Consider the following 283,151-nt stretch of genomic DNA (forward strand, 5'->3'; position numbering starts at 1 on the left):
TATATTTATGTTTATTAGTTTATTATGATAAACTTAATTGATGTTTAAGTTTAAAATTATTGATTTTCCCTTTTAAATATGCATATTATTCAACATAACAAACATCATTTAGCCATAGATCTACCAAGGCTCAACTATGGGTCAGATTTATTTCTATTACAGTAATTCTATGTTTCATATTTTATTCTTCTATCGGTTATTATTATTTAATATCTCGTGTATTATTTAATAGGACAATCAATATTCATATTTTTAAATCGGTAGCTAATTTTGTTGTTTTTATCATTTTTTTAAAATCTACTATCATTCCGGTATCCGGTTCGTTGTTGTGTAATTAATTTTTGCTAAGTGTCACCATGAACCGAATATTAATTGAAACACGTGTGTTATTGGTCGTTAAGACTTTTTACCAATCTAACTTTGCGACAACATCGTATCTTATTCGGACGGGACGTTGTTCCTAATATGTTATCGATTTGTCGGCTAATAAAAAATTCAAAAAACTGGTTCAACTTTTGATCTCAAAAGCTCCGGTTATATTAAGGTGTCCTCGTGAAACTCACCTGCAGGGAGAACTAAGAGGCAGTTATTGTTAATTTTATCGACCGGACTTTGGCCTACCAACAAGCTAGTGGAGGACAATCGAATAATATTAAACATAAACATAAACATAAACCGGATGTTATAATATGAAGCTGTACATATCCTATTTTTGTAATTCTTTGACGAATAAAATGATTTTTTAGGTAATTTATTTCAAGTGAAAATACATTTTTTAATTCTATATGAGCCTGTTTATTTTTTCCAATTCCAGCACTGCGTATTATCCACGAATGATACTATAATTGATATCTGTATTTCACAGACTAAAAAGTTTTTAGTTTTCAACTAAAATTCCAAACAATTTTTATTGGATTTGAATTATAAATATAATTAACATTTTTAGTTTCTTATTATAAAACTTGATCATGTATTTTTAAAGATAAATAAAATTTAAATAATATTTGTGTTTACAATGTACACTGCACAAATCTGTAAATGCAGTTAGCGTCTACACACATACACGATATACAACTTACTAGATTAAAGTCCATTCCTCGTAGCCGGGCTAATGTCGGTAACGTAGTATTTACTCATCCAGTTTTCCACCCTCTTTTTGGAGTCATGCACGGCTTCAGGTGACATTTTGGACTTTCCAAAGTCCAGGTTTTTGTTAGCGGCGCAGTAGGGCTGCGCCACTGCGAACTCCTTAGTGTCCTGTCCATAAAGCGCACCTTCCAGGCATTTCCTAAGCAGTTGGGCGGATGATGAAGGACTTCCGCTCTGATCCGATTGTGCATCTGTATCGCCGCCGAGAATAAGTAATTTTCGATTTTTCGACATCTCAGAAGCGAATCGGCGGACACCTAGTGGCGGGTACACCGCAATCGCGTCTTTAAGTGCTTCGTCCCAGTCCTCATACCGGTTGGTAGTGTTGAGTGAAGAGTCCGTTTCCGCCGTTATCGCTGCCGCCGCCGCCTGATAGGATGATGAAAATCCCGTTGTATCACAATCTCTCGGTTCGAATTCATTGTGTTCCAACAAAATCCGTTTTATGTCCTCGTCGTAGCTGCAGTCATCTTCGTCGTCCGTCGAAGAACACGAAAACGCCCCATTACTGTAAATAGACACGTACTTAAGGCACTCATGCACGTAGTCGGGATATTCTGCCGTATCGCTGGCCATTGATTCCGAGGACGACATGACGACGTGTGGCTAACATACGACGTCAATAACTGTTGTCAGGATCCCAACGTACAGCGGGGCTGATGGTTTTTTGGTTTTTTAAAGTAACGGCCGTAGTCATGGCGACAACTACGGAGTGCATGTAATGATTTATTATTGTCAGTTAGTTAGGTTTAGTAAGGTGGAAAACCAGACCTAAAGTTACAGTTTTGAAGAAACCGGGAAAAAAAATTTAGAGTTCTTCACTCCACGTGTAAGCAGGTTAAGGCTAAGCCCCTTTTCCTAACCTCAAGTACTTACTATAGTCAATAATCGATATAAATAATTAATATTTTTTTGGATTTAAAAATGTATTGAAGGTTCAAGTCTCTGATTTTTTATACGTACAGTTGGTCAAATCATAAATATATAGTTAAAATTATTTATTAATGAAAATTACAAATTTATTTAAATAGGAAAAGATAAAATAAATATAAACTTTTAGTTACTTTATATATATTTTTTTTTATTAAAACTAAATTATTACTTATTATATATTAATACCAACACATACCGACATAATACTTACGTGTACCTAAAATAATATTCATAATATTTAATAGTATATTAATTTTTTTATTTAATTGCATTATAAATTAATAAAAAAAAATCAATAAAAATTACATAGGTACATTTATAATTTTTCAATTTGATAACGAAAATAATATTATGATTTATACATGTTTATACAGTTTAAAAACCCACAGTGGTCGAATTCTATTGTTTTGACATCGTCGCTGTAATTTTAAACTGAATTTTAAGAATTTAAAGTGAATAAATATAAATATATTATTATAATCAAAACAAGATTTTAAATAAAATGTCGAACCTAAACCACAATATTATTTACAAGTAATTTTTAAAATATCACTATATTCGGGGAAAACTATAACTTAAAGTAGTTGTTTAAAACTTCTAAGTGTGATAATAAGTACCTACTCGATAGGTATATAGGTGATATATATAAATATTAAATTATAAAGTATATAATAATTTAGCAATAATAATTGTATGCTATACAATTATATAAAGAAATATAAGCAAATGTTGATTATATATCTTAAGTTAAATATTATTGCAGGTTATTTAATAATAATCTTATATACAATGTCATTTTGATTCCTATTTGAATGTATGTACAATGTACTTATAAATATATATATATATATTTAATACATAATACAAATAATAGCTTATATTTGTATACAGTATGATGACGTGTAGATCAAGTGACGACATAACGACTACGAAGTCAATATTATCTTATGACCGAAATGGTATTTATGTTGTATGTACAGTAAAACTAACAAGAAAAAATGTGTATAATTGGTTTAAATGTAGTGGATGTACAATATAACTATTATAGTTAAATAACGTATATATATTTTACACTTTATACTACTTTTACTACTTTATACCTACTGTTTAATAGTTATTAGTTATATTTGTAAATTATTGTACGCCGTTGACCTTACTGCAGCATAGATATTATTGTTAATCGGAAATCGTTTAATAACTATTTTTATTGCTGTTACTTTATTTTATGTTAATAATATAATAATAATTTAATAAATCCGTCGCAAAATATCAAATGACTGTAGATACTCGACCAAATGTCGAGCCTACCCTTGCTCTTTAAGTTGTACATTTCCAACAGTAGATAATATTTTGTCAGTTTTCGGTATATAATAATTAATTATATTTTGATTTAAATGTAACAGTCAACAAATACATAAATTATATGTTTCTCAAATTTTTAACTCCAATAATAGTGATATTTTTAAAAATAAATACATAAGTTAAATAACAAGTATATCAGTTTTCATTTATTAGGAGGAATATATCTTCAATAAAAATATTATTCTGTATTGGACAACACGAATAAAATTAGCGAACTAAAACATAATAATATGATGAATTTAATTATACTATAGTTATATAATAAATCCTAATAAAATAAAGTAAATAGGTACTATTTGGAATACCACAAACATATAATTACATATTAAAATACTTAAATATTACTTATAAACAATATAGAATACAATATGTTACAAAAAAAATAGATTTACATACGTGATTTACAGTTATAAAAACAATATTTCGTTCAGTTTTAGAAAGAATAACAAAAAAAAAAAATTGTTAACATGTACAAACAAAATACAATTAAAATATTCTTGATCGGACGTCACGAATCGATGGGAATCAAGGATTATTAATTAGTTTGATATACATCGTACGAATAAGGGAACTAAAATACCTAATATGAGATCGAGGAATTCGACACCATGAAAATATTATTATGGAATAAAATTATTCATATCATTCACGTTTTGCTCTGACGTCTAGCAAATGATTCGAAATTTTTGTACATAGAAAACATACGGCATATTTATAAATATTGTAGATTACGAGAATGACGAAGGATATGCAAGCAAACGCGAAAGCCATCACGTCCAACATGTAATATTGATACCACGCTAGATTGAGCGCACGAGACTTCAAGTGCTGTGCTCCGTGATGACGTAGGACATACTCCGTCCAGTAAACGACCAACGATTCCGGTGACATGGGTCGATCTTTGAATATTTTCATGGCGTTTTTAGCGTTCTCCGAGTATCTATACGTATATGCAACAATACAAATAATAATAATTGGGATTTATACAAAATATGCTTATTATTACAATTGTTATATAGGTAGATTGCAAATGAGAATTATTTTTATATATCTGAGACGAAAGAACATAATACTAATCGCATATTTTTGCATAATAACATGTAAAGTTGAACGTACCATAATCATTGGCATTCAAGAAAACGGTTTAATAAATAGTTTTTCAAACTACGCAAGCAAACCAATAGATTCACGATAGCCGAAGATGTTTTAAATATTTGTAAATTAATAAATTCGTATTTTATTAATAATATTGTTTATAATGTTTATAAGTGTCAGTATAAATAAATTATTCTGAATCGGTATATAACTTCTTAAATATTTTAATCATGTCTTTTATTTTTCAAAATTATTTGGAAAAATATATTTCCATACTATAGGACCAAAAAATCTAAAAAAAAAATATATATAATAAGTATGAACAATTATTCTTTATAGACACTTTTAGTTCAAATTTGGACGAAACTATGTACCTACATCAAAACAAAGAAAACTACTTGAAACTTTTACGTTGTAGATTTTTACATTTTTTAAACATTATAAAATTTTCCAGTCATTTATATATTAGATTAGTATATATATATATATATATATACTATATATTTATATATACAATCAAGTCGTTGCCCATACTTATATATACCAAGAACCTATTCACGCCTTTCTACGGTAAGATGGTATTAACTTGAAAGCTAAAAATCACAATAAAAAATATAAATAGATATACTGTTATAACAATTTAATAAATGCAATGTTTTTGTCAAAAGTTAAAATAATCTTCTATATCTATGTAATACTAATAGTAAAAGAAATCACTTTAATAATAATATTAAAAAACATATCATGAAATAATTGAAATATTATTATTTATTAATAGCCTGTCTATCAGTATTTTCTCAAAATCGTTTTTCGGGTGCAATGATATAACATTGAATTCATATTTAACACATACATTACAGTGCCTTAGTCGATAGAGCAATTACTCACTTTCTATTTTTTTCCATACAAATCCTGGTCTTTTTATTATTATTATAATTTTAGAAAAACGTTATGTTTCGAAAGTTTAATAAATCGTGGACATTTTTACAAAATATTTTTTTCACTCGTAGTTTTTAACTTACTTTTTATTTTTGAGCAGTTCCAAGACGTTATTTAAGAACGAATCCTCAGTAACGGACAGAAGGTCCATAGAAATAGCCATGCCGGCGTTGACCAGGTTGTCAATGTTTCTCGGCTGGTCGCCGATCAAAGGAAATCCGAGAACCGGGACACCGGCGTCCACGGTTTCATAAAGCCCAGATATACCTCCGTGACTGATGAATAGTTTTACATTGGGGTGCACTGCAACAAAGTTTTAGCATATTTTAATAGATATTAAAAATTTATTTATTTCGACTTTCCCGATTTGAGTTGACGCGATTTAAGAATAATATTATATTATATGTCTTATTATTTACAAAGTATATCGCGTTGGGGTAGCCATTGTTTCGTCATCATGTTTTTCGGTTTGTCGTCCATTTCATCTTCGTATTTCAACAACACTCTTTGTGGGACACGGGCGAGTGCTTTTATCAACCTTTTTTTTACGATTTCCGGTATCGTAGACATTTTTACGGTAGAACCAAATGTGAAAAAAATTACTCCATGAGGTGATTGCTCGATGAATTCTAATACATCCTGCATCAAGAAATAATATTTATTTACATTAAATTATAAACAAAATAATTTCTACAGTTTAATAATTATATAATAGTAAGAGGTGTAAGTAACGTAAAGAAGAAATGACTCCTCTGTTAATATAATTCGTTTAAATATTACTTTAAATAAAAATGTACCTACATTAATACAAATTTACAACCAATAGGCATGCAGTACAACAAATAAAAAATAAATAAATTCAATTAGGTTAGTGATTTAAATCTATATAAACTACGCATAATACATAGCTTTAATTATTATTTAAACTATCGTTTAATGACTATTATTGTACCTATATTTGTATTAAAGTATATGTAAACAGATACTTGAACAAGGTACCTTTCTGTTTTTTCAAAATTATTTTCATTTTTAATCTTACTATACTAATTCTTTTAAATACAGTTGAACTTTTATATAAATATCAAATTTAAATAGTAAAATAATTATCAACTCGTAATAATACTATAATATGTTATGACATATGTTGAAATTATAATAAGTGAGCGAATGTCAAATTTTTATTTCACGAAAATTCGAATAATTCCGTTCACCAGTTAGTACACGGTTAATCACAGTTTAAGGGATGCAAAATATTAAAAAAAGTTGTGTGTACCTAAGACTGAAATGACTTATTGATTAGGACATATATTTAGAATGTACACAAAACCCAAATTCGACCGTAAAAAAATATATAATATTAATAATAAATTATGATCGCCGATCACCGATTTCTTCGTAATACGATAATATAGTATTCTATTAACCGCGGATTACGACTACGTCAATACTCACTTTTGGCAAACTCTTGGCCGCTTTCAGATGGATCCCGCCCACGTCGACGACGTTTCTGGGCACCGGGCTCGGGGCGTCGCTAATGAAATGTCTGTTGACGAACACCAGAGACGGTGGGACGGGATCGAGTAGATCGTACTCTTTGGGCGGTCCGGTGTACTTGAGCTCGAGCTCTTTGTACCGTTGCATGGCCGAGCCGTAGACCTGTAACACCGCGTTGGTCAGCCTCTGTCCGAACGTCGCGGGTACGGCGTGTCCGGTCATCAGGTTGGAAACGACTGCGGGGTTGGATACATGACCAGTGGTGGCGCGCTCCATGAACGCGATCAGTGGCAGCGGCGTGACGTAGATGAGCGGCAACCCGAGTCGGGCGGCCGCGTACGACATGCACTCGGACCAAAACGATTCGATTATGACTGCGTCGAAGCCCGCGGGGTCACGGAGCAGTCGTCGCATCTCCGCGTGGCCATATATCATGTCGCACTGCGAACGGCCCATCTCCACGAACGCGCCGTACGCCCAGAACGGGTTGCGGAAGTAGTCCATAAGGCCAACCACGTCCAGATCCAGACCCACCGGAAACCCGCTGGATATGTCCACTTCTGTGTAATTGGCCCGGTCGCCATCCAAGAAGGGCGTGAACGCGGTGACGGCGTGCCCGTTGTCCACCAGCGCCCGGATGATGCCGCTCATGAAGTTCCAGTGGCTCCGGCCGCCCACCGTCTCCACGGCCAATATCCTCGCGCATCCCGCGGGAACAGGCCCGGACCACTTGCCTATGGCGAGAAGCGTCACAAACGCCGCCGCAGCAGCGCCCGACATTGACGGCATTCCGTTGAGCATCTTGTCGTTAAATATAATATTATATTTATTATCTATTCCCGTGGGAGACGCACGCGGCGTTGGTGATCTTGGGCATTAAATTAAAAAAAATATATTTTTTTAATCACAGCGACGGTCGAAAGTCGGTATTTGTACACGAGTATAATATATTAACCGTGAGTTTTCCGGATGCGATCGATGCGCGGACGATGACGTGTAGTGGTTAGCGGCACGGTGCCTTCGGATCAGTGGTGTGCGAATCGTTCGAGGGCGCTGTTTTTAAACCGGTCGAGCGCGTCTGTTAATATTAGAAATTGTCATCATCGCCGGCGCTGTTAATCTACCACATGAATCATGTTTTGAAGCTGAAATATGTATACTAATTACATAGTGTACATAGGTACTTCTGTGTATAACACTTCAGGTGGCGATAAGAGCGCATAATACGAAATATTGTTGCGATTTGCCAACTACGTATTCTATTCGAACACTTAAAGTTCGAGTTTATATATATATATATATATATATATACGTATAATATACATTTGTTGTGTTACGAATTTACAAATTGCCGGTATTATATACGGGCTTATCGTTATATGCTAAAATTGCGGTCGTTGAACTTTTCAACACGCGGATAACAGATCGTAGAAAATAACGAGATAGTATATTTATATATAATAAGTGTTTTGATGTTTGATTTTTGTTTTTGTTTTTCACGCTTCTCAGACTATCTAATTCAATTCAACTATCATACTTATATAGCTGCGTGTGATAATAAACAGTGACACTTATTAAAATGGTCGTTAGACAGATATTAAGAGTGCTTATCATAAGGAATTGAGAGTAACGATTTTCGATTTATACGAAAACATATAATACTTATTTCGTATACGCTGGTTTACATACGTCATACTCATACATACCACCTACCACGATTTTAAATCACGTAGTATATTTATTATGCATTAAAAATGTTAAGTTTTTATTTAAAAAATGTAATTTGTATGTAGTTTTGGCTACAGATTTTGTTAAACGACTATTTGGATGTACAAAGAGGTTACAGGTTTATGGATACAATATATAGACTAATCGTTTCAATTAATCAATTAATATACAATAAATATAATATCATTTAGTAAATCCTACAAATTTAATGAAATAAATAATAATGAAGAATAGGCTTATAATATATTAGTAGGTATCTAAAAATTATTAATACATTTTTTTCACATATGTGATACATGAATATATATTTATGATAATTCTTTTGGAATTATATTATAATTTTAATGTAATTTAATAAACTTAAATGTTTTATTAATAATTATTTAGTATTAACAAGGCCTAAAGATATATTATAACTATGATAAAAGTAATAGATTTTTATCTCTAAAATAGTTCTAGAATAGTGGCGTAGGTATTCAAAAGGACTTTAAAAGTAGAGAGGGGTAATAAAAATAATATGTTATAAAACATTTAATTTGTACAATTTTAAATGATCAGATATAAAATTAAATACATATCCTACTAAAATTTTAAAAATTTCTTATTTGTAATAATTTATTGCAAACAACTTATATGAGTATCTTAGATATTCTTAATGAGGTACTACAATTAATAAATTAAAATATTATATTGTAACTGCATAAGTCCAAAACTTACATCCTCCTAGGAAGTTATATTTATAAAAACAGTTAATATTTATTTTTCTACATTATCATATTTTAATTTGTCTTTATTTATATTAGTTAGGGCCAAACCGCCAAACCATTCAACCATTATTCATTCATTGTAGATTTTAAATATGTTTTTCACGAGTGAATATTGTATGACAGTAGTATAAAATATCGTTATTATCGTTCGTTCAACTTGGACAGATTGCATTGTCGTGATAAATATGAACGGTAGCTTATGTTTATAACCTTCTTACCGTGGCTATAGATAATAAATTAATTTTATATTTGTGAATAACAATAAAATAAACTTTATCTATAAACGTACGTTGTTATAAAATCAATTAAAAATACGCCCGATTAGGGGATAAAAAGAGTCTTTCGGTCACCGCTAGCTCCTCTTCTAATTTAGAAATATTCTGTTTAAATTTGAAGTACCAATAATATTCTATACAGGATTACAATCTAATGAATAAAACTAGAAACATATTGCATATTTTATATGTTTTACAGACTGTATGCCTGTATTAGATAGAATGGGCTAGAATTTAGTTTAAAGTTTAAATCCTTTTTGAAAAAATTATAATATTATAGTTATCATGTATGTTAGTGATTGCGGTGTAAGTTCTAGATTCTACAGAGCGAAGCGATAGATACATTGATTTTACAATGATGTGTATTTTTTTTAGTGAGCATTATTATGTAAAGTCGATAAAATGCTTTGATTTTCAACTTTGAAGGTGCTTTTGGATAGAAAATTTGATCTAGTTTATACTTAAACAGGTCAAAATTAAAAATTGTATTTATTTTTTTTTTTACAATCTGGAAAAACAAAAATGTAATCAAGAAAAAACGAGAATTTTTACACTAATTTAATTTTTGACAATATCGATTTTTTTTGGTGTAGCTCAAAGACGAATAACCGTAAATAGTTGAAATTTTCACTAAACGTTTATTTTAATATTTTTTATTTACGATCAAATTTTTCGACTAATTTTGAGCTATTTCTAAGCAAGAGAAAATTTAAATTTTTAAAAAATTCGCTGGGTAAATATGTTTAAGGATTTAATACAAAGCTTTTCATAATTTATTAATTTCCTAATTAAAAAATATCGAAAATCTTTAGTTACAATATATTTTTATTAGCGTTCAAAGTTAGAATTTTAATAAAATTTGTCAAAACCGCAAAAAATATGAACTGTGCATAATATGCATTTTGAGAGATCTCAGTTTTCACGTTGTAGATATTAACCAAATAAATATATTCTAATTTCTAATTTCGTCTGGTTTTAGTATCAATGGCATTGTTTTTAATGTTTAACAACTCTAAAATTTAAATCACAAGTACTGATCAATAATGTTGGATTAGTAAACTGCAACGTCTACAAAGCATCATAAAAACAAAAAATAAAATTAACTACAATGTTGACAGTCGTTTATTATTACCTAAGTAGACTATATAATAATCAATAGTGAAACTTTGTTTTCTTAAATAATATGGATTTCAAATGACTATAGAAATTATACTTAACCGCATTAAGGTAATGTGACCTTGCATATTATGCTTATTATTTTAACGCACGCTCATTATGTATTTTATTTTGTACATATTGAGATTTTAAGTAGGTACCTACCTAAAAAATTATTTTAACAATGAAGACCTATTATAGAGTGCGTGATCTTCACATGATAGTCGTTTCTTGGACATATTTTTAAACAATAAGAGTAGGGTAACTAGGGTAAGCACTTTTGATAATCAATATTTATATTAATATGTGAATTATAGTGAAGTACATACTTTATTAATATCAATGGTATTCCACCATGGGTTCAATGACCGTAATATGAGCTTTAAATGATAAAGCTATACTACACGTCATATGATAATATGATCGAAACATACAAAGAGACAAATATCTGTGCAAAACAAATTTGAAAATTCCGTTTTTCATTTCCCGCCATTGCGCCAGTCCGGCCCCAAAACGAAATATTATAAATTTGTTTTGCACAGATATTTTGCAATATCAATATATTTCATGCAATTGGCATGAATTCGCACGACTACCGCCAGAATTCTCGTGACACGTTTCGCCAGCCCGGCTCATAAAATTTTGGGTTTAACCGTTAAACCAATTTCGTGCAAATTTATGCTAATTACGTGCTAAATATTAGTGCAAAAATTTTTCAATATTTTGAAATGGGCCGGGCTGGTGCAACGTACGTTAAAATAACTAACTACTTATTATTAAAAATATTAAATCACCAGAACTTATTATTATAATTAGTTCCGTATGTCTCGATCATATTATCATATGACGCGTAGTATAGCTTTATCATTTAAAGCTCATATTACGGTCATTGAACTCATGGTGGAATACTATTGATATTAATAAAGTATGTACTTCACTATAATTCACATATTAATAAAAATATTGATTATCAAAAGTGCTTACCCTACTCTAATTGTTTAAAAATATGTCCAAGAAACGACTATCATGTGAAGATCACGTACTCTATGATAGGTCTTCATTGTTAAAATAATTTTTTAGGTAGGTACCTACTTAAAATCTCAATATGTACAAAATAAAATACATAATGAGCGTGCGTTAAAATAATAAGCATAATATGCAGGGTCACATTACCGTAATGCGGTTAAGTATAATTTCTATAGTCATTTGAAATCCATATTATTTAAGAAAACAAAGTTTCACTATTGATTATTATATAGTCTACTTAGGTAATAATAAACGACTGTCAACATTGTAGTTTATTTTATTTTTTGTTTTTATGATGCTTTGTAGACGTCGCAGTTTACTAATCTAACATTATTATTATAGAATATATTCTAATAATATTTAAATATATACTATAATAATAATTAATAAAAGAGAAAATAAATCTAAACTAAGCATCAGCAGTTTATTACAATCACATAATATATGTATAATATCACAACGAGATTATATTTTTAGTTTTTATGTCTGTTATGTTAATCGGAGAAATTTTAATATCTCCGAGAAAATATAAACAGGTCCCCAAAATTGTCTTGGATATCTGGATACAATTACTGGGTATTGCCATTAAGGGGGGATTCACCTTACTTTACTTGATTCTATCAACTCTGTTAAAGATTGATTAATATTTATAAATTCAAATAAATCATATAGTTCGAGACCTTTTTTAGTCATTCTCAGTAATTATAAATTATACACTCAGACTGCAGCATATTTAGTAATTTTAAATGCGGAGAGAATTTGATAAATTTATTAAATGTCACTGTACCATAATCAAATTAGGCTTCTGAAATAGTTTTTTCGACTTTAATCTTCTGTTCATAGGCGAACATTTGGTTGTTCTCAATTTGTATTTATTCATCCCGGAAGAAGCTTATAACACCTACTTCAATGTATTTTACATCATCGAAACGTTTGAAATTTGCATTTTTATTATTTTCATCGTTGTTTTTGATACTATTTGTGATGACGCTGTGTTTGTCAACAATATAACTTGTAAATTGCATAATTTTGAATTTTTCCACGTTAGAATCAGTTGGACATACATCAGTCAACTCCCCAAATGGTAAATACCTATGACATTGGCATGCATATATTAGTCTTTTTAAGCAGGTATAATCAGAGAAAATATATATTTTTAAATAATTTTGTTTTTTACTTATTTTTTTTATTACTTATCAATTTTTAATTTATTTTTAAATATTTTAGTGATAACATATATTTTTAATTCTTTATTCTAAAGCAGAATATTTTAAGAAATATTTCGAAGTATAAGAATTGAACTTTTGACGAGTAATTTATAAGTTATAATTTAATACATATTTTAAGTTTAAATGAGTGGTGTGGATATAGTACACACCTACCTACTCCGCAAAAATTCGGTCTACTATTCCGATTTCTTACCGATTGTTTTACTGTTCCACTCATATAAGCTTTAGATATTTATAAAGATAAAACTAATAAATTACTTACCTAAAGTTTTATTTTTGTATAATACATTACAATAAATACATCACAAACATTTAAATATATTGAAAATAAACAATAATAATACATTATCTGTGATATTGTAATAATATAAAATTTTTCAATTTTAATTTAGTAAGCATTAATAAATATTTCAAACTAATTATTTATTACAATACTGAATACACAGTATAAAATGAGCTTATTAAAAATAATATTTACTTGTTTTCTTTTTGTAAGTCTGTTTTTGCATGAGCGCTATCACGTTTTTAAATTTACGTTTTCAAACATAAAAATAGTAAATAGTAAATTAAATTACTAAAATACAGCAATTAGTATATTTAAAAAAAAAATTGGGAAAACCTTTATATTTCAATTATACAAAAATTAACCAATTTGTACCTATAATACTAAAAATATAAAGGCCCAGAAATAGTTAGCATTTAATAAATTATTTTAAAAACTTATGAAGAATTTTGTATTCATTTTTTAGAGTTTTTTGCTCAATAAAATTTTTTTGATTACCTACCTAGTACATAAAAATTACCATCTATAGTCCATACTAATATTGTTGATTAAAAGGTATATAAGGTACTTATAATGTATAGGTAAGTTATTATATTATTATAATATATTAATTTTGTGCAGATAGTATTGATATCATGATTAAGTTATCTAATAAAGATATAAATAAAATAGCTGTATACAATAACTTAAAAACAATTATAATAAACCACTTAAGATTTCTGAAGTAATTTTTACGGATTTTGATATCTAAATATAAAAGTATAATTATTCATATGATATAAATATTAAACATGAATTTTAAAGATTTTTAAAAAGTTTTTGTGTTAATAAAAAACGATTTTTTATACTTGTTTTGTTTATAACATCATTTTTTTTTTAATAATAATAATAATAAATTATTTTTTAAATAGAATATATGATGAATTTTTGTTAATATTCCAACTGATAATGCTATTGGAAATATTTGTTTTGTCGTATTCGATCATTATATTTTGGCTCATTTTTCTAAAGGTAAATACAAATATAAAAATAAAATAATAAAAATAGTGATCAATGGAGAACTTAAGCATTTCATTATTTAAATTAAAAAAAAACATTTATCGTTTATTTATTTATTTTATTAAGTTTTATCAAACATTTTGTTTGTGTAGCTAGTTTTCAGATGATCATGATTTTATGTATATCACTATGCAGGGCGATTAGCGATTCACCAAGCACGTTCATCCCATTTTTCTTCTATAATAATGCAATTATTCGAAATTAGATTGTTGATATTTTTAAATATATTTTAAATTCTTGAGTATTTTTTGTACTACTTAAAGGAATTTGGAGATATAAACGTCTGTTATTAAAAATGACAACCAGCAGATAATTATTTAGCGGATAATGATGAAAACTGTTGTAATTTATATTAATTTATTAATATTTATATTTTATAAAAATAGTACAAGTATAATAAATATTTGACCTGGAGCCAGATATATTTTACATTTTTGTTAAACCATTTTTAAGGAGTATTATTTGTCATATTATAAACCATAATTTAATAATTGAAAAACTTCTGGTATAACGAAATTTAAAAAAATATAGACATTAAATTATTCACTGTAACTATGTTCTTATTTAAAAAATAGAAGTTTGTATCGCCATAGAACAATCCTTAAGTGGCTTAAGTAGTAAAAGCAGTCACAATTATTTTAAAATATTTATATAATAATTTGATTACATTTAAAAATTCCAATAATCAGAATTTGAATAGATACATTATTCTACGAAAAACTTGGGATAAGAATGTTTGGTGAATCACCGCTTGTATAGAATTAAGATAAATAATCTCATATTTTTAATTTATTTAATAATATTTTTAGAGTTTTATTGAAGGAGAATTTACGGAATCTATGACAGTGACATCGATGCAGAATTTGTTTGGAATTCCTTTTTGTGTTATACAAATGTTTATGTCATGTTATGTATTTGATATTTTGCACAATCAAGTAATTTAAAATTTATACAACTTATTAAAATTATATTTTGCATACATATGTCATATATTACAGAGTAATTATACATAGGGCTACAATAAAATTTAATTTTCATTTTAAATGGTATATACGAGTATTATAATATACACTATGTAGTATACATAATACATATGTATTGTATTTCAACTAAATATAAAACAAAATTTTATAATCAAAGTATTTAACGTAGTTAATTTTATTTTTGTTATCTATTTTATACTTGTAATATAAATATATATGAACGGTTAAAAAAATGAATGCAAGATCTCACATAATAAATTATTAAAGTAGGCAATACCTAGTACAGTGAAAATTGTCTAATGCGGACCATGAATAAAACGGCCGTAACACGTTTGGACACAAAATAATATTTTTGCTTGGGATTTTGGAGAACGATTGGGAACACACGTTTAGGTACACTTTTTTCCGACCCAAAAATTCAATACAACATTTGGGTACATAATATTTTTAAAATAATACCATCACATTTAGGTACACTTCTTTTTACTTTTTAACTTAAGATTTTTATTTTTTAGAGCCTATTAGCGTTACCCAGGAGACACGGCGAGGAGGTCTTATGAGTTTATTTGGTTTCGCATTTAAATCTGTAGTTGCCTTCCTTTTTAATACTGACATTACTTTTTGTTTTGTAAGGGTTTCTTCTTGAAGAGCTTCGTGATTAATATGGCTGTCTCCATTAATCGAAATAACAAATTTTTAATTTTAAGGAACTTTTGCTGTTATATGTCACACTTACGATTAGTACGAGTACAATGAAAAATGATGATGTCCTTATTTACTCTAAATTCGCTAAATTTAAAACGATCAATATAATCACACACTTTTTACCACGATGGGTTTCAAACACTAGTAATACGATTATCCATGACCGTTCAGTATGAAATTGAAGACACATCTGACACGCAGTCACAGTGAGTGAATAAAGAAATTCGCCAAGATATATATAATATTATATTGAAGCAGAAGTAATAAAGATTATAGTCGATAACTAGTACAGCATGTTTTACCTACGTATAAATTCGTAGTCGCGTATACTACGATAATAATCATAATATAATCAAAATAATATAAGTAATTGATATTAATTGGTTTGGAGATAAAGTATATGACTATGAATATTATACTCAGACTATACCACTATTGTAGATCACATGTTTATAAAGTGTACCTAAACGTTTTCTGATTTACCAGGTAAAAACGAAAATACCTTTTATTTTATGTGCCCAAACGTGTTGGCTTTTGGGTCAATGTGACCAAACGTTCAGCCCTCAATAAAACAGAAAACTATCAAATTCAGAATATTTCTTTGGTTACGGCATATTCCTATAGTATATTGAACCTTAATAAAATGGAACTTTCCTAACACGGAAATGGAATTATTTTGTAAGTGCCATGAAAGTAAAATCTTGCATATACCGGAAATCTGACACGCACGTGTAACAAAAATAATGTTATTTAAATATTATTGATGTGAGTACATAGGTATATCGTAAAACGATAATAAAGATAAAATTACTATACATATTAATATTAAGCAAAGATAAACATTTACAAAATTATTTTTAAAATCATTAATCTAAAGTCGATGAAGACGAAGACAAAGAGGAGGTATGCATGAAAAATTCATATTGATAAAAACATACAAAGACGCATCAATTGAGATGAAAAATCTACATCAGTTTGTTATTGATCAATAATATAATCTTCTTTAAATGGTTTCATCAATCGGACAACATACAGAAGGAAAAATAGCAGCAATAGTGACAAAACAAAAAAATCTTCATGATTTTTGGAAAAGCTAAATTTTTAAATGTATTTACCTTCATATGTATTACAAATATTATGTATAATACAATTAGTAACTCAAAAATACAAATCATAAATGTTATATACTAATTTTGTGATATAAAAAATACAATTTAGAATCGAATTAATATTCCGGAATTTTTCCGTTATATTCAATAAATCGAAAAACGGCTTAAAGCGGAATTTTTGGTCGGTTCTATGCTATTCCGCATTAGACAGTTGTTTCCAATGTGTATAATACATTATATTTAATAGTTAACATATTTCCATAAAGTCCGTAAAGAGGTTAGATATATTTTCTAAAGTAATTTATAATATATATAAAATACAGTATGGCTGCAATTGACTATAGAGTATAGGTAATAACAAGCAACTGCAATCAGCATGTCCATGGTAACTTTTTATTGTTTTAAAGCATTGTAGTTTATTTATTTGACCTTAATCATATAATAATTAATAACTATTAAGGGAAACGAGACCTAATAATGGTATTAGCATTAACAACTATAGGTAGGCACATAAATTATAGGGAATTTAAACATGGCTACAATAAAATATAATTTTCATTTTAAATGGTTTATATTATGCATATTGCATTTCTAAGAAATACAAAAAAACGATTTAAACGTAATATCATAATATTTTTAGTATATATTGTGAATTGTAATCCAGCCGTACTTCTTTTTCTTTATATAAGATGTATTAAAATATTTGTGATTTACTCTGCATAACTTTTTATATATATATATGTTTTTTTTAGAAAGATTTTATAATATTCGCCCTGTACAGCTGTAATGGGATGAAATTCGATATGAAATGTAAACATTGATTTTATTAACAGTGAGAATAAATAATGCACACCAGTAAAAATTACAATATATAAAGACGAGAATTATTAACTTGGAAATATTTTATCAAGTATGTTCTATATACTGGCATAATTATTATAGCTGAATGATGACATCTATAATAACCAATGAGGTATATTATTAAGTATTTAAGTTAATAGTGAAAATCATTTTCCATAATTTTTATTTTTATTGTTTAATAATAAATGATAATTTTGCTCTGCTACAAAGAAGTGCACTACTGTACTGTACAGTAATCTGGGGATATTCTGAATTATTTTTATTCTTAGCAGAGCGATGAATTGACAATTATGTTATTTTTGTGTGTGATATTTGGATGCAAAGTAGAAATAACACTTGGATCTTCAATTTCGAGTGTGGTTTTTAATAGCAAGTGGGATATAATAATTAGTATAATTTTGAAAATAAAAACGGGAATTTATACTCAAATCTAATTAACTATTTATATTAAACCAATTGTATTATTTCTTAGAAATCGGATGTTATACTCTTTTACTACATACAGGGGCTCTACGATAGGTGGATTGTTGTGAAGGCGAGGAGGGGACGAAAACTAAAGATAAAACTCAGCTTTTGCATATTATACGATTAGTTTTTAATTGCTTATTATTTTTTATTTTTATAGATATGTTTTAAAAGGATACCTGTAAATTGTCATCTTACGAACACATAATATAACAAATTTTACATCCAGTTTAATCCTTTTTATTCTGTTATTTGACTCTAAATGGCATGATAGGCGTATTGGTTTTACCAACTTTAAGAGCAGTTAAAATGTTTCAATCTTCCATTTCAATATATGTTTTGTAACAAAAATGGCTCTATGGTTGTTCCTTTGACGGATCAAAAATACTTTTTTTAATAATTGCCAATTTTTTTTAAATATGGACTAAAACAAATCATTATAATATTAAAAAGAACACAGTAAAATTTAATATTATATGTTTTGTATTAGTTAGATGGATATAATATACATGTGTGTTAAAAATCCTTTTAAGAGGTTATTGAAATGCAATTTCAACCACAGATTAATAAGACAATACAAAATAGTATACATGTACTTGTATTTTATTACATTGTACATAACTATTTAACTTATTAATAATAATTAATATGTAGGTATATGCATTAAAGATTCGCAACATTCTCGTGTATACAAAATACAATTATTTTAATATCGATGTTAAGACAGTTCAATCACAAGAAAAAATCTATACAAAAAACTCAGACCATTTTTAAAAAACTACAATTTATGTCTCCTTCCACTTTTCTAGACAGCTCATTTTGCCATTGCTTTTTTATCAATGGTATATATTAACATATTTGTAAAAAATTTGATTTTTTTGAATTACTGCACTTCCGCCGAGTAAAGCAGAATTCGATAACTATGTGTTTAAATGATTTTTTTTTTTTACAAAATATCAGAAAATCATTTTGATATAAGTTCAGTAATAATTATATATAGTTTGCTTTATTACAGACTATATGTGTTTGTTACTCTATTATATCCGTGGTAATAAATTGCAGAAATAATAATTGTTGTTATTCAATCAATTTTGGCTATATTTAATAATGCATTATACAATATACAATAAGTAAAAGTATGAATTAGAGCGTTAATTTATGTATTATTTAAACACATTAAATAAAGTATTGCATTATGAATAAATAATTATTATTTTTGTAATTTCGTAGCTATAATGAACTTATGTTCATATGAAATAAATGAAAATAATAGATCAATTAAATTTATTGTACAAAATTATGTGTTTTAATTTTTAACACTTTTTATAGTGGAAAAAAAGCTTCGATCATCAACTTTGAGGAAAGTTTTTACCATATAGTGTAATTGGATATAGTTTATATTTGGGATATTTTTCAATAGTTTTTTGTTTGTTTTTAGTTAAAATTGAAATATTGTTATTAAAATATTAATTTTTTACCTTGGTTACTAAAAAGTTTGACCATCTCCATGTCCATTCAAAGTATTTTATTTTTATTTTTTCATATTTATTCCTCATATAGGTACAATGTATATTGTATACATTATCAATACCTATACATTTTTAATAACGAAATACACAAGTTTTTAATATTTTTAATGACAACATATATTTTTGATTCCTTATTATGAAAAGCAAATTATATTTCATTGTACTTTGATACATAAATTAAATATTTAATTTTGGAGTAATAGTTCTTGCCTTTATAGTTTATAAGTTTTAATTTATAAATATTTAATAGGATTTGAGGAGTTGAAAAGTGTATAGGTACTGGGGTATACGACAAAATGTTAGTCTACATTCAGCTCATCAAATTAATTTATTCGTTCAATAATTCAATGTTAAATATCGAACTACTCTGAGTAATATTCTGCTTCAGAATATAAAATTTAAAATTTATGTTATATTTTTATCATTTAAAAAAGCAAAAACTTAAAAAATTATAGTTGTCGAGTGACTGCCTATATCACTGTAATTAAGAAGATTATTTCGGAACACTAAGGAATAGTTAGGTAATGAGTACTAAAGACTATAATGTAGTCATAAAAGACAAAGATAAGACTATGCATATATTATCTTGTCAGTTAATTCTCAACCACTTGAAATACGTATATATAAAACAATATACTCTTTTAAATTAAAGTGTTTGCAAATTATAAGGTATGTACTCCAATAATTTATTATATTTAAAATATCAAAAAAATTAACGTGTTAGATATTTCACTATTAATAAGCTAAACAGTCTATAGGTTGGGTTAGGTTAGGCTGGGATTTTCAAAATATTATCACGGTTAAAAAAAAAAATTGTTCATAAATGACTATACATAAAAAATATAATACCTATATTTATTAACTGTATATAGAACAGGTAACCAGATTTTCAAGACAATAGAATGAAATTTATTCGTTTTAACAATGATGAGATTAAAAAAAAAAATACCAGAAAATTGGAAAACAGAATGTTTCTCACGTTCTATTGACTCCGGCCGTATAATATATTCCCCCTTCCCGGTTTTACTCATTGTTCAACCACTGCACTAGTTCTACACAGTGCCCACGCTGTTAGTATAATATACTAAACTGTATATTATCATAATAATCATAATAATACATCACAGACCACAGTGAGACAGTAACTTTACATAACATTATATGATTGTTATTTATTAATCAGTGAACACTATACAAACACAACGTCGTTGTAGTTACACACGTGCGCCTGATGTATTACCGGCGACTGGCGAGAATATCATGTGACTGGGTAGCGCGCCAAGCGGAGATTTTTCGTCGACGGTGGTCGTCGCGATGAACGGTATATGATAATAATATAATATAACATATGATACCTAATATTGGTACGTAATAGGCATAATAACGTGTAAGGTGTAACGCGACGCACGACGATTTCAACGGAGTATTAAAACGGAGCATCTGCGAACGGTGAAATAAACATTAAAATAATTTATTATATGCACCGCGAGGTCCGCGGTTATATTTAATGTATAATTATATTGCCTGTTGGTCATTTATTTATTTATGAATGTTTTTTTTCCAGGAAAAATCATTCAACTGCACACTGTCATAATATTTGAACTTCAATAAAAAGAAACGCGATGGAACGGTGGAGAGGCAAGGTGGCGATAGTTACTGGCGCTAGTGCTGGCATCGGGGCGGCGATCGCGGTTAAATTGGCAAAGAGCGGCGTGCACGTCGTGGCGCTTGCCAGGAGGGAAAACTTACTCAAGGTAAGCTATCGAGTATCGGCCACGTAGTTTCTTATAGGGCACATCATCTGATATAACTACCTAGGATAATAGCTGAACGTGCTCGTGCGCAGAACTGCGGGAAAACGATTTGACGATTCGAAAGAAAAAATCGATGATATTCTTTTTATTTATTTTTTCGTATCATTATTATACCATAATATTATAAATTAATTTTTACGATTCACAAACATTTGTAAACATTATTTACGGACTGTGTAGAAGTGCCGTACATTGGCGCCTATAGTTATTCTACAAAGTGAATATTTCTCCCAAATAAAGCAACTGTGCGTTTTTCGACAATTAACAATGTTTTAATCGTTCAAATATTGTCTAAATTATTTTTGTAGAGTAAAGTACCTATCACAAATAAGCCTTTATATTCACATAGGTTAGCTGCATTTTAGAATTAGTAATTTGGATTACGCCTTATGGCATTTTATTTTAGGATGGAGTTTGGTAGTTTATATTAATATGTAATTAATATATCATAATTTGCATCCGAAGGCGAAAAGCATAAACTGTTTACTATAAACATTAAACATAATGAAAAGTAACTATACATAATTTTTGAGTATTGCGTATTACAAACGTGTTAAATATCAACGTCGTAAACAATAAGTATATGTTTTACGTAACCGTTATAAGTATTATTGCAAATAGTATATAATATTTATATTATATCATCATAACATTTAAGTCAATTATAGATATAGATATTTACTGTAGAATATGGTGTGAATAGGTTCACATATTGCCTGTTTTGTAGAAACAGGCAATAGCAAAATAATTGATCTAAATGTTTTAAAAATGTCATTTCGATATTAATATATTATGTATATGTTATAGTTAAAACCCGAAATCCGCCAAAACTATAATTTATACTAATCCTTTTGGTTACTTCTGGTTTTGACTATAGTCAAAACTAAAAATAACTAAGGTTTAAGACCAGCGACTGATTAAGAGTTAAATACATTTTCTAAATAATAGGTTATTAGTACTAAAAATATGTTGACGTCGTTCTTAAAGTATGAAAATTATGACGCCGAAGGCAGTTGACCCTTTTGCTCCCCGTTAGACACGGCTCTGTCTAAGACCTTCACCGTTAAAACTAGTTTTAAATTACTTTTGTTTAGTTAGAACTAGTCTCTGAAATATATTAATAAAAACTAGAATCATCTAGTGAAAATCCGTAATTGTTATATTGATAACTACTTTTAACTAGGGAAAAATAGAAATAAGTACATATTAAGATGTTAATATAGCCTATAGGCATTTATTAAACTATTTATTTCGAAAGGACAAACTGTCGTAGCATTTATGTATAATTGCATTGTAATCTATTTTTCCTACATAAAAAGCGATTTGTTCCACAGGATTTTGGCAAGGCATTATAATGATTGTCCTTTTTTCCTTCCGTCGATTTCATAGGCTTCTTAAAATACCATCTCGGTTACTTATTTGTCTCTCAGTGTTCAATATGAAATCAAAGTACAATACACGGCAACAATTTATGACCGGTATTAAACCGGTGAACTTCAACAATGGCTATAACGAAGACAACTGCATGCCGTAACAAAACGACACAGAAGATGTCGTGGATATTAAAAAAGGCTGCAAAATTATTATTTTTATTAGGTACCTTATGAATGCGAATACATGCATTTCACTTAAAATTAGATTTCACTGACTTATTAAACCTACGGTTAATTCTAATTTTAACTAATCAAAACCTTTGGATTTCATTGTAACACATAAAAAAAAAAAATAATTGTAAAATATTAAAATCCCCACAAAAACTATTTTTTAAATTATAACGAAATAACTAAAATCGTTAACCTTTATTATCCAAATTTGAACTTCGAGAAAAAACGCTAAAAATACATTCATCGCTCCTCTCAAAAACTAAAACCATAATTTGGTTTATTATATTATTACAGGAATCTAAAAGGCAGTATACGTACTAAAATTAATTATATTTGTTGAATGTTGTTGTACTTGAAAAGGATTCTTATTTCTTACATTGAATACTTGATTTTTAAAGTTAAAACTTTGGACAGGATAATTTATCATTATTAACTTATTTATAAAAGCTCTATATCGTTGAGGAACCTTCTAGAAGCCAATGCATTTAAATCAAATCGATAAATAGATTTACCTATAATGCTTGCTGTATTGAAGCATTTCAGGTATTCTATTAAGTGTAGGCAACATGCAAATATGCATTTAGAATATCGATTCTGTGATATTATAATGAATTCGATGGTTCAACTTTTTAGCTCAGAGAAATGTCAACAATGTCTAAACGAGAGTCACATTTTAGTATTTTACTATTCTTTATTTTTTTTTTTTTATGTTGCTTGAATAGTGAGTGGCGTGGTATTGGGATGACAGATTCAATTTAGTAAGATGACTTGCACTTTAACCGACATCAATATTATATTAAATATTGATAACTATTCGGTGTATTTAATTTATACATTTTCTAATAGTTTTTATTTTTATTAATTATTTCATATTCTATTGGAAATTATACATAACAATAAGAATACCTATCATAAACAATAATAAAATATAAAACTCATTATCAAGATTTAAAAAAAATTATATACAATTGAGTTAAGCGGATGACTAAGGGAATAAAGTAATAGGATAATGGAATTTAAATTTTACCGACGATAGTGGAGTGGAGAGATTATAGGTATTAGGATACAGATAAATAATAACGGAAGGAATTTATTGTAAATAATAAAATAATACTTATTAAGAAGTTGAAATATTAAATAAGAATTTTGTATATCGTGATTCCTTACTGTGATTTAAATTTTTAAGTATCGGAAACATTTAATGGCTAGTCATTGAAATGATAGACTTTGAAAATTGTTTCGATTTTGTAGGACAGTAATTTATATTAGTAAATTAATAATAACAAAAAAACCCGACTTTAATATTGTTGATAATAGATGTTGATTAACGGGTGGTCTTTAAAATTCGCTTTATACCGTCTTATACGAGTGTGAATGTGTGATAGCCAATAGGTAATTCATCAGTAGAATGGTTTTCAGCGCGCTTTATTTACTGTACAAAATAATAATGACCACAAAAACAATGTGTTAACAACTACAACTACTATTAATTGTACTCGAAGCATGAACGTATCTGCTGCAAGTTATTAGGAATATGGTGATTAAGTCTAAACTGTAGGTATATTATATTTTTATAATCAATATTTATTATTTGATAATGAATATTGTTTATCTTAATTTTAGCAATACCACGTGGTGTGTGTCGGTATCACGAGAAATTACGATAATGTTGTCTATTATACATTTACGTAAGAACCAACCTAAAAATACGTGGCGTTATGCAATTGCACTATTATAAATAGAAAAAATGATGACGTGACGTAAAAATAAAATTATTGTTTTACTCACAGGAATATTCGTTAAAATTTAACTGAAGCAATATTAAAAAGTTGTTATGCCTATTAAGAAGTTTGTATTACTCGATTACTCGGAAAGAATATTATAGTTAAAAATCCACTCAACATTTTTTTTTGCGAATACTTTTCGTCCTTTTACAAAGATACACCGATACGATGGTACTTCATTATCTATTTCAATATATATATATATACTTAAATTGATTTAAAACGAAAAATAGAAATAGAATTCTAAACATTAATCAATTGTCCAATGAACGGTAATCATGCGAGTTGGCTATATGTTGGAGAAATTTATCAAAGTAACAAGTCATATTGAAAAACACTTAGAGCGCAATGGTGCAGCAAAATTATATTACTGTATGGTCTTGCACTTTCAATTTTTGAGATTGTAACTTAAATTACATTTTTAATGTTTGCTTTTTGCTATGTTATGTAGAAATAGAAATATCAACTAAATCAATAACTTCACATCGTGGATATACGAATAATACAATGTACGATTTACACAGTACAATATTTTAATTGTTGATTGATGATCTGTAGATAATAAAACAGCATTAACATTTTATTTTTTTTTAAATTAACAACTATCTAAAATATAATTACTCTTTAAACAGTACTTATGATTAGTATGAATCACTGTTGGGATTTGTATGATATACGACACTCGAGCCTCAGCTATAATGGGACTAATTTAATGTATTGCACACTTAAATTTTCAATTATTTTTCCAATGGATATTTTTCTTAAACGTATGTATTATAGGTATTATACAATATTCTATGTATTTATGAATAATATAGACTTATTATAGCAACTAAATAAAATACAAATATTAAATTATTTTTAAAGGAATCTATTTTTAAAATTTAGAATGTACGACGACAGTGCTTTATTGTCAGCACAATGAGTATAAAACACGCATGCACGCACAAAAAAAAACTCAATGATAATACACGACTAGGGAGGCTGTCCGTTGATTTAGAACTCTTAAGAGATGAATGAATTAATTAATGTGATTTCGAAATGCCAGTGTCTTTAGAGACGTAATCAGGGGTTGACACAGAGCGAGTAAAAATAAATAATAAATAAGAGATAAGCAGTAATATCTTAATATTAAATATTTTCAAACGTCGTAATAGCTTACATTATTAATATATAATAACGTATTAACATGTATATCATTATATTAAATGTGTATTGAGTACTATAATACAGTATATTCGGATATATATATATCAATATTTGATGTTTTCTCAAGGAATTAGCCGAAACGGTAAATGATAAAGACTACGGAACTATTTATACAAAAGTATGCGATGTCACTAACGAGCAAGCAGTAAAAGACATTTTTTCGTGGGTAGATTCGACCCTAGGAGGTCCGAGTATTTTAATTAACAATGCGGGAGTGGCGAAAGTATCGAGCCTTTTAAGTGAGTACACTCCTGCCATATGAAATACAATTAGAAAATTTAAAAAGTCTTTAAATATTAAACATTGCTCTTGTGATACAGATGGGAAACTGGAGGATTGGCAGGACACAATTAATCTCAATGTTCTTGCATTGAGCGTATGTTCGAGAGAAGCTTACAAATCGATGACGAAAAATAAAATTGATGGCCACATCATCCAAATAAATAGGTAATTATTTATTATTATTGTTCAGAAAGTGTTTTACTTTAATTACATTTCATGATAGTAGCTTTTATTGTAGTTAAGTGCGTACTATATATTTTAACCATGTATTTATTCCATAAACGACTTTATGTACAAGTATTATAATACTTGTACAAATAATAATAGTAACTACAATAGTCGTTTATTTATAATTATACGAACTTACGTATTTATTTGATTTTAGTATCGCTGGTCATTGTTTAACTCCGTATTTTGGATTCAAGATGTATAACGCTTCAAAGCATGCAGTCACTGTACTTTGCGATGGACTTCGACACGAATTACAATTAATGGGATCCAAAATAAAAGTTTCGGTATAGTACAATACAATATTTATAATGCGATTAGTAAAAAACATATTACAAGATAATCGTATTATTACTCCTGTTTAACTAGTTGCACCGATTATTTTTTTATTTATAAAAATGAAAACAAGTGGGTACGTGAGTACCACTATTTCAAAAGAGTCACTGCAATGTATGTGTTAAATTCTTAAATTTGAATCCAGTGGCTTATCAGTGTACCTACACGAATAAAAACGATGCTGAGCAGGGATGGTCTGTCATCCTATACATCACTATAAATATATTTCATGATGTTTTTTGATATTTCTATTAAAGTAATTTATTTTATTATTCCTAACACGGTAGGGTTGATTAAATTTTTTTCGAAACCATCATTGCATTTATTATATTATTAGTAAATAATTACTATAGCTATTTATTTATACCAAACCTACTATTCTATAATTTATGTATAAATATTAATTTATAGAGGTTTTATATTTATATTTTTATCTAGTATTAATATTATAAACCAAATAAATTTATTTTTTATTTATTCGTTTACTTATAAAAAACATGAAAATAGGTGCATAATAATAAAAAAAAAAGATAATGTACAAGAATTTTATATCTAGAGATATTTTTTAATTATATATTTCTTAGCAATAATAAATATTTTAAAAGGTCTTCTTCGCAACTATTTATCTACATAGCTATATATTTAACCGATAAGCAGAAAAAAACGTTCTACGTACAAAATAATAGGAACATAATTATATTTGTAATTTCCTCTCAAACAGTCGAAGGATTAACAAATCATTAGATTACAACAGTTGATTATAAGTTTATAGCTAAAAATTAAAATATGTATGTTGAAAGTTTAATTTTAATTAAAAAAAAATTTTTTTTTACTTTTTATTTTCTAACGGTAGCCAGCTTGTTCTACCTATACCAATAATATTGGGAATCGATTTTTCAATTGCTGTTTTCGTTATTTAACGTTTGTTTTGTTGGTTAGGTTTCCTATATTTTGTATTTTGTTAATATTATTTACTGGTTGATAACTGATTGATAACTGTCTTGAGATTGTAATAACATGCTTTACGGCAGAATTAACTTTTGAATTACCTAGTCAAATTTTAATATATTTTTTTTATTTATTAATAAAATAAAAAAAATATATTAATGAAAATTGTATACATAAGCCACATATTATCGGACTTCTTTTTAAAATTTATTATTTTATAAGTTATGATAAGTATCTAAATATTCATAAATCTATGAGTATTTTAAAATGTATTTTTCTGACGTTAAGTATTTTAAGTTAATCATGATAATATTTTCTTTTTAAAAATAAAAAAGGCGAAAATCAGGCTAATTTACGATACGTTATTGTTTTTTTCTGTAAAGTTGTTGAAATAGTACGTCGAAATCAACCTATTTTATTTCTTTGAATTTTCGCATTCATAAAATAGTCAAAATTCTTAAATCTTGAGTAAATTGGGTGTGTTGTAGTTCTATATTTATTAGTTGCCTATAAATTATTTTTTTTATTACGCTCATCTCTCAAGGATTTATATATGTATACGTATATGCTGTAATATGATAACTTTGTTGTTACATTAATTTTTTCTAGAGTGGTCATCAAATGTTGATTAAAATGTTATAATTAGTTTTTAACCCAACTATCGCAAATGGTTTTGCACCTTGAGATAAAAACTGAGGACTACACGTATATAGTTATTAAACATTATAATTATTAATAATAATATATTAATATGTATACTTTAGTTAATATTTGTAAATGTTTACCCACTGTGCTATGGATTTTTAAAGGATGAGCTCAATAAAACTAAAATATCTTATATATATACAATATACATATATTATTTTTATAAAAATTACACTTGATGCCTTCCAAGGCTTTTGATATGGCGTAACTACAATAATTATATTTGCGCTTGCAGTTGCTATGGAGCGTATTAGTGTATTATCCCTCCCCTTTTCCGAGCAAAACAATATATAATATATATTAAGTACTTATAACGATTGTTATCGAGTTAGCACGCTCCAAGTCCCGTTTATATATATTTTTGAACGCAACATCTTATCAAATAATTGAATTTTGAATCGCGAGTTGTATTTATTTTGTTCTTATATAAGGCGAATAGCGTTCTTATTATGGTGTCGCTCGTGTTCCTTGATGTTTGCAGGTTAACGATAGATTTAGTTTGGGACGGAAATACATTTATAATTGTAAAATTTATAATATGTATCACAAAAACTTCTATGGCAGGTAAACTAATAACTATTTATGAAAACGTAACATTCAAAGCATTCCACCAGAATATTTTGTACTTATAGATGAATTCGTGTTTTTTGTATGTTTATATATATATATTATATATAAAGTAAAGGAGGGTGTTTAAATACCTGGTATATAACGCATTTTGTTTTTGTTTAATATTATGGTAAAACTATTTGATGATAAAACTTCAGGGACCTAACCTTACTTTGAAATTATTCTGTGTAAAAATATAAGGAAGGACATTTTCAACTGTTTTTAGTTGTTAGTAGTTACTATATAGTTACCCACACGATTTGGTGGCAGCAATAGCACTACCTAGATTTTATTAAGTATATACTGTGGTATGTAGAGTGTTTAACCAAACATAACCCCCTGTTTTTCTTCTAAAATTATGTAGTTATTAGAAATCTGTTTTTGGAATTTTCAAACATACTTTAAGACCATATTTTCAAATTTTTGAAATTTCCTGTACTAATTTTTTGTAAACTACCTATGATGTGTACTATATGGAGATACAAACTTCTATGTTTAAATGGCAACTTCTTTTTTAAACAGTAAATTATTTTAATTGAAGATGTTGACGTATCAAAATCAAAAATTCAACAAGTAGTTATTTTTTAATTATTTACTTTTTTGTTCTAAGGACAATAGATCAATCGTAATAAGTTAGGAAAATATTATGAGGATATAATTTAAATTTTAGTAATTTATATTAATCTATCAAAAGGATTTAAATATAATTAATTCTTGATATGATATTATATATATTTTATATTTTAGTAAAACTATTTTTAAGGACTATTATTTATAATATAAATATTTTAACAACTAAAAAATTACTAGTTCAAATTTTGAATTAGGTACTTCAATATTTTCAAAACAGTCTTCACTAAATAATTTACATTGAAAAGGGTAGTTCTCATTTGAAATTGAGGAGTATGTATCATCGCTATACACTCTTTAAGTACCTAGTAGCTTAAATAATCTCAAGAATTTGAAAATATAGTCTTGAAGTATATTTAAAAATTCCAAGAATCAGAATTTGAAAAATAGATTTTTAAATACAAAATGGAGATGGGCATGCTTGGTGAATCCACCTTGTATATTGTTGATAAATAGATAAATCGTGTCATTTGTTAAAAAAAAACAATAGGTATTTTAAGAATATTTGAAAAGAATACTCAGTGGCTCTGGCCTCAGGGTTTTCAAAGTACGTTCTAATTTGGTGGCTACAATACTTTTATTATGATAATGAGAAAAACCTACGGGAATTTTTTTTTTTTACCAAATATAGATTTAATCACTTTAAATTATGATTTTTAAGAATACATTATATTTTATATTTAAAAATATATACATTTTTTATAAGTAGGAAAATCATATTATTATTACTGTTATTATTATTATTATTAATTACTACTTACCAGCATCAGACTTTTATTAGCATTACTATTTAATAATTTAATTTCTGTGTTGAAGGGAGTTTTCACCTCCTATATAGGCATAGGAGTATAGGACCACCAAGTTTACGTTACTCCACTGAGAGTACTATTGTATTTAAGCACAAGGTCGAGATGAATATATTGGTATGGTTAGTAATCGGTGTAATATAGCTATATAGGTTTAGGATCAAAAGTTGTTTAAACGCAACTGTATAGTATTCTATGCAATTGCGTTCAAATTATCCGAAGCGTGAATTTTCTTTGAAATCGCGTATAATTAACGATAGTATGTTTCATGCAATACAATACTCGCATAATCTCATGATTAACATTTCACAATGACTCGCGATACAAATATCCATTTTTCAAACCAGGGTCCTCCCTTCCCCTTTTTAACTGTACATTATTTAGTGTATAATTTTTTTTGATTATAATAATGTACTTAATTCAAAATTCAAATCAGTTAAATCTGAGTTTCTCAGGTATTAAAATGTTTATTCTAAGGATAATAGTCCTTACAAACATATTTACAAAAATATAAAATTGTGTTAAATAACTCAAAAATTACTAGTTCAAATTTTGACTGATATGTAAATATTTTCAGAAAAACTATCTGCTAAAAATGTATTGTAGAAATAGAGGAAAGGGCCGTTTAAATTTAAAAATAGAAATTCATTTTTCCACAGAACACCTCTAAAGTAGTATACAAAATTTAAGAATTTAAAAATACAATCTAAGTAAATTTAAAAATTCTAATAACCAGATTTTGAAAAATTGCATTATAGAAACTAGGTTTAAAAATTATAAGACGTGACGTGTGGAGGGAAGAAGTTGCACCGCAAAATTTTAATAAAATTAAAGACAGTGAACAACTGAAAAATGTGTATTTAAAATGTCGAAATATGCAAACACAATATTAGTATAGAGTAGGTAATATAGAGAAAAAAAATTTCGGCGTAATTATAAATTATATTTTTTTCTTTACTATTTATTTTATATTATACTATTTCTATATGTAATAGTATATATGATTAAGCAAATTGTTATAAAATGTAATCTAATTTACAATTTCTTAATAAAATTTACTTTGTAAATTTTGACTTTTTTTATTGCTGTACTAAAATGTATTGTCAACCGTCCATTGTTAAGTTGTCACCACCCACCATATCTACGTTATCTTATTATTACATCATAATATATCGTTTCAATATATTAAATTCTAAGCTTAACCATTGGTGAACAGGCGGGGGCTCCATGGAGTGCTTAGTACCCCTAAAGGCATAAATTAGCACCCATTAGCTTATTTTGAGCTAAAAATATTGATACCCTAAAATTTATATACATTTATAATGTAGGTATTAGGTAATAAATTATTATTAATTATTATACACTTTTTGGTAGTATGTTACACGATATAATACCTATGTAATAATAGTGACTTACGTACAAGAATTTAATTTACAAGTCTCAGAACATTGAATTTTGAATATTTAACAAAAATATACAACGATTATTTGGACACATCGTCCTTGTATTATATTATTTGTATATGGTTGTGCATTCACCTCGCTTAACAGACTGATGAAATACCACTCCATATAAATTGTCGATTTCTTATCGAGTAAACATATAATAATAATGTTTATTTGCTTTAATATTTAGAGTATTAGTCCGGGACCAGTAGCTACAGAAATGTTAGCAGATGTCGGCAAAATCATCAGAGACACATCATCTACGGTGGATTTCAAAATGCTCAATAAAGAAGACATCGCAAATGCTGTAATCACATCTTTATCAACGCCACCAAATGTTCTTGTACGTAAAAATACTTATACAGTTATACCTATACTAATTTGTATTATTGATTTATCGGATATGTGGCATAGATAATATAGTTTAGTAGTTACCCATGCGTTTTTCAAAACAATCTTAACAATTGTATCTGAATCGTCGTTTATTCAAATCCGATGACTATGTAATAAAATATATTTTTTAAGCCAAAAATTTATCAAATTAGGAATTTCAGCTCAATTAAAGTACTTATACTCAGTAATCAAAACTATAGACAATTGTTATTATTTTTTTTTTTTTTGCACTGTTTATAAAATGTATTAATTACCTGCAGTTATAATCGTTAAACTATATTACGACCGGAGTTTGCGAAAAATGTTAGAGCACATTTAAAAAGTTCCATACTTTAAACAGTTTTTTTAAGTATTACTTAAAATTCATATATTAATAAATTTTATTATAAAATGATTAAATTTAAACGGAAATAATACCGATACATAGAATAACTCAATAATGTACAAGAATTTAATTAAACGTATATAAAATATGATTAAAAATTCTAATCCTATGTATAAACATATATCTACTCGTATTTATTATGTAATCCGATCACAAATTTTACAACCTCGAAATTCGCCCGCAGTTTACTTACAAACGCATATATAATTCTAGTGTATACACTTACATATACGTAAGTATATATCAGTATATGTAATCCGGATATTCCATCAAATATTTACGTATGTGGGATACCGTAGACTCTTAAACAGACGTATTTTAGAATATTTATTAGAAAAGTTTTAATATCCCTCTCTCTATAATATATAAAAGGCAATATTCATGTTTGTGCGTGTATAGTTGTGGTTTATAGACTCAACAAATAGACTACTGATTTTGACGAAACTTTATGATATTGTCCTTAGAGATACAAGGAAGGGTTGAACCACGTCCGATAGGTGGCGCTGAATAAAATTTTCTATTTTTGTTTATTACATGCAGTATAAACTGATATAATAAGTGTAATATACCTACTAACATTTTAACAATAGTATCCAGTAATGTATTTTAAAATTGTCCATTTTTGCGGGCGTAGGTACACCTAAACCAATTAGTTCATGAAGTTAATAGTTGTTATAATTAAACCTAAGTACACCGAGTAGTATATTCAATCCATCGCAAGCAGATAGCCACTTCAGTAGGATTTGTATACAATATACAAAGCGAAGTATCTATACTGTTATCAACATGCGCCCATGAATATTGATATACGAGTTACACTAAAACCGATATACAGTACCGTTATTTATAATTGTTCATTTATTTCGAGTCAAGCCCTCAATACATCAAGTATATTTAATAAACATGAAATTGTATGTATATAATTCTTGAGAAAAAAGTTTTAAAAAACAAAACAAATATTTACAGATACTGCTTATTTAAAAACAAAAAATAATAATAACAAAGTCCAACCTTAATTTTTATGAAACGAATATCAACAGTTAATTTTACTTCCTGAATTTATAAATAAATCATTTCCTCCGTTTTCTTAAAAATAATACTCACACGAGTGAAAATATTACCATGACATTATGTTTGATTTTTCAATTGTATCTGTTTTTAGATTGCTGAAATGACTGTCATCCCTACTGGAGCACTAGTACACACTCATTTTCAACCAAGCTCTCAAGTTGTAGAAAATATATTTAACTTATAATTTATTATGTAAATATTTGTGTAATTGATTCGTGTTAATAATAAGAATACAACTTGTGATTTAACTTATTTAAACGATTATAAGGTACAATAATTATTTGATCATATATCAACATACTTAATTTATTATTATTTTATTGAAATAATGATATTTAAAGTATTAGAACTTGGAATAATACTATTTTTTAATGAAAGAGATTGCAAATCCTAAAATTATTTTTATTTATTCATTTATTATATTTATATATGTGTATAATATGTGTAAGTTATCTTACCACAATTTAATATATAATAAGTATTTAAAAGGATATTATGATTATTATATTAGGATTTTTTGAATAGAAAAAGTTAAATTTAGTATACATTTTTCAAAAATATTTTTTAAAAACAGACTTAAATACTGAATAATTAATACTCTAAATTTATAGTAAATACTTATATTTTAAGAATTTGAGATTGTTAAAAACAATAATAATTGTATTCATTCAGTGCTAAAAGAACAATGGCTTTAAAAAAATACATTTCTATTTACTCATTTGTTTTTCTGTTTTTCCTTGTTAATTTTTAAATGTTTTGGGGATTTTACCCACCCCAACCAAAATACCAAAATGTCACCTTTTCAACTGAATCCAATTTGAACAAAAAAAAACCAGCATTCAAAAATAATTTAAGCATTTTTACTGTTCCAGTGAAACAAGTGTGATGAGATGACTGACACAAAAAACATTTTAATTTGAATAAAACAGTAAAACACGCATCATTGGAAAATCAATTCATTCGTCGTTCTGTTTAATATCTAAAAATTATATCGCAATCACTGTACGTATAATATTACTATAATAGTATAATAGTGTAATATATTATAATATTATACGTTACCTATAATATGTTATATAGATAACATATTATGTACATAGCTAGGTATACCGTAACTACGCAATTTTATCGCTTATTTATCATGACTAATGGTACGGTCCTACCGGCTGCGATTGTCGATTTGCGATGCGAGAGATTGATTAATTTTTCGATTTTGAAAGTGAAGCCAAATAGCGATTAATAGCAGAAAAACAAAATAATTTGATTCTGTTTGCGATAAAAAACAATTTATTATAAAATCGTAAATATCACAAATATAAAACAATATAATTAATATATATATATTTGTGGTGAAAACGGAAAACGAGCTCTAAAAGGTCTCTCATATTTAATTTTATAGTTTTGATAAAATCGTGAAATCGCGTTAGGTCCTAACCTAAGGCGCCGTACCTAACTACCTAAGATGTTCTTTATACAGTAACCCAACTACAGACATCCACGCCACCTGTAGATCTTTTATCTGCGGTAAAAATGAGTAGGTAGTACAGTGGTTCAGTGGTTCCCAAACTAGTTTTAATCGTAGCACGTTATTATTATTACCTATTAATTTATTATAAATCGCAGCACACATCAGATAGACAATTTCTATTTGCCGAAAATAAATAATTTAGGATTTATTCAAAACAACGTGTTCTCAAGTTTTTAAGGCATACCTTTAAAATTTCTTGACACATTATTTAGGAAACATTATATTATTATTATCATTACTATTTTAGTAGTATATATACCATTTATAATAACATTGTTGTAGATAATAATGTGTTACACGTGAACATCGTTTTCATAATCAGTGTCCATTAAATAAAAACTGCAGTGAGGTCTACAGTCTGCAGCGTGTCTATCCCACGGAACTACTGATATACGTTTATATGTCATATATTATTATTTCAGGACATATGAGTGCATACATATATAAGTAAGTACAATATTTAAAAATAAAAATAATAATAAGTAGCCCGATGGAACGGTGGAGTGGCAAGGTGGCAATAGTTACTGGCGCCAGTGCTGGTATTGGTGCGGCGATTGTAGTGAAGCTGGCGAAGAGTGGCGTGCACGTCGTGGCGCTCGCCAGAAGAGAAAACGAACTAAAGGTAAGTTATCGACGATGCAGACACTTATTGATTAAATAATAAAAATAGTTTAATCCTATCATATTGGACATAACAAATAGGTTGCAACACTAGCTTCTCATTATTTCAAAATCTATTAGTTTTATTAGACAAATGTTTATTTACTAATTTTTAGTCGAAATAAAACAAGACTTTTCTAAAAAAATTATATTTTTAATATTCTTTATTGTTAACATTTTTAAGTTTTTTACTTCTTTGAATGATAACATACATTTTTAATTTCATATAATAAAGTTGAATAATTTTTTTATATATAATGGATATTCGAACGAGTCGCAGTTTACGAGTTATGTATAACTTATAAGTATTTAGAATTAACGAATACTTCGGCCAAGTTTTGCGTTTATTTTTCCAATCTGTTTTATTTAAAATGGAAATTATGTTCAAAATTATTCTTTTTTAATTTTTTATTATATTTTAGGAAAATATATTAATATGTCATAAAAGTTTACGTTTTAAAACAATTACACTATTATATTATTAAATGTGTATTGTGTAATAATATATAGTTTATAATATATACTTTGATATTTGATTTGTTCTTAAGGAATTAGCCGAATCGTTAAATGATAAAGACTACGGAACTATTTATACAAAAGTATGCGATGTCACTAACGAGCAAGATGTGAAAAACGTTTTTTCGTGGGTAGATTCAACATTAGGAGGTCCCAGTATTTTAATTAACAATGCGGGAGTGTCGAAAGTATCAAGCCTTTTAAGTGAGTGCACTCACATATGAAATGCAATTAGAAATTCTCATAAGACTTTAAATATTAAGTATCGCTCTTATGATACAGACGGAAAACTGGAGGATTGGCAAGAGATATTTAATGTCAATGTTATGGCGTTGAGTGTATGTTCGAGAGAAGCTTACAAATCGATGACGAAAAATAAAATCGACGGTCACATCATTCAAATAAATAGGTAATCTATTATTATATTGAATGTTGTTCAAAAAAATTTATTACTAATATAAAAATTAAACACGCTATACATAATTCACAACTTTTAGTATCTCCGGTCACAGTTTAACTCCGAACTTTGCGCACAAAATGTATAACGCTTCAAAGCAAGCAGTCACAGCACTGTGTGACGGACTACGACACGAATTACAATTAACTGGATCAAAAATCAAAGTTTCGGTAAAGTAGAATACAATTTATTACAATTATTAATTATTATAATTAAAACGTAGTTTACTATATATTATGATATAATAGTATTGTATTGCTAAGGTTACTTTAATAAAATAAAATTAGTGGAATAGGTATTATTTACTTATATATTGTTTTAAGTCATGAATTTAAATTTGAATAAATATAAATTATATACATAAACTATTTAAGCCAATTAATGTTTTGTACTGATACGTAGACATGTGGATGTCATATAAAAACGTAGGTAAATTGGCGTTTACAGCGATAATAATATGGGAACGGCCGTCATGGTTATATAATATTAAATAGGGATTAAACAAAGTTTTATCGAACGTTTTTCAAATAAATTATTGGTGGGATATATATATTTTTTATGGCATTTATATGTTTATAGGTACATTTACTTATTTGTAATTATTATTGTTAATCAGAAACCTTTTTTAAAAACATTTTACGGTAGTATCATGCACAATTTTAATTATTAGTAGAAAATCAATTTTTAGTCAATATTAGTAAGTATAGGCACACTTATTACAAATAAAATATTATTTTTTCCTTAAATGTGAAACTGCTTTCGGTTTTTTCCTCATGAAAGCTATGATTCATTTTACTTGTTTTAAACATTTTCTGTTTTATTTTAGGGTGGTATAGTTCCATCATGTGGCTATTATTAATTTATATTATTTCTATTTATAAACAATTAGGTTAGTTATATTAAGTGTATATTAATATATATAAATGGACAGAAAATAAATAATTTTTTATACTTTTATTCAGTATTGAGCTATCAATACATAAGTTATTAATCGAATTTGTTATAAATTATTAGTAATTTATGTTAAATATATATATTATTTAATTTATATAATGTATACATATACAAAGAGCTCATATCGACCGACTTACTGATATCTCATCAATTTGTATTTAAACGAATTAGTATAAATTTTTGGTAGCCCGTTAAAATCGTACGTCATAGATTGTAATAGTTTGGTAGTTTGGTACGTTTTAAAAATTGTATAATATAATGAGCAACCAGGCAAAAAATTCCTCATTGATAATTCTCTATTATTATACATATATTCAGGTCGTATATACTTGTATGTAATAAGATAATAACATAATGCTTACTCGGTCAATCTGTACAGTATACTACAGTCGTATACATATAACCGCGTTTCTGTGCTGTGTCATAATATATTACACGGTTATGCGTTCTTCGGGAGGACATCTATTTATTTACCGAAGGACGAGTAATGGTTGAATAAGATAAATAAGCGTCGATGATAAAACACCAAAACCTGTCGAATAGTGAAAAAAGAAACAATCCAAAGCTTGTTTTTAATTGAAAAATGTTCAATGCATATCCATAAAAATAAAATATCATTGATTCCAATTCAATATTTACCGATCTATACTGAGTAATATTGTTTTACTACTATTTAAATATTTAATAATAAATACGGATCGGTATTATACAAGCTACAGTACCGTATTGGACACATTTTTATAAAATAATTAGTCTTGTTATTGTTATATAGATATAATAGACCCATTATAGTTTATTTGTTTTACGATTTGTAATGAGTTAACCTACACGTATATTATATTATTTTTCTAATTTACGTCTGAAGGAATGGTGTTTTCTTTGATAATATTTTATTCTTAATTTCGGAATAGTGATATCGATTTGGCTATACCGTTTTTGACTTTTTTTATTATATTATTATAACTTGGAAATACCATTTCATTTCATAGCCGATCACCTATCGTGTTTTATTAAATTAACAATAACAATAATTATACCGTTTTGAATATTTAGAGCGTTAGCCCAGGACCAACAGCTACAGATATGTTAACAAATCTCATCAAATATCACAAAGAATTAAAAACTACGGTGAATTACAAAATACTTGATGCAGAAGACGTCGCGAATGCCGTAATTAGTTCTTTGGCAACGCCGCCAAATGTTCTTGTAAGTAAATATATTTGTAAATTAAGTACTCCGTAATTTTTTTGATAACACATCTGACCATAAATAGTTGAATCGCCTTCATATCAAACGCTGATATAGTAATTTTTCTCGATCGAAAGTATATTGAATTTAGGAATTTGAACCAAATACCTAATTTATAAAAGTACCTAGAATTGAGATAAACGGTTGTTAGTTTATTGGCACTGCAGTTTATATTTAATGTATTTCTTATTTGCAGCCATATTACGCCCGTAGGTAAAAAAAATTATAGTGAATTTTTAAAAAGTTGTATTTCAACGCTTATTAACTTATTTTTAATTTTAAAAATAAATTAAACTATTGAAAATTTATTTGAAAAGAAACACATAGAAAACAAAACTAAAAATTCTAAATTTATAGAAACAGATATTTATTTTGTCTGGTGTGATATAAGTTATCATTAGTGAATAGCCCGAAATTCACTGGTTTTCTTATTAGTTATTAACATAGAATAATCTAATTAATTAATATGTATAATATATATATATATATATATATATAAATATGTTATATAAAGCAACGCAAATAGGAAAAATGTTAAGTGGACTCAAGCTCCTAGAATTAATTTTTTTAAATATCATACGTACATAATTTTAGAAGTATTTTTATTTTTTGAAGACGCTTCTAAATATTATGGGATAATTAGTCTCTTTTATTTTTACTGCAGATGAATGATTATATCTGTGTATATCACATCAACTTTGTGTAATCGATCATTTCATTAAAATTTGCCTTTTAATGAAATTGAAATAGTTTTTTTTAAACCTCGTGAAATATGAAAGAGGAGATTCAAGAATAGAAAAATCTTTTAAAATACTGCAAAATGTGCAAACCCGAATCTGCATAAAATATTTGTAATTCGTATAAAACAAATTAAGAAAATTCATGAAAAACATAAGACAGGGCATACTAGCTTAAAAAAAGCTGCCGAAAAAATATTACAGGTACTAATATATTACATAAAAAAAAAAAATTGATAAATATAATAATTTTAATAAGAATACAATTGCATATTATATATATATATTATATACTTTTTTGTTATTTATTACAAATTAACAATGTTGTAATTCCAGAGTTCTAAATTATTGACTGCAATACTTTTGTTATAAGTTTAAAATTGACTTTCAGACTATGCCCAATAAGATGTACAGAGTACAAACCTCAACTTACTCATCATGAATGGTTAAATTATCTTGGAAATAAGCCACTTCAAATTTTATTTCAGCTGAACAAGCTTTGAAACGAAATGAATTAACTTTACGGGAATCTGTCCAAGTTGTATTAGCAGGTCAGGGGCTCCAAAGTTGTTCTTGTAAAAGTGCTTGTCAAATCAAACTAAAGGTAGCATGAAATGTTACAGCAGTTATCAAAATCCACTGGCCTGCTTAAATAAATAAAAATTAAAACCAATTACTATATACTAAATAAACTTATTTTTTTTAAACTTTTTTAATTAAGTGTTTAATAATGCTTTTTGTATGTATATTTTTTTAATATTATATGTTATACATATATTAAATATCATTACGTTTAATTATTTAACTTCTCTTTATATAAATACAACTTAAATGTGTCTATGTTAAAATCGTGTACGGTATTAAATTTAATATTTCGTTAATATAATATAATAGTTTTGTACCTACACTGCTTAAAGTTTATAAGTTATATAAGTAATAAAAATAACTGTGTTCGGTAACATTTTTTATTTCAGTGAACATAACGAATGACTACGTTGTAGAAAAAATTACACGATGACCATTTCGTGAAATATTTTTGTATTTTATGAAGTGTGAAAAAGTCATTTCCATTCTTCACTGTTCTATCACGTATTATAGTGAATCATATACCTATGTGGATTACTGACCAAATAGATAATATATCTTATGTGTAGAACATTTATCATACATTTTCTATTATATTTAATATACAGACAATTTTAGTTTAATCTTTTTAAAGTACATTTAAAAAAAAATCAAACAATAACTAATATATATTACGAAAAAATCTTGACCAATATTGTTACGTAACACATTTAATGTTAACAATTAAATATGATTTCAGAAATAACTAATTTAAATAATTCTTTAGTTTCTGATTTTTTAAAAAATTAAAAATAATTCATTTAAAAAAATACAATATTATAAATTAAAAAGTTATGTTTAATTTTCTAAATGTCTGTTTTTCAGATAGCTGAAATGATTATCATACCAACTGGAGTTACAATACAGATGCATTTCCAACCGAGTTCTCAAGTAGTGGAAAATTTATTAAACTTATGATTGATTATGCTAATATTTGTTTAATTTGTTTCTGGTTAAAATTAATGATAAAATTATTTAAATTATATATTAATTATGAATAATTATTTAAAAATGTTCCAACATATTTTATTAATTATCGGGGAAAAAAATATTATTGTATCGTTTTATGTCACATTTATGAAACGAAATTTATTGATTCTAGATTAATTGATTATTAAAAAATATATCGATATATGTATTATTATTTTAACGAGAGTAACGTTTATTTTATTAATAATTTAAAAACGATAAATATAATATGTATGCTACCTACATCGATATAACATATAATCAGGGCCGTCATTTGGGGGGGGATCAGGGTTTGTGGTTGAACCCCTTACTTTTAAAATAGTTTCAATTGGACTACACCCTGATGAAATAATGCATGATTATTATTTATGACTTTAAATTACATTGGTTATGAACAAATATTGCACTATATATTTTTATTGTATTTTATTTTTAAATTGATTTTTACTACTTATGAGTTATGTTGATGCATTGATTCGGTCCATGATGTATGATAAAAATTTGAAATAGGATAATGTGGATAATTTTTATGTGGCCTGGTGAAATTTCAAAATGGCCTGCTTGATACCTCGCACACCCGAAAAAAAGCCTGAACATTAATGTGTACATATAATATTGGTCATAGTACATAAGTAAATGTATTAAAATAAATAATATTAACATAAATGTATTACAAAGTAAAACAAACTTAATATTATTGTTTTCGTATATTAGATAATATGACGTAATGTTTAATATTTACTCGTTTATTTCGATCGCCATCAGTCATTAAAACTGGAAATTCGCCATGTCTTTGGATAATACTACTCCTCCGCTGAAAACCATGCATAGAGCTTGTTAAAAAAAAAAGGTAGATCCTGCAAACCCCCACCCAACCTCTTAACAGGATTTCTTCTTCCTTAACCATTGTAAATAGATACGTCGTATTTATATGTGTGATGTGTCTAGTAAGGTAATTGGTGTTTGATGTATGAATTACAACTACTGCAGTTAATTAAACTTTGCGCACGCCACCGAAATACATTGGAGCTGCAGTCTACTTGTTAATTGATTATGTGTATAACATATTTTGATAAGTTCATGCACCCACCCACCATCAATTATCCACCTCGGGCGACTGTATAAAGTTGGATATATCCCTCAAGCACTATTTTACTAATGAGTATACTTATCTATATTATATATAGTCTATATATAGTTGAGTAAAGTTTTAACGGTATTCCTTTTTAACGATTTTACCAGCTTAAAGTTGTAATTAGAGTTGGCTGTATGTCGTAAAATCATAAACTTTATAAGTTATAAGTATATTTATAAGTTCGATTAGGAGAGATGTTTATGATTTGTATACACTATAAGTGTAAGCACTAAGTTATAAGCACTAAGTTCATGTGGTGTCATATGCTTACATTTTTTTATATACATATTATGAACAGAAAAATACAAAAATTCAATAAAACAAAAAAAAAAGTTTTGGTTTTCTCTAAATGCATTTCAAATGCTTACGAAACTTCTCCTATTTAGTCAAACCATTTTTTTTTCAAACATAAATCAAAAATTTATAATTGTATACTATTTTATAATTTTAACTATATTTATAATCGCAATACAGTTCATTATGATTTTACCGTTTGGAGTGTTGTACATTATTTTTGGTAGATATTTACAATATTGTCAGCAGAAGCCGATGGGTATAGATAATATATTATACAATATAGATGACTTGACGTAACAATGAGTAGTTATAGAATCTATATACATGGATAAAAGGCCATATTGGATGTCGCATTGATAAAATGCAATAACATTATTATAATAACTATTTATTTAGATAAACTTTCTAACGATAAAAACTAAAATTTATTACATACATATTTTGTACAGGTAAAAGGTATACTATAACAGCTATACGATGATACAAATTTCTATGATAACAGAATTAATAGAAATAATTTTTTTTTCGAATGAATCATTTGGTAAAATCTTGGTTTGATTTCATAATGAATTTACTATATTTTTTTATATCAATAAATGCGATCTAAAATAGTTCATATATATTAATATAAGCATATATAGATTTTTTTTATAACTAATCAGTTATCAGTTTTATGTATATTTTACGTAATTAACATTTTGTAATTTAGATGTATTAATAAATGGAATCTAAAAATAGTAAGAACATTTTAATCGTAAAATACGTTTCAATGATTTGAGATACACTAATTTAATCATAATCTTTTAATCTTCAACTGTAGTTTTAGCCACTGACTATTGTGGTTTTAATCACTTGATATTCATAAATAAATATTTATTTACTGTCCATGTTTAATCGTAATTTATAAAAATTCAAATTACAAAAATGTATGTGTATTTGAATTTTATAATTTTTTTTTCTTATTTAAATTATACATATTTATCATTATTCAACATTTTACAAATAAAACATAAATACATAATTTATCTACCTCCTTTAAGCTGACGCCTATGTTGAAGGTAGAGAGTTGAATATATAGATTATATTAATAGATTATAAATAATAAGTAACATTTAAATAAGAACTACATTATATATCGTATACAACTGCACGTTAGAGCAATCTCTGCAGATATTATATATTATAATCTATATAATTAATTTAGATACCTACCAAATGACAATTTTTAAATCATTTTTTTTTTTATTATTATTATTTCACTGTATTGAACGTATACATAAAAAATTATTTTATAAGTTGTTTTTATAAATTACATCTGAGTTTTCTTAATTTTTTTTCTTAATAATTTAAAACCTATCAAGAAACTTTTCCTCGTTATTTATTTCAAGTTTTTGTCCACATTTTCCTTGAATTTTTTTATGTTCAAAGTTTTAAGTTTCTATAATTTTATTTTTTATAAGCTTAACAACTATAATCGCTTAAGTTCAATATAATATATAGGAATGAAGTGCTAATATAAATATTTAATCCAACAATAAGTTGTATTTCTTCATTATCATCGTATGAACATTAAATCACTATAAATAATAAACTATGAGTATAATATATTATAAGCATATTATATTATACTATCCCTGTAAAGCCTCATTAGGAGGAAATATACTTCAAACGATCCGTTATAAAAAAAAAAAAAAAATTAATTCTGTTATTTACTGTTTAAGACTGGGTAAAAGATCAAAAATATCAAAACCAAGGTTGCTGATTGATAAAAAGTGAATCTAATTTTACATTTTTACCACATGAGTAATACAAAGAGAGATTTTAATATTTAGATACATTAAATAATATGTATGCCATTATATGCCATTAAAAGCCACTATATTTTAAGTACAATAAAGACATTTTCGGCGGGGCTCATTATATTCTCGAAGAATCAATAAAAATAAAAATATTATCCCTAAACAATATTGCAAATTCGGATGGTTTACTATGTTTATAAGTTAATCATACCTATATATCCAGCAAATGATTTTGTCGTTATGGATAATATTACAACAATAACAAGAGAGCGTACGGTTGTCGTCGATTTATCACTATACCTAATGCTACCATACCATACCATACCATAGGTGAAATAAATAATAAAAATTGAAAACTGGTGAATGCAAACATGTAGGTATGTTGTATGTAACACGCGCGTACATAAATAAAGGGTTTTTATTACTTGGTCATCGATTTTCTGATTTATTTTAATTTTAAATAATTGTATTATGGTTGCGAACAAAACCTTTTGTTATCGGCATATTATGTTCTATAGTAACGCATTATCTACAATACACTACCAATAAACATACAACACATACCATAAATGTTTTATTTTCAACATGCATTATTTTAAGCTCAAAGTAATATTATTTAAAAAACAAATAATTCTAAAAATTAAATCATTTCAAATATTATTCCTTTATTTAATTTAAATAAAAAGTCATTATAGAGTTGCAAGACGAAAACTTATAACAATAATATGTATTCACTACACATGAATATAGGTTAATATCTAATTAAGTCTTCCTATATTATTACTATATTCACTGTATCAATACATTATTGAAATTAATTTGAATGTACTGATATTATGTAAAATTATTCTGGTCTCTGGGCTATGGGTTATTATACAACAAATATTAATTTTAATAATTACAATACACGAGTACATGATATAATAATATATTATAGTATATGAATTAAAAAATAACATTATTTCACAGCTATTCCGTCGTAATAAATATGTATCTTGCGTGTTGATATCAAGATGATAATATAAAAATAGGTTCCTGCTTATCACGGTAAAGTTAAAAAATATATATTGTTAATAAAAATAATCAAATTTTAATTCCTTTGAGACAATGTAATTAAAATATGCCATGTTCAACCTGCGTGGTTAAAAGGGTACAATATACCTAACATATTATGTTCGTTCAATCGTAGTTTACCGCAACTTACCGCCACGACCGGCAGCTTCAATACGAATTATTATAAAGACTTACTAATTTATTACTATAATATTGGTAAAAAATAATTGTCATAAAAAATACATATCTATGTATAGAAGATTATACGGCATAATTTCTATTGACGTATCATACCAATATATTCTATAGTAAAAAACCACAAAAATATTATTTGTGTTATTGATCGACAAAAAACTTTATTCATTTCCACCAACTTACAGACGTAAGTAAGTACAACATAACAAAATTTGAGTTTGGCAATCTTAATTTTTCAATAAGCTTTAATAGAGTAAATTGACCAAATTTACAAATTAAAAATTAAAATATTTTAAAAGCCTTTAACGAAACACAGATAATGTCCTTACCTTATGGTTTGATATTAGATCAAATAACTGTAATATTAAAGCTTACGGTTTAAATATTATTAGATTTTGACAATATTATACCTTGAGTTATTTACGAAAATGATTACGGAAGAATATTAAAAGTTATAAATAAACTTACAAAGTTATCGAAGTCCAATGTTGCCGTATAATATGTAATAATACCGTATAGTTAGCGTTGTACTCGCCCGTCACTGATCGCCTTACCGTATATTTTATAATTATACTGTTTTTATTTTCGGTTTATTATCTTGTTATTTTATTTATTATTATACTATAGAAGTCTAATATTGACATCTGTCGGTGCCATGGTATATTAATTTTGTACACGTGCATTTCAATAGGTGAGCGAAACGCTAACACGGCACTAACGATGTCAACATATTAGCGACACCTGCAACGACGGGTCAAGTTTGTAAGACGTGGACAACACAGGCATGCCATCCTCTTAAATGATCACAATATTATTGTCAATATTATTTTAATGTGTTCAGTTTTATCATGCCGATATTGGTACAACTATAAACCCAGCGGAGCGTCAACATTTATTTTTTCAGTCATGGTGTTCATACCAAATAATATGTAACTAGGTACCAGTGGCGGCTCGTGTGCTTAGAAAGTGGTAGGGCGATACAAAAATGTCTTGTTAATGGAAAGTATTGAACACAAATAATATTAATAATAGTTATTTAATTAAATTAATTTAATACATGTATAATGATAATGAAATAATAAAATAATAATTGATTACGATGAGTTACGCCGGCAAAAAGTAAATAATAAACACACGCAAGTTCGGAATCTCCGTGCATATCGGGGCATCGGGCGATTAAAATCATCGGGCGGCAGTGTTATTATTGTGTTCCCCCTTCTTAGTTTTTGTATTCCGATCATAGTTATGAGAATCGCATTCGCTGCTCGCGGATTTCGGCAAATTGTTATTGGTAATCGTTTCTCAGAAATTGTAAACTCCCATTATCTGATGTTTTCATAATATTTATTAGTGTAAATATAGGAAACATAATTTTTATTTTTGACAATATTATACTTCAATATAAATTTGAAATTTTATATTAAACTTATAAATTAGTAATAAATAATAATTTTAGAAGGGGGGCGACCGCCCCGTCATCCCTATCTACGAGCCGCCACTGCTTGGTACACAATATTTTAAAATAGAACCGTCTACGTCAGAGAAGTTTTTATTTTAATGTTGTCGTTCTCCAATTTCTGGTTTAGTTAGACATATCTCCAGATATTGCATATAACACGATGACGGTCATTTTCGATGTTCTCGGCAGCCTCACGATGGAACTATTATCTATCGGAGTTCGAACTCAATATTTATCGTGTATTTTGTACGGTTCGTCCTGTTCGGCAATATAAAACGCAGAATACGCTCGTAACGTCAGCAATAAACCAACCAATTTGTTGAAATAAATAATGCAATAAAGCAATGCGATTTAACGACGTCAAACGGTTTGATCGACTTTCCTCTAACTTATTATATATTAATAAATAATAATATTCCATATTATAATATTTGGCAATGATATCTTTATATAAATAATGCATTATAATTTATAATTTAAAAATTTGACTTATAATTAAACAGAACACAATATGTTATTAGTTTTTAGATCTTTGTATTAAAATACTGACCTTGATTGAAAACAAATAATGATGAATGATGATGATAATAACAACTATATTGGGATACGTCATTTCTATGTACACAAATAAATAGCACTGTAGCCACTTATTGCGTATAAGTGTGCGTGATGAGACTAAAATTCGTTTCGTTGGAAATCACCTAGAATAGAAACAACTATTCTGCCCAAAATAAATAAATTAATCGACAGTTGTTCATCCAAATCAAAAATCAAAATTAATCTCTGGAAAATCTATACGTCGTATGTAGCTATACACATTCAAAATAGCCGACCCTAAATTTATCCAATTTCAAGAAATACCCAATCCAAACCTCTTCGGAAGTCAAATAAATATTGACATTACGCTCAATAAAAGACTGGCTTGCACCCCCCTCCCAGTCATCGCGCGAAAAACACACACACACACACACACACACACACACACACGCGCGCGCGCGCGAATTCTCAACAGCTGGTTACATATACTTCACCCAAATATAAAATCAAAGCTCTCGCAATGCACACAAATATCTATAATATGTAAAATTCATCGGTATTGCGTAAATATTCTCGGGTTTTTTTTTTTTGTTAATCACGATTACCTTGTATTGAACTGGGAAATTATTCTTAAAAGTACAAACTAGATCCAATTCGTTACCAGAAACCTCACTGGAGGTTAAAGATTGCGCCCCAAAAATAATAAAACCACACTTTTCATTATAAAACTAATACATTCAACCGCATTCCGCTCAGAATCTAAAATGTAAGTTATTATTAATCGATTTAAATAATTCATTTTGCTTAACTCAATTTGAATTCGCTTTTACATAATGTTCTACCTACACATAATATTATATCCATAATTTATAAACTAAAATAAACAACCGATTAATGCGTTTTAACTTTCAATGTATAGTACAAATAATTCTCGAAAGTGCTTTTAATATTTTCGCGTGAAACTCGAACACAGGCGACGAAATATTTCTAGGTTTATTATAAATAATAATAATACATCAAAGTTAAACCACGAAACATTATGCGCACTCAACTCTATAAATTAATCACATTTACGAGCCTTAAACTTGAATACTATTATACTAATGTATAGGATAGGTAATTTGAGGTAATTATAATACATTTCTGAAAATATGTTTAGGTTTATACTTGTTTATTTGCGGTTATCATGAAATTAACAACTTTTTTTTTTTACAAAACAGTAATATATATTTAGTAACATTAGCTTATAAATACTTAGGTACGTATCATATTATGTTGTACAGTATACACTCAATATATTATACTCATATTAAATATAACTAAATTTATCACTATTGCAAGTACTACCGTCAGTAAGTTAATACAAGTATTTAATATTTTAATAAAATCAAATTTTAAATAGTATTGTTTATGTTGTTTCCGAGTCAGTATGACGTATAGGTAATAGGTATGAACTACCTATATCTCTTTTCTACCGAAAGTCCTCTGATTTTTATTTTTATTATTTTATGTTTTGTAGCTAACATTTATTATGATATTCATTGAAAACGCGTTATCACATCTAAGATTATAATATACTATATACATTATGATAATACTATTACGTACAAATTATTTACATTATGATGATCTAAGAATTTAAAATTCAACTAAACCTATAGAAAAATATAATAAACTTAAAAGTTTATCAATTTATTATATGTATGAACAAAATTTCGATAAGTAAATATTTAATAATTTAACGTATACTTGGTAGTTTTAATTTTTCTTTTGAATCATCTAGAGATCATATTCTACAAAATATAGTTATCACTTGGGCACATATTTTAATCAAGTACAATACAATTTTAAAAGTGACACATTTAATTATTTCTATAAACATAATAATAATATATCGGCTATAGTATACGCATTTAATGTAAATATTAAACACTAAAATAATTAGGTCCCTTAAATTAACCCTGAATAATCGTGTATTTTTTTGTTATAATCTGTTATCCTACAAATGTTGTATACTTGTACACATTTTATATTGTTGAAAAATGTTTTTGTCTCAGATGTCATGTGTCATTGTTTATTTTTGGCGTAAATGTAGTGGAAATAAATGCAATACGCAAATGTAAACCTCGCACGAATGACAACATGTCTCAATAATAATAATTATGCTTTTCAATAATTTAAAGTAGCCAGTAATTATATTATTTCTATACATATATAGGTAGAAATATATTGAGTTAAATTATTATTATACGGTCATATGGACAACGTTTAAATTTGAACTTTCATACAAAATAATAGGTGTGCTTACATATTATTAATAAATTATTTCACTCGAGCAATCACAGACGATTCATTGTTATTCTAATTATATCATCATCGTTTGATGAGATCTTTTTTTGATTTTCGCTACAGGTAACCTGTACCTTGCCATAGGTCATTTTCCTCTGATTTTATTTATGCGTTTTACGTTGACGCTTTTCTTGAAAAGGCTATCCTGTGAAGCAAAACATATTTATTTTCTTAGTACTTTACTTATCGTGTAACATTATTCAACTTGTAGTATTTCGATACATAAATTATAAAATTACCTTCAACAGTTGAATTTTTCCATTCAACGATGACCGGGTTCCGATATGTTGAAAAAGAGACGGTCTAAATGTTACCCATATTTCGTCTTTTCGTTTTCGACAATCTCTCTAATAAGAACAATATTTATTAATGATTAACAAAACATATCTCGTACACCATTAATAATGATATTATGTTTCATAATAATTGTGTTTTATACGCTTCAATAATTCCGAGTTTTTAAATTTTGTCGAAAAAATAATTGGCAGCATTTAAAAGTATGAATCATATTATTATACGATACTTAATAAACTATTTATTCCAAATCGAGTTCAATTTGAAAATGTGATTAAACGTGACTTTTTTAAACTCTTAAAATACATGGCCACCATTAAGAACAATTCACTCACGAGATCTTTTTCAAGATTGCAAGCTTTTGTCTCCATCATTCCGTCTAGAAGCCAATCTCCTGGTTTATCGTTATAAAACATCACGATGAATTGAATCAGCCATGGCAAATCAGAACATCTCATCATTTTGCCTAAATTAAAACGTTATACATTGTAATAATACTACAGTGACGTTGCTTTATCACTGCGATAGATTTTACCGATAAAACCAAGTCGACAGAAATCTAATATGAACCACTCTTGTCCGTCGGCTATCCTCTGCAAAGCCGTTTTTTTCATAATAGTGTGGAACTGCGGCTTTGCGACTACGTCGTCTTCGAGTTGGACATAAAATGATCCTTTCGGTTGGCAGTACATCATTAAGAAAACATAATCTAAATTTTGTTTGCTCCTCCATCGGACCCGGTCTTCGGAGTCACCGAGCGTAATGCGAAGTTTGCTGAAATCTGGATAGTATTCCGGGGACGGAGCGATTATGTCCACGAGACCCGAGTTCACTGCTTCCGGTAACCTGAAATCGTATAATATTCAACAATAACAAATGTTTTATTTTTGTAATCCGGATAGTGTATAGTGGAAATAATTACCGATTTTTGATTTCCGCAGTTACTTGTTGCGTGTATTGCTGATCGATCTGTAACAGTTTAAACACGTCCGATACAAATATTAATCGATTGATAATATATTCGATACTGAATAATCACAAGTGCACATTACTTCGCCAATCATCACTACTATTAACGAATCCTTCTGTTCAGTTTGATTCATGTTGCTTACGATGTTAATCAACGTCTGTATCAAGTAAGTCTGTTGTTGGCGACGAACAGTAGGAACTCCAAACACCATAGACACTAAAAAAAAAAACACACATATAAATTTAAAACATAAACCTTGATTAGGGTTTTTGGTTGTTTTGAATTATTGGCAACCTCACTCATTAATTTGAAACAGAAATGTATAGTTAATAAAATAGCCGATGAATAATGTAATCGATTAGGTTGTTTACCATTTAAAGGGGAAACGACAGTAAAAATATATTATGTACATAAATTAATCTTATTTTCTTTTTTATGTCCTAAACTAACCTACATTGGAGGTGATTTAATTGATTCGAGTTCGCAGAGTAGGTATGGCGGGCAAAAAAGATTTTTTTTCGATATTGCAGGTTTAAATATTAAACTTAATAAGTTTCATTCTTTACAAAAATAAAAAAAATTGATATATACATTCGTTTTATTTGTTGGATACTCTGTTATTTTACGCTCGAAAAATATAATATGTATACATTCATACAGTTCATTGCATAAAACATCGATACTATCGTGACATGTTTGTTTACGAATAAAGTGCTTATGTAAACAAATATATGGCTTAATATTTATATTACAATATATTGGTTTTACGAAAAAAGACGTAAGAATTATATGTTTTAAGTTTTTAACTACTGCTACAATTTCAAAGTTATAACTATTACCAAGTTATGTATACCAATTATAAATAATTGGCGTTGTAATTTTAACGATGAAAATTCAAAATAAAAAGTATTAAACGTGTATTGTTGACTATTGCTAACGAAATTGTGTGATATTATTTATCTTTTACAATTAACAACTACTAACATAGTTTAGATGGCAATATCGTTAATGAAGAAATTAATAATAACAAAAAATTATATGTAAGTAGGTATTATAACTGCAGTACCTATATAAATATGCAACTACAACATTGCTAAGGTGTTTTATAAAATTCCTTATTTCGTACTGTGGTCTGTGATGGCCTTCATTCTTGACCTATATCTTATTTATTTTCACTAACGTAGGTATACCCTTTGTAACTAATATTGTTTATCTGTACTGTACACCGTTCGCATTGGTCCCCCGTGTAAAATTAAACGAGTAAATAACCTGCATTTCTGCCTCCGGAATGTAATATCAACGGCCTCAAATAATTCTCGTGGGACCGCAGATGGGGTAAGAATGTGTACACGTCGAAATGTGCCATCGGCGACCTGACCATTTCCACGGACTTGTTGTAAGCAATCATTAAGGATTCTATATCTTCGGAAACGGAAACGTTCAATGACTTGACGATCGTTTTGAGTACCGAGCTGAAATGCTTGATTAGTTCTTGAACGTCTTTGTCTTTCAGTTCGTACAATCTGGTCAAGTGATCTACACGCATTTCCATTTCCGCCATCTTATACGTCACCGAACTGTGGTCGTATAAATCTCTGGTATCTGTAAAATTGTATACACAGAACGATTAAATCAATGACGCAGTTGAATAAAAAAAAAAAACAAAAAACATAAACTATATATTATTTTAATATAGTTATAGTGTGTAAGTGCTCAAAATATATTCTAAACCGTTACCTATCTCCATGGCTCGCACCTTAACGCAATTATGTATATAGGTATATTTTGTGATTTTAATTTATATATCATACCGTAAACCGTAAACGTATCACGACGAGGAGCCAAATTCAAATTTATGATTCTATAGATTTGTGTATTTTATTGATGAGCATACAATATATTATGAATATACAATGTTATAATTTTAAATATTTAAAGATTTAATTTCCATTGCATCGAAATATTTAAAATAATATAACTCATTGCTTCAGAAACATAGCAATTAAAACTCATTATATAATATATGTAATTTACTGTTCTTGTTTTAATCTAAAAACTGTCATACCTTAATTTAATAGAAATCGTTCGTTTATTTTTTCTTTGATTTAATTTACGATCTCGTTGGAAAAATAATTATGTGTATTAAGTACGTGATACCTGATTAATAATTTCGTTTGTGTTTTAAAAAAGAAGGAATTTAGGTAAACACTATATTACAGTTGCTGTCTGGTGTTTTTCGTCATTGAGTAAGTCACGGTGACGTGTATGTGTTAAATTTCAAGTCTACGATAAACCATTGTTTACATTTTTGATTGAAGATCGTTCGTCTATAAATAACTATATTTTATGATAAACTAATTAAATTAGTATTCTAATAATTTAATTTACTATTAGTAATACAGTTTAATTAGTAGGTACACTCTTGCCGAAAACGTTTGAATATAATATTTATTATTTATTATATTTTTTGCAATTTTTGACGTAACGTTAAGTAGAATGCTGTAAATAGGTTTGTAGTATAAATATGCAATAATATAAAATTAATCTAAATATTTTGAAAATTGTTATTTATAAGAAAACTGAAATCGTTGACCGTTGTACTTCGTTTAAATTTATAATTTCGTCTAAATTTGATCTTAAAATGTCTATACTATATAGAGAAAATTGTGGTTATATACTTTTTAATTATATGGTTCAAATCATGAAGATTAGAGATCTAATCTTCATGGTTCAAATAAAAAATACGGGGAACCTTATAATACAATTCAAGCTTTTTAATATAGAAAAAAAGTCGTTATTAATATTTTTGGAAAATATTAAAAATGTAAAATGTCCATAAATAACTAAAAAAAAGAGTTTTCAAATCAATTTCAAATATCTATAGCACGGCTATTCATTTTTTTGTTTTCCTGAGAATTTTTAACTTTGTCATTCAAAAAGTATACTAATTAAATGTATTTTTCTACCAGTGACGATATTGAAAATGAAAATCAAAGAACATTTTTTTTTATAATGATATAATTGGCGATAGCTCTCTTAACACTGCAGAAAAATCGTTATCCAAAAACATTTTTGAAAATATTAATGAGAAAAAAAATGTTGACGGTGGCAAACATGGTTTGATACTCTGTGTACAAATGTACATAATATATTAAACTTTATGTATATTAAGTTTAAGCCAAAACACACTTCAAATTTATTTTGTACTTTCCGGGTAAACTGATAAAAAAGTATGATTATTTTGTATTGTAACTTGTTATAAGACTTACTATAAAGATAGAATATTAATGAATATGTTATTTTACTCGAGAGGCTCTTCTAAAAGCGTCGATCAAGTTGGAATTAATATTATATACTACTTATGTCCTATATACTGCAGCAGTATTAAAATTTATACTTGAAGGGATTTTGCACTTAATTTTTATTATGACGTCAAACGGAAGATACTTTGAAATTTGGTTCATCACGAAAAATATGTAGGTAAAAATAATGTATTACACATATTACAAATATTTTCAAAAAAAACATACCGTCGTAAAAGAGTAAATATGATATTATTTTTCTCATTCGTGACAATTTCATATAAATCATATTTTTGTCAGCATAAATTAATTTAAAATTAATTTATTTCCATGAATAAAATACACAGATTTCCAGGAGCTTGCTCCCGAATTCGCATGAATCCTTAAACCCCTAAAAACTAAAAAATCCTGCAATCATGTTTATTTTTCAATTAACCGAAACCAGAATAAATCATTCTAGTTAAACCGATTTTTTTATTATTTTACAAAATATTTAATTTGTTAATATATAATTATGTATTTACTTTTGTCATTAGTCATTAGTTATTTAAAACTAATCTTACAATCAATTGATATTAAGCATTGAATATTTCTCGTCAATATCTCATTTTAACGTTGATGCATTATGCATCGTTTAATTCAGTTTAATTCAGTAATATCATATATTATCATATGTTGACCATCGGTAATAATTTATGGAATACCCATTATAGTCAAAAACATTTGGCACATCCATAATGTTCAAATTACGTTTTTCCCGAATTATACTTAACACCCTCATAAACCCATATTAATCCGAATAATAACGTATTTATGAGCATCCAATCATTAGTTTAAATTTCTTATTGTGATGATTAAACATCCAGCACCAGGAACCCGAGATACAAATAAATAATTAATGTGAAAAGCTCTGCATATAATCTCTAAATACAGCCCAACTTTACATAATATTTTAAAATTCAGAATTATTTTATTATATTGATTTAGTTTGAGAATTCTGAAGCGTTCAAATTCAGTTTACCCGATGAGCAAACAATGAGCACTAATCATATTATTTTCGCATAATAATAGAAACAAATCCGATTGAATATTACTTTTATATATACATTAGTATTGCCGAAAATATGTTTTATTATTTCGAATAAACAACTGTGCCAAACAACAACTACTTAACAACTACTCTATGTTTGTATGCGATCATAAGCGCGTTATTTATTTAACCATTATACACAGATAAGATATACCGTATAATATAATTATATCAAATTATCAGTGTTATTTTATTTCTTATTAATTTGGACTATCAGTACTTCAGTAGATCGACTGTTGACATTGAGTCTAATCAATGTTTATAACGCCTTTTTATCCAAACCCAACCTATTTATATTTAAAAATCGTAATGTATATTGATAGGTATAATAGAAACTTACTTTAACTTAAAAAAGGATGTTAGCGTTCTGTTTATGTAATCAGAACTGACCTCGAATTTTTAGCTTGATTATTTGAGACAAATTATCAAACTCAAAGTTAAGACCATTTTATATGTTTGTACATTGACATTTTCATAATATTCTCGTAATATTTTACTTACTCATATCGTATATAAAGATTTAAATATCGAAAAAAATCCAACGTTCGAGTACAGATAATTATCTTGAATTTAAGATTGTTAACTTTTATACTAAAACTAAAAACACAAGGTTGGTTCTGTTGAATGCAAATTTTCCATTCCATGTGGGTTAGGGAGAGAATACAGTTAAAAAATAATAGTTCACATAAAAATATTAGTACGCTTACATCTCCTTGAAAATCATTTGTCTACAGAATATTTCTAATTAAAGTATTTTTTAAGGAGAAATTAGCTAGAAGTTTTTTTTTAATTGCAATTATTTAAATTTTAGACAAGCCGAATAGAGCACATGGCACGTTTTATAACGAGTGCATATAAACTACAACTGTAATAAACTAATGAAAACTATTGGTTCGTGTTCTAAATGTATTCATTTAAATGTGTAATATTGAATCAGTATTTTAGTTTAATAATGTATTATAACATTTTAATTAGCTATATTATAAACAGCGAAATGTAATAATTTCCATTGATTTTGCTTAATTTTATAGTGTAATTAGTGTTTGTAATTACAACCAAAAAATTGACTAGGATAATGAAAATGTGGGTGTTTATGTTGATCAGATTAGTGACTAATGTTCATACAATATTGGATTAATATTGTCTAAGAAATAATATTGTTTATTTTGTTAATTATAAGTATTGCTAATACTTTTAAAAAACGAATTTAAGAAATAAAATCGAAAAATCATGAATAATTGTTTGTAGAGTACATTATTTCATACATAATGTATTATTACTATTCAGTAACAGTATATTTTGTCTTACATATACGTATCTATAACCGATTATACTTACATATGTATAAAAAAAATCATGATGAATAGTTTGCAGTTTTCTGATGGAGAAATCATATTTTCAGCATTAAATTGAATAAAAATAAAATAACGATTTGCAATTATTAAGTCTTTCAAGAATTATTGAATAGCTTTGCATATTATAATGGAACGAACAAACACATTTTAAAATTTAAAATTCATATTATTATCTTTGTCCTTTTTATTTTTTGAAAAAATATTTATTTCAATAAATATAACTTTTATTGTGTATATACATTAATAATATGTTATATGCATTACAGTGATTATTGTTACGGACTTATTTCCCCATATTATATTTATACGAAAATGTAGAGCATTTAGTGTGATAGTACTATGATATATTTGTTATACTTGTCTCATTAACTTATTAACAAACATTATTTAAATCTTACAATGAAATGTTTCACAAATAGATAATAATATTATACTAAATAGTAAATAGTCAATACTCAATAAGCATTATGTCGACTAAAATTAAATGTTTTAAATTAGTACGACAAAAGTTAAACGATTATTGGCTACGATAATAATAAACAAAAAAATCATAACATTAATTTTATTTGAAACAATTTGTCATTTAAAATTCAAATCTCAAAGTATAATATAAAAATACATTTACTTAATTTAAGATTTAAACCATTGATCAATTTTTCCATCGTTTACAATGAAACTGAATTCTTGTATAATATATATATATATATATATGCATAAATATACTGACATTATTAAAACACTATAATATAATATTCTTAAATAAGAAATAAGAAAATGTTTATTTCGTTCTAAATTCTGAATAATGTTTAGTTTAAAAAGTTAAAAACCTAGCGTTCCTAAGCTATATTAAGAATCCTAAGCTCAATCTTTTAAAAAATATAGTTGGACACAAACGTTTTTATGAGTTTATAAAAGATAGTGTACACATAAAATAATATATGGCTTGATAAATTATATACCTACTTTATTCTTGTAATAAACGAGAGTAATAAAAAATGTCTCTGCACTAAGAATTGCTTTTTATGAAATATGTTCCGTCATTGTTTACAAATTGTACTAAGACAACAACAACAATTACGACGGCGATAAACTCCCAGTCGTTTAGCGCAGATATCGTACAATATGCGATATGTCTTTGCGCATATTTTCCAGCTATATTCATCCGAATCTAGGTCTATGAACTATACTGCACCTGCACTGCAATTTAATAATAATTATACGGAGAGTATAATACTATTAATAGTGATAATATTATTATACTACTTTCGAGACTTAACTATTTAAGAATAGCGCACGATTGTTCCTAAATGCTGGAAGTATTTTACTTAAAGGCTAATTAAATGCCTCGAGCAATAATGCGGTGCGTATCGTTTAAAACAATAATTGAAACGTTTATTTAACCAACCGTGCACTATAATTGGATAACGTATAAGAATATTATTATTAATGAAAATGCAGTGCGATTTATACTATCGCGGCTTAATTGAATAATTATAGTAGACGCAGTGGCTTTAAATATTTTTCTCTGGATTTCAAATAACTATTTTTATTTTATTTATATCCATATACATTTTAAACCCTATAAGCTATGTACAATTGTAGTAAACTGCACGTGTCATAAGGCAACTCACGGGGTGAGCAGTCCGCTATTTTTATATTAATACAGTTGTTTATATATATATATACATCAATTAAACGGCAAAAACGTAGTTTTATAACGCGTATACAACTGGCGGTGTTAGAATTATGTATAAATTCTAATGTGGAAAAACACGCTCATAAAGTTACCACTTTCACCACTCACCACCTGTAATTCATGATGTAATTGTGAAGGAAAGAGTACGAAATTTTGAGAACAAATAAAAACTATTACTGCGATATTACGTATATGGTAAATTGTTATACACGAGTACCTACCTATATGAATATATTGTATTAGATTTTGTTGAATAAGTTGGCGATTTTTATACGTAAATTGTATGAATGTTCCTTTGTTCATCGCACGTTCGGTTCAAGAGAGGTGTCGACATTTTCGGATATGTTTAGGTTCAGTTTACGATTCGTCTGTAGCTTTAGCCTTTTAGTATCTTAAATTACGAGACATCGGTATTTGTACATTATATTTGTGCATAACACCCAACAATATTAAATTCCACCAGAAAACTTGTAACGTTTATATATTTTATTATAAAATGTATGTGTTTTATACAACATATTCTGTAGGATATAACACTAAATTTTTAGGATTTGTGCAATATATATTATACATTTTATATTATTAAAAACCTGTGATGTTGAATGTCAAATGACAAAGTTTCTGGAGTTTGATATATTTTTTTTACGTGTTATAAAAATAATAATATAAAAATGTATTAAATATTTTCAATCCCAAATATTCGAAACATTTTGTATGATATTAAGAATAAAAATGTAATCAATATAATGGCATATTATATGTGTAAGCTCTATATACAAACGGTTTATGAAACATACAATACATCACTGTACGAAAACAACGATAACGTTAAAATATTTTCATAATAATTCATTTTTTAACCATTTTATTTAAATTATTTAATAATATTCAATAGTGTATATATTATAATATAATATATATTTATATTATACCTAAGCCATATTAAATTAATTAAATTAATTTTACGAATCCACTTAAGGTTTTTATTTATTATTCTTAAGAATATCTGCGTAGGTATATACATATAATAGGTGTACCGAGCTAAAAACTTGAAAGCCCTAAATTATTAGTTTTAACTTTATAAGAAAACTTTTTTCTGTGAAAAGCACGGTTGAAAGTTTTAATCAGACCTGTATGACACATATAGATTATATATACGAATTAAAAAACATTTGATGAGAGGTATATTCATCAACTTAATTTTTTTTTTTAATGAAATGATGATTTACGAAGATTATCATACTTTTATTGGTTGCTTTTATTATAAATTTCACGAAAAACCTTGACTCGTTGACGAACTTAAATTTTTTTAAAGGGTCACCTACAACCACGAGACGCGTTATCGTAAGTTTGCGGAGCGATATGGATTTATTTATCAACAATAGATACCTTATCGAACTGGGACTCGATATATTAATAATATTATAATTTATAAGCCATAACAGTCATTAGAAAGCAAAATAAAGAAATTATAAATAACAATACATTTATAGAACGGCGGAGTTTTTAAGTCATATTTCGTGACACAGAAGTTTTAATTTTTTATAAATAATAATAATGCCACCTTGTGAGAAAATGGGTAACCGTCCGCACCAAATGGATAGTATTAAAAAAGTTATAATACAACAATAATACCATCAGTAAAATACAAGGTATAATGAAAAGTTTATTTAACTGGCAGTTAAATATGATAAAAAAAAAATGTTACATTCTGAGAAGCAGAATGGAAAAAGCTACTCTAAACATTTTTTTTTTCATTTAAACATAAATGTTCACCGTCTACTCCGAAACTAGACTAAATTCACTATAAAATGGAACTGATTATTTTTATCTTGACGTTTTAATCTATACTTTAAACTTTTAAGTTAAAAGTGCATATAACACAAAAATTGGGACCAAATCCAGACAATGGAAACAATACCATCAAATTCTTTAGCAAATCAAAATACTTAAGCCAAATATACCTACTTTATAAATAAAACTATTATTAATATGTATATTATACAAAAATTCCATTCTTATTGTTGTATAAATGTATATTTTTTTATTTAAAAGTTTTAACTGTGTAAGGTCAGCATTTTAATATCCCTAATAATTAAAAAAAAGTGTATGCATACCACCAATGTATGGTTAATGGTCTAGTTGTCAGCCGAAATTTCATTTTCGCGTGACCATCAAAAATAAATTATATAAAAATGTGAATTTTAAGTATTTATAACAAAATGTATGTATTATTTTTAATTTCAGTTGTCGTTGTAGACAATGAAGCCATTAAAATGTTGTAAAATATATTTTTTTACATGTTATTTGAAACAGAAATTAAGCTGAAAATTTTAAGTAGCACTATTTAGTACCCAATACCTACTATAAATATTGGAAATTTATCGTAAGTTGTACTCGAGAAAGGTCATATTTGTTCCTTCATAGTTTTCGAGAAAAAATTATCAATACATATAATCGATTGTAGTTTTTTAAGTAAACTAAACACGACCATCTTAACCCGTTTTCGGATAAATCAAGCTCCACTTAATAATATTGTTTTTAGAATACAATATTAATTTATAAAGTAAATAAAAAAATTCTCCATCTACTGTATTTATCTCTAACAGTTTTTTAAATAATTTAAAAAAATAAAATAAAATTATACATGTGTGTATCATACGTATAATATGTATAATGTATAAATATATATATATATATACATACGCGAATATGGTAGGTAGGCACCTACTTTAATAATAACAGTAGTAATGAATAAAAAATATAAATGACGTTGCTATATTGTATTTCTTTAAAATATTTGAATATCATATTTTGCAGTTGTCAAACGTTCTGAAACTGTTAAGTAAATAGTTATATTATGAACAATAATATTATGTTGCGTACGTACAAAAAAAAAAAAAAAAATTAAGCGCACATTAAAAAAAAGTGTTAATCAATGGGGATTGTATATTATTATGTCGAATAAATAATGCTCACGGATATTTAATTTACATTTTATTATTACGTATATTATATATTATATTACTACATAAAACTGCGAAACGTATATAATTTATATATATATATATATGGATATATTATTAAATTATATGCGTCAACCGTCGTCTCTACCCTGTACCCGTTATATTTTTATCCTTGACGAAAATAAAATAAAAATAATATCCATTTTAATCAATCTAGATTAAAAACTTTTATGGTTTTTTTTTGTTTTTGTTTTGCTAAAACAATACTAACAAAACTGTGATTTATAATTAATTATCAATCAAGGCATTAATAATGAATGTAACTATAATAAAAAGTACATAGTGTTATACCTACTAATAAATTATAAATACCACAGGGTCTTGCATTAGCACGACTTGGTGAATTTAGAGTGAAGGACTTGGCACTATAAATATTTTTTTTCAAATCGAATTTGTATTGGATTGTACGAAATGTATTTTAAATTTATTATATCCCGTTTAAATACACAAGTTTGAAGTTATTCTAAAGCCTCTAAAGTCAAAGTTATACACTAATAAGCAGTTATATAACTTTATAAGTAATAACTATAATAACTAATATTATGTAGCATAACCGACCTGCATTTGAGGCTTTGACTTTATTATAGATACTATATTAAAAGACCTAAGGGTAAATTGGGAATAATCCAGGATTATACAGGATGATTCAACAAGTAAGCTTTATTGTTTCCTTCAACGATGAATTTATTAAATTTTTTAAATATATCTAAGGATCACACTTTTTTAATGCAATTTAAATTATATAAACTTCTTTTTTTTATAAAATTAGTACCTTATTTTACTTGAAAATTACTAAGGTGATTTTTTAAAAAATGTTTACTACGTATGAAAATCGAAATTCAAACAAATACTTTCTAATATTTTTAATCTGCAACAGTCAAATACATATAATAGTTTTAGAATATAAACGCGCGAGCTGTGATAATTTTAAAATTATTATACTACTTATTTTATTTTATTGTAATTTTATCATTTGTAACGATTGTCTAAGTATAATTTATAGTAATAAATTATATTGTGTTTATAATTTAAGTGAAATCATAATTAGAGATTAAGTTTAAATTATTTAATAATTCAGAAACTAATCGATACAATTTGTATTTAGAAACGTTAATCTTATCAAAAATAATCTGATTAACAATTAGGTATTCACAGTAAAATGGGGGACTACTGATTCTAATTTGACAAGAGATGTTTGTATTGGCCACAAAATATTTCTTAAATGTTAAAAAGTTCCAAAGTATTTAACAATTTGATCTGAAATTATACTTAACAATTCAAAAGTTACAATTTCAAAAAAAATAAATATATCATAAAGGATACAAAAGAATGGGTACGCCTAGGGAATTTTTCTGTACTCTTCTTCCAGCTAAATGTATTTGTAGCCATATAGGACTACAACCTGATACCAATATTTTGGATCTATAGTAGTGCCAATTGCCAAATAACATTTGCAGTGTACTTATATACAAGTACAATTAAAAAAATTATCATTTTAATACAATTTGCACTATTTTGTTATTACATTTATTGCTTGTAACAATCAATTTTATTTCACCGTAATAAATCATCTGTAAATGTATCATTTTTTTTAATAGTTTAATTTAAGGATAAGAATTGTAATTATGATTTATACAACTAACATAACATTTGATTAAATTTTCAAACTTATAACTCTATACTCTACATTTCAAATAATAAAATGTCTAAAAGACCAAATAAATTTCAATATCACATATTGAGATAAAACATTTTCAAAGCTTGACAATGATGTTAATCATCGAATCGAAGTATAACACTGGCATAAAAAAATCAAAATATTTTCAGAATGATTCCAATAACTTTTATATAGTATATATAATTCAAATTCCTCTACAAATAAAAATGTACTTATAAAGTTGCGAATAAACTATATAAAAATACAATTATTCAAGACCGATGAAGATGTTCCTATACGTTTTATAATATTATAATATAAATACTATTAATGAACTACAAAAGGACTATAAAAGGAACAAAAATATAAAATCTTTTGAAAAAAACGAATTAAAATAAAAAAAACCTTAAAAAATACATCAAACAAATAAATTATAATATTTAATAATATAATTTATAATTTTAGCATAAATTTAACAAAAAAAAAAAAAAAAAATTAATAACATAATTATATACTTAATGAACAAAAAAATACTTGGCAGTTTGTTACTATTATGAAATTATACAATTTGAGAAAATGAAAGTATTCAAATCATATAGTGAAAGTTTTTTTGTTATACACGCAGAATGAACAAATGATTAAAAAGCTCTCATTGGTTGAGTCTAAAAACAAAGGAATTTGACAATTTTAATCATATCTCATTTTTAAAACGCGCCTTTTATAATAAAATTGTTGTAATGTTTTTTTTTTGTATTTTGATTTATGGATGTTTAAGTTCACTGTAGTTTTTTTCCTGTATTATATAAAATAATAAAGTTTATTTTAAATGAAATTAATTAGCTTCAGATCAGTAGCAAAAATAATCAATTTCAGCCAAATCTTTAATTTTATAAACCAAGATCAAAATGAAAAAAAAACTTTTTGTATTACTCGGTTCCCAAAGTTATATTTAAAAAAAATGTTTCGTAAAAGTAATTTTTTATGATATTATGTAATGTTTATGATAAGGAACAACTAACCAATATTATTAAGAGAAAGAAACGTTTAATTAAAGTGGTAGTTTTCTCGTCATAATAACCGAAGATATATTATTCCCGAATATTTCATCGCACGTAATTTGTCGATACATATTTTACATTTTTAGGCGTTATTTGTTTTTTTTTTTTTTTTTTTAATAATGTGTATACACTGTACAGCGTAATGTCTTAAGTGGGTATATTTTATTTTCATCTCAACTGTCCCTTGTAGTTGAAACAACTATATTTCAAGTCTAACTTGTTTTCGACAACAACAAAGACAGCTATACTTTCATTATTATTCTTTGCGGTTACTATATATATTATATTCATTATTCAACGTACCTGCCATCTGCCACCTGGTATTTATTTTGTAATTCAATATAATATAATATAAGTACGACCCTAATTCTGCTCAGATGTATTTCAATTCAATATTCTTGCTAATCCATTAGAAATCGTGTTTCCAAAACATTTGTCTTCCGCGTTTATTTCCAGCATAATAGTATATAGTGTCTAGAATTCTAGATAATTCACGTGGTGTATACTGTATAGGTACGCGACTTGATTTTTTCCAAACACTGATGCGGCCCGGTCGATAAACGATTTGTTATATCCCGCAAAAGTCCTCGGAGACCAATAACATTCTACGTACTACGTTTCAAATGTATTATTACTATGCTCTTATTCCTTTCCCATAATCTATAGCATATACATTCACCTCGTGCTATGGGACATATTGTAATAGAGTGGTATACGTGTCGTCGGTAATTTGTAACATAAACATTTTCATTGAGTTTATTAGCTGTAGACAGTAGACGTTACGAGTCGCATCTATCTCGAACCTCTAAATGTTATCGCTAACCAGAGCGCATTTCATTTTTGGTGCGTCTCATTTCGTATCGACGAGGACTAAAACTAGTCAATATAAACGTCGCGAAACGATATCGGAACTGTATTATTAATCTATGTATATATATATTAAACTGGACCTAAATACCTTACCCTACTAATTTATTGCCAGATCTGTCATGAACTTCATCGTGGTCGTCTTTAAAAATATATACCAATTGTATGTTAAATATATATATATATATACGTAGGTACGATATGTTTTCTATGATATTTAAAAAACTGCCGAAATACCGACCAGACCTCAGTAGACCCGCAACGTGTAGTTATGTCTTAATGATAATTCTGACCTATAAAAGGGATAATATATACAGATATATATATACATATTACATATATATTTACATATATATATATATGAGTATAGAGAGAATAATAGATATAATATACGAAACTTTTGTTCTACCCTACCGTCCCTACCCCATGTAATTGGCCACTATTCGTATTAGTGAAAATCATTATATTATTGAAGAACATATTAAATTTAAAATTGAATTTGACAAAAGACATTAAATGTAATATAATAATTGTAGCTTTTATTTATTTTTATTTTTAATTATACCAAGCAAAATAAACTATTTAATAAAATCAAATTTATTCTATTGATTCAACAATGATTAATGATGACAGTTTTTCAAGCAGATAAAACGCTTCAGTCTTTAACATTGACTATAACCATGGATAGCAAATTGTGATAAAGTTGACACTCTGGAGGTCAAAAGTAGAAACTTTAATAAAATTAGTTGCATAATCTGTTTTAATTATTGAGGAAAACTAACAAATGACAAAATATAGTCGAATTTTAATCCTTCAATTTGAAAATTTCTTTTGACTATAATATTTACCTTTATAGAACCTATCTATAGAGGGGAGGGGCTTCATCGATTCCGCCAGACCTTTTTATACTAGGGGATAAGACATATCGATTCCGCCAGTATTGAATCCTCGAGTACAGTTAGTCTAAAAACAACCTATCGATTCCGCCAGGGAAAAAATATAATTTTTCCGAACAAAAATTATCGTTTTATAAATTTTAATTTATGGTTATAATAGTATTATTAGAACTTAACCTATTCACTAATTGATGATGATCTAACGTTTAGAAGCGTAGTTGTCCTACACTTATCTGGTTAGTCTTGATTTTTCCTCGTATCATTATACTTCAGAATAATGAATTTTAAATTGTAGCTGGTCAACGAAAAAATAACTTAGTTATTTATCAAAATGAAAAATTTTTTAAAACAAACTATAAGTGGAAATATATTAATAAAAAATTGTAATGCAAAAGCTATGTTAGTTTGGTACCATTACATTATAAGAAATAATATTTTACAACTTTTAACTATGTATATAAAAATAATACAATATATATGATAAAAATTGTTATCAAATTGAATGTTTCTTATTTTGTATATATTATATATATATTGTATTGTATTTATTATATTGATTATTAATTTAATTATAATATTAGGTATTAGGTATAAATTGGTAGGTGGCAGAATCGATGGGTTGTGTTTAGACTACCAGTACTAGCAGAGCCGATACTGGCGGAATCGATAGATCCCCCTTTAGGGATGGCAAGAATTATCAGCTCTGGGATGTGAAACTTCGGATGACAGAAAATAGAGTCATACAATTTATTGACAATATTTATTTTTACACGTTTACGCAATTATTGCACTAGAACGCTATGTATCACACAAATTACCATAATATCATTATCGTGTGACCATTATTTGACCCAACGTCTATACACTCGCGGGGTCATGACAACCTACAGCCAAATGCTCGTTAAATATTAAGTATTGTCATTGCACGTAAAATGGCTTATTTGTATATTATTTTGATAAATCGATACCCATCGCGAAATTATTTTGTTAAATACATTTCGTGATATGGCGTGGGCAGACTGTCATCACGACAAACGTCAAACGTCATAGGGTTGTTTACCAGCAGACCACATTATTGTGATGGAGGTGTTAGAGTCACGGTTTATGCAGCCTTACACAGGATGATACTGTTCCTGGCTGTTTTCCCGGAACCTAACCTTACGCGATGACACGTTAGACGTTTTCCTGGACGATATCCATTTTCTTATCGCCTGCTTAATAGCATATATTATTACAGCGGTTCATGAAAACGGGATATGAGTTTCCGTTTGACGTCTCAAAATCTCGATGGTTTATCCTCTTTACTCTCGTCACGCTGTTATTTTTATTCCGATAGACAAGAGTCCCCGGACTTCACTACCTAAACGTCCACCGAACACCATAGTTATGACAACCCAATGGTTTAACCAGTTAATCTATTCCGTGGTAATGCGTTACGTAATTTCGTTATGATTGTTTCCATGTTATTTATTTTTATAATAATTACGGGCAAGAGCCCAATATACACAAAGGCGTAGTATGAGTGCATAACAAAAATTTAAATGAAATATATTACATATTAAACAAAATAACTTAGAAAAGGAATGACAGATCTTTATTGGCGATTGTCATCATCCCGGAGAGAGGTTCGTTTCTCAAGTAATTGGTTGAGCACAGTGGTATAAGAAAACAATAATTATTACGGATGTTTCGAATTGGTACCTTTGTATTTTAATAATTGCGACGAGGGATGGAGAGTCAATATAACTAGAGAAAAGTTTTCGAAGAAAAGATATATTAAGTTGGCGATGACGATTGTTTAAGGAAATTTTATGGAAATAACTTTGGATATTTAATTTCTATAACATTTTAATACGTTGTCATTTTGGTTTGCTTGCAGTATTGCAAATTAAAAAAAATTAAATTAAAGCAATCAAATAAAAAAATGACACTAAAAATGTCATAGAAAAACCGTGTATATAATGGGTATAATTTAATTACGCTGAGTAGGTACATGTTTAATTTTAGCTAGTCACATTATTATTTAGTTTTAATTGATAAGAAAAGTTAATTAATTAGAACATTATTTACTGTTTCGAAATACATAAAAAGTTTCCGAAGAATAGATCACGTGAATTGAAGTTATTAAGTAAACTAGTTATTAATTATTAACGTTCATTCATATAAATGATAATTATATAACATAACTAGGTAAAAAGAAATTATATTACCTCACGATCTTTATTTTCGTTAATTATTTTAATTAATACTTCTAAGAATTGAGATTTGCATAGAAAAGTTATTTAATTATGGAAATATAGATGTACTATGTATTTTACTAATTACAGTAAAACAATAAAATATTATTTTTTGAATACTAATAAAAATAAATGATAAAATTAAATAATTACATTAAAATGTTCTGAATTTTCAATAATATAGACACTATATGATTATAAATAGGGAATAGTTTATTTTTAGATTTTAATATGTATCGTTGCATTCTATATACTACCTATATGTAGCTGTCAATTATTTTCCAGAATGTTTTTGAATATTTTTTTTTAATTATACAAACACAAAATGTTTAATTAAATTTGTTGATGAATTATTACGATTGTTAAGAAATAAAATAAATAACCGTAAATTGTTATTTTTATCGTTAAGTACAAGTAATTTAGTTTCAATACAATTTTTATGAAATGAATAGTAAAGTAAATTCACTATTTGAATCATTATTCATCACTGTAATAGGTAAAGTAACTTTGTCAACGAAAGAAAATACGAATCTAGTCTTCTACACACTGCATGTCAAAGATTATACGTAATACAGAACTTTATAATAAGTTATTTACATTAACTGTCAAATGTAGATGACTTCACAACTTACTATTATGATACAGAAATACAGTCTATAAATCGTGATTATTACTGTGACTAAAATCTAGATGTATAAAATATGAACTATTTATTTCGCAGTTAACAATCATTAAACCAGCAGAGCTTTAAAAACTCGAATAGTTTTTTCATTGAATTGAATTTATCAACAATTTATTCAAGTAATTACTTGTTTTATTTTATAATCTTAATTTTTTTTTACCACGCCATATTTGGATACTTACATCGTATTTCCATTTATGCGTGTCGAATTATTATTTAATGCAAATTATATTATATTTACAGTGTACACAGTATATCTCGAAATAACTAAAAAAAAATAACAAAATAAGCTGAACAAATATGATGAAGACTGATTAAAATAAAACATAATGATTTTGCTAATGAGGAAATTATTATGTGGTTACTACTAAATTGAATACCAGATAATATTATAATGGTTGAATTTTGCTGTACACTCAAAATAATGGTACAATTTTAAATCATGTTATTTTAGACATGATAATTTTAGATATGTATCATAATTTTATATTACTTCAATAGTTATTATAAGAGCTCTCGGGTTATAGTTCTAAAAATTATTTGCAGCACACGTGATATGAAACATTATGAGCCATTTGAGAATATAGCTGGGTCTTTGTACTTTAGCCGACGTTATCACGTACGGAAAGCAGTGATCACTTGATCGCGTTCAATTGTGTGGAATTATCAAACGCGTTTATGCTTATTGTTGATTAGTTTGTTTTCTCTATTTCTTCTGAACATGTTTGCCTAGATGGTCGATATACTTCTAAAATGCTTAATTAAACATACGCAACAAAATCCTATCGATGGTTGTAGTCTCTGTATAATATATTTTTATTTTATATTTCTGATTTTTTTCTTCTTTTTTTTTCGCCGTGTATATACTATATAGGTACTCGTATAATGTATCATATTGTCGTCGTTAAAATAATATCATTGCCTTAACGTAGAATGTGATGGAATTCCATTTTCCAAATAACTTTTTAGAAAAATCATGAAATATATCATCAAGAAGTTTACTTAAAAGTATATTAGCAGATAGTAAATAAATCTTCAATAAAAGTAGATTTCTACTCAAATTCGTAAAACGTTGTTGTTTGATTTTTTTTTATTACTATTATTATTTTTTTAAGTTTAATTTTTTTTGTATGTTTTTTTTGTTTTTTTGTTTTTTCGTTTTTAGATTTTTAGTCACATTGCATTTTAAACCACAATATTTACTTTGATGTTGTAAGATTTTTTAAAATATATTTATATTAAACGAATCACATAAAAACGTATCCGTAACCGAATTTCATCGAACTAATAATAATATATTGAATTTTATTTTTGAATATGGTAAAAAAAAATATTTACATAATGATATGTAAAACCTGAATAAAAAAAAAAGAACAGGGACTTATTGTCACAACCTCAACTCGACGTAAACTAGATTATTTCTATTGAAGGTTAGGACTGTCTATTCATGCAGTTATTTTTAGTGTCCATAAAACATAATATATAAATAATTATGATAGCATAGGACACAATAAAAAATAAAAACACAATATCCACTTGCTATAAGAAATATTACTGGAATATTATTACCTGATCTACAAATATAAAGTATAGGTATTAAAGTATATCGACAAATGACAATTTTGTTCCAAAATTTGTCAATCAAATTACGCTACTCATCAACGAGCTGCCGGAAATATTTGTTCACTTGTGATAGTGATTTTTTAATTGAATATTAATTAATAGCAAGATAGTTATGAAAATAGGGAAAAAAATGTATACATACTACTAATCATTGCTGTCATACAGTTGATTTATGGTTTCGTTGAATATATAAGCATCACAAAAAAAGTTACGTTTGATATTATACATATAATAATTTATATATTTTAGAAGTGAGAGATTCGTAAACAGTAAAGTAATTAGTAAAATTAATTTAAAACATTGCAACTGTACGCGTATACATTATATCTATCCATAAATAACTTTAATCCAATCTGACGTAAAATAAATTGGAAATTAATAGAGAAATCACAAAATTGTTGTTTTAAAGTACCTATAAAGCATACATTATTATTGTACATATTTTTATAATAACAACACATTGTACTTGAGTTCAACATTAATTTTATTAATTAGGTACTACAAAGTTTGTTTGTGTTTAAAATAAAAACAGTTCGAAAAAATTACAAAATTATCTTCTCTTTTACGCTCGTGAAATTTTATATTTAATTTTGATTAAACATTAACAATCTTTAACTGATTACGTAGTTATACTTTTATATCCCATTTCCAGACAAATTTACTAAACCAACTTGTCAGAAAGACGCATAGTCACATCTCTAGAACGGAAACTAGTTTTCCTATCCATTGGGCAACTCAATTAAATTCAAATTGGACGAAAACCATCACCAAACTAGCAATCCGTTAAGTCGACTTAAGATATATTGAATTCCATTCAACTAAAATTAATTTATTTTGAACCAAGTCCAAAATGTGTTCAACCAATTGGGCACTAGTTTTATTTATGTAACCATGAATTTAGGTGCTGAAAATTTAATTCCGTACAAATGTGTAACGAATATATCCACTGTGTTTTAAAAATTAATTAAAAACAGATATTATTCATTGCACGTTGTGAAGATTACAGTTTTTAGTATACCGCAAAGAGGATACGTATTTTAATTCGATTTAGTACAGTATTTACACACGAAATTACAGATTTTATATTTACATTAAAACAAATAATAATGCATTGAAAAATAAAAATATTTATGTGGTTCAAAAACTTATAAAATAGATTTTTTATATTATTTTCGCAGGTAAAATTTCTATCGGTCTTACAAACAATATAACATTATAATCGACACATAATATTATTGATTTAATTTTGTAACATATAATTAAACCCTTAAATACACCATATATACCCATAAATATTATGCATTTATAACCATAAATATAATTTTGTCTTTATTATTGAACTTTTAAGGATGTGTTACATTTTTTTATATTAATAGGACATACTTAACATCAAATGTAACCTTTGAAAGACTCCGTCTACTTGAAGAAAAAATGTGCTGAGATTTTCAAATACATATAAAATAGCTATAAAAAAACACGCGTGATTATAAAATCAGTTGAATCTTTGTTTAAACAGTTCTAAAATAATTATTTCATAAAAGAATTATCAGAAAATATAAAAATTAAAATAAATTATTAAAACAAGATCTCTTTCCTCTTTGTATAATTTACTTTAATTTGATACTGAACTTATATAAGCGAAATACTTTAACATAATTATAATGATTATTTTTTCAACAAACATAAACTTCATTTTCAATCAATTATTAAAATACAAGTCAGCAAACAAACATAATAAATAAATATACATCATAGGTGAGTATATACGTTAAATATTTCAATAAAACACCTTTAAAACTATTTTTTATTTATTTCGACAAAAAATATAAAATGATTTATGAAATTTGTACAAAAAGCTCCTGAACAGAAAATAACAGGGATAAAATTAATCGAATTAAATGCAGGTTAACGAAAATCAGTTTAAATATCGAACTTCCAAGGTAGTAAAACCATGCTTTTCAATAATTGTCAAATCAAAAATGTAAAAGAAGTTTAATCAATAAGCGCACTATAATATATATATATTATATAATATAATTACGGTAAATAACGGCAGCGGTCCAATCGTGATTAAATTCATCGTGAACAAAAGCAAGGACCAGTGCTTTTTTTTTAAAACATAATAAAAGTATTTTTTACGCTTTTTTTATACATATTTCTAAATATTATATTATGTACTACAAGCTCTTGAATTTCGCGTTATACGAACAACGATGATTACGAAAAGTTATCACATTTTCACAAATCATTCGTTTATAGGGAGTAAATTTGATTTACTCTATATTATAGTGTATTATAATATTATGTAATACACTAGTACACCCACAATAATACCGCTAAAACTCAAAATTAAGGATATTGATATGTTATGATTTTCAAAAAAAAAATTAATTTTAAGATTCTATACAGTTTTAAATGAAAAATTTAAATACTCACAAGTTCCAATGAATAATCATACGTTAAAATATGAAATTTTCAAATATACCCATACTGGAGGGTATTTACATAACTTATACAATATTTACTCTATATGTCCGCTGTAAATTAATAATTTTACATTGTTTTTAACGTTACATTCCAACCGTTTATGCGATCTCAAAAAATAAAATTAACTAAAATGTAAAGAAATATTAAAGTTATAAATGTATTTTAAACTAAATATACCGATATATCTACCTATATATTATTATATTTAACTAACAATTTGTTGTTATATTATGTATATAATTTTAAATAATACGTCATCGACATTTATTATAAATCATATATTTTCCAATCTTATAGAATAAGTTATTCTGAGAATATTTACATAAAATATGGATTTTACTAGGTACCTAATTATATGTATGTTTTTCAGTTGAATCTTCGGATCCTTGTGAATTCGCAGGAAATTGGATTGTTAGTTGTGAAATAATTTTTACGGAACTATCAAACTAAACCGAACAATAGATAACTAATTCAGAATAATATAATATGGAATGCCTGACAATCCAAGCAGTCATTAATTATTCATCTTAGTTTATGATTCTATATGATTCTATAATGTAATTCTCAATAAAAAAAACAACAATATTTTCGTAAATCAAATTAATTTTAAATAAAATCTTGTTTTTTTAAAATTAAAATTGATTAATGCAATTTTATTTTTGATCAAATACTCCTTGTATAATTGTTTATAACTACCTAGCACTAGCATAATATTATGATACGTTCTCATAATACATTGTAATAAAATCATTCTAATTATATTTATATTAAATTACTTATATTAAACGCATGCTCGCCTCCATTTTTTTTATTTAATAAAAAATGTATTAAAATTATGATTATTAGAAATTTTAAATATATTCTGAAGACCATTATTTTCAAATTTTTGAGATTGTATACATTACTACTTACATAATGCTAAGTTATAAAAATAAAAATATTAATGTAGCTGATTCAGTTATTAAAATGTTTATTCAAATGATATAAAAATCTTTAAAATTGGTTTTACAAAAAATAAAAAATTAGATGCTATATTAGAAGAACTAGTGTTTAATTTACTTAGAAAATGTTTATAATTCATAAATGTTGGTAGACTAATATTAATTAATAACATTTTTAAAATACTATAACCCTCGTATCTACTAAGCCCGATATTCTTAGTGTATAGAATTAAATAAATACTCAAAAATTTACAATAGAAAAGGGGGACTTTAATTTGAAAAATAAAAGTTAGTATTTCTACAAGAAGTTCTTTAAGAAATACAAAAAAATCTCGAAAATATGATCTTTAATTGCAAATATATTTGAAAATTTCAAAAATCAGACTGAATAACTGCGGTTTAAAAAAAAAATGGAAGCTAAGCAATAAGCATATTTGGTGAATAACTCTGTATATAATATATAAATATACAATAGGTAAAAAAGATTAGCAAGATGAAATTCTTTTTTTTTAACATTACCCTCGCAACAGTAGCATTTGGATTACTATAAATACGTTTAATATATCGTGTTTTAGGTATAACATAAAACAATCAATTTATAAGGCTTACCAATAAAGTATAGCAAATCCACGTTACCACAGGTAAACTAAAAATATTTTAATATTTTATCTGACGAAATAAAAATACCTGGATAAACTGGAATTTAAACGGATAAAAACATACTTAGGTACTTACCTACATACCAATACATTTTATAATAGCATATACTTTAAATTAAACCAGAAACACGCGATTTGCTTTTAATTTAACGCAAGGCAATAAATGTACACATTATTCGTTTGTATCGATTATTTTATACTCAGCAGGTCTCTTATTGTGTGTACATATTATGGACGCAGTCACGTTTATCCGTATTTGGACGTAAGAAGCGCGCGCGCGCGCGCGCTTGTACACACACTGCATACATACACATGTACACGTTTACACTATTAGAAGTTAGATGGGATTGGATAAGTTTATGTACAAATTTGAAATTAAGACGGCGGTGTCACTGTCATAACGTGTCAGTCTTGGATACTGTCTCGGAAATCTCTCACTGTGATTTTTGAAAAGTTCAAACTTTTATAGGGATGCCAAGGATTTTTGTTTCGATAAAATAAATGACCCATGAATTCGTTCTCTTTCTATTCGTATCAAAATTATTTACGTATATTTGTTCAAAGTTTAAAACTGCTATAATATCACATTGATGTTTTAGAAAATTATTTTTTCTTTTACAAATCACGAAATCATAAAATACGAAAAACCAAAAACAACACATATTGATAAAATAAAAAGTTATGGGACACCAATAATAATTGATCTACCTATGGTATATGTATATTAATGTGTTAAAGACATTTTTGCAAATATAGAAACATTTATTTGTAAAATTAGTGGGGCCAGTTTAATGGATAATCCAGTATAAGAGTATATATACATATGAGTACATATACATATGTGTTTGTTTTTGCATTTGAAATAATATAGTAAAAACGTATCGTGAAAAAAAATTTTACGAGCGTCTATCTAAAAAAAAATACTTCTGTAATATGTAGTCAACGTCGACCCCATCAATGTCAAGCCATATTTTATTTTATTATCAAACATTTTTATACCATTATATTTTATTTATATTTAAAAAAATATGCATTTCCATCAACTCATATCTCACAAATTGGGAATACCAATTTATTTAAAATATTGATTTCTATTTATTCTCACAATCACTATTTTTTTTCTTTAGTAATTTATTGTGCATTATATTACGTTCGTGTACGGATTTATCTGTTTGTTATTTTGTGTACCTATACGTGACTGTAGCTATGACATAATATAATATGGTAAAAAAACGATAAGAAACCTATACGACGAGATAATATACTTCAATACTTGTACTTAAACCGTTCTAATAAAATCGGTACGTATAAGAACATAAATAAATAGGTAATTTATAAGAGTCGATAGATAATAATATCATAATAATATGAAATGTAAAAAATATAAGTATATATTGAAAAATTCATCTTTTTTGGAAGTATTTGTGTACGTTTATACGATAAAATATCTCATGCAGTTGGAAATCATTGGAAAATATTAATGCTGATAGAAAAAATAATAAAATTCGACGGATGTACGGACATGAACTTATTTAATAATTATAGATATTTATTATAAATGTTATAATATACAATGTCAGTCCTTTGCAAATACACGCACTACGCAGACTGTACGGATATTGAGATGTCGAGGTATTTCCAACACTTATTTCATTCATCAATATTTAATAGACACACGTGCGCCACATAGGTGCATAGTACTATCTATACATAATAAACGGTATACCGCTTATGGTACATACTTCGATCACGTACAGCATAAACCGGGTACCGGTGCCTTATTAACTATTGACGGTTTTTTAAGGTATAAAAACGTGTGTGTAATGGGAACCACGAACCACGAGTAGAATAATTATTACACATATTCTTGTCGTTTTGCAACACCAAAAAAACCATTACATCCAAATGTATTATCAATTATACACGTGTGTACGAATTCTGAAACGCAAATTCGTTTTCAAACACGAATGTATGTGTATGTGCGTTTACCATAAATCATCATAAATAATGTTATTTGCCAAACGAAAACTTGCAAGTTTGCAGAAAATATTACCTTAATGATATCATCGTTTTTTTTTTTTTAGAATCACGAATTTCTCGTACATTTTTTATGATAAAACGACAATAATAAAATGTACCTATATTACCACGTCTGCAGTAGCGGTGAACGAATCACACATAAAAAAAAAATTGAAATTAAAATTCAACACTAAGCGCTAAAATGTGTTGATGGGATGTGAGGGGCCGGTCAAACGTTGTATTCAAATAGGTAGCTATATAACCTATAAGAGAGCAATTTAATTTTCGGGATGCAGTGATATTACATCGAGTGACAGCTACTGACAATATCTGTATTACACTATTTTAACGATACGACGGGCGAGTCACGGCGTGAGACGTGTACCTACAGTTGTTAATACGGATAATTATCGTAAAATTATGATTGAATAAGTTATTATTCACCTGACTTGGAGATGAACACGACCGTGATGCATGACGCGAACGTTATGAATAACAATAATAAATGACGGGACCTGGGCTGTTGTAACGTCCACCCCATCGGAACACCTGTAACACACGCACACACGTATGCGACGGGTTATAATAATAATATATTATATTACACGCACATGCATAATATCATATACACATTATTATAGTATATAATATCGTATAGCTAATAAGTTTACGATCGTCCGATCGAACACGCGTATTAAACGTTTTATGTATAATAATAATAATAATAATAATGATATTGAGTATCTATTTAATACAATACCTATACATAATATGCGGAATATGTATATGATATTTATCGATATAATATAATATTGTATAAATCCACCTACCGATAGTGATAGTAGCGCAGCACGTGCAGAGAGTGAAACGCACGTGTGTCGCGCGGTCTTCGCACCAGTATATAATAATAATAATAATATGAGTATTACTATCTTTGTTTAACCGATCGGATTCGCCGGTTGATCGGAAAACTGAACGATCATAATATCATGATATATATATATATATATATATATATATATATATATTAAATAAATGTATTGCAGCGATGATATATAATATATATATATATATTATGAGTGGTATGGATCGCGAACTGCACGCAAACAAACAACAGCCTTTCGTCGATCGTTAAGTCGTCGTCGCCGTAGTCACTAGCGTTATACTACGTAAACTACGGTATACGAATCGGTATTATCGGTATACACAATCGGCGATCGCGTTGGTATATATAGTGTTATATCGATGACATAGTCTCGTCGTTTGCTGCTGTTCGCGTGCGATCTCCTGCAAATTTCAACCCCCCCGACCAGTACACGGGTTTTTCACGATGCGCGTACGCCGGTAGTACGTGTCATCATAACGCGTACGACTTTTGACGAGCGCGTTTCGTGGCCAAAGTCCGCGCGCGACCCACGACCGTTGGCGATGCAAAGCCGACCGAAACTGACTACTGAGGTGTGTAGTGTAACCTCTTGGCGTGCACCCGCTGCCGCCGCCGCCGCCGCCGCCAACGCCGACGCCGCCACCGCCGCGCTACACGACTTCCGTCCCCGAACTTGCGGTGTTTATGATATTATTATAATGTGTACGCGAATGTTAAATGACGTACGGGGCTCAGTGAAGTGTGTGTACACGACTACGCGACGTCAGCCGGTCAAACTCGACGCGTACCGATTTATATTATTACAATAATACGATATATTATATCATGATGTTACCGCCGCCGCTCGACCGCGAGATGGACTGCGTAGGGTTTTACGCGCGCACAACTATTATAGGTAATTTTATATTTCGGCGACGACGACGACGACGGTTTAGATCGCGCGTTAGGTTACGAGATTGATTCGCGATATCGTCTATAGTTGCAATTATATCGTTTTCTCGTGATGGTATCGTCGTCGTCGTCGTATCGCGATATAACCATCCGTGAAAACGTCAAAAAAACTGCCGAGTGAGACTAAAAGTTTAGAAATAAGCGTATACCTATTATTATACTCACTATCGCTCTCGACCCGTCGTCGTCAGCGCTCCGTCACCCCCGTGTCGACGGGCTCGCACACGCACATCCGCACATCCACGCACACGACCGTCGTCACAAGCTCGCCGTCCTTATGTGTATTGTGTAGGTATACCGGGTGTCTCGCCTCGTCGGAGTACGTTGTCCTCACCTTAGCGCCCAACCGCCGTCGACGCGTATTATATCAAGCTACATCCGACACTCCTGCGCGCATCCTGCACGGTATATTTAATACATATTATCGGCTTAAAAGCGCATCCGTAACTATTTGAACACGTCTCTTTTAATGAAAATCGGTGTGATACGACTTTTAAAATTCTCGAATTAATCGACTCTTATATGAATTGCAGACTTCCTGCCCTTATATACGCAGTTACCTACCATGTGAAAAGCGAAAACAAAAATAATAATGTTTTTATTCTGAATATTAAGGTAAATCAAAAAAAAAAAAAATATAATACATTTTAACAATACTATTACGTATTGCGTTTATCTCTATATACGTATTACATAATAAAAAGTATTGATTTCCAAAATCATGTTTCAAAACCACTGAATAATTCTAAGTATAATTGACGCGGAAACAAACGGCGAAACGTCCAGCAAACATATATATATATATATATATATGTATAAATATTTCTATAAATGTATGTGTATTTGACAGACACGCGATATAGCCATATATCATGTCTAATATCTATAGCCACATTATATAGGCTTGATATTGTATGGGTATATGTACGAAGTAGACCGATCGACTGACTGATGACTGGCTCTCGCGAAAAGCGCCCTGTATAGCATTATAATACATGATGTGTTCGCGCGTATACCCGCGACGACGGCGTATACACACGAAACGGCTTAAACGGCCGTCACGCAAAGGATTTATAACAACCCGTACGCCCGCCTACCCTCCCTGCCGACCGTGTATATTATATATGTGTGAGTATTGTTACGGGTCCGATTTTTTTTTTCTGTTGTTTTGTTTCTCCTATATGCAAATGTCAAGTGGGTACAAAATGGCGACGTGAAAAGGAATTATATTATATTGTAAACGCGCCGCCGCAAATACTACCACCGCCACCGCCGACGCCGAATCGATTTCACTCGTTATTACTGTACGAGTATTATACCGCGGGTTATGAAAAATCGAATTTTTTTTCTTCGCATAATCGAATTTCATATTAATTATGTATAATACGAACGGGATATCATAAAACGAAAAAAACAGGGTTTCTGTTATGTGATATTCTTCGCCGACGACGACGTTTACGGCTTACCCTATATATTATGCAAAACAAGACATAATTCGAAACGCGGTATGCGACTATTGTAGTCATCGACTGGGTGACAAATAACAGCGAATCGTGCATACTTTGGAAATTGCAATCAAAATTAGATCAATTATTGCACATACATAAACGATAGACTATTAGACTATTATAACATAGTTATAGACCAGGGGTCGGCAAGTAATTTATATTGGAGTCCTAAAGATTAAAATAATAAATCAATGAGGTCCAGTGAAAAAAATCTTTTTCAAATCTTTATACATAATGAAGTAAGTACAATGTGTTAACAGGGTCCAGAGTTTTGCCTTCATCGGTCCGGATCCGGACCGCGGTCTGCCAGTTACCAACCCCTGTTATAGACTGAAATCAAATGGAACCGAAAGAACCGGTTTTCGAAATAAAGTTAATAACCAAAAACTTTGTTAGAACCTATATATTTTATTATTCTAGAATAATTAATTTTCCCTTGGTTTTTTTTTTAATTTTAACGATGCATACTTTTCGAGGACATAAAACAAATATAAACCTATTTGTGCACATATCGTGTAAAGGAGTCGCAACACTCTATATCTCTACAACATTTGTTCATAAAGTAAATACTAACTTTATGTCATGTTAGAATGAGAAACCGACAAAATGTTCAATTATAGCAATAACTGATAAAAAAAATTAATCGTTAGATATACATGAAATATTGGAAACGGAAAACAATAATAGTCAATAATAGTAATCAGTCATCACCAAGCAAAAAAATAATTTTAAAGTAGAATTCATTTTTAAAAACACTAAATTACCCGCTTATTTTATCATTTGACAAACAACGTCGTTTTTCTACCAACAATTTTTAACTAAAGACAAAATCTCAACACAATTATTAATTTTAATTAAAGTCTATATACCTAATCCTAGCCGTCCCGAAATATTTAATCAAAACACCGGCAGAATGTTATTTTCAAAACCGATATAGTCCTGGCCAAATCGAGACTTGAGGTTGATACTTATTGTCCAGTGTTAAATAAATAATAATTTTAAAAGTATAAATCTTTGTATGTTATATATATTGTAACTATATTATAGTCAGGAGTCAGGACAGATATAAATTGATTTAGCATTTATTTTTATTGTTTTGTTATACCTACTTTATAATACCAAAATGTGTTTTACAGACAACGATTCTGTACACAAAATGTATTTTATTTATTTTTGCATGTTTGGGGTTTTTTTAATGTACATTGTTCATAATAGCTCGTTTTCATAATTAGTGAATTACAAAATAAATAATAATTTTTCAAGTCCTTATAAAGTTATAAGTATGAGCAGATGAGCTGATGACTCGTGTAGCCCATGGGTTATACAGAGTGATAGAATAAATTCGAGGATAATTTCAAAAAATTTATAAATCAAGTATTCAGAAATTTAAAACAAATTGTATTTGAAATCGCTGAGTCGTATTGCTTTGTTTAAAAACATGGCTAGTAAGAGTGAGCATAATTTAAGATAGTATGGTTGCCCAACAATCTATGATAAGAAAATTTAAATAAATACACAAATAAGTAGAACGAGTATTAGTGCTATAAATGGAATATATTTGTGTGTATTTCATATATTTCATGACTTAAGTCTGTATACAAATTTTTATATATTATGAGTAAATAATAAATAAATAATAATTATAAATTAATATTTAATAGACTATAACTTAAAACGATCACTAAATCACTTAACTTTGGAATTCATATCGTTTGCCATGTGATAATATTTTTATAATGGCTCATTGGGTAACCATACTATTTTAAATCGTGCTAATGAACTAACGAATACTAATGGCACCTAACATTGGCCCACACAGTGAATATTTTCTGACTACGTGCCTTTACTAATTGCTTTAAAGTCTTGTATTAAGTATATTAGCATTTTATATTATGTATATACATTAAATTAAGTAGCAATACGAAATATTATTAAAATTAAAAACTATAGGTTAAGAAAATATTTACGTAATAAGCAACAATTATTGTAATTTTACTATTGATTACCCAATAATAATTAGGTTAGTTATTGTTATATAAACGGTAAGATAGGACAGATAAGTGTTTTTGTGAAGGATCGTGTAACTCGATCGATACATAGAACATCGACTTTAATAAAGTGTTAATAGTGTTGTAATTTAATAGAGTACGTTGGGGACGATATGCGTCTACGAAAAAAGTAAAACAAAAATCTAAACGTGTTTTTATAAGAATGTTACTTAAAAAAAATAAATGACATACAGTATACACGGTGGCCCTCTCCGCAACATCACCAACATCCAGCCATCACATTACATGTTATGACTTAAAACGGTCGGCTAGTAATTACACTCAACTGGCGACCGTCGTCGTTACCTTTAAAACCCGAAAACGCAACGAAAGAACTATTTAAAGATTATGTGGCTTGCATCATAAAATCACACATTTTCGTATTTAGATATAAAATATAATATTATTATTATATTATATTTTTCTTTCTAATTATTTATTAGTTGCTTATTTTATGAGAAAAATCAATTTCAAAATCTCCGCAGACAGGCCGCTACTGTATCAGTGTCACTTTAAAGTCAATTATGACAGACTGGTAAAGATATTCAATCATGTCTTAAGAGAGACTAGAAAATTTGCATATAAAAAATCAGTTAATGAGCCTCTGGTGGGTTGGAGTAGGTAATAAGTACACTACTAAATATAAATTTGTTAAAAGTATTCCAGAGGACATCCGCACCACTGCATTATTAACAAAGTTATATTTTATACGCGTACTTTTAAATTTGCTTATGATTATGAAACATGAAATGAAAATAGTAAATTTGTAGAAAACCTGCATAGTAAATATTGGTTTTTATTTTTGTTAATAATTCCTAATTTATTATCAGTTATTTACATTGTAATTAAGCAGTTAAGTGACACGGTTTGAACGTCTGTATAGTTTTTAAGTAATTGGAAGATAATTTTTAAATATTATTTATAAATATTAATAATAGATATGCGTATTTGTTTAGTTTTTAATACTAATTACAGATAAAAAAAAATAAAGCGAACGTTGCTGCTACTTGATTTTTTTACTCCACTGTACTTACAAGAAATTATTGAACCATATTATATATTTATAAATTTTTTTAAAATTATGATTAAAAGCAATATGTACCAATGTGTCGGTTTTGGTAAAGTAATTATTATATTAATCTTCGCGATTAAGCTACCTAACGAAAAAAATGTTGGTCAAGTTTTTTTTTTGTTTTGTTTTTATGATAACGTAATATTTTATTCATCGGTTTGATAGGGTTAACAAGTACTATACCGCTATTAAATTAATTTTATTTTTGTTGTAGTTTAATTTGCGTGGTCACTGTAATAAGGATCAGAAAAAAATTCGTTTCTGGTTTCCGATAAACTGGTTCTTTTCAACATGGTTCTAGGCTCTGGTGCAAACATCCCAAGAGAAAGGTCAGTCATTTTTTTGTACAAAACTGTAAACGCTATATTTTCGGGCGTACACCGTGCGAATTAACCCAAAATGTGGTTTTAACAAATGGTTATATACAGTTTGAGCTAGTGTTTATTTACTCAAAATATTGGGCGAATAAATATGAATAAGTTTTTATTCAATTCATATAATATGCACATTACAGTTTAATTAATAAATCGCAGTCAACGTGCATAATTAATAATGGAGTATAACTTTAAAAAGATATTGAAATAGTTCTATTATAATTAATTTAACAGCAAAAAAAAAAATAAAATTGAATGATATGTGGTTCAAAATCTTTAGAGATCATTTACATAGCTAAAAATAAATTCACTTACTCGTATAAATTATGGTTATCCAAACTAACTTAAAGTTTTGATCAACATTTTTACACTTGTCCAAACCACCACAACTATATTTCTGTTAAGTCATTTTAAAACTAATATTATTTAATACATTTATATTTTTATAGCTCAATTATTTTGGCATAGGTACGCTCATTTAATTTAATGATATCAAATTATATAGGCTATTCGTTATTATATACCTAACCTAACCTACATTATATCGATAACGAAAATCACGTATGTTACATAATATTCAGCGTTATTAGATTATTGAGAGTAACGATCTATTGCGAAGTCTATGAGGCGAATGACAAACGTGTCCCAAGTGAGGGATGTTTTATAATATTTAAACATTAATGAATTAATGATGGCAACATTTATAATTGTACCGGTTTTGAACGTCTCTGACCTTATCATCTATCTACCTCTCATAATAATAATAATTATGTATATATATAGATTACCTAATTATCAATTATTTTCATATATTCACCGATAACGATATCTGTTTTTTTTACATTTAAAAAAGTCAGATTAGATCTCGAACGTCAAACAGAAGAAAATAGAATTATTAGTAGAAGACATTGATTATTAATTTTATTATTGTTATTATTATTATTAATTATTTATTTGTTTGCACTTGCATTTTTCCATTCGAAATACATATTATTCATTGAACAAATAATTTATTTTTTTCTACCTTATCTCTGTTCTATAATAAAAAGAATAAAATTCCAGTGGTTGAATTCAAAATGTAGGATAATTTTCAGAAATTAGCAATAACAATAACTGCAATATGTCATTATATTATATTATTTGTATAGCCAAAAAATAGTCATATGTTTTTAAATTGCAGCTAGTCTAATATGAAATGTAATTTTATAGGGTGGCACTAATTAAAAAATGAGAATTGGTATTTCTTAAATTAATCGTAGTATAATTAATCTATTGCATATTATTACACTTAAACAATGCGTAGCAATACTATTAAGTTTTAGATAATAACGATGAATCGATAATCTGTACGAAAAATAACTAATGAACAATTCAATAATATATTGAAAATCATGATTTTTTTATTTTTACCTGGTATAATCACAATATATAGTTATTATTATCAAATTTCTTCTATTATTGAGCTATAATAATTTTTTGTTAAAATCTCATTAAATAATAATAAAAAAATTATATTTTCTATATTATTTGTTAAGTTTAAAGACTTGTGTATAGGTTAATTAGTTTTAATTTATCAGCATTGTATTTACAATCTAAACATAGTTAAGTGGTATATTTAAGACTTTTAGAGGACTAAACTAAGTGCTTTTCTCTAACTATTTTTGAAAGTGTTATTATAGTTACGTGTATTGAGCGTTGGATTTAAACTTTCTGTGCATTTTTTTTTATTGAACATTGTTGTTGATAATCGATTGGTGAACGGCGACTACTTTTAGTAATTACTTTCGCATTAAGTACTTTAAAAGCAGGTCATCGTTGTTTAAATATATTGATTAACCACCAACGGATCTGATTCTAAGAAAAATACAGTAAAATTCTAATAAAATATGGTAACGTCATAATATTTACATTGAAAATAATCAACTAAAATTCGTTCACTATACGTCAATATTTAAATCAAATAATAAATATTGTATGTTATACTGTTATAGTAGTATAAAGTACAATACATGTAAATGAGGTGCCATCTTAAATTCTTTAATATTTATAAAATATTTCGATTATCATATTTATTAAGAACATTTGAATTCAATGTTTATAATAATATTAAAATGTATAAAATATAAAGTTTGATAAGTATATATTAGTATACATTTTTAATGGATACACCCCAAATGTTTATTGTACATTTATAATGTGCCTAAATAATTGTATATTTTGTTTTAATCGATTTTAATTTATATTAAAGTGTACAATGGTAATAATATAATTTAATCTATCGATGACAATGTTTTATTGATATAGGTATAATACCCATAATATTAAAAGTGAATATTTTATGTTTAGCCATGATTAAATATATTGCTACACGAATGATTTTTTTTGTTTAATAATATAATATTAATTTTATGTAACTTTCTCAAAATTCGAGAATCGTGTAAAAGCCAGATGCATTTAAAATTTCCAATCTAGTAAAAGTTTTAGATGGAACACATGGAGCGTTTTTAGTGGCCCTAAGTGTTGAGACTGAAACAACTCATAAGAACACAAACGCACATACCGCTGTAAAACCTATACCGCTTTTTAGAAACGTTTCTTTGACCCCGTATTTACACTATACAGTGGAACAACAATGGTTGGAGAAAAAAAGGTCCACTGAAGCGGGGCGATCGATGTACATATATTATTCATTATCACGGTCCTTCTAGAATGTGCCATCGCAGCGGAATCACGATGGCGCGCCAACAACAGGATTTTCCGATTTCGCTTTTCCGACGGGGGCAACTTATACGATCGATAAAACGGAGAAAACCGATGAAATCGCCGTCTCCGGCGTAAACATCACCAGTGACGGTGTATTATTACACGTGTTCTAATATACATTATCACATAAAGTATTAATAATATACGTAAATATAACCATAAGTATTATATTATATTATATACTTTTAGCGGACCGTGTTTCGAGTGCACTTTTCTTCATTCACATCAACCCCGCATCCTCTCCACCGACTATAGCGTCTAAATCCCTTAATAATTATTATACTTCTTTCCCGCGCCCTCGCAAAAACTCTCAACGAGATCATCAGTCCCCGTCTAGCCCCGTCAACAAATCCTGCGTACGAGTGGCCACTTACTCGGATCTTGAGGGCACGGTGCACATTATAATATTTCCATTCGTCCCAGTCGAAACAACATTATATGATGTGCCAACAAACTCGTCGACTTTACGCTGGTAATAAACGATGCGGCGCTAATGAGCGCATATTATTATCATTATTATGCTACTATGCGCGATCACTTTAAGGATTTCCAGTAATCGTCGTACATTTTTATTTCTATCTCGTTACCACGATCATATTATATTATAGACAAAGATCTCCAGAATCAGACTAAAATACAAAATTTTTAAAAAAAAAAAAAATGCATAAAATATACAAAAAAGTGAAAACTAACAGAATCCCGTTAATTTATCTAATCGATATTTATCAAAACTTACAAGGTTTAAATATTTTAATACCTATTTTAGTATTAATACTATATTTGTAATTAATGAAAAAATAAATAATAATTATACGAATTAAGCATGAATAATTTCATTCAACTGAATAGCAATAATAATAAGCAATTAAGTTTATCAACTTACAATAAATATATCTATGTTTTAAAACTTAAACTTGCAGTATTGGAGATTACATGCAATTCCACAAGTAGTATATCTTCTATATTATAATTATAATTTATATTAATTACCGAAATTATGTTTATAAATTTTCATCATTACTAGAATAGATTTTTGTATTATAATATTATTCACTAATGTATTAAAGACATAATCGCAGTAAGATCAATCATTTTACGACTAAAATTGCTCGATTGCGATCAATTATCATTTTGAAAAATTATGGTAAATTGAGATTTATTGTCATGTGGTAAATTATTTACAATCAATCGAATTACTTTATCCGACTCAAGCACTATCAAATAATATATAGTGCTCATGAATTTATAAAAAAAAAACAGTAACGTTTTTACGAATGCGTTTTATTTTTGATTACTGATTATACAAATAAAAAATTGATAGATTAATATTACACTAGATTTTCGTTATGTGGAATCTCAAGGAAAACAGGAACAATTTGAGATATAGAATTTTATTAAAATTCTTAAAAAAATGTATAAATAATTTGAATGCTTAAAATGCATAATTTGAAATATTTAAATACTTAAAGTACTAATATTACATCAAAGGTACATAACAATTAACTACAATAATGAATAAAAAAAATTTTTTATTTAATTTGTCATTAAAGTTTGTTTAAAATAACTTTTGATTTTGTATAAATATTAAAAATTAATTGTAAGGACATTTTTATATACGCTTATTTTCCATTTCACTTTATTGTTTACGAATGACTGCAAATATTGACTATAAACGCTTGAAATCGCAATCACACTATACTGGATGCACAGCTTAATTTTTTCTTTTTACCGTAATAAAAATATTATTTGTGTAATCGAAATAACGAAAAACGATTATTTTTATTTCGAGTTATCAAGAGCAAAACGCTATTAAGTTTAATGGTAGTTTCGAAGGGATTTCAATAAGAGATAACGAACAATTCGAGATAAAGACGTTCCAGTTACTTCGATATAAGAATAGAATCTACTGTATTATACAAAGCTACATATTATAATTTCAAATCAAATTACAATAAAAAATGTTTGTGATTGAAAAAAACAGTTGTTTTGTAAATTGGGACGGTTTACCCTCGCTCATTGTATGAAAACGTGAGAAAATCAAAAAATGGCCATTCTATAAAGTATGCTTATCGGCAATTCAAGCATACCAAAGGGTCAGTTTTAAAAAGTTAAAAGTCCCACGGAGGGGAATGTTTCAAAACGTCCTTTTTTTATTGCTTTTTTTTATGTAAAAACTCTAACAATATAAATCTTAAAACGCATGACGCTTGAATTGGCCCATCCCTCCATTATAATATAATCTACTTCTGACTCGCTAACGGAATCGTGGTCCTACATGGACGACACCGGATCACTTTTCTACACGCTATATACAAATGTTTACAAACATATATATATAAAAAAAATACAACTATAAAAATCGAATAAGCATCATTCCTCGTCCCAATTGAAATATATGAATCACTATAGAAACCATCCATTTCTTTGTGGCGTCACTTTTTTTTTAAATCTCAGTATTTCAATCCGTCGAATATTACTCACAAATACGTGGGAAAAACTGAAATCCCGCGCGCGTATTTGAGAATTCGATAACCGTTAGCCATATATATTATATATATATATATACAATAGAGCCGAACCATATATTGTTATTACACATATACTACACCATACATTTACACATAACTGGCACACAGCAGAGTCGAGCATACGATTATCGATTCGATTTCACTCGGGGAAACAAAAACTACGTAGCTTGGGGCCGTATAATTTAATAGTATAATAGTATATAATAATATACGATGTTTTGTCGCGCCGAACATTAAAATATATTATACGCACCATATATTATATTTATACGACATTCGCCGTACACCAAACGTATACATATAGGACTATACAACGAATTCATATATTCGAATCGACGCGCGGCGAAAGAGGACGACCGGAGCAAAAACAAAAGTTGAATTTACATCTGCTATATATGGGCTATGAATTACGAGTATAATGTACCTATCTATAATACAATATATATATATATATTATTATACGGAGTGATCCATTTAAATAGCTACATTTATTTTCTTTGTGGATTTATATATTATTATAGTTTGAAGTATTCGTGAGTTTATTATAACACTATACTTTAAAAGAAAAAAAAAACCTAATTTTCATTTTTATTTAAGAAAAAAAAATGATTTTTAACACTTAAAAACGGCGATGTATAAATATATTAATGTATAGGACGTCGAACAAATAGTTTTATTTTTCCCTAAAGAGTTTCATAAAAAACTTTTAACACCAACTTTTTTGTGTAAGTCTAACTACTTTTTTCTTTTTCAACAACTTCACGGTCCATTGTAAGGATCTGCGATGCCATCACTAGCAAGATTTCAAGTCTTTCTTTACTCAACACCTTGCCCGGTATATTATTGCATTTCCGTCTACCAGTCTCTTATACTATTTTTTTCCTCAGCGTCCTTCCGAGTGGTCGTCTCTTGTATTCATTTGTTCTGTCGCGCGACTATCTTTGATACATATCCATTCACTATAATCACTATAATAATAATAATAATAATAAACCAGATAAAATATGTGTTGCCGTAATATCAGTTATTGTTTCCATTGTTTGGTCTTGCTATTTTACAAGCTGTTATTAATACGTTAAAGCTTTTACAAAGGTATTCTAATTCTGAAATTAAATAAATAGATTGTCATAACAAGTGTAATAGTGTAATGCGAACACATAGGTAGAGTCCGCAGTTAAATGGATCACTCTATATATACGCACGTTTACATTGTGTATATATTTAATTACGTACCGATTATTTATGAATAACGAATTACGCGTGCTACCAACATGGTGGTGGCACGTGGAATCTATTTTGGCGCGCCCACAATGCTTAATAAAAAATGACGCCATTAAAGTAAATGGAATAATTAATTTTGCTGGTGATTAATCACCACCCCTGAAATGCCGCGCTGGAATATTGTCTTGCGGCGGCCGTAGTGGCGGTCGTGTCGTTTTACCGCACCCCTCCACGCTCCCTCCGACAAAATTGTAGGATTTAGACGTTTTTGATGCCTAGGTAAATGCCTTTATTCATAGTTTGTCCGGTTACGATTTTGCAATCAAAAATGGGTTAGTGGTTTTCTATAAAAACAAAATACACGCGATGTTATATTGACAAGCCACTGCATTTCGATAAATATAGTTGAATTATATCGAATAACTATTATAAAATAAAGTCTATACTTGTTATAAGATTATACAATTGATATAATATATTTCAATTTAATAAATTTTTCAATTAGTATTTTCAAAAAAATAAAATTCTAATAATAGGTTATGAAATATACGATTAGAAATAGTTATAAGTATTTCTTATTCCACATAAAAAAATTATAATATAATATAACTGTTTAAGAAGCTTACATGTTAATAAAAAACACTGTTTACCTTTTCAATATTTATGCCACAACATTTTCAGAAAATCATTCAGCTTCCAATATGATAAAAATAGTTTTGTTTTTCTAGTGCTGTTATAGGTAATTTTTAAAAAACACTTCAGAGTTCTGTTCAGAGACTTTTTAAACTGTTGATATCGTTGTTTGATATTTTGAATATATATAAATACACGGTAATGTAATTATATTTTTATCTCAAAGTAGTATTGTTACTGCAGTTTTCTTTACAATTTCCACAGAGTAATTAAATTCATATTTTATAACGGACATTTACAAACGTAAACCAAATTATAAAGCAATATAATATAATATATTCCCTTAATATTCGAAAAGACCATTAAAGGTTTTTAATGGTGTGTAATATATATAACATATAGGTAATATGTATACTATATATAATAATAAATGGTTAATATATATGATGTTTACTTACTTTCATCAACTTTACTTTATTGGTTGGTGGTTTGAATGTATTAACAAAATAAAACCATCCTGGGAGGTATTAAAAAAAAAAAGAAGTAATAATAGCTGTTCATAATGAAAATAAGTCATGTATAATAAATAGAAATCAAATTATTTAAAGCTGGCTTCTAATAAGTACGCGTATATATGTATCAATTTTTCAAGATGCATAGTTAAAAACGATTCGAATCATCTACATTTAATTTCATCGGAATAAAAATATTTTTAATCTAACAGTTACAATATTATAATAATCGATTAGATTTAAATAAATAATACGTCTTACGTCTCCGAAGTTACAACGTATAATATAGTTATTGATAATATAATATTACATACTAGCCCGTACAAAATGCATCCGTGTTAAATTTGGTTGCGTATGCTAAAATTTAGCGTGTGGATAAATAATATTTTTTGTTTTCTGATTTTGTGTATATGTAAATGAAATTTCCGACAAATCAACTTTACACATAGCTGTTCCGCTCAGCGTTGCATTTTTTCAATCGACTAACCGATTATGTATTATTCGTTAAAAATAATCGCACAGTCCTAAACATGATAAACAGGTAATATCGAGGTCATTAATCGGGATAAAACTATCCTATCTTATGATAGAAACCAAATAACACACATTGGTCATAATTTCATAAAAATCGGTTGAACAGTTTCGGAGTGCATCGCGGACATACCCGTCGTACACACAATTTTTATAAACCTATAAAGATAAGTATATAGCATGAAATGTGTAATATAAGTCATTGTCAATGTTTGGTAAAATAAATGGTTAAATCGACACACGTGCGTTCATCTTTATACGTATAAACAATATATAATTTAATAATATATTAATTCGTAACTTCGTAAGTATTAATTTAGGATTATAATATTCGTAACATTATATTTGGTTGTCATGTAATCAATATTTAATCAGACGGCAACGATTTTCCGTTTCGGTAATGATTTATTGTGTAAAATATTTTAAACACAATTATAAATATTGTCGAAATTACTATAAAGTATAAAGGCAATAATAACTATGTTTGATATAAACCTCTTATTCTAGATCGTGTAATATGCATGTAGTATAATATTATAATTATACTCATTTTTGGGTTTTTAAAAGAAAAAAATGTACAGCTTGAAATATTTACAAATTACATCACTACATTTAACAAAAATCTTATTATTATATAATATTTATTTTTATTTGTTTATAAGTAGTTTATTATAGGTTATTAAAATGTTGGCATTATAAAAAATCCTACTATTAAATTGTACCCACATAAAACTGTGAACGACAGTGAAAGTATTATTGATCTACGCAAAACTTGAATTCACACTCAAAGGCATTCAAGCCTTTGGTCGAATAATATAAAAAGAAAAAGGATATAGGTATTATATTATTATACATATTAAAATGAAGTATCATACTGAAAAAAACAACTTCAAGGGAAAAAGTGAAAATTTATTCATCCATTCTTGGACAATATTTTTGATGAATAACCCTCGACGTAATCCAAAACTGCCTTCTTGAAACGAGACGAATAATAATTTATATTTATTATTATTATATATAAATATATACATTTTAGATAAACTCAAATTACTGAATATTCGAGTAGCGTAAGAATCACGTTATCGTATACTTTTTTAACTACGAGTATATATTTATATTTATTTAAATTTAGTTTTTTCTGTAGGTGCTCTGATAATTGTTACAAATAAAATGAAAACTTAAATTCCACAGACCTTTACGTTAAACGAGTTTTCTTATTAGTTTGTTCGAAGAAATTCGCTCATAATTTACTATTATATATAGACCAAACGTACAGTTTGTATATTATTGTATGAGTATTTTATAATACACACTGAATATTTAGGTTCAAATTTTATTTTTATTTCATCTTGTACTGTTTTTACAGCTGAATTATTCAGTTCCAGTTATTTTTTTAACGGCATCGCTAGTTATTTTAATTTAAATTTGGTTTTATACATTTTATCTTGGGAAATTTCATTTGTTTGCGTAAGATTGTTATTAGGTAAATTATTTTGTTTTCGCTTTAGTTATTTTCAAAAGTTTAAGATCAGTTAAGAGTAGTTTTGTGAACCCATGAATTTTGTAGAATGTATTTCATTCATTTAAACTAATGGCGAATTTATTGGTGACGTTCCAAAAGCCTTAATTTAACTCATTTTCTTTTCTTTAAATATTTAAATTTAACGTTAACGATGATCACTATATCAACTAATAGTCGCTAAATTTAAAGTTAATTTGCAATAAAAATGTATTTAATCGTTATTTTATAAATTATAGAGTTTGGTAATAAAATTATTATTCGTATTCGTGGTATAATATTAAAATAATTTTACATTTTTATTAATATAGATATAATTTAACTCTAGAAAAATATTATTGTGATTAATAATAATTCATACAATTAGATTAAAATGTAAGACATACATTATGAAATTATAAAGGTTTTACCTAGAAGTATAAAGAGTACTATATATTTTTTTTAGTTTAAAATGGTTTTTAAATTTGATGTCGTTTAGAGTTGAGATTTTAAATTTTAATACTATTTTATACAGCTTTATTCTAACAATAATATATATAATCATTAATAACAGTTTAAACTTATTGTAAACAAAACTAATCTACTTACTCATCAAAGCTTTAATTTTAGAATATAATTACGAAATTAAATACATTTTATAGGCATAAGTAAAGATTAATATATAAATTGATGTAAAAATATTTTGTGTCCATAGCTTATTTCTACTGATAATTCTTATATTTTTGATATGTAATTAAAATTATAATACAATTTTATCATATATATGTATTCCAACTAAAATAGATGCTAAGAAGTTGAAAAGTTATCGACATTTTATTTTAAAAACAAAATGACACGATTTTTTCACCATATATTTCCTTTCGCGAAAAAAGAAAAGTTTGTAATTTAATTTTAGTATATTTATATATAGTAGTGTACACAATATAAGACGTGAGATTTTAATACAACATTAATCATAAATAAAAACTTCTTTAATCACAATTGTTCGATCCATAATATTATGTGGGATTAAATCGACTATGACTTATACGTTTCTATATATTTAATTATATGTGTATTATAAGTTGGGTTAAGTCGTATACGCCCACAATTCACTATGATGTACATGACAAATACACACACGCAGAATTAAGTTTCTTTCTGGTACACTATAATGTGGTACGATCAAGTAATATGACGTAAGTGACAAATGCGATCGTGTACAGAATAATTTAGATGACCGCGTAGTAGGTAAGTAACAAGTGCAGCTGTGTACAGAATAGTTTCGACGACCGCAAAATAACAAGACCGTTCAAGTGCAGGATAGTTTTGAGTGTGTAGACGATTGCACAAGTGTAAAGTATACAATCTAGTACGGAATAGTTGTATTAGTAATCGCTAAGCGTTATACGATTTCCTACCCGAATGAGACGCAATAATTAAAAACTGAAAAAAAAGCATCAAAAATACCAAATGTCTATAAATAGCTCAAAACATTCACAATATTTTTAAAATTATACATATATATATAAATTTAGTGAAAATATTCAAATGTCTATGATAAGTCATTTCTAAATTACATCAAAATAAGAAAAATCAATTTTTCCCAAAACGGATCTTCTTCAAAAATTCCTGATTTCTATATTTTTTTTCTCAATTAATAAGAAAAATTCTGATTTATTTTTTTACTCTTACTACTCTAATTTATACAAATTTTAAAATTTTTCCTACCAGAATAGATGCTGAAGTTGAAAATCGAACTATTTTACTTCTATAAATAGATTGCCTAGATGCCCTAGATACGAAAAAAACACACATTTATAACAATTATAACCTATACCTACATTCATTATTGCTCCTCTCAAAATCTAAAATTTATAGAACAAATCGATTTAGTAAATATTTCAAAAGTTGAACTATTTATTACCATAAGATATTTACTAACAGCTACTAAGGTTTATACTTCAGTTTCATTACCTGGTAGTAGGCGGGTTTAGGTTATTTACATAATATCCCACGTGTACGGAAACGGAGACTTTTTCCTTATTTGTTTTTAATATTAGTTGACTATTGGTTATTATCTTTTTTGAATTTCATTTTTAAGCCGTTTCACAAGTGCGGAATTACACAACTTTATGTATTTTTAATGAGTACACCTATTTTTGGTTTTATTTCTTGGATTGATCAAAATATTTAAATCATTTTATTGATGTATCAACTTGTGTTCTAAATTCAAAGTCGACTAAATTTGAGAGCTGTTTAAAATTTCAAATTGTGGTGTAGCTTAATACTCATTCGATACACCCTATATTTTTTTAGACTCAGCCATAATATGTAGATAATTATGATATTTAACAAAAACTAATTTACTTAATTCTTACATTACTACGTGTCTACAACTACTAATCGGTTCTACATAAATTAATTAAATAAACATGGTATATACCATAGAGATAGAATAACAACTACGTAATTAACTCATGCTTGATAATTAATTATATTACTTATATATGATAATATATTGATTTTATCTCACGTAATAAGTGAAGATTAATAAACTGCAAATTTGATACGCCGAGCTACTTCTATAATATCGTCTGAAACTTCGTCATAGTATAACGTAAATATTAATAACATCAAAATAAGGTTAATCAAACTCATTAACACAAATTTTAATTTAAAATTCGTATATATATATATAAAAAAAATATTTTACAGCTATTATAATTATATATAATTTTTATATTATATTATGTACATTTTAGATTTGTTGATTTCAATATCACACAAACAGTATCCTATTTTATAATATACAAAGTCTAGACTCTAGAGTATTATTCTTTCAAACGAAGAGTCACAATACCCAACAGTTTCGATTCTAGGACTTCTTGGACTTGTTACCCACGAAATTTAGAACTTTTCATTTTAATTTCCACGACCCGTGAGCGCTTACACCATATAATTGCATAAAACGTATATTGAAATATAGTTTAGTAAATATTAAGTACTATACTTTCGGGAGGGTTTGATACTTGGAAAGTATGAAGGACCACAGCGGCACAGCGTATACGGAAGACGTATATAGTTTGAACGAACTTGTATTATTTTTTAGTATTAGCCTTATCTGACTTTCTAACTGATCCGGTTAAACTCGGATGGGCATGCAGATTAAGCGGAAACGTGAGCCCTAATCTAACTTAAGCGTTAAGATGTACTATAATAATATAGTGTGCCCTGCGGCTCGGTAGGGTGTGCTCGTTGTGGAAAATCGGATGTTTGCGTATGATGCATTTATTTAAAGTTCGAGAGATCCGAAGCCACTTCTAATATTGGATGCCTAAGAACTTTCCCAAGTTATAACACTACATACTTAAATGGATAAACAACCTTCAAACAAGTAAAAACATAACGAAGACGATACCACCTACCTCTTCCTTGTGTGACACGGACGACAATGTGTAAAGACTAAGAACTGCATTCCTGAGGTGTCCGACCGATCTGCATGACAACACGCTCAAGTGTTCACTTAAACTTTATAAACTCATCACTTGTATCGCGTTATAAATAATATGGTTATCATACTACGTTGTCGTAATTAAAAAAAAAAAACTAAATGGCATGTAAATGGTATGTACTCGGCTAATAACGTACGACGTACCTATAATGATGAAATAGATGGAAAATACTTGTTCTTCCATGAGGTCAGGTGCAGTGGCGGTTTTGGTTGTATTTTTTTAGTGAGGCGAATTATGTATACCCCCCCCCCCATCATAACAACAATTAAACAGTACGAATGGAATTTAAAAATATAAAAATAGTTATGATATAAATAATATAATATAATTTAAATTTTATATATTTATATATAGTAACATATATGTATTACAACAATAACAATTGATTGTTTATTATTTTGCTGAACGTGCCGCAGTGCTCATAGCCGTGGCTGCGGGTTGACTACAAAAGTAAATCTATTTTCAGTACGTAGAGGCGATGAAAAACGAGCCTCGCGATGATTATTGCGCATGCGTAATAATTCTACTTAATTAACCAGTTCGCGTACATACGCGCATGACTGTGTGTAATTTTTGTACACAAATACAAAATCAGTAGCGACGTAAAACGGTACCTCTCTGACGTCATTGGAAATACCGGCGTTCGTTTGCGTACTAATTATTTCGTGCATTTCTTATCGGTTTATCGATATTTTTGATAATATACACGGAATGATAGGTACGATAAAATAATAAATAATAATTCAAATTAAAGTGAAATGAAGAAGCATTTTTTCTCAAAATAAATTCGTAAATACGTTAAAAATTATTAGCCAAATATGTGTTATTAGTGAACCAAGAAGTTCACATTTTGAGTATTATATACCACAGAATTTTAGGTGAGGCGCCGCCTCACTTGCCTCAACCTCAAACGGTTAGGTGCAATCGATGCAGATCTTCATCAAAGTAATTGTTTTTTTAATTTATATTCTTCAAATGTGATTTATATAATAATATATAATATTATTACATTTGTTGTTGTGCTTGAACATAAAATGAATAAGCATAGTTGTTTGGTGTTAATTAATATGTCGAGATTTAATTCTATTCTTTGATTCACAATGTAATTAATTTACTATTTGTATTAGATATTATATTTAGATGCTAAACTATTAAAAGAAAATTACAACTTATTTGGTTTTTAAATTATAAATTAACTACGATTTTTTTATTTAGGTTAAAAATGTGAATATCAAATTTAAATACACCACTAGATAACGTCATTATGATTAATAAAATATAGTAGCTGATTACCATGAATATTTTTATATACCCAATCATTTCTGAACACTGTGCGATATTAATCTTTTAAATTTCTGCAGAAACCTTCATTACCAAAACTGTTAAATTACAATATAACATTTCCAGATTTCGTCTAGATACGTGTAGATACTTATTAGTTATTATCATTAATCGTCATGACGGTTAGGTCTTGAACGACGACGATGGAAACGTCACACGTAGGTTCTACGTAACGTTGGAAAATGTTAAATCTATAACGTACTTTAACATATATAGTTATAATAATGAACTATTGTAACTACGGGCGACCGTTTACACACACCAAACGCATTTTGTGCACAACGCACCTGTCTTAGAGCTATGTTAATCGTCGCAAAGTCATCACTTATATTTTAAGAGATCGTTTTTGTATTATTATTTTCGTTTTCGATCAAATTAATTGTCATCATTTTCGGTGCTGTGAATTAAATATTTTGAATTATTCGCATGTTTTTCGTTTAATATGAATTAAGTTTGTTGAAAGTTTGTTTTACGTTATTATTATTATTATTATTATTATATTGTACTCGTGGTAGGTAAATATACAATTATATTTTGCATATTTTTGCATAATTTGGGGTTTGAGCATACATTATAATATACCTAACGCTGCATAAATAATCTTTATATATTCTAATCTAACCATGCGTTCCATAATATATTTTGACAAGTAATATATTATGTAAACAAGATTGACAATAATATTATTTTGTCAACATTTCACATTGTTTTTACACTGTTTTCTTAAAATAATTGTGCACTTTTTATGATATAATTTATAAGTTTATTTAATGTATTTTTTTTTCATAATAATTATTTGTTAGTATTCTTAAATTGAATCTAAAAAAAAAATTAATTTGGCATTTGCATTTTTATTACCAATTTTTTTAGTGTTTATTTCAGAGTTGCATACTTATTCAACGTTTCTTAATAAGTGTATTTAATCCACAACACTAATCTAATTATTATACCTTATACCTATAAAATCAAATATAAATATTCTCTTATAATAAAACTGTCGTGAAATGAACACAAGCTATACGTACAGTAAGCTGAGGCGCGAGTTCGGCCGACAGTGTTCGTTCGTTAAGTCTGGCCCAACGGCATTGGTCAACGTGACGCCAGAACCAGGCTTAGAAGAACAACTGTGGTCACCAGAAAATCCGGTGGACAAGAGCACAAATAAAGGCAACGATTGGTCAGAACACGAAGTAATTTTAATGACGTGCTAACGGTTTTTTTTTTGTATAATATTTTCATCCAAAACTCGAAACTAAAAATCGTCATTGCCTGACCTATTCAAATATGTATTTACGAATACATGAGTATATGGTATACCTACAATATTGTCGTTTTCCGACTTAACTTACCTTTTTATAACTGTATATATATTGACTATATAAAATGTTCTAAATATTATAAAACAATAAAAAAAAAAAAAACATCGTTGGTAAATTAAAATCCTAACCTAATTGTTTTAAAAAACTTATGTTAAAATATCAAAGATCAAGAAGTCTAAAATCAAAGTCAATAATCTGTATGGAGCACACTATAACGACAGACATAATTTTCAAGTATAATATTATATTGGACGTGAATAAAGTGAAAACGTAAAATCAAAAAGTTATAAAACTTCAATGAATAATAATAATATTTTATACTACGTGGTTATAATAAAATTCAATGTATATTTTATCAAAGTCAATTTATATTGATATCACCTATCAGCTGCACATAATTCTTTGGGGATTTTAACAAATCATATATACTTAAGTAGAATATAAAAAAAAATTATAGGAGTGCGCATACTGAACTCACACATTTTAAATTCGATTTTATATACCTACGTAAATTTATGCCAAACCCAAAATCATACGAATTTGCGAATCATAGGACTTTTTTTTTTAAAAGTGAGTTCAAAGTTCGAAATAATCTTATTTAAGTATTCTATAGTTATAAATCATTTTGTTAGAGTTTAAGTCTGCAGACGATGTATATTATACTTTCCAATGAATGTAAACTGCTACTGCATAATTTATACGACCTGTGAAGAACGTAAGACTAATAACTATAATATATATAAAGTGGTTAATAGTAGAATATATATATATAATACTATAACCGCGTTATGAGACAGTTTAATGACTATATGTTTATAGGAAACGGTTCGAAACTGTAATACGGTGAAGAATACGGTTATATTCGTAAATAATGTTATCATTTATCATTATAAACAACACAGCCATAAATACAGTCGATATTTCTTTTTCTTTATGCCACTTAAATAATATTAACAAAATACTTCTTATCGAAATCCACAAATACGGTTGTATTATTTCAACACGTCATATACGGTTGAGACAGGTTTATGGTATTAAAACAAAATATTATAGCGTATCCAATAGTTTCCGAAGAGAAAATTATAATGTATACTATTTACACATAATAGAGCAGAGTGATGTGGATCATTCATTTACCCGCGGACAATAGGCTTGATGCATTTGACAATGACACAAAGGAGACAAAGATTTTAACACAAGGGGTGCAATGTGCACATTGCAGTATGAAGTTAAATTAGATGTAGTATATCAAATTACGTTAGTTTACCGGATATACAGCACTGCGCAAAGAGTATTAATATAACAATAGACTTTAATATTATGATTGTTATGCTATTTTAATTTAATCAGTGATACAGTGAAACCGTTATATGATATTATAACGGAGAGACCATCAATAGTGACCGTTTTAGACGGGTTTTAGAATTATTTTACACACACACACACACACACACACATATTTTTAATGAAAATATTGTAATTTTTTATGAAAAAATAAAAATCTGATAGTAAATAGTATTTAATAATACATAATATTAAATATAATAACATGCACACATACATGATATTTTTAATTATACATGATACGTAATATTATGCGCAATAAATTATTAACGTTATTATTATCGGCTATAACCAATAGGCGTATGCAATCGGTCGTAATCCGTATCATGCCATGACAACCGGTGATACCACTGTTGCATAGTACGATATGTACATATTCAAATTAGTCGAATTTGGACTAAGAATGTTGTCCGTTAAGAAAGGCATCGGGAAGAAATACTAATGACCGTATCCGTAGTTAAATGAGTCCGTCATAGACTTATATAGACAGATCAGAATGCATTAGAATAACTATATGTTTGCTGGGACTATATGTCACAATACAGTTCGTTGAGTCGAGTTGCATTGTAACACTGATATTTATATATATACACAACACTATAGTATGCAATTATATGATGACTTCCGCCTCCAGACTGAATTTCTTAATGTTATATAATATTATATAGGCAAACACTGTGCGCGTGGAGTATGCTGAACGCGGGATTTTCCACACAGAAGGTGGTTGGCCCAAAGACATAAATCTAGACGATCCGGAACAAGTGGTCAGGTTCCGGAAGAAGGCGGAAAAGGACGAAACGTATTTACAAGCGGTTATGCAAATGTCTAGCGTGAGTGTAGATTTTTAAAAATAATTACACATTATAGGTAACAGTACTAACAATAATAAAATACGATTTGCCGACAATAGCCCCTACTTAAATAATAATAATAATACATATTTTAAAATTCGTTTTATGAATAAGACAATGTATAGGTACTTTAAACCTCGCAAATCATATATTATGTGATCTATTTCCCAGGTATCGCTTAAATACTTACTACCTACATAACATTTATTCGACAGTCAATATTATATTAATATTTTCAATAATAAAATTATGACTACACGGCGTTATGAATAGGCAATTTAGCTACACGTTTGTCGTGTGTTGCGTCACACGTCTCCGCAGACACGACACCTACTATAATACAATTAATATTGTATTCATTAATATTAATTGTCTGTGTCTTACGAACGTAAAAGTCATAAAACATTGCGAATTTACGTCCTTCAAAACAAATTTTGTGTTGTTATTGTTAATATTACAGTGAATGGTCTCCTGCAATCAAGTTTAAATTTAAGAACATCAACTGTGCTAATACGTTAAGTTTCTATAACATTTTAATTTTTTAACTCGTTTGACCGCTATGATTCGGCCCGACGTATACTGTATGGTTGTGTTTTCAGCTCGCCGAACACTTTATAAATCAAAACAATTCGATAGACATTTACCAGCCATACTTTACCGACCCGAGCTGTCAGAAGATGCAAACGTTGGCACCGTCTTTTCGGACGGTGGCGGTGATGTCAGACCCCCGGGAACCGACCCGACCGGTACAAAACATATCTTGGTCACCCGACCAGGGCACGCTGATCGCGGTAAGCTACGCTGACATGAGATTCCAGAACGCCGACCCAGATACCAGTTTCGACTCGTTCATATTCGACTTGGGTGTGTGCGCAGAGAAACTGTTATAGCTAACGACCGGTGATTTTAACGACAATTCGGTTTGAACGTTTCTTGTCCCACTCTTTTAGAGGACTCCACCGCTCCTTATTTCACGATAGAGTCACTGCATCCGATCGTCACGCTAGAGTTCAACCACAGGGACGCACAGTGCCTGGCTGGCGGTCTGATGAGCGGTCAGGTCGCGTTCTGGGACATCCGTAAGAGCTCGGCCAACGTAGCCATCAGCAACATAAGGGACGGTCACCGGGACCCGGTCCGGAGTCTTCACTGGATCCATTCCAAGACCAGCACGGAGTTTTACACCGGTTCCAGTGACGGTCAGGTACGCATATAAACAAACATGTTTTGTTATGATACTTTAATAATATGTTCAGTTTGAAGTACGATAATAGAGTAAAATGATCCGAAATCTAAAACGTATATTATAATATTGTATATTTTAATTGGTGTTCCTGAGTTGCATGCAAAATTTAATTTTTAAGTTGAGTTGCGCCGTACGCGTGTTACTTTTTTATGCAACAAGGCTGGTTTACACAAAATATGAGTGATATATTAGTATTATTCAGTAAAAGTGTAAAACTGATCTGATTTATATGTTGTAGGTATACAGTGAAACATTTAAAATTAAAATAAATAAAAGTAGATATACAAACAATTGTATGAAATTATGCATTTGATAATTATTAATTGCAGTCAAAGTTTGTTAAAATCTAAAAATAATTTAAATCAAACTGACAAGTTCTTGTATGCAAACTTTTCGCCAACTTTCTTCGCAGTCTAAACGAATGCCTGGAAACTTATAAAAATTAATTGTATAGCCATCAATCCTACAAAGTTTTTATTTTGTTCACTACACATTACCCATATTTTTTTTTATTTTTTTTTATCACGTGTAGCCGACATCAATGCTTACTATTTGACCATATTAACTGTATGTCGAAAATCACAAACAATTGAATTGCATATAGAACATTGCTGCGCTATATATGCTTATCAAATTACAATCATATCTAATCACCATTATAATTCTATTGTTAATATCGTATCATACCCGGAGTAAACCCGTAATACGGTATATCCAATTTACTAGGTTAATTTACTATAGTACAGGTACGGCATTCGTGCAAACCAGTGAAAAGCGATCGTCTGTTCAAAATTTACTCACGCGACTCGGCTCCGTCGCAAAAAAAAAAACCATACACGCAATTTCACTGTCGACCGGCACCGTTCTTTTTTCGGCATGCAATTCAAATGCAGCCATATAAATATATTATAATATATAACTATATATTACATTGATATTTTTAATAAGTAAATCCAATAATGATAAAATACCTGTGAAAATATACGCGAAAAAACACGTATAAATATACATATATTTTACGTATATTAACCCACTCGTCTGGCGATTGATTAGTCGTACTACATAGGCACTTCTGTGGTTGACTGTCGTAGAGTCGGATTAAGGTTTTAGACTTATTAGGAACCTTTCATCCTTTTTTAAATATAATTAAATTTATAATATATTCAAATGTTAATAGATTGTATATAACACGACAATTCTACGTAATGACTAATGAAATTAATAACACGGATAAATAATTAAATATAGTAATTAAATCTGAATATTTGTGGTACAATTTTTCATAGTAATATTATGAACCGTTTTATGTCTATTCGTTCGTGTAATATATTATAATCAACATTTTCGTTTATTTTCATTACGAAGCAGTCAAAATAAAATTATTTATAAATATAAATGATGCAAAGATAATATTATACAATGACGATATAATTGAAAGGACATGATAGGTAAAATAAATATTTTGTTTTTCATCCAAAGAATGTTTTTATAAAAAAAATAACTAAAATTATCGATCTGTAGCCCATCGCCTGACTTGTTATTTTTTCCATTTAATCCGACACTGACAAATAATTATCATACTAATGATTTTTGTTCATAATGTATAGTATTTTTTTTGCAGGTCATGTGGTGGGACGCCAGAAAACTCACAGAACCCACAGAAGTGTTGATTTTAGATCTGTCAAAAGGTGAAAACGTCGAAGAACCGGAATGGACGAAATGGGCTCGGTCTCACGGAGTGTTTTGCATGGACTACGACCCTTCAATACCCATACGATTTATGGTACGTATATTATCGCAATATAATGATTACACACCGAGTCGTCAATAATTTTACGCGTATATTGTGATCCATGATAAATTTACCAATAGTATTTATGACACCCATGCCTTTCCCCATGTGGTAATGTTCAAATCTAACTCACTCAAATGCCTCAAAGACCAAACGAAATTATACAATATTATAACATAATTAATTTTATTTTATAATAATAATAATAATTATGTGATTAACTATACTATATTACAGCATAATGAATTATTATATTATTAAATACGTGGATTATTTGTTCACAGCCTAGTCATATGAATTTTTAATTCTTAAGACACTCTAGTCGTATATTTATATATTTAACTGAAAGTTATTGATTCAACACAACTGTAGGATAAATTATTGGTTAAATTATCTTTTATTTTTTTCTATCAGTTAAACTTTTAACTTAACGATTAAAAATTATATTAGCTGTTTATTATGTAGTTATACTGTACAACGAATGTGGTTAATGTTATATAAATTATAAGAACCTACATAGATTTTGAATTTGTTACCTTTTATAAAAAATAAGTTCATAACCATATAAACTAAAATAATGAATATTTAGCCAAATCCTTTACATAATGCTGATGAAATATTACAATTTATTAATTATCAGTGAAGACCTTAAACAGTACGAGAAATAATTAATCATATGATGAAATGTGATCATCGTAATTTTAAGATAAAGTTTTGACTTAAAAGTTGTTGTTGGATAAGTTTTGGATCAAATAAGTTCATTTAGTTAACGATATATGTATAGAAAAAGAATAATAATTCCAGACAGTTTAGTTAATTAAAAAAAAAAATAGTTTCATGAGATATATAAAATAACAAAAATAATTGTACTTTCTATTATGCACAAAGTTATTAATATTATTTTTATAAAATAAAATAATTAGTTGTAATAATTAAAATTATAAAATAAATTTTCGGGGTCACGCAAGTATTGAATACTAAATCAACATTCGTTAAAACCCTATACTATATTTATTTTATTTTTAATTATCCCATAACAATATCAACTAATACATTATTATTTTAAAAATAAAACCTATAGGTTAGGATCAGTCAATACTCAAATAACTGATTCCATTTAATAATATTTAATTTGTTAATAAAAAAACTGTTATTTCTATATACGATTATTGAAGAACTGTCATAGTGAAATAGCATAATATATAAAAGATTATTTCTTTACACTACAATTGTATGCAAAAAGAAATTTTCATATTATTATTGCTGATCAGTTTCTCGGTATAAGTATAATGATTGTATAATTACTTAGAATTTTAGCAGAGCTTTTGTACGACATTTTTTATCAATTTATATATGTCAAGTACAGATAAACAGGCACATACATTACATAAATGTTTCTACAGAATTGCTAAATTTCCCATAACAAAAAGGGCAATGGATTATATACATATTTGAGTTATAAATCCTAGTTATTTAATTCAAGCGCTATGTTTAATAGGTAATAATAAAGTCAAAAACCTAAAACCTTCATATACTTAGAATTCAAATTCTAATGCTGCTACTATATTAAGGCGAAAGTCAGTGCTCTTTATCGTCGAACTATTATCTATCTTAGGCATTAACAACCTCAAAATATTTAGATTGATTGATAATTTATTAAATAAATACACTATTTTTACCCGTAAATATTCCATGATTCGAGTTTCCTATTCCCTCATTATATATTTCGTTTTTATTTTATTATATTTTATTTAAAAATTGTCCTACACTATATGCTGATTTACCGTGTATTCACAAGTATAGATAGGCACAGAGACCGGATTGGTATTCAACGGAAACCGTAAAGGCAAAACGGTTTTTGAGAAAATATCGTCCACGTATAACTGTCACCATGGTCCAGTGTATTCAGTGCAGCGGAACCCGGCATTTTTAAAAAACTTCATGACCGTTGGTGATTGGCAAGTGAGAATATGGTCGGAAGACGTGAAAGAATCGCCTATAATGTGGACCAAGTACGTATTATATCATGATAAATTTCGAATACCCATACACAGGATTACACGTATCAAAGTAACCGAATTATACTTTTTGTAACTTTAAAACCATTGTGATCAGTTATATATATAACAAAAAAATTTTAAACGTGTCTAAGATCAATTAATATTGCGTTTTTTTAAAAATTTGAAATTGAAGTTAAATCGAAGAGCTAAAATATTAATCATATCAAGAAAATACTAATTATCACGTGAACATTTTTAGTATCTGCGGTTATTTATTTTTCTATTATATAACAATCATCTAAATATTTGATTTTGTATTTAAATATCATATAAAAACTACCATTTTCTCATAATTTATTTTAGTTTTTTACTATTATCAAGGAGTATTGCGATTTTTAACTTTTAACCACTCAAAGCAGATCCAATTTGCTATCATATACCTACCATAAAGCTGAATATTTAAAAACGTTTAAGTCTCCGAAGTACAATAACAGACACAACATTAATAATTTTAAAAAACACGCATACATAAAGTTACAAAAAGTGTATATTATTAATCATTTCGTTTAGAAACTTAAGTCAAAAAGCACGCCAAATATAAACACCAATATGTTTATAAACAAAATTAAATAAAAATATTAGACTAAATATTGTGAGTTAAAATAATTAATAATCATTGTTTTATATAAGACATCATGACGTGAAGTTGACTGGCGGTGCGTGGAGCGAATCGAAACCGTCGGTTTTCTACACGACAAGGGCTGACGGTTGCATGGACGGTTGGGACATTTTACAGAAGCAAAAGGATCCGATACTCACCGTTAAGGTAAATACACTGTCGAAATTCACATCTCGGTAAAAAGTGATTCTCAAATTCAGTACTTGTTATAAAATTTGTTCAGATTAGAATATATACCTGATATACCTGTATATTTAATATTACGTCAAAACTCTATAAATACGAGTATAAACGTCTAAACGAATTATATATTCATCTACTTATTTCTAAAACCCATTTTTTTTTTTGTTTATTATATATAACACGTTGTTATTTATAACTTATTGGACTTGTGCATTAAAGTTGTATTGTTGATACATTCTATACTAAAAATACATCATAGGACCTGAAGTTCATATTTTGTTATGTTCTAAAAAATCTTATTTTATTATTTTTAGATATAAAACCAAATAGAATATAACCTTTTCGACGAACTAGAGAAATAATGTCACGACAATAAAATGCAATTCTATGCGATCTCGTTTTTCTTTTCGTTTTCGTGTATTATGTTCGTAGGTGGCTGACAAAGGGTTGAATTGTATTCGATGTCACGAAGGTGGTGCTCTGTTAGCCGTCGGCGACGACTGCGGAAAAACCTACGTGATCAGAATGAACGATTGGTTCGTCACTGCCGGAAAAAATGATAAAGCCCTGCTGACGGCGGTAAGCATTATTATTAACCATAGAGGTGCTTGTACTCAATTAAAAATATTTGTAAAAAAAAAAAACATTGTATTTCTGGTACCCCACAAATGTTTCTGTAGGCTTAATTATGTGGTGTGTCCGGTGTGGGGAGAGTATTTAAAAATGTATTTAAAAATGTATTAATATTATTATATTAATCACTGATTGATAGTAAAAAATATAAAACACCATTAAAATATCGATGGTTAAATGCATACAATATGTGTTAAGTAGGTACATAAAAAAAATAAATATAATAAAATAAACATTTAAAATTATGTATTTTCATGTAATATATTATGTTTGACAACAAATTTTTATAGTTATGTCCCTTTAAATCCTCCTAAATTATTGAATTCATTAAAAATGCATAAATCTATACTTAATACACGCGTGCGCTTGACCATTGACATATCCTTGTTAAATCAAAACCAATGATAACATTCATATATATGATTGAGATGTGTTTACGAATACATACTGTAATTAAGTGACCCGTTATTGAGAATTTATTTATTTATTGACAGATGTTTGATCGGGAAACGAGAAGAGAAAAAATCATAGAGGCAAAACAACGGGAAATAAAATTAAAGACGAAAACGTCGGCAAAAGTTGACACCACTACGACAAAGGATAAACATGCCCAATTGGCCGAAGCTGAAATCCGAATGGTGCAAGAAGCTGAAAAGGAATTTATGGAACTCATCGACATGACCGTGAGTTGTTGTACAATAATTGAGCAATATATATGTAGATCAAATAGTATGCAAATGACGTACGGCAAAGGGAAAATAAATTACACGAATATAAACATTTCACCATACGTTTTTTGACTCTTTCCAAGCTTATTAATTTTTCTTTTAATCTTTAACTAAAGTATATAGTAGAAAAGTTTAAGATGCTTTAAAAAAAAAAAATTAATATAATGCATAATTTAGTGTATGTACAATTATATATAAATAATTGTAACTCTAATGCATAATAATGTCATACGGTTTTTGTTTTTTTTTTCAGATGGACCAACCATCTGATGAAAACAACGAAAACACGGAAGAATTAGAAAACCCAAACGAAGATGAAGATAGTAGTGATCATTTATTAAACGATCAGAACATTATTGATGAATAATGGCAAATGATTACAATAATAATAGTGTTCGGGTGAAAACAATAATAACAGACGTTTTTCATCAATCATAATGTAAAACATTCTATGCACCCAGAAATGATTTATTAATACGTCAACATGATATTATATATACTATAATATACGTATCATTATATATTTATAGGAAATTATTTTATAAAAATGTACAACAAAGATTTTTATTTTTATTTTTAAAAACACAACACTAAACAAGTACAAATTTACAATATAAACACGGGAAAAAATACTCAACGATTTACCTTTAACAAAGTAAATATTGATGGTATTAAATATGAATGTATTATTCACAATGGTCAGCACTTTTCTATATTAACCATTAAGGGCGTTGTTTTCGACTATTTATGATGAAACTTTGTATATACGGATATATGTTATTGTATCATTTTCGTATTTTTTTTTTTTGTCGGTATAAAAAATGTTAAGGACTTTTATAATACTAAAAAAAAACAAACACCAATGACAAATGTAAGTGAAAATGCAACTTATAATTTTAATAGAATATTAAAATATTCATAAATTTCATGAATTTTCAAACACTAAATGTGGGTATAATATTATAAGTAGTTTTTACCGTACATTTGTGTGTATGTAAGTAATTCCATCACACGGATAAATGAAATTTTAAAATTAAATAATGAAAATCGATGGATATGGGTGTGTTTATATACATATACAATCCTGAAAGACCGACGTGTATAACAGGAAAATCCTTGGCACGCGGAAATATTTACATAACGACTCATGCCTTTATTTAGGACCTTAAATATTGTGTCGGCGTTACTGCGAGGATAACGGCAAAATGGTGATAGGATGTTAGCGACTATAGTGTTTCAGAGATGCAATGACCTAAAAAAAACCTTAGGAAATGCCCTTATTTTAATATAAACAAGACACTCGGATACACATACTTAACTATGATGGTATATCTGTATATGGCTGTAACTATACAACCTATGATTCGATACACAATACAATTATTTATGTATAAATATATCATTATCATATTATAAAAAAAACACTTTCTCAAACGACAATGCAATACGACGTGCTGAGATTTATCCATATTTCTTCTTATTTCAGCTTATTACAGTTGAATTCCATTTTAATTTACAGCTGGTGGTCGACTTAAAATAAGCCTCGAATAGTCTGTAAATGTACCCCTTAACGTTCACATATAAAACCATTTATATTACGTCAAATTCCAAGATATATCAATAATAACGTTTTCAAAGTCGAATATATCGACTCAAGGTCATTCTGAATCTTCATATCATATCATAAAACAATTTCTCAACAACTGTTTAAATTTGATTCTCCCAATAAAGAATCAAAGCACTCAATTGAAAAAAATCATCGTGCAAAACTCTTTTAAGGCTGATATGAACGTATTCGATTTAAATTTTATAATATAATTAGGTCACACAATATTATTTAAAAGTACAATACGATTAAAAAAAGAGATATATTTCATTATTTCTATATACAAAACATCTTAACAGTTAACAGCTGTGTGAATATTCAAATAAAAATAATGTGTAATCACTGGAATAATACAATTTTGTCCCTTAAGTTAAACTTTTATTTTTATTTTTTATAATAATTTACTTTCATAAATTTATATATGTGAGTACATATAAATATTGTTGTATACATATTTTATATCAAATTCCAGTAATTTTTTTATTGAGGTACATAATTGTATATTTTGCGTAAGTAACAAACATTATTGTATAAAAAATACTTTTCAATGATATCAAAATAACCAGTAAATAATATAACAACGTATGAAAACAATACAATTACTTTATGTTTATAGTTTATATATAATAAAACTAACATTAGTGTTAAATAAATTTACAATTTCATAGAAAATAATATCTATTCTTACTTATAACTAAATAGTAAATATTAATAAATTATGCCACTAGAGTAAACACATACGATTAATTGTGTTGTTTAAATTCATTTTTTTGATTTTTTGATACGTGTAACCTGCATTTCGTTCAATGCCGTTCCAATAATTTATTTGTTTATACATATTATATTATTTTAATTTTTTTTTTTATATGTTTTTATTGTAAAAATTATGGGTCTGTGAAACAAAAATATAAAAATGAAACCTATAAATAATTGAAATAGTGATATTTTTCTGTAAATACAAATAATAACTTTACCTTCAAAAGTTGCTTTTTACCATCTAGTGATGACCATGTTCCTATATGCTGAAAAAAAGCTTCATTTTGTTTCACCCATATAGAATTTATTTGTTTTACACAATCGACCTACGAATAATAGTAAATAAATAGCTTAAATACAATTAATATTTACTCGTAAGAATTTTATTTTGAAAAATTCTTTAAAACAACTATTATCAATGCGGACCACATAAGATACAAAAATGTTTTACTGAGTTCAATATTTGATATGACATTTTGTATGACAATGTACATTTTTATAATCTACGTGCATACAAATTAATATACGTTTGAATTTGAATTATGGACTAAAAAATATATTGATCCATTTGAATATTTCTTGAGACACGGAAAATATTCATAGATTTACTTTTAATTCCTATTGGTTACTATAAAGTAGTTCATACATTATTTTCGTTTTAGTTCATGAAAATCGAACATCTTTGCTTATATATGTATAAAGTTGCCATTGATTACAGATGTTAAATTCAAAAACACTATTGACCAAAATATTGACTGTCAAAATTCCATATAAATAACTAAAGGTTTAATTTGAAAAGAAATATAAGATAAAAATATTTAATTTATTGTTAGTTAGTCAAATGATTATCAAAAGTAATGAATAATATATGTTTGTAATTTATCATTAAAAAATTACTCTACCGGTTTCGACAAATATTTCTGAAATGGTTAACATACATATTAAAAAAGATTAGAAAACAGCTTGAATCACATTTGAAAATATATTAAGTACTTTATCTAAATATCTAATCCATCACAGAAGATAGTTGAATAGCTCATATTAGTCTAATTAGTTCACAAAGTGAGATGCACAAATGCCAATTGAACGATTTAATGCCCTATGTATACTCAGACCTATGTATTATAATATACAACCGTAGTTTAGGCTTGCTCATTTTTTCTGGACAGGAAACCAGTTATTCTATACAGCTACTAATATAATGAATGCTATTAATAAAATTAACTCACGTGATTTTTTCCGAGATGACAAACTTTTGTATTCACAAATCCGTCCAGTAGCCAATCCCCTGGTTTGTCGTTATAAAACATCACCATGAATTGAATTAGCCACGGTAAATCGGAACATTTTATCATTTTACCTAATTAAAAATATACATTGTACCATTATAGTGACTAAGTATTTGGTTACTTCAATAAACTTTTACCGATAAAACCAAGTCCACCAAAGTCTAATATGAACCATTCTTTTCCGTCGGCTATGCTTTGCAAAGCCGTTTTTTTCATTAAAGCTTGGTATTGCGGCCTTGCGACTAAGTCGTCTTCGAGTTGAACATAAAACGATCCTTTTGGTTGACAGTACATCATTAAGAAAGCAAAATCCAAATTTTGTTTGCTCCTCCATCGGACCCGGTCTTCGGAATCACCGAGCGTGATGCGAAGCTTACTGAAATCTGGATAGTAACCCGGGGTCGGAGCAATTACTTCCACTAGGCCCGAGCCCACAGCATCCGGTATACTGAAGTCCAATAATATTCAACAATAATAAATGCTTTATATGTATCGTATGTAATAGTAATAATTACCGATTTTTGATTTCCACAGAAACATTTCGCGCATATTCCAAATCGACCTGACAAAAATATAACACGTCCAATACAAATATTAACATAATTATTTTATATTGAATAATCACAAGTATACGTTACTTCAGCAATCATCACTACTATTAACGAGTCATCCTGCTCAGTTTGATTCATGTTGTTTACGAGGCTAATCAATGTCTGTATCAAATAATTCTGTTTTTTACGACGAACAGTAGGAATTCCAAACACTATAGACACTAAAATAATAAAATAAATTTTAAACCTATATAATTTTAATTAGATTTCATTTCTATTTAGATCATTGATGATTTAGTGTGTACCCCATTTGTATTTTTTTCATTGTGTGTAATTAAATAAATAAATAACCTGCATTTCTGCCTCTGGAATGTAATACAAACGGCCTCAAAGAATCCTGGTGTGGTGACAAGTGTGGTAAGAAAGTAAAAAAATCGAAATGTGGCATTGGTGGACTGACCATGTCTACAGACTTATAAGTGACCATTAATGAGTCTTTGTCTTCAGGGACGGAAATGTTCAGAGCCAGACCAAAACATTTGGTTAGTTCTTGGATATCCTTGTCTTTTAGTTCATACAATCTAGTTATTTGTTCCATGAGTATTTCCATTTCTGTCTTCGTATTCGTTGTCGCCATACGGTGATCGTATGAATTTCCGTAATCTGTACCATTCAAGCGAGTGTCACAATTTAGGAGTTGAATAGAAATATAAATTCATAAATTATTGTCAACTAAAGCTAACTTTATAAATTGCAAATCTTATATTTAGTATAAAATGTGATTAAGATTCTATGGTAGAAACAATTAATAAACTAAGTGTGTGTGATATGAATGTTTTAAATCAGTCTAATATATAACAGTAAAAGTATTAAATAATAATATATCTACTAATATTTTATGATTTAACTTCCAATATCTTCAAGTATTTGTAATAATGAATAATATATTCACTGTCTTTTTTTTTTATTTATTATCATAATTCATAATTGTTTATTTTTGTTGGTATTTCAATCTCACCAACACATTATATTAGTTTATTTTATTTAAATGTACCGTTAGATGTCCAATTAAATCATTATTATTATTATTACCTATGTGCAGTTATTGTGCTATTATTTATTTACTTATAACTTTTGTATAAATATATAATAAAAACTGTCAAATATCTTACCCTACAAAATATGTCAGTTAAATTATTTATTTTCATAATTTGTTTGTTTATTGTGCAATGCATGATGTTTGCTTAGTTGATTATTGGTGTGCTCGCTAGTATTTATTAGTATACCGACGACTACAGCGATATGCAGTGATATATGTCACAGAAAATATTATTTGATTATGGTGATGCCATGGTGAGTATACTTAAATCACTTTTGGTTGGCGTAGCTACCACTTATCATTTATATATAGGTTGCCTTGCAGTATAATAATAAACAATGACTATGTACATTTAAATGTATAGTATTATATTATGTTCAATACACCACATACTATGTTAGGTAGTCATAATTTAGATAACTTTATGATGATATAATTGTAGGATTAAATAATTTACCTGAAATATACATAAACACGAACGTGTAGCATGATAATAACGTCAGAAAAATGAATAACCAAAAACAGAATCTTGACTGTTGAATTCTCCACCCCATCATAACACCTGTAACACATGTACAGTTTACATAGACCACCTAAGATCGCAAATCGTAAACACAACAATCCTATATATATATATTTATATACGTGAGGAATAATTATAAGCCCACAGTGCTGTACATTTTTTTTTATCCACCGACGCAAAAACATTTTGTCATTTTACTCAAAATTACAATTGTTTCAATTTTACTATAGATAAACAATAAATATGAAGAAGGGTATTTTTCGGTGCGAAGTTATTCAAAATTTTCAAATCAACTTGTACTTTAAAATGCATAGTATTAGTTATACAGGAAATAAAATATATAACTTTAAAATAATAGTAAGGTTTAAAAATCTAATAATTATAAATAATTACAAAATATATGATATATTTTTTTAAATTTCATTACAATAGTTACTAGTTGATATAAATAATATTAATCTAAACATAGGCTTGAGACTTTTTAACAAAAATGTAAAGTAATATTACAATACGTGTATTATTAAAGTCTATAAATACAAACAATAATCGCGACTAGATATTTAAATGCTTTTGTTCCTTTACCAGTTTCTATTACCAAGTACTACCACCAACGATTTTAAACTATGCCATAGATAAAAAAAAATCATCTCGCCACATCACTATACCATATTATATATCAGTATATCACTGCATACATATTAAATGTACACGAGGTAGTACAAGCATCGAGAATAATTTATCAATCATAAAATCACCCACCGATGATTATAATAGCAGCTTTTGCCGACAGTGAAACGAACGTGTATACGCCGTTTTATTCCGACGATTATCAAGTCTTGATTAAAACCTCTTAGATCTCAATACTCATCATTCATCAATGTGAGAAGAACCAAGAAAGTCGATATGGTGTATGATAAGTTTCACGTATACCGATCCTGTGGTCATTGACTACTGAGTATATCACTGTAATATATAATGGATGTATAAAATGTAAATTTAATGATAATACATGTACGTGAAAACAGTCGTCTACCAGCTTTTATTACTTCTAAGTACGATTTATATCACTATTAGTTATTTATTTTTATATACCCAATAAGGTAGGTTGAATTATATTTTATCGAAAATAAATTGCGTATTTTTTATCATAGTATTATTTAATTTAATATTTTTTACTTTACCAGATTTTATTAGCTATTAAAATTCAACACCGCCGTACCTACTGTATAGCGGTGTAAATAGGTTTATGGTATTGATAAATTTACATATTTTACGATATAACATATTGCAGTTTCAAGTTCTGACAAATGAAAGTTTTAACAATAAATAAATAAAACAATATATCCAATTTCATAAAAAATTCATCATGAAATGTCTATGTGTAAAACCGATATATTCATAGCTCCACTAAACATATAAGAATAATACAATCCTGTATTAACATATAATTTTGGCTACATTAGCGTACATAAAACTTTTAATTACTCACAGTTAAAAAATAATATGAAGAATAACTTATATAATAATATAACCACTGATAACATTTAAAGTAAAATATTAAAATAGTTTTTAAATAATACAAGTTAAAAGTTTGAACACGCCGTTACTTATTTTATTACTCACGTTCGTTAAAATTTAAGGATAATAAAATAAACAATATTTTTATTTATAATGTAGATAATTGTTTTTATATAATACGACTACCAATATATCACATTATTGTTTTCAATAAAATACAATTATATACAGTTAAACTATAGAGATTCAAAATAATGAATAAAAACTTTTAAATTAAATTAAATAAATTGCTATAATTTATAATGCTACGTTCCTGCAAATATTAAAAACATTAAATACATCCATGTTTATTAGTTGAACAACTGAACTAATAAAAATATATCACAACATTATAATATTTTTAAAATATGTTAATAAAAATAATTTAAAAGATTTCGTAACTTATAAAACCAAATGTTTAATGTTTTCCTTCTTTATTTCTCTTGTTTGCTCCGTTAGTTACTTTTTATTTAAAACAACACTTTATATTATTACTATCATCGGTGCATTGTTATAAACAATTTTTTTTACTATATATTTATATATACATATTGGTCTGCATTTACTTTTACAAGTATATGATTGAATTAATTTTGACCAAATAGCTAAAATAATATCAATGATAAAAATATGTGACACAAAAACAATTTCTATTACTGTAATTATTGTTGTCGACACTCGTCAGCTTCCAGTGAAACATACTACTTATTATTTTCCCATGAACACAATACATTATAATTTATTATGTATTTGTTTTTCCATTGATGAACTGAAGAGGTCTCCCACTCTGTGGGCCTGAATATAATATTATATTTTAAATATCTATATACTGTCCGTCTTTCTTGTTAAACGTTCGAATTCACCGATTTGTCAGAAAACTGTATGTACATAGTATTATTACTATAAATCATCAATGTATATTATACTTGTATATAATTTTATAATTTTCACAACACTATTTTACAAGGATATTTTAAAAATTCAAACAATTATATTCTGTTTAAAGACACTAATTTTACTGTGTGACGCATAACCATAGTAAATATTTTCTGAAAAGTATAATGCATATTTACAACACATTTTACAAGAAGATTACGCAGTCTTTGACCGTCAATTTATCATTCACGTAAAATATTTACTGAATATATTATATATTATCAAACATGTTACCTACTCAGGTTATAAATTATTTATTCAAGCGCTAGTTTAATAGGTAATTAGAAAGTCAAAAACCTCAAACCTTCGTGTACTTAGAATTTAAATTGTAATGCTTCTACTATATTTAGGTGAAAGCCAGGGCTCTTGATCATCAAAATATTATCTCTCTTAGGCATTAACACCACCCAAATATCTAAATAATTTATAAACAAATCAACATCATTAATTAAAATGTATACATTCAGTTAAAAATTATGACAAATATATTTGCTTGTGTCCTGTGACGTTGCATAAACAAATGTATTTATTAGTTTATATCAAGTATATATTTTTATTTATCCCATAATACAATTAATTAAAATAATATTATGATAGTTTATTTTAAGAGGTCATAATGCGCTGACATGATAGTTATTTTAAAAAACGAAAAGAATATATAATATCGGGACATCTTACAGAGGCAAAAGGATCAATAGGAAAAATTTGAAATTAATTTGATGATTTCTATAGGTACCTAAAATATTAAATGCTACAAGTATGTATTTTAAACGTTCAAAACAAATAAATGTAAATAGATTAAACTTTTTTGTTCTCAATAAAGACGAAAATCATCGATGGAAATTAATACCCACTAAATAATAAAAATCGATGGATACGGGTGTGTCTATATACGTTAACAATCCTGAAAGAAAAGACGGCCGACGTGTATAATAGGAAAATCCTTGGCACGCGGAAATATATACACAACAATTCACGCTTTTATTTAGGACCTTAAATAATATCGTATCGGCGTTACTGTGAGGAAAACGGTAAAACGGTAATAGGACGGACGTTAGCGACTATAGTGCTTTAGCTATGCTATGACCTAAAAAAAACTAAGCAAATGCTTTAATTTTAATATAAACAAGACACGCTGATAGTCGGTACACACACTTGACTACTACCTAAGCTTATTTATAATATGATTGTTCTATAATTTATATTTTACCTATGATGGTATATCTGTATGACTGTAACTATACAACCTATGATTCGAAATACAATATAATTAATTTATACATAAATATATCAAATAAATCATTATCGTATTATAAAATCACTTTCTCAGACGACACTGCAATACGACTGTAGGAAGTTATCCATATTTCTTCTGATTTCAGCTTATTACAAATGAATTCCATTTTAATTTACAGTTGTAGGTTGACTTAAAATAAGCCTTGAAAAATCTGTTCGTGCAGGTATTTCAAATAAATAAATTTTACGTATTTAAATAAAAATAATGTGTAATTACTAAAATAATAAAATATTGCGCTTTAATTTAAACCTTTATTTTTATTTTATTTCATTTATTTATATATGTTAGTACATATAAATATTGTTGTGTACATATTTTATTTAAAATTCCTGTAATTTTGTATAAAAATTTTATAAAAATAAAAAAAAAATGCAATAGGTACACAATTGTATATTTTGCATAAGTAACAAACATTTCTGAAAAAAAAAATACTTTTCAATTATATCAAAATAACCATTAATTATGTCAATATTTTTAATGATTAAGTAGATATGAAAACAATAAATTTACTTCATGCTTATACATAATAAATTAAACTAACAGCAGTGTTTATAAATTTAAACTTTCATAGAAAATAATATCTTTTCTTACATATTACTAAATAGTAAACAACTAAATTATTCCACTCGAGTAGAAACATACGATAAATTTTGTTATTTTAATTTCATCGTCGTTTTAAGATTCTTTTGATTTTCTGCTTCGTATAACCTGTATTTCGTTTAAGGTAATGCTTTTTTTGTTTTATTAAAATTATAGGCCTGTAAAACAAAAATATAAATATGTAACCTATTTATTGAAATGGTGATATTTTCCTGTAAACACAAATTATAACTTTACCTTATCAAGTTGCTTTTTACCATCTAAAGATGACCAGGTTCCCATATGCTGAAAAAAAGCTTCACTATTTCTCACCCATATAGCTGCTTTTTGTTGTATACAATCGTCCTATGAATAATAGTAAATAAATAGTTTAAACAAGATTAATATTTAATCGTTTGTTATTTTAGTTTTAAAAATTCTTTAAAACAATAATAATCAACACCGCATAAGGTAAAAAAATGTTTTACTGAATTCAATAATTGAAACATTAGTTACATTATATGACATTTTGTATGACAATGTACATTTTTATAATCTACGTGTATAAAAATAAATATACGTTTGAACGGAAATTATAGACTAAAAAAATATCGATCCAATTGAAATATTCCTTAAGACCCCGGGGAGTGTTCATAAACTGATTTTTTATTCATATAGGTCAATATAAAGTAATTTATACATTATTTTCGTTTTGGCTCATGAAAATCGAACATAATTTTTTATATATGTATAACGTGCCATTAATAAAAAAATATACATACATAACCTACCAACACGGAAAAATAATTGTTGTGGTAGGTAACCATTTAAACAATTCATATAACCCTAAATTTTAAGTTAGCATAGCGACAGCTATTCATTAAGTTGTTATTTATATTTAACTTTAGTTACTATAATACTTAAGTGTTGACAACTATGGGATTTTATTTGAATAGAAAAAGAAGATAAAAATATTTAATTTATTGTTAGTTATTCAAATAATTATAAAAAAGTAATGTCCATATTATGTTTGTAGTCGATTATTAAAAAACTACTTTTTATAAATATTAAAAAGTTTTAGAGTAGCTTAATTAACGTTTGAAAATATATTAAGTAGTTTATCCAAATATCCAATCCACCACAGGAGACGGCTGAATAGCTCATTTCAGTCTAAATAGTTCACAAAGTGAGATAAACAACTGCCAATTGAATAATGTAATGCCAATAATATAACAATAATATAAATAATAATAATAATATATATATTATATAATATTTTAACTATCAACTATGTATATTAAAATCGATATATTTCAAAATAGCATCATAATTTATTTATGTTTGCTTATTTTTCTGTACAGGAAACAAGCCGTGTTAAACAGCAAGTATATTATAAATATAAATTTATTATAATAAATACTATTAACAATCTACTAACTTGATCTTCTTCAAGATGACAAACTTTTGTATTCACAAATCCGTCCAGTAGCCAATCCCCTGGTTTGTCGTTATAAAACATCACCATGAATTGAATTAGCCACGGTAAATCGGAACATTTTATCATTTTACCTAATTAAAAATATACATTGTACCATTATAGTGACTAAGTATTTGGTTACTTTAATAAACTTTTACCGATAAAACCAAGTCCACCAAAGTCTAATATGAACCATTCTTTTCCGTCGGCTATGCTTTGCAAAGCCGTTTTTTTCATTAAAGCTTGGTATTGCGGCCTTGCGACTAAGTCGTCTTCGAGTTGAACATAAAACGATCCTTTTGGTTGACAGTACATCATTAAGAAAGCAAAATCCAAATTTTGTTTGCTCCTCCATCGGACCCGGTCTTCGGAATCACCGAGCGTGATGCGAAGCTTACTGAAATCTGGATAATAACCCGGGGTCGGAGCAATTACTTCCACTAGGCCCGAGCCCACAGCATCCGGTATACTGAAGTCCAATAATATTCAACAATAATAAATGCTTTATATGTATCGTATGTAATAGTAATAATTACCGATTTTTGATTTCCACAGAAACATTTCGCGCATATTCCAAATCGACCTGACAAAAATATAACACGTCCAATACAAATATTAACATAATTATTTTATATTGAATAATCACAAGTATACGTTACTTCAGCAATCATCACTACTATTAATGAGTCATCCTGCTCAGTTTGATTCATGTTGTTTACGAGGCTAATCAATGTCTGTATCAAATAATTCTGTTTTTACGACGAACAGTAGGAATTCCAAACACTATAGACACTAAAATAATAAAATAAATTTTAAACCTATATAATTTTAATTAGATTTCATTTCTATTTAGATCATCGATGATTTAGTGTGTACCCCATTTGTATTTTTTTCATTGTGTGTAATTAAATAAATAAATAACCTGCATTTCTGCCTCTGGAATGTAATACAATCGGCCTCAAAGAATCCTGGTGTGGTGACAAGTGTGGTAAGAAAGTAAAAAAATCGAAATGTGGCATTGGTGGACTGACCATGTCTACAGACTTATAAGTGACCATTAATGAGTCTTTGTCTTCAGGGACGGAAATGTTCAGAGCCAGACCAAAACATTTGGTTAGTTCTTGGATATCCTTGTCTTTTAGTTCATACAATCTAGTTATTTGTTCCATGAGTATTTCCATTTCTGTCTTCGTATTCGTTGTCACCATACGGTGATCGTATGAATTTCCGTAATCTGTACCATTCAAGCGAGTGTCACAATTTAGGAGTTGAATAGAAATATAAATTCATAAATTATTGTCAACTAAAGCTAACTTTATAAATTGTAAATCTTATATTTAGTATAAAATGTGATTAAGATTCTATGGTACAAACAATTAATAAACTAAGTGTATGTGATATGAATGTTTTAAATCAGTCTAATATATAACAGTAAAAGTATTAAATAATAATATATCTACTAATATTTTATGATTTCACATCCAATATCTTCAAGTATTTGTAATAATGAATAATATATTCACTGTCTTTTTTTTTTATTTATTATCATAATTCATAATTGTTTATTTTTGTTGGTATTTCAATCTCACTTATTAGAGATTATTCTCGGTAGTTATTTGGGACATTATACACATTATATTAATTGTTATTTTATTTAAATGAATTGTTAGATGTCCAATTAAATCATTATTATTATTAATACCTGTGTGCAGTTATTATGCTATTACTTATTTAATTATTACTTCTGTATATATTATATATAATAAAAACTGTCAAATATCGTTCCCTACAAAATATGTCAGGTTAATTATATATTTTCATAATTTGTTTGTTTATTGTGCAATTCATGATGTGTGCTTAATTGATTATTGGTGTGCTCGCTAGTATTTTCTAGTATACCGATGAGTGCAACAATATGCAGTGATATATATCACGGAAAATATTATTGGAGTATGGTGATGCCATGGTGAGTATACTTAAATCACTTTTGGTTGGCGTAACTACCACTTATTAAAATCGATTGCCCTGAAGTTTAATAATAGACTATGACATTGTACATTTCAAGTTACAGTATTATATGTTTAATACACCCCACCACATGGCACATACTATGGTAGGTAGTCATAATATAGATAATTTTATGATAATATAATATATCCTTATATTATAAGGATTGAATAATTTACTTGAAATGTAGATAAACATGACTATGAAGCATGATAATAACGTTACAAAGATGAATAACCAAAAACAGAATCTTGGCCGTTGAAACTTATTCCACCCCATTAGAACACCTGCAACACAAGTACAGTATACATAGATCACCTAACATTGCGAATCGTTAACACAACAATCCTATATATATATTTCCACGTGGAGAATAATTATATGCCCGCAGTGATGTATATTTTTCTTATACACATATGCATAAAAAATTTTGTTATCTTGCTCAAAATTACAATTTTTACAATTTTACTATAGTTTAATAATAATGAATATGAAGAAATTTGCAACGCCACTTTAATATATTATATATCAGTATATCATTGCATACATATTTAATTTACACGAGGTAGTACAAGCATCGAGAATAATTTATCAATCATAAAATCACCCACTGATGGTTATAATAGCAGCTTTTGCGGACAGTGAAACGAACGTGTATACGCTGTTTTATTCCGACGATTATCAAGTCTTGATTAAAATCTCTTAGATCCCAATACTCATCAATGTGAGAAGAACTAAGAAAGTCGATATGGTGTATGGTAAGTTTCACGTATACCGATCCTGTGGTCATTGACTATTGAGTATATCACTGTAATCTATAATGGATGTATAAAATGTAAATTTATTGATATTAAATTGTATACGTACAGTTGTTAATATTATTTATGTACCTATAAAAAACGATTTTGAGCTGAAACAGTTGTCTACCAGCCTTTATTCCTAAGGAAGATTTATATTACAATATTTATTTTATATCTCTTACAACACTATTTTACAAGATTGTCCTGCTCAAAGACACTAATTTTAATGTGTTAGCCACCCCAAAAGTAATACCTTGTGTAAATTTTAAACTTTTTCAATTCAAGCCTTTTGATAAAAACTAAAATAATTATTTCAATTAATAAAATAACATAAAAAGTTAATATAACATTTTTTTTATTGGCTTTCTATTGTTTTTTAAGCTTATTAGTATTAATATTATTATATAAACTATATACGTACATGTTTCACAATTAATATTATAAATTAATTTTATATTATTTAAAAAATATTAAATTTATATTTTACGCGGTAAAATTAATATTTTTGAACAGAACATTCCATCTTAAACTTTTGAAATCTCCCTGCGTATAGATGCCGTGCGCATACCCATATACACATAAATCATAATATATCCACTACTTAAATCATTATGGTACATAGATGATCCCGATATACTTATACACGTACACGTCGTACACCTATCGTTAATTATTATTGGCACGTCGTTGTCACTAGCGCTAAATTATAATAACTTATACAATCAGCTGCTTCGGGGAATCGCTCCGTTCTCTTATTTGAACTCAGTATTCCGTGACGGTGTAAGCAAAAGCTTACGTGCGTTCGTGTCCCGATCTCTAAATCTCAACTCTCCAACGACCCACGCGTGCGTCACGCTACGCATACATCGGTAATACTTGAAACATATTATAATATACACCTTCTCTTGCAAACTCATGTTTCGGTACCAAAGTTCGGAAGACCGATGAACGTTGACGATGCGAACCAGACCGAAACTACTACAGAGTTACATAATACTATAATAGGTAGTATAATAGTTTACCTTTTTGTGAGCTGCCACATCCACGCATCATGACATTTGTGCGAAACTCACGGTACATATGATATCATCATATACGTACGCGTAAATATGTAAACATATATTAATAACTACCAGTGTAGTATCACATGTTTATAATTAAACACAATATAGCAAATATAACCCTTTAATAGGTGAAAAAAATTAAAATTATATAATTATCATACCTATATTACTATGTAAATATATTTTCTTACCTTATAATATAAGCTAAGTCATAGGTACCCTTATAACAATAATATAATACAGTTAACTTACATCGTATTTTTAAAAATGCAAAAGTGTTTTTAATTTTTCCGTGTCCATGACCTAATATTAACAAATTTATAAATACATATTATAATAAATTAAAACAGAATCAACATATTAATAATAATAGTTACAGTAAAATACACAGGTACTACGAAAAACAATAAAATATATTAAATTGCCAAAGGAAAATAATATCAAGCTTTTGATATTATTGATCATACTGATAAATACTTAATTATCGAATTACCTACATTAAATTCAGTGTATTAACAAAAAATATTGTTCTATAAAACAGCTGCTGTATTAATAGTAAAAAATAATTTAATGAAAGCACCTAACCACACAGCAAACATATGGTATAAAATCAACAATATGGAGCCAGCAGAAGAGAACATTCGTCCAGCTTGCGCAGATGAACACAAACCTGTGGTGTTATGACGTTATAATGAATAAATATCTTTTTTTTACAATAGAATAACTATCTTAGCATATATAAAGATCTGTTCTCGTTATTGAAAAAAGTAATGACTTCTAAATCGACAATGGAATCTTGTAGCTTATTCTCGGATACATTAATGCTATATTTCATATTAGCGATATTTTGGTCACGCGATATTTCACTGGCGATATTTTGTCGGTGATTCAAAAAAGTATCTAGTTAGTAGATACAAAATACTTTAAATACTAAATACATTTAATTAATTTCAAAAGATATAAAACACAAATGTATCTAAGATACGTATCTTAGATACTGCTCACCCCTGATAAATATAATATATGTACAATTATTTAGTATTTGTAACAAAATGCTTATATAGCTGTCCCATATTGTGCAAAATACTTGCCTAATATAAAATTATCATTAACAGAACTAACTATAAATTTGATTAAATCAACTAAGTATATTTATTTTTTAGGTGGCATAAGCGACTTGTTACATAAACATAGTTAGGTAATTATAATGATATAGGAAATGATTATGTAAAAACCGTATAAAAATTAATAACAACATTTTGGTTTTGGTTTTTTAATAAAACACAATACTAAACAAATACAATACAATACAGGTACGAAAAAAAAATATTAAACGGTTTACAAATTTTTGTTCTTTTAAAATTAATTAATTTTGGGGAGATTTAAAAGTGTTAAAACGATCTATATAAAAGAAACCGTCGTTAATCGTTATAATGTATAAATATTGCTACGAAATATTTATTTGTTTTTTATTGATATAGTAGGTAGTAATAATAAGGATACCAAATATTACGATTTATATATGTTTCAAACAAATATTCATTAGTTTAGTTTTAATGCCTATGGATTTAAGTTTTGTTTGTATCCATTTAACATTTTAACAACTATAATATAATATGTCATACACGTACACGAAAAAGGCACTCCTTTAACAATTGATAATAAAATTGTCTATGGTAGCTATTTAAGATGCACAAGCATGATATCATATTCGTTCTCGCCGATATTATATAGAACAAAATATAAATCGTCGTAAGAAAAACAAATAATAATAACATATTACAAATATTACAGCATTTAACAACAATAACTAATAATAATATTATTATTTATTCGAACATAAATACGATTCTTGGTGCTCTATTTGAGCAATAGACTTGATTAAAAACATAAGCCCAAATATTCCATTTGATTAAAATATTTTTTTTTCGAAACAATAATATTAAAGTAAATACTCATCAGTACGAAGGTAAACGTGATTTATATCACATATCTACCACCGAACGTGTCTGTTGTGAATTCAATATAATATATAATATAAAACGATTTAAAAGTGTTTGGCAAATGTTATGGAGATGTTTTGCCTTTCTCTGTTGTTTCGATATAAACATGATATTTTGTAAAATGGCGTTAATATAAATCAAATTAATATATCAACTTCAATGTTTAACAATTAAAATTATATGGTAATCATGTAAATACAACAATTGTCAAGTATTAAAACATAATATACTAAATTATGCCGTAATTACGTTGTTTAAAAATTGGCATTTTGTAAATGAATAAACAATAATTCGGTGTTTTAGTGGTATTGGTAATTAAAACACAATAATATTGTACTCGCAATGCATAATAATGGATAACTCTTCAACAAATAATTATAATAATGTATTAATGACGCTCGTGCTTTAGTTGTACGTTTATTTTTGAAATTAATTTTAAAAGCGTAACAATAACAGGCAAGTAACATAATATTTTTAAAATTAAATTAAAAAGTACGGGTATAGGTAGAACACATAAGTACTGTAGAAAACGTAAAACGACAGTCTTTGTACATAATAATATATTAATATTAATATATTAAAATAGATTTAAAATATTCGGGACGTTTAGACGTCTTTTTATCCCGTCCATAGTCATTCTAATAATTGCCAGACTCGTGAATTAAAATTAAATCAAAACAAATTTTAAGAAAAAAAAAATTGCAGGAAAATATCCCAAATTATTACTCTTGACCAAATAGTTCTAAACATACCTATAATGGCTATAACTTTCGATTTGCAATATTGTATATATTTGGTTATCAAAATTGAAACTGGCTTGTTCAATTTTCGTTTTAAACCATATAAAAGAATAATGAAACGTCATACTTTTCACGATCTATATTTTAGTATGTAATTTTTTTTTAAATAATATGTAGGCAATTGCCATATAAATCATTGATCATATAACATTAGGTATACTTAAATGTATTCCCGGTCAATTGTCAGTTGATCACTATTATCGGTGTAAAATTACAATAGTCTTTATCATAGTATATGTCTTATATAATCAATATTATATCCAATTAATTACTGTAGACAAACTGTTGATAAAAATATGTCATTTTCACAATAATTTTAGAATGGCAATAGTAGATGTTTTTATACAATAGTACAAAGGAGGTTCACAATAATTAAATAATTTACATATTATTGAAACACCAACTACCAAGTCAGACTACTTATGTTTCAGCTATGGATTAATGTGACAAAAATATGATCCTTATATTCTTTGGAGTGAATCAAATGAATCGACCTTGGTAGACATAAACTGAGAATATAAAATACATTTTTATTAATATTTAAATGTCACATAATATAGTATAATACGTTTGTCACTTATACAAACTATAAGATTCATAATAATTATTTAATTATTTTCTACCCTATTGAAAATAATATTTAACAAGAAGAATAATGCTAGAACAAATTAATCTTTAATTTTGTCTCTAAACGTGCTTCTGATTATATATATAATATATACTTTTAATAAGATATACGTGTGGTAAGGAAATATTATTGACGGTTAACATTATACAACTAAAACAGAAACGTATAACATACACATACAATCACATAAGTTTCGCTTTATGTGTTCTATATATATATTATATCGTAAGCATTTAGTTAATACTTTATATTATATATAGCAAGTATTATAGGTTTGGTTATCTACTGATCGATAACGACATAAACAAGAACACTTATAGTCTTAATATATAATAGGTAGAACCGTAGAACCTTAAAAATAATATTTATAATCGACCTTGAAAAAGAAGTAATAAGACGATGAAAAAATCTATCTAAGCGTTCGACTCTTTAAGATCGTGAAGTTTGGCCAGCTGTCCGGGTTCGAGTTCGGACGGCAAACCCGTGTCGGCGTGGTGATCGTTTTCGAGCAACTTCAGGTCGTCTTCGGATTCTTCCGGTATTGTGGCAGGGAAATAATCACTGTCCACGCTCATGCGGTGTTCCTCTTCCGATTTCGATTCTGATTGGACCTCCGCGCTGGGGTGCTCGGCTTCGGTCTCAACCGTATCCGACTCTTGACCGAATGGCTTTTCCGGTTCTTCCATCATTGGCGTGGCGGCGGTGATGACGATTTGAGCGACGCCCAGCCCGTCGGACGCTGGTGCAGGTGCCGGTGGTGGTGGAGCGTCGGGAGGCCCAGAACCGTCGTCCTATAAAATAATATAACAAAAAATAATTACGTACTGTAACAATATTGGGACCTGTTGTCCCTATCGGTAAGTTTTCCAGCATCTAGAATGGCTGCAAATAATTGGGCAATGGACAGTTTACATATTATTTTTATCTTTTTCCATCGATTTTCCCGGCTAATTAATATTGTCGCAAACGTTTAACCATATATTATTATATAGTCGGTTGACAATAATAAATATAAGAATTTGTATGTAAGAACTCTTAAACATTAATTGTCTACGTAATGTCTTAAATATAATAAGTAGATGGACAGATGGTGTTGTTCTTTGATAGGTTGTCGAGAGTAGAAAAACCTTATAGTCACCTTTGTCCGTGGTGAAATCTTAAATACGCCACTGCAATACAACTAATATACATAATAGATATTATTAAGGCTGATGGTGTTGACTGTGATGTAATATACAGGTTATATGAATGAATAAATTAATTTAAAGAAGTTTTTAAACTATTAAAGCGTTTAGACTTTATAGTTGTAGGCTTATGTTTAGTACTGCGTAAACGTTTTTAGATGCGCAAAAAATAGTAGTTGTTTAACATTATTAAGTCACGTTTTAGAAGTACCAACTGTTTAATATACATAACCATGCATATATTTTATACATGTGTCATATGTGTATCGTGTGCGTGTGTAGTGTACTAGTGTGTGAAGATATAATCGATACGATTTGATCGTGTGCAAAGTATAAAAAGTCGTACGAACAACAAAAATGTACTGATAGGTAATTTTAAAATGTAATTCAACTATTTTGTTTCATAAATATAAAGAAAGAAGAATGGGTTTAGTAAACTAACTACTGAATTTGTATTAATAATATTACCTCGTTTTCTATAAACAGTTGTGGTACATCGGGCACTGTACATTTTAATTACATAAAAAATAATTTATACATAATTATTAAAACAATATTTTAATCTGTCAACTATGTATAAACACTTACCGTTTACTGTTACTATAACAGAAGATTCCTCCGTAAATTGTGTGTCATACTGTTCTTGTTGATTTTGAGTTATCACCATTGAAAATTCATTCGATTTGGGTGGAACTATAATCCAAAATAAAAATATATAATCCAACGTCAATAATGTATTGTTAGTTCTAATGCAATATATAATATATACCTAATTATATTTTATTTTTTATTTATTTATTGATTATTTATTGATTCTGTAACATCATCATATTTAATATGTATAAAGTAGGTATATTAAATTCATTTTTCAAGCATTTTGTTATACTTACTCTCGATTATTTATTTTTAAATATGATTTAATTATACATAAACTTCTTTTTTTTATTTATTACTCAAACAGTTTTTATTAAAGGGCCGCTACATCAGCATTTGTTTTCTCTGTCTATCTCCCACATAATATAGGAACAAAATATAAATACTCCGTATTTCCACGATTACGACTCTCTGGTTCAGTTTAGAGCAATAGCACCTATTATATATTTTATAAAGAAGAGTATTTCCTGTGCATTGACCAGATAGATTTTTAATATTAACATTTTTTTATAAATATTAGTATGTTTTAATTTAAAATAATTTCGATCATTTTTAACCATTAATAATTTATTTAAAATTGTAAATATTACAAATCTATCCGGTCAATGCACAGGAAATACTCTTATTTATTTTTTATTTTTTTTTATTTTTTTTTTTTTGAATAAAAAATTATATACCTTCCGTAAGCATAGCTTGTGTCGAAGGTATAGAGTTAACTATTTTATATAATACATAATATGTAAATTTACAATTTGATTTTAGGTGATTACATACTTATTATGAACAATACAATACATTAAATTATTTCTTATAGATTAGGTTTTTAAGAGAAAAAAAAAGAAAACAGATAACAGAGTTTTCATTTACAGATATAAATAATTATTGATTTAAAGACATAAACAACCATTTTACAACTAATGTTTTGGCATTAAAAATTTTACAGACAATGTTTTTTTTTATAATTATAGGCATAGAATTAAAATAGGTTGGACCAAGGTAATCCACGAATTTTTGACCAAATGATTTTTTAAAATAACTAACTTTTGCATCATAAGCTACTGTTTCTCTTTTATTTAGATTTACCCAGTTTTTGAGTTGTTTACTACCCATAAGATAGCAATTTTTTTGAATAGTAGATCTACTGGTAATACATTAAATAATTTGAAATTAGTAAAAGTTGAACCTTTGAGAGTGGATTTATGTAAACATATACGAACTATTTGTCTTTGATGTATTAACAATGGTTTCAGTGCATTAGCTGAGAGACCTCCCCAAATTAATAGTCCATATTGTATTATTGCTTGGTATAGGGCTAAATATATTGTACGAGTTACAATATTTAAATTTTTTGCTCTTATTTATAAAATATATAATAGGTGCTATTGCTCTAAACTGAACCAGAGAGTCATAATTGTGGAAATACGGAGTATCTTTGTTCCTATATTATGTGGGAGATAGACAGAAAACAAATACTGGTGTAGCGGCTCCGTTTAAAATCTATTTTAACAGCATCGTCACCACAACCGTGGAATTACCATCAAAAAACAATAATGTAAATATTTATTATATTTTAAAATAAATTTTCATTTGTTTTTAAATAACTATATTAAGATAATATTACTTTCTTGGTATATTTATTCATTATTTTCATTATACAAATATACAATGAATTTTGATCTCATTCTATTTTTACATTTTGTAATATACAACTACCTACTTATTTTAAATCGAAAACGTTCCTTATTTCATTCTTATTTTTAATTATCTTGTACTTTCAATCTTTCACACGTATGCTACTCACCTTCTGGAGCAAAACTTCCAGGAGGTCCGTGATCACCAATTGGCGTCGGTTGGGTAACAATCACTTGAGTCGGGAACAAATGTGTTGGTAATTCGGGTGGTGTAAATACTGGTGGTGGTGGCGGTGGTGGACCACTAGTAACAAACTCAGGATGATCTTCGTTAGAAAAATCACTATCTCCGTTTTCAGATGTTGGTGTGGGTACTAGGTCACCGTTCTCGTAACATTCTTTTACTAGGCACGACGGAAAATGTCCCATCATGCTACCCAACTCGCCTACCCACCACCCGTCGTCCACGTGTGTAGTCTTGTCGACCACTTTAATAATCTGGCCTTCTTTCATACCCAATTCTTCGGGGTCATTTCCGTCATAGTCAAATAGTGCTATACAATACGATGGTATTTCTATGATGCCTAAAACATAAAATAAAATTGTATTACAAATAAACACGTAATAATATCGTTGATCGATTGGGCGTTATCACATTTTAATTTTGTAAAAAATAAAAACACATTATACCTATCTCGTTCAATTTTTAGAAATCGATTTTTATAACAATTATAATTTTACCTCCATCTTTCTTTTCCCACACTGTAGTGATGCTTTTTTCTGACGATTGTTCTTCAGCTTCAACATCTTCATCAGATTGACAGTGCTGTGATTGATTGTTTGCTTCGTCGTTAACCATATAGTCCACCGAAGAGAAGCTTATCTGCGATCTAAGTTGGTATGTGGTAGGGGTATCGTGTGTTTCTGGATCACACGTTTCTTGCTCGATATCCAAATAATTAGATGGTACATACCCTACTTCACCTTTGTAATTTCTAGCTTTTGACCAACCGTAGTTATCACTGTCTACGCTAAACACTTCAAGCTGCTCATTTTCAACGATACTTAACTCATCGGGATGTTGACCCTGAAACGCGCGTAGGAAAATAATTAAAATTTTAAAATTAACCTTTGATTACAATAATGAAGAAAATATAACTAATGCAAGTATATATATGTAACCTAAACTAGGGAAATAACAGGATTAGAGTTAATTATTATTTATGAGTCATCATACACCATATAAGTAACTTTATATTAGTTACATAATAAATTATGAAAAATTGATGAATCAAACTCAACAATATAAATTCTAACATAAAATAAGAAAAATGAAAATACACATTTGATATTTTGACCTTCAAAAATTAATAAGTCATTCATTTTACTATAGTAAAAATGTAAATTATTTCAACATTATATTCTAAAAATTAAATATAATAGTAATACTTCATCGCACAAAAAAAAGGTCTAGTACCATTAAAACAAAATCCATCGTGTATTGATTTAATTGAGTAAAATAGACAAATGATAGACAACAAATAAAAATCGACCAAAATAATATCTTAGTACCTAACCTAATGGATTATATAATACGTATTTCAATATTTTAACAAAACATGATGACGTTATTGGATAATTTAAATACCAAAAATAATATTTAACAGCTTTGTCAAAACTATAATCTAAGACTCTCTGCAAATAAGCAAGTAATTAATTTAGCTTTCCGCCTACTAAGGGGTGTCCTACTTAATGTACAAACTTTTCATACCTTCCCAAAATTACTAAGTTACGCCACTGGTAGAATTATATTTAACTAATTAAAAAATAAAAATGTATAAATAAATTTAATTTTACTCACGGTATAGCTGTATAACGCAGTACATTTGTAAACAGGTCCTTCTGGTTCTTCTGGAGCAGTTTGAGGGTACATCGTTTTTTCTTCAGTGTCACGTGTTTCTTCCCAATTCACCTGAGTTGGATCGTCCCAACCAGCTGTTAGTTGCTCAATACGTTGACGTTCTTTTTCCACAAGTGCTAAATTTTAAACAATAATAAGATGTGTATATTAGTACAAATAAAACTGAATATCTAATTGTTTAAATGTGACTTATTAACAATTCACGTATGTGAATTTATTAATACGTAATAATAAGGTGCAAACAATTATAAATTCAATAATAATAATTTATGATATAGATAAATACAAAATACCCCAATCTTTATCAATTTCCGCCGAATCTGGTCGATCTTCTTCATCTTGAGACGATGACTGTGGTTGATCAGATGGTACTGGGCTGTCGGAAGGCCCATCTCCGTAATCTTCACTATCGTAGTCAGATGTCATAGCACTAGTTGTACCTCCATCAATTGGTAATGAAGATGTACTATTTGATCGTTGAAGTTCGGCATTTATATCACCCATGTCTGCTAACCATTCTTCTACATTAACTATGATAAAAAAAAACCAACTTAATGTTTACATAAATATTCAATTTTAATTTTTCCCTTATAACAGGCAATAACAATTTTTATTAAGACGAGTGGATTCAAATTAATAATAAAAATATAAAACTTAATAGCCCATCGGTTAAACTTCTAAAACAATAAAATATAATATAAGTACCATTTCCATCTCCATTTTTCAAACACTCAATACGAGACTCAGCTTTAGCTTTGGCTATCTGAAAAAGAAGAAAATAGACAATAAACAATTTAATTAACTCGTCAAATCATCGGTATATAATTTTTTTTTAAATCAGGGAAATCGCTTCTCTTGTACACTTGTAGAGTAGGTTTAAAGTGTACTTAATAATTAAAATAAATTAATTTTAATTAAAAATAAATCATTGGAGATAACGGCCAACGGGTAGAAGTGAACTAGCAATTCTTTCTAAGGATATATATATATACTTATATGTTTTTATATATGTATTATGTTTATATTATTATTTTTATAATTAAGTAGATGGAACTAACACTTTTCACAAAAAACCTTACATATAATTTGTATGTCAATACTGACATATACTGTGGAATGGTAATAACTAATAAGTAATTAGTAATAATAAATAATATTGAAGGTTCGTGGTATAAAAAGCTAAAATTAGACTAAATATTTTGAAAGTTTTATTATCTATTGTAAATATAAGTATTCGAAATATTAATAGTCTAAACATTTTTAAATTACATCAAATCTACTAAAAATGTATTATGAACAATTTTAATTATGTGCTATTATCATCCATGTCTAAATTAAATAATTAAGTATGAATATAACACTCTAAATGTACCATTGATTGATGTTACAATTATGCAGTAAACAATTTTAATTTCACCAATGCTTGAAATAACATGTCAACGATGTTTTTTGTTAAAATAATACATAATAAGGTCATAAATTGATACTAATATTCGCTATATAACATTTGGAAACGTAAAAAATGGCACACAAACATAAAACTCAACGTTATAAAGTAAACATTTTGTTTATTGGGTATTACAAATTTACAAATAATTTCAATATTAGTTATTTCGCTTTTTTATGCTTTTTTTTATTTTACTTTGTACTTATATAAAAATATTTTTGAACTCAATATCATTAAGCTTACTTCAGATCTCCGAATGCTGTTTTTCAAAGACTCTATTTTAGTTTCCAAATCAGGTCCATTTGGATCATTTGGATCACTCTATAATAAATCACAAAAATAAAATAAAAACCAATTTAATAATATTATATAATATTATTATTATTAAAATAGCTGCAAAATGTGTCTCTCGATGATTCCACCGATATAACCCATTAGATTGATATTTAATACCTAATAATTAATTGCTTATAAAGCATTATACAATGTTTTTAAAACCATTTAATAATAAACTACACGAAATGGTTAGTGTTTTTTTAGATTGTATACACAGTATACTGTATTATACTAATAAATCCCATAGTCAATTAATAAATTATTCATCGCTGCAAGAGTTCACGAAATGGATACTTATTTTCCAAGTTTCCAACACATAAATTCGGATGGAAGCTGTTTCTCGTTTGAAATGTAACATAATGTTATATACGTACTTACCCTAATAAATGTTTCGATCAATAAAACAGTCTTATTATATAACAAACGCAATTACGTAATAAACCAAATGATAATGACACACGCATTATGTCATAACTAAATTTACCTTTTGTCCAGAATCTCTGAGAGCTTGGAAGACCTGTAGTTTTCGAGTATTTTCTTTTATATTATTCGTCTCCCTAATTATTCGTGTGGCCCACCTTTTCGCTTCTTGGCTAAGTATAGTCACTACTCCACCGTGATCTGCTGTAATGTGATCTATACCATCTCCGTCACAAGGTTCAAATTGGTATTGAACATGTTGCTTCAACACAGGATAGAAGAGGTATACGCATTGCATGTTGTACTCTCGACTTAACTAAACATTTTTTTTTATATATAAGAATTCACGTTTTATCAAAATTAAATTAAACAGTGTATGACGTTTTTGTGAATATAATTCATGTATACTAACTTGTTGCGCTTGGTCTCTGACTTTCTTAAACGAATTATGAACTACAGTACACGTAAGGAGCTCGATTTTACTCAGTAATGCCAAATATTCTTGTACTTTTTCATACACATTATGTTCCATAGTCTATATTCAATAAATTAAAAAGATTTGTAATAATAATATTTTATGTAAAATCAAATAATAACTAAGTTAAATATATATCAAAATATCAATAGGTACAGTATATATAGTAGATTATAAGCAAACTGTTGTACTTTATCCAAAGTTTTATACGTACAAAAAAAATTATTAATAAAAATATAATTGTTATTCTGATTACGCAGTTTTAAGAAAACAAGTAATGAACAAACTCAAAACAATTAATTTAACTTTAAACTTTAATGAATATATTATACGAGTAAATGATTATGATATTGTATAAAGTATCAAATTACCACATAACTTCAGTATCATTGTATGAAGAAAAGTATTAATAGTTATTATAGGTATAAATTAATTTAAAAATGTAAAATAATTATCGTTCATTAACTTTATTGTTGTAATAGCAACTAAATTATTTTTTTATATATTTAAAAAAGAGTATTATTATGAAATTCATTAAAATGTTAATAGAATTATATTGTTATAAATTATAAGTATATAGATATAGAAGTATTATATGTATTGTTTTACTCACATTCATTACATTTTGAAGGTCAACCAAAAAGTATCGCGTCTGGTGAGCATTTGCAGCTGCCAGACTCAGTAAATAGTCGTTTCTAGCTCCTGAAGATTTCTCTTCCAAAACTTCTCTTCTGGAAGACACCTAAAATGATCAATTTTTTAAGATTATATCTAATAATCAAAATAATATACAAAACAATTGATTGTCATTAGTCAGTATTCAATAGGTTTCAAAAATTAATAATTATTTTATAAATAAATTATGATTTATTACATTAAACTAAAAATTTTAATATTTACTTTTACACTGTTTTTTTGTAAAGAAGTGATTGACTGGAAGAACGAGCCTTTTTTTTTCTTTAACCTGCAAAAAATACCCACCATTTCAGTTATACATGGTATTGGTGTATCACATATAGATTAGTGTTATAGAAATCTTTAGCAGTTTATTCAATTTTTTTTTTATCCTAACGCGTCATAATTGATGATATAAAAAAGTTCAATTAAATTCGAAATAAATGTAAAAAATACAATGTATTAGTGTGTTAAAATTGTATTATTTCGTCAATAATACAAAACGATACATTCATCACGTTGATCAGTATAATATAGCGTATTTATATAATACGCGGGTAAACTTCTGTTTTACATAAGCTAATAGACGATCTATATAGACGGTTCAGTGTGTATACGTGAAACTTTGATAATATTCGTATTGTAAGATTAAAACGTTTATCGCTATGCTCAGACTCTAAAAAATAATTAAAATACACAATAAATAACGAATTTTTAAGGATTTATAAAATAATTAAAATATTGGCTTAAATTAATTTCATTAACTTGGATATTCGCTTTAATTAAAATTTTTTTAAGCATTTTTACCTTTCGTAAAGTATAATTACAAATTTACTCTTACGCCAAATCCAATATATTCAACATTTTTTATCCCAACCAGTCTCTAACAATTTAATTTTATAGGAGAAAAGTGCATTAATATGTTATACACGTATTTTAACAATAAATTAAAAGTTTACTTTTCTTCTATATCCTTAGCCTTGTCTCTCACTTCGTGAGCACTCTGTTCTTCGTCGAAGTAAAACTTTTTCGTCTTATCTACATCTTGAACGGAAGAATGAAGCTCTTTTTGTACCAATGCTAAATGATCTGTACACTATAATTATTTAATAATTTAATAATATATGATAAATATTTTAGCTAATAATAAAAAATAAAATTATGTTATTTATTATTTTTTAATATGCGACATGCGTACCTACATAATACATAACATAAAATAATGAATTTTTATATAAACCCATATTCAACATTTAAAAAAAAACCATATTATTTATTAAATAATTTAATTGCAGTTATATTATGGTACTTACAAAGTACATAAAAAAATATTATAATTTATTTATTCTAAAATTAAATCTTTACGATGCATATAAAATATTGATATAAACAAAGTTGAGAAATAATAACTTCCAAATAACTTAAGAAAAATATTTTATTATGTGCTAAATATTTAATTTTCCCATATTATAATAACTTTCTTTAGGATCTTAAGTAGTACTTTCAATAGATAATTGATTGCAAATATATTTTATCGATTAATGGCAATTCAAGTTCTAAATACTTTATCATAATTGAAGAATGTATGAAATTGAATATTTAAATTAGTAAATAATATTCTAAACATTTTAAGGGAGGCATATATTAAAGTCCAGCGTCTACTTATAAATTATAAGATCACGATTATCTTAGAAAGTGAACTTTTATAAAAGCATAACAAACTATCGCCGACTAAATGTTTAAAAAACTGAATAAAATATATTGATAACTTACTTTTTTTGCAATCTGAAGTTTATGCGCCCGAAGAGCTTTCGCCTCATCATTTATTTGGTTTTGTAAAACTTCGATAGCTTCTAATCGTGCTTTTGCAGCCGTTTCGTTTTCTTCGAGAACTGTTCGCCAAACATTCCACATATTCCTGAAAATAAGTAAACATTTCTTCACATTTTTTTTTTTATTCACATTTAATCTAGATAACTATATAAAATGATTAATAGTATTAAACATGACATTTTAGGATAAATATAGGTACATTTTAATACTATTAAAAAAACTTTTCTTTTAAAAAAACTATGATTTTGAGTAAGTCACGTTTGAGATATTCCATTTTTGATATCATATCGTCATAAAAGTTATTACAAAATAATAAAAAATAATTTTTTATCTCACAAAGCACCACATTGAGCTTTAGTATTGAATATTCACAGACTTACAGTAATACAAACATTATAAAAAAACAAAATATAGTTTTACTATTACTTTTAATAAACGTCTAGATTTTAGGTAAAACTATGAAAAAAGGTTTTTGATAAATTCATTGTAAAAATATTACATTATATTACAGTTAAGTAAGCAAAACTTTTTATGAAATTGAAACGCTCTGGAATTTTAAACACCATTTCGTTGTTTTAGAACAAAACATAAAATGGAATATTTAAACAATAGTTACAGTTTTATAGTTAATGATATTTTAAAAAGTTGGTTTACTAGATAAGACTTTGACAACTGCTAATCTTTAAATTTAAAGTAATTAAAAATCTGTTATGTTTAGACTTTTGTTAAAAATAACATTATGATTATAATTTATATTATTATATTTAAGTAATATTATTTTTGTTATTCATATATTTTTGTATAAATTTGTATCCAAAAACAATTCTGATTGATAGGATTAAATTATATTATATATACAATGCCTAAAATTAAAAATGTTTCCTCATATGGGAGTGCCAGGAAAGCTTTTTATAGAGAGAATATTATATAATTTAAATTTAATCGTTACACTGAATTCTAAATTTCTAAACTCCGGTCAAAATCAATTTTATTATTTAAAAAACAACTTTCAATAAAACTTAACTTCATTAAGGTAATAAATTATCATGAAATTGTAAAACTTTTTTTTATTATTTCCTGTTGTTCTGACAATTTAATGCTATTGTTCAATAAGTGGGTGTAATAACTACTATATTATTTTAATATTTAGTTTTATATAATAGTTATGCCGAATTGTAAAAACAATCACTTAATTTTTAACGAATTAATAGTTCGTAATAGCTAATGGTCACTTCAACGTTATTTAGTGGCCTACGATTGATCCATTAAATTTCAGTGAACTATAATAAATTATTACATTTTTATACAATTCGACAATATAGTATAGGTATATTAAGCTAATATAATTATAGTTAATGGTTATAGTATACCTAATGGATTATCATGAACTAAGAAATAAAACATTTAACTACCTATTTATGTTTTGTAATAATAAAATGAATACCTAGCTAATTATTTTTTATCACGTAGTGTGATGAATGCATAAAAGATAGTCAAAATGTGAACTTTATTTTTATTTTGATAAATTATAAATTATTTTGATTTAGGATAGATAATATTATGATAAATATTTCAACTACGAGTTATGACTATGCGTAATTCTTAGTACCTGAAATCTTAGTAGAAAAAACCCTACACGAGGATTAAACATAATACGTCAACGCATTGACGGTTAAGCACACCCTTTTAACCAAACATAATCCACTGTACACATAAATCCCATAGATTTACTATTATTCAAATAAAATTAAAATAAGCACATGATGAAAACAGGTCAATTATTTGGGCACTTGTCTTGCTTCGTTCAACTTTATAATAGCCCATGTTGAATCATTGCTATAAGTACTCAAATTGAGAAGTACCTACACAAAAATCGGACTACAGACTCTTTTACTATTTTTTTATATTTTAAGAGCACCCCTACTTGTCCTAATTATTATTTTCATTTGAACGGAAACGGTACGTCCTTTTTTAATATGCATTTTATTTTTGTAAAATTATATTTAATAATAATAAGATATTCAAATTAAATTTGATAAATTACCTTATAAAAAAACATATTACTACGATTATACTGCTGCAATATTGTATATAATATATAATTAAAGTGCAATTTAAAAAATAAATATAAGTACCCAATCTTAAATAATTAAAATTATTTTTTATGCCAATAAACTATATAAATTGAGTTTAAATCTTTATTTTTAGCCACCCTCACCATACCAATAACTAAATAAGTCTATAAGAACGCCACTGACGTTGGGTGTAATTCAATAATTTTAATCAACTACGCTAATTGTTTTCAAGTCTAATAGTCCTTCTTTTATTCTTCCACTTCGAATACTGAACTTATTACTACACATTTTGAAATTAATAATAAATCGCAGCAATTATAAACGATTTTATGTTAATTCTATGTTCTACTGTTCTCGCTGTAGTATTATCATACCTATTTCAAATTATTTCTGTATGACAAATCACAATTATTATTTTTTATTTATTTAAAAAAATGTATTAATATGAGCAAATGCAGTGAGACGTCTAATAAACTAGATAAATGTTTATATTTTAAAAGAAATTAGATCGGATATACGAAAAAATAAATCATTATAATAGCTGTATTTTGGAATTTATAAATAATGCAGTAAAAATTATTAGTTATCTAAATTATATCATTACTTACCTAGTAATTTAAATACAAAATCTTAAATTCAAAATCAACATTTCTATAATATATTAAAAAAAATCGCAGTACTTTATCGTTTATCAATAAAAAAAATGGAACAGTCATTAAAAATGTAATATAGCTAGCCTTATTAGACTTATGAGATTATTTGCATTAAAAATAATTCTAGTAGTAAGTAATACAATCATTAAAAATTATAAAATTATTTAAAAATGCTTTTGATATGGTTATGATGGTTTTTATTAAAGTTATTTCCTAATATAGTTAAATCAATAAATAAAGATTATGCAATTTAAACAAATTAAATTTTCCACTTGTGAAAAATCTAAAAATAAGAGTACTTTTACAAACAAATATATGGTTCAATGGTTGTGTCTAATTGATTAGAATATTACACATGGTTCGTTTTACGTGTTAAATGAGTAAAACACTTTAACTAGAACTGTGTTATTTAGAGCATTGTCCGTTAGAAGGGCATAGGGAATGGGGATAGTGTAATGTAAGGAGCAGACCACCAAACGATGCGCGTGCGGGTCACATTGATCGATTCGAGCCAGTTTTAAAGTATAACAAAAGGTATAACGATCAGCAATGTTACATTACCTCTCCATGTACTGATAATTTATTATCGTTTAACTATATATTAATATTATTACATAATACATGTTCGTGTAAACATTAATACAAACAAAACATTTTATTTAATTACATTTTTTAGATCTGTTAAATGTGTTAATAATAATAATTGATATTATGTTATATATGGTAAAAACATTTTTATTAATATATGAATGTAGATACCGATTACCGATTAATTCCTATTATACTAACGTTGTATTATGATTTATGAAATTATATATAAACGTATAACATATTACACTTAGGTGCCATAATTAATTAAAGAATTATTTTTATTTCACTTTATAGTACACGTAGTACCAAGTTGTTATCACGCATATTAGGTATCACTCATCAGACTTTTTATATCAGTTAGTCAATGCTTATTTTTGTCTGTAATACGTCTTTGTATAATATTAAATTCATTATGAGTAGTACAGATCACGAAATTATAAATTATGCACTTAACGATTGACTTTTAACTGCTATACATAGTCTTGTTTAAGCTTTTAAATAATTATATGTATTAACAATTTGTTAGAAATGATTGGATACAGTAGACTTAACCGTAAATCTATAAACGATAAGTTATTGTCACAGATAAAAAACATTAATTATAATATTACTTACGTGTATTCAGATTAAAAAAAATGTCATAAATTGTGATGTATGATCATTTTTATTTAAAATCAATGTTTGTTTAATTTTATTATTAATATATATAATACAAAAATTAAAAATTTGACCCGATGTAATATAAATCATAAATTATATAGAATAGATACATTCTATAAAAAATGTATCGACAATTTCATTTGTAATTTTTATAAATAATATAAAATAAATGTTTGTTCGTTAAATTTTAAATTACATAAATATAATACAATAATTAAACGATTTAAAAATTGACTATAAAAATATATAACTGTATAATGGATTATGTTGTTGGAAGCATGTTGCAAGTAGGTATGTATATCAAAAAAAAATTAAATAATACCTAATATAATATATGCAATATAGCATATTTTTATCAGCTAATAAAAGTGTTAGTTTTCATAATATGTTGTCAGAAAATTCTTTATATCCTGCTTAGCTTAAAACTTGAAAAAATTAACAAAGATAATATTATGGATATTAGAAAATTTACAATCAGAATAATTAAAGTTGGCTCTAAGTTGGAATAAAACTAAAAAATTATTTCCTGATTCATGTATAGAGGATTATAATTTTGATAACAATGAAGACCTTAAAAACATTTTGGATATTTCTAATACAAACATTTACAAAAATTCTTGTAAATAGAAAAGTGTGTAAAAACTGTACTGTTCGCTACTTAAACGTTTTAATGAAATACCTACTTATGAGTATTATAGTAATGCTTATCATCAATAAGTATTTTAATATATTATAACTAATATAACTTATATAAGAATCTCTTTACAATCTTATGCTTCCTTCAACTCAAATAATACTTTAAACTATTATTTTAAAAACTTGACATTTTTTTATTCCACTTGCTTAAATATTTATTTTAAAAGTGTATGACTCAGTTGCAATCATTTTCAATCTTAAAATAATGTTAACTATACACGTAGTTTTCGGAATTCGTTAAAATAAGATTATTTAGAACCTTATATGTTTTGGTTATGTCTTCAAACAAAAATATTCAATACCTATATATAAACTTGATGAAATTATCGAACAATAATAAAAAGTGAAATTAAATTATTTCACAAGAAGTTTAGCTATTAAAAATTAGCTGTTTAAAAAGTAAACTCTATGAAATAATTATTATATTAATTATTTATTAGGTATTATGCGTTATTGTATTTAACAATAAAATTATCAGTAGATACTTATTAAATTAATTGATGACTTAAAACTTTGTACTGCGTTTATTACTTTATTATTAAATTCCATATGTGCGATAGAATAATAAATATTGTTGGTGCATAAGTAAAGTATCGAATTAGATTTTTTTTTATTGCAAATACTAAGAAAAAATAGGTAATTGTATGCCGCCTTAATTTTTACCTCCGGGAACGAAAAATATCATCAATTCAATATTTACCCCTAGTTGTAATTCAAAAAACATTCATGATAAAGATTTAAAATTGTTTGTTATTATGTTTATTATTATTTATTAATTTATTATTAAGTTATTTAGGCATTTTTAAGCTATTTATATCACAAACCCATTAACAAAATTCTACGGTACGTCATTATTGACTATTAAATTATAATATATTAATTAAAATACTAGGTATATGAATGGTACAATACTACAATATTATTTTAATAATAATAAGATAACATATTTTATCAACAATTATTTCAAGTTAATCCTGACGTATTGATATTAATATTGGAAAAATAGTATTTATATAATTATATATCTATAGAAATAAAGATATGATAATAACATGGCATCCAGTTAGAATCGCTTTTAATATTAAACAATTATATATCAATGAATTTAAACGTTACACATCCATTATAGCGACTACTCAATGACCAGGTACACTCAAAACTACCATATAGCACATTACGACATGGAATATGTAAATATGTTATATGATGTATCAAAATAAATTATTCAATTATATTTAATTAGGTTTTTCTATATACAAGCACGATTACAGAACATCCGCATAGCTTAGATGTATTGTAGTATTTTACCCTCCATTATTGTATGTATGTATGAATATATGAAATACTCCATGTTGCTTCACGCCACTTTTAATAGTAATTATACTTTGGTCTTTGAATGCTTATAAACTTTAATTAAAAAAATGCTTCAAATCCATCATCTATTTTAGTATCTATAGGTACAGTATACATGTTACAATAAAATATACTTACCATTTTTCTTCACTTCCTTCAGTCTTTATATCCGGTATATTAGCAATTTTCTTGTTCAAAAAAGCAACAGATATTTTAAGTAATGCCTATAAAAATTATAAAAATATTTACTTAAACTTGGTCTTAGCACCTGGGCAATATTATGTGAGGTTGTTATTATTTGACAAATAAATAGTTAATATAAGTACTTACATCTGAATATGATTTCTCTATGGAAGATTTTTTGATCAAAAAACTCCTAAATTAAAAATAAAAATAATTTTACACATGTCAGTGGCAAGTATACTTGAATTAGACTGTTCAAAGTTCAACGAGTTATAACTTATGGGTACACATGCAGTGACCAATAGGTATCTGAACTACTCTAATATTTCAATAACTCAGTAAATAAAAATAGTGCATTAATTGCTCATTACATAGAATAAATTTGAACTTTTGAAAATTTATGTAATTCAAATATTTACATAATCGTGCATTACTGATACACGAAAAAGAATATACAAAGAAATTTATATCAAAGCAACAATTTATTGAACAAATACAATCTATAAATAATTTATTCAATACTAATTATGTACAAAATAAACTACAAATTTCTAATTTAAATTTAATTAATCTATATACTAAGATACCTATACTAAATAAATGATAAAATTATTTACCTTATATCTTCCAACAAATCACATTCATTTTGGTTTTTTAAAAGTAATTTTGCTATTTGTTCCGAGTGGAGATTTTTTAAAAATTTTACGTAATTCCCCTAAAACAAAATTAAAACAGCAATAACACACAAAATATAGTACAAAAATCATTTATATTAAGCCACAAACTCTTTATACTATAAAATATTGTCATTCATTGTTCAATAGGTACAAGTTTATAATTCATAACATTTTAACATTTCAGATATTATTCTGTATCCATAAGTGAAATAATTAAATCAGTATTTTAATCCCCGATTTTTATTTCCGTACAAAAAAGGAATAAAGTAGACATTTTTAATTAAAAAAAAATGTTAGTAAGTATGTTATTTGAACCATTTAATAATATGTGTATACCTACTTACGAGCGCTGTACAGAGCCATATCAAATAACATTCAGTAATTTGAACTATTTTCAAAAACAATTCAGATCATTCATTACCTACTCATTTAACTAATAAGAACTTTAATATAATAAAAGAATTTCAACATACATTTTTCCTTGAGTATTAAAACTATAAACACTAAACAGAAACTATCACTGAATAAAGATCTTATCAAAATTAAAATTCTAAATATACCTAAGTTATAAATTATAAAAAATTAAAATACTGAACGAAAATAGTTATTTTCTAGTTATTATTAAAATTATTAAAAGTCTAGCATACACTCGTAAACCGTAATGTCATATTATGTTTACGAGTTTATATGTGTTTAAAGTTTGAAATAAATAAAATGCATGTCAACTCAGCATTAGTATTTATTAATTATTTACCACCAAACGTATTAACTGAAACGAATAATATAATATTTTAAATTTCCTGTTTGACTTCATACAAATACCATAAAGACCTATGTTTTTTAACCATTTAAATTACTTGTAAATACAATTGGAAAATATATAACAATAATACGTCATTTATTGAGTATATAATATATATTAATATCAATGGACAATTCTTTCATTCACGCAACCATGTCTTAAATTTATTTTCTACAAATGTACATATTGTACATAAATAATACACATTATAAATACTGAATATTCTATTTTAATAAAATAAAAGTAGGTGTAGCTAGGTGTCAAATGTGAACTAATTATTTCCACAGTAATTTCGATTGTTATGCATAAATAAATGTAATAATTTATATGTGTTTTGATGGTCACAGTGAGTTGTATATTCGATAAAATCAAAAAATAATATAAAAACCAGTTTAAATTATGAATCGCCATCGTGATCAAAATTTGTTAAAACTGTAATACTGTCCGATGAACGATAATATTTAACAATAATAAGGGCTTAATCAATATTACAAATTTTATTTGACAAAGACAAATTTTTAGTCTATTTTTATCTTTACAAATACCTTAATCCAGAGTCCAGACTAATTCCGCTGAACCGACTTAAAACAATGGATATCGAAAACAATCAAAGATAGAAATTATTGATTGAATAATATAGTGCAGTATGTGTATATAATATGATGTATATAGAGCGATTCACCAAACATTATACTTGTATCCTTTTATAATTCATTTATTCAAATTCTAATTTTTAGAATCATTAAGCATACTTAAAGTTTGTATTAAATATTTAGATTTTTGACCATTTACAAGGAATAATAATCCTGTGATGATAAATACTGATTTTTTCAAATAAGAACCAACTTTTTATATAAACAGATTGATTTCTAATTTATTAAATTTAACATACTAAGGATAATCTCCTTAATATAACAATTTTACATAATAATGTAACAAAATAAACATAATATATTTAGTCTAGTACGTATAGGTAATGTACTATAGTTTATTACTTTAAGTCAAACAATTCAAATAAATAATATTTATTACTTTAATTTTCAATAATAACTCTAGTGGCTTTTGCTTAGACCTACATTTTGTGGAGATGCCCCCTGGGTAAAAGTTGAAATTGTGTGACCTTAACTGAACAAAAAATAAAACATTTTGGATAAAAATGCCAAAAATTACGGAGGAGGGGGACACTGTAGCCTAATATCTTCTAAACCTATTAGAATTTACTATCACTTTAGTATTTGAGTTCAATTATCACTCTTACGATTTAGATTTGTATGTAAAAGACATTTTTAAAAAAAATCATCACCATAGCAACCTACATAAAATTTTTTTAAAAAGTAGTTTTTATCACGACAGGGACACTCCCTGTAAAATACATAGAAAACATAAGTATTTGAAAATATGATCCTTGAGTGTAGGTAGTAAAAGTGTATAAGTAGGTACTTTAAAATTTCAAAAATCATATAATTTGAATAAACGAAAAAAGAATGGATATGAGCAGAATACTTGTCGAATCCCCCTATAATATGATGAAATAATGTCGAGTGTAGGCGTAGCTTATAACTAGCGTTATTGGGACTAAACGAATTTTTATTTCATCGACGCGTGAAAACGAACGCTCCGCGATCCTCTGATCGCGTTATCGAACACGGTCGGTGGGTTAATACAGCGTGTAGCTGTAACTGTATACGCGTATTACGTATTTATCATTCGCCGAACGATGTCGTCGAGTCGGGTCGGCCCTCGGGACATTCGACGCCTGTGGAAACGACTTCGAGTTACTACAACGACAACACTATACTATAAGCAACTATACTTATACCGCCGCGAATGACAGTAATTCGTCAATACGCGACGCCGTCACTGCCGAACATTGTGTCGCGCCGGGGTAGGAAGTTAAAAAACAACAAATCGAAAAACTATATTGCGTATTCTATTTTGATGGAATATCGCGAAATGTTCTGAGAACAACCGGTTATACGAAAGAAACGTACGAACGATAACCGACTGCTCATATAAATATATAATATTATTATTATTATATGAGCAGTCGGTTAATAATATATAATAATAATAATATTATCATGACGTAGTATAAAATATAGGTGTATACACTGTACACATATAGTGACGGGTGGCGAAATAAAAAACGGTACATTATTTTCTTAGCCCGAGCTAAACGGGGGACGACTCTGAACGACCTCTCCCACACGGGCTTTTCACTTTTCTGTACCCCGTCACTCGCGGCATTGAACACGTCGATTATTACCTATATAAGCTATATAAACATCGATATGAGATGACTGGTATGTCCTTACCTTCCTAGGAGGCGGTTGCATCTCGACGACGGCGAAGACGGCAATTCAGCGTCCCAGCGACCCAGCGATCTATGTGCCCGCTGCCGTACGATGTCCGTTGTCGTGTCGTCGTGATGGTCACGAGCACATGCCGTGTATGATATTGTGATTGTTGTGTGTACCACGATGCGGCGGTGTGACTGAAATATTATTATTACAAATATCCTGTGCGGAACGTGCGCGCGTCGGGGGGATGATAAATATTTTTGGTTTTTTGTTTGTTTTTTTTTGCCGTTGCGTTGCGGTCGCGATCGATCCGCTCGGGCCGTATTCTCAATAATCTTACGATCCGGTATAACACTATATTATATTATATTATATTATATGTACAATAATAATGAACGGTTATCCTCCTGTTCCCGTTTTCGCTGCCGATCTATTTTGCCGATTCGCGGTCCTCCTTCTCCTCCGCGCCGTTCCCGTGTACACCCGTGTATAGTCCGCGGTGAATCGCGCGATCGCACAACAGCCCGCGCGCGTCGCGTATAACCTATATACAGCGCGACCGACGACTGTGCCGCCACCCGACGACGGACCTCGCGCGCTTGCGCCCCCAACTTTCGGCGTACGGTCCCTGTCCCCGACCCGCCCGCACCGCCCATTGATGGTTGTCGTAGTATTATTATAGGTACTAATAATATATTATAATAAATATATATTTTAATTTCTATAGTCATCGGATCTACAGTAATAATGTGATTTTAATATATTATCGTGACTAAATCATCGTCGTTTTTTAGAGTGATATAAAAGACAAGAACGATAATCGTCGAAAAGAGGAGAGAAAAAAATCATCGGGATCGCGTGATGGCAATAATCATTATCTATAAATGATTTACCGCGATCGAGCCGTGTTTTACAGCGATCATCGTCTTGTGGGACGCGCGTTTCACGCGATCGCCAGTGATGGGCCGTTTTTTACACGCGTGTAGGCCGCACGTATAATACACGTATTACATTATATTCGCGGGCCGCGACGGCGCGTTATCGATCGCTCTCGTGACGGCGGCGGCGACGCGGCTGGCCGGCTCGACCGAGTTCATATTATAATGATGATAATATTAAACGCGCGCGCGCGTATGTGTGTGTGTATGTGTGTACCGGGTGATCCGTTCAACTTAATACATTCATCATTTCAAAAACTATAAACGTTTTTTAAAATTTTTTTTTTATATAACAACGAGCGTTTTAAATTAAGAGCAGATTATTTTTATATTATTTCATAAGTATGTAAAGGTTAGCCGAGAGGGGAGTGGTGTGGGACCACGGAAATAAGTAGGTATTCCGTAAATGCTGGTCCACTATCTACTCCGCTCATAAAAAATTATAATAGTAATAACTATTAAAATATTAAATTATACTATTCGAATCTTATTGATCGAAATATTAGGAATAATTATTCTCAATATTATGCTTTGGAATACGACATTAGAAATGTATGTTATCGTTAAAAAGAGTAAAAAGCTTAAAAAACGATAACGATAAAAAAAATAGTAAAACATATTATTATGTTTTCCATAATTATTGTAGTCTTATAACGGCTTAAAATTATGTAAAAAACATATTTTTAAAAACTTTAGTGTTTTCTAAAACAATAAGTATCTCACATTAAATAGATCACCCCGTATTCATATTTCATAATATTTTTTTTTTCGTGGTTTGGGACTATTTATGCGGTAAAAACGAAATGAAATGCGGGTGTTAGCACGAAACATACGCTATAATATACCTACACTGTAAAATAGTAAGACTATATTTTCGAGTGTCTGAGTTTAAGCTATAACCTGCACATTCATTTTTCTGTATTAAGAAATTAAATTTAAACAATTTAAATGTGCATTATTATACTGACAGTGTTGTTATGCACTGCCTGGATATTTTATGGAGTGTGCGTATGTATGTGTGTGTGGAAGGGTCTTGACATTTTTATCCATTAACAAAATTGATCGTGATTTCTTCAACTCGATGCCTACACTTTTCTCGTGAACACGTATATAATATATTAATGTAAATGAAAAAAATAAAAAAATAATGAGTGATGATAATATATTGATTTTAATGTTGTAACTTAGGTATCTATAACATAAACTGTTATTAATAATAATACCTAATCTAACATATATTCCGATTTTAAATTTTTATAATAAATTAATCAAAAACTTACTCCCGCCGAAGTACTGTCGCTGGATAGTCTCTTCCGTTCAAGCATTTTCCATGTAAAATAATATTATTGTATATATATACTATTGTTGTTCATTTATTTCTTACTTATGCCTATTATACCCACGGCTAGATATATCTTAGATATATCTTAAATCGTGATTATACCATACGCGTACAGGTTGTATAATTTTCTATATCAGAAATAAATAATATAATATATTTTATTAATCAAACGGTAAAATGTTTCTTCTTTCTTTGTAATTTTCGGTCATTATATGACCATTGATTATATACCTATATTCTGTCCACCGAGAGAACGCGCCGCAGACCGTCCAAAATCAGATTTTCTAATGATACCCAGCCATAAGTGAACCAGTTTTGATAGCATGGGGACACGAGGGTTGAGCAGAACCGCGGTTCTCTCGCTGGACAGACTATAGCTTACTATATTTACCATACTGATATGCCATGCACAGATATAGATAATAAAGTAGATTGCCAACTGTTATTATAGGTAATGAGAAGATTTGAAACCGCGAAATCGGTAGTCGCCATTTTTAAAAAGGGCAGCTAAACGCTAATAACACAGAAATACAGAATACAATGTCATAATATTATTTATTATACTATAACATCTTTATATTATGTGCCTTGTTCCATCAAGTTGTAAACTGTTGATATTTAAATTTACTAAACATATTACCTATTAATAGTCAAATAATACAATAGGTAATGTAATTAAATCAATATTAAATAATAATACATTATTATAATTCAAATCATAATACATTAAGTCCATTAAGACATTTATAACAGTACCTATAAAATATGTACAATGAATAATTAAAAAAACATGTATATATTTCAATTTATAAATTATAAAAGTTTACATATTATTAAATAAAATTGTTTTGTTTAATTTGTGTCTCTTGCTTACAACAGCTATCATTAGTGAACTGGTCAAGATTTTACTATATGAATTGAGTCTTATGTACTTATAGTTATATTCAAATATTTTCAGTTAATTAATGCAGTTATTTTTATTTGATACGGAGTGCAATATAATTATAATATATAAATTAAAAATTTAAGTATTCAAAACATTTGTCATATTGAGGTAATATTAGTAAATCCCAACCTAACAAACTTAGCAGACATCAAGGGAGACTAAGGGGGACTCAGCTGCTCCAAGTATTTCAATAGACCACCAAAAATAGAAGGTAATATGTTATACTTCTGTATAAAAAGGTGGTGCGGGGTCACTTTACATTGGATAATTATAGCCCCGCTAAAAATTCAATCAAATGTCCGCCTATGCTAACAAATTTTGCATGGACAATTAATGATATAATCTTTTGATCAATATTTTTTATTAATAATTAAAGATTTAAAATATTGTTCAATAACTTAAACAATTTTTAGTGCTTTAGATGCATATTTAGGACCTCCTCTATCTTTAATTAATACAAAGCTGTCGATTATACAGTATTCACAGTTAATATCTCGATAAAAATGCTTGACAATAATATATCCACAAATATAATACAATATATTGTCAATATACAACAATATATTATATTAAAATAAATAACAATATAATCGCATTACAAAAACTGTCATTAGATACAGTCAGGGCTGGACAGTATCTTAGATAATAGTACCTATTTAAGATACGTACCTATCTGAGATACAATAGTATCTTGTATCTTGTATCGTGAATTTAAATACTTTTTTGACTTGCATCATATAGTTATATCCACAAGTAATATTGAACATTTTCAATAATGTCTTCTGTCTTTTCTTTGTTTTTATAACTCCGTTTCAATAAAAATATTGAAATTGAATCATTATTTTACATAAATCTACAGTTTCCAGTTGACATTTTAATGGAATTATGAAGAAAATTACTGCGAATAGCATATTTAAATAGTAAACAGTTTGGATTAACGTATAATGTATAAGCACAGTATAAAACTGGCATGATAAATTTTCAAACTATTTAAAATTGAAAAATAGGTAAATTAATAAACTTGGTATTTATAATATAATATACTAGTGTTGGTTCCCTTTTTAAAGTTGGCGGCCTGATTAGTTTCTGAATAAAATCTTTATCATTTCTAATTTTCATATCATGAGATTACAAACGGAAGGGACACCAGATTGATAGTATTATATCTATGAGGGACACCACTGAAATCATTGACATATTATGTCAATGACTGAACTAAATTTAGTATTTAGTTCAATGAATCTGGCTGAGAACTCAAAAATCTGTTCAATTTGTTGGAATATCAGTGTATCCATAAAATAACAAAAATGTAAAATGTTTGTCTGGTTACATTGATTTGCCAATTTTTACGGGCCTCGGGCAGTTCGGCAGCATACATTTTTATAAACAACAACAAGCTTTATCGGGTGTTATCGTGTTTTTTCGAATATTTGGAATACCAATCTCGCTATAAAAATAGAATAATGGGAAATATCTTTCTACAGGTTGCACTGTTATTCCAACAGGTCTAGCAAAGCTGTGCCCCATAAGAACCCGTGTTAAGCTCAAAAAGTGTCTGTGATTACAATATTTACAATATATCTTGGTGATTTGGGAGACACTATAGACCTGTTATCAATTGTTATTATTTCCTGTTGGGAACTTTGGAATGAATCACTGAATATTCGATATTGTTATTAATTTGACTTTATTGACTTAGCCACTTAGGTAATAGACATTTCAGTACTTTGGTTTTGGTAATTACTAGTTGCTCCTGTATTTTCTGAGCTGCAGTATTATAGACTATTTTAGTTGTCTATCATAAAATTACATTAATTTTTATTAACAATTAACAATTGACAATAATAATTATTAAATAACTGTATCAATAGTGTTATTAATAATAATTAACTATTAAGTAGATAATTCAATTTATTGTCCAAGGTCTTAATGTTTTCAACATGTTTGCCTTGATGTTTATTTTGCCGGTTTTGAAATAATGTTATTCCACTGTTGTCAAAACTCCTGCTGTTTATTGACTTTTTGAATTTTGTTTTACATCTAAAAAAAATTGTATGAGGAATATTGCTGACTGATAATAATATTATTCTATTCATATTTAAATTAAAATTTAATTACTTCAACGTACTAGACCATGTCTATAGAAAAAGAAGAATGTGAATTGGAACAACTGGTATCTTCTGACGAAGAACCCAAACCAACAGATATTACACAAGTTACACCTCCAATAACACCCAAGCCTCCTCCAAGAGCACATTCCCACTCAGACAGCCGAACTAAGACTAGCAACATAAGCGAAAAGGTGATTTTTAGTTAAAGTTTTAATACTTTCATTCATTTTAATACTGTTTGTTAATTGTAAAATTTAGTCACTTTCTATTGAAAGTCAAAAGAATGAATGCCATAAATCTACAGCCAGGTTGTCAAGTAATTCATCCATACAAGATAAACCACAAGTTCAACCATCCAGTATGTATATACTAGTAATTATATTGAAACAATATGAGATATTCTTTAATTTTATTGTATTGTAAAAGGCACAAGTGGTACGACTCGCCTGATGTGTGTTAACGAAAGAGTGGGACGCAGTTCTTTACATGACTATAAACCACCACGTCCGCCACCTCCAAATTTTAGCAAATTGCAAAATAAAAAAGGTTGGTTCAATCTCGTCAAAATTATAATAATTGACTAGGGTTTTTTGTTTATTTTGTTTACATAAGTACCTATTTTAGTTTCATTACTTATTACCTTATACTGATTATTATTTGTCTAATCCTACATAAGTAGTTATGCACACAATACATACACTTAGTAGAATATACTATATTATATGGTGTAATATTGTATATTGATATTTATAATAATGTTATTCACTAAACCTACTTGACTTAAATAATTAAAACAATGAGTCTGGATAATCTTAAAATATTTAACACTACTATTATCAGACATCAAGTATATTTATTTTAATTCAACTTGAATACCTATATAAAAAGTTGGGTTACTAGGTAGAAGTGGAGTGGTAGTAAAAATTATCAAGTAGAAATTACAATACATTGATAAAAAAAATGGATTTCCAATTAATGAAATACATCATATTATTTCATATTAATAGAGCCAATTGGAAATAAATTGAATTTATATGTATAAAATATATTCAGTTTATTCGTGTTTAAATTATTAATGTTAAATAAAATATAAAGACCTATTTAAAAATTCACCTTCCAACAACTAACATTATATTGGATGAATTGATTTAACAAAAAAAAACTTCTAATCAACAATGTTCATCAATCAAAGTACGATTTCTATAGCATTGAAATGTTAAGTTCTTAAAGGCCATAATTTCTCAAAAGAATATTTGACAACCCACTAAATAACATTTATAATAAAGAAGTTTTGTATTTTAATTTTATTTAGAAATCTGAATCATTGTAACCATTTATATAAATGCTCATCGTCATTTTCACTTGTGATGTTTTTAAACTTACTTACAAGACAAAAATAATATATTTATTAAAATGTTTCTCTTAAAAACTTTTTGAAAATAAATGCTAGTAATCAATACTTAATACATTTTGCTCATATTTATTAATTAATTTTAATGCATGTAAGGGTATGTAACAATTATTATTCAAATCATTTTTTTGGAGTAAATGTCAAATTACTATTTTAATATTCTAACTTAATAAAAAATAATGTTTTGGTCTCAAGTGTATGTTTTATTAATTATAACTTAACAAAGTCAAATGTATTTTTTCAAGAATTAACACTTCTGGCCTTGTACCTGACTAACTACCTAAATTAATAAATACTTATTATATATTCAACTTTTTTAATTTTTCACCGAGTCTTAGGAATATCCACTTTTAAATGATATTTATTTACATTTGTTGGAATACAAATTCAATCTTTTATCCGTTTAAGATATACAATTTAAAAAATTAAAATACATTAATTGTCTAAAAATAATGTGAAAAAAGCATTTTTTTTATATATTCAATTTTATTATAAAACTACATTGATATATTATAATTCATAATATACAATTATATTTTAATTATTTTTAAACATTTACAAAAAATGTAATCTATTGCATTTTTGATAAAAAGTATTCCTTGAAGTATATATTTTTGTTATCAAATTAAAGCAGATCTAATTTTTATTATTTATTGAGTTACGACTACAAAAATTTCTAGTATAATTATTATATTTTTTCTTTTTTTTACTTATATTGATAAAAAATATTTCATAAATATTTTTCAGGCATTCTAAAATTTGGACTAGTCTACAAATATTATACATACTATAATATTGTTCAATATCTTTTCAAGTGACTTTTTATTATAAAAATGATACTTATTAAAAATTTTTATTTTATGATAAGAAATGTCAACAATAAATGCATAATATTATTAATTAATTAGCTTATATAGATTAGTAGATATATAACCAGTAACCACGATTATATGACATATTTTGTGATATAAGTAGTTACTAATGCACTACAGTTGACACTGTTTTTTTTTTTTTATTAATATTATTCATCACACCCATACTTTGTATCCTAATACATCATAATATATAATTTGAACATATTCTACATTATTAAAATAGATATAATATCACTTAAGAATTTACCTACCCATTTATAAAAGTTTTGTATTTTATTATTTCAGCTTATTTATTTTTTTTGTTTTTTTTTTTTTTATATATATATACATATTTTGTGTGTTGGTTGCTTTTGTTGTTGAATCCTGTCCCATATAAAACACATAGTACTTTCTGAACAAACTATGGATAGAAGTTGCCTACATCATTGTTTTTTGTCAGATGTGACCGATGTCAGACAAATGGAGCAAGCCCTACAGCAACTACTTGAAGATTTTCATTCTGGAAAATTACGTGCATTTGGTAAGCAGTAAAGAATATCCAATAATCAAAATAATAACATATATCTAAGCTGTTGGATTTGAACTAAAATAAGTTAATTGAATATGTTCTTTTTACTAATATCGCTTGTAGTATTTTTTTATTAACAATAATTTATTTAAAAAAAAATATTTCATAACAATTTTTATATTTTACAGTTAATTCTTATTTTAATAAATATAACCCTTTGTTAAAAAAAAAAACAACACAAAAACTATGAAAAAGTTTATGATAAACAAATTATAATAATACTTTTTAAATTAATCTGATAAAACATAAATAAAGTATAAATAATTGAGATAGATATTTTATTTATTTATAATATAATATATAATACATTTGTAAACATTTAGGTAAGGATTGCAGTATGGAACAAATGACGGCTATTCGTGAGCAACAAGAGCATTTAGCATGGTTACATTTTGAACTTGGTGTAAGACAAGACGGTTCAAATCCGCTCAGCGAACAAGGCATTGCCAAAGGTACAGAGAACATGCACTCATTAATGGCTAGCCTTGAACAACTATCTTTATCCATTGAGAAATTACATTCATTCAGTAATTCTACATCTGATTAAAATTTAAAGCACAACATGTACAGTAAACAACTGACTTTTATTGGTACTAGGGATCATTGACTATATAATGAATGGGATTGTACAAAAAAAAATAATACTATTGCTCATTTATTCATTCCATGAAAAATTTTATCAATTATTAATGTTTTTTTTCTTGTTAAGTTATTAAATAAATATAGTGAATTTTTATGTTCGACTAAACTTGTTTAAACAATGTATGCAATGCCTCGTATGGTGACAACAGTCTAGTAGATCCTACACTCACTCGAATACCACAATTTTTTGTCGCTTCACAAATTGAATGCACTTCGTGTCCACTTATGCCACCAATGACAAATACAATCAAATGGTCACAGTCCAGTGGATGCTTATTTACAGTGTTGATGATTTTACTAAGGGGCGAAAAAAATATGTAAACAATAACAATTTTCTTGAGTAAAATCGTAGATTATAATTATTACTAAATATTAGATTAAAAATTTAACAATACTCACTTGAAACCAAGTTTTATAAAATCTGTTATCCCATCAGATTTGGTGTTTAAGACTGATAAGTTAGGTCGCATTGGACTACACACATCATCCATAAGCTGTTTAACAAAAGAACTGTAAACTGCTGGCACGTATGGATTTTCTCTTAAAAAAAGTCTTCTATAAAAATATAAAAAACATTTACTCATATTAAGATATTTTATTTAAATTTTCTTATAAATTACTTATATTCTGTAATATTTTTATTGTTATTTTATAGGTATGTGTAAATTATTATTTTTATAATATAAATAATAAACATTATTGAAATAGATTATTATTAATATTAATAAAATGTTTTCTTTGAAATATAAACTTAAAAATAGTTCCATTTTGGTATGTTTAGATAAAATAATAGGGTAAAGTGACCTGTTAAGTATTAGGTCAAATTTAAAGGTAAGAACATTATCTGTCATAATCTAATATTTTGTCATTGGTTTTTACTATATTTTCATTTTTAAGTGAAATATGACTAATATGAGCTTTTTAAATATTAATGTTTAACATACTCATAGTCATAAACTCATCAGTGGCGTATCGACGGGGGGGGGGGGGGTTAACTAACGGTATTCGGAAAAAAAAGCCCCGTATCAACTAAACATTATTCGTTTTTTTATTATTATTTACATAATTAAATATAATCACATTATATTTATCTATGTAACACTTAAACATATCTAAAAGTATAGCTGCAATCTGCATTAAACATTGTCGATAATTGTCATTTATACCTACATAATTTTAAAAATTTAAACTAATTGTTATTTGTACATAATTTAAAAAATTTATTCTTTTAATTATTTTAAATTTTGTAGGTACAAATGGCAAATGACAATTATCGACAATGTTAAATGCAGATTGCAGCTATACTATTATAGATATGTATATGTTAAAGTTAAAGAAGTGTTACATAGATAAATGTAATGAATAATGATTATAATTTATAATTTAATTATGTAAATCATAATAAAATAACGAATAATGCATTTAGTTGTTACGGGGCTTTTTTTTCCTAGATTCTGGTTAACCCACCCAAGTCAAACATGTATATCGTATAATGATTTCTTTTATGGAATATTATATTTTATTCGATGGTTGTATACGCCATATGCCGTATGGGAAAGTACTAGTTTCACACAGATATCTCTCAGTACTACCGCCAAGATTTTTGGTATAATTTCTCCCTTAAGTCGTTTATTACAAACAAAAAATCTTAAATTATCAACTGCAATGATTCTTACAACAAACATTGTAGAAATTTTCATCGGTAACGATGGCCACCCCCGAAAGGACTTTTTCGACTCTTCGTCGTCTCAAAATTTATATACGAAATACAATAAAATAAACGGTTAATCTCGCTTAAATGGATTAGAAATTCGAAATATTCATCGGGATATTGTAATATCAATAGACGCTGTACTTGATGAATTATCAAAAGCATCAAGATTCAAGACGAATTAATATTAAGTTGTAGTGTTGTTAGACCATAAAATATACATTTTTTTAAATTTAATTGTGCTATGAGCTTAAATATAAGAAAAATACTATTGCACAAACATTTATATATATATATGTATATATAAATGGTAACCCCCCTCCCCATAAACGAATTATGCGTACTCCTTTGAAACTCAACAATTAAAAAATAATTAAATTAAAATTTCATAAAAAAGTGAAAAACTGACGAGAGAACAGATGTGAAAAGAATAAAAATATCCGTAAAAGTGAATCTGTGATTATTCTATATTTATCTATTTAGCGGTAATTGGTAAGTAAACACGTGTATACTATTATATGTGATTATATCCACTTTGTATATTGAATCATAAACATTTTCTTATCAATTTAAGCGTTGTTATCAGCAAACCGAATTTTGTCGTATGACTGAATATTTTGTACACAACTAAATACTAGTGTCCGACGTTCCACCGTCTTTTGTAATAATAAATAATAACTGAATCGAATTAGAATAAGTTAAATTCAAAAATGAATTCAACATTAAATTAAATTTAATATCTAATTAATAGCCGTAATCCATGAACATTGATTACTTTAGTGTGTTCTGGTATTCACTATATTGAATAATCGAGTAGAAAAAAAATGTTTCCAACGAGCACTCAAAAAACAAATTGGATATTCAAAGACGAGTTGGATTTGAATGCATTGCGAGAAGACGCCAACAAGAAGTTTGTCACCAGATTCGGAGCGCACATGAGTCCCGATGAACGGAACACATTTTTTTTGGATGCCAACGAAGAGCATATAATTCAGAAATGTCACGAATACATGTTAAGAGATTTTTGTCACAAATTTCAGCCAACCATGCCAAAGTATGTATTTGCAACTGCTTTAAATTATTTGAAACGATTTTATCTATACAACTCGGTCATGGACTATCATCCCAAAGAAATAATGGTTACATGTTTGTTTTTGGCGTGCAAAGTTGATGAGTTTAATGTATCACTCGCACAGTTTGTTGCTAATATTAAAGGAAACCAATCGAGAGCAACCACGGTGATACTAAATAATGAATTGTTTCTTATGGAACAAATCAAGTACAATCTCAAAGTGCATCATCCATTCAAGGCGATTGAAGGATTCCTTCTAGACATTAAGACAAGAACAAGAATGTCTGATCCAGACCGTATGCGTACTCATATTGACAGTTTCATTGACAAGTTACTGTTTACAGACGCTTGTTTATTATTTGCACCGTCTCAGCTGGCACTAGCTGCTGTATTACATTCGGCAAGTCAAATTAAAGAAAATTTGGATTCATATGTAACTGATTTACTGTTAGGTGAAACAGGGTCTGAGCATTTAAAAGATTTGATAGAAGTTGTACGGAGAATAAGAATATTGCATGTCAGAATAGCAGATGATCACACAAAAGAATTATCACGTATTAGCAAAAAATTGGATAAATGTCGGAACCAAGAGAACAATCCATTTAGTGAAAAGTATAAAGACAGGATACAAGAAGCATTAAATAATTCTTTGTAATTTTAATTATACTGTCATCTTTCTGGCATTACTGTAAAAATCAAAAATATGATTTTGTAAACACTTTATATAATAGGTATGTGAAAGTTCATAATTTAAAATTAATAAATAATTTGTTTCTTTTCTAACTAAGTACCTCCTATATTGAATAAAGTATAATTTGTTAAGTCATGCAATTATTTATTGATATTTTTCTTATTTTATACTTATGTTCAACATAAATACTATCTATATAATACATTACATCCTAATAACCTTAAATAAAAACTGTACATTTATGATAACATTTCTCTACTAAATATGACTTATGTGAGATATTTGCTTATTTTATAGAAACATAATTTAAATTTTAGCTATTATGCTGTATCATCAAGTATTAAATATAACTTTACTTTATTCTAATGATATGCTAAGCAGTTGTTATAAGCTGCTTGATTTTCTATAGTTTTTTTGTAATGAAAGATGCTAAAAGTAAGACCAAATCATAAATAAAGATAGATTACGCTATAAGATTTAATTTTTTTTTTTTACTACATTTTAAATAGAAACATCATTAGAAAAAGGTGGTCTATTCCTATCAACTGCCCTCCTCTTTATCTATAGGTCCAAATAAATTTAACTAAATTCTATTATACAACTCTTCATTTTTAAATTAATCTGTATTGAACTATTGGTAGAAGAAGCAGAGTGAAATAATAATAAGATGTGGGATTAATAAGACTATAAAACTGGCTTATTTTATGAAATGCCAACTAATTTATTAATAATAGGTATATTTAATATATTTATGATTGTGTAAATAAATTAAGTAATTTCAATATAAAAACCCACCTGTATTGGATAAAATGCTGTCTTGATGACTTTATTTGTTTTAAAATAAAAAGGAATTTTTCTGCAGCTTGTTGACAAGCCAACAATGTACTAAAATTAACTCCTAAAACACAAATATATTTATATATATAATGTAAATGATTGGATTATTAATTTTTTTTTTTGTACCTATTAAATCATTTATTATATAATCTGGTAAATATTCCAAGTCTTCAAAAAAAGCTTCACCAACAATATTTTCTAAGTCAATTTGATGTTCTTCAGACATTACAAAATCTTCATCAACAACTGAATACAATTGAACTAGAATACATAATAGAATTTCTATAGTCAACTTTCTGTCTTTCCTTGTTTTAAATAATTGGCTAACCTTGTAAAAAAACAAATATTAACAAAAAAATATATTAAATAATATATACATACACTTATAGTTTGTATACTTGGTAACTTATTTTTTTTTATTTTATTGTGTAATTTAAAATTTATATGTCCATTATAAAGATTATTAACTATTATTATTATATTATTAATAAATCAATAGACATTATCAACTTACTTGTATTAAGATGTCAGTGTCACTTTCCATTGAAATATTCTGCAATAATAGTTTGCCAATATTTTGAGCAAGTTCAATTCTTGAGAGATTTGTAGATTTTAATGCAGCACAAATACACAGCACTTGCTAGAATATTATATAAGATAAAAGTTAGTGAAATCACTAATGTTGATATAAATAAGATTTACAAATTTGTTACTAAAATGAGAATTTAATTTTGTTTAACACTTTTAAGCTACTTTAAAAGTAACTTATGCACAGATAATTATAAATGTCATTATACAAACAAAAGAAACAAAAATTAAACAGTTTTTTTTGCCCAGAAATAGTAAACATATACAAATGTTTAGATAATTATTTATTATTTTTTTTTTTTATATATATTTAAGTTAAGATCATTGTTTTAATTTTCTAATATTATTCCCTTTTCAACAACAACTTAGGTAATCAATTTCTACATATGATACACTATACAGTAATTATTAAGTTATTTTTTGATTATAATATATACTTGTTTTAAGTCTATTGATTCTTTACTATCAAACTTTTCATCATCTAAAAGATTTTCTAAGAGCTGAGGTGTAATCCTTGATATAGTTTTTTTAATAGGTCCGGAACATTTTTCAGTCAATGTAGTTCTTATGCTAGCCAATACATTCTTTTCAGTTTTTGTTAATAACCATTCAACTACTGGTGTTGGTTTTAGTGTTGGAGCCAAACACATTGGTACTTGTAACTGCTCATTGATTGACTCATACCTTAAAAATTAATAATAATATTTGTGTGAAAAATATGTTTTAAATATTTATAATAAACTTCATTACAGGGATATTTAACTTAAATAAAATTAAGCGTTTTCTAACATATTATTTTAGATACAAATATTATTAACTATAATATAAAATGTACCTACTAATGTGAATTTTAAATTTGTAAATTTATTGTAATTGGACTTGAAAAAAAAAAATTTAATTAAATTAACTAAGCCTTCTACCGTTCCTTTCAAAAATTTGTGAAAGACTTATACTTCAGCGCATTTCCCCATATATTATCACCAATAACATCCTGCCTCCATCTCAGTTTGGCTTCCGCACCAACCATAGTACAATCCACCAAACACATCGACTAGTTGATGCTATTTCTACAACTCTTGAACGCAAACAATACTGTACCTGTGCATTCCTTGACATATCCCAGGCATTCGATCGCGTCTGGCATGATGGCCTTTTATTCAAGCTCCGTAATTTTCTCCCCTCGTCACTTTTTCTTCTTATTAAATCGTATTTAACAGATAGATATTTCCAAATTCGCCTCGGGTCTTGCACTTCCGATTTGGCCCCAATCAATGCAGGTGTACCCCAAGGAGCCATTTTATCGCCTTTTCTTTTCAATATATACTCATCCGATCAACCCATTTCGCAAGACACCCTAGTCGCCGATTATGCCGATGATAAAGCTATAATGTCGATCCATGAAAATCCAGTTACAGCTTCAGCCAATTTGCAATCCCATCTTGATCAACTCTCACAATGGTATACCAAATGGAGAATTAAACTCAACCACAGTAAATCAGTCCACACCACCTTCTCTCTTAAACATGGTTTTTGTCCGCCTGTCACAGTTGACAATATACCAATTCCTATATCAAACTCAGTAAAATATCTTGGCATCATACTTGATAAAAGACTAACTTGGAACCAACATATCAAATCAAAAAGATTAATTTTAAACTCTCGCTCCCGTTCACTTAAAAATTTAATCACAAATAATAAATGTTCAAGTTTAAAAACTAAATTATTAATATACAAATCACTGATAAAGCCAATTTGGTTATACGGACTGCAGTTTTGGGGTACAGCCAAAAAAACGAACCTAAACAAAATTCAAGCCTATCAAAATATAACACTAAGAAAAATCACAAATGCCCAACCCTACATATCTAATCTTACCCTTCATAGCGACCTACGTATGAAATCTATAGAAGAAGAATCTGTAATCTTTTACAAACGATTCTTCTCACGCCTAAACAATCACGAAAATCCACTGATTCAAAGCCTAAATTCCTTAACGCTCCCGGAAAACCCTCGTAGGAGGCTAAAAAGAAGATGGTGCAGAGACCTCTTAAATTAAAAAAAAAAAAAAAAAAAAAAAAAAAAACAAAAAAAAAAAAAAAAAAAAAAATGAGTACCTCACCTACTACTTAATAAATTTCCTGCCTTTTTACTCCCACCTTCCAATCTTTTCAATTTTATAGGGTTACCATAGGGTGATTTCTTAATCAAGTCTATTCATGTATAACTACTCTTTTCACATATACTTATTGTGCTATACTGTATAGATTGTATATTATCTCTTAAACAATAAAAAAAAAAAAAAAAAATTAACTAAGTAATATCACTAATATCAGATTGTTTTCTAATATTTATCTAACCAATCCAAAATGTACAATTAAGTTACATAAATATTATTAATATTTAAAATGTGTTTAACATACTTTAAGTCTTCTAACAAAGGTTCAGTCATGACTGCTATATCAGAACATGTTTTGGGAAATCTTGGCAGTAACATATTCATTTTATCTAATGGACAACTAGATGCAAAATCAGTAACTGCATACATATCAACTATTCGATCAATAAGTATGACGTTAAGGCGGCTAGACTCTGTATTTGAAGTCTAAAAAACAAGATATAAAAAATAATGAATAAATATATACAATTGGTAATAATAGTACAAACTTTTTGAATTTTGGAAAAATGATGAGATACAGCTTCACTTAATGGTCCAACAGCATAAAGGTCATGTTTTACATTCAAATGATTAAAAATGTTATTTAAAGTTGCAGCAATTTTTGATACATGAACTTCATAGTTATTCTACAACATAAATGTGTTTAATGAAAATATATTAATTTGTACATAATACTTTTACAGAATTTCATAAATATGTAACAAATTAAACGTTATTGTTATAAATGATGCTAGTGGTGGGGAACATATTTAAATAATACTGTAGGTAAATACAATTTTGTTATTTCATAAATAGAACACCGCTAGTGTTAGTTATCATAACATACCTCTATCGGCTCTATCAACAAAGGAATGTTTTGTAGATGGGGTACTAAAAATAATGTAGGAGACAAGCAAGTCAACGATATTGGTATATCCATTACATCCACTGTACCATCCTAAAACATAACATAACATTAAAACATAAGTAAGAGTAAATAAATAATTCTATTAGTGACATTTCTATGAAAGTATATGAAAATTCTAAACAACCAATTCTAGCAAATAAGTAAGTAAAATCCAAATACACAAATGAATAATTAGATAATCGTTTAAATGTTAAAGAACTAAATATATTATAGTTAGATTAGGATAGGTATTTCAGAAGCTTAATTGAATTTAAATAAAAAACAATTTGTATTAAATTGGTTGTTTTTAAATAGAAGTAAGTTAGTACTAACATTTATTATAGAATAGACTATTCTATAATCAATGGTATAAGGTTTAATTTAAATAATAGATTACCTCGTACTTGGCAGAAATAATTTTGCATAATTCATTCTCTAATTGTTCAACATTATATGATTCAAACCCACATCCAGCAACAAAACGACAGTATCTAAAATTACTGTTATTCAAAACATCTCGGACAATCGCTACTGCCAGTTCGTCCACAGGTTTTCCAATCACCAATAAACATCTACGGTCTTTTGGGTTGCCACTCTACACATGTAAAATAAAATGGTACAATTAAAATGTTATGAGTAAATCTCATACTAAACGGTCTCACCTCAAACGATGACAGTTCCTTGACACTCTTGGCGCCAGCACGATACAGAAGTACGCATCCGCCGTGCCAGTGCAGTGACTCGGCGGCATAATCATCCAAAAACACTGCCGCTTCACGAGCATACTTGCAGACTTCGTTCCAAGACCAATCGGCCATCACAGAAAATGGAGTGTCTACGTTGAAAGCCATCAGGTCCCGAAATTCAACACGTCCTGCAAACAGGGAACAATAAATCGGTCACATAGTGTATTGAGAAAATATGTGATATTGTCAGTGGTACATTTTGATGGAGACATGTTCAATTTGCAGACGACGAAGACTACTTACTGTACTCGATGATGCGGAAATCTGTGTCCAAAAAATATTGTCCGTCAGACGTGAGACGTTCCTGTTTGAATATCACTATGTGGTGGATTCACACAACACAAAGTTATTGTTATATTACATTTTAATTAGTTTATTACATATTTTTTAAAATGTTATCGATATTAAACGTCATGAATTATGGCACGCCTTATCACGTTTAACGTGGCCTTATCAAGCGAAAATATTTTCATTAGATTATCTATAAAGTTTAGAAATTGTCAAATTGACAAATTGTTGTGATTTTTGACTTTTGTTCCCATATTTAATACTATACTCTCTTCTCCACATTTCACAATCTTAGGAGATAGATTCTTCTAAGACCGCGCTTTACACTATTATTATTTCTTTAATAAATTAATAGCGTTTTTCATTTGACTGCACTCTAGTGAATACTGGCGTACACTGGTGGCATGAAAATAATATTATAGTATCCACCAGAGAACAATAATAATATATTATCTATAAACTTTGAACATCACCCGCGGTTAAAAACAGTATACTGTCTACAACTGTGGTATCAGCAGAAGTGTAATAATAGGTAGGTACCTATCTAAGACCACGGGCACAGATATTATAGACGAGCATACTCTATAGTATATAGCACAGCCTTGGAAGATATCTTCAAATACCGTGATCTTTACTCTTTAGTTATAACTATAAACTAATAGCCAATTGCAAAATTATATTATGTAAGAAACGTAAATTCCATACGACCATACACGATTTAAGATGTACTTAGTATTTGCGATTTCATATGTCGGTGCAGTGAAAATATACATACCTACCTACAGTATAGTGCAGAAAAATTACTATGAAAAATTGGTGCGCCAAATGATACTCTTAAAACGATGCAGACTAGCTGCCCTGTGAATTCAAATCACGGTAGGTAACTGAAAAATGTCAATCAGTATTTTAACTATTTAGAAAAACATGAACAGTTCAAATGGTTTTTTTTTAAAGCTTAAATAATGCTGAAATATATAATAGGATTTATAATATTAAATATTGTCATTGATGTAGGTAGATACCTACAATGCGATTTTCCTCTAACCTCTAATTAAAAATGTATGTATACTACCTATATGTCAAAGCTCTATAAGAAGACTCATGTTAAAGTCCACTAATTCTGATTAAAAATTACGTTTATATTGGACCTTTCTTTACTTTTAGAACAACGTGAATACGTGATGTATGAATAATTATTATTTATTTGGCGATTATTGATTATAAATAGGTAATACTTATATTAGATAATAATTAATACGCTTATATGTCAAGTTGTATGATATTTTATAAAAAATGACAAATGTATACCGATATTTCTATTTTATCATAAGGCATTTTGTTGTACATACCTATTTAATATAAATACATTAGGTATAGGTACATTATAATTATGCGATTAATAGAATTATACTTAGAAAATATTACATAATACAAAAGTCATGTAGAGATGACAAACATTGATGCAATACTTATAGGTAGTGTTGTTTTATTTTTTTTATTTATTTTATAAACTGTTAATTAAGAAGTTTTAGAAAATATACTAAAAGCACCTACAGTTGATTATAATTTGGGTAGGTACCTAGTTGAAATTTAGCATAGATACATAATAATAATAATATATTAAGCATACCTATACCTATATAGAATTAAAATCTTTCAATTTATATTCCACGGATATAAATTTTCAAAAACAAGAAAAGTTATTATGTTGTATAATAAGAATCAACTGCCAAATGTATATCGTAATTGAGTAGGTCACTGTAATTGATCAAACTATTCAAACTTACACTTAAATTTAATGATTTTTCATTGAATACGAAAAACAATTATATGAGAATATACTGCTACTGCATAATCTGTTATTAGCGCCTGTATTTCCAAAGATATTTTAATACCTACTTATTTATATTGCAATTAAAAATAGATATTATATAATGAACCAATTTTGGCTAAAAATAAATCTTAATTATATATTATAATTTTTATAACTATAATATCAAGATAGTGTCATTAACTTATAATTTATTATACATTTATAATAAAACAAATATAGGTACGGTAGGTAGTTCTTAATAGGTTCGTGGTTAAACTATAGCTTTTAACGAATCTAAATCTTTTGGAATTTTCTACTGTATAGGTACAGTAAACATGCATAGTAATATATATGCTTATATGTTATGATGAAAAGTGCCATGTCCTAACAAATAATAATTTTGAATCAGGTAAGTACAACAATATAGCTGAAATCACTAATTTTTGCTAAAATATTTAATTTTGTAAACATTACATAACTTGAAATGTTTATAAAAAAAAATTGTGCATTTATATGATTGAGAATTTCAGGTTGCTATAAGAAAATTTTGTAAACCTAAACTATAAAAATCGAATTTTATTTTAAATCATTGACTATAAAATAATCTTCAACTGTTCTTAATTTTTCGAATATTGTTAACATTTAAATTTCAAACTTATAAGAAAAATATATTTTAAATATTTTTAATGTCTATTGTCTATAAGTAATATTGTACTTAATTTTCAAGTTTTTTGACAGCATACAAACTGTTATGAATACATTTTAAAATCCCTAAATAGCTTAGAATTAGTCTGAATATTTAAAACATTTTATTGTGTATAGAAAAAGATAATTCGAGTTAAGTAGAATGTTTTGAGTGTATATGATTAATATCTTTTTATAATAAAAAAATAGCAAAAATCGATAATATATTCGAATATTCAATGTTGTCAAAATTTAGACTTCAAACCTCATTAAAAATTAATTTTATTGTATGCTAAACTTTTTTTTTTTTGATTTTAGTAAGCTCAATTCATTAGAAACCTTGTATTACATATTAAGGTTTTTGTACAAAGCATGGTATTTTTTATCAACATTTATTGAAAACAAATCTAAAAAAGTCTAAATTATGTCTAAAAATATTTATATAATATAAATATGTTATAAAAATGTCAATAGTATCTTTGTTTATTAAATTTAGGAGTTAATTAACTACTAATAGATAACAAAATCAATTTTGGTGAAAATTGATACTGCTTAATATAATATTCTAGTTTTGATGTATTTTTTTTTTTTTAATTTTCCCTATTACTAAAAAAATTATGTGGAATTGTTTATCATCTAAAGTACCAATTAGATCTAATCTGCTTTCAAAATCAATAGAAACTAATAAGCTATTGTTGATAGTAAAGATCGCAACATTTTTTTTTCTCTGAAGAAGTGACTATTCATAAAAAAAATAGAGGTACATTCATAACCAATATATTTATTGCTCCCCTCAAAATCTAATACCATAATATATTTATATATTATAATATTAAATTATTTTTGTATTTTTACTCGATGTGGTTTAAATTTTATTAATAATTCCAATATCTCATAATGCCCCCCTTCAATATTGTATAAAATATCTGCATAAATAATTTGTTAGTTAATAAATATAGTACCTATATTATTATATAAATAACTATTATATAGTTGATTTTAAAAATGATCACTACTATCTCTATAGACCACCATAATCATTTTTAGACATTAACATACTAACTACTGATTTGGCTTTTTAGAGTATAAAACGAATTATTTAGATTTAAGTTAGCTATTTATTAATTGAAACCCTCGGTATAGAACTCGTGTCTTTATTTAACTTTTGAGACTAATTTTGTAATAAATATAAGTTTTTACTAGTTATAATAGTACGCAGTACATAAAAAATCTGTACATTTTTCAAATTCGACAATAGTATGATTATTATGAACCCTAAAATTATTTTTTTTATAATAAAACCTAAATAGAAGTCTAAAATGTAATTATATAGGTAGGTACCATACATGTCTTTTATTGCTGGTAAATAATGTGCATACACAAAATAAACATAATCGAATACTATATCCCCTTTACTTATAGCTTATACTATAATTTTGATTAACTTGCTATGGAAATACATACTCAAGTTTCTTTTTTTTACAAAGAAATATTCATAGTCTCTCTAATTTTGTTTGTATATTATTTATATGATACATCATCAACTTGGTGTGGTGGTAGTAGTGCCAGCGATAGTATTATAGGGGTGGAAAGCTAATGACAGCTACGGGGGTGTGTAGTTTTTCACTGGAGGCGTGTCTTCAACAGGTGGGATACTCGGGCTTTAAGAGCTTTTCCGCAGACACACAGAAGCCAGTCGTCAAAATCAAACTGACCGGAGCTTTGTTGTGTACTTACATACAGACTAAAACTGTTATTGAAAAAGACGTAAGTACATTTTATTTTGTTTTATCGGCTTGTACTAAATATTTTATAATAATTGTTAGTAAAAAAAAAAAAAAAATAACAAAAAGATTATTAACAATATTTCAAATTTTATAATAGTAATTGTTAAAAGTATTTACATACTTTATAATATTATTATTCACAAATAAATATAAAAATAACTGTAAAATTTTTTATTTATACGTAAAAAAGATAATATAACCTATCCATTCAAATATTTATCAATAAATTATTAATTAATATTAATATAATTTAAACATATTTAAAAAATAATAACTCATATTAAGGTTTCTTTAGTGAGAGCTTTCTTTATCCCTTAAAATATATTTATTTTTTTAATAGATACTATCTTATTGTTTATTATTCACATATATGGATTTCATTAAATTGCAACAAATTTAAAAATAAAAATTTAAGTACAAAAAATTATGATAATAACAAAATAATACCAAAGAGCTTAATAATTACTAAATATTTTTACAATATTAAACACATTTTACAATACTGAATACTAAATTTTATGTAGCTAGTACTAGTAGTACTTATATAGATTAAAAAAATATATATATATTGAAGTATTTTTACTGCTCTAAAATGTGAAAATAGACAAAATAAATGCTAAATAATACTTTATTTAAGTACTTTGATTACGATAGTAATTTAAAAACGATATAAAATTGTTAACAGAAATAAAACGTTCAGGATTAATTATTATATTATAAATTATTATTCAATAATTCTGAGATTTTTTTGTTTTTTTTTTTAATTTTACGTATGGTTAGATATTTTTATGTTTATACATTATACTTTAGAAATCAAAAATTATTCAGATTTTAAATTAAGCTTTTAATATTTTCAAGTTTATTTTTAGTTTACAAAAATAATTTTTTCGAACATTTTTCAAAAAATATTATAATAATATACCAAGTGTATTGTGCTTCTCTTAGAATTGTTTTTTGAGTAAAAGTATTGTTTTATTATCATTGATTTTAAATATATTATAATAATTATATAACATTTGCTTACGCTAAGATTATCATAACGAGAGACGTAAAAAAACCAACACTGTGTCCCTAGGTTAGGGACCTTAGCTATATTATATTCGTACCTATTTGTCTTTAAAATTAAAATTTTGACCATTATATTTATTAAAAAAAATAATACAAATTTACATAATTATATGTAATTTATTTTCGTAGGAATAAAATCTTACTATTTTATAGGTGTATGATTAAATTAAAACATTAGGAATTATTTAACCTTTTTTTAAATTATTACATACCTAATAGCGTTTGGAAAATGAAAAGTATTCCTATGCAAGTTTAAATCGGACACTATGCGATACTAGTTTATCCATAATAACTACTTTACTTGCCTTATTTACGCTTTAGTCGCTTATTAAGATTAGTTTATAATTTGTTGTAAAAAAGTGCGAATTTAGTTTGGAAAGAAATGTTGGCAATCATTTTTAAAACACAAACCTATATAATTTGTTTTTATTATATTTGGACATTCTGTTTCTTATAAAACGTTAGTTTTTTTTTCAATCAGTTTTGCAGTCACATTTATACTTTTAATATAAAGTATATAAGCTATAAGTACAATATAATATATATATAAAGACAATTAAAAGCATTTACAGCTTGAAAATGCATATAGTATACCTATTAGGTAGTAAAATAATAATAAATCAAAAATACTTATAAATTATTTTTATAAATTCTATATTCGAAAATTTATCAAGGTATAATATTATTTAAACAACTGCCAAGGCGATTATTTGAATAAATACAATAAATAATAAATATTTAAATGCTATTAATCACATGTTTGTTAATAATTTTTGTAATTTTTATCAAATTGTTGAAGTAGTAAGTATATTTACTTTAAATAAAGCAGTTTAAACAATACCTTATTTATCAGTTTTATAATGTTGCTTACATTAATTCCCACAATATTTCATATTTATAATATGCCTAATTATAATTAATCAAAATAAAACTTGTAACTTATATAGGTATTTAGTGTTAATATATTAATATAATTTATTCAATTTATATAGTTCTGACTGTACAGATATTGTTTTAGATATGTAATTAATTACTCATCTTAAGTTTAAAATATTAAATAACTATCAACTTTTAATTTATTTTGGTTGCTCTTTTATAATACTGATTGTATAATGTATTATAATAACTATACACATTATATTAACTATCATATGACATATTATCAAAGTAACAGATAAAACTATATGTATATTATACAGTATATACAAGTGTTTAGTATATGAGTATACAGTGTACTCGTATATACTTACCTAAATATATTACATTACATTTGAAATCCATTCCTGAATGTGTTCAAAATTCAAATTAATTAATACATAGACAACGGAAATTACATGGAAATTGTATTTCGTAGTATCAACATTATTAATTTTTCATTATTGTCAATAATATAATCTAAATCTAAAATTAATTATTATTTTAAAAGTTTGAAACAAATTAAAATTAAAAGTTTGAGTGATAATTTTAAAAATAAAGTTATATTTTTAAAAATACTTAGTCATTTTTAATTCTTTTATTAAATGCACATTTTTTTAGATTAAATTATGTTGAAGTAACATTGAAGTAACGTTGTTCAACGAATCTATTTTTTCTTTATATAACATCATATGAACTGCACAGTATTACTGTTTTAATGTATATTTGTCGTGGTATTGTTTTGCATTTTTTTCTGATACTTAATAATGGTTTTTATAACATATTTTAGATTATCAAATATATTTAGTATTCCTTAGAACAAATACTCAATATTTTCTGTATCGATTAAATTGTTTCCAGTAGATTTACCATACATTTTTATCTCGGAATCAGCCCCTAAACAGTTTCGAAGTGATGGTTAAACCTCATTTAAGTCTTGACAACTCTATGTGGGATATTATAAAAGGAGCTAAAACATTTTCACTACATACAGTAAGCCGCATTTCTCTATCATAAACTATTATAGTGAGTTTGTAGTTGAATCTCGCTCGTGAGTCGTGTTCACTTTATGGCTTTTTTTGATACGTTCGTGTACGTTTGTCGTTTTAGGATTTTTTTTCTATTCACTTGTATTAATATCAAATTTTTACACGAATAGTATATACTATTGGCTAATGCATGTATATTATAATAATATACATATATTTTCTGGGTTTTATTAAACTTTCTGAGTGACTTACATTATATGACAATTTATCTGTCCATTATAGATTGACTATTAAGATATATTGTGATTTGTTAGATATTATACTATATTATTTTAATAATAATAATGAAACTATTAATAAAACTATAGTAATTGAATAAGATAGAAGTATGTAAAAAAAAAATGCAGTTTAAATAAAATATATTACATAATATAATGTATTTAATATTTTTGATACATTTATTTTAACAATCTATTATGTTATATTATATTTAATTATTAATTTTAAAAATGTTTAAAACAATTACTATAATTTATTGATTTATCCTTCATAGTTAATATTTAACTATTAAATAATTATTATATAACTATAAGCTATACAATTAACTAAACTTTATTAATAGGTATAACTATAGATATATATATATAACAAATATTTGCATAAAACCTTCTCCTATACCCTCCAAAAAAACTTAATTTAAAAAGTATCTATTTTCTTTTACCTAGTTTTATAATTAAATGTTATAAAAAAAACATACAATATCGACCTAAATGATTCAGGGACAACCGTTTATACAAAACATATTGTTTAGCAAACAAGTATTTTAAATATTGACCTTCACGAACGTTTATTTTCTTTTTGGTTGAATTTTATTATTTTGTTTTATGATTATGTTACATACAAAAGTCTTTGGCCAGTTTCGGTAAATAATAAGGTTATGTGTTTTATTGGCAATCTTTTTACTGTTACTATATTTTTATTAGTGTACATTCCCAAGATAGTGTAACACGTTTAAAAGGCCGATAAAAGATGGGGATCAAGTTGTATTCGCTATTGTTTAGAATGATATATTATAAGTTATAACAGTTTTTATATTACGTTTAAAGGCAAAATCATATAGGTATAGTAGATAGGTATTAAACAAAATGTTTTATAGAGAAATTATTGCTGTCTACATGAGTATACTTAAACAGACTTTTTGAACTTTCTATTTTTCCTGTAAGATAATTTTAAATTAATCTTTTTAAGTACCTAGGTAGAGTATTATTTTTGTACGTGATTTTATTTTCGATAAAATAAGTATCAAATACATAATTATTTTATTCATGAATTATTATTATGCATTGTTGTTTATTGACTTTCTGTATTTAGTAACACATAATTATCATTATAGTATATACTTAAAAAAATTTTCTAAACAATACTCATGTACTAAAATATATAGGACGATTATCATGTTATTAATTAGCTAAACATTTAGTATAACAGTCAGCTATGTATTGTGTATATGTATTTAATTGCTCTTATTTAAATTAAATGTTATTATTATAATATATGTTTTGTTTTTGCGGCTTGTTGCTAATTAACAAAAATTATTTTACTCGAGTTATATTTATAAATAATAAAAGTTTCTCAATCATAAAACTTGAATTAATTATATGTTTAATATTATTGTTTGTTGTTATTTATTTCTTTTTAATATTCTATTTATTATATTTTACATTTTTCATTTTATAAAGTGATAATATAAAAAAATACAGTTTTAAAGGTAGCTATAAAAAAATTACTTAAAAAAAAGTTTTTATTTAAAACAAAATGTTGAGATAGCTGAATTTTTAAGAATTTATTTATAATTATTGGTTGGAATACTTAACGTCTTAACAACTTAAAAAGGTAGAAAAGTGAGTATCACTCTGCTAAACATTAGGTGTCGAGTAGCCAGTAGGGGTCACTGTTATCGGTGTATTAAATTTGAATTTAATGATACATCATTCAATCATTGTATACGAAAAACGATTCTGAGCAGAGACAGTCCGTCAGCTTATATCACAAAGTATATATTTCATGATATTATGTGTTTTTACTTTTTACCTACCTGGCTATTATTAAATCATTTAATTCAGTATTATGGTAGATATAATGTTTTCCCTAATTTTTTTTTTTAAATATTGTATTTATTATATTATTAGTATTTAATTATTATAATAATATATATTTAACATCATTAAATTTAACATTTAAAAAGGTAATTTTGTCTAAATTTGAATTTCAAATGCACATAAAAAAACTGTGGCTAAATAATATAAAAAATCTTATCTATGTTTAATTTTTAAAAAGAAAAGTTTTACTTAGTTTAAAGAGCCACATATTTTGAAAATTATATCATGTATTGAATTAATAATATAACTTGTTGAAAATTATGGTTGTATTTATTTTTTGAATTATAACAAAATAAAGAAATCAATTTAATCAAAAACTGATTTATCGTAAACATTTCTGTTTTCCCTTAATATTTTGTTTGTTTCACGATTATAAATAAGTACTTGAATTCTTTTATTTTGAACTTTATAAAACACAAACTGGATTAAATTTTCCATCCAAAACCACCCTTAAAGTTGAAAATTGAAGCATTTTATCGGCTACTTATCTTAAATATAGACATACACACACACACAAAAAAAAAAATAACAATACATATAATTGTAAAATTACTGCGCTCAGAATCTAAAATGATTATCATCATAACATATATTAAAGTTTTTATTACTCGTAGTTATAGATATTATTTTATAGAAAATATCATAACTAATAATCAAATATCTTCTACCCATCTACTATTATTCAAACCTGACTTTAAGTGATAAATACAACATTTAATTGATAAGAATTAATAGTTTATAGAATAAAATCATTATTTATATTTATTATGATAACTTTGGAACTCTAACATTTATTATACAACATCAAGGATTAAACATAGAGATTAGAGGTATTTAATAGAATACATTTAATTATTCTAGTATAATACCCAAATTTAACATTTATTTCATACATTTAATGATTAATAATTAACACCTATTTAAATTTAGATAATTGTTATATGATGCTGCTATAACACTAAAAATATGCTTAATATAATATTTTAGGTATACATTTCTAAGAACCAATTTCCATGATTATGCTTAGTCGTTAAATTTAAGATATTCCGAAAGTATATTGTCACAATGAGTAGAAATAAATTTTAATACAGCACCAACGTATGATATGGTATTTTTAAATTGATATACATTTGAACTATCAGAAAATTGATTATTGTGTATACAAATAGTAATAAGAAATGACATTGAATAACGAAAGATAAATTTCTTCCTTTAGGTTTGACACTTGAAATTAAATTCTCCAAAGGTATCGTGTTAAATTACAACACCCGAAATATTATACTATAATATATATTGACAATATAAAGCAGTAGTTTAATATTAATATTATATTGTTTATATTGTAATTTTTTTCTTAACTTTAAATTTCTATTGAGTTTGACAACTATCTTATATACATGTGTATTTTCAATGTTAAGGTATTAGACTTCAGTATAATATCTACCCAATAAACCAACTAATTTGATACACTAAAATGAGAAAAAAATTAAATTCGATTTAAATAAATAACTGCGGTGATCGTTTTTTATTTTTTAATAGGTACCTAATAATTTATTACACTGAAATGCAAGCGGCCCAGGTGATTTTTCAAATCGAGGTTAATTAAACATGTTTTCGAAAATACATTAGAATTTCATTATCAAATGACATTTGACAAAAGAAGGTGATTAATAATTGTGGATTAAATGTATCCATGAACCTATAACCGTATAATATACTCATATTATTATACACATACCTATACATTAGTTTACCTATATGATTCGAAAAATGTATTGTTGTTGAAATAGTCATGTTAAATTATATTTGAATTTTCCATGGTCATTGTCCTATGGTCAGGAATAATTAGTCACATGTGAATTGTTTTCTAAATAAAACCTAATCTTTTTTTATTCAAACGATATTTGATATATGCATCACTGTATTATAAAACTTTATTAATACATTACTATTTATCGATATTTGATAGAATAATTATAATATTGCAGGTGCATATCAAATATTTTGATTTAGAAATATTTTGTTTTGTAATTAAAGTTTTATCAGTATTAATTGTTATTTTAATTTAATTATACAATATTAATAATTTTCAGACTTTACATAAACCGCATTAATCATAGAAAACTTATTGCTATATTATTTTATGCATACTTTATATAGTTTATAAGTCCTACTAAAAATAATAAAAACACTTGAGAATTCTGATATTCTTTTTTTTTAAAAAAAAAAGGTAAATAAAAAAATAAAACGTTTATTGTATTTCAGTCATAGACACAATTAAACTAATAAAATATTTTCCCTGGAAATTTCGTTATAAAATATTATTTTTATATAGACATTATAAAAATAATAAATAGAATTTAGTGCTAGACTACTAGTTCTAGAGGCAAAAAACTCATAACGTATTCTGTGTATTATTTTATGAAGTAAACATCTAGAAGTTGGCAATTGTAATTCCGTTATAGTCTGTTTACAAAAAAACTTTTGTTCCAAATATTTTTGTAGTTAAATACAATATAAATTTGTAAATATTTTGTTAGAAACATGGATTAATAATGGCGTTTATAAATTAAAAGCCTTGGGACGATTTATGAAATTGTTTTTAATAATGATCTTTTAAAGGGCTGACTAATAAAAGTAAAATTTCCCGATTCATTTGTTTTCTAGATTATATATATAAATATTGTAAGTAATATTGTAAGTACTTAATGATTTCTCAATGGTTTGTGTATTTAAACCAGATTCTATTTTTAGAAGTTAAATATTACCTAAATTAAAAAATTTAAATATAAAGATAAAAATATATATATAAATATAAATAAATAATATTTATAAAATGTATAGATAAAATACCAGTGAGTCTGTGTAACAATAATATAATAAACTATTTTATTTGCATTAAAGTAACATAGCGAGTTGAAACTCAGTATAAACAATTATAACGTATTGTTGAAAAGTTTTTTTTAATTTTAATTTATATAAATTATTTTTACAATTAAATGCATAATACGTTTATTAGTAGATTATAACTACCTATGGGCTATGGTATAGATTACAGATAGTTGCTGTAGATAAGTTGTCTTAGGAACCATCTTATACTTGGTATTAAGTGGAAACGTTAAAACTGATTTTTTCACTTTCAACATTTTTTATGACTGTGCAATTGGGGCGAAGGCTTAAACGAGAATTATCTTTATCCTTTTTAGCCTTATAACAAATTATTAATAACACTGTATTAAAGTCTAAAAATAATTACTTATGTTGTATATATAAATAATTATTACATACCTATTATATTATATTATATTATTGTGTAGGTACTTATATTAGATAATTCATACTACTCATTAACAATTTAAAAGAAATATGTATAACGATACTTTTCTCAGGCTTATATTTATGTGGATATATTCTTGATTACAAATTAAGAGAGATAAATAACGCAATTTATAATTATACTTTGAAGGAAGACTTGGATAACTTAATATTTATTTTGTGTCAATAAAAAAAAAATGTAGAAATCTTAGTAATAAAAACTGCATATCTACTTGAGTAGAGTAAGGTATTATAATTAATTATTATAATTCGAATATATTTTTATTAAAAAAATCATCAAAAATAAAATTGTATTCGAATATTGTTTCATTTAACTCTCCACTGCCGCGAAGCCCCATTACTAGATGGATTCTTCCCCCAGGTCTGCTATAACTATTACCCCCATTCATCAATTTCGTATGGTTATTGCAGAGAATATAATATGTTTATAGATTGTATACATTTCTAATAAAAACAAAAACAAACAAAAATTTAAATACATTTTTTATAATTATTCGGTTAATAATGTACTCGAATTATTTAAATAACCTGAATACAATAGTCGTCAATAAATTTTTAAATACTAATAAAAAATATTCAAATTATTTTAAAACATTTTTGAATACTTTCCAAATGATTTATTATTAGAATAATTATTTGGATACAAATTTTCCCAACTTTCCTTAAAACTCAAATAGTTATTTAATTACAATACGATAACACATTATACCTACATGTTAATATATTATATTATTTTGCACCTAACTAATAAATATTATATTCTTAGCTATGCATGATTCATGTGTAGAATTTTTAACTCTAATTCTTGTATATATTTTGTGTATCATTTATTAATCAAATACATACCAGAAAATATCCAATAGACCCAAATTTTATTTATTTATGTCAGATTGTTGAATAGGACATAGGTACACAAAATATCTGTGCTGCAGTGTGTACTGTGTACTAACTAGATACTGAATAAGTAATTTTTAAGTAGTGACTAACAAATAAGTTATTTGAAATAACAAATAACGTTATAATATTATTTTGATTCATGAACTCGATCATTATTCGAGAAAATGTTACGAGTTTAATAGAAAACGTAAGTAATGTTCCCTCAAGATAAAATTGTGGTGTAATAATAGAATAATATTAGAACATTTTCGTTATGATTTGCTGTACATTTTAATGATAAGATTTCAAGAGTATTTTAGTTGAATTTTATTTTGAGGTATTGTTTACTTCAGACTAATTTTACAACTTGTTTTACTTAGAGTGAGAATTACGTTTATTTGAAACATAGAAAGAAGCATTTGTTTGAGATTGTAAAACTTTTGACTGTAAAATTAATTGTTGTTTCTTTATAGTATCTACCTATATAGTAGGTATTATCTAATGATTTCAGATCGAAAGGAAAAATTAATTTGTATAGTTTTGATTGTTTATAGTACTCATTACACATTCAAGAAAATTTTGAAAATTACAGTAATTTTATATAATTATATATATATATATATGTATAAAATGTTTTTTGTATACAAGGTGTCCCGTTACCCATTGGCCATTGTGATATCTCCTGAAATAATGAAGATATCATAATTCTGGTTTTTTAAAAGATTTATAGGGACAAGAACTACAAATATTTTATGTTTTAATTTATTTTAATGGTTTGGTATACAAGTTAAAAATTAATTTTTTATTTAATTATTTAAAAAAAAATTGAAGATGGTCATTTCGTAGAGTTCATGTTTCTGAAAATATTGACATTTCAACATTTTAATTTCATTAATCTCCTGATTTTTAATATTTTTTCTAATTTCTAATAAACTGTGAATTATTTAATACGATAGTGGTATCATTGTATCAAACATGTGACCTATATGCTAGTACAGCTGGCGCGAACTAACCGGCCGGCTTCTCAAAACTGAAATGAGTAAATCCTCACAGGATACTATATAGCAAAACAATATCATATACACCACATATACTTAAATATTGTACATAATTAATGTAATTAAATATATACTTATTTTTTTATTTATTCAACAATAATTTTGTTATTAAGAAAACACCATACCTGCATGACGTGTTGTCTCCGTTTTAAAAACGTAAAACATATCAAATGTGAGTTCAGATGAACTAATTTGGTATAATGTTAGATTGAATATCAGAGGGAATTAACATATTATTAACATTATCTGTGGTCTTTCGTTCTATTTATTTTGTGATATTTCAATTTTTAAGTGAGTTATGAGTGCCGATGTATCTATGTAAAATCATATTAAATATAAAAATACACACAACAGTCATAACTTATTTAAAAATTAAAACGAAAGTACACGGTAATTTTAACTTTTACTGATTATTTTAGTATGGAAAACTAATATTATTATAATTAGTTTTAAAGCATTTGTTCTAACCTAACAAAAACTATAATACATTATAATCGGATAATAGATACATTAAGAATTAATATATTAATAAATGTCAATTGAATTTATCTCGTTCATATGTCAAAAAGAATCTAATACGAATATAGTAAAGTACTTAGTTTATCTTGTCCTATCGATAACATAACATATGAATTCATATTATGATTTTTGTTAACTTAATCCAATTTTTAAAATAATTATCAAGAAGTTTAAATGTTTAGCGATTCTTAAAATATTTAAACCGTTAATATGTATTGTGTTCATGAATGAAAAATAAAAAGTGAAAACTTAATATTGTGAACAGATTATTAAGTTGGATTTTAATATATCATAGTTAGACGTCTTCTTTTATACATAAAAGTGATAATGAAGGAAAATTATTATTTTATTTTTGATTGAATTTATATCTTCTAATATTATAAAACATTAATTCAAAATTTTGAATTTATAATACACTTTTATATTTATTATATTACTTACTATTCTAAATAAAAAAAGTTTAAACACATTTTAATTTTTCAAAAGACCATTTATCTATAAACAAATAGAAAAAAAGAACATTTTTGCGTGTTCTAAAAACTTTGGGTCATTTGAAATATAACCTCTTGTATGTCGCAAAAGAGATTAATTACAAGTTGAACATAATATTGTTTGATGTTTGTACTCAAGCCAACAAACTTATAATTATAATTAATTATAATAGTGTAAGGAATCGAAGATTTGTTATAGGTGCACATAATACCATAATGGTACTTCGAAAAGCAAGAATCATGTTTTCCTATAATTAAATAAACCTATCTTTTTAAAACAATATCATTATTATTTATAATTTATATAATTTGAAATTAGCTGTATAATATATTATAATATTATACACTTTCTTTACATTCAACTTATGTTTAGAGACAATGTCTATTATCTCCATATTCACATTTATACATTATTATTATAGTTAATTGTAAAATGATATTAAATTTTGATCGTATTCAATATCATTGATATTGATATCTTTGTTTTCTTTACAATCGATATCTTAGAGATTAGAAAATAATTAGAACTTACCATAGACAACAATTTAGAATAATCAAAACAATGTACGAGTAAGATCAAGTTTCATATTATTATTTAGAATAGATAAATAAAGCTTGAATATGATTTTAATTTCTTACATATAAATAACAAATAAATTTCAAATTCATAGTTTAAAGATTAAATTCAATATACATAACTACGAAATAAACTATAAAGTGATTCTTAAAATAATGGCATTACCTAAATTATTAATGAAAAACGAACTATTAGATTTAATTTAAATAATGCTTATTAGGTGTGTATAGTTATGTGTATTTTTATTTATTTTCTAAGGTAATAAATAAAATGTTCGTATAAACTTGATTTACTTATTATTTCATTAGCTTAAATAGGTAATCCATTTAAGTTTGAGTTTTGATTTTTTAGTTAAATAGTTCGCAATTTTCAACTGTCATTTTTGGATTATATAGAAAAATTTTATGTGGTAACCAAAAAGAGTCTGAAAGTTTTATGTAACTCTTTTATTGATGAGTGATTGAACACAGATGGTGATATATTGAGATGTAATTTTGAAATTTCTCCATAGTTTTTCAACAATACTGACCCTTAAAGGTTGCTCCGGCTAAAAGTTTTGTATTAATTTGCAACTTAAAAATACTTTGAGATTATACATTTTTATGTATGAATAAATGTTTATCGTTGTATGTTATGTTGTTCTACGATACATTTTTTATAATTTGTATTACCTTTAACTCTTTAAGCTCCACCAATTAATTAATATTTCAAAGTTTAAATCTAATACGATACACATTTATAAGTTATAATAATATTAATGTCCCAGTCTTCAATATTTTGAAATTGTTTGTATAAATACTTACTGGATGAAATATACTATATAGTATATTAGTATAGAGGATTGATTTAAATATTGAATACATAATTATAGTATATTCTATTCATATTTGTGATTATAAAATATACATAGGAAGGTACCAGTAATAAAAAATAAACTAATTTACTATAATATGTTAATATTTTAATTGTGATTAATGGTTATTTTATTGATGATTATAAACGAATCTGGTGTCACTTACATTGTTATTTTATGAAATCCTTTTTTTTATTATTATTGCTTACTTGTATTATTGGTGTGTAATATTTTTAGTAATCACGACGTAATATTAATGTATAATATTAAATTTGTCCTTACATTAGAAGTTACCTACGTTGAAATAGCATTTTAAAATTAACGTAAATCAAATCATTAACTCTTTAAAAATTTACTTCATGTAAACTATTATCTAGAAATTCGGTAAAAAATAAAAATATGTGTTCGTAATAATTATTTAAAGCTGAAATTGTATAAGATAATTAATTAATACAAATAGAAATAATATGTATAAAGAAGCTTAAGTCCTATATACAATTGGTAGTTTAGTACACAGTGAGTTTTAATATATATTTTGTGACAGTATATACATTTCCAAAGGTTGAAGTTTAAGTATTTACAGAACAGTATATCAATACTAAGCTTTGGAATTTGATAAATGAATGTAACACGTCACCCACTTTGATTTATTAAACACATATTATATAATTTAATTTTTATACTTATTGAATAAAGGTCAATAACAATAACTTGTTCAAGTTTTCTATTTTCCTATTTCATTTTAGAGACATTTTAAAAATATGTATTTTCCATCATTCACATAACAATTAATTTAAATTATAACTGTTCTCTCTTATAAACAGTCCACTGTTCATAACGGTAGAACGGCCAAACAACTCATATAAAACTTGTTATCTTCCTTTGTTCGTTAATGTTATGAAAAATATAAGAAACCGACGAATCCCTGGAACTATATTGTTCATGCAAAAGTCATTATACAAGTATGTTATTGAGTGGGGGGGATTATTTTATTGGCAAGTAGTTCATTATTATAGTTCTTTGTAAAAAAATTCTTTCTCAGTTTTCATATCTGTAAACAGACATAAAAATGTATATAGGTATTAAACATTTATTAACAATAAGCTCTTTAAGATTATAAATATAAACTTTACGTTGTTAAAAATTTGTTTGCAAAAGTAACTTAAGTTAATCTCAAAATAATATATATACATTATATACATAATATAATACAACAGTTATATTAAACGATGTTCAATCATTTTATGTACAAAAATACAATGAAATAAAGTGCACAGGTAGAGAATAAAACTATATGTACGTGTGTGTATTCACAGTAACTTTAGACTGGTTTTCACTATTATTACTAAATTCAATGTCTCCATTTTTTCTTGATCTCTTATTTTTCTATTGTTGAATTTATCTTAAGTTTTTTTTTTTTACTTGTAGTGATTTAATTTCAAATTAATCTATTAGATCTTATAAGTAAAGCGAGAGGTTTCATAAAGCTTTTTACTGGTTAACATTTGTTTGGACAGTAAATAAATACCTTAACAGATTCATTCAGTACATCTGTCATCTAAATAGATTGAAATTTTAACACACATTTACTACCTATATCATATATATACAAGCATTTTATTACTTTAGATGAAATATTTTTTTTTAATTTAAGTAATAGACTAGCATTGCTTAGAATTTTATTTTTATAAATGTTAAAGTTTACAACATTCACCCAAGTCAAGTCTAAATATTGTTATAGTGTTCTACTAACATAAATTCGTCTGCTTAAAGCATTAATTATTCAAATAATTAATAAATAGTTTGTTTTTTAAAGTTTTATTAAAATAATAAGTTGAGTAGAATATTAAATAAAAATAGATAAAAACGATTTAAAACAATAATTAAAATAATGCATACTTAAAAATAAAACCTATAACATTTTCGACATCATTTAATGACTTTAGTCTTTCAATGGTGAATTGTTTTGCCCTATATTATTGTGGTTATGATAATTATTATTGTTTTGATAAAAAAAAACTTAAATATATTTTTGGTCGACAACTCTATGATGGATACATGTTATATGCTTATAACAATAACAATTTTATTTCTAACACATTTGGGTATAATAAATCTAGTATTTTTTTTATTATATTATTATTATTTTTATTAAAGTTATTAATAATTACTTATACATGAGTTTTTTTCAAATTATTATTCATTATTCGGCAATATAACTATAAAAAAAATCATCAAAGTTTAATAAAAGTAGTTTAAATAAAACTTTGTATTAGAATAGGTAAATATATGAATTCATTTTAAGATTTTGATTTCTGAAAAAATATTATGTTGATGTGTTATTTATTTCAGTCTCAAACACAAATAACAATAAAATGTAAAGTTTCGGAAAGAATATAAACTTACTTCTAATTTATTTTTACAGAATGATTGGATCAGCACATTCTCATATTATTTTACACTCAAAGAAGTGAAATATTTGTTAAAAGACAATTTTATATTTCTACGAGTAACTAAACCATTCGTTTAAAAACAATTTTAAACATAATTAAATTAGAAAAATATTCAAGTTAAAAAAAGTTAGACGATTATGGAGTATTGTATTGTATTAATGTATACATCTATAAGAGAAACATTTATTTATTATTGTAATTGTATTGTTGCATTGAATATTGGTTATAGATATTTAATTCTGTACTAAACAAGCTTAAAACGTTGTTTAAAATATTAATAATATAATATATTTTAAATTATAATAATTTTAACGAAAATCAGTACATTATATTTCGGATTCACTTTATAGAATTTTAAATATGCTTATATTTCAGGTGTAATACTTGAATATTATGTTGTTGAGTATTATAAAATAAACTTAGAATTTAATTTTCAACAAAAAAAATTATTTTAAATACATCTTGACATAATAAAGATTAGGATTATATTTTTAATTGTATGCTATCAACACTGCTTATTTATATTTAATCATGGCATACTTGTTTTTTAAATATTTATTAAAGTTATAATTATTGTTATAGTAATAATAAATTTACATTTTGCACGGACCATATTGTTTCCACCATGAAAATAAAAATAACACTATACAAATTGAACTATTTAGAACCTCTATTCAACATTAATAATATATTTTTCATATTTATTATACTATTTATACAAATAAAAATATTATTTATGTTTGTAATATTAATAAATATGCTTCTTTTAGTTTCATTCGAATCATTCGATGACTTTAAATAATTTTTAAATATCGAAATATCTAATGTGATAGTCATAACCATATTTTCTTCAGTTTTTTGATCTAACTAGGTACGTAACTCAAAGTAACAACAATGGTATGATTTATTTTTATCACAATAACTATGATTTAAATATGGTACAATGATTGTTATACTTGAATAGAATTTTGAATAGTTTGTGTTGACTGATTTATATTTCATAAAATATACATTTACTATCGATTTGAAATTCAAATTTACAACTGCATAATTTACTCTAAGTTATATTTGTGTACATATCACTACTTAACGACTTGGTAATATTTTTACGCCGCAATAGTTTATATAAATAATAATTGTATTTCGTACATTCATAGTAGTGAAAATGCTTTGATTTTTACATGAAAGTCCTTTCTGACGGGAAAATGAATTTAATAGGTACTTTTGGGGATCAAAAGTAAAAAATTAAGAGTAATTATCAAAAGCAAAAGGGAAAAATGAAAAAAAACAATTAATGCAGAATAGGAATTTTTACGCAAAATCCGTTTATTGTTTAACTTAAAATATTTAATTTTCGTAGATATTAGAAATTTTTAAATTTACATTTTTTATATGATTATGGTATAATTTTTGTTTTGTTTAAAGTTTTTCTTTCCTTTTCTAGGTTATGAAGTTTGAAAATTTAATAGAAGGTTCTTTATGAGTTTTTATTATAGCCATTCAAAAAAATTAATTAATAAAGGTACTTGCATGATTCTTTTTTGGATCAAAAATTAATAACAAGAATAAAAAATTATATAAATATACTGTATTATAATTTATAATATATGAAAAGTTTTTATCAAAAATTTAATCAATTTATCGTAATACTAATAGTTCAAATTAATAAATTTGATTGCATTATCATAAAAATATATACTTAATATAGATTGACAAACCGTGTCTGCCAAGAATCGTTTTTCGTATGCAAAGATATAAATTTAAATGTAATACATAAATTAAAGTGACTCACTCGACGCGTACCTACGGTATAGGCGTATAACAGAGCGATATTCTATGTCCACTTCTTTTAAATACCTATAATAAATGGATTACTTACTTTTAAGTTAGGAACCAAAAAGCAGGGAATACAAAAAAAAAATTATAAATAATATTTGAATAATATTGTTAAAAAATAGCTTTGTTTATACTATAATATACTATTTATAATTTTCTCATAAAATAACGACTAAATATTATGTTCAAAGATGATTGATTGGTACAATCTGCAAATGACCAATATTAAATTATTTATTTTTATTTTCTTTGTTTACTTTTATTCTAATGTCCATATTGAAAAACTAATAATATTATATAGACTGAATCCCTGATAACATTTTTATTATATTATTCAAATAAAAATAAATAAAGCCAAATAAGCTATGCATATTTTAGTATATTTTTTAGTTAATGTTCTTTAATTATTTAAAAAAAACAATTTTAATCAATTTTATTTTTCAGAATTGGTGTAGTGGTTTGGCCCAAAGGCATTAACCACTATGGCATTACAATGGGTGTTATTACTGGTGTTAGTAACCACTTTAATAGCAGCCGAAAAGGGTTCATACGACGAAACTGGCAATGACTTGCTAAGATGGTTGGATAATAGTGGAAGAGGTTTTGGTACATGGAGATCTCCTCAAGAAGATGAAGATGAAGAATTAGAATACCCGGCGAATATATTTAAAAATGGTGAGGATTACTATTAATTATTATATAATTATAATTATAGTATTTTAAATTTTTAATACTTGCCCGAAAGATAATATTCTGCAATAAGTTTCGTCAAAAATTATTCTCCAAGCATCTCGTACGTGATTATTCATACATTTTCATTCAAAATTCGATCAAAATCTTATATATTAGGCTAAAAACAATAGTAGCCTAACTGTACAACGCACGTACACGTTATTGTTTTTTCTCTAGAATTTTGAGTCGACATGTTTAATTTAGTATATCGAATTTAATTTGAATATTTGGTAATTAATTAACAAGTTTTTAAAACAACGTCTACCAATCATAAGTATTATTAACTATAAATTATGTGTAAGTACATAATATAATATTTTAATTAATTTTATACCGAACTACCGAAGACATCGGCGTACACGGTAATCTTTGGAATCACAACTATGGGGCAATGTATTGAACTTCTAAAGCACCAATATTTTATAAATATATATAGGTATATCATAATATTATAAATATTAATAATAAAAATACTAATAAACAAAAATAATTAGAATAGGTACTACAAGTATAAGCTTAATATTATAAATGCATAGTACAATAATTATAGTACCTATTACATCACTTAATTCCTTAAACTTAAAATATTTCATCATTTCCTCAATTACATAAAAATAAAAATTGTTCTCCTAAAAAACCATTTTGAATTACTTGGGCTAATATATTGAAAAAAAAAATGGTTAATTCCATAGCCGAAAAATTTAGGATGTGATCAATGACCTAGAATTAATTCCCGTCTATCTTCAATAGAGACGTGAAAGATTTTCCCGGTGTGTTTAGGGTACAGAATTAATTAAGCGTCAATAATTTCTAATGTAAACCAACTGCTGACTATATTATAAAATTAAAACCCTGAACTTTGAATTACTCAAAATACATAAATGTTTTTCAAATTGAGTTTGAGACCTCCCAATTAAAAAGGGATAGACTAACTCGTAAACTCGTTATTTTTAATCATAGCTGTCATCCGTCTATGTCCATACATAAAAATAAAATTTAACTTAAACTGCGTCGTTTTGTCAGAAAAATCACACAAATCGTCTAATAAAGGTCAGTTTCCGCATTTTTTGTCAATCGTTAGGATCATTCGAAAGACATTTTTAATACACAGATAACAAAATAAAAATGTGGTGATGATCACTATTTGCCATACATCTATAAAATATCTAAATTCATGCCAATAATCACTGAGATATTGAGCATTCTGTTCCGGAGACCCTTTTGTGAACTACAAGAAATGCTTTGTATAGTTTAAAGTTTTTTAGAACCATAAGAAATTTAACTTAAATAATCATAATTTACCTTTTAGTTGTTAGAGGGTTATCTTTATTTATTTATTATTACAAACAAGTAGGTACCTATTATATTAATATATCATATATTTTTAAATTACACGCATATTTAGCATAATATTATTCAAAAATATGCTGTATTATTATTAATTTAACCATATAAAAGTTATACAGGATACTAAACATAATATGGAATGTGTTACGCAAGCATAATATAATAAATAAATAAATACAATAAAAAAATCAATTTTTGTATAATCTAGAACCTAAGTAAAAACAAATTCCACAAATAGTAAAAATATTTACTATTTTATTTTTGAAGATGAATACATCTTTATGCAACATCGGATTATTCGTTTTTTTATTTTAAAACTTAAAAAAATAAAACTAATACATTTACTGATATTTCTTTTTATCATCTGCTTTAGCTACATCTTATTTTATAATGGAAAAAAAAAGAATTAAAAAAAAAAAAAAACCCCGAAAATATACTTATTCTCTTTCACCGGCATAACCTTATACTCGTAATATAATATAATGTATACGTTTATCATAGAATTATAATATTAAATATAAATAAATTATAATAATTTCATACTGTGTACATTTAATGTTTTATGCAATTTTTAAGACTTATTCAAATCGTTTATATAATATGTACAGTTATACTTCTATAAGCACTTTCTTTTTTTCCCACGCCATAACCGTTTTTAATCTTAACTCTCTTTTCAATGCTTTTCTTTTGAAAGAAGTATTTTTAGATTCTGAGCAGGTTGGGAAAAGTATTCGTTTTAAAATGGTGTCTTTCTTTTATCGATGCATTGTACGAATTTTTATTTTGTATTACGCTTTAAAGTTTCGAGTATCTACTGTGAAATATATTAATATTGCAAATTATGCCTATTGTATCTTAAATTACAAGTAGATCAACTTGTGACAAACACGGCCCTACAATGATTTTTTTTTAAATTTTAAATTTTCTTATAACATTGTTTTATTCGCATATTTAATATTATAATTTATTTATTATTTATGAATTTTTTTTTTTTAAATTGTAACATTAATTGTTAACTATAAAGAATATAATCTACTAGGTACTTAAAACTATAACATTAAAATTCTAAATAGTACAATAAAGGACATAATACGTGTATTACAATATGCTAAATAAAATATAAAATATTTTACATGATTAACCTATGGATTCTTGATAGTTATAATGTCTAATTGTTGGTATTACATTAGTTATTTAGGAGCATATGCATATTATAATATTAATATTAAGTATAATGCATCATTATTTATTTTAATAGTAAAATAATGTTTATTAATATACTCGTAATATCGTGATGACAAAATCAATGGCTGTTGTGTCGTATTAATATAAAAAAAAATTATGCACAAAAAATGCAATTAATTAATTAAGTCAACAAATGTAAATTATTTTACAGAAAACAGAAAACGAGCACTGTCGTTTTTGACACATTGGAGACCATGGAATCAGTTGAGTGGTAACGGCAGACATGTGATTCGATCGCCGTTCAGTTCGTTTTTCCCGGATACGGAAGTGCCATCAAAGGGTAATAGGCCAGTAGGACAACCACTTAGATGGGGACGGCGTAGACGTCGATAAGTCTTTACATATTTTTAACCGACAATAAAAATGTTTAATCAAAATATACAATTTATATACATTTTTCTTTGTTCGATGTATTAATGTGGTTTTGTTATGATTTTATTCTCTAAATATGACTGCAAAATAAAAATTTTCATTTTCTGGATATTATAGATTACCTACATTAAAAAACCTATATTTTAAACTTTCGGAATAACTTCTGTTGTAAATGTTTAGTAATATATTATAATAATTATTGATGGCTTTAAAAATGAATTGAAATTTTTTTCATGGACGATTGGAAAATGTTTAGACTTAATTATTTAAGGAAAAAAAAATAGTGACTTTGAATGAATGTAGAGATAAGAGACATTTTATTTATCCTATTATATTCTAGCTATAACAAAGGTTCGTATTTTAATAATATAAAATTTGCAAATTTGTTTAGAAATACCTTTATTTTATTAAAATATACCAATATAAGTAAGATAATAAATACATAATGCTTATATAATATACATAATATGTATTGTGGTAAACAGTATATGTACCTATTTATGGCATCAGTTGTAATTTATATTATGAGTTATATAAAATAATTAAATACAACATATACAAATAATTTAAACGTAAAATCATTTTTTAAATGTGTTTGAACATCCAAAGAATTTGGAATTACATTTACTTACATTTTAATAGTTATCAAATTTTTTATATGGCGTATCACTCGTGTTTATTACAGATCGGTCACACACAACTAATGATTAAAAAATATAGAACTGATCTAAATGATATAATTTATTTTTGTATCAAAATGATAACAGAGTAAAAATGTATTAAAAATTGATGGTTCTAAATTATCTATGGCCGTGTAACAATTACGGCTTAATTTTGTACTTTTTGTGATTTGGGATTACAATAATTAATAATAATTTACACGAAAATAAAATTATATTAAATCAACCACAAACATCAATAAATAAAAAAAAAAACAAATTTATTTTCTGCTATCTTGCGATCTTTGGCGTTGGTATTACTAGTGGTACGCGCGCCATATTTTAAACAAATATGAAAAATAAACTATAAGGTCGAAATAGTATTCATATATATGTATACATTACGTATTCATGAACATAATCTTATATATTACTATAATATGTTATAAAAAACGTGAATATTGTGTATTATGATGGGTTTTATTTTACATTCAAGTATTATTCTTTCAATTATTGGTGATTGTTTTATCGACTGTTTTATGGTTCATTGGTTAGGCCACCACGGTGATCGTCTTCCACAAATACAATTGACACAATAATATTATAATAATATATAATGCATAATACATATCGGAAGACTAATGAAGAATAACAGCTGAATATTAATTTGTAGAAGGTCAGCCTAGTTTTTGTAATAATAATTAAATATATTTTAAGGGTTAATTGAAAAACAAGAATAAATTAATAACTTTGATTATATATATAGTGTGTGTGTGTGTGTGTGTGTGTGTGTGTGTGTGTGTATATGAATTGGATTCCTATCCAGTTCCGCAATTACAATTTTGAGGTAAGTACTGCTGTAAAAATATTTATTTTTTCTCGCTTGCCTCATCGATTTAGGTACAAATATAGTGTAAATATAATCTTCAAGATGCGCCTCCCTCTAAATATTAGTAAAAGACAATATTAATTATTTTTTATAATTATATATTCTGTGTATAAAGTTTTTGATTTATACGCAGCTAAAAAGACGTATGAAAATTTCAAGTTCGTTAGAATTTAAAAAAAGAACTGCATTAAGTAAATGTAAAATATTAAAATTGGAAGTATTTATAATTATATTAACTATAGACATTTTTCCCGTAATTGTTTTGATCAATATGATATTATGTTAGTTGTCACAAAAAAATAAATAGTATTTAAATACCTATTTATCAATTATTATATACATCTGTTATGAGTTCATATGAAAATTAACTGCTTAAACAATAATCGTACAAAAACGCTATATGAATTTTCAGAGTTTCTACCTATTTAATAATAATTGATAATGTTACAGGAATAATTGTCAAACACTATTTTATTTTAAATGGTATGCAATTCGTTAGAAACGCCATAACTAAACATCATTATGTGTTGCGTATAAATTATAAAAAAGAAAAAACGGTTTACGATCAATCTAAGTAATTGACGAAAAAAACAAAAACAAAATGCAAGACCCTATAATAATATATAGTTGAGGCGGAATGACGATTACTACATCAAACTACACACCAGAGGTTGTTTATTATATATGTTTATTGTAGGTATATTTTGGAAAATATAAATATGCGATTTATATTATTATTATCGCACATTGTCAACCGTTCTAATGGCATTTATTTTCATTGGAAGATGTTAGGTACGACAATGACGAGGTTTAATCATTTGTTTTCGATTTGATATTGATATAGGGTCGCTGTGCGCCGGCTAGTTGTGGATCGTGGTTTTCGAAAATCGTGAAACCGTTTACAGACGTCTCGACCGTACGAAATCGAAAATAAAAAGTATGCGAAACCATCATACCGCGGTATAACTGGCACACGTGTGCGAAGGAACGTCGTTTGTGTATAAATCGATGTCCACTATTACCGCATCGCTTATCGTATTTTATCGGTTATTTTTGTTTTGTATTAAACTATATATTATAAAATGACGACTACAGCACCAAAACATCAATTTAAATTTAGTGTGGAACGTAGAAATTTAATGAGCCGTATACACTAACACGCGCCAACTGTATCGTTCACATATTATTATGACGTTTAACCGCAGTGGGGGGTATACGACAACATAGGTTTTTAATTCATAAAAATTAATTTAAAACGAAGAACTGAACATAAGACTTGACTAACTGATGAGTGATGACTGACCGATGAGGCCGTTTTACCTTAACCGCGGGGCTCGAAAATATACGTTGCAGACTCGTTCCGCTGGAATTTCGCCGCTTTTCTCACTACAACAATATGAATACCGCGTTGAATGATCGTGGACAAAGCATCACTACCGAGCAACAATGATTCAATCAAAAATCAAACAGCTCGACTGACGCGGATAATAATGCCGGTGAACAGTGCATTTCTCACACTCACTGTCAACCGACTGAAATTATCGCGGTTTCTCGTTTACCGTATACATTGTGAATCGATACACCGGCCGATCTTACGTTGCTGACGACAATTTTTTCTGAGGTGTTGTTAGTGAACTATTTCATCCTCAAATTATTCACGTGATGTGAAATATTATAAATCTTGTAACACGCTTGCTTATTGTTGTAAATAACAGATTGTAAATATTTTTAAATAATAAAAAAAAAAGATTCCTATATAAGACTGATCAACGAAAAACATTATAATCATCTGAATGTCTAGAAGTGGGTCTAAATCCAAAATTTTTAGGTCTTCTTACGAAAAATTCCCCACACAAGTTTTGATTATGATAAAAATAATAATTTATTTAGGACTTGGGTAATTTAAGTGAACGGTCCTTTTTTTTTTGCACAAGAAGGATAAAAACGTATACATACTTTTATACAATATATTATGATACAAGATCGAATCGGTTTATCTATTTTTAATATTATGGCCCTTTAGCCTCTATTATTTCAAAATCATAAATTAACACAGAATCAAATCAGTCGCAATAATTCGGCCACCGTCGTCGCCATGGCATCCAGTTAACGTTTGAAATATTTACGTTCAGTACCGAATCGTGTATCTTATCAGGGGTATTGATGCAGTCTGCCGTTATTATTGCATATTATAATATTATTATCGTCATTTCCATCGCTCACAGCAACCGGGCAACATCGATTCATCGTTTGAAATTGACTATTAGTCATCAAAGATACTCTGCGGTATAGGCTGCATCATATATAATCAACTCATCAATAGCGAATACAAAGTTAGATTTTGAGGTCAAATTCTCTATCTCGTGGCCTTTTTTTTTTTTTTTTTTGTAGATGCTAGTTAATCCGCTCAACGTTATATTATAATATTATGATACTAACACATCATATTCCAATAATATTAATGCCAAAGAAGTTGTTGATGAACTGGCAATAAGTACAATAATTAGTGATGAAATATATTTATAATACGATACGATATCGATATCGTAACACATTTTCGACACCGAAATCGTACTATAATAAAATTGTATGAAATATCGTGATATCAAATTTAATAATTTTTTTAGAAATAAATTTTATTTTTAGATTCTAAGCTTTAGTAAACTGCATTGTGTGTGCTGTGTAATAAACCATTAATTAATAACTAATAAGTAATAATATTTGTCAGCTGATAAAATGTGTACATGTGTCCCCGGAAAATGTGAAAATATTATATCTATTATTTATATTTAATTTTACATTTCTACATCGATAAGCATTAAGTACTAGGTGTAGGTGTAGGTAGTATCTTATTGTTCATTTATACTTTTTTTACAGTGTAATTTGAGTCATCGACAGTTCCGTAGCTAGGGGGGGGGGCTTCTGGGCTCAAGCCCTCCTCCCCCGAAATGTCAGACACGACAATAATTTTATTAATTGTATTACCGTTTGTGGTGATAAAGCAACGCCGCTCTTGTTACACTTACTTGATCTTAATATGTATAATTATATAAATTATATTGTAAGAAATACAGTGCAAACTTAATCTGTTGTCATAGTTGGCCATCAAAAATTAACCCCCCCCCCCCCCCCCAAAAAAAAAAAAAAAAAATCATGGCTACGGCACTGGTCGTCGATGTGACATAAACGTGTCAAATTAAAGTGATGAATGAATTAAAATTTTTGACTCTACCTGGAGCTAGGAGTGATATTTGAAATATTTATTTTATTTCAATAGTCATAAGTTAAGACCTATCAAGATTTACTATAATATTTATTTAATTATTTGAATGTAATTTCTTATTATTTATTAACTAATGTTTAATTAATAATTATAATAAGTAATAAATAATAAGGAAGTACGTATGATAAAAGTTTACGGTTTTGGTGTACCAATAATAAATATCAACTGCTACATATTATTAATAAATTTATAAAAATATAATTCGATACGATATTGCGATACAATATCGGGAAAATCGATACACAATATTATATCGTTGCCCAATACTAAAAAAAATGATTTTAGTATAACATTTTGAAATGATAATATGTATCAAATATGTACATTGTACGAGTACGTTTTATTACGATCTATAGGTAATACTTACACAACTTTCATAAACACAGGCATAACGAGGTCTTCGAATTTTCGGGGGACCTGAGTTTTGCCTTTTTTTTACCCATAGGATAGGTTTTTTTCCCCACTGATCTAGAATATTATGTTCAGTTCCGCTCGAACAGATATAATAGGTACCTATTGTATGAGAATAATAATAATCGTGTCAAAAACGTTGCTGCTTTTGTTTTGACCGAGACTCAGTACTAGATAAGAGTAGGCGTAATGTATTTAATTAGCAACCCGAACTGAATTTACTCAGTCTGAGTATTGGTCGCTAGACATAGACTGCTGTGTACTCGTACGTATATGGTCGTAATGGGTAAACACACAACCGTACGAAACACGGAAAGTATACAACTTTATCGGATATCCGTATGTAGTTCGTTTTAACACGTTGTCATTATTTAATGCGTCTAAGTTTACATGCATGTATAATGCATATGGGTCAAGTATATATATATTTTAAAAACGTTAATTCGTTTACATAATGTCATTACACGTTTACGTTTACGTTTTTTCGTACATTTATACACAGCAACAGTCAGTGATGATGTTTTTTTCCACAAACCTTTTACACGAATTCTATTCGTTGTGGCTTTTTCCTAGTAGACGGTGTCTATTCTCATAATATTTTTGCTATACTATTAACGATTTGTATTTGTTATAAAATTTGAACCCACAATGATAAATCTAACTTTGCTGGATTTAAGGTTCCAGGCATAATAATACATGAATACATGAACTTTATTGTATTATATGATTTATCTTGTTTCGAGATATCTTATAGTTGATTTTGTAAATTATCTGTTTTAGCCAATTAACATTTATCTTGTTGTATTTAAATTATAATTAATGACTACTACGCGATTTTCAGATTTAAATGATTTTTAGTTACGTAGGTACCTACTATATTATTGTCAAAAATAATTCCTCTCCGACCATTCTGGAATTTCATATTTTAACAAAACGTAATTGATAAAACTTGCAAATTTAATCAAAAAATGTATACAATTAATTTAACAGACATCGTAAGGAAATATGACTATTTTTCTAGTAGGCGGCTCAAGTGATACTAACTATACAGAATATTCTATATAATATTATTATTATACTACATCATTTATGAGATGATTAATTTTAGTTCCTTACCATATTATTCATGTAGTTAAATAAGCGACGTTAAGTGATCTAGTGAATTAAAAATGAGTTAAATATTATTTCATTGATTATGATTACTTGTTTTTTTTTTCACACCGTATAAATTGTAGGTAAATAAATAATTATAAACGAATATAAAACAACTGAATTGAATAATTTTGATGAATTGGTTACAAATCGATTAATATTCAATTTACATTATAGGTAATGTTATGGTGCAGGTAATGTTATTGGATATTTATTTTTGTTAAAAAAAAAAAAATATTAAAATTACCGAAATCCAATGGATGTAAAACAAAATATACACAATTATTTCAAATTAAGTCGTATAAATTCATAATGTTTGTATTATGAAATCACAACCTTCATTTACATTTTAAATTTGATGGCAAAGAGTTAATAATAAATACAATATTTCTACATATGTTTCATTATTAATTATGAAAATTCATTAAATAAAAAGTATCTGTAGTTTAACAAAATTAAAAAATAATAATAATTTAATAGATTTTCAAGCATTAAATCACTAGTACTACAGTGAAAATAAGTGACAATATCATTACCTATTCCAGATTCCTGCAGAGTTATTTCTATTTTTTTTAAAATTATTTAATTATTTAAAAACAATTGAAATACTATGAGCCAGAAAAGTCAGTTAGAAAAACCATCAAACATTTTAAAATAATATATAATTGTTATAAAAAAATTACCTCAAAATTATTATTAGCGATTAATTTAAAATAATATTATCGATGTAATTAAAACAAATTGCAATTATAGGGTATAATAAAATAAAATATAAATATTCAATATAAAAATAATAATAAGACATTCTTTAAAAAGTATTTAAAATACATCAAAAGAAATATAAAATATCTTCGACTATAGAATAGGTTCATACTACATAATTACTAGTCCGTTAAATTTACGTTTTTAGCCTAACAGTGGATAAATAGCTTTTTTATTGCTCGAATGTTGGAAAACACGAAGGTGATTCCGGAGATGAAAATGTCTGAGTAATATATCACAGAACGTATTATTTTTATACGGTGTATATTTTCTTACTGAATTTACAAAACATTATAATACTGCTACAACGCTACAAACTGCATTCACTTTTTACTTATAATGTTATATTTTAGTGTTCATAAAATGTTTGCTATATATTAGACGGATGTTCCGTAAAGTAACACATCATTTGTATAACAAGTAGATAGCTACTTTATAAGATGCTCAACATGGCTTAACGGAGATATGAAACTCATAACGGTAAGACGCCTCTTTACTTGAAAATTTAAAATTTTCACTTATACGGTAACACAATTACATTTAATTAAAATAAATGTATAATAACAAACATGATTTTATATTATTTAATATATAATAAATAAATAAATAATGCATATAATTATAACTCTTTCGGTCGATATTCAAGAGTAGATGATATAATTTTATCATTCACTTAATTATAAATGAAAAACTGTTGTACAATGGCGTTTACAGTGGATAGTGGCCATTTTACAAGTAGGAGCAACACTTAATCAATTAATTAATTTATATAAAATATAATTTTAATATGTTTCCAAATTTTAATCGAATAAATAATTTAAGACGTTATACGTGCGGTACATACTGTATTAAGAGTAGATTCTTGTGATTTCGGACTCATGTTAATTATACGAGTATAATACATAAATGGCAAAAAATATACACCATATCATGCGATATGTAATATGCAAAAAGGTTGACGAGTGGATACCGCCCTGCTGTGCATCAGGTGTCAAATGGGTTACCAGTACTACAGGTGTGTGTTAAATTTGAATTCAATGATATACCATTGTATACGAAAAACGATTCTGAGCGGAGACGGTCTGTCAGCCTATATCACTACAATAAGTATATATTCTATTTCATAATATGTTTTTTTGATATAACTATTAAAGTTATTTATTTTACTTTTAGTATTACGGTTGTTTGATTTATTTTTTCTCCCCAAAATAAAATAGAATTTATTATATTAGGTGTATTTAATTATTACAATAACGCATGTTTACACCATTTAATATCATTTTTATTAACTTTTAATTTAATAACATTTATTTATATAAACACCTAGAGATAGTAAAAATAAATTCATAGTTTAAAATTATAATATTATTTTAAAAGGAATAAAAAATATCATGATTATTTACTCAGTAAATTTATTTAAATTCAATATGTACCTCTAATTATAATATAATATTATTTAAGACCATGTAGTTATTTTCGTAGAAAGTTTATACTGTCGTCTGTCACACATACACACAATTATTTTATTAAAATGCCATCGTATAAATGTGTATTTTAGACTAAATTTTTCTGAGTGATTTTTTCATAACTTTATCGTCATGAAATATAATGAAATGTTTTGGAATCAATGACACTTATTCCTAAATTAAGTTCAGTATTTTATCTTCATTGGTTTTAAATAAGTTTAAGTCGTTTTTTATTTGGTGGTTTATTCTATCTAAAACTTTTCCAAATCATAACTAATCTCTATAATTTTATGCCGACAAAATAAAATTAAAAACCAATAGATTAGGTTAAAGGTTTTAGGTTTAAGCTTTGAACTAATTAACACCCGCATTATATATATACGACCTATATTAACACGAATAATAACGATTAATGGTTATGAGGAGCCAAACGTTTGTTTACATTTTTTATTCCAGAGTTTGAAGAACACTCTAATGCAATATCCACTACCCGAAACCAGAAACCCGAATAATCGATCCAGATGTAAAGCATGCTTTAATTTTTTTTTTTTTTTGGCCAACTCATTCCAACGGCACGTTAAATATTTCAACGTTATAAATCGATTTAACCATGTAAACATATGCATTAATAATATGCAGAAAGTGAAGCTGAGAACGGGGAAAAATGTTTTCCTGTAACATTTACAATGTATACATTATAATAGTATTTTTTTTTTTTAATTTTACAATTTAACAAAAAAAAGTTTAATAAAATGCCAATGTCTAATAAGAAATTTTTCTTATTAGTTGTCTGAACTGTCACCAAATTAAAAAGCCGAATCAGTACTACATTCTTATGTATCGTATTGTTAGTTTTAAACATTCTTTCTTTAGATTCTTGGTAATATAAATTATAAAAACTACCTATTGTCAGTTTCTTATTTTGAGATCAAACCCATCTTTTGAACTGCAAAATATATTAGACGAGTGGTACCAGTATTTTAATATTTTGATTTTATTCTGCGACTAAATCAAATCTAAAATTTTTACTTTATGGTTAGGATTATGTTATTAAATTAATTAATTTACTTATAAGTTCAAAGCGCAGGTTTTTGTATATAATATTATTGAAATTGTATGTAAATAACTTGCATAGTATTAATATTATAATATATCTAAGACAAAATCGTATAGTATAAAATAACACAAGTGCCAATGAACGATACGTCAATACGACAATACCACATATTATTATATTAGTGATATTAAAATAAAAATATGCATGAACAAATAGGTATTATATGGTAACTAGGTAGGTATATCGTATTTTATAGCGATGGTCGAACTTGGCATGAAAAAAATTCGAACCGTACTATCGATTTTTCTAATTGTCACAGTAATACTGTTATATATATTTTGCTGTTGTATTTTTTCTGCCCGAACAAAGGATCAAATTTTCGCGTGAACGTTGTTGCACATTTTACATGATAAATTTGTGCAGTCTTGAACAAAATGGCATCGCAAGATGTTTAATTACGATAGCGACGAGTAATATTGAGCAAAACAATTAGTGTAGTTTTATTGAATTATTAGTCAAAACATATTATGTCAAGTATTTATATTATGTTTCTAGTTTGGTTTGAAAATTCACGTTTACCACTTACATTTAATACACAGGTATTATATAAAAATATCCTCTCACCTACTAATCAGGGTACTATTACCACTAGAAACGTGTAACTCTCTATAGGTGCATACATTTGAATATATAGTCATTCGTATGTTCCATATACCCGCAAAAAATTGTCCATCGATTCACGATTGGTATCAGTTTTAAACTTTAAGGTTAACTTGTAAAAGGCTAATATAACTAATATAAGTCATAATTAAAATATGGAATTGATTGGTATGTAGGTAGTTATACACATCACCAGATTTTGAAAAAGTCTCGAAAATTTACGAAAATTCGAGATGTTAAATAGTCAAATATGCTCAAGTCAATATATTATTATAGAACATGATGGTGATTTAGCTTTATGTACGATAATATTTTATATTATCAAATTATTATTAATTGAAATTCGCTCAGAATTGATTTTCCGTACAATAATTTATCGTTTATTGACTAGTTATCAGGTTCGTTTTTTTTCAACTATTTTAATTATTCTGTTGATTTCTATTATAGCCCTATATTGTACTTTGTTCAACAATTTAATAGAGTTATACATAATTTAATATACAAAATGTTTACATAATGTCTATAAGGAATTTTCATCAACTTAGTGCATTACAATTTAAATTATAATTTTAAACAAATATTTGATTAATAAATAATATTTAATTATTTTATAATAATATATTTTTTATATTTCATTGAGAACTTAAATTAAGTATAAAAACTGTAATAAATATAAACCATATTGCATAAGAAATCATTATATTTTATTTGTTTGCTAAATAGATTATTATGATTATTAACTAAAATAATTTAGTCGTTGTTAATCGTATACATAATTTATATGATATTCGTATAATATGTTATAGATTATATTCGTTTTTAATTTTATTAAAAAAATAATATGCAGTAAACATGAATTTATATAAATTATCGTTTATTCATTTTACGTAAATTTAGTTATTTTATAATTCTTATTCCATTTTAATAAATGTATATTAGAATAATACATTTCACTAATTATCTAAATTTTAAATTCTAGTATTTTTTTTATTTAGTAAAAAATATTTTTTTAATTAAAGATCTTATTGTTATTTAACAAGGAAGGTTAGGTTAGGCAGTAAAAACAAAATTTTACTACCTTATCAGCATTTTTTTTTTAAAGAAATTTTTTTTTTTATTTGGTTAACACCACACTATAATATGACGTGTGCCCATAAAATAAATAAATAATTTAAGAATAGTTGTAATAATAATTAATAATTAAGACAAATCCAATCAAATACCGGTATTATGACTTAACAAGACTCACAACTTGAACATTTTATTATTGAATATGTATATAATACTAATGAGTAATAATGACACAACATATGTAATATGCTAATAATGTACCTATGTATAAAAATAATGTGTTTATTAAGACAAATTACAACTACGCGTATCGCTTTTGACGTGTTAATTGATAAAACTATGTATTCATTTATGTATAATCAATTTTGTGTTTCTGACTAAATTTTGATTGAAAAGTTCACCGACCAACGAATTAAGTTCATTGGTACAGATTGTTCTGATCAGTTTATCTAATCAATCTCGTTAATGTACCGGTCGCCAGCCCACCCTGTTCGCATTTAATCGAGCCGTATGTAAAATTCATTATCAATACTAAAAACAGATATACAAATTAATTACTGGATCAGTGATTACTAAAATGTTTTCTGGCGATTATCATTCATTCATAATATTTATAAGTTTATAATATTACAATTTTACTTTTCAATTGGTAGTTTAAAATATACATTTGTTTAAAGGATATAATTAAGTATTCTGGGTATTCACATTTAACGTTTCCAAATTATATTTACCATTATATACATGAAAAGTAAAATATATTTTTTTGAAAATTTGCAAAACATTTTTTGGAGGTCCATTTTTGTGGTGGTACTATATTCATCGTTCATATAAATTATAAAGTACATTTAGTAGAAACAAAAACTTATTTTTTAAAATATTTTATTATTTTACTCAATTAGAGTAGAGCGATTAGATTTTTTCATTAATTAGACAACTTAATCCAAGAGAACAAATACTTTTTAAACATGAAATCTAAATCATAGATTTTGTCGAATAAAAGCAAATGTACTATTTATTTTTTGTAAATAATATCAATTTCGATACAAATACGAACATTATGAAACTTTTTACAAATAGTATTTAATTAATGATGTAAATTTGCAAAACATATAATACATATTTGAAATAATTTAATGCTTTTGATATTTTGATATTTAGTTAAACTTTTAAATTCAGTAACTTTCAAAGTACTGATATATTTTTTTTAAATTTATGTTTTAATACAACGTACATCTATGATTAGACATAATTGATGACTCGACACAATGTGACTGTACATTTAATATTTTATTAATAATTAATATTACAGATTTACATCTTATGCACACATAATCATTTTAAGATTAAAGTTTGTTTGATTTAAATCTAGTAAAACTATACGTTTTATAAACAATGTAATATTTATTATAATAATTAATATTATCTTCCTGCATTATAAAATAGAAATGTTTACTAAAATTTGTAAATATTTTCATCAACGTTAAATATAGGTACGCGTGTTTAAACGTGCAGATCGAAAAATGTGTAGGTGATCGCCGTGCATATATAATTTTAACCTTACGCTCTACCAGCTACCTAGTGCACATATTTTCCATACAAATATAATATGATATTAGCTTTGATTGATAATGCAACATATTATCTTTTATAATTTTTTATTGTTAATTATTCAAAATTAACTGTTGTCCACGCCTCTCATCAAACATCATTAACCAATGTTTTATTTTGTATTTATTACGTTTTTGTTTTATTGTGTTAAGATAATATTTAAGAAAAACGAAGTCTGTAGCATGATTATAATTATTATAAGACATAGCCAATTAAAAATTAAAAGTTGACAAATATTACTTTTTCTACGGTCCCGGAAAAATAAAACATGTAAGTATTCATAACTATTGTATCGCAGGTTAATGTTTTAATCGCTCTGGGATATATAATCATTAATCACTATAATCAGTAATAATATTATTTGATGTAGATCAAAAATCTATACGTTTATGTATTATACAATTATACACTTGTGCACTGCAGTAAGTTTTCCTACTTTCTGTTTCGTTATAGTACTTCCGCGGAAGCATAGACGTGCCCCGATCTTACTAGCAGAGGGGTTAACATTTTTAGTAACACCATCCGTAGCCAATTAGTAATTACTATTGTATTTTTAAAGACAAATTTAAGTAATAAATTAATAATGACAAAAAAACTATATGGTTAACCAATGATTAAAGCTTATCACTTTATAAAGATTAAATCTATAATAATTCAAAATTCATTACACTTCATTAAGTATAGGTCCAATGACTGAATTTGGTAATATATGTGTCAGATTAATGTAATTACAATTTCACATCGTATGTTTTACAACTAATATGATTATTATACGAATAAAGTTAAACAAAATTAATCGTGGAAAATAATTGAATTTTGAATCAAGCGTGGATTATAGTTTCACTAACTAAATGTTTTCATAGTGAAATTGAACTTATTTCAACATCAATAAAACATTATATCGATCCTATAGTATCGACAAATTCAATGAACGTATGCATTATAAAACGTATTGATATATTTTATCATTGTTTTGAATCATAGACTCTTATCATCGCTTAATATAATGTACAGTTTTTCGATCGAACACCATTCTGGAAACCACTGGTGCTCTGGTCGCTACCACCGCCGTCGCCACTGATTACAAATCCGTATATACATTTTTGTATCATACGATGGTGCAATATAATATAATATACATATATCAATATTCGTTTTCAATTTTCGTCCGACGAACGAACCAGTCCGCCGCGCGGTCGATTCACGTTCGACACGACACGACGAAGGGACGTCGACGGACGTTGTATTGTCGCCGCTACTTCCACACCGAACCGGTTGCGGTTTGCAGTCCTCCGCGAACGAAGGAGTTTGGCGCTCGACGATATTATGGCCCGAACGCCCGTCGTGGTTTTTGCACTGATCGCGGCTATCGGTCTTCTGCGAAACGCGGACGCGGCGGATCGCTGGGCACGGGTCGCTGACAGGACGACGACAAACGGTAAATGAACACCATTTCACAGATTATATACTTACTCGTAATAATATTACGATATCCGATGCGATTTATACCGAACGAAAGAAAACACTGACGTTTAAGAAAAATCGTATATATATATATAAAATAATATGTTATGACGTTGAAATTAAAAGTTATTATTTTAAAATAGCACCAAATTTTGAATAGAAACTGTTAAATATTTTACATCACGTCGAGACATTCTAGTCTTATTTTAGATTGTTGATATTGCACACGCTGCTTTGCATGAACTTTTAACGGTAGATAATTTACAATTTGTAGATTTCAGATTGTCGATAAAATGTCACACCCGTAACCATCCACTTATATCGTCAGTGATATTATTTTTTGCCATTACATAAATATAATATGTGTTCATCGTCACCCCTTGAACTAAACGCTATAATATGGTTATAGGAATACGTACTATATCTAATATTGGTCTTGCGTAGTTACATATTATACTACAACGGTGTTATTTATTTTTCTGAGGAATACTTTTTTTTGAGAAGAAGTAGAAGGAATGCTATTCAAAAAAATAAATGGTACTTTTTCATTTTCTCATTATACTACGGCTTCAACGAGCGTAGGTTAAACTACACAGACGACGCGGTAGACGATTTATAGTCAGCAAGCGTGGTTTTGAATAAATGTTAGCATTGTGTCCGCATATAGAATCGTTTTTCAGATGCGCGTTATTCATTCAACGTTATATTTAAATTTATGATCACAACTACACATCAGTACATCACGTGTATATTGAATTGAACGAGTCAATGACACCAAGTTTGTGCATTAAGCTGCTCTGTTTTTTCTTAAAGATCATGTAAAAATGTCTAGTTAACTTGTGCATTGAATATTATCATAAATCTTTGTATAATTTTAAATTAATTGTACTTAATTTTGGTTTCATGGTATTTGGGGGGAGGGTATTTATTTAGCCATATTATCAGAAAATGTTAGTTATTCAATAATCAATAATTAGAGGAAAAAATAGTATCAAAAAAAGATTTTCATAAAATGTTGGGTAGGTATAATAGTTAAGAGGAAGTAAAAAAAAAAAATTATAAAGTATCCTATTATCCAAAATTATGTATTTTATTAAATTTAGTACATATTAAATATTTATAAAAAATAATTTTTCTAACGATTTCTATAATATAACTAAAATAATATATGATTATTGGCTAGTATTAGGTATCTACATTCTTATTTCTTAGATATTGATAGTCAATTATACAAATCAACAAAAAATATGTACATAATTAAAATTGTAACTATAGGTTATATGGATATAAAAATACATATATTTTCAAAATCCTATACTAAAATTAGTTATTAAACTTATCTAAATAAGTTCACATACTTAATGATATATTTCAGTAGTTCAGTATCTTATTAATTTTTATAATAATCTATTACCTATATCAAAACTCAACTAACCAAACTAGCTAAATAATTTACAAATAGTATTCATTATATACATAAGTATTAATATTATAATTAGTAATTCTGATAATTGTAACTAATCAGTTTAAGAAATCTTTTTTCGTATATTTAATTTTACGAGTACTTATACTTATAGCAAACCAACTTATAGAAAAAATTATTTAAAATAAATATTTAACCTGCTTTTATCAAAAACATAAGTAAATTAAATATTATTTTGATTTTTTGTGTTTGAATAATTTGAAAATGCATTTTACGATCTAACGATAGAGTAATGAGTTATTATTATATCTGAAAATTAAATATAATTTTTTGTATCGTTGAATTTCTGGAAGGTTGCATGTGTGTGTTTTACTGTTTTTACTCTTAAATATCTCCTTGCACATAACGCTAAGTTTCCGGTGGTACATTACACAATATATTATGATTTTTTCCCGGCTTTATATATATTATAAACATAAATTCGAAAATGATTCATAAAAAACGTCTTAATGCTTACACCGAATCGCGCGAAATATGTTTTTGAATGTAACTAGCTTTATAGAGATATTAATGGTTATATTAGGTTTGTTGTGCGCTTTAAAAGTAAATAATTTCCAGTTGAAAAACTTTTCCCATATTATATTATAACATCAATTTAACGGGTCGTATTTATTATTATTACTATTATTATTTGCTGTGCCGTTTTCTATATTACCATACAATAATATATGTCTATTTCTCTAACAACAGATTTAATTATGTTGGTATAATAAACACTTGATATAAACATAATACAACACGGGAGATAATGATGACAATACACTATTGTTTTATCCTAGTATTTGAAAGAAAACTAGAAATCACTACCTGTCCTGAGAAATGCGAATAAATTGCGTTTAATTTAAATAATATCAATATTATGTACAATAACTAAAAAATAATAAATTGCCTTTTTTTTAACACCCTAACTTTTCATCATTGTTATATTCTATAGTATTTTGTAGACGTTATATCTATTTAAATTGTGTATATTGTAAAGAATATAGTATAATATATTTATTTTTAACTTTATTACTTATTTTAGATTAACATTGCATAAAAAAATATTACCCATTATTGTTCGTATCTATTAAATATTTCATATTTTTGATTCATATTTATTTTATCGCAATTGGTTAAAATAAAATAGGTTTTAAGATACTAATATTTTCTAGTTTGTTTTTTTTTTTTTAGTGGCCTTAAAATGTATATAGAAGGCAAAAACATTAATTTTAAGTAGAAATGAATGCGTTTCCAGTCATAGACCTCATTTAATCTACTTTGACTGGAATTCTGTTATATAGATTAAGATATAATAAAACATATTAAGGTGTGCCACGCTGTCTAATTATATAGTTATAACTTGTTTATATAGCTTTACAGTAGTGGCGTATTATAACCTTTCTTAAACTTATATATAGCTGTAAAATATTGATCATTCTATTATCTAATGTTCGATAATTCTGAGAAAAACATTATAAAGTAGCCATTTTTGTTTTTTTAACAATATATATATTTATCATGCTTATATTGTTTTATATTGGAATAATGAGCTTTTCTCAATTTTGACAACTTCAAATACTTGCAATTTCCGATAGATTCCATCATTCGATATGGTCTTTTCAAACTAGATTCATCATGTATAACATTACGAAAAAAAAAAAAATCAAATGCATCATTCTAAAACGATTAGTTTCATCACATCACTTCACTTCAGAAAGAGAAAATTTGAAAAAAAGAATAAAAGACTGAATAAAGTGACATCGTGAACAAACAAAATCGTTTGAAAATTCCAAGAGTTCAATAATGTGGTATAACGTTAGAACCCCCCCTTTATCTTCGTCTTATTAAATACTAATATTATTGCAGTACATCTGACCAATATTGTAGTAGCGTCGAGTGGAAGTGAATTTAATGTGATGAATTTTGTAACCATATCGACCTATGCGCGAGGACCTTTAATTATATATATCCAAGACAAGGACAAAACATCAATATATACATGGAATGCATATGATATAAGTATTATCACACATCGTTTAGCAATATTCGGCGACCGGTAAAAAATAAATCTAAAAGCAAAAACATTTCACTCGTCCGACCAGCCAAACGGCTATTGCGCTGTACGTATTACGACGCGGTGTAGGTATATACAATTATATATGGAGGCAGATAAATGATAATAATTTCTGGCATCCATGCCGCGTCGTCATCTTCGGTCGTTTGCTGTAGGTGGGTATTTTACTGTACGCGTGGCGCATACGTAATCGGGGCACTGAAAATCACCCCTTGGCCCGATCGTTTCACCCTGTGCCTAGATAGGACGTAATATCTCATTACCTTTGAGTAGGTGCCGCGTTGTCGTGCTAAAGTGTCATTTTGCCAGTCATTCGCCATTTCCTGCTCGTATACATTTATATAATAACAATATAATAGCATGTATAAACTGAATAATTCACTCAGCATGCTCTTCATAATTGTATATTTGTGTATTTTTCTGCTTAATCAAACTTTGATTTTTGAAATTTTTAAGTATACTTTTTTATGATAGGGCGGATAACAGCTAGATATTATTGGTCTCGAATATTATGGTTATGTTACGACATGACGTGTGTATTAATATAATTCCCACATGGTTACCCTTCTGGGAATTAGCAACAGAACCGTTAGCTTAACATCAGCGTCGTCAGACAATTGGTGCGTCTGCCGTCCATTGCGTCCCAATGACCCAATAAGTATATAAGTACACTTAAATACCATATTTTCAAATAATATTATATGATTTATTACGCTATTTAAAGGAGTTTCATGTCACTATAAATAAAATTTTTTCTAATTCTTTTCTGTCAATGTTAAAAAGGTGATTTTTTCTGTTAAATGTTGTTATCTTTAATTTTAATTTAAAGGAATAGTTTGTCGTGTATTAATCTTTATATACTATCCATGGATAATCATTTATGATGATTTTAAAAATGACAATTATCATAGTAAATATTATTGTATTAACATTTTATAATTTATAGAAAATGTCTGTGTATAATGATTAATGAGTAGATACTAAACTATAATATTACATACTGGTATATTTTATCTATAATCACATACAAACTATATTATTTTTCTAAAATTATAATCCTTATTTTGTAAATTTTAATAAATCAGAATTTGTATTTCAAAATATCAGAATCATATAAAACTAAAGGATAAAATGGTGAATGACTGAATAAGTTTAGTTAATGATTCGTGCGCATATATATACTGAAACGTAAATTTGTGTGTACGCACATTCGATCATTATAACAACTCAATGAATTTTAGATACACTTCGAAAAGTCGGTTTGTTATTACAATGAAAATAAAAGTTATACATTTTTATTTTTATTTATTTAAAGGACCACCCAACTCATCAAATTGTCTTTGGCTTAAATTATGGTAAATGCTATGACGAAAAAAATAATTTAACTAAAATTCGTTTGTGACAATCCGTTCGCTAATTACGGTAATTTTTAATATTGCGCGTTACGTCACAGAGTAGTTTTCGCCGTGGTGGTGGCCATATATAATACATTTATCCGTGTTTGGTTTAACGTAAAGTAACTGCTAATGAACTTATTTTTTTTTTCGAATCACCTAATCAAATATATTCAAGAGTACCTCATAATATTTTTATTCGTATAATTATATCACATTTTGATTTAATATTAATGAAATAATAACAAGTATATTATAAGCTAACCGCTGTCATAACTCGTATGACTACTGCTATATGTTTATTTTTAATTTATTTTAACCCACTTCTAATATTAGCTATGACTTGTTAAGACTAAAATGGCCAATTTAGGCGTCATAAATCTATAGGTACTGGTACACAATGTCACGGTCGTCAAAACAATTTTATACACGTTTACTACCGTGAATGTATGGTAAACTCGTAATATAATTTATTTAAGTGTTATTTTTTTCTAAAAGATTAAACCTAAATGTGATATAATTATACAAATGGATAGATTATGAGGTACTCTTGAATACATTTGGTTAGATTATTCGAACAAAAAATAAGTTCATTAGCAGTTACTTTACGTTAAACCAAAAACGGATAAATATTGCCACGTTTATTATACATGGCCGCCGTCGCGGCGAACAAATACGTGACATCATGCGCAATGTCAAAAATCACCGTGACTAGCGAACACATTTTATTTGTATTTTTATCCTAGTGTTAGACTCTATTCTATTTATTATGGTAATAAAATAATTATTGATTTTTTGAGTTTGATGGTGTCCTTTTATATTCTTTTTGATTTGAGGGGTTGGAGATAGCAGTAGTACCTACTGTGACAATACATTTTAGTTTAGTTTCTTGCATTTATTTTTACGTAGTTTATTTTAAAGTTGTATTTATCCCTATATTATAATGGTATTCCTAATAATTTTTAAAGTTCACGATAAAACACAACATTGTAAATTAAATACTTATATGTTCATAATTAACTTATTTCATATAAATAATTGCTAAAAACATAAGCTAGTAAATAGGTATATTTAAAATATGAAACATGACTAGCTAATTTGCAAATCAAAAATCTTCAGATACAAAAAATTGAAGAAACAATTATAGAAAGTTTTGTAAAACTAGTTGTTCTTTATGAATAGAAAATGTAACCAACTTCAAAGGAAGATAAGAAAAATTCACAGTTTTTGAAAGAAAATTCCTCTAGTTTGGGCAAAAAAATGAAAAAATGGGAGAGTACAAAGTGATAACGAATATAAAAATTAAAAACATTTTGGAAGAAGAAGACATAATCTAGACACTTAAAGGAAGAAGCATGATCTGGCTAGGGAAAAATAGCATATGAAATCGAAAATCATAATAAAATACACACTAAAATAGATATCATGAAGGTAAAAGACAAGTTGTTGGAAAAAAGATAGATAGACCGTCTTGAGTGAAGAAGAAGAGTATCAAATGTCCATATTGATTTAATAGTATCTATAGATACTTATACGTTTTTTATTCGTTATTGATTGGTTGATTCGTCTGTCAGAATAGTTATGAATATTATATATTAAAACTGTTACAGTATTAAAATAGTTTAACCATAGCTGTATATTATTATACATTATTGTAAATATTGATTTTTTTTTTGTGTCAAAAAACCTGCTACGATAACTGACATATATAAAGATGGTGGGCGTAGGAATTGTTTTGACTTGATAACAGCGATTTTTGGTATGATAAAAGAGGTGATGAATCATTATTATACATTTAGGCAGAAGTATATGTTATATTCTTTAATGCCAATATCGATGTTTTTTTAATTTATTTCTAACTTGAATTGTTCAACGTACAAATTCGACCAATCAATAAACATATTATTACTAATATTCATATAGTATACTGTATATAATATTATAAGTAATAATGCATCGACATTTTACAACACCAAAGCGTTCAAACCCACCGATCGCCATAGCTATATACTTATAAGAGTTATTATAATATTTCATGTTATATACTCTATATTGAATTCTAAACTGAAATAAACGATATTATTAAGAAAACCATGAAATGTTAACAATAAAACAAAAGAGTGTAGATAAATATCAAACAAACATTTTGCAAAATCTTTCTATTGGTGCATTGTCCCTTATGTCTAGACTTAGGCAACTTATAAACCATCCTGCATAATTCCATTTCTAAATACAAATAACTACTGAATATATATTATACTAAACATAAAATTGGAGAATATTATATGCTATAATTATATGTTCTTTAAAATATTAAAGATATATGTATATTAATGAAGCAAATGTATGAAATGCCACAACACTAGTTTATTTTTAACCGGAATTCAATATTTTTCTTTGAATTTACTTGGTAGTCATTAATACTTACTTAAAAATGTATTTCATCAAACTATGATCATAGAACAAATAGTTATATATTTTTAAATTTTTAGTGAAACAATGAAATTTATTGGTTATTAAATAATGTTCTACATTCTATTTGATCCAAGGAATTTGTTTGTTATTATTATTATTATCTATTAAGTGTACAGTGTACAAAAGTTTTATTTATAATGTGAAAATTTAAAACTAGGTTTTAATAGCATTAAAAAATAGGTCATTAATTGATTTCCTCAATCATTTCTCTTACCATAAAAAAAAGCAAATCAACAACTGTCGAAACATTTCTGAGTAATGCTTGTTAGCGTGATTTTATTAGAGCACCACTTATATTATCATTTTTTGAATACATTTAAAAATGATTTATTTTTGTAAACAATTTAATTTATTTATTTAAAAATAAAATAAAAATATTTATCATCATTCAAAAATGAAAATTCTAATATTATTTTAAAGAATTGAATAAACTATCTATTATAGGTAAGACTTTAAATTTAAGTTTACTGCGTTTAAGTTATCATAAAATATAACTCATTTGTCACCTCTTAATTTATTCTACTTTCAAACATTTAACTAAACTAATTTTAACTGTAAAACGTGAAAGCATTAAGAATGTATCTAAAAATATTTGTTTGTAAAACATCCAATTGTGGTCTAATTATTGTCGTTGATCTTATGTCATAGAAAATACGCTTTTTGAAATATCTTCCAAAAAGATATAAATTAAACTAAAATATTTTTTAGCAACACACACGCCATGCCCTACCTAATTAAAATCATCGAGATGAAAATAGTATCCACCTAAATATCTCTTTTAACATACAAAATATATGTATATATTAAAGTACACAAACCAATCCCTTAATATGTACTCATCATTTACTCATTGCATATTTTCTTTACAGATACCTGTTTCTACACTAACCTTTATATGTTGATGCGTACACATTTTACTCTATTTTCGTGTGATATACTGATATGTGATGTAAGAAATCTTTTATAGTTCTGTTTATTTTGTTTCAAAGGTCTTGTAAAATAAAAATAATAATACATATATCATTGGTTTTATACCCATCTTGTAAAATTTCTGGAATAAAACTATATTCGTGAGATTTTTTTATTCTTTGTCACTTTAAAACTGGAATACAAACAAGAATAAGTAAATTAATTTTGTGTTTGTTAAGTTTTAAAAAAAATGTGATATTTTCATAACTTAGCTGACTCACGATATTAAAATAAACTTTAAAAAACTTAGCTTTCAGCTAGAAATATTAAATGCAATTATTTGTTCTTTCATTTATGTGTAAATTATGTTTATAGAAATCAAATTTTAACAATAATTAACAATAATTATCTTCCAAAATCTAAAATACAACAAGTTTATTTTAATATACATCCACTTATACTTACTCTCATACTTCGCGATAAATATGCAAGAGGTTCTTTAGAGCACATTTATGTATACGCGAGTCAGAATCAATACATGATTTTTATACTGTAGGAAAAATCAATAAAATACTTAAATTCTAAAATACATATCACAATACCAAATTTTATCGATTGATATAATATGTAAATACTAATCACAAATAGAACTTTCTCCAATGTAAGTATTTTCAATGACCAATTAAATATAAAATAAGAAATAAAATTTTCACAATAAATAATAAACATATTATAGTCAAATCTTGTCCATGTTTGAGTTATACAATGTGTATTTTTGATCATTTCTAATAATTATATTTTTAAGAATTCACCTTTATATTAGTTACTAATTAAAAAGTATATACTTACATTATGCATAATATTTGTTTGATTATAACAAATTGAATACAACATTTTAAAATCGCAGTTTATTTTCTGATATTGGTCATATCTTGACAGAATTTCATAAAATATTTTTCGTATAATTTTTCAATGCTATACAAACTATATGATCAAAACAATGGACAATTAATTATCATTATATATTATTTAGTTATTAAAAGAGCTATTAACTTTTGAAAATGGGTTACAAATTTTAAAATTACAAGATTTGTAATTGTCCCATTAATCTAAATATACATTTAATTAAAAAAACTTTTTTTACCACCAACTATTTAAACAAAGTTCATTAAGTTGTTACAAATTTTAATAAATAATACAAATAACCATTTGCATGCTAAAAACTCAAAAAATATCGAATCTAAATAATATAATTAATATAATAAATCGTTTAGTACTTGTAAAGTAAATTATAATGCAATTATTTTGTCATAATTTGACAAGAAACAAAAATTTTTAAATGCTATTAGATTTTAACTCTACAACTAATTTAATTAATCTAAAACACTTAAAAAATTTAGTAAAAAAAATGTTTGCTTAAATCTTAACACACAAAAACTTAGGAAGTCATTGCTTTATAGTAGGTATCGAGTTTGAGGAGATCATTGCAATGGATATTACCTATGTTATATTATTTGAAATTAACGATTTATATGGCATACAAAAACTATAAATGTAAAATATGTAATAATAAACAGAACGGCAAAATTTAAATTCCATACAAATAATATTTATTAAGTTACAATAAATCGTTATCTTTTATTTACATATCCAATTTCAAAAACATTGTATCTTGGAAGTTCGTAAAAAAATTGTAATATGTATTTTTGGGTTGCTATAAGAAAAACTTATGAGAAATTGTGTATTAAATGTTTGTCTAATTGTTGCTGTACTATACACTGCAGTGTTCATGGTTATACGAGTAATTTTGTCGCTTGTATTATTATGGTTGATCAAGTTCCGCGCGAAATAATAGAAAATTTTCTCTCATTTGTTGTTTATGGCTGCAAGTATAAAAGCTCATAAATTAATTTTCGATATTTTGCTTAATTTTTATTCATTTTCACGTCTCATCAGCGACCATATATTTTTTATTTACATTAAAAAATAGAGATTATAATATTTATAGCAAAATGTTTCTGACACATTTTTATGTTTGTATTACTATTAACAATTATATATATATATATATATATATATATATATATATATATTATAATATAAGCACTATTATAGGAACATTAGTTTATGCACCATTATGTTTGCATGTTTCTAAAAAATAAAAATAAAAATTTAAGATTGTTACAAAATATCAAACGAAAGGAAAAACAACTATACAAATAAAACATGACATATTATGACGATCCTTTATTGTATTGGTAATGTTTCCGACACATTGTTTAGTATTCTTTTGTTCTCGAAATTTCCTTATTTTATTTTTTTTAAACGTTCATGGTAAGCAAACTACTTGTTTTTGTAGACATATACAAACAATTAATATTGTTACATTATAGAGGACTTGGTTAAAAAAAAACAGACACGAGTCAATTATTACTTCTAAAGTTCGGTGTTACGTCAAAATATTTCAGTAATAGCGTCCTGGTCACTTTATCGCTCGCTCGTCATGTTATCGCAGTATATAGATAACAGTTTAACTAGTAAAAAGTTTAACTTTTTCATATTCCAAAAATAAAGCGTAACAGGAAATACCGGTCCTAATGTTACGACGTTCCAGAAATGGGCAAATAAAAACTATCGAGGCGATGGAAAAAATGAATGAAACATTCAAAAATTTTTATTTAACAAATTATTCTATTATAGGAATTATAACATATCATGTATGCCTAAATAAATATTTTTACTGTAATTATTTTTAAATTTTATTTTAGAAGCAAAATTGTACATGACATTTTGAATTACTCGAAGCGCAGAAGGACAATTATCAAGTTTAAATTAAAACATACTATTTAAAGAATAAAAAAAAAGAAATATATGCTTCTTCTGATCCAAAATTTCTTATCGACTTTTAAATACATATCGAATACAAAAATACAATAAGTGATACATTTTTTACACTAAAATAGTATTAATTATAACAGTCATAATGATAGACTTTTAGATTTTAAGCTAAAGCTAATTCAAAATATCAAAGAAAATACGTGAACCATGGTTTGAAGATAGAAAATTCTCATGTTAACTTCATAATTTTAATTAATACATTTTAATCATAACATTAAGCTAATTATTCAAATGTAGTATGAATTATATATTATACCATTCTGTATCCAAAAAAAAAAAAAGAAATAAACAAACATATTTAATACATTTTTCTTTTATTTAACATTTTCTTTAAATTAAATCAGAATTTTACCAACATCATGAAAATATTTGATATAATTTAGTCAATTATTTCAATTGTATACGTGGATTGTTAGAATTTATTGTCCGTCATAGAAGTAGAAGAGTCGTCTTTTTATTTTTAATTGATACATGTAATTATTACTCAATGTCAGAACAGGATATTCCACGAACAAACAAATAACTCAATTCAAGTCAGCATAATTGTTTTGATCCTATGCTAAGTGCACTCTATTCATCGATCTGGAAATGAATCAACGTATTAGGTAAAAAATTTAAACAGTTTTAAAATTAAAAAATATACTGCCGATTTTGAACAACTTAAGAACGTATTTTCAGCACATATTTATTTTGTCATTATATATTATAGTGACAAAATGCGATAATTTCGTATTTGCAAATTTGCAATATTTCTAATACAATATAATTACTACGATCTAATTGCCACAACATTTTGATGTAGATTCTATATTAGTTATTAATTATTTATAATAGTGTGACAAAGTTATTATAAATGATGCAATGGACGATATTGACTTTAAAAAAAGTTACTTGAAGAAACAATCTATTAACACATTTACACAAATAAACAAATAATTTTTTTCTTTCCTTAAATACACGTCAGGAATTGAACGGTTATTATGTATTAAAAACAAATTATGACAGGAGAAATCAGTATAATTTAGTATAAATTAACTTAGCAATTATTGCTAAATGTGGGCACTGTTCATAGCCACAATCAAATGTTCAAATATTAGTAGAAAATATAATTTTTAAGTGGAAGACGCAGAAAGTCTAACTTTGTCAAAACTTTTTTGACAGATAAATGGAGTCATTCAGTTTTAAATAGTTTCAGTTTTCTACTTTCTGTCTTGCTGCCATCAACAGAATTGCCCAACTTGTCAAATTTGATTTATACGCTGATGACTTCAATATTTACCACCTGATTATTGACATTAAGCAATGGCTAGTTAAGTTAGACATTAACGTTGAATACATCTTTAATAGTAACGTAAAATATCAAACGATGCAGATACATCATTTTACAGGTGTAAAATATATGCATGTTACATTTAACTCGTTATCTGATAAAAATAAGTTGTCAGACAAAAAAGTTATCAAAGATCAAACAAAATATGTACAATTGTTCGGTTCTCAGTACTTGATTTATGATTTTGATACGGCTTGAAGTTCTTTATCTGAGGCTGAGATAATTTCATCGAATTTATTATTTCATGTTAAGATGGCATGTATCAACTATGTATAACAATTTGAGATTTTTAAGCAATTTAGTTTTTTAACAATAGATAAGTATTTATACATTTGAACCGGTGCAGAATATGGTAGGCTGAAACATAAGTATATACAAGACCCAAAATTTCTTATTATAAAGATAAATAATTTATAGAATTAGATAAAGCGATGAAACAAATTAAAAACCAAGAAATAAGTCTTCACTTCAGCCACAGAAAAAAAGCAGCTCTTCATCAGGGTGCAATTTTTCTAAAGAGGTAACTGCAAATTTGGTTTTGTGATAATAAAAAAAATGTTTACTATAATTGTTATTCTATTCATCTATCCACTATCATAGTGGCAATAATTGTACAGATGTCAAATAATAATAATAATAAATGTATAATTGTTCAATTGTTCAATTATTAAATACCATATATTATATTAGACCCCCAGATTTAAGAATTGTCGTTATTGACCAATTAAAGATGAAAATGATAGTAAAAACACTTTTTTAACAAATTCCCTATACATACAAATAATTTATTGAATTATTGACAGAATTTCCCAGTTATTTACGATTTTTCTTAACTAAAATATTTGACCGTAACATTATGACATTTATAAGATCCACTATTGTATTACATTACTTCATATTTTTCAGTAATATTTTAGCTGAACATTTTTTTTATAGTTACAAAAAATTGGCAAGGATGATGATCATTTATAAAATTAAAGTGCCCATTTGTGATATTTATATGATATACATAAAATATTAATCAAATAGGTATATTATACTAAAATGGGATCATATAAGAACCCTTTCTAAAAATTAAATATAATTAATTAGTAGATCACACAAAACACAAATGATGAAATGCAATTATAGTGATATTTAAAATCTTTAATTTATTGTGGACTATAGAACAAGGTACATTTATACCTATTTTATGTTAACTTCTAACCAATGGTTTAATACATTTCTAATTATTTTTTGGAATAAAACTTATTAATGCGTTTACTTTACAGTAAGTTTTTAAAATTTACATATTGTTATTCAATGAATTTAAATTGTTGAATAAAATATATAATTTAGTGTTAATTATCTTATTGGTGTTTTCAATTTTCAGACGAAATAACTTAATCAAAGTAAATTTAAATAATATGTAATATTAAAATTAGAAAAGTTGCTAAGTGACTAAGGAAATTATCATGATTACTTACTATCATGGTTTTAGATTAGTATTTTAATGAGTTTTAACTTTTGTAATTTGTAAAAAACACCCAAAATCTAATAGATGCTTAAATATTTTAGTATTTTATAAACAGTATATCATTATAATAATGTATAGTTATTATAACGATCATATAAACAAAAATTTTTTTTGACGTTTATTGATATATTTCCGTATTATCTAAATTCTAAAAAAATAAAATTTCATTTATTTATGAAAACTTATATTAAATAAATATGTCATTAAAACTAATGTTATTAATATATCAATATGATATAATCTAAGACAGTATTAATTATAATGTTATAATATTATAACTAGTAAATATTTGTTTTTATGAGCGGTATGTGAGAAAAATGTATTATATAATTTAACTAAAATTTAAAAATATTTATGCATGGAAACAATTTTAATTTTTAAAATATAAACTCTTTGGCCAAAATTGTGTTTTGTGATGTAAGTTCACCAATTCCGTCCGATTTATACCAATTAAATCTTACTATAACAATTAAATTCAATACCAAATGCAAGTTAATCATTCTACTTCTTTTTTAATTAGAGCATCAATAGTGATTATTTGATGTTTAAAATGTATTAAGTACAGACTAAATCAGCAAAGAATAAAAGTAAATGCAGTATTCCTAATTTAAAAATAATCGAATAGTTCAGATGTTGCAACAGTATATCGTATAAGTATCATTAAGAAAAAATAACACGGTACAAAAATAAAAATGTAATTCTTATACCTATTAATACATTATCCAAAAAATATCATTTTTTTTTTATTTTTATTTGGTATAAACCATCTACACAGTTTAGTACAAAGAGCTTATGTGATAACAGTAAAAAAAAAACATTACATGATAGGTATGATTTAAGCAGCCACCCATTAGTTGCTCTTGACTAAATTATTAAAATTTTTCTTTTTTATTACATTTTTTTTTTTTTTTTTTAATTTAGTTTTATTGTATGAAAAAGTTAAACATTAAAGTTTTGTTGTAGATCGCGGCACCACTTCCTTTTTAACCTTCGGGTAGGATTACCTGGTAATGTGAGGACGGAAAGGTCTTTTATGAGAGGATTATGATGAGATTGAAGTCTTTTATGGAAACGAGTGTAAAAAATACGTGCTTCCTCTTCTATAGTTCTAATATGGAGATCTTTGTGGAGAGTTTGGTTAGAGATAATATGGAGCATTTGATAAACGTCGGAGAGATATATTTTGAAAAGTTTGGATTCGGTTAGTGTTAGATTTTTTAGCCGCTCCCCACAGTTGAAGACCATACGTCCACATGGGTTTAAGAAGAGATTTATAGATTAGTAGTTTGGTATTTATAGTGGAGAACTTATTTTTAGTTAAGAGAGGTCCAAGCATACGCAATCGATTATTTAATTTTCTGAATTCAATTTCAATTCATTCAAGGAGTGTAAAAACATTTATTATTTTTAGATTGTATAATATAATTATCACTTGTGGTCTTTTAAAATCATAATTCAATAGTTGAATACATTAAATAACATCACGAATAGCAATTATTAATTAGAATCTAATAAATACTTACCATTTTAATTAAATTACTCCATGTTTATTAATCTTCGAATAATTTTAGCCTCCCATGTTAAAATGTATTTTGGATTCAGCCCACCACCATTAAAAAGTTGTATACCACTGTATAAAATTACGTTGACTGTAAATGTAACACGAACCACTGACATAAAGATCAATTTGTCCAAATTAGAGCTTGACTGTTTAAATTTAATCGTGACATGTGCAAATACTTTCTTAAAAAATGTATTTTCCAACACTTGCTTCTTTGGCCTTAATTCCTTTCATAAATCTTTGAACATTTATTTTAATTGCTGTTCAGAAAAGTACTTACCTACCATAATATCTTGACGTCATTCGGATGGACCATAAACCTTACTTTGATTAATTTAACTATTTGCAGTAAAACAAAATTCTAAACCAAATGCAAATTGTCTAGTCAACATAATATACCAATAAAAACTTTTTAAATGATTGTATAAATAATATTATATCACAGCAATGTTACAACGATATATTATATTATATTATTTTTATGTGTTTTAAACATTTTAACTACGCCGTATTATGATGATAGAAAAAATAGTCCATACATACTTTTGATATTTGTCCATATTAGTTTAATGTTTGAATTAAATATTTACTTTAATATTCAATTACATGAAAAATTATTAAACCTAATTATTACACCAGAATATGTTTCATTATGTAACCGAGTTTAATGTTGAAAGGGAAACGATTCCCCCATTTTAAATTTATTTCGAATATTATTTTAATATTTAAAAACAATAATGTATTGTAAATTGCTATTATTAACCTCTAATTAGTTCTACGAATGTTAAACTTAAGTGCATTTAAAAACTCTTAAAAAGGATTAAAATATTTTTTTCGTATATATTTATAATTTATACTAAATTTGCCCTACATTGAAGTTTTGTCAAAACTACTATCGACTCTAATACTCAGTTATATTTTTACTTTAAAAGCTAAGTTATTTAATCAATTGTTATACTTTGTATAGATTTAACTAATTGTAAATTGTTTTTTTTCCATGTAATTTCGTTGAATCGTTAATCAAGCATGGAAATATCTAATGGATTGGAAAAAGCATTAAGTTATGTTTTTTTTATTTATTACTTCAGAACATTTAATACTAAAACAATTGAAATAGAAAAACTTATAAAATATTAAACTTAATGTTTTTAAATTAGGTAGGTTGTAATTTTTTTTTATCTAAATCAAATGTAGACTAAAATGAAAAAAGTTGTTTACTAATGCACTATTACAGAATCTTCATTCAAAAAAAAATAATTACTCAACTATTTGTTTACGACACTTTTAAATATTTGGAAAATTCGTTTCATTGTTTCATTTCTACTGAAATTGTGTATTTTTAAAATATGATTAAAGTAAATTAACATTATATTAATATCAAAGTATTCTGGGATTTCCATCGAGTTTTGGTTCGGTCAAAACAATAATCAAAACAACATCTATTGTTATAATACTATCATTTTTGACGATATAATTACTTATAGGTACTTATCTGTTATAAAAAAAATGGCTGGGAAAATTAATCTAATAACAAATTGATTAAAATAAGTGATATTTTTCAAATGTATAAAAACATTTCTTATTGTAGATTGATCAATGAACCATCTTTAATTTCATTTTCATATACCGCCTATAAACTGTTTTCAAATAAAAATAAACTTTTACTATATAAAAATAAAACAAATATATAACATAATATGTAATAATTATATAATATCTACATGGTTTTAATCCTGAACATTATTTAAAATGTATTTTTTTTTTTTTTTTATAAATATGGAGTCAAAATACAAAATAGTAAAAAGTCCTTTAAGTGGACGGTATAACCGCATGTGTTGTCTCTGTCTTACTTACATACAATATGGACAATATTCGTTCACCAGAATTCATTTTGTGATGTTAGCTTTTAATATTAGAGTAAATTTTTTTATTATTTAATTTAATGGTAAGAATATTATCTAGGAAATATCATAGGCTTTTAATGATATTATTATTTTAAAGTGAGTTATGAACATTTTAAAGTTGTAATATTTTACATAGCTATATAACTCACTTTAAAACGATAATATATTCTTTCTTTTAAATTTGATAATAGGTAAATTTACTCTTATATTAATGCTAACATCACAAAATGTATTCCGTTGAACGCAAATTGACTATGATGTACGTTAGTAAGACAGAAACAACATCACATGCGGGTTTATCGTCCTCTTAATAAATAATTTATTTTACTTATGTACCTACTAATGTAGGTTAATAACTTTTGTTGTTGAAGCAATGACCGTTAACAGTTAATAAAAAAATAAAAATATATTCATTATTATGAAATAAAGCATCGGTTTTTTAATATTTTTGACATACGTGCGATAGTACATATTATTAATAAATATATTTTATAAACAATATAAAAATTGTTTCGTTTATTGTACAATTATTATTAAGTATTTAGTAAACCCAAGCATGTTTCAATGGTTTGTACCCTATATAATAACTATTTGAAAAATAAGATTTTATCAACAATATAATACATATTTTTGATAATTACTATAATTATGTCTTATTGTCTTATTTACAAAGGAGGGTAATTTAATAGAAAAAGTAACTTGAGTTTGTTAAGTACCTATACTTAAATCAACATAAAGAACGTTAATTTATCTATCAGTAATAAATAACAAACAATATATGTACCTACCTAATATATAATAGTTAAATGGATTAATTTTAAATAATAACTAAATATTTTGTTGACAATTTATTCTACTATTTACTTTCACTGTATACAGTAGCAGTAAATGTTTAAGTAATTTAGAACACGTTTATTTTAAGTCATTAAATCAAGCAATACTGATTTGTTTATTTTTTATTTAAAATCATTCTATACAGCGTAATTGAAACAGAAAAATAATTGATTCATTAGTTTTAACTTTATAGTTGAAAATAAATATTTAAATATGATTTCAATATAACGTAAGTATTATTTTTTAACTTACCCTTTTTAATTGAGTTAAAGTTTAAAGAAATTAACTTCTTGACTACCTACTAAATGATCCAATGCCTTGGACAGTCGTAATTTGCAGCTGTTTAGATTCTATTTCGTTGAAAATGTCACTATTAAAATACTAGTGTAAAATACATTATACATACATCCGTTTGGGCAAGCACGTCGTATATAGAGTTTCGGTCATATTAATAAGCAAGTATCAAATACCCGAGCTGAATAAATATAGTAATAGATTAGACACACGTGCGCTAGACTGTTTACATAATACATTGTACCAAAAGCAATATGAAATTGCCCGTATAAGATGGACGATGGTTTTTATCTTAGAGGGTCCGATAAAAAAAGTAATTTCAAAGATGGACAACCAGGTTATGAAGTTTATTAAGAACTCAGTTTACGGATTTATTAAATCATTTTTAGAATTTTTTAGTCCTATGTAAAAATATATAATTGAAGTCAGTATACGGGTTATTATATTATGTAATCCATTTTTTAGTAAATATCTAGGTATATTACCCGTGTAGTGATGTGTACAAATTTCTTAATTCTGTAGTAACGGAAAAGTAGTTTTGGAACCATCTATTCCTTCGGTAAAAATATTTAAACATGATTATTGTAATATACTTCTCTAACAATGTATCACTTAAATCTGATAATTTTAAACAAAATATTTGTATTATCTACCTCAATTTTTAAATTCTATATGACGTAGTGTTACACATTTTACACGTTGAAGGGCAAGGGATTTTTATTACAGTTAATTTATTTTGCCACGAGATCCAAATTTGAGTCTCAAAAAATGAAAAAATAAGATAAAAAGAAAGTGAAATCCATAGTCAATTTTCACGACACAACTCACAATATCTGTACGACTATAGTACTAATGGTACTATACCATCGAATAATTATATGTTATTCTGTGACAATGATTTAATAAGCGAATAAGCGATACCTTTGATTGAGCCTAATTTATCGGTACTTTTTCATTGGATTCGAATACTATACAGTGTTGCCACATAATTTTGGTATTTTTAGCAAAGAAATAATTTAATTTGTTTTTGTTATGAATTTTTTTCTATATAAACATTGTTTTAAGTAAATTCTCAATCTCAATTACTAAAAAATTAATAATGTTTAACAAATGTTCTAATGACAATAAATTAATAATTGTAATAATATTATGTAAAATAAATATTATCATCCATGTGATGTATGATAAGAATGTTCGTTTTTTTTTTTATCTTTTTGTTTGTCAAATATATTCATTTTAAGAATTATTATATATTATTATTTATTGTATATAATTAAGATTTTTATTTTATTTGATGATTTCTATATATAAATTTAAATATATAAATATTATTTTCAATTGGGCTTATGAAGTAAATGAACTTGTAACATGTTACTTTTAGCTGTACCTACATAAACAAAAAAAATTTTAACCCAATACTGGAATTTCATTTATGAAGATGTTAATACTCGAATGGTCAAATTTAAGTTTCAAGTTGACAGTAATAAAATTAATTATTTAGTGAATGATTCCGTACGATCATGAGATCTATTTTTAGATCGAATTGTGGTCAACATGTTAAAACAAGAAACTATAAATTCATGGATTTAAAGGTACTATTTAAATAAAAATATTTTTATAATAAAATATCATAATATGCAACATACTTAAACAATAACTTTCGACTATAGATTTATTAACCTTATGATATTCTTACATTTTAATCTATTATACACGTAAAATGCCTACGTGATTTATAAAATAATTAAATTATATATAGGTATAGGTACTATTTTATTTTAGTAGAAATATCTTTCAAAAAAATAAATTTTAGAACTTTAAGTTTATACAATTGTTTTTCTACTTAATTTAATAGTGAATATGTTTAAAAAGTTATTGTTTGATTGATATAAATTGTAAAAAATTTGTCCAATAATCTCTGACGTTTTAAATGTTATACACTGCGTGTGGTCATAAATAGTGTTATGAATGTTATGATAAACTACTGTCAGTTAAATTAAATACTGTCACAAGTTTTATTCCGCACGGGTGGGCTTCATAAAGAGCATGTAAAATACTCTTTGATTGTTAGACTATTGAATTTATTTTGCAATAAGAAACTTATTTGTTGTATTCAAATTTACTCCAAAAGAAGGAATCTTTGAATTATAGTACAGCGCTTAAGATATTATTTTATATAGGTACCTGTGACTAAAGTTTAATTTATATTTCGTAAAACCATCACTTAACTATTTATCGAATTCTCGAGATTATGCATTACGCATTTATTCATAATCTAGGAAATCAATAAATTAAGTTTGATATCACTAATCTTTTTTTTTTTAAATTTAAATTATTACAATATTAAATGATCAATACAAATAATAAAATAATATTTTTTTAAATTGATTTAAAAAAAAAAACCCCATTTAATTCAAAAGTTATATTTTTATATTCTACTATCTTACTGTTTATTTTGCAAACATGCTTGTATGTATATACTTCGAAAACATATTACTTATCTAATATAAATAGATTTATTTTTATATTTTTATAGCACAAAATAAAATGTCACATAAAGTTTTAGATTAATAAATATCGTTACTTTTATTATTGCCGTAACATTTAATAAGTTTACTGCAAAAGTATATATTTTAACTTTTAAATGAGAGTGTTTGTATAACACAAACGTAGTCTGAAGGTATATTATTATACATATTACAATTAAATAACTATAGTAAATTATTAACCCATGTATCAGCGTAATATCGAGATTACGAAAATGTATTGTAAATATCTAAACGTTATTTTTTTTTAAACCATTCAATAATATATTATTAATATATAAAGTTATTTATATTTAAAAGAAAATGATAAACAATTTTTTTTTAAATTTATTGGAATGTATTACGTCTATAGAGAACGTTATGCAATTATCATTCATGAACTTCGAACTTATTCTATTTTCGACTATGTCAAAATGAAATAGTTCATCACACAAAATCAAATGAGCGAACAATGATATCCGTTATGATTACATAACCTTTATAATATGTTTTAGTGACTTTTCATAGCAAACAAAAGTATTATAGAAATAATATTTATATTTATATTCAATTTTAATGTGTTTATTTACGTTTTTTTAATAATTATTCTTAGGTGTATAATACCTACACTTTTAAATTTATAAACTGATGTTGTATACTTAATGCGATTTATTCTAATCAATATTATGTTTCTTAGTTTTCTACTAAACAACCACTTTTGTGATAGTTGGTATGAATTTGAAATCCAAACATATCTTAAGTAAGGTATCTACCCTTGAAAAAACTTCAATAAAAAAAAAATATATTATATCAATATTCAGTTAAAATTAAATGAATATCAAATCAAATTCTATCGCACAATTACTATTATAGTAAAAGACTAATTTATTGGGGCAATATTTTTTGTTGACAATAAAGATGAGTAAACTGTGTAATTGGTACCTACTATTATTTTTAAATATTCTATGCTAAAATTAACATAATCCATCGAGCCATTGCAATATACGAATTTAAATCTATATTTTCTTTTGTACATTTATATAGGTACTCCTTTCATATAAGCATTAGCATTCTCGAGTAGACATAAAGTTATGTTTTATACGTTTTGGAGTAGGTAATCCATTATTAATGAATGTCAATAACAATTATTGTAATATTGTAATATGCCATTTCGTGCATGTGATTTCAAACGACCCAAAGCATAAGATGTGTTTGTTTCGTTATTATAATATTAAATTATTGTGTATATATATTTTAATAACTATATATAACAATATGAAATGTACAGTGTAGGCACACGCTGTACCTCTACATCTACATTTATGTACTTACCTATGTACATCTATGTAATTTGAGCATTTGATTATTCAATTATTCACGAATATTATGATTATACGATTACGTATAGTGTAGAATTTATGTAATTTATTCGTATTGTGTTTACTACAGGAGCGAATAAAAGTAACAGATGAGTGAGAATGAATTTGCAGTTTTTTTTTTCATTTAAACCCTTTCAATGAAATATACACACACATTACAGCATCATGATTAGTTTTTTTTCATTATTAAATATTGTAAAATGTTGTAATTCCCATATTTTTAACGAAGAAACACACAAGTGACAATTTATACGAAATGTTCATAACATTCATCTCTTCGTATTAGTGTATGATGTATACATAACACTTAAAAGTGACGAATGAAAGTCGTCAGAAAAAACGTAAATATTAATAGTTACTATAGAATATAGATAGAATTGCTTATGCACGTGCAAAACGATACGATTCGACGAACCCATTATTGCAGGTAATGAGTGGTTGAAAATTATTCACCGTTATCTCGTCCGGCTTCCTAAAGCAATAAAACGTGCTATTTTTTTAAAAATCGATATAGAATATTAAACGTATTTATTAATGCAAGAACAATAAACAATTTATGATTAATGTTCTTCTGACCTTGTTGATAACTTTTGGGTTGACCTCCAGGCGTTACACTACGTGTTATAATGTCTCGTTAACAGATTGTACAACGAAATAAAATACGAGTTCCAGTACCTTAAAATCAATATAAAAACAAGTACTTAACATCAGACGTAGAATTTAGAAACAATAAACATATTTAACATACGAAACTTTACAATAAAGCACGTTCAACATTTCCAATATCATTGTCCTTAATTCTCAATCTTGACCGTATCTGTAGGAATAATATAGTATATTTAAAATCTACTTATGTATATATTTTTATTATGTTACAGGTTTTAGCATTTTGGAAGCTACAAATATCGCCGAACAAAATGTGGGCGTTAGCATTACTAGCGGCCGTTGTGCTAACGACAAGGCGTACAAACTTAACGAAAGAGCTATTTTAAGTATAGAGACGTCTCAGATATTTCCCGAGTTCCAACAATTTCCTTTAGATTTTTCAATATTAGCCGAGATCAGAACTGACCAAGGTTTGGATGAAATAATGATAAAGCTTACTTAAATACCATTTAAAATTTAAAGACAAATTAAAAAAAAAATGTTTAGATTAACGTCACCTGCTTTACGCATCTTTGTGGTTTTAATATAAACCACAAAATAATATAAGTTTTATGTTTTGCGAAATATAAACAATTTTGATAATTATTCAAGGAGAGAACTATTTATATTAAAACGTGATTACACAAATATGTTTGCTGATTGAAAATTTTATATGTTATAATATGTAATGTATTCAATCAAAGATAAATAAGCACGTGTCTAATTAAAGTTAAAAAATAAATAGATAGACTTGAATAATAGTAATACATCAATATAAATATAAAAATACATTTTTAAGACTAGTGAACGTCGTTCTTGAATTTTGTATACAATTTACAATAAATAATTTTAAGTTTAAAATTAGAATCCGTAGTTTATACAATTTACTGTCTTGTGTGTGGTCCACAAATTACGTTTACGCCAAAAAAATTGCAAAAAAATACAATTTTCATAAATATTAATGTAAATAAAAAAAGTGCATTATGTTAATAATTAAATACAAAAATTTAAATAGATTTTTGACTGTAGGTGGAAGAAAAAAAAGCCGATAGTAAGTTATGGTTATGATAAGTATAATAGTGGTCGGTACTTGAGACAAATAATAAATAAAATGTTTCTCATTTTAGCTTCTTTTCATTTGAAATTAAAACAAAATAATTTGAATATTATAAAAAATTGTTTGGATTTCCATACATTTGTGTTCAGCTTATAAATTATAAAACCTTGTTTTTGGCGCTTTTTCACGCACGAGCACGTTATGGCTATGGAGAAACTGACGCTCTGGGCACCTGATGTTGTCAGTAGAGAACGGCGGCTAACGGGTTGCAATGATAAATTAACACTGTTGTTTATAGTATTTAATTATAGTCGTTTCCTAGCAAAATGGTTTTTCATTTCTCGATAGCGATGCCGCCATTACGGTGTTTCTTTTAATACAACTTTATTGTACTTAAGCTAGGAATATATTTTTTTTATTAATATATACAAATCATTTTTTAATTTGAGTTTATCTAAATAAAATTTATTATATATTATAGAAAATATAAAGTTTTAAATATAATACTTATATAATATATATTTTTTTCGATTTAAGAAATATAATACTATTTAACATGAAACCCTATATGCATTCCATATAAGTACAATGTAAAACATTTATTCAGTTTTATTTTGTAAAATATAACTGTGAAATTTAGTGTACTCGTATGTTATTATTGTCACGAATCTTCATTACGTGTGTCATATATATAAAAGACTTTTGAGTACTTTACTACTTTAAATGTCTATAAAGGTTTGATCAATCAAAAAAAAAGTAATCTGTCCATTTAATCGATTAAAAATTTAATTAAATATTAGAATAATTTATTTCCAATTTAAAACAGGAATGTCACTAGGATTCTGAAATAAAATGTATGTTGATTATATTTAAAAAATAAATTATATTTTCTCTGATTAATTAGTAATGATACCAACAAGAGTATGCATAGTTTTATAAATTTTTAACCAAAGAATATAGATTAAAATAACACAGAATGGTTTAACAATTAAAATATGAGATGATTTTTTTAATATTAAAACACTACAATTTTTTTTTATAGAAATTCAATTAATTATTACTATACATATATAATTAGTCTATAAATAAAATATGATAAAACTAAATGTATTAATCTAAATTTAATAACAAAAATATTAAAATTAAATGCTTTCAAAAATTTAAAAATCAATTTAGCTTTTAAAAATACCACTTAGTAAGTAATAAAATGATTAGCTTGTAGAGGAAAGATTTTTGACTCAAAGGTATGATATTATGATCTTAAATTATGACCAATTATTTACATTCCAGAAGTTTCTTTAAATAATATTGATATATTTTTGATATATTTTCACGTTTTACTATTTCTAATTTTTAATTTGAATAACTGCATTATGTAGATTGGATCGTTTTTTTTATAAAAACGTTACACAACTAATTTTACCAGTTATATATATATATATTTTTTAACATTTTATTATGTCAAAAATAATTGTTTAAACAGGTTCCGATACAAACAGAGTTTTTCTCATTTACAATGAAGCAGGAGATGAACAGTTGGGTTTGACAGTTGGGAGTGACATTATGTTGTTTTATAACGACATGGAAGCCCAAGAAGGATATAAGACCAAAATAAAATTTAATACTATCATCAACGATAATCGGTAAGTTAAAAAAAACAAAATGAATCGTCGGATTTTAATTTCATAGTTTATCTTTTAGTATATAATATTTAATCATACGTTAACACTGTAATTATATATGAAACGTTATTACATTTATGTTATATATACATGTATTATTTGAGTATTCAGAATAGTTTATTTCCAAATAACCTAAACTTAGCAATTATTAAACTATTGCACAAAGGTAGTAATCGTAAAAATATGGGTAGTTATCATCTTATTGATCAATTTTCGTGCTATCCAATTTTGAAAAAATTATAAAATTAAGATTTATCTTATAGCTGGAAAAAATAAACTATAATTGAAAAATCAATACTACGTTTTCAGACCGTTTCGTTACTGAAACTGCTCTGTATAATGTTACGCAGTTTTTAAATGGAACATTAGATAATAATAAAAATGCGATTGAAGTTTTCTTATATTTGGAAAAGAATTTGATACGTACTAAACATCATAATACTCTATACTCTTACGGTTCTTACCTAATTTTGAAATAAATAACAAATCATATTTTGGTTTGTAAATTATCTATATGACAGAAAAATGTAGTTGAAATTAATAATATAATACACGATACCAAATATATTAAGTATAGTGTATCACAAGATAATGGCTTAGGGCCAATTTTTTTTTTTATTATACATTAATGCAGTATGTGATGTAAATATTAACAGCAGTTTATAGGTAGCTTTTCTCAGAATTATGTAACTCACAATAGTGTTCAAATTTATAGATTGTCGTGTACATGTATGTAAAACAACTATCTGTATATTTTTCTTTCTTTAGACACTCTCTGTACTCTATAATACGTTGTAAAGTATTTTTGAATACTTTTTTTTTAGTATTATCTATTATATTCATATAATCATAATATTGTGTATGAAATTAAAATTAATGATAAAAAAATAGTTACTAATTTCCTACGAAAAGTTGTAATAATTTTGAAATATATATAATTTCAATAGTTATTGCTAAATAATCAATGCTTAATAATTCATATGTTTCCTTAAATTATTTTGTCACATTTGTACAACTGGTCATTAGGACTAATTTAATTATTTAATCATTTAATATTTTTTAATTTTCACATAAACATTAAATTTATATATTATTGTATAACACTGCGATATCAACTCTAAGTGGATTTTTTTACCAAACAATAGAATACGGGATACAGTGAAATAAAGTTAAATCCTGAAATTATACAATATGTGGTTTTAAATAATTCTATTTTATTAAATTTAAAAAAAAACTTTAAAATACTACAGTTTTTCATATTTGCATACAAAACAAAACTCTTACCACAAATGTATACAAAAAGAAGTAATTTATAAAATTAAATTGACAATATCCAGAATAAATTGAATTTTTTTTGTATCAAATAAAGTAAATACTAGTTAGTAGGTATACATGTTATCATTTAATAAATCTTGGAATATGAAAGTGCATGAAATAGAGTTATTCAATAATTATATAATATTAAAAAATATAATAAGACATTTTTATTATATTTTTAATATGTTTACTAAATTCAGAGTACCTAAATTAAATTTTGACCCTGTGTGTTATACACTCTTTTTTCATTTTCAATATAATATAATCTTTTATTTTTAAACTAGAAACACACTAGTGTATTTGCAATACACTTTAAAAATGTACTATCATAAATACCAATACGTATTTACATCATACAATTATTATGGATATGGAATCTTTACAATCACCACCACTTCAAAGAAGCGAACCCCACAAAACTATATGGTTATTTTATTGTATGGTATTAATGCAAATAACTAAAAACTATTTAACGTTTAAAATAACTTTTAATACAACATAATATAATGAAACATTATAGATTTTTGATTTTTCAGACAGAATACTAAAAAATATACTCGTAAATTTAAAATTGAATTTGTCAGTAAGTATTGAAGAATGTATAAATTGAATATAAAAATCATCAAAAAAAAATTAAGATACTAAAAATAAATATTTTTAATAAAGCCGTTACCTAAAATCTATTATAATATTTAATTTCGAAATTCATACACACAATATTATGAAACTTTTGAGATACAAATTTTTTAATTTATGTTGAATATAACAGTATAATTAAAGTTAACAAAAATTATAAATTATCTTTATATAATATTATGAAGGTAAAAATATTACGAGTATGATATTATTTTATTGTATTCAATATATTTTGTATCATACAAATATACAATATTTATATACCTTATAAAATAAGTGTTGACTGTTTGAAACTTTGAGGAATTATCATAGAGAATATAATTTTTTGTTACTTAAACACGTGTTATAGGTGTTATAAAAATGATTTTATTGTGTCATAATATTTACTAAATATAACAAAAAAGTTATATACAATTATTAGATCAGATAAACGTATTCTTATTTCTGTCTATCTTATTTCAACTCTTAGGAAAGTGGAGAAACTAGAAACCCTTACAACATCCGCTGTAAATACGCTTCTGTATAAATTATACAGTAGTATATATTAATATATAATGATAGTTGTAATTTGTAATTTTAGGTGGCATAAATTATTGTTCAGTATCAAAGGAGATTCAGTGACTATGATTTTGGATTGTGATAAACAAGTCACAAAAGAACTTAAGAGAAATACAACAATTAGCAATTCAGGAATAGTGATGATTGGTCAACAATTAGATGAAACGTTTTACCTGGTAATTCTTTATTTGGTTACGCAATTTAGGTATTATAACCAGTTATATAGATAATTTTCTGGTATTAATATTTTTAATTTTTTAATTGATTAATGATTATAATATTATATAGTTCAATGAACTCTAAATAATAAAACGGTCTAAAAAAGTTTCATTACGTCATTTATATAGCATAATATTACGTTAGGTATCTAATATAGGTAGTATATCTATAATGTTTTATTTATTTGTTTTTAAATACTGTATCATTTTTTACTATTTGTTAATTACAAAATTACATAGACATTAAGATGTATCCTCAATCAAAAATTGTATATTAATGTTCTAAAAAAAAAATCGTTATTAAATCGAAACTCTAGAGAAAATGCTATGTTAATTAACATAATATATTGTAAAATGTTTAGTAAGTATAAAGTATATTAATATAACTGTTAAAATCACATCTAAAAAATGAATAATTTAGTGTGAATACTATTACACATAGCATTTATTAATTTGTGTATTTAAATTGTAGAGGTAAAATATGTATTACCGTAATAACGCGGTAGCGCAGCCGTTAAAACGCTTTATCAGTTATTTTATAATTTAATTTAAGTTATAGATAGAGCACCAAATATTTTTATTATCTACTATACTGTTTTATTATACTATTATTATAGTTCGTTAAACATTCCAGAAAATAAAAAAGTTGCACTTATGGTTCGAAGAGTGATTTTTTTCGTTTTAAGAAGTTAATGTTCCCCACGAAACTCATCTAATACAATTTTATATAATTTCCATTGTATAATAATATGTAGGTATAACTAAATATTGATTAAGCCGTAAAATGTCAATACTATAGACAATTCATTATTAACCTTATCAGATGCATTATCATGTATGGTAGTTTATAAACCAAATTTTAACTAATATACCTATAGTTATTTTACTAACTAGTAACTAAAATTTGAAATGGAATGTATAAATGAATTTTTGTAAATGTCACTCTACTCTATGCATATTTGGCGTATTTTTTATTAAAACATTTTTATTTAATTTAATAATAAATAAGAATAAGTTTACTGTGAATTTTTTAGTACAACTTGTTTTTAAAATTTAATGTATGGCTTTTTTCTTATAAACAATTATAAATTAACAACAGTTAATAACATTATATTTTGCGATAAAAAATAAAATAATTGAGTATTTTTTTAATTTACATATTTATACATTGAGTTATAGAAAAATAATTGCAAATCAAAATAAACTTAGTGATCTCCGACAGTATAATTTTTACGAATAATTAGTTATTATTTATTGTATATATTAAGCTTTTTGAATATTTTGTTTTTAATTTTCAAACACTGATTACAAAGTCCTTCTTAGGTCCACATGAATGTATTTACGGTATTCAAAAATAAGGTACTTTAATCAAATACGGAATAAATCTAAACCAATCAAACACCGCTTGTCGAATTATCTACACAAACTATTCCCATCTCTAAATTCAAACTATAGAAAACACTACCATAGCGTTGCTAATCACTATAATTTTTCATTCCAAAACGACCAAAATGATCATATGAATAATGTATATAATATAATTAACCATCTTTAAGTGAATGGTAAACTTAATTTAAGCTTACATTTAAAAGAAAACTTTTTAGTTTTATTATTTAAATAACAATAACATTCTCTTTTTAATTATTATACAGTTTGTGATAATTATATGATACTAATTGTATGTACAAAATTGGATTCATCCGTCACAAATATATTCATGCAAACTTAATAAATAAAATTAATGAAATAGTAACTTATAATTGGTTGTCATTTTCATCATTAATCATCATTACTGATACAATAATCAAATATTATTGATACCTACTAGAATAAAACATAGGATACTTTAAAAATAAATATATTATTAATATTTTTAATATTATTATTTGTTTTTTTTTTCAATAATTATGTAAGAATAATATATGGGTATTAATTAATACTTTTTTTTAATGTTAAATATTAACCTTGACGAATAATATTCTTTATTCAAAAATATGATTCAAATTTAAAATTTAATATTTCATTTGCAGAAAAATGTATTGTTTGATAATAGGTATAATTTTGAGAGAGAATTATATCTTGTCTATTATTGTTATTGTTAATATTCAAGTCAATTTGAATTAATTTCAATTAAAATAAGAATACGTAATGCCATAAATTGATTATAAAATTGATTGATTCTTTGCTCTAGGTCTATTTGTTAACAAGCAACTAAAATTATGTTTCTAGATTGAAACCCCAACATTTACAGACAACTTCATCCAATTTTTTTTTTTTAATTGGATTTCTTATTGCATAAACAAAAAATGTCACGTCTATATAATCATATATTTATAATATAATATATAATAATATACATAATATAATATAATTGCGTTCTGCAGTTGTGATTCATTATGTTTAGTTCTATAATTGAATGTCAGTTTTCATATTGTAGCGGGACAATGCACGTCGGCATATCAAAACGAATAAACGAAAAGTTTTAAAATATTTTCAGGGTGACATTCAAGAGTTAAGGTTTTATTCAACGCCAGATGCTGCTTATGAAATGTGTTCCGTTGGGATGGATGTCTGTATTGAAACGCAGAATAAAACCGAAACATCAAAAACCAACGTGATAGACGTAAATGAATTTGAAGAACTTTCTACGTCCGACATAAATTCATTGGAAATGACGAGTGTTGTACGTATTGGCCGATATACCTACTTATACCACAAAAAAAAAAAATCAAATCGTCATGTGATATTATAATATCATAATTATTAATACTATTAATTGTTATTTATTATTATTAATTTGTTTGACTATCGCTTGCCTACAGACGCATAGCCCAAGATCGTCCGATACAAACATCAGTCAGACCGCGTATGGTGTACAGCAACCTCAGTGCATGTCGGCAGTTCGTGGTTATCCCGGTCCACCCGGAGAGCAAGGGGTAAACAAAATTACATATTTCCATATTTATGTATGCAATACTATCTATTTATCTACTATCTATGCATAAACGACATTAATATTATTGTACTTCCAATATTCACTGCAGTATAATTTAAGCGTACACGATTGCACACAAGTGGGTTTAAAAGGGTATATGGGCTATGGCACTACCAAAATAAAATACATTCATAATTCATCGATCTACCCAGAATCTAAAAAAAAATATTAAATGTCATTCAAGGTTTAATTCTTCAATATAATATATGTATAATATATCTATTAATATGTATTTATATTTAGAAATCATTAGTAGGTATTTATTATTTACTATATATATTATAACTCTTAAATTTTAATAACAATTATTTATTAAAAAACTATAAAATTAATGGATTTGGCCTATAGTATCCGCCAAAATAGTAGGTGGATGCACAGAGTCGACACACATTTTTTTTTCTTTTTGATTGATCAATTGTCAATTTATTTTTATTGCGTTGGCCGATCGTTTAACCGATTCGTATAAATATATAGTGAATTCTATATATAATAATAATATACTAAAGCTGGATATATATATATAATGTATATACGCATAAAACAATACAAACGAATACTACTTTATTTTATTCGATGACGCCTTATCTCGTCCTGACATGCATTTCGTCCGTGAGTTTTTGTTTTTCTGCTTCACTGCGGTTTCGATAATTTTTTATTGTAGTAACGGGTTGGCAATATTTGTTTAAAATGTAAAGATTGTCCTTTTATTTATTATTATCTAGCCCCAAGGTCCGAAAGGAGATTCTGGCCGCGATGGCATAGACGGGTATGCTGGTAAACAAGGACCTCCGGGACACGTGTTTCTAATACCAGTTCGTATCGTTATTTCATTTTAATAACTACAGAATATTAAGTAAATATTATATATAAATACTGTTTTAAATTTCAGCTGAATCAAAATCAGGGGGATAAAGGTCCGGATAGCCAAGCCGAAATATTCAGACAAATGTTGGCGCAACACATGGTCAGTATTGTTGTTTTATTGGTTTTGAAATCTAAATAAAATAACCGTGTTATGGAGTAGGTATTGCAGATAAGTACATGAAGCTTAATTTTTTTTCTTTTTTAGTTGTCAATGAGAGGAGTTGATGGACCAATGGGTATGACTGGAGTAGTAGGACCAGAAGGTTTGTTTTATACAATTATTGTATGAGTGTTTTATAACAACCACGCATGTATTTAATCTTTTTATTGTAATTTTTAAATAATTAAAGGTCCACCTGGTCCCGAAGGTCCTAAAGGAGAGTCTGGAGAACAAGGGGAAGTGGTATGTGTAACTTCAGAAAGATATATTATTATATAAGTCCAGAAATGCTTGCGCTATTTTTCAGGACATAAAAATTGCAATACTGCATATTACACACACACATGCACACACACACACACACACACACACAACACATATACTCGTATATATTTAAATTAAATAAACTATAAAGAGCAAAAAAAAATTTGGTCGCTTCGTTTCCATTTGTACATAGTGCACTCAATATATCAAATCACAACTCTAAAAATATCAAGTTCATGCTTTATTTCTTTATTTTATCTTAAAATTGTTTAATATTTTTCGATTTATTTTTTATAATAAAATAATAACAAAAAATCACAAATAAAATAACAGATTTTTTGATAAAATAAATAAATTAAAAATAATAAAATAGTTATATATCGGTTTATTTTAAGGGCACGATTAAAAAAAAAAATTATTTTCATTAGTTTAGTTTTAATTATTTTTAAATTTTCCCTTGTATAAGATACTTCTGTATAAGTAAAGTAATATTTGTGTTTGAATTTTGTTCTAGGGGCCAAGAGGTATTAGAGGGATGCCTGGACCATCAGGTTAGTACATTATGATTTCTTTGGATTATATCTTATCGCAGTAAAATAATTTTGAAATTCTATGTAACGCAGGAGGAAGGGGAACTATTAATAGTTACTTATACTAACCATTAATTACACTAATGTTATAGATACAAAATATATTTTTGATAAAAAAATAAACAATCTTAAGTTCAAGTCAGTGGGTTGAAAAAATGACAATATGTATTTCACACACATAAATTCAAATATTTTTTAAATATTATATCTATCTCAACGAGTACTAGAAAACCCAAATACAAGTTAAGCTTTAAATCATAATGCAATACATTTTTGCAAATACATTTTATTTGCACTTTAAAATTATATTAAATTAAAAAAAAAACTTTCAATTTTTACTTGATTCTAAGAAATGTTTTTGAAATAATGTAATTTTATTTTCTAAGAAATATAAATTCGATGATACGAATTAAATTATAGCATGCGCGTTTTAAAAAAAACACCTTGAAAATTGTCTTAATTAAGTTGAATGCCTCGTTGAGTAGTTTAATTTTTTATTTTCTAATAAGAACAATAACGTAAACTATGTTAGTTTAAAAAAAAAAAAATACAATAATTAAATTGGAGTATATAATTTTTATAATTGCAAAAGGTCGTGATGGACACAGGGGTAGACCAGGCAGAGATGGAGAACGAGGAGTTACAGGTCCTCCTGGAGTCAAAGGAGAGCCCGGAGTAACGGGAGCAATGGGTAATTATTATTACGACTATTAAGGTTGTTATTATTATTTTTATATACATAAATAAATTTAAATGAATTTATTATTCTTTGCTTTGAAAATACTATGTATTTATTTATTGTATTTGAGGACACAATATGTATGTAATATTCCTTTAATATTTAGTGGTGTATTTGACAGATAATTTTGTTTTAAAGAAGTCTAGATTAGTAAACATTTTTCAAACGTTAATATAAATATATTTACATTGTATGGACAAAAAATAAGGAAAAAATAATATTACGGAAAAATTATAGATCTTTAAGTAAATTTAAAACCAATTGGTTAAATAATCAAATCCTAATTTTAGTATTGACTAAAAAATCAGAAATAATATAGTATCCTCCAAAAATAAATTCGTTTGTTAAGATACTTAATTTATTCGTTTGTCCATATTTTTAATAATTCACACTTAACTTTTAATTTTTATTTTATCAACGTTAAAAAGTAAGTTAATAATTCTATTAAATTCCTCAATTTCCCAAAAATATAACCCTATCATTAAATAATAATTAATTATATATATATATATACAAACAATGTATATGGATTGTAAATAAAAATCATAGTTATTACAATACAATAATAGTATTTTTATAATTTTACTATTTGTTGATTTAATATTTTTTGGTAAATTTTTTAGTCTTACCAAACACTATAAAAATCATAATACATTTACACAGCGGCATTATTTTGTGTTGTTTTTTTCATATAGGCTCTGATACAAGTTTTATAACTAAAGTTCTAAAATATTTTGTTCAATATTAGATGGATAATCATACAATTTTTTTTTTATCTTTATAAATTAAAAATATTAAAAATATCAAAATATCATGTTTTATAAGCACATAAATTAAAAAAAAAAATATGAAATACATTAATAAACCGAGATACAAGCTCTATCGAATGCAACGATTTATCACTACTTTCAAATTTTAAATAAAAATACTTCAATATTTTTATCAAAATTATATTTTCATTACGAGTCACATGCAATTTGTATGTTTTTTTATCTCGATTATTTTATGCAAATTTCGTCATGTAGAATCTACATTGTAGATTATAGATTTAACATATTTAGATGATATGATGTAAAATACAATCACTTGTATAGATAAAATAAACACTTAATTGAGTTAAAATGAAATTATGTTTTAACGCTTATAAACCATAATTTATTTTATTATATATTTATGTGCCATTCTTAGTAATTTCAGTAAATAATAATTAAGTATAATGATATGTTTGTAGGGTTACCTGGAGAAAAAGGAGATCGTGGACTTCCGGGTAAGTATCATAATAACACCACAATTAAACCATACGTATAGTAATTTAAGTGTCATATTTTTTATGTATAATTTATTCAAATAATGTGGATTCTATTTCTGTTAAAAATAGATTGATGTTATAAATTGAATGTTACGAATATTATATAAATTTACTTATAAGGTGCAAATATAGTGTCTCACATTGTTTGTTTTCATACATTCCCACAGATATTATAACCACCTTAACCCTCAATGTAACCTATACCTGTTTAAAATTTCAAAATTGCATAACTAAATGAACATAATATAACGTTTTTTAATAATACAAATTTTAAAGTATTTACATAAATGAGCCTTATAAATTGATTATCTATTTCAGAAATTTATGCAATAGGTATATACTCAATTGAAAAAAAAACTCTACTCTAAATGACAGTAAAAGTAATTCTCAATGGTATGAATTATATTAAATATTTTTTAGGTTTTATAAATTAAATGAAAAATACTTAATTATATTGTTTTTGAACTCTTATATCTTTTATACATATTTTAATACGCTAATTAAAATCTGTTGAATACAACTCATTCAAATAAAAATTACTTACTTTAATTTTCATAATTTTTAGGTCAAGTTGGTGTTACAGGCCCTCGTGGTAATGATGGTCCCCAAGGTGAAGAAGGGCCTCAAGGTTTAGCTGGCTTACCCGGAGAAATGGTAATATCCTCGATTTTAACTTACTAAAAAAATATATAATACCTTATTAAAGTATTTATGTTATTAATACAGTTTAATACATATATTATCATTATAAATTATCTACTCTCAAATAATAATATTCATGTTAAACATGTTTATATTGCATATATAAACACATTTTTATATGAAACATGATATTTTTATTGCATTACATTTGAACTATATATTTTTTTAAATTATTCATAATAAATAATATACAACTGAATTATTTTTATTTTAAACAAAAGAAAATACAATTTTCAACTCATCAGTTTTTAAATAATTATAACTGTAAAAATAAATAGATGATGGTAATCAATTAATTAATTATTAGCTAAACAAGACTAAATGTTTAGTATTTTATATTAAGAAAAATATAACATTTATTATATATAAAAAAATCAACTCTTGCGTGATGAGTTACGAAAAATGTAATTTGTTTTTACATTAGAAATATGAATTATTCAAAATATACAATCGTTGAGTCTACATCTATCGTTATTGCATCTGTTTATTACCAAATTAAAATAATAAATATTTTTAGGGACCTAGAGGATTTTCCGGTCTACGCGGATTTCCTGGTTCACCTGGTCCTCCAGGAGTTCCAGGATCAGAAGGACCTGCAGGTATAATAATTTTATTGTTATTTGTAAATCTTTTTTTAAAGTGTAGTTATTATTTTTATTTTAAGTAATAAGTACACGTCTTAATAAATTTAAATTTGTTGTGAACTTGAAAATCTGTAGAAAATAAGATAGCTTATACCAAGTCTAATTAAAAGCTAAAAAAAAGAAAGAAAACCTTTCAACCTTAAATAAATTAAAAGCCTACCATCATAATATCATTATATATGAATAATTAGTATTTTTATTTCAACATTCATCTAAAAGTTTAAACAGATACATTTATATTTGTAACTCTTTAATTTTATAATATTTAAAAAATATATTAAACAAAACACAATATTAGTTTTTATTAGAGACTTTTAAGTTTTTATACATTTGGTATTTCATTCACTATACATATATTGTATACATTATAAACCAACTTTAATATAATATTGTATGAAAACAATAATAATAAAACAATTCTTTAGCACTAACAAAATTAAATTTAGTAAGTAAAGTACTAGTAAGTATTATAATTTGTTATTAAAAAGGGAAAATTATTTTTACATTTTTACAGGTCCTAAGGGTAACACTGGAAATACTGGTATGTATGTAAAAAATATTATAATTATATAATTTTAATAAAAACCATTTTTTTATCGTGTAAAAAGTCATATAGTTATTATACAACGAAGTCTACAATAATAATTATTAAAATTAGAATTTTTTGAATTTCATATTTATTAATGTCAACATTTCAGTAATGGCTTAATGGATTCTTAAAAATAAATTATGTTTTTTGGTTATCAATATTTGATTATGATCGATACTCTATGCTTTAAAATATGTCATCCATTAAATTAAGAAATAAAATTATTTTTTTCCTTTTGCATGTTATAATCTGTATAATATAATAAAGAAACAATTATAATTTCTTAATTTTTAGGAATTCCTGGACCACCAGGTCAGATTGGTCCTGCTGGTCCCATTGGTTCCACTGGAGCAATAGGTGCTTTAGGTCCTCCAGGAGATCAAGGTATATTATTATAAAATATATAATAGTTTATAAAATAAAAATTACTATAGTAATAATATTTACAATGTTATTTTGTTTTAGGACCTCCGGGAAAACCAGGGTTAGTTATATAATAAATTAATACTAAATATTAATAAATATTTCATCTAACCAAATGATACTATACAGTTTAAAGTATGATAATATTATGCTTTTAATTATTTATTATTTCGATAATATTGGTAAAATGAAAAGTCGATAGCGATAATTATAATACCTAGTAGATTATTTTGAGAATTGTGGACTAAATAAAGATGTATTTTAATGTAAACTTGTAAATTAACATAATTTACCGTAAGTCGAAATTTTTAATTTATATTATTGAAAATGATTATGATAAAAATCCTGATACTTACTAGATAGGTAACATTTTTATATTCCAATGTTTTACTTTTTAATTATCTTATTTTTGTATAGAGTACCTACTATTACGAGTATTAACGATAGACGTTGATCAAAAATTAAATTAAAACAATATTAATCTTAAATTCAAATTATATATTAACATAGCTCAACCCATTAAATATATTTTTATATTAAAATTAAATTCATAATTACCACAAACTTTCTCTTAAAAATAGAAAAATCCTTAACATTAGTTTTTGTAATAATATAATATTATATAACATTTTGTGATATTGTAGATTGCCAGGATTACCAGGAGCCGATGGACTACCTGGGCACCCCGGAAATGCAGGTAATTTCATAAATGCACTCGAATTCAATTTTGAATACAAAAAAAAAGTGAGGAATAATCACTCTGCTGTATAGTATATAATATGTAAGATATGTATCCAGTGAACTATGTAATTGAGGAGTAAATTATTATAATTTATGTTATAAGTTTGAACTCAATGAGAGGTATATCATTGCATAAGATAAATGATTCTAAGAGAAGTCAATTTTATACAGTAAACAGGCGGAAGGCGCACTAATTTCAGATGTTTAACCTTCCATATCCCCCCACAAAAAAAAATAAATAAAAAAATAGTTTACATAGAAGGTTTAATTCATTTTTTCTTAAAAAAATTTTATTTAAAAATTTCATAATCCGTTTAAAAAATATTAAATATGTTGAAAGTTTCATTTACACACGAATAATATTTTTAAATTAAGACAAAATAACAAAAATAATTATTCATCACTTAGGTATTTAATTTTGTCTAAATTTGAACTTAAAATATCTAAAAAAAATTATGTTTATACGTATTTATAATTTATAATTGAAAATAACAACTTATTAAGAACCTTATATTTAACCATCACGCTTTTTAACAGAGTGAAAAAAAATGTTATAGAAATGTATAGAAAATAATAGAAAAATTTCTACCTATAGTATAATATGTACGTTCTGTATAAATTTCAGATTTTCTCGATTATTTTTAAATATATTGGCAATATTTTAATTTTTACACCCCTCCTCCCCCCTTCAAAGTACAAACAAGTATAAAAACAGAAATCACCTTCAAATATTTTTTTTTAATTAGAAAAAAGTGTCGCCAGACAAAAAAAACACATCGTTGTGAAATCATTACATTTTTATTGTTTCGCTAAAATTCTAAAATAATATATACATAAAATAAATAGGCGCTGTGGGAGCCAAAGGAGATACGGGACCAACTGGATCACCGGGTCCCGTAGGCTTTTCCGGAACACGTGGTGTAAAAGGTGACATAGGTGTTCGTGGTCCGATAGGAGAAAAAGGTAAAATACTATCAATATACACAATATTATTGAAAGTATTATAATATTATATGTGTATCTTGTTTTTCTAAACAGGAGACAAAGGAGACAGAGGATCCGACGGAGAAAAGGGAGATCAAGGACTCAAAGGTGCATACGTTAATATAATTGGATGCTTATAATTTAAAAATAGTTGATTTGTTTGTTTTAAATAGTATCTTTATATTCTTGAACCGTTCTATACAAAAATATTATAACCAAAAATAAATTAAGTTATGTTAATGTATAAATATAACACAACTGATATAGTTAAATTAATACTTATATAAAATGCCATTACATTTATAAAACGTATAATTTTTTAACTATTTTCACTTTATTTTTTATAAGCTTATTACTAACTAATTAACTTAGTTTCTCTAGAAATTGAATTTTCATAAAATTAAAATAACAAGTTATCTGCTTACTATTTAGTTTTTTTTATAGTATACTACTTATATCATATGCATGTATTTATTTATTTTAATTTATGATGTTAAATTAAGTAAAAACCAACAATCAAATATTTTGTGACAACAACGAAATATTTTTTACAAACACTCAAAGGTCACAAGAGAATAATACATTATTTAATATTCTATATAATTTCATTGGGTAAATATAAATAACTAAGATTACAATGATTTTTTTTATTGGTGTAATAGTATAAGAAAATACTATACTTCCGGCATTATTATTTTCAGTTTTTCCTCAATAAATGAATTTCTGATTCATAAATAAATAAGATGTTTACTTGTTATTACAGGAGAGCCAGGATTGGCTGGACCACCAGGTTTAGTTGGAATTGAAGGTCCAGAAGGGCCAAAAGTAAATATCTATGACAATTTTTACTTCAAAAATACTTAACAATATCTTACTTTATGGTAAAAATAAACTCTATTGGGGTAAAAGTAAAATTACGTATATTTTATCTTACTAACATATAAAAAAAATTTAATTATCATATGACAAATCATAAACGTATTTTTATTTATTTATTTATTTATATTAGGGATCTGAAGGACCTCATGGTGAAAGTGGTGCAATTGGATTATCAGGTAAAATATTTCCTTTTACGTGCATATTTTAACTTCAGGTGTTTTAATAATCTTTTAAATAGGTGAGAAAGGTAAACCAGGACCTGCCGGGCTTCCAGGATATCCTGGTGCTCCGGGTGAAAAAGGTGACAAAGGAGCATATGGTAAAGATGGAATTTCTGGCGAAAAGGGAGAACGAGTAAGTATTTTTTTTTCACAATAAACTTAAAATTATTTGAAAATAGGATTACTAGAATGAAGTTTCATTAAGACGCAACATTAGTGTTAATTATTTAGTGTTATATATTTTTAGATACATTTTTCATACAATTCGATACATAATAAATTAGAAAATAAAACATACAGATATTTATAAGATTTAATATCAACATATTATCGTTGATAATATACAAGTGTATAATATGATAAAATCAAATAGAATAAGTAGTTAGACAAATAATTAAAAGCTTTTATTATTAATAAAATTAGAAAATTATTGATGATAGATTATAAAAAAAAAAAAAAAAAAAAAAAAAAATAGAAAATACTTCAATTATCATCTGAATAATTGAATGATTCACATGCAATATTTAAAACTTTAAGCACTACAGGTATTTTTACTTTATTTCAGGGAAACACTGGATTACCAGGAGAAAGAGGAGAAACTGGACCTAGAGTAATTATTACATTTAAATAGTATTTTTCTTAATATACCCATATATTAGTTAAAAACAATTATAATAACCTATTTACAAAAATCATTATTATCATTATTAACATTATTAAATGTTACCTGATATTAGATCAAATATTATAATTGATATATTTAATGTATCTTTCATTTTTAATCAATATTCACTTAAAAGTGTTAATAACTGTATCAAAGTAAATTAGCTTAGTATAGGTCATACAAGAAATAATTTAATTTAAGATGAAAAAACGATCAAAAGTTTAAATAAAATAATTTCATAATTATTATTAAAAGCAAATTTTTTAGTTGAATGCATTTAAAAATTACGCAGATCAAAATAATAATGGAATTTATTTTTAAATACATTTTTAGGGATTCAGAGGTGCTAGAGGACGTGAAGGATCTGAAGGAATTCCAGGACCAAAGGTATGCAATAAGGACATCGAATTTGTTATTAACTTGAATAATTAATAACAATTTATAAAGTTCTAACATGTTTGTCTATAGATAAACTATGGTTTTAATTTCTGTAGTTATTTTTTTTTTTTCTAAGTATATATTAAATAAATTCCAAACTTATTATTATCATTTCTAAATCGAATTTAAATTATACGATAGTAAAAAATCAAAATTGCACAAAATTATTCCAACGATATTTAAGTTAACACACTTCAAATTATAAGTATATTTATTCTGAGTGTTAATTTTATGCGTACCTATAAAATGATTTGTTGTTGTTAACATTGCATTAATTAATCCATTGATTATAGATAATTTAATTAAATGATAGATTTTGTTTATTACTAATATCAACACAGATTTATTTTACATTATATTAATATATTATATATATATTATTATTTCATAACTAATTACAGGGCGATACTGGACAACCTGGGCCTACTGGGGCACCTGGAGAACGTGGAATACCGGGTTTGTAATAATGTATTTATTTTATTTATGAAGTAGGTAATATATTCTATAGATTATAGCTAATTTCATTTATATAAAATGGATAATTATTTTCTCTTAACAACATAAGAAAGATATAATGGTATTAATAATATTTCAACATAATATTACGTTATTATTATATTTATGTAATCATAAAATTGTATAATATTACACGAAGTAATACAAGAGAATTTCACTATTAAAATACTTAATCCATACTGAAGAAAATTTAACGTATACTAAAATAAAATATAAATAATATGTTATAGTTTACTTTATCGATAACCTACAGTACACGCAGATATAATAATGAAACGAAACTACTTTAGCACGCGTATTTGTTGCACGTTGAAGGATTATAATTATACATGTTATAAATTAATCGAAAAACAGTTAAATGTCGTAGGACTCCGTGATAATACACGTGATCATTGTATAAACTGACACACGCGTCTTGCCGTGTTGATGTATATATTTATGAGTATTTTAATTAAAATATAATAATATCATAATGGTGGTTTACACCATTTCAATGGTGCAATAATATTGATCAATAAATATTCTTTTCATCGGCTCTTTTTTTATTTTAAACAATTAACGATAAATAAATTATGTTACATATATATTTCAAATTAAAATAATTTAAATTGCATAGGACAGGTGCGGATGGATTAAGAGGATTTGTCGGCCCTCCAGGCGCACCAGGAATTAGTGGAAAAGATGGTTTACCTGGATTTCCAGGAGAAAGAGGTCCACCAGTTAGTATCTGATAAATAAACTATCATTTATTATACCATTTGAAGATTCATAAACATACTAAAATAATCAAATATAACTTTTAGTTTGTAAAATATTTATATTTCAGGGTGACACGGGACCTATAGGTGTTACTGGAATACCCGGAGTCGTTGGGCCACCAGGTCAATCAGGCGAAGTTAGTATATATTATATTCAAAGAATTAACTTGTTTAAAATGTAATTTGAGTTTTTATAATAGATAGGCTCTATTGGAGAACCAGGGCCATCAGGTCAACCGGGTTTACCAGGAGAATCAGGAAGACCAGGCGACGCAGGTAAAAATAAAGAACTTATTATCTATAATATATTATCAAAATAGACCTACTTAATGTATATTATGAACATTTTTTTCGAAATTGAAAAAATATTGATATTGTAAAACTATAAATTATACCTTTTTTCATAAATATATAACACAGTATGATATTAATAATTAATATTGCATTTTTCATATTATATTTTATTTTATAGGAAAAGAAGGACTTCCAGGCCCAGTTGGTTTGCCTGGAAAATCAGGTGAACCTGGTTCACCAGGATTGCAAGGGTTTCCTGGTGATAGAGGTAAATTTACATTAAATATAATTGTTGATTAATTTAAATTTTATAAAAACAACAAATGGCATTTCTACAGGATTTCCTGGAGTACCTGGAGCAGCTGGACTAAAAGGTTTGTTTTTTCTTCTTTTTAATTAGTTATAGTTAAAAATATTGTGTATAATAGTAAAAATCACTTATATGACTTTCAAAAGTATTAATATAATTGAATTAACAGCGTAATTGTGTTTAATACTATTTAGGCGTTTTAGTGTTAGCTTGGTTTTATTATTATTTCCAATTGTATGCTATGCTAGGTGTATTATAATATAATACTTAATTCTAATTAAAGTATTAAACTAATAATATATCAAAATTAGTGTCATTTTCTCTATAGTTAACGTTTCTCGAGAAAAAAAATTATTTATAATAACTCCTGATAGTTTTTGACTCGAGTTTTCCTCGTAGATGCGTAAAATTGGCATTGCAACTACGTGCCATATATTAACGACTACATCAGACTTCCGCACAACGTTAAAAAAAACCCCACTGAATTATTAGGTACGCATATATTGATTCTGCTGTAATGATCTTTGTGCGTATTATATTATTATCTATCAGAAACTTATAGATTTAACTTATCCACTACTCTACCGAAATTTGATAAATATTGATTCCACCGGGTCATATATTTTTATATTATTAAACACTTAAACTGTTATTTGTAATAAATTCATAACAAAATATTAAATAGCGTTGTTTGACATTTTAACTAAAACATATATGTATATATTTCAATGGACATAACGTATTGTCTCGCATCAAACTCATATCGTAATCTATATAAATAAATTATGTTTTATTAAAAATAAAAATAATTAAGCGTATATTATGTACATTGGTACTATAGGAAATAGAAGTAAAAAAATATGTTCCATTATGTTCTTGTTTTGACACACAATTCACTGAAACACATCATAATATAATATTTTTTTTAAACATTATTATGGTTTTCACGTACATTGAGTTTTAAAATACAAACTGATTCATTTATTATAATAAGAACACCAAACACAAATAAAGTAGATAAAAAAATATATGAATTTAATAAATATACAATATATATGAAAAACAATTTTTGAAGATATTTAAATAACAAAATTTGTAAATCGACTTAATTTAAACTGACATCAAATCGCTATTTAGAAAAATTGTAATTTAGTTCTAATATTTGTAAAATTTAATTATTTAATTTTTATTTTTACATGGTAATAATTTGTTACAAATCTTACATACTTTATTTTATTGTTTTTTTATCATACCACTTATATTTGAGTTTTATCTTTGTGGACGAAAATTGTTAACCGTAATCAAAATAAAAAGTATTAGAGTGATATTATTTTGTGTACGTATTATATTGTATTATAAACTGGAGGAATTAAAAATCAAAATACGCGACAAAATAGATAGGTGACAGAATCGACGTATTCCAAAATCCGGAATCATTAATATAAAAACAACGGAATCGATAAAACACTAAACAATAATACAAATGGGTACGGTATAATGATACCAGATAATTATAAAAACAAAAAGATACCTATACAAATTAAAAATTGAAAACATACAAAATATCAAATTTGCATTCAACAGAATAAATTCTGTGTTATTAGCTTTAACATTTGAGCGAAAGAGCTTATCATCAAATTTAAATCAAAAAGTCATAATCAATATATAAAAATATTATAGTATGTTCTTATTGATATTTATAACTTAAAGCAATTTATGATTTGTGTGTGCATTATACAATTGTATTATCTTACATAGTTATAAGTTACTTTAAACTTTAACAAGTTATTAACTCTTAAAAGTATTCTTATCTTTAAATTTTATAATTTATCGATTCACAATAGTCTTAACAAATAATAACACAAAATTGAAAGTAGTGAATGTATATTTTAGTTTAAATATTATTAAAAGTTACTTAGTTACTATAGTGACGGATCGAACTGATTTTTTAAATAAAACCGAACTTTAAATTATTTTTTTCGAACCGAACCTAGAATCATTTTAAGTCAAACTCGAACTTGAACTCAATAATTTTTATTATGTACATTGTACCTACAAGTTAAATCAATCATAGTTATTAATTACTATTGTATTTTAAATTTTCGTATTATAAATAATATTATTATAATAATAATGCTATTATTATTATAAATGATATATAACGTGCCTGTTACAGCTTATAACTTTTTATCACCAATAGTCTAGTTATTATCAATTTTTATTTTTTAAAAATAACTTTTGAAGAATTGTACAAATAGTTGGTCCTTGGCCTATCGTGGCCAGTAAGTCTGGCTCGATAAATATTTTAAAGTTCGATTTTTGAACAGTAAAATATGCTTGATAGTTAGGTTCGAATTTTTTTCATGCCGAATTTCAACCAAACCGAACATCAATTATTGTCAATTCGAACACTTCGACCCATCACTATTAATTATTCAAAGAAAAATCATAACCCGTAAAAATGCTTAAAACCTGTATAATAATCTAATGGAAGAACACGGATGATGTATTTACCTTTAAGTTTTATAATTGGTCAATTTAATCTAATTTTAAATCTAACAACACGAAATAGGTACTGATGAGCGCAAAGTTAATATGTTGTGTGTTTGTAAGATGGATATGCAGTGGCATCCTCAAAAGTTTTTATAAAAAATAATTATGTAGGTTATAAACTTATAACATCATTACTCCTAAACCAGATAGTATGATTATTGCATTTTTTTTTTATTGAGAATTTGGTTTTGTGAGTAATATATTTTTTTTTTTGATATAATGATTAAGTTTTTATTTTAATATCAACTATATTATTATAATTAAATATTTTTAAGGTGACACGGGTCCTCCAGGCCCTGTTGGATCAACTGGAGATAAAGGACAACAAGGTGAATCTGGCAAAGAAGGGCCACAGGTAAAGTATTATACCTATATTTACATTAAAAATAAATTATGTACATAATATATTAAATTATTTCCAATATTAAATAACAAACAAAATATAAAGATAATTTTTTTAAATTTAATTTAATTATTTTTAAAAGAAAGGCTTTAAAATAGTTTTAACACATTTATAAAATATATTTTATTGTCTAGTTTATTTTAAAAATGTAAACATAATTCAAATTAACTTTTGCGGTAGACCGTAATATAAATATTTAAGTATTAAAGTAATATAGTATATATATATATTTAATATTCAAATCCGAAATATAATAATATGACGTGTGAATCAAAATTTTTTTTTTATTGTACAAGTATAAATGCATACTTAAAATATTTATAACTGTTTTGATCCAATTACTGAATTCTACAAATCACTACTTCTTTCGTTATTTTTTCTTTTCACTTATTTGTTCATATATTGAAATAAAATATTTCCACATCATGTATTAACAGACGACGAGAATACATAACGCGTAAAAATACAAACATAAATCCTTGTTAAAATATTACTTTATCATTTTTATTTCTTTTTTATTGGTGATTTTACCTAAATGTTTGGAAAGACTATTAAATTCAATCGTTTTTTAGTTTTACTAACTCATTTTTATTTTCATTTTTATGTTATATAAACATATTAAATAATATCAATAGTATATTATTTCTTATTTTAAAATTAAGAGAATTTTACAATTCTATATTTTTTTTATATATTTATTTGTTAACTATTTAAATCAGTATATAAATATATATATACGTATATAGATAAGTGTTATAAATTTCTCTATTCAATTTATAAATATTAAATAATATATTTAAAACTGAAAGACAAAGATAGGTTTTTTTAAATAGTACGCAAATTTCAAAGATTGGAATACATTATTTAGTATTTTTGTTCTAACTTCTAACTTAGCCTAGGTATTATTATTGATATACAAATATATTAATGATGATATAATAAAAATTACTAAAATTTATGACCAAAAACAATAGAGAAGATTTTTTTATCGTAATATTTATGATAAAACCATATATTTTTATAAAAAAAAAACTGACGTTGTTTTAAAATTAATTTGTTTGTCCAATTACACATTTTGTAATAAGAATATAGACTATATTGAGTAATTTGTTTTTAATAATAATTTTAGTTTTGTCTAAAACAAATAGATTACGGATAATTTTTTAGGTATGCATTATTATTAAAAACTATGTACAATACCTCTAAAATATACTTAAAATATAATCAATATAAACATTTAATTTACTTTCCACTTAAAATAAAAATCTTAGAAAACTTTATCAGCTGTTTTTATCAATATAAAATGTCAAATCATTTTAAAAACACTGTAAAAATGATAAAAGTTCTAATTTTCTTAAAATTTGAATTATATCAGTAACTAAAATAAAAATTGAATACTTTCATTGAAAATTATATTACTACTTACATAATATTTGTCACACCATGTATTTAATATCACAATTAATATTTACTTGATTTATTTCATCTTATATTTATTTTATCTTATTTAGGGTGCAGAAGGACGCAAAGGACCTACAGGTACACCAGGTGCAGTGGGTCTGAAAGGAGATAAGGTATAGTTGTAACAAAACACGAAATTAAAACATCTAAATTATTACTCTTTAATACTCTACACTAAAAAGTTTAAACACAAAACAATATTTATTTTCTTTATATTTTCACATTTATAATCCATGTACATTTAATGAATGACAATAATAATAATTTTAAACTAGTTTAGTAGATGCTTATTATTGTTTCAATTTAAAATAATAAGTCGTTAAAAAAAAAAGTAGACATTAATTTTGTTATAACATTTTATTAAAGCAATTTTTATTTTATTTTTTATTTTTATTGATCATGAATAAATTTAGCTTCGGTAACTACATGTTACATATAACATTTAAAAAAAAAAAATTATTTACTTATATTATTCAGTAAAAGTAATGTAAAATTAAATAGTATAGGTAATCTATATTAAGTGTAATGACATATTTACAATAAGATAAATTTTTGTTTGGTATAATAATGTTAGTGATGAAATAATGATGTTAATTAAATTAAAAGTTAATAATTTATTTATATTTATAACCTATCCTATTAATGTATTTACTTGAATAACTGAATGATGTTTTTCGTTCTTTAGTTTTGAACTTAAACTTTATACAATAATATTACTTATTTAATTTTCTTTCTTGTATTTTTCTAATTTTGTAATATTTTAACACATGTTTGATTTTTAAAGTGGTACCACACAAATGATAGTCAGGAAACTCAAGAAAATCGCATTTTTCCACCAAAAATCAATGTGTTAATTTGGTATAGGTACATAATCTTAACTTGATTTAATATTTTTTATTTTATTTGAGATGTTCGTATTTGGGTTTTGTTCCATCTTATAAGATGGATTATAATTAATTTATCGTTTTGTTTGGTTGTTTGAAGATTGTATATATTTCGTAATAGAGAAATATTATTTTATTTTATTTGTTTTTTAATATTATTGTAATGGAACGAAGTTAATAAATAATAAATCGTGTATCAGATGTAAATATAGCCAATTTAGTTGAAAGCATGTTTAAAATTTCTAAAATGAATAACACAAAATAAAACATTGATGGTGGTATATCTTTCTCGTTAAACCACAATAAATAAATTCTAATTGTACAAGATTGAGTACAATTTTTATACAAACAATTACTTATAACATGCCTGATGGTATTTATTATACTTTGTTTTAAATATTATGTTTTGTACTCTTTGATTTTATTGATTATTAGTATATTTGTTTAAAAAAATGAATTAATATTATTATAATTTAAAGTATTGTATATTTGTATTTGTTCATTTTAGGGTGAAATCGGACTTTCTGGTCCAATGGGAAACGATGGAATGGTGGGAGCACGAGGCGTTCCAGGTTAGTATGTTTAGTTTTAAGACAGTGTATTACTATTTACTGCATTTTAACTATTGTTTTATAAATAAAGATATTTGTTATTATAAGATAATACCTAATAAAAATATTTATTGTTGGTGTTTTTCATAAAATATTATGTGTTTTTGTATTGATTTTATGAAATCAAGATTTAGATATTTTACTTTTTAATGTTATTTATTTTTATAATGACCTATTTATATATTATATAATAATATATTATCACATGATAAGTGCGTGTCATATAAAAATTTATAGTTCAATGTTTTCATAATATTAATTTATTTCCTTAATTCTTAATGTTTTACTGAATTAATCTTATTATTTAAGCTTTTAAATACTCTACTAAAAAAATAATAAAAACAAAAACAACATTTTTAGCTAATATCTTCTTCGCTTTGGTTCAAGTCTTATATAATATAATAATATGTTTATTGTGTTTTATAGGACCACCAGGGCCCGTTGGACCACCAGGAGAAGACGGAGATAAAGGTGATATTGGGTCTAACGTTTAATTATATTATCAGCTTTGTCAATTGTTATCAGGACCATCCATTATTCCATAATAGGTGAAATCGGCGTTCCCGGAGAAAAGGGATTCAAAGGTTCAAAAGGGGAAATGGTAAGTAGAATATTTTTAACCTACCTTACTAAGTTAACAGCATTATGCATAAGTAGAAGTGGATAGATTACAAGAAAGTGTACGTTATACATTATACACATAATTGATCACAATAAATGGGAGACTAGTCACTATTCAACTATTGTAACATATTATGCCAAAATATAAACTATTTTTGTTTGATCACACTTTTAATCATTAAAATAACTTAATACATCAATAAATCTGTTAGTATTGAACCTAACATTCAAAAGCTGTTGAAAAAAGAAGAACCACAAATAAATATATATCATTACAGTTGTACTTTGAACACATTTTATTTTATTAATTTAAAATGGTATAATTTATTTAAAAAAAAAAATAATTAATATAATTTATAATAATTATTAATAATATATATATTTCTAAAAATTAAACTAACTAAAATTATTCATATGATATAAATAAGAAGTAGGTACTTACATTTTGTTTAAAAAAATGACTTACAAATCTAAGTAGAAACTACTTGACTTTAAAATATTTCAAAAACAAAACTTAAATTAATAAAAATTATATGTAATTATTGTTAAAACAAGATATTGTTATCTATTTAAAATATTCATTTTTATAATGTAGTACTTTTACGTTTAGTCTGAAAGCAAATTCGAAAGCTTCTTTTCTATTATCATTGACATTTACAATTTAATACAATACATAAATAAAATGTAAAATAAATTATAATTACGTTAACATAGATATTTTTAAGAAAAAGCACAGAATATTCTAGAATATTATTGATACACACTATAAAAATGAGTGCTACCATAATATATAGTAGTTTTAAATAACCTACAAACCATAAATGTTAATTAAATATATATATACATGTAAATATATATATGTATTTCATTATTTTTAATTTAATTTACATTTATTAATATTTATTATATTTTAATATAGGTTACTACTTTAAATTATTTTTATTTATTATTATTATTTTTTAAATTGAATTATCATTAACCACGTTTTCTCGTAGTAAGTTAAATATGTTCCCTAAATAATGGTAACCACTTGCATCTGATATAACTATTAAGTCTGCTTAGATCATTAAAAACGTGTACATCGTAAATGTTCAATCAGCATTCAACGTGGTTTTATTGGTCCTATATAATTTAAAAAACAATTTTCAAAATCCACTTCCTGAAAATTTCTAATAATCTATCTTATGCATTTGTCACATGACACATATTATGGTAATTATAATAATAATCGATAATCATAAATATTTAAATAATATTAAATTCTTATATTTTAGCGTTAAAGCTTACTATAAAACCTTCATTATTTACTTATAACCTTCCTAATAAAAAAAAGAAACAAATATAGTTATGATTTCATACTATTATATTTATCCATCGTACTTTTAATTTACATACTAATACAGCTTGCTTCAATTATTTGTTAAAATATTCGTAATTCAGTATTTTGATTGCTATTATATATTAATTTAGTGATTGTCTAAACTCATTGCATGTAGCAGTCTAAGAAGAAATTTTAAATTTATGTATATCTAGGGTCCGGTCGGAGCATTAGGAAATCCAGGATTAAGAGGAGAACCAGGGCCAGTTGGGGTATGTATAAATAGTGTTTTAAAAATAAAATATTAATTTTTCAATACTATATGTTTCCGTAGGTTCCAGGTGAAAAAGGTCCAATCGGTGAAATTGGGAGACAAGGAGCTAAAGGAGAAGAAGGGTCTATTGGAATTGCAGGTGAAAACTTGACAAGTTATTTTACATTGCAATATAATATAACTATTTGAGTACTCTGTGTATGTATTTTTTTTTATCGTGTATTTAGGACTACCTGGACCACCAGGGACACAAGGTATCCCAGGACCAATTGGACCAAAAGGCGAGCCCGGGGACATTGGCGCCAAAGGTAATTGTGTATACTATATAGTACCTAAATTTTAAATTTAATTTCATTACCTACAATAATTCCAACTGCCAAACCAATCAGTAATGATAAACAAAATCAATACAAATCAGTTACTCAATATTCTGTGTACACGATGGTCTGTAAAAAGGTTCTATAATATCACTTTGATCTATACTATAATGTATATCATATTAAATTAGTGTAATCTAATTTCAGTGATATCGTTCGATATAACCACGTGTGTAAATACGCGGAAGTGTTTTAATTTCATTAATTAATGTTAATTGAAAGGCAATTGATATAGGTCCCGTCGGACAACCTGGAGCACCTGGTGAAATCGGCCCCAGAGGATTTAAAGGTGTTGACGGACAGTATGGTGAGTAAAAATTAAATAATAATCATCATAACTATTAACATTTTTATTTTATAATAACAAAAACATTTTCGAGAATATAATTTAATATTATTACATTGCACCACATGTCCACATTTAATTGTAGGTACCTACCTAAAATAATAATACACTTACTTTGGTATTTCAGAAATTTAAGTCATAAAATAAACGTGTTATTTAAAAATTAAAGAAATTTCTAATAATTTTTTTAATTTACTGATATGTGTCTTGTTATAATACAGGTCCAGCGGGTGCAGACGGGCCGACAGGACCTAAAGGTGAGCCAGGTGTAATTGGACCACCTGGTCCACAAGGTCTTGATGGAAAACACGTATGTCGGCTTAGTTTATTTATAGTATTAATTTTAAATTCCTTCATTGTATCAAATCTCGTCAAAATTCGATTTTACTTAGGGCGAACGCGGTCCAATGGGTGCAAAAGGAGATGACGGAAAAATCGGAACGCAAGGACCAATAGGACCTAGAGGTTAGTGGGTTTTTTTCTTGACTTCTAGCTGTTATTATAATTCATATTATAAACACGCTACTAATTTTTGAACTTGTATGTTGTATGTAATATGACCATCTAAGATTTAGATTAATTTTTATCAAATAATTATTTTTATATAATCTATAATAACAACTTTTTTGTTGAAAATTTTGGAATAAAGTAGGTACAATTGTATTAGGTATAGATAGTACTTTATACTAATTTAAATTACTTCTGATGTATTATTTCGAAAGAACAACATAATATTACCTATACTTACTATATTATAATTTAAGACTATTCTGTAAAATGTCAAATACGTTTTATGTCGAACTTAAGTATAGCTGTATTATTAAAACTTGATTGAGAATACTTAAATATCTAAATTAATCATTATTTGTATACTTATTTGATACTAGATTGAACATATACGTATTTATTTTTTACGTAATGTAAATTCAAATACAATTTATATTTTCCTTATTTTGGAACTTTTTTTAATAAACAAATAAATTAACAAAATTAATGAAACTTTATATTTTTATTGATTTAATTTAAAATCATATTATAATCAGGTAACATTGGACCAGAAGGACCAAAAGGTAATGCCGGTGTTCCTGGATTTCCAGGAACTCAAGGTGAACCCGGTATTCAAGGTCCAAAAGGCGACAGGTAAGAAATTCATGTTCATTTTGGATTATGAGTGGAGTGAGAAATGACAAATGAATAGGTTTAAAAAAAGTTGTATTGATTTTTTCATTACGTTTTGAAACAGAAAATGTACTTCAATCTTAAAAATTCGAGATGGTTTCTAATATACAATTTGACCTATACTAGGGAAGGTAGAGAAAAAACAATAACAATCAAATAAATACATATAAATTGGGAAAACTAAAAAAAAAAACAAAGATTAAATGGAAATATTTCCGCAACACCAGCTTTCGACAAAATCTATTTAATTTTTTTTATTATTATTTTGTTATTTTGAAAGGAATAATTGTAGACTTAAATTTTTCATAAAAAATTATTATTATTATTAGGCATAATTTTGTTTTATAAGCTTTTACATTTTTGAAGTACGATTTTAAGTAAAATTAATTATCTGGATAAAAAAAATTCCTTTGTAGGATTTTTTTTTTTTTGAAATTTGAATTATATATAAATCCTAGAAACATGAAACTTCCCAATACACATATTATTATTTTCTATATATAGTATTTATTATATATACGTAATTTTCAAAATATGTAAAATATTTTTAAGCTATTATATGTCAGTATTAATTTATATAATTTATGCGTGATGAAAAAAAATAGTACTTATATTTAACTAAATTAAGAAATTACTTTGTGTTATAACTAATACTATTTGTCAAATACTAACTGATTTTAAATATGGTGTTTAATTAATAACCATTTTACGTAGGGGTCGAGACGGTGATGATGGAAAAATAGGTGCTCCAGGACCTCCAGGTGAAATTGGCCCACCCGGTAATCCAGGTATCGTGGGTCCTCCAGGACGAACTGTAAGCTATGTTTACTTAACTTAATTCAAATCATAAAGTAATTTTTTTTAAATAATGAGTACCTTATGAAATCCATTTAAAATTGTTATTACCTACCTATTATTAGGTATTGTTTTAAATTATTATATTAATATTTATGTTAAAAATATAAGTTTATTAATTAAAAGTATTATTAATGTGAACTATGTGATTTTAGGGAAACGAAGGTCCATCAGGACCTCAAGGAAGTTCAGGATTACCCGGAGAAAAAGGCGATCAAGGTTTAATAGGTAAGTACAAATCAATATACATAAACAAATATAATTCAATTTAGTACTCAAATAAATATGAAATAAATATCTACTACACACGAATACATAGACACATAAAGCTTTTAGTTTTTACTATGAATACAATTACAATTTGAAAACTATATGTTGAAATATGTTTAATGAGATAATTGTAATATACTCTCCAAATTTAATTTTTTTTATCAATACTTTAAATTGTAAAAGATAAAAGTTTTTTTTTTTTCATTTTATTACTAGACTGGTAATACCTACGATAAATGTCATTTTGTACTTGAATTCCGACAAACTAGTTTCCTCCATCGTGAAAATTTATCGGTTTTTTTTTGACATTTAAAATAAACTTAAAAGGAAAATACGATCGTATTGTTTTAAACCTCCACATTTTAACAAAAGTAATAAATTATAAATCGATAAAGGCGACAAAAGATATTATCGTTAAATTACTCGAAATGTAAGCTACCGTTCTTCAACTGTTTATTTTATATAATATGAACAATATTATTTAAAATATTTATTTTTACTAATTTAAATATGAACAATATGGTGTTACAGAGTTAGTTTTTTTTTGCTTAACCCAAGTTCAATGTTCGAATTATTCTATTATAAAAATAAACAAAAATATATTCATAACACATAAACGAATTATTTTATATACTTGTATGATTTTTATCACGTTATCGTAAGCTAGTTAATGTATTAGTATTTTTAATTTAAAAATAATAAATAAATCACCACTTGTGGAAAAACGATTCAAAATAGATTTTAGTTTAGAAAATGGTCAATTTTTTTTTAATTTATCAAACATTTTTAGAAAACTAAAGCAGTATAATATTGTGTTGGTGCATAAATTGATACAATTTACTTTAATTTACGTTATTAAGTACCAACGTTTATGAATAAAAAGCCAATATATTTAAGTAGTAAATGTTTATTAACCATTTTTTTTCAATATGTGACCTATTTTATTAGTAAAAAGGTCGGCTCAAAAGTTAAGTGATATATACTGATGTAATATCGGTAGTATCCAAGGTGCCCATGTCTCCACTTTAAATCACTTGATACATTTCCTGAAACTTTGTAATCAATTTGACACTTTATCATCGACTTTTTGTTTAAGTAGTTTAACTTACATAAATAATCTTCAACACTTCCTAACCAATTATTTACTTTAGCAAGTAAATAGTGATTAAGATAGAATATTTTGTCGATGAGATGGCATAAATATTACCAGGTTATCTATTTAGCTTAATAAACGGGTACCTGGTATATCAATAACATTGCATGTTATAAGTTTACATTTTTGTTTGCAAATTTGTAAATACTTGAATAATTCAAAATATAAACTTATAAGGGGAATTAAAAAACACAACAAAAAAACTAAAAATTAATATTCTACCTAAAAGTTTTAAATGAAAAAAATTAACGTTATTTTTAAACTCTTAGAAAAAATCAGTGATTAATCATCGTAAAAATTATAAAAGTATGTAACTAATAGATTAATTTACTATGAGTAAAATTCTTGACAGAAATATCTTTAATTTTCGTATAATATTACTAGGAACCTAATATTTTACTTAGACATACATTTGTTATACAATATTTTATTATAATACTAACTCATAGTATCAAAAATATAGTCTACCCTACTAACCACACATTTTATTTCAATTATATATTAGCATTATTATATAGAATTAAAATTCGTGATTTTATTTTTTAATTTTTACTAAAGATACGACAAAAAAAATATGACAACTCTAGTAAATACCTACGCACAACTCAAATTTTTAAGTGAGTTGTATACCCAAGGATATGTTATAATTGATTCAATTATTTTTATAATATTACATTTTAGGTCCATCATTATATCACCATTAACTAAATAACTAAATAAAAAACAGATAAACAATATTATGGACTTATTTATATTTATTTTTTTAATATTTATAAATTCGATAAAACAACATATTTTATAATTAAACTAGACACAAAATAGGTTTAGATCTGACAAGTTTTTAGACTAATTCTCTGGGTGGTATAGAATTAGTTCGAAACGCGTTGGTAATGGATAATTAATATTAATCATGACTCTCATGGTAAGTCGTAACCATTGTTATCAGTTATTACCATTTTCCATTTTGATACATACAATTACATCAAAAATTATATCATGTGCACAAAATGTTAAAATATAGTTAATTAAAACAAAATAAATTATATTTTAATAGTAACTAATTTTCCATAAAATAGAAAGATCCTAACGGTTATGTCGTTATATGTATTCGTAACATATATTTAAAATTTTTAACACGTATAAAAACATTAATATTTTAAATATAGTTGTTTTTTCTATTTTTCTTAATATATTAACTATTATATACCATGGTATAAATATTGAATATTTTTATATTTAATAAAAAAAAGTTTAAATGTTAAACAAAAGTACTTTTTTAATTTTTTGTGAGGAAAACCATTTCTAAATTATATTTTATTGAATATGTTGGTGGAGGTGTTTGTTATGTTATATTTATTGGTTCATCCTAAACGTGAGTTATTAAAGCTATCTATTGCAATTCTAGTACATCCAAAATGTGAGATTAATTTTCTATAAATATTTAATAATAAATACTTAACATAATATCGTAAACAGTTATTAAATATTTACAATAATGCCAAATTGCAAATATTTACACTAATACCAAATTGTAAATATTTACATTGATTAGGTATTATAAATATTTAAACAAATGCTTCGGTCATAATTTCTATTTACTAGACCAATAAACATTTATTAAAACTCTGGTTATAAAATAAATTTAATTTTAATTTATCAAACAAAATCTTAGGTAGTATGGACATTAAATATAAACTAATTTAATAAATGAAACGCGAATGATAATATTTTAATTTGAAATAAAAATACGATAAGAATATATATCAAATTGTATAACATAGTACATACATTTCTTGGTCAAAAAAAATTACTTGAGCAGTTAGTTTAACAACAGAATATTACTATATTAGATTTTTTTGTGCATTTAACTCTAATTTAAACGTAAAATTGAATTAAAAAGTATAGTATTAAATTGGATTTATTTTATAAATTGATTAAAGTACTGAGAGTTTTATTGTTTATGATGAAATATTATTTTAATCAAGAAATATAACATAACAACAATAATAAGAAATTTAAGATTAAAAAAAAATTATTATTAAGAAAATCGTTTTGTATGCCATTTTGGTTTTATCTTGCAATAAAATACTATGAATTCTAATTGCTGTATGCAACTTTATATATATTTAAGTTGAATTTAACACTCAAATATGATAAACACAGTAAAAGTTAGAATATTCACTGAAGTTCATACATTTTTCTATACCAACTTGTATATTAAAAAGTGTGTTTTGTATGTATCAAATTTGATAATTAAATAATTAACGAACTCCTAACGAATTAATTTAAATTTCTTATTTTAATTTTCTAGGGGGTACAGGTTTACCCGGACCAATTGGAATATCAGGTACTCCTGGTGCACAGGGACCTCAAGGACCAATAGGTTCACCTGGCTTAGCGGTAAGCATATTGAATTATTATTTTAGATTTATTGAGGTAGAACATAATGTTTCAGATTCAGAAGTATCACACTAAATTAATTTTTGATAATATCATATAACAGATTGATTTATTAAAACATTTTATGCAAATACAACTTTTTACAATACACATATTTATAAGTAACGCTATTATTTATACGTCAGTTTAAAATGCATTCAACGCATTTTAATACCTATTTGAAGGTAAAAGAATTCCTACAACAAATTATTATAAAAAAACATGCACGGGTAAGCAAGTTGGTTTTTCTTTTATCAAATATTCCATTTTATTATAACACAAAGACTTTACTTCATTATAATATATGTATTAGGTACAGTCTGCAGCCGTCTATATTATTTTACTCCTTCGTTTTTAAATAATAGAGATAATATCGGAAGATTCTTTCAATATATTTAATAATATAATGCTACGAATAGAACACAGCGTGTAAAGGAAGTAAAAATTTCTATAAAATAAAATAAATAAATAAATAATTCAATAATATTACTTTATAAATCTATATAAGTTTCAGATATTTTGGATACTTTCATTTATATTAAAATTTATCATACTAACGACGTTTAATATTTGAATTTTCATACTATTTTGGTGTATATTTTTTTAATAAGTTTATGTAAACACTAGAAATTTCTATTAAAATTGTATTTAAATCATTTCATAAGATTTTTTACGTTTGAAAACAGCAGTTTAACTCAAAAAAATAAAAAAATACCATAGAATTTGTTTTCACTTAATTAAATAATTTTAAATTTCAATTCATATTTTATAAAAAGATATTTATTAGAATATTTTTTTTTTCAAATTTTAAAGTAAAAAAAAAAATAATAATTTGGTTTATCTAATATTAATTCAAATTAATAACCCACTGATATAAAATGAACTATAGAAATATAATCCACTTTTTTTAAATGATCCAAACATTTTTTTGATAAATTAAAGACCACATATTACAAAGTTTATATCAATGATGATACATATAACTATAATATTATCATTTTAAATTTTAAAATTATTTCTGGATTATAATTAACATTGATGATATAAAGAATAATGAAAAAAAATTATTAATAATATGTATAAGCTATAATAAGTAATAAATTATTTTAATGTCGTCTTAAAAATTACTAAAATTATATTATTATTTTAAACATAGGGTGAAGTTGGTTTACCAGGAAGACCCGGGAAAGATGGAGAACCAGGAAAAATTGGTGAAATCGGTAAACATGATTTTGATTCGAAATTCAAAATTCTTCTTTCAAATAAAAAAAACGGATTAGCTATTTAGAATTTATACACCTAGAATTAAAATAATACTATGGTTTATTAATCATGGTTCATATTAATAATATTTATATATATTTTTATATTTATAATTACCAATATGCTCTAATAATTAAAAAAAAATAATTCGATATATTTACAAATTCACCAAAATATTTATATAAAATAATATAAAGTGTATATTTATAACTAATTTTATTGTCAACAGGGCCTCCTGGTGAAAAAGGAGAAAGAGGAAAACGTGGACCAAAAGGTATCATAAAATATATATTATTATTATTACATACCTACTATTAATATTATTACTATTGTTAAATATGTATATTAATAAACACGTTTGATAAATTATAAAATTTTATAATATTAAATAAAAATCTTATTTAATAAATTAATAATAAGCAAAATTTTATATATCTAACGACTATTATAATGTAACTCGATTAACACACTTAAAGAGACTAACTACGTTTAAGTAAATGGTAATAGTTTTTAAAAAAAATCAATTAATTCACTCTTAACAACAAAAAGATGAAATTTCACAATCAAGTTTAGTTTTTGTTATAGAAAATAACAACATAAATTTAGATTTAAATTTGTTTATTTTCTGAACCAGGAAGGTTGATATTAAATTAATAACACTACTAGGAGTAATTTATACATGCTAAAATTAATAATATATTTTAAAATTGTATTTTTTAATAAATTAAAACAAATTATAGCTTTATAAAGTATAGCTTAAATTACGTTTAGGAATGAAACTGCTAAAACTGAAAATATTTAGAAACAAATTTCATGATTAGTATTTTTTTTTAACAATCATATATTATATACTTTTGAAATTTTTCATTTTGTAAGTAAAGAAAAAAGTGATTTAAATATGAAGGCTTTTCATAAACTATGATTTCTCTGTGTAGTATAATAGTTACACAAAAAATATGACGTTGATAAATTAATTTGTCTGGCTTTTACTATCATGTGAATAAATATGATTTGATTGGATGCAACACATTTGATTTTTATACATTTTTTACGCAGTTTGCATAAATCAAAAAAATATTTGTACTGCGTAATTTATTACGCATATTATTTATCTGACGTATATTTGATAACATCCGAACATAATGTTGTGTATACACATATTCTGAGTCCTAGACATACTAACCTACTCTATACTATTTGTATAAAAACACAGACTGTTCTGTCAAACAACGGTAATACGAGTATATATTATGTACGTAGGAATAATAATATGGATCAGTAATAATTTTGAAAATGCCTAAAATTATTGTGACACTATTAATTAATGCCAATATTTGAACACAATATCGTTACCTAACTACACGGAATTTAATTTAATGGAAAATATAATAGCGTAATCCTGTTTGTGTGTATTGTAATATTACCTATACATGGAAATTCTTTTAATTAATTTCATTAATACATTAATACATTTTAAAAATGCATGTGTAGAATAATTTTATTGCATACTTCATAACAATATGCATTATCTAATAAAATGTATAATAATATAATTCACATACTTTATAGTACGAATATGAGTAACATGTATAACACAGTACTCCAAACCATTTTAATCTATTTAAAATAAAATGAATAAATATAGTTTTTATTTAGAGAGATTTAATTTCTACTAAACTATTTATTTTCACTTGTATTTTAATATTTTTTTTCTTAAGACGTTGACATGAATACGTTATCGTTGCACCAACATTAAGATATATTATAGTAAACAAATCAATATAGTACTTAATATATAGGTATGTTTTTTTAATCAATACAAAAACATTGTTATAGATTTCAAATACAAATTTAAAATTAAGCCAGAGGTACCTATGATGATCATGATTAATATGTATTGTATTGTATCATTTTTTTATAATCTATTGGAATTAAAATTTTATGTATTTAACACATTTTTAATTCAATCTATTGCTTTTATTGAAATAAATAAATTACAATTTATTATTCAATATATCACAATAAAAGCCAATTCACTTGACAAAATATACTTAAATAGTTAAATAAATATTTAATATATACATAAATTATTCGCAGATTTATTATTATAGTATGTTAAAAATTATACAAATAATGCAATTGAAATATAATATAATTCCTAAACTATCACTTGACATTGATATCAAGTTTTATAAAGTATCTAGGTATTGATTTAGCATTAAAAAAAATAATGTTTCACATTCAAAATATTTTTTGTTTAAAACTATTTGTTGAGTACCTAAAATAATATAATAATCAAAATTATCATATTAGCAAAATAATTTTTCATTTTTAACTAACCAAGTTGAAACATTGATTTGTCGAATTACTATTTTAAAAAGAAAATGTAACTCGATGTTGCGCAGTTCCGCATGAATGAAATGTCGTCATTTAAACTAGTACTTCCTAATAATATTGGTACTAAAACTATCATTATGTTTAAACGTTTTTTTTTTGTGTTAAACTTATATTTATGTATTATAATATATACACAACCTTCAAAAAATGGCACTGCATACCACCTTGGGGCAACAATTGCTGTGGTTGTTACTATAGTAACATAAAAACAAAATGTCATATTTATGTAACTATTATTGTAGGTCATCCTGGAGAAATAGGTCCAATGGGCATCAAAGGTCACGAAGGCGAGAAAGGTGACAAGTGTGAACGAGGAGATCGAGGATCTGAAGGACAAAAAGGAGAAATGGTAATAAAAACTACTATATTATTACATTCGATAACGTTTTCTAAATCGTATTATTAAAAGTACTCTTTGAAGATAAAATAGTTATTGTATCATATTAGAATTTTAATTTAATATTTTAAAAATTTAATCTCATAGTTTTCTAATTTTTTTTTTTGAATAATCAACCAAGATAAAAACTAGAGAATTCTTGAATATTTAAACGCTTTTGAGGAACATAATAATTTATTTTACTTTGTTCATATTATTATTACTGTATAAGAATACGTCAAATAGCCAACCAAAAAGAATATTTTCTGGTTTATTGTTTGTATTAATTTGTCGATTTGTACTCATCAATAATTTTTATATTTATCTTCAAATGATTTCAGTTAAGCTTAAGTTAACGATTTTATCTTTAGATATCAATTGTTATTCATAAGTTTTAATTTTTGAATTAAAACCATTTTAACACATACATAGTTGCCTACAATATTTATTATAATTTTAAATTTATGAAAACAAACTATAATTTATCATACTAATTTTAACTAAAATAAAATATTTTAAACATCAATGTTGAAAAATTTAATAATCGACGTGAACCACCATTCATTTAAAAAAAAGCTTGATTATAATCGTATTTAACAGATAATTAAGTATAATATTTCAATCTTATAATTATTTTTGTAATCCATTTTCTATATCGAAAAATTTAAATTCGTGTAAGATAATGTTTTAAGCAACATTTAAAATGTTTAAAATAATTCAAATGGATTACTATTTATCATTTATTCATTAAGCAATGATTCCAATGTACCAGTTTCCTATAAAATATTTATTCACCTATTTTTTCAAATTATGATCAAACAATATATCTTTAAATTATCCAGTCTGGCTTATTAACCTAATAAAAATGTAATATGTTTTCGATATTTCGTTCAATTTAATACGATACTAATTATTTTGGAAATATTAATAAAAACATATTTTTAAAATTTTTTATAAAATTATAAAATAAATATATAAATTGTATAATGTATATTATATTGAATCTTTAAGGTAATCACGGTTTGTGTTTTATAATTTTTCACAGTTTCAAGAATTATTATTATCTTACAGTTTAAGAATTTTAAAAAGTATCATAAAACTTTAACCATTATCTGATTAATGGCTACTGTTATTTTTTTGATATTTTTCCGGGTTTCATCCGAGACAAATTCTCAATAGTAACTTTTTTAATGGGAAAATAACCACCTAATTAACAAAATAATGTTTACTAAACAATCATTTGATTAACTGTAAAACCAACAACTTTGATAAAATTTCATCATATAAATACTTAAATATTATAAATGACTTAAGTTCATATGAATTTTGTTAACTATACATTTTTTATAAAATTCATCAAATGCATTTAAAAAGTATATAGGTATTATTCATAATCGTAAACACAAAAAATAAATATTCTGGTACGTTTGTTATGACATTTAATTTCATATACATATATTTATTAATAATATAGTATTTAAGTTTTTCTTAATTAATGAAATCTTATATTTAAATCTTGATAAAGATAAAGAGTATTTAATGAAAGATTATATCTTAATGTGTATACTTTTAACGATGTAAACTATTACATTTGGATATAATTTTTAACAGTAGTATAACAAAATTAAAATACTATTACATCATGTACAAATAAAATTTGCAATATTCTTATTATTCGCAAGAATCATAAGATCTATTCAAAGTAAACGATATTATAACCAAACAAAAGAAAACTGTTTTTTCTTTGTGGTTGAAAAAAACAAGTATTTACAATACGGGTTTTGTGCTAAATGAGAGTCATTTGTCAAACGGAAGTGAGGATTAACAACAACAAAAAAATATGTTCGTCAAGATAAATGTGTTTGTGTAGTGTTTACTATCTAGAAGCATAGAAGTATTGGATATTTGATTAAAATAATGAAAAAATACCTAACATGGGCTGGTGGATACTTCGAAGGATAACAAAGAATTTAATAGATTGGTTTACTCACATATACCATTTTGATAATTTTATTAAATTATTAACATTTGTTACTATTGGCGAATCTCATTTTTTTTACTAGTTTGAATTATATAATAACTAAAAATGAATAAAAATGAATAAGTGTTTTAAATAAATTATACAATATTATAAATTATTATTTTTCAGGGTCCCATTGGATTAATAGGAACTAAAGGCAATGATGGTCCAGTTGGACTTCCAGGTGTTGAAGGTTTTCCCGGTCCCAAAGGGATCGAAGGAGTAGCTGGAAACAAGGTTTGTTGGAAAAAAAATATTTTATTCATCATCTATTAACAAAAATGAGAACAAAATTAGTTTTCAATGTATACCTATAGATTAGGTAACATTGTAATTCGTATCAAAATTTAAAATAACTTCTCCACTATTTAATTAAATACAACTACTGTAGTTTTCAGAAGTTCATTTTATACAGTGTAAAATATACAATTCTTATACACCTGCAGGGTGAACAAGGATCTCCAGGACCACCAGGTCCTCCAGGACCACCCGGTGAATTACCGATGTTACCACCTGAATTGGCAGGCTTTCAGCAAAACGCTTTGGCTCGATGGAAGCGGGAATTCAATGACGTCAATACAGAAGATAGTACAAAATCAAAAACCGGTAATTCGGGACCAAGTGACAATAGCGATGGCCCAAAATACATAGATATTGTTAGTTCCATTTACGGTATGAGACAAGACTTGGAACGAATAAGAAAGCCCGTCGGAACCCGCGATAACCCGGTTATGACGTGTAAGGATTTATTTTACGGGCATCCACAATTTAAAGATGGTAATTATAATCATATTCATATGGTAGACGTAAATTATTTTACAGTATCTTATTATACAAACTTACACAGCACCGAAATTGTTTATTATCAAGTAATTATGATTATTAACAAAGTCACAAAGTATACACGATTTTAGACTTTAGAGAAACAGACGGGAATAGTTATAATAACGTATATTAAATCAGAAACTATTAATTATTGTTATTAATACACTTCAGACCGTTGACATACCATCTCTATAAAAATTATAGTCATATTAAAAACGATTATTAATTCCTACGCAAAACATATTAGTGGGGGCTTATTAATTTATGTCAAATATAACCTATTTGTATACATAGTTTTATTAAAAAACTATACTAAAATTATTATCGGATTTCAGAATTATTTGTCCGATTCATTATAGAACATTTCATTTATTCAAAAACTTTATACCAAAACTATTTCGGTTCATTTTATTAAATATTTTATTTTATCACATTTATCAAAATTGTTTATAGTTTATAAACTCAAAATATGACGTATACACAATACACATTAATAACAGTTGCTGTTTTTTCATTTAATTGTTTTAATGTGAAATAACCTAGATACTTATGTAATTTATCTATAATATACATCCTAACATTCCCAAGTTCCTTCATTGTTTTAATAATGAAGTTATACAATTTTTTTATCATTATTATTTTAAAGTACATATTTCGAGTAAATATTTAAAACTATAAAGATTGTAATTTAAAATAATATCCACTTGAAGGTATTATTTAACTGAAAATTATTTAAAGTTTTATAATCAAAATACTAAGATAATTTATGTAGTATGTCAGTTATACTTGAGTACATAATTTTAAGCTACTTATTTATTATCGTTCATCTAGCACAGTGGTTCTCAAACTTTGGTACGCGGAATATAGATAAAGTAATAATAAAGTACTATTTTACTCAATAATCGTTTTGAAATAAATTAATTGAAATTTGGAATATAACTGTTTTTAGACATTAGTGATACGTTATTGATACAATAATAATTTTCTGAAAATACTAATATAGTTCGTAATAAGTATTTTTAAGACACATCATTGAAGATGAAAAAATCATACATACGTTTCCTTGAAACAAGTTGCCTAAATTATGACTTACTTTTCAAAAACAAAATTGATTTAAACCATACTCTATTTTAATTTTAACATCAATAGAGGGTGGAAAATGACAACAAATAAACGTGAAAATATTATCGTACTATCCGGAAATGTATTTTTTTGAATAATATAAATTCAAAATTGAATTTCAATGATCTAAACCGTTATGAATATGTCTATGTGTAATAATACTACCATTAATTTATTCCATTACCGTTAGCAAACGATAAATATATCTTGTCGAATTCAATCAAAAGTAATAATAATAATAATAATATAATTCTGAAACGAGCAGAATGTATAATGATTGATTTCAAAACGCTATATTACGTACAACCGTTACCTGACCACCCGACGGACCGTTTTATATTATTGATAATCATTAATAATAATGTCGAATGAGAATATTGTATAATAATATATGCGTTCGGATATTACGACGGAATTGTATCACAGACATATTTCTGTCTAGCGTCTCTATAATATTATAATGTAATATCGGCCCGAAAACGGTGTTATTCCGTTTTAGGATGGTACTGGATTGACCCGAACTTGGGTATGCCATACGACGCCGTGTACGTGTACTGTAACATGAGTAGCGGCGGAGAAACGTGCGTGTTTCCCGACATACACTCAAGTCAAATGCCGAACATCCCGTGGCGTAAGGAAGGCGACAAGACGGACTGGTATTCAAATCTCAGGGGCGGTTTCAAAGTAAGATATTATTGAAATATGATAATATAGTATATTGTGTGCGCGCGTGTCATGTGCGCGTAAATGTTACAAGTAGATATTCAAAAATATAATAAATAATAAAATTAAAAAATATATATACCTATAAATAATGTTCACCAACTGGAAACACAAATCGAATTACATTTTAATCGCCATGATTGCCGGGGCTGCGATTTTTCGAGTAAACTTTTTTTCCCGCGTTTGCCCAACCCCATTTGCTATGCATCATGGTCGAATGATGCGTCATAAAAAATCGTTTTATGTATACCCTAGTGACAGCATTACCGGCAATCCATCAGAATACATTTGAGGACAGGATCTCCTGTAACAGTAATATTTGAATATTTTAATGTAACCTACTCCTCGGCCATTATATAATGATGACGACTGTTCGAGTTCGAGTACGATATGTGCTTTAGGCCGACGAGACAATTTTTTCAATAATTCATAAATAATATTATTTATTAATTTCCATTACGTGTAACTCTAAAATGGTTATTTTATAATTACTATAAATTTATAACATTTATCATTTATGTGTATGATTTAATTTCATAATTTTAATTTATTGGTTTCTCTGAAAAAAATGTTTGATAATTATCAATAAAATGTAATACTTTCTTTTGGTATATGTGCATAAAATATGTTTATATGTTTATAGTTTTAAATATTCACATTATTACTATGTTTAATTTATTTATTGTCGATTATAATTTAATAAACAATTTAATTTCTATTAATAATTATTCTACATGTGTGTATTTTGAAATAATAAACAAAGTACAAAAATAAAAATATAAAATATAAAAAAAATAAAACGAAATACTTGAAAATGTAGATTTTACTATTGATAAGTACCTTTACCTAAAAAATAAAATATTTATACGCATTTTTATGGAATTGAAAAATGTTTAAATGATAAAAACTATGCTAACAAAAAATCGCTCAAAAATATTGACTAATACTAATATTATGTTCGTTAAATAAATATTAATAAATGTAAACATTTTTTTATTATTTATACAAAAATATTCATTCCAACTACATTTTTATACTTATCCCTAATATAAGCTCTTTAATGATAAGCATGAAGCAAGACGCGTTGCATAAATCCCTGCAGAGTCTTCTATCCAAAATTTATCATCGTTTGACGTATCTTATAAGAAGCTTAACGCAACACCATATCAGCCTTTTCAGTTTAATTTTGAGTCTTTAATTTTAATACTGTAATATATTGAACGCATTAATTACTATAAACACGTAACTTATATGTACTGTGTACCATTTGTTAGGTTTATAGGTGTAATCTAATTGTATAAAATGACACATCATTTTTTAACGATTTAATTTTAATTATTCACATCATACAGATCTCGCTCTAAAAGCATTTATAAGTAATGATTTATTTTTAATTGACGACTCGTGGGAATTTAAAAATAATTTATTTTTACTATTCTGAAAAATAATTAAGATTAATACTGTGGATTTGAAAATTATAATTAAATATTATTGTATTAAATATATAATTAAAATAATACACATTAAAATTAAAAAACTCTTGTACGTTTTGTTAACTATTTTAAACACCACCTTTATAGTCAATAAATATCAACAAGTTAGAATGACCCAGGGGTCACGTTCCGGGATTGTTTTTTTTAAGCAATGTGAAAATGTAGAATGCATTTATTTTGCTTACAAATAAAATAAAAAATACCAACTATAATGACTGTTTTACATGTTCAGATATTTTGTTTTAAATAATCATTGAAATGTTTTATCATAATATGGTACTTAAGTGTACATGATATTCTAGTAATACCGAATTATAACAAGTATACTTTTTTCTTTAAATTATGATATTGTGTATATCCAATACGCGTATATTTTCTTTTATAAGTTTACTGATAAAATAGTATAACTTAATGTCGTAATTTTAATCCTAATTATAACCCAATGAACCAATATTCATAATTTTGTATTTAATTAAACGTAGTTGAATAATTATTTATAATTATTAATTCCGTTTAACTATTTACTGAAATATATTTAAAACATTATTCAATTTTGCATTTATTTATAAAAATTAGGTAGGGTTATTATTTACCGGGAGTTTTATTTATCATTAGCACATTAATCTATTAAAACTCTATTCTTAAATTAAATAGAAAACATTGAACTAAATTTTAAATATTTGAGCTTTTTTTAATAAATTACCAATATAAATTCAAAAAATTTAATCTATAGACTTTACAATCAAATATTGTCTAATATAGTAATATCTAATAAAAATGTGAAACAAAATTAATAATCATAAAGTCTCTAAAAACTTTCCTCCAACTTAAAGTTGTAAATCTATAGGATTATATACTATAAGAGACTATTGTTCAAGAATATCGGCTTCGTAAGTTCTTTATTGTAGTTAAAACTAATTTAATGTAAAATTTCCAACATCTATTCCGTACATCAATGCCAGTAGCAATTAACAATACTTTAACAAACTAGCCTTTTTATTAGATTAAACTATTGTTATTTTTCTAACACGTCTTAACGATAGCTCTATAAAATTGCAATAATAATATTTAAAGATTCAATCAATATTTTTCTTAATAACTAATACTTTAAATTACTAATAAAATATATAATAGTATAAACAGTACATTATTCATATTGAATACCATTTTACAAGTAAAAAAATAATACATATATATGTATAAACAGTACATTATAAATATCGAATACTATTTTAAAAACCATACAATATTAAAAAAAAATGCTTGGTACAAAAATATTTTACAGACATTTTTATAGAAAAAAATACAATTTTCATAATAATTAATGGCTAATGCATTTATTATTTAAAACTGCATTAATATCTATCTGCCTTTTCTAAACTATTTTCACTCAACATATTTTATATTATTTTTATTAAATCACATGAAATTAATACATGATTCAGTATATTAGTATTTAATATTTAATTATTTAGCAAATTAAAGGGTTTTAATTAAATTACAAATATAAATTATAGTACCTATATGAAAACTAGAATTGATTATTGATATCGCTTTAATTTCGTAACAAAAAGTCTACTACCTACTGAAATATTAAAATAATCCACCTCATTTTTAAATAATTTGAAGTACTTTTATTAAATAGTTTTAAAACAATTACATTTATAACAATGTGTACACTAAAATTAGTTATATAATACATTATTGTGTAATTGATAATGATTGTTTAAAATTTGTACACTATAGCTGAATAATATTTTTAAGGTTCGTTTAATAATATGTATTTAAAATTTTTAAAATAATTAAATTATTTTATTTCAACCATTGTTTAAAAAGACGTATAATTTTAGTATAACAATTAAGTATAATAGGTACTTAATTAGAGCACCTATAGTGTAACATTTACATTTTATTCTCAAAGATTTATTTTTATACATAATTTTTAATAAATTAAAATACTTTTTTAAATTAATTTTTACAAACCACCGATAAGTACTTAGTAAAATTCCTTAAAATAAGGGACACGCACTTTTATTTAAAATTAACATGATTATCAATTTTTTTCACGTATTCATGTTAAATATCCAATTTTTAAACTTAAAATCTATGTTACCTTAATTTTACGACGGTATTCGAATAAATCATATTGTTAAAAAAGCATGTTGTATTGTATCTAAAAACATGTTTTTTTTAAAATATAACATAATAATATATAGTTTAAAACAATAATACATATAATTAAATATGTATTACCGTACAATCGGTAGATAGGTAACATACATAAACAACAGCTAAAGCGTATATTTATTGCAAATTATTATTACTAATAGATTACTTACGAAACGGTGGGACCGGTGCAAATGAACTTCCTACGATTGCTCAGCCAAAATGGATACCAAAACTTCACGTACACGTGCATCAACAGTGCTGCGTGGTTCAACGCAAAATCTAACTCGTATGACATGGCCGTCAAGTTTATGGGAGAGAATTCGGTGCAGTTTTCATCTGAACAAGGATCGCCCAAAGTTGACGTGTTAGTCGACGGTTGCAAAGTACGTAAAAAATTGTTTTTATTATAGTAATATGCTCATTGGATATTGCAATAACAATACATTTTAGAATTTTTATATGATATCGTAATACAAATTAAGTGCTATAATTTGAAAGTAGAAATGTTTTATAGTTGAGTGGTTGACAACAATTGTATTAAAAGGTTACCAGAAATCAGTATGTTAACTTTTAGATTCTTAGAGGGTCGAATTAGTTTGGAATAAACGTTTACGTTAATCTGTATTATTTAGTTAACAATTTCAAACCAAATTTTTATGCAACTATAGTTTTCAGACATAATTTTTTACATTTTAAAATTAATTTTGATGTTTTCAAAAACATCTAAATCCTGAAAAAATACGCCACTTTCAATTTAAAATAAAATCACGTATTTGAAAGACTATTTATTAATGAAAATTATTTGAGTTTTTAAATAATTACCGACAGTACTTAAATTTTATGACTATATAGATGTGATTATGTGATAATAATAAATTCACAATAAAATTTGTGGTATAAAATATGTTTTCAGTTTTTGGCTAATTTAAAAAATCTACTTACTAATTTTACTTGAATTAAAAGAAGTATAATTTACCTATCTATAATGTTAATCAAACAAAAATTAAATAATTTTGAATAGAAAAAATATTTAAAACAATTTAATGTTTAAACTTTTAAACACGATTACGAATCTTGACTATATATGGATGTACGTATTATTATTATTTATTACTTACTACAACGAAATTATTAATTAATTTAATTTTAATTTAGTATGTTATTTTATATTATTGTACTTAAAAAAAAAACATTCATTTTTTTCAAATAGTACTTCATTTATCGTTACTTAAAATAATTATTTTAAAAATCTTCACTCACTCTTAAATATATTTTTAATTTGTCACTTATAGTACTTATTTTAAAACCACATGCTTTATATATATATATATATATATTTGTATATATATATATATATCATAGTAAAAGCTCCTTTAATAAATGTGTTTTAAATGAAATAATAATTATTTGTTATTATTACATTTTTGCTTTTAAAAGTATAGTAATAATAAAAAAAAATTAGCTTGTACTAAGGTGAGTGAAGCGAGACGAGTGCTCAATATAAGTCTTGTGTCCCATACTTTTTCATTAACAAAATTGTTAAATTGCTATTCTTATTCTCAACGTACTTACTTTCCACCATTATACATTCATTTTATTGATTTCTCTTTCGCAAGTTCGCTTACATATTAAATACGTTTTACTTTTCTGAAATGTTTTATTTTCTTCTTGGTTCAATCCAGCCATTTTCTATTTTATTTACAATCAAAGAGTCTTTGCTAAATCCAACTCTGCACTATTATTATTTCGCCCCCGGCATCATTCGTTATATATAATATTGTATGAAACGAATACACAAACACGCGGCAGGTAAAACTTATCAGATATAAGAGATCAGACCATTAAACCGTTTTACAACCGACAAAACAAAGGAATGTTTAAATCATTCTAATGTATATTATCATGAGGAATACACAACAAATATGTTTGTAATATTTATATGATACATGCTACACATAATATACGTTTTACCATACTACCGTCTACTACCAACAATAACATTATACAAATGTATGTACCTAGGTGTTTTTTTTTTTGTGAACGTGTATATGATATATTATAATATTCAATAACTATTGTGAAGATAGAGTTCGCCAAATCAATATATACATATTATAATATTATTATTACATGCATAAAAGTACTTTTCTAGAAATTCCGGATGTAATATAAATGTACTGATGTATTTGTCGAAACTGTTTGCTGAGCTTGTGAAAATAACAAAGAATTGATCGTTCACGTAAATTAATATCCTGCATATTCTATATTATTTCCTAAAGAGTTATGACTTAGGTATTAAGTCACCGAACCATTTTTATATCGCAATGAACGATCCCTTGATATTTTGTTAATTCATTAATCCCTATCTATATACGGCTATACTTAACACTCTACTACGAATTTTCAACTGTTAAAAATTATACGCATAAATAATAAATATAAGCATATTTAATTATTTTTAATAAAAAAAATATTCAAAGTAAAACAATCAAATAATATAATAGTTATGTTAAAAATTCCATAAGTACTATTTATATTAAAATTACTAAAATTTGTTGTTGTTTTATGATAACATCTGCCAACTGCAAACATGTTAAGCAAAATAATTGCATAATTAATTTATAACTTGTATTAGGTATAAAATATATCATTATGACTCCATTGTGTTAGTTTCATTTTTCATTTCCAGTGAATCGTGACTATAAATCTATAGGAAATCTAGAGTTGAATTTTATTCTGAAGTCTCCTGAACCAATTCGTTAATAAAAGTATACAAATCATTTTACAATTAAAATATGAGAATTGGTATATTAAATAAATATCTACATTATTTTCTAAAAATGATAAGTAACGTGTAATATTTAAACTTAATACCTACTTTTAGAATTCAAAGGAAGCGATGACTGTATAATGTATTAATTTTACAATGATACATTTTATTTATATCCTCTAACTTATTATACTTGAAAAAATACTTCAATCTGCAATTTTAGAAGTTATTTCGGGTAACAATTTGTTTTTAGTTTATACACTTTACTTTGAGGGCTTAAAAAATTCTGAGAACTTTTCACTTTGAAACAATCAGGAAAACAAAGTAAAATTAGTGATACACGGGAATATTTATGTCAAAGGTTTTTGACATAATCGATTTTATATTTTGTTGTGATTCAATAGTTTATAACTATAGGGACTTGGATTTTTCACCAAACAATAATACTAACATTTTAATTCATTTTATGCTTTTATATTTAAACCTATACATAAACCACGTTGATATTAAGTTAAAATTAATAACAATAATTATGTATAATATTTTAATAACATATGCAATGTTTTTAACTAATTAATTCAACCTACTTTATTATTAATAGAAAAATAAATTACTTATAACAATAAAAAATACATAATATAATAAAATATTCTTGGTAATTAAGACTGATAGATTGTCTTCAACTATGAATGTTTTTAATGATAAATCATTGAATTTAAATTTAATACATCTATTACAGTGACCAACTCAATGACGATCTACACTGAAACCAAATATACCTACGTATTATATACCTATTAACAATGAAATAACATTTTTAAGAGCGAGATTTATACATGATCATATTCCCGTTTCTACAGAATCATATATTTCTACGTATTATTCAAATAATTGTAAATTGTATTAATAGTATTTTAACTGAATGCGAAAAATTGAATAATTTTCTAATTAAATAAGATATTGTGTTTTATTTTGTCTATTAATTTTTCTAGACGAGAAAATCAAAAAGTGAAACCGTATTCGAGATCCGTACCAATAAGTTAGACAGTCTGCCGTTGACAGATTTCTATCCTGTGGACTATGGGTTACCACACCAAGCATTCGGATTCGAAGTGGGACCCGTGTGCTTCAAATGACACGTTCGTTCGTCGCTGTTTTACGTGTTTAAAATTATAATTATTATTATTATATAATTTTTTATATTATATTTAATTATTTTTATTACTTTTATTATATTTTAGTGTGATTGTAATCCAGACTTTACAATCCTTATCGTATATTTTTATATACTTTTTTTCAGAGTATTAAACAAGTCCATAATTTACGATTTCCGCCTTGTTGCATTAATAAATTAACTCAACACCCGATGCATATTCATGATAGAAGTTTTATTATAGCTAAAACTTGAAAGTAAAAGTCATTGTAAACTTAAGAGTTGCAATACATTTTGTTGGTACTTTTTTACGTTTTATATAAGCTCTGTGTACACGAAATATAAAAAAAAAAGCAAAATGAGAAAATCAATGACAACGATAATGTCTAGTACATTTACTAACGTATTATTCTAAGTAATAAAAATAAAATGATTTAAAAAAAAAAAAAAATGTTTTCTTTTTGTTTTTTTATTACTAATGGTTTTAATTTGAAATCGAATTGTAAATTATAAATACTTAGCGAAAGTTTGTCCTTAATAGCCTATTATATTACTATATTATACTATAATACTATGCTATACTATATTATCGTTAATTACTATTATTCTATTATATATGAAATAATTTTTAAATATTTCGGCTCTTTTTGTGTTTTTTATTTTATATTTTTATTGTGTTATATGTATGATGTAATTTTTTCTTTTTCTTTTGGATTAGGGTAAAAAGATTAAACATTAAATAGAAGCTTCTTAAAAATTTATTAAGATATATACCCATATTATACTAACTATAAAATGTTGAACATATAAACTAATAATATATTTGTATTAAAACATTTGAAAATTTCTATAACAAATTTAAGCTAAATCAAAAAGATTGCAAATGTAATACAATATCTCGACTTCACATAGATTTTTTTTGTAGCTATTTACATATATTAAAATATAGTGTCACATTTTTTTTTTTTGTATGACGTGCAATTGTTCAAAACGATAATGTGTAATTATTTTTTTATATTATTAATATTAAAATAAAACAATATAAATACATAATAAAACATACTTGGTGATATCAGCTAACTGCAGATGGCCTCCATTCAAACTCTGCAGTTTATCGTATGCAATAATTTATCATTAAATTTAAATTTAACAAATCCGTAAGTCATTACAGTGGCTTACTTAATATTGAATACACTGCACATCTAATGCACGGAATTAGATATAACAGTTTCCAGTTGTATTTTTAAATTTATAAATAATAAATAATAGTTCAATACAAATTTAAATTAATAAATCAATAATATTTTCTTTACTTTCAACTACTATTGTATGATTTTCAAACTACCCATTAAAATTATAGTATAATAATATTTACTTTAAATTTAAATGCATACCATTAGTTGATTTATGATAATGTTTAAACTAACATATAACTAGATGTATAACTTCTATTCAG

General features: G+C 26.1%; 13 protein-coding genes across 30 annotated transcripts; 7 read left to right on the top strand and 6 right to left on the bottom strand.

The window, feature by feature from the left end:
* Window positions 1-3,733: 3,733 nt before the first annotated feature.
* Window positions 3,734-8,097, bottom strand: LOC132930790 (UDP-glucosyltransferase 2-like). The gene is made up of 4 exons (XM_060996843.1): window positions 6,931-8,097; window positions 5,898-6,117; window positions 5,562-5,781; window positions 3,734-4,384 (listed from the first exon to the last, which is right to left on the bottom strand). The coding sequence occupies exons 1-4, from the start codon at window positions 7,771-7,773 to the stop codon at window positions 4,087-4,089; spliced, it is 1,581 nt and encodes a 526-aa protein (XP_060852826.1). The 5' UTR covers window positions 7,774-8,097; the 3' UTR covers window positions 3,734-4,086.
* Window positions 8,098-21,326: 13,229 nt separating this feature from the next.
* Window positions 21,327-34,685, top strand: LOC132929645 (farnesol dehydrogenase-like). 4 transcript variants are annotated; one of them, XM_060995148.1, is made up of 7 exons: window positions 21,327-21,467; window positions 21,711-21,900; window positions 26,625-26,796; window positions 26,878-27,004; window positions 27,225-27,354; window positions 32,737-32,889; window positions 34,487-34,685. In XM_060995148.1, the coding sequence occupies exons 2-7, from the start codon at window positions 21,769-21,771 to the stop codon at window positions 34,577-34,579; spliced, it is 807 nt and encodes a 268-aa protein (XP_060851131.1). In that variant the 5' UTR covers window positions 21,327-21,467; window positions 21,711-21,768; the 3' UTR covers window positions 34,580-34,685. The 4 variants fall into 4 exon arrangements, with proteins under 4 accessions (XP_060851131.1, XP_060851129.1, XP_060851127.1 ...); XM_060995146.1 differs by having other exon boundaries at window positions 21,458-21,595; XM_060995144.1 differs by lacking the exon at window positions 21,327-21,467 and adding an exon at window positions 21,484-21,636.
* A 1,356-nt stretch (window positions 34,686-36,041) lies between these two features.
* Window positions 36,042-42,269, top strand: LOC132929646 (farnesol dehydrogenase-like). 2 transcript variants are annotated; one of them, XM_060995150.1, is made up of 6 exons: window positions 36,042-36,545; window positions 37,132-37,303; window positions 37,382-37,508; window positions 37,597-37,726; window positions 39,564-39,716; window positions 40,887-41,158. In XM_060995150.1, exons 1-6 carry the CDS (start codon window positions 36,414-36,416, stop codon window positions 40,935-40,937), a joined length of 765 nt encoding a protein of 254 aa, XP_060851133.1. In that variant the 5' UTR covers window positions 36,042-36,413; the 3' UTR covers window positions 40,938-41,158. The 2 variants fall into 2 exon arrangements, with proteins under 2 accessions (XP_060851133.1, XP_060851132.1); XM_060995149.1 differs by lacking the exon at window positions 40,887-41,158 and adding an exon at window positions 41,945-42,269 and having other exon boundaries at window positions 36,057-36,545.
* A 7,444-nt stretch (window positions 42,270-49,713) lies between these two features.
* LOC132930812 (alpha-1,3-mannosyl-glycoprotein 4-beta-N-acetylglucosaminyltransferase B) lies at window positions 49,714-97,892 on the bottom strand. Of its 5 annotated transcripts, none has more exons than XM_060996882.1 (9): window positions 97,725-97,892; window positions 78,216-78,320; window positions 53,446-53,778; window positions 52,259-52,392; window positions 52,129-52,175; window positions 51,742-52,052; window positions 51,542-51,672; window positions 51,152-51,259; window positions 49,714-51,057 (listed from the first exon to the last, which is right to left on the bottom strand). In XM_060996882.1, the coding sequence occupies exons 2-9, from the start codon at window positions 78,310-78,312 to the stop codon at window positions 50,998-51,000; spliced, it is 1,221 nt and encodes a 406-aa protein (XP_060852865.1). In that variant the 5' UTR covers window positions 78,313-78,320; window positions 97,725-97,892; the 3' UTR covers window positions 49,714-50,997. The 5 variants fall into 5 exon arrangements, with proteins under 5 accessions (XP_060852865.1, XP_060852866.1, XP_060852864.1 ...); XM_060996883.1 differs by lacking the exon at window positions 97,725-97,892 and adding an exon at window positions 84,926-84,944; XM_060996881.1 differs by lacking the exon at window positions 97,725-97,892 and adding an exon at window positions 79,774-79,984.
* On the top strand, window positions 84,443-110,874 carry LOC132930809 (dynein intermediate chain 3, ciliary-like). 2 transcript variants are annotated; one of them, XM_060996872.1, is made up of 10 exons: window positions 84,443-84,565; window positions 102,484-102,645; window positions 103,266-103,530; window positions 103,617-103,870; window positions 105,534-105,695; window positions 107,508-107,716; window positions 108,395-108,530; window positions 108,999-109,145; window positions 109,694-109,882; window positions 110,181-110,874. In XM_060996872.1, the coding sequence occupies exons 2-10, from the start codon at window positions 102,631-102,633 to the stop codon at window positions 110,292-110,294; spliced, it is 1,491 nt and encodes a 496-aa protein (XP_060852855.1). In that variant the 5' UTR covers window positions 84,443-84,565; window positions 102,484-102,630; the 3' UTR covers window positions 110,295-110,874. The 2 variants fall into 2 exon arrangements, with proteins under 2 accessions (XP_060852855.1, XP_060852853.1); XM_060996870.1 differs by lacking the exon at window positions 84,443-84,565 and adding an exon at window positions 100,013-100,342.
* Window positions 110,875-111,930: 1,056 nt separating this feature from the next.
* On the bottom strand, window positions 111,931-117,504 carry LOC132930811 (alpha-1,3-mannosyl-glycoprotein 4-beta-N-acetylglucosaminyltransferase B-like). Of its 6 annotated transcripts, none has more exons than XM_060996878.1 (10): window positions 117,241-117,368; window positions 116,507-116,714; window positions 115,686-115,790; window positions 114,481-114,792; window positions 114,217-114,350; window positions 114,094-114,140; window positions 113,716-114,026; window positions 113,519-113,649; window positions 112,508-112,615; window positions 111,931-112,425 (listed from the first exon to the last, which is right to left on the bottom strand). In XM_060996878.1, exons 3-10 carry the CDS (start codon window positions 115,783-115,785, stop codon window positions 112,396-112,398), a joined length of 1,173 nt encoding a protein of 390 aa, XP_060852861.1. In that variant the 5' UTR covers window positions 115,786-115,790; window positions 116,507-116,714; window positions 117,241-117,368; the 3' UTR covers window positions 111,931-112,395. The 6 variants fall into 6 exon arrangements, with proteins under 6 accessions (XP_060852861.1, XP_060852862.1, XP_060852857.1 ...); XM_060996876.1 differs by lacking the exon at window positions 117,241-117,368 and adding an exon at window positions 117,375-117,504 and having other exon boundaries at window positions 111,932-112,425; window positions 116,511-116,714; XM_060996875.1 differs by having other exon boundaries at window positions 111,932-112,425; window positions 116,511-116,714.
* Window positions 117,505-119,915: 2,411 nt separating this feature from the next.
* LOC132930810 (alpha-1,3-mannosyl-glycoprotein 4-beta-N-acetylglucosaminyltransferase B-like) lies at window positions 119,916-128,195 on the bottom strand. Its single transcript, XM_060996873.1, is given in 11 exon segments — window positions 119,916-120,299; window positions 120,379-120,486; window positions 121,559-121,689; window positions 121,756-122,066; window positions 122,134-122,180; window positions 122,257-122,354; window positions 122,357-122,389; window positions 122,520-122,831; window positions 123,784-123,891; window positions 125,721-125,771; window positions 125,846-128,195. Coding segments are annotated over 11 exon segments (1,326 nt in total). The 5' UTR covers window positions 125,934-128,195; the 3' UTR covers window positions 119,916-120,260.
* A 140-nt stretch (window positions 128,196-128,335) lies between these two features.
* LOC132930808 (protein nervous wreck) lies at window positions 128,336-150,025 on the bottom strand. The gene is made up of 19 exons (XM_060996869.1): window positions 149,481-150,025; window positions 146,304-146,401; window positions 145,834-145,879; window positions 145,642-145,727; window positions 139,416-139,560; window positions 138,602-138,738; window positions 137,868-137,931; window positions 137,581-137,709; window positions 136,905-137,027; window positions 136,557-136,808; window positions 135,980-136,057; window positions 134,995-135,052; window positions 134,583-134,819; window positions 134,230-134,405; window positions 133,110-133,455; window positions 132,539-132,952; window positions 130,672-130,776; window positions 130,552-130,586; window positions 128,336-129,690 (listed from the first exon to the last, which is right to left on the bottom strand). Exons 1-19 carry the CDS (start codon window positions 149,499-149,501, stop codon window positions 129,313-129,315), a joined length of 2,928 nt encoding a protein of 975 aa, XP_060852852.1. The 5' UTR covers window positions 149,502-150,025; the 3' UTR covers window positions 128,336-129,312.
* A 4,271-nt stretch (window positions 150,026-154,296) lies between these two features.
* On the top strand, window positions 154,297-158,404 carry LOC132928943 (coiled-coil domain-containing protein 28A). Of its 4 annotated transcripts, none has more exons than XM_060993900.1 (6): window positions 154,297-154,398; window positions 154,823-154,993; window positions 155,061-155,160; window positions 155,229-155,348; window positions 157,474-157,608; window positions 157,980-158,404. In XM_060993900.1, the coding sequence occupies exons 2-6, from the start codon at window positions 154,826-154,828 to the stop codon at window positions 158,201-158,203; spliced, it is 747 nt and encodes a 248-aa protein (XP_060849883.1). In that variant the 5' UTR covers window positions 154,297-154,398; window positions 154,823-154,825; the 3' UTR covers window positions 158,204-158,404. The 4 variants fall into 4 exon arrangements, with proteins under 4 accessions (XP_060849883.1, XP_060849884.1, XP_060849881.1 ...); XM_060993901.1 differs by lacking the exon at window positions 154,297-154,398 and adding an exon at window positions 154,405-154,743; XM_060993898.1 differs by lacking the exon at window positions 154,297-154,398 and having other exon boundaries at window positions 154,405-154,993.
* On the bottom strand, window positions 157,849-167,603 carry LOC132928941 (sec1 family domain-containing protein 2-like). Its single transcript, XM_060993896.1, has 12 exons — window positions 167,249-167,603; window positions 166,922-167,133; window positions 166,657-166,854; window positions 166,200-166,310; window positions 165,862-165,999; window positions 165,618-165,799; window positions 163,635-163,881; window positions 163,124-163,249; window positions 162,736-162,937; window positions 162,568-162,670; window positions 158,698-158,853; window positions 157,849-158,595 (listed from the first exon to the last, which is right to left on the bottom strand). The coding sequence occupies exons 2-12, from the start codon at window positions 167,108-167,110 to the stop codon at window positions 158,400-158,402; spliced, it is 1,848 nt and encodes a 615-aa protein (XP_060849879.1). The 5' UTR covers window positions 167,111-167,133; window positions 167,249-167,603; the 3' UTR covers window positions 157,849-158,399.
* LOC132928942 (cyclin-H) lies at window positions 160,596-161,912 on the top strand. Its single transcript, XM_060993897.1, has one exon. It carries the CDS (start codon window positions 160,834-160,836, stop codon window positions 161,734-161,736), a length of 903 nt encoding a protein of 300 aa, XP_060849880.1. The 5' UTR covers window positions 160,596-160,833; the 3' UTR covers window positions 161,737-161,912.
* A 3,799-nt stretch (window positions 167,604-171,402) lies between the features above and the next one.
* LOC132929269 (uncharacterized) lies at window positions 171,403-192,512 on the top strand. The gene is made up of 3 exons (XM_060994510.1): window positions 171,403-171,557; window positions 189,152-189,382; window positions 192,183-192,512. Exons 2-3 carry the CDS (start codon window positions 189,190-189,192, stop codon window positions 192,362-192,364), a joined length of 375 nt encoding a protein of 124 aa, XP_060850493.1. The 5' UTR covers window positions 171,403-171,557; window positions 189,152-189,189; the 3' UTR covers window positions 192,365-192,512.
* A 14,043-nt stretch (window positions 192,513-206,555) lies between these two features.
* LOC132929003 (collagen alpha-1(V) chain-like) lies at window positions 206,556-281,766 on the top strand. Its single transcript, XM_060994018.1, has 55 exons — window positions 206,556-206,859; window positions 230,322-230,519; window positions 232,629-232,788; window positions 235,361-235,514; window positions 238,054-238,239; window positions 238,379-238,492; window positions 239,274-239,363; window positions 239,441-239,515; window positions 239,621-239,678; window positions 239,766-239,818; window positions 240,354-240,390; window positions 241,022-241,120; window positions 242,400-242,435; window positions 243,043-243,131; window positions 243,697-243,778; window positions 244,338-244,364; window positions 244,707-244,796; window positions 244,878-244,896; window positions 245,480-245,532; window positions 246,423-246,539; window positions 246,615-246,668; window positions 247,324-247,385; window positions 247,570-247,615; window positions 247,678-247,793; window positions 248,226-248,270; window positions 248,658-248,711; window positions 249,164-249,218; window positions 249,900-249,997; window positions 250,105-250,173; window positions 250,237-250,312; window positions 250,509-250,598; window positions 250,669-250,704; window positions 253,469-253,548; window positions 255,108-255,170; window positions 256,450-256,513; window positions 256,979-257,023; window positions 257,101-257,153; window positions 258,707-258,763; window positions 258,826-258,904; window positions 258,993-259,073; window positions 259,378-259,449; window positions 259,710-259,798; window positions 259,881-259,953; window positions 260,532-260,628; window positions 261,382-261,481; window positions 261,678-261,750; window positions 265,257-265,345; window positions 266,541-266,604; window positions 266,877-266,921; window positions 269,287-269,393; window positions 271,570-271,677; window positions 271,887-272,217; window positions 273,887-274,071; window positions 277,934-278,155; window positions 281,535-281,766. The coding sequence occupies exons 1-55, from the start codon at window positions 206,748-206,750 to the stop codon at window positions 281,676-281,678; spliced, it is 4,971 nt and encodes a 1,656-aa protein (XP_060850001.1). The 5' UTR covers window positions 206,556-206,747; the 3' UTR covers window positions 281,679-281,766.
* Window positions 281,767-283,151: the final 1,385 nt, after the last annotated feature.

This window comes from Rhopalosiphum padi, chromosome 4, assembly GCF_020882245.1.
Source record: "Rhopalosiphum padi isolate XX-2018 chromosome 4, ASM2088224v1, whole genome shotgun sequence".
NCBI classification, from domain to species: domain Eukaryota; kingdom Metazoa; phylum Arthropoda; class Insecta; order Hemiptera; family Aphididae; genus Rhopalosiphum; species Rhopalosiphum padi.

Bases quoted from the DNA above. Each gene is read 5' to 3' on its own strand.
- LOC132928943 (XM_060993900.1), top strand. From the start codon at position 154,826: ATGTCTATAGAAAAAGAAGAATGTGAATTGGAACAACTGGTATCTTCT. The intron at 154,994-155,060 runs GTGATTTTTAGT...TGTAAAATTTAG, and splicing joins CTAGCAACATAAGCGAAAAG to TCACTTTCTATTGAAAGTCA. The intron at 155,349-157,473 runs GTTGGTTCAATC...TAAAACACATAG, and splicing joins CAAATTGCAAAATAAAAAAG to TACTTTCTGAACAAACTATG.
- LOC132930809 (XM_060996870.1), top strand. From the start codon at position 100,157: ATGAACACAAGCTATACGTACAGTAAGCTGAGGCGCGAGTTCGGCCGA. The intron at 103,531-103,616 runs GTGTGTGCGCAG...CCACTCTTTTAG, and splicing joins CTCGTTCATATTCGACTTGG to AGGACTCCACCGCTCCTTAT. The intron at 105,696-107,507 runs GTACGTATATTA...TCACAAGTATAG, and splicing joins CAATACCCATACGATTTATG to ATAGGCACAGAGACCGGATT.
- LOC132928941 (XM_060993896.1), bottom strand. From the start codon at position 167,110: ATGGCTTTCAACGTAGACACTCCATTTTCTGTGATGGCCGATTGGTCT. The intron at 165,800-165,861 runs GTTTGTACTATT...CTTGTTTTTTAG, and splicing joins ATTTTTCCAAAATTCAAAAA to ACTTCAAATACAGAGTCTAG. The intron at 158,596-158,697 runs GTGAGTATTGTT...TTCGCCCCTTAG, and splicing joins TTTATAAAACTTGGTTTCAA to TAAAATCATCAACACTGTAA.
- LOC132929003 (XM_060994018.1), top strand. From the start codon at position 206,748: ATGGCCCGAACGCCCGTCGTGGTTTTTGCACTGATCGCGGCTATCGGT. The intron at 238,240-238,378 runs GTACGTATTGGC...GCTTGCCTACAG, and splicing joins CATTGGAAATGACGAGTGTT to ACGCATAGCCCAAGATCGTC. The intron at 259,450-259,709 runs GTGAGTAAAAAT...GTTATAATACAG, and splicing joins AGGTGTTGACGGACAGTATG to GTCCAGCGGGTGCAGACGGG.
- LOC132930812 (XM_060996882.1), bottom strand. From the start codon at position 78,312: ATGGGGTGGACGTTACAACAGCCCAGGTCCCGTCATTTATTATTGTTA. The intron at 53,779-78,215 runs GTGAATAATAAC...ACAATTTTACAG, and splicing joins CGTGTTCATCTCCAAGTCAG to ATACCAGAGATTTATACGAC. The intron at 52,393-53,445 runs GTTATTTACTCG...TTTTTTTTTTAG, and splicing joins TTCCGGAGGCAGAAATGCAG to TGTCTATGGTGTTTGGAGTT.
- LOC132928942 (XM_060993897.1), top strand. From the start codon at position 160,834: ATGTTTCCAACGAGCACTCAAAAAACAAATTGGATATTCAAAGACGAG.
- LOC132929645 (XM_060995148.1), top strand. From the start codon at position 21,769: ATGGAACGGTGGAGAGGCAAGGTGGCGATAGTTACTGGCGCTAGTGCT. The intron at 26,797-26,877 runs GTGAGTACACTC...CTTGTGATACAG, and splicing joins GAAAGTATCGAGCCTTTTAA to ATGGGAAACTGGAGGATTGG. The intron at 27,005-27,224 runs GTAATTATTTAT...ATTTGATTTTAG, and splicing joins CACATCATCCAAATAAATAG to TATCGCTGGTCATTGTTTAA.
- LOC132929646 (XM_060995149.1), top strand. From the start codon at position 36,414: ATGGAACGGTGGAGTGGCAAGGTGGCAATAGTTACTGGCGCCAGTGCT. The intron at 37,727-39,563 runs GTAAAGTAGAAT...TTGAATATTTAG, and splicing joins GATCAAAAATCAAAGTTTCG to AGCGTTAGCCCAGGACCAAC. The intron at 39,717-41,944 runs GTAAGTAAATAT...TCTGTTTTTCAG, and splicing joins CAACGCCGCCAAATGTTCTT to ATAGCTGAAATGATTATCAT.
- LOC132930808 (XM_060996869.1), bottom strand. From the start codon at position 149,501: ATGCAACCGCCTCCTAGGAAG. The intron at 138,739-139,415 runs GTAAGTTATCAA...AAATAATTATAG, and splicing joins AACTTCAGATTGCAAAAAAA to TGTACAGATCATTTAGCATT. The intron at 135,053-135,979 runs GTAAGCTTAATG...CTTCTTTTTCAG, and splicing joins ACAGCATTCGGAGATCTGAA to ATAGCCAAAGCTAAAGCTGA.
- LOC132929269 (XM_060994510.1), top strand. From the start codon at position 189,190: ATGGCATTACAATGGGTGTTATTACTGGTGTTAGTAACCACTTTAATA. The intron at 189,383-192,182 runs GTGAGGATTACT...ATTATTTTACAG, and splicing joins GGCGAATATATTTAAAAATG to AAAACAGAAAACGAGCACTG.
- LOC132930790 (XM_060996843.1), bottom strand. From the start codon at position 7,773: ATGCTCAACGGAATGCCGTCAATGTCGGGCGCTGCTGCGGCGGCGTTT. The intron at 6,118-6,930 runs GTGAGTATTGAC...TTCTTGATGCAG, and splicing joins CGGCCAAGAGTTTGCCAAAA to GATGTATTAGAATTCATCGA. The intron at 4,385-5,561 runs GTAAGTTAAAAA...ATATACGTATAG, and splicing joins GAACTGCTCAAAAATAAAAA to ATACTCGGAGAACGCTAAAA.
- LOC132930811 (XM_060996874.1), bottom strand. From the start codon at position 117,295: ATGTTATCAGTGGTTATATTATTATATAAGTTATTCTTCATATTATTT. The intron at 114,351-114,480 runs GTTATTTATTTA...TTATTATTTTAG, and splicing joins TTCCAGAGGCAGAAATGCAG to TGTCTATAGTGTTTGGAATT. The intron at 112,426-112,507 runs GTAAAGTTATTA...TTTGTTTCACAG, and splicing joins GTAAAAAGCAACTTTTGAAG to ACCCATAATTTTTACAATAA.